We start from the raw sequence: 209,753 nt of genomic DNA on the forward strand, positions 1-209,753 counted from the left end.
GTTCAGTTTCGACTCTGAACATTGGAGGTCATGGTAGCAAATTGAGACGCTCAGTTTAGGCACCTAAACTGAACTGCTCTGCGTTTGAATCGTTTTTAAAAAGATCGTGGTAAGGCTGCAGGTCATGAAAGGTTGTCAGATACTTACAACTTCGCTTTCTTAGCGTCTTCAGAAGTAAATTATAAGAATTGCATTTCGTAAGCGACATTCTCGTGGAATGCCCCTAAATCAATCACATCATCACAACCTGGAGTAAAACCATGAAACAATCATCGTCTTCCTTGCGTTATCCCGGCATTCGCCACGGCTCGTGGGAGTCTAGGATCCGTGTTGACAACTAATGCCAAGATTTGGCATAGGAAGTAGTTCTTTCTCCTTCCAATCCAACCCGAAGGGTAACTAAGCCTTATTGGGCACCATGTTTTCCTTCACCAAAAAGCGACTGGCAAATATCAATGACATTTCGTACAAACTCAAAAAGTTCCGAAAAACTCATTGGTACGAGCCGGGGTTCGAACCCGCGACCTCCGTATTGAAAGTCGCACACTCTTACCGCCAGGTCACCAGCGCTCAGGTACGTAATATTACTAAAGTGAAGTGAAGGCCATTTTCATCAACACTATTTAATTCATTACTTATAGTGGAAACACAACCTAATGCATAAATAACTGTACTCAGGTAATTTTAGCTATTACTTACTAACCTTGCAAGTTACTTTGTGTATTGAAATGATCTAATGTATATTTTACCATTTTTCAGGTATCATGTACGTCAATATGCTGCGTATGCGTCCCCATACGCAGCTATCCCCTCCAAATTTCACTCAGCGCTAAAGTTACGTGTCGCCACTTGTACACTTTGTACAGTCTAGTTCAGTTACATCTATAGGTAGGTACACGAACAAAAATATCTGAATATGACTAAAGTTATGGGCATAAAAGCGTAACTGAACTCTACCTACGCAAAGTTATTTAATTTCAAATTCTTTATTCATTATGTTGATTAACAGTGCCTTGAATTTTTAGTAGTCGTACCTAATACATTTTGCACTAAAAATAGGCTGATGGAATTCTGATGATATGTATAATAGCTGATTGATGAGCCAGGGTTGGGCAAAATACTCGCCAATAGTATTTCAAATACAAAATACTAATTACATTTGGAAATGTATTTCAAATATAAAATACTAAATACTTTGGTGACGGGTATTTCAAATACAAAATACAAAATATAGTGTTTTAAAAAATGTATTTCAAATACCAAATACAAAATATAGCGTTTCTAAAAATGTATTTAAAATACAAAATACTTTTGATGACACCAACTGGTAAAGGTTTACGGATGAGAAAGTTGTACGATTTTGCAGTTCAAAAGTAATTTCATATAAATTTTATCTTGATATGCAGGATATCATATCCTAAGTTAGATGATTGGCCATTTTCCAAAATTTTGACCCAAAATTAGTGAAAGTTGTTAACAAAAATTAACTCGATGTCAGTTTTGTGACGACAATTTTAAGCATGAAATTTAAAAAAAATTGCTTTTCTGTTAATTACATAAACTATAAGCTATAATCTATATTTAGAATATGAAAAAAGTTGGTTTTTAGACGAATTTTATTCTTAATTTTCGTCACAAAACTGACATCGAGTTAGTTTTTATTAACTAACTAGCTATGATACCCGGCTTCGCTCGGGAGTTGATATGAGATTACGTGGTAGTTTAAATAAAAAAATAAACTATGACGTAAACGGTAAAAAAATTTATTGAAAACATTTTCTCATCATTTACACTACTTGTTTATAAACAACATTTTTTATTTTATTATCCGGGGTATATATATATAAATTTTTCGAATTTCCTACTCTTGAGCAAGCTACATATAGCTGACCGTGTGAAAAGCAGGATTCTTTGAGGTTGATGCCACAATATTTTAAAGTTTGCCCTTGCGCTTTGTTAATCGTGAAACTGAAGGCTAATTTAATTGGAAACTGCAATCTTTTAAATTGAAATGGCAATTCAGAAGAGATCAGTGGTATTCTAGGTATAAATACTGTGTGTCCTTTTCACTTTCCAGAAATAAGTTCAGCTTCAATGATATTATTCGATAACTGTTTTACGATCATCCTCGTTCCATTACATAGTTTTGGGGAGTTTAGATTTCTGAGTAGTATGATTGGAGATCCAACTTTCAGACGAAGGCAGTGTAATGGCATTCCTGGTACTTGTAAAGAGTTTAGAAATTCAGTAGGGAAGTTGACACTTTCTTCAATGGATACCATCGTGTCGATTGATTTATATATTTTCTCTTCACCAGGTATATTCTTTAGAATATTAAAATTGATATCGTCAACAATATTATTTTTAGTGGCCAAAATCGCTCTTTGAAATAACCACTCTACGTTGGTATAGTTCTGAATAATATTTGGATAAATTTTGTCGATTAGTTCGTTTTCAGTGGTGGCTACGTTACAGAAATCACTATTGAGTTCTATGAGGCCGCTCGTTTGATCAGTAGGATATGTACCTTCGCCTATTTGTAAAAGTATTTTAGCAAAACATGCTGTTGTTTCATCTTTTGATAATTCAACTCTCATGTTTTTTGTTAATTGCAGTATTTGTACTTGTGGCCAGAGATGTGACTTTTTTAAGCATGCATTGATCTCGTCTGCTGGTGTTGACTTGGGAATAACTGGAAGTGTTTGTCGAAAGTCTCCTGAGAGTATGAGTAGAGCTCCTCCCATTATTTCAGAGTTTTTTCGCAATTCTTGTAATGTTCTGTCCATGGCTTCTAGTGATTTTTTATGGGCCATGGTGCATTCATCCCAGATGATAATTTTAGCTTGTTTTAGAAGTTGACCTCGTCCAGATTTTCCTGAGATTTTACATACCGGGAATTGTTGTTCGGCTATATTCAACGGTAGTTGTAAGGCAGAATGGGCAGTTCGTCCTCCTTCCATAAGTGTGGATGCAATGCCGGATGATGCTAGTGCCAGTGCGATGTGTTTTGTAGCACGTATTTCCGCCAATAGTAGATTTAATAGAAACGTTTTACCGGTGCCTCCTGGTGCGTCCAAGTTAGGGCTTCCAAATACCGGACCTTATCCAATACCGGTATTCATTCCGGTATTGGCGATTTCAATACCGGGATCCCGGGATCCCGGTATTGAATCGTAAAAATTTAAAAACCAAGTAATTTGCTTAAAATAACAAATTTTATTCAAAATTTCGCTTGTTACTTTTCTTGCGTGTTATACTACAGCGGAATCTTGCCAATCCGACTTACTGATGGGTCAAATCGATTACATTTCCAACTTCAAAAGTTTCGATTTCAACCCAAAACGGTTCGCAAACTTATGTGGCCAAGTCGGTTCAACTTTTATTGTTTTTAAGTATACATTAGTTCAAAGGGCTACGCCCTGTGCTCTTTATTCTTGTTATGAGTGGGACCGAGGACGCAGTATAAAAGCAAGCGGGAAAGAGCGCCAGATCTCTACTCAGATGATTCTGTAAGTTAGATATCGCCGCCAGATCGGACATTTTGCAAGAAGACGCGGTCATGGCAAACCATGTTTTCTGCCAAATCAGCCAAATCGATCTCTTTAAGGTCGTGCGGAATAGAACCTTTTACATTTTAATAATAACAGGCCTTTGCATCTATAACAGACGATTCAAGTAGCATCCTTGCGACACTTACGTTCGTGGCTGTATAGCCCAATTCGAGAGAGGATCCCTCGTCCGCACACACGGCAGGTGTATGCTCCCCCAAATGGGCTGGGGTTAGAGGCCTGCTTGTGACGCCTCATGCGTTTATCATTCAAGGAGGAGAACCAGGCATTGGTGTGCTTGGATTGACCGTCATGGACAACACGGCGCCACGTGGTTCGGTCTTCGGCCAGTCGTTGCCACTGGTTGCATGGAATATCAAATATGACAATGTCACGCTTCACGCAATCTTTAAAGCGCAGCATTGGCCGTCTGACCGGTCTCTTTGCATCTGCAACCTCTACCAGCGCAGCGTGGCAAACGAGTCCGCTCCATTCGATACACATGCCCGAGCCACCTCAGTCACTTTTTCTTTAGTATGGCTATGATACTAGGAAGCTGTATCTCATTCATGCTGTGTGTGCATTTGTGATGAATTTATAGTCAGTGTTAATGGTGTAATTGTACTGTAGATTTAACTATAGTATCACTTTCTTAAATAACAAGCATTAAGAACATTTCTCGATTACACACACTCTATAGTTTCATCATTGACTTTTGAAATTAGAACATGAGATGATTTTTTTTTGGAAACACATTGTAATCAATATCTACGGTACAATTTAGTGGTATTTTTGTTATTCGTAGCGCTAGAGGCGCTAAAGCACTAATAAAATAAATCCGCCAAATCATTGAACAATTAGCCAAGAGCGCTAAATTGTCCGACATAGATTATTAAAAATTACATTGCGGAAATGATAATCAAAATCAAAAAGATTACTTCACGGAACAGGAACACTTAATTTACGGATAAGAAAAGTAATTTTCTTCATTTTGATAGTTGAGTACTGAGTTCCCAATTTCGTTACTATAGGGAATGTTACGGCAAAGTTTTGAGCTAGAGTTCAACACACTAACGCACACGTACAATCAACCAATTTGAATCCTAGGCCACTGTAGAACCTTTGCACAGTAAACGTCAATGTGACTTCTATGGCAAATAGAACACGGTGTAAATGAGACAGGGTTCTAGAGTGGCCTGGTATTCAAATTGGTTGACTGTACAGTAAAAATAGAGTAGCTACGGTATACGTTAGTTCGTGTGCATTAACCAATTTTTTGAAAAGTTATATCTATGATATAGATGCATCAAGGCGATTTGTGTACAGAGGATCAGTGGCCTGTTGCAACACTTGCAACCAAGTTTGACGTGTTGCTTCTCTGTCACACTTACGTGCGAATTCACAAGTGCAACAAATGTGTCAAAAAATGTTCGCGGCAAACCCTCCTCAATGAATGCTTTTGACACGTATTTTTAATTCTTTATCAAGGTAATTTCATCGAAAAAACTATCATTTTCATTCAAATATTGCAAAAACACCGAACAGAGAATGTGTCAAATCGAAAAACGCGAGCAAGAAGCAAGATTTACGCGTGTAGTGGCCATCGTGATGCAGAAATTTAACGTTTTTGATGAGTAATTTACGTTCATTTGGCATAATTTGTTAGTTTCTAAAAATACCGGGATCCCGGTATTGCTAAATTAAATACCGGTATTGAAATGTGCCCAAAAAAAGGCGGGATCCCGGGATCCCGAGATACCGGGATCCCGGTATTGGAAGCCCTAGTCCAAGTAAATAATTCCACCAGTGTTATTATTTATTCGGTTCATTATAACGTTGTAAACATTTTTTTGATTGTCATTGAGAAGTGGTTTGTTGTGAGCAATGTACTCAAGTAGTTCATTGACGTTATAGCTTTTTTCCTTTGTAATTTCGTAGTTTAGCACATTGAAAGCATTTCTTTGTGGTGTTGGCATTCCAAGTTCTACTAAGGCTTGGTTATTTATTGCTAAACATTTATCTTCTAAACGAATGAGTGTTTCATTGAATATGTCGTCATTGAATTCTATAGTCAGTTCTGGATTAGCTTGTCGGATTTGGTACAATATATCATCACTCATACTCCTTTTGAAAGAGTCCCATAGCTGTTTTGGGTTTGATGGGTTACATGTTGTTAGAATTATGGCGAATAACTCTCGAATTTGTTCAGCTGAAGCTGTGAGTGTGGCTTTTTGTAGTGTTAATTCCCAGTGGTTATCGTTTTCCAATAATCCTAAGCGTTGACATGCTTCTCTGTACGTCTGGCATAAGTAGCCGTTAATGGTCCTGAGATCTTTGAAACTTGTTGGTCCCCGTATTTCGTGTAACAACATCCGGAGATAGAAACATTCGGCATTGTTTGGATGTACGGTGTATACTCGACCTATTGCGTTAGTTTTCATGATTTCTGGATGGCCCTCCTCTGAGATTCCTTGTTTTCTCCGTTGAAAAATTTTCTTTGTTTTGTCCCACGTATAATAAATAGGGACGTCGGCATACAGTAATGTCTTTGCGAATGGATCCGTTTGGCACAGTTGGAAAAAAGCTGTTAATGTTGTGTTCTGAGGTGGTTCGCTTGCAATTTTTCTAGCCGAGTCTTTTGTGAAATAAAACTCTCTGTCCATTCTCCAAATGTACTGCTAGATGTTGCACAGCTGGTTCGCGTCCATGTATGGGAAAACTAAAAATCCTCCACGCTGCTTCGTTACTGTTGATGTATCTTCCCATTTGGTACATGAGGATCTCATCATTTTTATCATTTTGTTCACTATTTTGGACTATTTGAAATACTGCCATATCACTACCTTTGTTTACGTATTTACATATATATTTAATAGATTTTACTGAATTGCAGTATTCAACGTTTATGTGTGCTTGGAACATTTTAGAAAGGAGTGGGTTATATGGTACTACCCATTGATTATCTATTTCCAGTTCGTCTCTGCCTTGTATTCGTATTTTTGCTGTGAATCCACCGTTTTTCGGTGATCGTCTTCTATATTTGGGATAACCGTCATCTTCAGTTTTTGTATCGTCCAAGTATGGTTTTGGATATTTTTTTGTACATTTTCCATCACTCATGCATGGCGCATTGAAGTTTAATGGTCCACATGGTCCGTGAATCATGTTTTTCACTACTATGTTGTATAGTTCTGGATCATTTTGTGGATTGGGAAATTCAGCTTGAATGATTTTGTCGATATCCGTGGGATAAATTTTATCTTGTAGCCATATGAGATTGTGTGAATGAGGTAATCCTCGTTTTTGCCACTCAATAGTATACATCCAGCATCTAACGGTTCCAAAGATGTGGTATTTTGTGATGACTTCAATAAATCTTATTTGTTTTTGTCGAAAAACTCGGGCTATTATGTCGTGTCGATCCATGGATGTTTGTCCGTATTTAAGTTGTTCTTTTATGTCTGGCCATGATGAGTTGCATGTAAATGTTATGAAGAGATCAGGTCGTCCATATTTTCTTACGTAGGTCATGGCATCTTGAGTATATTCATGCATATGTCTTGGACTTCCTATGTATGATGAGGGTAAGATTACCATTGTTCCAATATCATCAATATTACCGTCATTTATGATCGCGTCTCGAAGGTGGATGTATTTTTCTGTGCGTAGTTTCTTTTGATTCAGTCTTATGTAAAGCATCCGTTCTGATTCTATTTTTGCGTACATATCTACCAGAAATTGTTGAAATAAACGGCGAGTGTTGAGTATGTGATTGTATTTTTCATTGTCTCTGATCATTAAGCGATAAGCATAGAACTCCTTGGAAGTGACTTTTTTGTTTGTTTCCAAGCCTGTTTCAGGATGAATTTGTTTTATATTGAAATGATATCCGTCTTCTCCATGCAGAAATATTAAGGGATATTGAAGAGCATCATATGAACGGTGTGTCTCTGCAATGCGTTGTAGTCCTTTTCTTCTTCGTTGTACAATTATGTCGCGGCTTGTATTTTCATTGTCCACAATTACGATGGCGACTTCATCTATCTGAGGTGCATTAAATCTCCGTTCGTGTTCTCCACGTGGTCTTTTATCGGCTCGAATAACAATTTTATAGTCATCAGAAACCATGCGGTCTAATGTTGTTTTGAATATGTAAATCAGTTGATTGTATTTGTGTAAGATCCTCTGTACATCTTGGATTATTTCACGTCTCAATCCATTAAAATTTGTGCATCGTTGATCAATTTCTTGTTCTTCATTTCCGATAAAATACATACATACATACAATCACGCCTGCATCCCAAAAAAGGGTAGGCAGAGCACATGAAACTAATAAAGCTTCAGTGCCACCACCGATAAAATAAACTTGCAGAAATTTATAGTCTTCGCTAGGCATTGGTAGTAACGATCCTATTTTATGATAAATTTGACCTTGAATTGAAAATACATATTCAAATTCATTTCTATCAGTGTTAGTCGAAGTAGCACCGAAAGAAGTCATCTGAAAGCAGGAATTGTATGATCTTATATTTTGAAGAAAGTGTTTTGATTCTAGTGTTTCCCCGATCATGTAATGTAGAAATTCCTGCGGAGGTGTTTCCAGTAGTGGTAATCGAATTTTTCCATTCATGCAACAGAGACCTGGTGTTTCTTTACTAAATTTTTTCGCGTGGTAAAATTGGCAAATGGTATTCATTTTTCCGATTACAACATATTTATGATTGTAATATTTTTTTGTCGGTTTGTAGTGGAATGCTTCTTTTGTTAGATTATCTTTTAAAATTCTCGATTCTTCAATACTTTTATTTTCTTTCCTTTCTTCGCTTTTTCTACTCCTCAGGGTGCTCATTCTGGTTCGTTGATTTTGTAAACGCGCTTCGCGCTCTTCTTCCGTTTCATTTCTTCGATATTCTTTTTGTTTCCGCCGTTTCGCTGCAGAACTGGCAAGATCTCCTCCTCTTTTACGTCTAGGCATTGTATTCTGTAAAATAAAATTAAACATACATTTTATAGACAAATATATTGTTACGTAAACGTGGGGCGTACGTTGAGACAAAGCAAAAATTTTATTTAAGGAAATTACAATTAAAAGAAAAGAAATCTATTAGAATTAATTAAACACACTATTAAAATACTCACATTTGATATTTCACAGTAAAGGCTCACAGACAACTTTTTTCTTCTTCGCTTCAAAATGGAAAATTATTATACACGCTATTAAAAATACTCACACGTGATACTTCAAAATAAAGGCTCACAGATAACTTCTTTCCTTCTCGTTTCGAAATCGCTTGTTTCACTGTTCAAATCGAACTCACTCTGGCGGGCGACACCGGGCTCTTATATATTCAGAGAGCTAGGCTCTAGAATATTCGAGAAAGTTTTAGAATATTTTCCTTCTCATATCTTCTAGAATGTTCTCGATATTATCGTCTGCCGTGACAATAGGTTCTGCTACTGTAGAATACTTTCAATGAAGTTCAACTACTCGACAACAGATGGCGCCACTATACTTAGGGTTGAAGAAGCCCTTATATCTTTAAAAACACGCCCTTTAGGTTAAAACGGGAACTTTCTTGTTCGAGGGGGGATAAAGGGCTATCACACTATTTAAGTCCCTTTATCGTGCCGGGACTCCTTTTTAAGTTTTATCGGCACGCACACTTTTATCGACTTAGTTTTATTATATATAATGATAATGATAATGATAATGATAATGATTACGATTCGGGGACCTCTTCGGAGAAACCGAGGGTTTTGCCTGTGCAATTGCGGACGAAGTTATGATGACGAACAACTACCGGAAATATATCCTGAAGGACGGTACGGTCGACATTTGTCGGGCATGCCGCCGTCCCGGAGAGTCACTCAGGCATATTATTTCCGGTTGTTCTCATCTTGCTAACGGCGAGTACTTGCACAGACATAATCTCGTAGCCAGGATTATTCACCAGCAACTTGCTCTTCAATACGGCCTTGTGGACCGCGAAGTACCGTACTACAAGTACTTACCTGCGCCAGTTCTCGAAAATGGTCGTGCCACGCTCTATTGGGATCGATCTATTATCACTGACAGGACTATTGTAGCCAATAAACCTGACATTGTAATAATAGATCGACTGCAACGCCGGGCAGTGCTCGTTGACATCACCATCCCCCATGATGAGAATCTCGTGAAAGCCGAGAAGGACAAATCCAGTAAGTACCTAGACTTGGCTCACGAGATAACCGCCATATGGGATGTTGAATCAACGATCATTGTTCCGATAGTCGTTTCAGCGAACGGTCTCATAGCGAAGAGTCTCGACCAACATCTTAAGAGACTCTCGCTAGGTGGCTGGATCAAGGGCCAGATGCAGAAGGCGGTGATCTTGGACACAGCACGGATAGTTCGACGGTTCCTCTCTCTGCAGCCCTAACCACCGGCAGCTTGGGCCCTGCCCCGCTGCTGGCGGCACCCTAGGTTAGGTTTTTTATAATGTGTTTATATGTGTTTTATATTGTTTTGTATGTGTTTTTGTATTTTACTTTTATATTCATATTATAAACAGCCTAGCCTAAGATTTGAAAGAAATAAAGAGAAAAATGATAATGATAATGATAATGATTATTTTTCCCCTCACTAGCTCGGAAACATGTGTTTTGTCCTTTAATACCAGCGGGTAAAAACGCATTTTATCCACTAGTGGGTAAAGTAATTTGACCTTGAATAAAGTCAAATTAACTGCTTTAAAATTGATGAAAGTAGGTGAATCTAGTAATAAAGATGATTTACCACCTGTGAACTACTGGAAGCAGTGGTAAACACTAGGGTTTGCAAAAACCGGTTAACTTTAAAAACCGGTTAATAACCGAACCTATACCTTCAAAACCGGTTAACCGGTTTTTAACCGGTTTTGCGGATTTTTAGTAAATTATTGTACTACGCAATAATATTACCATTACCTTCATGAATTCTGTTGTTTATGATATCGTAGCAGGTATTACTTGCACGATGAAGATCATCTTTATCCAGTTTTTGGAAATTTTGTAAAATGCAGAAGTTGCCATAAAGCTAGGACTTGAGTGCCCATATGGCGCTTAAAACTGTCGTGACTTTACTGTGATAATCACTATAAGACCTAAATATTTGTCAGTTGTATTTAAGAAATATACAGTAGAGTCCGGTTATAACGACGCCCAAGGGACCGCTGATATTACGTCGTACTAACTGGACGTCGTACAAAACGAATTTTATTTCGGTTTGAAAATAGGTCATTTTTTAATATGCGTGCTTGCTCATCACCGGCAAATTACTGTCGTATTTCGTAATAATAAATAGTCGCATTCCTTAAACCTCGATTTACGTAACTATATGACAATCGATTTTATTATTAACTAAAACTAGTTTATACGCAATCGTAAAATAAAAAATGGGTTCTATTTAGCTCATAAGATTAGACCCCAGGCGAACCAATTGTTAAAATTATTTAAACCAATGCTCCAAAAAGTCACATGGCCACAATCTCATCTTGCTACTTGTAGGCAAGACAGCGGGCCGTGCTTGGGGCGGAAATGGCTTTGTTTCCTCAATTTACTAGTAAAAACGTTGTCGCTCGTCGTTGTAACTGGACTTGACGGACGGATTTTGCGTAAAATTACGTCGTAAAAAGCGGTCGGTCATTAAAACCGGAGTCGTAATAAACGGATGTACTTTCATAATATCACATATGAAAACCAAACAAATACCTGTGCTTCCGTTATTCGGTTATTGTAAGCGGTTGGACGTTAGGTATATGCGGAGTCGTAATACTAACTGAACTCTACTGTATAAAATGTATATTTGAGTGGACTCGGGACTATTGTTTAATCTTCACGTTTAGTTAGATTATAAAATCATGATTGTCTGTGACTTCTTTAAGAAATTCAGTGCAGGTGCGTAATGTTGTCAATGAAAAGTAATAAATAAATCCTTTTCTACTTGTCGACTGTAATCTGTCAATTAGGACACCACAGACTAAACTATAAGTGCTAACTTTTCAGTGTTGGACAATTTCTATACTAATTTGCGATACCTGGCAAATTTTCCTGTTTTTTATTATATATTATAATTAACATTAATTTTAACTTGCATGAATGATGATATTGCCGTCCATTGATGATGAAGATGATGACTCGTAGAAAAAGTATTGTATACAATAGTGATATAATTAAGCTTTGTATTATATCACGATTGTGTAAAATACTATTATTGTTACAAAACATTGAAGAATTACGTACTTTTGACCCTTTTTTATGCCTAATTTGGTTATTTTGGGAAATAAATATAGTTTCGGTTATTAACCGGTTAGAGACTTTGAAAACCGGTTTTTAACCGAGGCCAAAAAGTCTCGGTTAACCGGTTTTTCGGTTAACCGGTTAACCGGTTTGCATACCCTAGTCCCTGTTAAGAACAACCAATGAGCTCGAGAGATTTAAGATTTGACTAATAAGACTGATTTCTCGGGCGGATATAAAATTTGAGGTAAAGGTCAGCTCACATACTCACATTGTCACATTTCAGAGTTTAAGGATAAACAAAACACTGGATATTAGGCCAATGTCGGAATAATAACAGCGTCATTTTGCTATCAAACCAGCAACTACCCGTAGCGTGTAAGTGGCAAGCAATTGGCGATGATTGCAAAAATAATAGCGTGCCCCGGCATCCGAGCCAATTGAGATCACGTGACGTCGGCAAATTTATATGTTCCGTTCGTCTGGGGTGTTATTTCCCTCACTTATGTATGAAGACAATCGCTCAAGGAAACCAGTATAAAGTCAGACAAGAATTTTTAGAAATGAAAAAGTGGCAACATGGTGTTGTCCCGTGAGAGATGAGTATATAAGAGGAAGCCTGAGAGAAACCATTTTTAACTGCCAACTTCTTGGGCTATAAAAGCGGTATTTGATTAAATATAGGCTCTTGATCTGTTGGGCTAAGTTACACTGGTACATGTGAGATTTAGAATGAATAAGCAATGAGAATACAAAAACTGAAGCATCGATGAGAACAAAATCGTTCGTCAATTTTCTGTAACGTGAATCGAGGTTCTCGATTGAATATTTAAAAGTCACGAAATTGACAAAACGTCGCTTAAATGATTGTTGACCTCTGAAGATACATTACAATTCGGTAAAGCAGTATAAGAATGAACGCAGGACGATGTAATAAAGACATCGCTAAGGAAAATGGAGATACAACACAGAGACTGACAGAGACTATACCCAATGTAATAAAAACATATCATATCAACAAGAAATCGAGAAATTCAAGAATGAATCAAACGAACGTCATAAATACAATATCCAAATGTATTATCTGGCTGCATGGCCGGTGGCTGGCAAGATAAGATAATTTATTTACATAAACACAGACATAATAGATAATATAAGTAATCAACTTCGTTGCACTTGCAAGCACAATACTGGCTGTCAGTGTCACACAAAACACCGTCTTCTAGACAAACATATACATACTTACATAATGAATACAGGAGCCTATTTGACCTATTTCATTGCCTTGAGTTACCTTGTTTACTTAGGTCGTTGCATGTCTTATGACATTTTTTGTTTGCTATGCGCAAAATATTAAACCTCAAACTTATAATTATGAGATCTACAACGCAATAACATACTTCTTCGACCACTGGCAAAATACTCTTGCTTGTCTCAAATCACACCTTTAAGTTGCCAACATAATCACACCTTTAAGTTGAAAATAATTCAGTAAGTAAAACATCTAAGATTTTCCTTGTCCATCAATATGACCAATTAATACTCCAATCAAAAACGTGACTACGTTGTAGTAAACGTAGCTCGTGTTAACATCAACTGCCATTAGATGCGACAGATAAATCTTACACGTTCAACGACACATATGCTAGGCTGACTTATTGTAGTTATATTGTGTTACAAAATCACTCATTTAAAGCGCCCACTCGTGCACTAGGGTGGATTAAAAAAACACTTTTTTGGGATTAGCAAACCTAATAGTTATCAATCAATGAACCTTAGTCTATGAAGCCTTTGTGCAAAATTTCAGCTTTTTTAATCAACATCTTCAGCCCCCGCATTAGGTTTGAAATTTTGAAAATCTCATACAAACCTGAAAATTCAACTTTCATATTTAAAAAAAAATTCGGCTGTATTATGTTAAGTATATGTTATTGATACATATCAATATAAGAAACTACCAAAAATTGCGAAAATAGCATCAAAAATCGCCAAAGTTCGCCTACTTTTAGTACATTTGCCGAAATAGCCGCTAAAATACCGAAAATTTGCGATTTTTAACGCTATTTTCACAACTTTTGGTAGTTTCTTGTAATAATATGTATCAATAATGTATACTGAACATAATACTGCCGAAAGTTTTTTTTTATCTGAAAGTTGAATTTTCGGGTTTGTATGAGATTTTCAAAATTTCAAACCTAATGCGGGGGCTGAAGATGTTGATTAAAAAAGCCGAAATTTTGCACAAAGGCTTCATAGACTAAGGTTCATTGATTGATAACTATTAGGTTTGCTAAATCCAAAAAAGTGTTTTTTTGATCCACCCTATCGTGCACCCTTCTTTTTAAGCAGTAACTTCTAAGAAGCAGTGCAATAAAATTGGTCTCTGTCTTCTTTTGCCATCTCACGACGTGCACCCTTCTTTTTAAGCAGTAACTTCTAAGAAGCAGTGCAATAAAATTGGTCTCTGTCTTCTTTTGCCATCTCATAAGCTAATATTAGTGTGTTGACGTAGATTACCGCATCGCTAAAATGTTTCGGAAAATTGCGGGTCACAACTTTATGACTAGCTCAGGGCCGGGACAAGTAGCGTACTAAAAGAGAGGCCTATGCTCAGCAGTGGGCGAAAGGGCTGAATGATGCAGATGGTGATGACGTTGATGAAAATTTTCCTTTGAACATGTTCTCCAATTTTAGCCAATTCAGGCCATTCTCAAGAAATCTGTATTCGGTGGTGATGGTGTTTAATTATCAATATTATCACCTCCTTTTCACACATTTCATAAGAAGTCAAAGAATGGTCAACTTGCATAAGAATACCTACCTAAATATACAATTTTCCAATACAACAATTTAACATTACCTTTCCTATGACAAAATTTAGGTATCAGCTAGCAGTATTGAGTACCTAATATTTGATTATTTAAAATATTATGTCAATTTGTTAGCAAATAAAGCTAACCTTAGAAGTTAGAGATTATTACTTTTCAACTTTCGTCTAGTCTAGACGGGATAACAACAATATTTTAATGACGTACATCTTACTAAGTTGTATTTATTGCACTATGACCTCTTGTACCTACTTCTTTTTTTACAATGCTAAATTGCTAATTATCATTATGACGACTCCTAACTTCTGCGTAACAAGTTTCTCTTTACACATCTCGCTCGCTCCAATATGCCAGTACGAGTCAAAGTTCAAAGTGTTTGACTCGTCGACTACTCGAAGCTAAAAATGTGTTGTTCTACAGCTTTGGCGTTTTAGCATAAGCATGCCCTAACAAGTTATTTGTATAATAACGATACGAGTAAATTACGTCCTTAAGTTTAGTCAAGCTGAAATGGGACTAGGCCGGCCATGTCTGTCGCATGCACCCACAGAGGTGGGCAAAAATTGTCACGGTCTGGGTGCCGCAAGACGGGCGAGGATCTGGCAGACCCAGGCGGCGATGGCGGGATGACGTAGACGCATATCTTAGCGTTTGGCCGGATATTGCTCAAGACCGTGACGGATGGAGATCCATGGGGGCGGCCTTTGCCCAGTAGTGGGACACCATGTTGGCTATTAATATAAGTTTAGTGACAATGTTTTACTTTTTACTTGAAAACGTTACAAATTGTCAAAATGGCCGCATTTAGAACACACAGATAAAGACAGTAGCTAAACTGGCGTAACGGATATTAACAACGCGTTAGCGTCTCAATTAATATCTCATTATGATAAATAGGACGCATTCTTCTCCAGCGGTACGTGATGCTTGGCTTGACTGCGTGATACTTAATGTTCTTTAAGTTATTTAGGTTTACTTGTTTCAGGATATACAATTAAAAATACACAAAATTAGGTAATAAAGCCTATCACGTCAGGCCGTCCTTTTCGCACTATTTGTAAGTGCGATAGGGAGGCACCGACGCGATAAGGTTTATCACTCTAGTGTGCTATCTACCGCAGGTGGATCATACGGAGTTAACATCAGAATAAAGTGTCTGGGTTCATAGCTCGTTTTTCATAATGAGAAGTAGCTCAGTGACGTGATTACCGAGAAGTTGCGCTATTATGGGATAACTGACGCGCCTCTATCACTGTTCGACAGTATGCTGCGCGATAGAAGTCAGATAGTCGTAGGTGATGGAGGCAGAGTGAAGTCGGACCCTCTTGGAGCTTCGATGGGCGTAGCGCAGGGCTCGTCGGTCTCCAACTTGCTGTTTTCTCTCCTCTTGAATGATCTGCCTGAGTCCATAGACACGGCCGAAGTGCTGATGTATACTGACGACGTCGCCGCAATTGTCACAGCACCGACAGTCGAAAGCATCGAGCACAAACTGAACCTAGCAACTGCACAGCTGGCTGAGTGGTTTGATGTGAACGGGCTAGGGTAGGGTAGGTAATGAAGTACTTGAACAGGCCACTAGTGCAAACTTTCTAGGGTTCGAGATCGACACATGCCTGGCTTGGAATCAACACGTGGATAAGCTGTGTGGCAAATTGGGGAGCGCGTGCTTTGCACTGGGACGGGTTGCGAAGACGGTGTCTGCAGAGGCAACGCGCACCTGCTACTTCGCCACCGTACACTCACTGCTTCAGTATGGGGCCGAGCTCTGGGGTCGCTGTGCGGACTGGGAGCGGGCGTTCCGCCTCCAAAAGCGCGCAGTGAGGATAATTGCTCGGGTGCCCCACGATACCCACGCGAAACCGCTTTTTATAAAAAAAAAAAAAAAGTCATCCTGTACGTGGCTATATACATGAGAGCTAATCTGGCGTCATTTAAAATATTCGGAATGTTAAACTCTTACCACATCTCGGACACTGGCGATGAAATATATGAAAGAGGCGCGTTCCTAGCACACAGTCTAAGTTCGTGTAGGTGAACGCGTAACATGCTTGTATGAGTGAGATATGACAGGTCGACTGTTCGCATTTTTGACAGGCGGTAACTGTCAGGTAACCGAGAGGGGGTGGGCGGCACTTTCAGCGGGGAGCGGGAGTGGCCATACTGTACGATAGTACTCTTTATTATACTGTGCTCTTACGGAACGCGAAACGCTGATAAGATTATGGGTGTAAGCCGGAAGTTGACCAAGTCATCTAAACTCACTCATGTCATGGGTCCCACCGTCTACAATAAGTTGCCAAAAAACGTTATTGATGCTCCAAGCTTGAGCAGCTTTAAATTCCGCCTAAAGCAGTGGCTTATCCAGCAGTCATTTTATAGCTATAATGAATTCATAGCATATAAGGCATGATACGTCCAGCGTGAAAATAAATTTGTAACTTCTAATTATCATACATTTATATTGTATTGTAGTTAATTACTAATTATGTATTATTGACGTGTAAATTGGTTTTACAAATAAAATATTATGATATTATGACTGACAGAATGAACGAGCACAGCAATCAGCAATATAATAAGTAAGTACTAAGTCTAGTCTAACTTGAGAGAGCTATAAGCTAAATGCAGTGTCCCGACAGACGCCTATACTTTGGAGGAGTTATAATTATGAAGATAACTAATCAGATCATGTTACCCAAGAGATATCCATCACAGATCCTTCTGCGCAAAAATTATGACTTCGTTATCTCTCTTGTACAGTCAACCAATTTGAATCCTAGGCCACTGTACAACCTTTTCACAGTCAACGTCAAAAGTGACTTCTATGGCCAATAATGCACGGTGTCATTAAGACAGGGTTCTAGAGTGGCATGTCATTCAAGTTGGTTGACCGTACATTCAAGCTGTAGAGAGGCAACAAATTCAAGCTGAATCAAAGATTGAATAATACATAATGGTCAGGTTTATGTTATTGTGGTAAAAAAACTGGTCAAGGTCCTAACTGCGCGGAAGTTATAATCTTATAAAAATACAATTAGAGTAGCGTTAAGGCTTAGACCGAAGGGTACCACAACAAATCAAAGTATTTCATCCATATGTGAGAAACACCAAACTTTTGCTGTTGGAATGCGAATCAGCGTTAAGAGATTGACAAAAATCTATACATTCTGTGTGGAAGTACATTCGGGCATACAAGACGTCCAATTCGACTTAGTGCTAATGAAATAAGATAACATTGTGTAGGATGTGATGGTGAAAAATCCGGGTCAAAAGATTAATAGAAAAAAAAAAAGATAATAAAATAGGCAATTCAATACTTGATATGGACTTGCACTTTAAAAAATGAGTTTTTTTAATAAATACCCCAAGTTCCAAACATATTAGTTACACTTGATAGCAGGTCAAAAGATTAATAGAAAAAAAAAAAGATAATAAAATAGGCAATTCAATACTTGATATGGACTTGCACTTTAAAAAATGAGTTTTTTTAATAAATACCCCAAGTTCCAAACATATTAGTTACACTTGATAGCATCGCGCACGTATGTTGTCGTTAATGAGCGGGTCATTTTAGAATTAAGGTTATCGCCGGATATCGTGTGTACATAATACAAGTCGAACTTTGTATTCGGACTTAAGGTATGGTAGAGAAACCGGTATTAGGTACGTTGACATGTTACGAGCGATACAATTGGGTAAATATTTTGTGAAATGTTTCTAAGGCCGAAGAAAGAGTTTAGAATAGTTTGGTTGAGTTTCTCTAGCCTACTATCGAAGCCTTTTTGTTTTTTGTTGAGGTCCCAATATTTTCAAGATGATAAGCTCTTACTTACATCGAGGTAAAATACAGGTAAAATACGAGGTAAAATAGAAGATAATGTTTGACTAAAGCTCATAGTCTTAAGCAGTCGATTAGCTAAAACTTTTTTGATTGTTGTTATTGTGACCCTTGTTACCTTATTAATATTGTATGGGCAACTATAGATTTCTTATAACGAATGACATGGTGTATTTGAAGCGAGCAAAGAAAATTAAGCATAATAATTGCCGGTAAAATTAAATGATAATTGATCCAAATAAGAAAATACAAATGATAGATAAAGGAGGGTCAAGAGAGGATAAGTTATAGCGCGTGTGAGTTAAATAGGACTGATACTTAACAGACTGTAAACAAAACTTGGAACACAAACTTAAATTACCTATACAGCGTGTGTATTCCATACAGGCGAATATCTTAATAACGATTAGTATCGGACCTAAGGAGCCTAACTACATGGTTTTTTTTTAATAGATGAGATATTTTTTTTCATACATAATAATTCAGCACGCAATGTACTAAGTCCACATCAATTAGCGTACCTACCTAAACGTCATTACGACATGACGTTTATGTCATCTCAAATTAAGTTGGACGGCGTACATTGCTGCTTGATCAGATTAAAAAAAATAATTACTCTTAATTAATAGCACTTTTTAACAAAATGATTATCCTATACGATTCGTATGATCAGATACTATAACTGGATACATTATTCGCCCGTATGGAATCTACACGCTGTATAGGCCAATAATATAAAGGGTGCTAAGTAGGGGATGCAAAAACCGGTTAACTTTAAAAACCGGTTAATAACCGAGCCTATACCTTCAAAACCGGTTAACCGGTTTTTAACCGATTTTGCGGATTTTTAGTAAATTACCGTACTACGCAATAATATTACCATTACCTTCAAGAATTCTGTTGTTTATGATATCGTAACAGGTATTACTTGCACGATGAAGATCATTTTTATCCAGTTTTTTGGAAATTTTGTAAAATACAGAAGTTGCCATAAAGGACTTGATAGCGTATGTGGCGCTTAAAACTGTCGTGACTTTACTGTGATAATCACTTTAAGAACTAAATATTTGTCAGTTGTGCGTTTTCTAAGCATGTCGCGGAAGTCCCAGAGCAGAGGCACTAGTAATACAAGGAATTAACGTAAGAAAACCAAGATCTTCTTTTCCCTTTATTTTAAAAATATAATTTGAAATATACAGTAGAGTCCGGTTATCACGACGCCCAAGGGACCACTGATATTACGTCGTACAAAACGAATTTCATTTCGGTTTAAAGATATGGGGTTACCCTCATCTGGCAGAATAATTTTAGTCCGAAACACACTTCGCATAACATGTTTCGCAGAAACACTTTCAGTAGAATGGTAATTTTGCAGAAAACTTAGTTGGCATGATTACTACTACGCATAAGACACATTTGGCAGAATATTGTTTTACAGAACATTACTTTGGTCGACTTTGATTTAGCATAATTGTATGTACCTACCATAATAATCTTATGGCATAATATAACATTAGCAGAATTATTACGCGCTATCAAAAAAGAAAAACTGCCCCAGAGTCACCGTTAGGTACGACGACGAGCGAAGCGAGGAGGAGTGTTAATAGGTATCTTGCATCCCCAACACATCCAACTCACTATCAAATAGCAAATTGCAACTTTATGCCGCATAAATATTATGCACAAATATTATCTGCAAAAGTATTTTTCGACTAGAAGACTATTATGCTCATCAAGATTATGACAACAGACGATTCGGTATTACAAAAATCTGCGAAATGATTTATGCCAAAGCATATTCTGCGTAAGGTGTTTCTGCCAAGAACTATTATATGAATCAAATATATGCGTAAAAAGTTTCTGCCAGATCTACCAAAGATATGTCATGTTTTAGTATGCGTACTTGACTTGCTCATCACCGGCAAATTACTGTCGTAATTCGTAATAATAAATAGTCGCATTCGTTGAACCTCGATTTAGGTAATTAATATGACAATAGATAATCGATGGAATCAGGCGTTACTTTGCGGAAATCCATGTTAATCGTAAACTAGAATATTATAGTTATTTTTATTTTTGCGGTGGGAGGGTGGGAAAATTAATTGCATGTAAAAAATACGCAAGTAATTATAACAGGTTGGCACTGATTGACTTGCACGTTATCTATTCGCGGATTAGCAAAGGAAAGTTCTAGTTTACGATGACAATAGATTTTTTTATTAAGTAAAACTACGTTATACGCAATCGAAAAATAAAAAGTGGGTTCTATTTAGCTTATAAGATTAGACCCGAGGCGAACCAATTGTTAAAATTATTAAAACCAATGGTCCAAAAAGTCACATGGCTACAATCTCATCCTGCTACCTGTAGGCAAGACAAGGGGCCATGCTTGGGGCGGAAATAGCTTTGTTTTAGTAAACACATATTTTGCGTTGCAGTTTCCTCGCTATAGTGAGGGGAAAAGTTTTGTGTTACACTCGGGTGCAAATGTATTTTACTTCTCGTGTATTAAAAAACTCGCAAGTTCCGGATTCTATTCTCGAACCACTCGCTTCGCTCGTGGTTCAACTATAGAATCCTTTCACTTGCTCGTTTTTCAATTTCACACTCGGCATTAAAATACAACTTTGCCCCCTTGTATAACAAATAACTATTCTCAAACATGGTATGAAATATTGATGTTATGTGCCTTATAATAGGCAGCGAAGTATGACGTAAAACGTAGTGATTATATTCTCTTTGGTATGACGTTGCAGGTGCGGCTAGGACGATTGATAGATAATGGAATTTCATACAAACCTTGCAGGCCAAGGCCGGCAAAGTCCTCTTTTTAGGCTCCCCACAGACAGTCTTAAAAATTCATAATCTTAAAAAAAACTTGTATGCAATCTGACAGTTCAGATCTGTCAGTGTCTTGTCAGTGTCAGTTTGAACTGTCAGATTGCATACAAGTTTTTTTTAAGATTATGAATTTTTAAGACTGTCTGTGGGGAGCCTTAGGGTTTTTAATTTCCAAACACAGATAATTGTGACATAACATCCAGGTATTTAGCCAATTAAAAAAAAAAACTATAAGGGGCTTTATAGACGTGCCGACTGCAACTGGTACGGGCCCTAGACAATATTTGATTTTGGGTGCGTTTTCATACAAAAAAAAAATTTTCGTTTTTTTTTTAATTGTTTTTTAATCTTTTTGTTTTTTTATAAGCGTATACGGGGTATCAAAGGGGAACGAAAATTAATTCGATTATTTTTGCGCTACGACGCACCGTTTAGGAGATACAGCCATCCAAAGTTACTATTTTCAGTAGACTTTATTTATTTCATACCATGTTTGAGAAAAGCACTATACATACCTCGGCGGGAAATGGGGTTGCCCGGTGTCTTTGTCCCGGCCTCTGTTATTCCAGTATAATTCAGAGTTTATTTTCTGTTCTGTTGTGGGCGATAACCTCAAAATCGGGATTTCTGTCAAGGACGGCTTTCATTTTAGTTTGCAAACGCTTACCTATTTCTCCTGGTATACTGTCCAGATTATTTATTATATTTTTTATTTTACTAAAAGTCTATTCGACAGTATTTGACGACTGTAAATTCTCTATTACAACCATAGATTTAGAATTATTAAACTAGATTGTGGAATCACATTTTTTGCCATACTAAATTGAACCTTATCACAGAGACAGAAAGGTGATCGTATCAGACTAGCGAAAACGGTCCACATGAGAGGGCATTGATTGGGCTGGTGTCCCTCTCGCACGTGTGACCAGTGTTAATGAGGTTACCATAGTAGTAGTATTTTTATCTGTATATTACCTGACTTTATAACGTCTTATATTATTTTAGTGTTATATTCAAACTAGGGTTTCGATATATTTCAAAGAGTTGGAAAATAATTATAATGTAATTACTTTGATGCCAATAAATCAAAGATTTGTATAATTAAAAAATACGTTCAAATGGGTATTAGTAGATTTGGTAGTAACTTTGAAAATTGACTGGTATCCCCAATGTATGACAGTGATGACGTCACTGAATAATGTTGACATTGTCAGTAAGTGCGAGAGGGACACCAGCCCAAACAATGACCTCTCATGTGGACACACTTTTTGACCTATCTACTCATTCTGGTTTAACTGTAATTCTGTGATTACAACCAAAATTTTGCTGCCGTTTAGGTAAGGTACGTACGTAATTTAGGTACGGCAAATACGACTGTAATTTGACAACTATCAATGTCAAAATATATATATTAAGAAAAAGTGAATCCACGGGGGTTTTATATCTAGAGAACTAGAAGAACTAGTTTAATAAATCTACACTTTAACAAACTTTTGTATTTATTGACTAGGAATCAAATTATATGTCAAGTAAGAAATTAATTAAACGATTAATTATTTGATTAATTTTGGAGACATGTCCACATTATTGCGAGCAATGACGCAAATTTTTCCGATCTCTGAACATAACATAAGTAACATTCGCGATGACCACCCGTGAGGGCCCCGCCACTAAGGTTAAAGTTTTTCTGTCATTTTATCGGTATCCTTGCCACTCAATAGCTTTTTATTTCAAGTCCGGCTCCCGGTTACCTGTTACCTGCCACTTTACGTGCGGTCGGCTCCCGGATTTCGCCACCTTATGATAATGGACTGTCGTCCTAAAAGGCCTCAGTCTAGTTCTACTTTGACAGATTTTCCTCCTTACCTTTATTCTCCCTGCTCATGGTGATAAAGAACTGTCTTTTTTTTTTTTTTTTTTTAAATCTTTATTTAAGAGCTTGTCACCGAAGTGAACATGTCGCTCCGTAAAAATCAACATACAGTTTTATTGTCTTACAATTGACTTATTCTATTACAAATAGCCTTTCTCACAAGTTGCAATAGCGCAATGGCGGAATCCGATAGCGGAGAAGCCAGAACGCTATTGCAGCCCCCAACATCAAACATAGTATAAGTAGAATGGCCCGAATAAGCCAGTTGAATCCGAGCAGCTTCGTTTCGGACACATTCCATTGTAACATGTTCGTCACAATTAGGGAAGAAACTTTCTTCATCAAATAGCCAAATTGATTTAATGGGATATGTCCAGTACGTAGTCTCATCATCAATACAATGTCACGTCTACTGAGAGAACAATCTATCCACGGTGTTATTAGAGGATGAGGTTGGATCGTCTTGTACCAAATACCTTTTTCTGTGGATCTCTTATCAAAGTATTCTTTCCATAGAATGTAGGTTCTCTGTTTAGCTAAAATGATGCAATCCGTATAAAAAGGTAAGATATTACATTCTACTCCATCTTGACAAGCCAGCCTTGCCATAGAATCCACTATTTCATTACCGGCTATACCCACATGCGATGGAATCCATTGCAATATTATGGTCTTACCCTTCGCTTGTAACTTATCAATGAGATTCAAAATGGAATAGGCAATTGGGAGACAACGAATATTCTTGGTACACCGAGCAATATGTTGAAGAGCACTTTTAGAATCTGATAAAATGACTATGTCAGTACAATCTAGGGCTTGGATGTAGGATAATGCCTCAGCAATGGCAACCAACTCAGCGTGCATTATAGACATGTCGTATGGAATATGTAACTTAAGCGATACTTTCGATTGAGGGTCATAAAACGCAGCACCTAAAGAGTTCCTTTCCTTAGAGCCATCGGTATATATACAATAAAATCCGGAGAAATTTGTACGTAAATAAGCGTTAACAGTAGTTCTTAAATTAGTTCGGTCATATTCTCGCTTAGATTTGGTAACTGAAGTAATACTGAACTTAATTGACTTTGAAATATCTATATAATTTACCCATTGTTCCAAAGAGAACATTTCCAATAATTGGCTCGAATATATAGTAATTGAGTTATACAAATTATGGATGGTCAGAAGAAGTGGCTTTTTATTTCGCAAAATGTCTCGGTCTTTTAAGTAATTATTTAATGCATCTAGGAGTTTGATAGTTGTGTTGTTTTCAAAAGATCTAGATTTTAACCAAAACTTGGACGCCAAATAAAAGCGACGAATATGCAAAGGCTGTACAGCCAGTTCACATTCCATTGCGTGTATAGGAGTAGACTTAATAAATCCACCAATAGTCCGCAAACACTGGTTTTGAATCTTATCGAGTTTGTACAAATTAGAATCGCAACTGTCATCATACAGGAAAGACGCGTAATCTATGCGGCTACGAATTATGGCGAAGTATAGCCTCCTAAGATGTTTTGGATGAACACCCCATCCCGGTCCAACTAAAACTTTCAAAATATTGGAATATTTCTGAATTTTTTGAACCAATTCATTAATATGTTTTTCCCACCTAAGAGATCGATCCAACCACATTCCTAAATATTTGACATACTTGACTAATTCTAATTCCTTTGTTCATGCAATTCGAAGCGCAATGGCGTTCCGCGCGCCATCTAGCGAGGCTAGTTGTAACTACGACGTATCGAGCGACATCATTGGTCGTGATTCAGTATTGGCTAATATAGCAGTGAGTGCTGCCTCTCGCGGCGAGAGTTGAAGTTTGGAGTTGACCTGTGAGCTTGTAAGAACAAGCACGGTAAAAATGCGTTGAGAACGATTTGTATAAGTTTGCTGTTTTTGTATCGCGACGCGCGTTAAAATAGTGTCTAAGGTGTAACTCGTTGCATTAAAATAAGTGTTAGTTGAGCCCAGTGGTTTGATTCAACGCCCAGATACCATCCCCTGGCCGAGGTAGCTTCGGGGACGGCGCCGGTCCTCGCTCTGGACCTTAAAAGAGCGTGGTGGTCCAGCCTAGGTGTGAGGGGCCGGAGACGACGCGTCGACGGCTACGAGCACCATTTCTTCGGTGTACCAGACCGGCGGGTCCAGGACCTGGCCGTGTAGCGTACATTTTGGTGGCCCATGAGGGGAACGAGCGATATCAGCACGATATTGGAAGATAACCCCCGAATTGGGACAAGATTCAGGACCGAAGCGGTCTACAATCAGCAGAATCGAGGATTCGCGTCATTCCAGCATTTAGTGTTAAATTCCGTGCGTTGGACGCTAAATAACGAAGTGAAAATCAAAACCGCATGGGTTTTTAGGTTATTAGTGTTGTGCCAATTTCATTGAACAGATTACCGGTTAAGTTGCCAAGTTGGTAACATTGAGTGACTAACTTCACATCGAACAACTGTCAGCTGTCAGAATCGGCCATAGTGTATAGACTCTAAGTTACGTCAAACTTCAAGTTGTTGACATATTAAACGTCAAATTCATTTACTTGCCGGATCGATATTGTTAATCGCTATTATAATATAGAAAACAAGTGTTACAATTTAGAGTTAACTTTACTGTGAGATATTTGTGTTCATAGCAAACATGTCGCTAAAAGCCGCAAAGGTTCAATTAAAGACCCGTTATTTAATGTTAACGGATTATGCTGGCACAATTGTGGTACGACCAGGCACGATCGCCGCGACCGTAGCAAGGAGGCATTTCCGAGAAGCCTACAAAACGTATGTTTCGGCATACGAGTCATTGGTGGCGAGTGATTCGGAACTTGCAGAGGAGGAAAGACTACTGTACCAGCAGCAATTTAGCGAGGTAAATCGACTCCTCATTCAATTGGATGAGGCATCAGAGGAAGAGGAGTCCGGGAGGCCCTCAACCTCAAAACATCAAGGTAAGGTCAAACTTCCGTTAGTTCAATTGCCTACATTTTCAGGCTGCCTAGCTGAATGGCTGTCATTCTATGACTTATTTATGTCCCTTGTTGATGCGGGACCGCTTTCCGACGCGGAAAAACACTATTATTTAAGGACGTCGTTAAATAGTGAGGCACTATCGATTGTTCAACATTTGCCTATGGATGGCGACAACTATACAGTTGCCCTGGACCTCCTAAAGCAAAGGTATCACAACAGCAGGCAGCTGGTAGACACCTTTATAGGACAGATCCTAAACCTGCCCAACGTGGGAGGCCCCAGTGTCAATTTAAGAACCCAGTTTTATGATCCTCTCAGAGAGGCCATCCAGGCGCTTAGGAAACTGAAGCAACCTGTCGATGAATGGTCGTATTTATTACTGCATTTAATTTTACAGAAGTTGCCCCTGCGCGTAAAGACACTCTTTGAGGAGCGGCACGGGACAGATCCGCAAGTGCTACCGACCCTTACCCAGCTAGTGTCGCTACTAGATGAACAATGCCGGGTGCAGCAGGCGATCTCCCCTGCAGCAGTGGAACGAACTCCTGCGGCACGCCGGTCACCCACTGCTAGAGGTCGAGGCGGCGCAGCGCCGGCTCACCACCTGGCAGCCCCCCGGGTCCTGGCAGCACAACCGGAACCCAATGATCAGGTGAATCGTTCATTTGCAACTTGCTCTTATTGCTCGAGCAGTGCTCACACCCTGTACAAATGCCCCGCTTTCCTGGGACTGCCACCCTCGAAGCGCAGAACCTGGGCTAGAGATACAGGGGCCTGCTTCAAATGTCTCCGCGCTCATTATGCTAGAGAATGTATGTCGCGCAATTGGTGCGCGGCATGCCAATCATCAGTGCATAATTCGTTGTTATGCTCGGCTGTGGCAGGCATGTCGGTTGAGGAACCAGCAGCTGCAAAGGCTGTGCATCGAGTGCAAGATCAGCCACCGGCTCAGTCAGCCTCGTGGAGGCGATCACCACCGCAGCGGCGGTCACCACCTCGACCGGCCCCGCCACAGGAGAGAGGGCCGCAGCAGGCCCACTCATCACAATCATGCTCACCACTACCGTGGGGTGTGGAGGAAGCTAGGACTCCCTCCCTATCAAACCAGACACCTCTTTTGGTGGCTGCTGGTCACGTTCCACGCCTGCCGGTTGGAGCGAGGGCCCGCCAGGCGCAGGAGACCTTCCACTCCTTGCGCTTTGGCACTCGACGCAGCCCTGAGCCCCGGCAATGAAATGATCTCACTGTTGGTGAACCAGAGGCACGGTGGATGACGCCATCCATCCGTGTCAGTCCTACAGCCATTGTTCTTGTTAGATCAGGTAATGGTACTTACGTTAAGGCTAGATCTTTGCTGGATACCGGCGCGGCTTGCTCCATAGTAAAGAAATCATTTGCAGATGAAGTAGGTTTGCACCAACAGTTTAATGGTACTAATATATTTGGAATCGGTGATCAAAAGGTCAATGTCCCCGGGACAATAGCAAAGGTAGTATTCAGGCCGGTAGGAAAAATAGTTCCGATAATTAGCGTTATCGCTACAGTTATGTATACAGTTACTGGGAATATTCCATATGTAAATGCATACCTCAAGGGTCACTTAGATGCGACGCGGCTCAAGTTGGCAGACCCAAAGTTTGATGTATCTCAAGATGTAGATATCATTTTTGGACTGGATATACTCAATTACATATATACAGGCTCAAAGATTCTCACTAACATTCCAGGTGTGGAGGCCTATGGAACGTGCTTTGGCCATGTACTGATGGGTGCTTTGTGGAAGCATCCCGCTGACATCTCAACGAAGCAGCTGAGAGGGACGTCCGTAGAGGACTATGGAGTCCATGCGACACGCCTCGAGGAGGTACTTGAGAAGTTCTGGAAGGTCGAGCAGCCTCCAGAGGATCCGGTGGAGCATCCGGAGCATGTCGAATGTGAAAGGTTGTATACCTCCAATACTACACGTATGCCTGACGGCAAATACATGGTACGGCTGCCCTTATTGACAGACAGACCCGCACTCGGTGAGTCGAGGGCCATTGCCGCACGCAGGTTTTATTCATTAGAGGCGAAGCTAGCCAAGAATCCAGTCTTTGCTGAGAAATACAGGGATTTCATGCGAGAATATGAGTCATTAGGACATATGTCGAAATCAAACTATCAATTTGATTCAGAACACTTTATAATTCCACATCATGGTATTTTTAAGAGGGATTCTGATAAGCTCAGAGTGGTATTCAATGGGGCATCTCAAAGTAGCAATGGAATATCTGTAAATCAGTGTCTTCACTCAGGAAAGCCGCTCCAGAATGATATTACCAAGATATTGTTGAATTTCAGACGACACCAGTTTGTCTTCACGGCCGACATCCGCATGATGTTCAGGCAGACGTGGATACACCCCGACGATAGGCGCTATCAGCTGATCCTGTGGCGTGAGGATCCGTCGCAGGACCTACAGGTATATGAGTTAAATACTAATACCTACGGGCTACGGTCAAGCCCCTTTGTCGCAATAAGGACGCTAATACAATTAGCCAATGATTGGCAAGCTCAGCATCCAGGCTCCCCAGCTGCAGACGTCGTGCGACGGCAGGTATATGTTGATGACGTACTGGCGGGAGCAGAGTCAATTGCGGAGGCCCAGCAGCTAAAATCGGAGCTCACAGATCTCATGAGCAGTGCTGGGTATGAACTTAGAAAATGGTCGTCCAACTGTCGCGAGTTACTGCAGGACCTACCACAGGAATATTGTGAGATACCTCATCAATTCGACGCAGAAGATAAGAGCCTCATAAAGGTATTAGGCATCCAATGGAACCCGATAAACGACACAATGTCATATCAAATCAACGTACCCCTAGGGCAAGCGATAACCAAGCGAAGCGTGTTAAGTACTATCGCTCGATTATATGATCCTTGCGGATACTGTGCTCCCATCGTCTACAGATTCAAACTGTTTATGCAATCACTTTTTTCAGATGGAATGACGTGGGATGAACCCCTCACGGAGGTTCAAGAAAGTCAATGGAACGAAATGGTTCAGGATTTAAACCATTTGTCTCACTTACAGATCTCTCGATGCGTCGCGCTACCGGGATCGGTATCATATTCACTCCACGGTTTTGGAGATGCGTCTGAGATGGGCTACGGAGCGTGCGTATACCTCCGGACAGCAGACGCCGCTGGAAACGTCATGGTACGACTAATTATAGCTAAGACTAGAGTTGCGTCGAAAAAGACCAAGCAAACCATTCCAAAGAATGAGCTAAACGCGGCTCATATGGTTTATAAATTGCTGAATCACGCCGCAGCGGCCTATGAAGATGAACTTGATATTGACAGCATAAATGCATGGTCCGATAGCAAGATAACGTTGTGTTGGTTAAACACTAAGCCACACCTGCTCCAAACATTTGAATGTAATAGAGTACAAGACATTCAACAGTCGAAGCGACTAATGACATGGCGCTATGTCCGGGTGAGTTGAACCCGGCCGACGTCGCGTCGCGGGGAACCACAGCGAAAAGGCTCCTCAAGTGCAAGCTGTGGTGGTCACCAGACTGGCTACTCGAGGAGGAATCTCAGTGGCCAACGATGCCAGTCACCATGTCACCTGAGCTGCCAGGGTTCAAACAATTGGTACATGTCGTCGCTGAAGAGCAGTCATGGGAAGACTGCCTACTATCCAGAGTGAGCTCTTATAGTAAGCTCATAAATGTAACGTCATACATTTTACGGTTTTGCAAGAATATTCGTTTGCCGAAGCAGCAACGAAACTTGAACCAGACCCTGTCTATAGATGAAAATCGTGCCGCTACGAGCCACTGGATCAAGAAGGTCCAGTTGGATGCATACAAGGATGAAGCCATCTTACTGAAAAAAGGAAAATTAGTATGCAAGTCTCTCCAGAAATTAAGCGTCTTCGTAGATGAAGACCAGTTTATTCGAGTCGGCGGCCGACTCCGTAATTCAAGCCTGCGCTATGAAGCGAAGCACCCATTGCTTATTCCGAAGGATCATAGATGGACTCAGTTGTTGATGCAACATTATCACCGAATACATTGTCACGCATCGACAAGTGCGCTGATTAATATATTGAGACAGCGGTATTGGATCCCGTCAGCGAGACGTCAGGTTGCTCGCGTCATCCACAGCTGTACCCCATGCTTCAGGTTCAGCGCGACCGAGCAGGCGCCGTTCATGGCCGACCTGCCCGCCGACCGTGTCACGGCCGCGCGTCCATTTTCCGGCGTTGCAACGGATTTTGCTGGCCCTTATCTGGTTAAGGCCAGCCAACTTAGGAATGCTAAATCAGTTAAAGCTTACCTGTGTGTTTTTGTATGCCTAGGTACCAAGGCAGTGCATCTAGAGCTCGTCTCGTCGCTGAGCACCGAGGCTTTCATCGCTGCGTTCACACGGTTTGTCAGTCGACGAGGGCTGCCCTCCCTCGTCCGTAGTGATCAAGGTACGAATTTTAAAGGTGCTAGCTCATACCTCCGTGAGGTTAATCAGTTCTTACTTGACCATGAAACCGTCCTGGCGGATGAGTTTCGTCGTCAAGACGTGCGCTGGGAATTCAACCCTCCAGGCGCTGCCCACATGTCTGGATTAGTCGAAGCGGCCGTAAAGAGTAGTAAGAATCTGCTTAAACGGGAAATAGGAGATCGGATCCTAACCTTTGAATTACTGTATACGGCCTTCTGTCGGATAGAAGCGGTTCTTAATTCTCGAGCGCTGGTTCCAATGTCAGAGGATCCTTGTGACCTGGAAATTCTCAGTCCAGGTCATTTTTTGATTGGTCAGCCGTTAGTTTCATTACCTGAACCTTCATGGAAGGACACAAATATGTCACGGTTATCACATTTCCAATTTGTACAAGCTATAACTCAGAAATTTTGGGCTAAATATTATTTTGAGTATTTGAACAATTTACAATCACGTAATAAATGGAATAGGCATGTACCTAATGTTGCAATTAATGATTTAGTCCTAATTAAAGATGACAATACGCCACCTCTACAATGGCGTAGGGGTAGAATAATACAAATATTCAAAGGATCCGACGATGTTGTCAGATCGGTAAAATTAAAAACTCAGGGAGGCGAACTCGTTCGTCCTGTTGTTAAATTATGTAAATTGCCCATGGAACTGTAATTAATCATAAGGAGTAATTCATTATAAATGTAAATTGAAATATTGCTACTAACGTATGTCTGTTTGAGTTCCACCAGGGAACCATTGTAACTAACAACCTAGTAAATAGTTTACCTTAAGTTTAATTTCACTGATGTAAAAATTGTGTGAAGACGTATCTAATGGTCACAGATCACTTCTTGCTAGATGCCACATGTAGTATTTGTATCTGAATTTTTAATTTGTTTGTTTTGTTCACTTGATCTCTAGAACGAGACAATTGAACAGCTTCAAGTCTTCAGGTCAATCTCCCCCCTGGGGGCCCCAGGATGTTCATGCAATTCGAAGCGCAATGGCGTTCCGCGCGCCATCTAGCGAGGCTAGTTGTAACTACGACGTATCGAGCGACATCATTGGTCGTGATTCAGTATTGGCTAATATAGCAGTGAGTGCTGCCTCTCGCGGCGAGAGTTGAAGTTTGGAGTTGACCTGTGAGCTTGTAAGAACAAGCACGGTAAAAATGCGTTGAGAACGATTTGTATAAGTTTGCTGTTTTTGTATCGCGACGCGCGTTAAAATAGTGTCTAAGGTGTAACTCGTTGCATTAAAATAAGTGTTAGTTGAGCCCAGTGGTTTGATTCAACGCCCAGATACCATCCCCTGGCCGAGGTAGCTTCGGGGACGGCGCCGGTCCTCGCTCTGGACCTTAAAAGAGCGTGGTGGTCCAGCCTAGGTGTGAGGGGCCGGAGACGACGCGTCGACGGCTACGAGCACCATTTCTTCGGTGTACCAGACCGGCGGGTCCAGGACCTGGCCGTGTAGCGTACATCCTTATCATTAATTTTGATCTTTACAGGACTTCTATTAATACCTTTCTTAAACACACATAGTTTGGTTTTGGATGTAGATATGTCAAGACCGAGATTGTTCATGCATTTGTTAAATATGTCAAGAGATTTTTGTAATGTCTCCTCCGCCTCCGCTATAGATTTCTTTGTAACATATAAAATATAATCATCTGCATATTGTGAAAAGTAAACATCTGTAAGGGATTGTTGGATGTGCATGGTATAAACATTAAAAAGCAATGGAGAAGTAGGATCTCCCTGAGCCAACCCACGACCAGTTGATCTTCTTAACATAGATTTATCAGTTCGTATTGTAAGATATCTTTCTCTTAGGAAATTCCATAGATATTGACATATATTATTTCCAACTCCTAGTCTATCAAGTGTTTGAATTAAAATGGGAACATTTACATTATTATATGCGTTCTCAATATCTATGAAACTTCCCAAGGTGATCATATTTTTTGAAAACCCAGTTTGAATTCGGCTAACTAAACTACTTAAATTATCTAAAGATGATCGACACTTTCTAAAACCGACAGTTTCCTCGGAGAACATGCATCTTTTTTCTATGAACCATTCCAATCTCCTAGTGATCATAGAGTGAAATATTTTACACAGACATGAAATTAAAGATATTGGTCGAAGAGCAGAGTCAGAGGAGGGGTCCCTTCCGGGTTTAGGTATCGGGACTACACTAATTTCTCTCCACTGTGTTGGGACAAAACCTAGGGAGTAGAATCTATTGTACAGTGATAATAGTAAGAGCTTTCCATTTTCAGGAAAATTTTGTATCATAGAAAATGCTACACCATCATGACCTGGTGCAGTATCTTTAGTTTTAATGCAAGAATTTAATTCGTGTAATGTAAATGTTTCATCCAAAACCGTGCTACCGGACTCAATCATTGGCGTCGACGGAGACACATAATCTGGCGTGAGAGAATACAAGAGATTGCGAGCTTTTTCTACACTAACATGAGGCCGAGAAGATCTGTAACCCTTTACCCATTTCATTCGAGACCAAACTTCAGAGGCTGATGAGGACTCGCTTATAGAATTGCAAAATTGTTGCCAACTTTCATTTCTACGAGTTCTGATGAGTCTCTGAGCGTCTCTAATCTTAGTCTGAAGTTCCTCAAGATTCTGTGGTGTAGGGTTCCGTCTGAATAATGAGAGAGCTAAACGCCTTTCGGCAACGGCTTTGGATAGAGCTTGATTCCAATATGGTTTTGGTTGGAATTTTTTTGCTGGTTTATTGTTAAATTTAATACATGGTATGTAAAGATTGGCAGCTTCATTTACAATACTTAGAAAACCATTATAAGATTCTTGAGGATCCTCAGGCAAAGAAAACTCAGTAAACTTATTTTCTAAATACATTCTGTACTCATTCCATTGAGCTCCTTTATAGTTTCTCCTTGATACAGACTCAACACAAGAATTGAAACATGTAGAAATTTTTATAATAAGATGATCGCTACCTAGTGATTCTTTCATAACATTCCAATTAATAGTAAAATAAATATCAGTAGATACTATAGAAATGTCTGGAGACGACTCCTGTAATGATCCATTGACTAGTCGCACTCTTGTATGGCTGTGATCATTAAGTGAAACTAAATTACAGTCCATTAGAGAATCATATATTTGAGTGCCGCGAGTATCCGTTTTATATGACCAATTGGTGTGATGGCCATTAAAGTCACCCATAATAATCACGTTATGTTGTACGATTGAAAAAATGAAATCCCAATCACTCTGTTCTGTCACTACAGTAGACGGACAATAAACTGAAATCACATTTTTTATTTGATCACAATTAAACACTTTTACGTAAACCACTTGTACACCAGGATTAGGATGTTGAACACGACAATGCTCAGACTTGATTGATTTATGCGTCAAGATTGCGACTCCACCATATCCATCTACCCTGTCCGCTCTATATATATTATAATTGCTGATATGGAAATAACAGTCCGTATCTAACCATGTTTCGCTAAGCGCTGCTATATGGATCTTTTCTTGGATAAGTAGATTTTCAAACGATACTAACTTTGGTCTGATACTTTGGGCGTTCCATTGCAATATGTTAAGTCTGCACTTCTCAAGTTTACTAGCCATCTGTGGCGTTAAAAAAAGATTTTAAAAATGACATGTCAAGTATGTTCTGCATCACAAAAGATAAAAGCCATTCTACTCCAGTTTGAACTCCAAGTTTAATTTTTTCAGCGATAGTCAGGTTTTTCATGAAAATAATATCTTTTATCTTATCAATTAATGAACTGAATTTCAACTTACTTCCACTTACTTCGTTGGGTTTGTTAGATGTTTCAGGAAGAACATGGTTGACATCGGTATCCATAGTAGTCAGATTATCATTTACTATGTCATCTTTTTCTCTCAATTCGGGCTTATTATGTTTAGTTTTAGTACGATTTGTTTTTCTGGGGAGAGTAACAGATACATTATTCTTACCTGGGACTTCGCTGTGAACTACAGCTTTGGTCGTGACTATCTTTGCATATGCTGGTTCACATATCACAGACTCCAATGTTGAAGTTTCAGTAACTGAAGTATCAGTTGTACTAAGCGTCTGGGGAAAGTTTTCCTGATACATTGATGCCGCTAGAGCTGGAGGGCTGCTAGAATCTAGTTCATATTTATTTAACGCTTTTTTATATGTACAGTTAAATTCAGCCATAATTTTCCTTATTTTCCTTTCTTTTTGGTACAACGGACACGTTTTATCGAGAGCCATGTGACTACCTGAGCAATTACGACATGTGAAAACAGTTGTTTCACAATTCAAATGATTGCCTCCGCACTTAGGACAAGTAGACTTCTTAGAACACGTTTTCTTTGTATGGCCGTATCGCCAGCAGTTGGCACATATAGAAACAGGAAATAAGTAAGGTTCAACCTTCACTCGCAATTCATGAATATATACGTAAGGTGGTAGAATAGGGCCCTTGAAACATATACGCACAGTCTCACTATCCTGCCATCCTGATCCATCCGAACTTTTTCTACTTAACCTTTTTACAGCAACTATTTCTACTCCGCATGTCATATTTTCCATCATATCTTTTTCATTTAAATCTAAGTCCACATCTTTTATAATTCCATAAGATACACCAACCTCGTATGTTTTTTGGAATCGCCAGCCCATCTCCTCGTGCATTGCAACCTTGGAAAGAAGCCGCTCAGCGTTGGTTTCATTATCAAATTGGACAAGCACTTTATATGAATTAACGTACCTGACTTTAATGATACCTTGAATGTCATGGCTTTTTAAAAGCTTCGCTAGGGCAAATTGTTTCGGCAGGGTATCCTTGCAAGTAATGCTGATTTCTGTGCCTACAGATAAGTTTGGGTTAAACAGGTAACGACGTTTTGGATTTTTACTGAATATTGTCCATTCATCGTCCTTCCTCTTGGTTGCGTAAGAATGATCCGTCGTAATATCTGTTTCAGTACTAACCTTGGGAAACTGTCTAGGCTTAAGCTTTTTGACCTTAGATAACCGTTGGTCATCTGATGGATTTTGTTCACAATGATCAAGCGTCATTTCCTGTAACTCGCAGTCCATATCATGTTGTATTAAGTCCATTGAATCATGTTGTGAGCATATCTCCGAACGACTTACATGATTTGTAGCTTCTTTTACACCATCATCACTGTGGACGGACATTGGATACGGATCCCGACTGCAATAGTCGGGACCGGCGCTTGAAATTTATGAAAACACAGAAAGTAAATATTTGTGAGTATTTTTAAACACAAATAACTGAAAGACACGCGTAAATTCAATATAAAATTAATAATTTTACGTAAGAATTTTCAAAACACGTCTTGCCGCCATAAAGTTTTTTTTTTTTTGAAAGAACTGTCAATACTGTCATTGTCATTAAGCTAGGAACACACTACGCGGACGTCCGTCGTAAATCGACCGCGGACGGGAATCTGGACAATGGAAATACACATAACCGTGCAAACTATCGGTCGACGGACGCGGACGTGGCCTTGAGCGCACGGACGTCCGATCGAAATCTGGCTCTCTGGATGTTTTGTTCCGTGCACACTGATAGGTCGCGGTCGCGGTCGTTTTACGACGGACGTCCGCGTAGTATGTTCCTAGCTTTACTGTCCTACGCCTACGTAGCTAGGAACATACTACGCGCTACGCTACGCTACGCTAGTATAATAATATAGTATTAGACTATGGAGTTGAGTTATTGACTTTGACAACAGTAAAGCTAGGAACATACTACGCGGACGTCCGTCGTAAAACGACCGCGACCGCGACCTATCAGTGTGCACGGAACAAAACATCCAGAGAGCCAGATTTCGATCGGACGTCCGTGCGCTCAAGGCCACGTCCGCGTCCGTCGACCGATAGTTTGCACGGTTATGTGTATTTCCATTGTCCAGATTCCCATCCGCGGTCGATTTACGACGGACGTCCGCGTAGTGTGTTCCTAGCTTTACGACTGTAAAGGAACACACTACGCGGACGTCCGTCGTAAATCGACCGCGGACGGGAATCTGGACAATGGAAATACATATAACCGTGCAAACTATCGGTCGACGGACGCGGACGTGGCCTTGAGCGCACGGACGTCCGATCGAAATCTGGCTCTCTGGATGTTTTGTTCCGTGCACACTGATAGGTCGCGGTCGCGGTCGTTTTACGACGGACGTCCGCGTAGTATGTTCCTAGCTTTACTGTTGTCAAAGTCAATAACTCAACTCCATAGTCTAATACTATATTATTATGTGCCTTAGGAAAGCACAGCGTCGCTTTATGAAGATGCAATGTATTTTCTCACCTATTGTCAGATATTTTTATTCAATTTCTGAACGTTTTTAGCGTTTCTGAACGAATTATATGTCACCAGAGGGCGCGCGCGCTTTAGACTTGTCATTGCGTGTATTTCTCGCCGCCATATCGGTATTGAAAAATGAGATTGTGAAGAAAAAATAAGAAATATGAGTGCGGAAGAGCACAAAAAGGCCACAGAGACGGAAACTAGCTTCAGGGCTGTTTATGTTCCGTTTTCCGACTCGGAGTTGGAACCTGAATACCTACCCTTACGGGTAAAGTAACGAGAGTAACGGCCCACGCCTTGCTCTCGTGAGGTATGATGCTGATGGCCCATCATTTACAGCTATTTGGCGGCTCGAGAGTATAAAGCGCGTCGGCCTTCCACGCCTTGCTCTCATGAGCCAGTGTTTTTGAGCATCGGCGATCCTCGCCATGTTATCATGAACCATGACCCAGCGTTTTCAGCTCATTAGCGGCTCGCGGGTGAAAGAGAGCATCGGCCATCTTCGCCATGTTCTCATGAGCCATGATCCAGCGTTTTCAGCACTTTAACTGCTCGTGGGTAAAGAAGAACATCGGCGATCCTCGCCATGTTCTCAGGAGACATGACCCAACATTTTCAGCACATTAGTGACTCGCGGGTGAGAAAGAGCATCGGCGATCTACGCCATGTTCTCATGAGCCAGCGTTTTTCAGGCTGCTCGTCGTGGTCGTAAGGCGATATAGTGTTGGCTCGAAGCCAACCATCAAGCCGTTATCAATCAATACTGTTGTTGCTTCTAAATCAAGATTTCCTGGCGACCATGCCACTACAAGCATCCAGGCACTAAGCAGAACCTTCCGGAGAATTAAAGAGTGACAGAGATGAAACAAGATGAAAAAGTCAAAGTGAAATTAAAGATTATTCTGTAATCTTTATGAAGCCTTCCAGAAAGGACCTGCTACTAACGTAGAGGGGCTACATAATTGTATGATGAACCAGTATTAACAGACTTTGCAGTAAACAAAGAACTTTCCTCTAAAGAAGGGGAATGAACGTCTCAAAACATAGAGTTATGCAAGTTTGTCTAGTGCAATACTGAGACAAAATGAACTGGTTCGCACAGGCCTACACTTACACTATTGTATTTACAAGGCTACCCGGAAGGTGGAACAGCATGTATTTCAGAAGAGAAAGTGTGGAAGACAGCAAGTTGTAGAAAACAGAATATTCAGGTTGATATTGGAAGAACAATAATGCTACAGGATAATAGATAGATAAGAAGATTTAAAAGTAGAACCTTACTAAGAAGAATTCAAACCAACCATGAGAGCAATACACTAGAATTGTTTGTAAAACTTTAGGCAGAACATGGCAAAAGGGAAGAAATTAAATATTTCTACGGGACAATTATATCATAACCCGCTTGTGCCTATGTTTTCAGTTGCTTCTTGGTTTCATTAAATAATTTACTAGGAGAGTTAAGAAAAAGATGAAAAGAAAGAGAACTAAGTTATATGGAAAACCACACAGTCACTGCACTACAGGCAAAGTTTTGTGATGAAGTTGATAATATGATGAGCTCAGGCTCAGAACCAGTAAAGTTGTCACCAGTGACAAATCTAGCGTATCTTTTACTCAAGAGTAGCCAGTTATTTTTCACAACACCTGTAGTAAAGCAATTAACAACTAACCCATTCTAAGAGAGAATAGAAGAAGAGTTTGAGTGTATTAAGCGAGTGATCTGAGTATGGTTTAGTATACCAAATAAATGTATATTATGCTTAAAGATTTAAGTAAATAATGAATGAAAGAGAGATGGTTTATCCATGTTTGAGTAACATAGGACAAGGCAAGAACTAGAGAAAATAATTTCTCTTATGTGCCACCTATAATATATATGAGAAATACTCCTAAGTACTTCTCCCTTTTGGCCTTTTATTGGCACTCTGCCCCTGTGCAGGATTAATTTTCTGGGTCGCGGAGACCTTTATGAGGGACACACTGCCTTTACCACTCCATGTGCCAGCATCTGTCTTGGCCCTTTCCTTGTCACAGCTTCTCTATGTGGAAAGAACGAGCTGGGTAGTGATGACGCTGCAAAAGAGATACCTTGCAATATTTTAGCGAAACAAAGTTCTGATTGCCGTTACCACCTTTCCTTGTGAGGGATTAACATGCTGGGTCTCGGAGACCACATGTGAGTGAGGTTGCCTTGGGCTAGTAAACCTACATGATTCCTTGTCTCATCTGAGCATTTTGTGGTCCTGAGTAGGGCCAGACAACAGTGTGGTTGGACATTATTAGGAAGACAATCTGGACTAGTGTCAACTTGTCGAGTGTCATGGAACTCATGCCTATGTCAGAGCTGATGGTGATGCCTACTAAATCAATAGAGTATCCTGCATGAAAAGAGAAGATTATTTCTCAGTCCAGAAAAGTCTGGAGAATAACCACATGAATTGCAACACCGGCTGTGACTCCTGAACAGATAAATATATTTTATTCATACACAGAGTAAACAAAGATTAAAGAACTGATGTACAACAATAAGAGTAGCGCCAGATACTTAAAGTTGACTCATTACTCTCACTTGCAAGTAAGGAATTCTAGAGAGGATAGAAACGTTAGATAATAGAACGGTGGGTCAGAGTTATCCATCAGGCAGCAGTAATCATTCACTCTACTGAGTTGCTTAAACTGTGATGTTTAAGATGGCATAAAGACTAATTTAATTGAAGATGAAAAAGCAAGCAGATTAAAATGCATTTATGAAGGCTAAATAAAACTATATGTATAGCTTATATGCCAGTTTTTTATACAAAGTCTCGCACAGCTTCTCAATTTGGCTATGGCAGATCAATGAAGCATAAGATGTCATACAACTGTTACTACTGGTAGACATACATCACAATTGCAAACTGACTGCTTTCTACAATTGTCAGCTGCTACACAATAGCCTGTTGTGAAAGGCACCTAACCTAACTCTGGCAGCCACCTCGGAGGTGGTCACCCTGCCATATCAAGCCATTGTGTTAAAAGACTTCAGATTGAATTTCAGAGACAGTTAACAAATTGTGAAACAACCTTGATGAGGCGATAATCTAGCCTTCTTCCTTGTGAGTTAGAATACCAGATGAATCCACTTAGTGCTCGGGGCACTAGCGGGTTGTACACACTGAGTCAGACAGACTTGCTGCCAAGAACAACAGTGGACCATTTCAGGTTATAAAGATTTCATGAGGTGGATAGAGTTGACTCCAGGCCTACCTCCCCCAGCAATAGAGACGCTACAACTGCTGAAAAAGGGGGGGGGGGACAAAGGATATTAAGAGACTAAGGAAGACAAGTGTTATTGAAAATGAGACTATTTCTATGTAAGTGTTTTAAATAATATAGACAGTAGAACACCAAAGCAGAGGAAGCAGAGGTACATAGATCAGCTGTTCTGGACTAAAACCTCTAGTTATAATAGTTATAAAGTTAGAAACTGCTTTGAAGGTCCCTCAACTAGGACGTCAGAATTGCAGATGCCCTCATCTGCAATGCTGCTCACAGTGGTCCAGATCACTCCAGCTGAGCTCACTCTTGTCCTCCCAGGCTGCGGAAGCTAGTATATGACACGCAAGGTGTCACACGGAGAAGATACCCTAGTGCACAAAGGTTGGCTGGTACGAATTGCCCTTTAGTGACCAACTGCCTGTTGGTGTACAACTTCTGAAGTTGCAGTGTAAGTTACTGTATTGTTTCTGTATTGAGGTGCACAATAAAGAGTATGTCTGGTATTATACCTTTAGCTTTGTGTTAGCTAATACATACAAAATATTTAAGGCTATATACATATATATATTCTTAAAATTAAATAAATTATGTAGTTTAGACAGTCAAGATTACACATCCCTGAAGATTGGAGATCTAATGAAGAATCTCTGAAAAGCTTGAAATTCCAGGTTCTTGAACACTGTACCCATCATGTTTCAATTACCTTCAGTTGGTACTCAGACTGGTAGGTAACCAGGGCAATCAACAACCATAAGTAAGTTGCCACATTTGTGAGGGCTTATAACCATTGAGGAAAGCCCCCTTGGGCCAGTAGTGCCAGAAAGCAAGAAAGGAAGGTAATAAATCTGTATTTTATTTATTTACAGTCAAGTTCCTACACTATCCTGCAGCTTGGTGCAGACTGGACACCTTGAGTTGTAGTACCTACAGTAGTAGGTACTTAGTACAGGGTACGGGCATAGGTGCCCACTGAGCAACTACCGCTCTACCGTCTCCTGCCTTGGACAGACTGTAGGAACTTACTATAGAAGCTTGCCTACAAACAGGTAGTTGGCAGAGCTACAATATTGAAATAAGTACTAATGCCGAGAGATTGATTGCACAGGTACGCGACATATAATTTAAAGCTATCTTAAACATTGTAACATTTAGTTTGATTGTTACTGACTATCATGATCAATTGTGTGTTTAAGGTAAGACATGATATCTCAGATCAAATGCTAGGAGAGACAGGACTGACTGATATAAGCTATTGCTATTAGAACAGTCTGCAAATATACTTTAGTCCGTATGAGAACAGACCCTTGCTTTAAGTCTGTTAGTTTTGTACCTTAAAATATTAATAAAAAATTAGGGACATGCCTCCCATCTAATCAGTTTATGTTCATTCTTACTAATGAAGTGATTAACATTATCATCAAATTGCGTGTAAAATTGTCACCAGCAGATAACAAACACGTCTTCATAAAGCGACGCTGTGCTTTCCTAAGGCACATAATATAACCGTTTTACATAACAATAAAACGATTATTATGTGCCGAGAGAAAGCACAGCGTCGCAGGAAGTTTCTTCCTGGTGAAGTACGCCATGACAAGTCTAAAGCGCGCGCGCCCTCTGGTGACATATAATTCGTTCAGAAACGCTAAAAACGTTCAGAAATTGAATAAAAATATCTGACAATAGGTGAGAAAATACATTGCATCTTCATAAAGCGACGCTGTGCTTTCTCTCGGCACATAATAATCGTTTTATTGTTATGTAAAACGGTTATATTATACTCTTTGCTCCATAGTCAATAGAGATTTTGATGTCTTACCACTCGTACCAATTTATTCTCAATATCTTGTAATACTTTAATTTATTTAATTTTTACTTTTGAAAAAAAGAAATATTTTTATCTAGATCAAGTTAAATTGTTTTATGTACTTCACTTTTCTCTTATCATGCAGAACTTTATACTGTTATGCTAAACATCATCCCTTTGGACAAAGTGCATCGAAGAATATTTTACAGATTATTGTGTTCACAAAATAGTTAAACGCTTATTCATTAAGCAAGCATGGACTTCAGTTCGCTCAATCCAAATACTTCCAACCCATTGAACATAGCTGCGAGGAAAAACGATTTTCAAAATGTGCACCGTCTGTTAAAGAAAGTGAATCCCAATTGTGTGGACAATAGAGGATGGACCTGTCTTCACGAAGCCGCGGCAAACGACAGCTACCAGAGCTTGGTGCTCATCCTTAAGCACCCTGACTGCAGACCTTTAGCGGAGACACATGAAGGACACACAGCTTTGTACTTAGCTTGTCGTCATCACAGTTCTTTGCAAACTATTAAAGCCTTACTAGACAGCGCTGAAGATATTGCCAACTATGGCAGCACTGAGAGTGTTACCCCTCTCCATGTAGCCAGTACTCAAGGAAGAGTGGAAGTTATACAGCTATTAATAGACCATGGAGCAATGATAGATGTACAAGACTTTGATGGAGATACACCTTTGCATGATGCAGCTTTGGCATTAAAGTTAAAGTCAGTCACTGCATTATTACATGCTGGAGCTGACCCAGCTATTAAAAATGAGACTGGTTACACACCATTTCATTTAGCATGCTTCAAAGGCGGATTTGACATAATAAAAGCAATGATACCTTTTGTTGATGACATAAATGAAGTTACAGCTAATGGAGACACTCCTTTAATAACAGCTTTCAATGGGAACAATGAAAGCATTATTCAGTTTCTGCTAGATAATGGCGCTGATCCTCATATAAAGAATAATGATGGTTTCTTAGCTTTAGATGTGGCACTCAATCATGGCTGTGATGAAATATTTAATCTACTTTTGGGTGTAATAAACAAGGAGGAGATAAACAAAGATTTTATTTTGTTAGCATGTAAGCCACACTACTACAAATATAAGATATTAGAGAGTCTACTGAATCATGATTTGGGGCCAGAATTCTTTGATTTTTATGAGGAGTTTGTTGTTACGCTGGAGTGTATTGGTGACCTGCAACCTCATTACCAGTCAAATGCTCCGTTGAACTCTTACTTGAATATTTGTGAATATATTTACAACAGTGCATTTGAGGCTTTTAGACAATTCTTTTACCTGTTCCTCATGAATGGTGTTGCAGTAAATGCTTTGCGAAGGGACGAATGCCCTCCACTAGTATACATACATTACACTGGACATGGCACTTGTTTTGAAGAGGTATGATCGGAGAACATTACCTATATTATATCTATTTATCTCAACAGAGATTACCTTATTTTTTACTGAATTAAAAAAAAATATGAGACCTTATTTAATCTACTGTTATAGTACCTTATTTAGGAACGGTATGGTCAATAATGATTAAGATAAAGTGTAGATTAGTAATAGTGGCTGATATGACCTAAGGCCCAGTATGCCATTGCTTACATCATGCGATTGTGTCACAGGGTGGTACAAGTGGTGGTACATAACTTTAGCGCTGACAGTTATTGCACAGAAGCCAAAAACGGGTCTCTCAGGGGATTACAGGTGGTGAAGGGTACGTGTCCCCATGCGCAGCTATCCCCTCCACATTTCAGTGCTAAAATTATGTGCAGCCACTTGTAGTCTATTGTGCCTGGGCCTAAGACGGATAGGACAACAATGCTGCAACCGTTTAGTAGTTTTCTGATGTTTGTTACCAGTATGTATTTACCACTACATAACTACAAAACTATTTTTATATCACTTTTACAGTTGTATTAAATTCACCTTAACTTTAAAAAGTATTTTGCACATTTTATCTAAAAATGTCACATAATTATACTCATACAATTTCAGGTATTCAAAATACTCATAGAGCACAACTGCAACGTAGACTACTCAAGCCTTTGTACAGACAGCGAGCAGCTAGTACTTCCAGATGCCTTCATTGCCTCGGTCACTTCTGATCCCGCTACAACTCTTTTGATGCTGCCGTACAGTTTGCACTGTGAACCTGATCACTTACTGACTTTCACTCATAGCTGCAGCTGGTTGAGCAGGATTCCAGTTCAAGTAAGTTATGAGAAAATTATAAAAACTCTACAGAAGTAGGTGTAGTAATCTCATTTTAAGGGGATGTTGTAAATAACATGAACATGATAGTTTATCTATATCTGCTAGTAGTTTCATTGCTAGAAAATGTAACCAAGGAAACTTGAGTATGTAGATGTTAACACAAAAAATCTATAGATGGTTTATGAAATGAAAAATGAAAATGAAATATTTATTTTTCAAGTAGGCATATTACAATGCGCATATGAACGTCAAATAAAGCTACGCCGGCTCTAACCCTACGCCTCAGCCTCGAGAAGATTTCAGTCCCCCCTCAGTTGGGAGGGGGGTATCCACTATGGGACGCAAGAAACTCGGCGGGCAACTTCTTTTCAAAACATTACATCTTATAATTAACATGCATTAAATAACAAGATACGATTTAACATGCAAAAGTATTCATCAAAGAATATGAACAGACTAGGTACTCTATGGAAATTAATTTCAATAAATTATATTATTGCTTAATAATACGTCGTTCTTCTTCAGAGAAAACATATCAAATTGTCACAGAAGAAAAAGATAATATGAATCTCAATGTCATTAAATATGTAATTTACACAACATAAAATATTTGATGTGCTTTCTTATCTGAACTGTGTCCTCTATACATAATACAATTATTTTAATTGCTATTCGTTTTTTGTAGTTTCTGGTTCGGGCCATGCATGTTTGTCTGTCAAATAGTCCTCGACTCTGTAGGTAATTAAGCCTTTAACATCAATGATTTTTTTAAGTAGTTTTTAAGAGCTGGGTGGGGTAATCTCAAAGCAGTGTCAGGTAACTTATTATAAAAATGAATGCATTACCCAACAAATGATGCTGTCTGTACTGCTCTATTTTCCTTGTATAACCATTTGTAGCAACAAACAAGTAAATGAGAAATGTTAAACTTAATGTATGCCAACTTTTGATTAATTTAACCCCTCTGTGACCCAGTATTAGTACTACTTTATAATAAATTAATTAAATATATTATTTAGTCCTATATGCAATTGTATAGTACTAGCTTCTGCCCGCGGCTTCGCTCGCGTTAAATTCTAAAAATACTACTTCTAATAATTCTACTCTCCAAAAATCACGTCAATTCGTCACTTCGTTTTGCCGTGAAAGACGGACAAACAAACAGACACACACTTTCCCATTTATAATATTAGTATGGATAATGTCCGTATGCTGATGTGGTAAGAATGTTTATGAGTATAATGGTTGTGTGACTCTTTTGAAATTCTTTCCAGGTACAAAAACAATTACTTTTCTTCATAGACAACAATGCTGACAATATCAAAGCAGAGTGCCTGTCGCTGTACGTGCCGCCATTAAAACACTTGTCTAGGTTAAAAGTTAGAAGTGTTTTAAGAAGTACTGGAATAAACACAACGGAAAAGTTTCTACAAGCTTTAGAAAAATTGCCAATACCACCTTTATTGAAACACTATTTAAGATACCTTTGATATCATCCTCAGCTACACTAAGATCTCAAATACTAGACTATTTTTAAATAAAACACATATTGCACAAATAAATAATTTATCAAAAAGTTATATTGAATGATTGGCGTACAAAATTACAACATAATTCTAAAAAAAAGAATATTTAAGACATAATTCGCTTATATAGATATATCTACATAATTACAATATCATACAATGTGTGAAGTATACATGCTTGCTTCACTTGAAGTTTGCACCATTCGCCATGAAGTCTTCTATTTCAGCCACACTGTGATAAAAAAAATGGTCAGTAAATCATAAGAATGCAAATCTTGCCTTTAATTTCCATTCTGGAACCTTTTTACCAGTGATTGGGTATGTATACACTTTCTCTATACCTATAGCATTGAATTATGATCCATATGAATGAAGCTTCTTAAATTAAAATGGTTTTACAATGTTTAATTACTTACATGTTAAGGTCAATACGGGTAAGTGTGTCTGGCCTTCACATTTGACCTTTTTATTCATTGTCACAGGTATTTTTGCGAGTTTATACTTTTGCGACTTGCTACTTACAATTAGTGGTAAACGTATACACTCTCAATAAACACTGATCATTTGGTTTAAACAGGCCACATTTGAAGGCCAGACACACTTCACCTTATGACACACTTATCCATATGGCGTAGGTACGTTCTTTCCTACTAATTTGACATGTCTGACGCCATATTAGTATGAAAATAGCTCACCCTCGCCGACCTCTGATTATAAGTATTATAACTAAATAGATTTTGTAAACTTGTAAAAAATGACAAACATTGAAAAAATAGGCGGCTGTTATGGATCACTATGCGACGCGACAGATATACGAGTAGTTCCTATTCTTGTTAATCAAATGGAATTTTTAGTTGTATCCTGGTTTCTTTGTACATGAAAATATCAGCAATAGGGATGACGACTACATTAAAAAAATGACATTTTTAACTAAAGTCCGTCAGTTAGATCGTCCAAAAATACTGAACACATATTTTTCGCTTTTTCTAATTAACACGTTCGACGCCGGTGACACAGCGTCTGTGATCAAAAAATCCTTACTCCTATGCCAGTGACACATATGTGTGTTTTAATTTATTAGCCTTTTTGTTGCCAAATTTCAAATTAAATAAAAAATGATTGAACGTACACTTATGTTATTCAAAATTAAATCTAAATACGCTTTGGTTTCAAAATTTGTAAGTTTTTGATATTGCATAAGATTACCTTTATACAGTGCCGGGTGGCACAAATATGTGTCATTTTTAAGACAGATTTCAGCGGTTCTCAAAATTTTCATTGGAACTTACTATAGATTGCACAGCCAGCCAAAAGATTTAATGATAATGTTCAACAATTAGTAAATATTAGATTAAACGAAATTTAAGTAATAAAAACAAATTTACTAATTGTAACATTATTATTATTTAAACCACTTCTTATAATCATTATAAATAGATATACAAAATTATTTTTTGGAATATTTGTAGAGTATGTTTTTAATTTCTCTCCAACATTCATCTAAGTCTTCTTCCTTGACCATTTCCAATAAAATTCTAAATTGCAATGCTTTTCCGTTTTTGCTGCATAGACATGGAGCGAGTATGTCTTGAGACGTATCTTCATCAACAGGAACATTCTCTTCAACAGGTTCTTCCGGTTCCGGGGGATTTTGCCAAAAGTTTTTTTTTTATTTTGACCAGCAGGCTTAGCACATGATGGCCGCGAAAGTATGTCGCCGCGAGATAGACTACCTATCCTTATGTCATTAATACAATTAGACAAAGACGTGTCATCTATCTCGCGGCGACATACTCCCGCGGCCATCATGTGCTAGGCCTACTGAAGACCTCCTCCAAGGTCTAGCGTTGGTGTAATGCTCCGACCTAAATCAATACATTATCCTGATATTAATAGTATTTCGTACGATTGTAACATAATTTAGATTTTAATAAACCGTGTTTAGGCCAGTAAATTTACTGTCTAAACTTATGGAACTTTTTTATCACAATTAATTTCCAATTTAGGTAATAACTTTTCTTAGTACTTGGGGTACTGAACTTGTCTAAAAGGCAGTAAATATGAGAAATTTTGACAAATGTTAATAACTTAAATTATAATAGCAGTATTATTCCCTATTATAGATAAAAATAATCGATAGGTATATCAGTAAACACAATTTTTAAATGGACCTTTTCGGCCGCCTCCTAAGTATCTATGTGTATAATAATCTATGTTGAGTTCATTAGTGCTAAAGTTTGAGAAACACTGAGTGATAAAGTAATTACTTACGGTTTTCTTCCATTTAGTGAGTTTTAAACTATTTTTCCGTATTTTTCGAGCATTAGTACCATCCCACAGCACGTCAGAGAGATGACTGACGCCGCGAAATAAAAATAATCGCATTTTAGTAATTTACCTCTGAACTATGCCAGTTGACACATACCTTGTGACCATGTTATTCCTATGCCAGTAACACAAATATGTGACTACGATAATTACGCCCGGCATAGCTAAAGGGCTTAGTGAAACGCTGCCGGCGTCGAACGTGTTAATGAAAAAATACAAAGATATAGAGCATAAAAGTTCCGGAGTGGGGGCTTGATGACGTCACTTCTAAGTAAAAATTGTACCTAGGCGTGACGTCACGCGAAACTTCAACGCACTGTACCGTCGTCATTTTTCGTTTACGAGAAAAAAGAAAAAATACGTGTCTAAAATTCTTTGATAATCTAACTGACGGACTAATTCGTTTTTTTTAGTCGTCTCGCCTATGGTGCATGATGTCAAAGCGTGACTTACGTCCTGGGCACGAAAGTAAAGTTTTCCACGCCAGTCTCAGTGATGAGTACGTCGTCCTCGATGCGAACGCCACCGAACCCTGAGAAACGGTCCACCACCTCCCAGTTGAAGAATTTGGACTGTTCTGGGTTGTTCTTAGCTGCGTTGAGTAGCTGAAATAAGTGAAACAGTGGATTAGGTATGGGTATTCAATCAGTGTTAAGACTCCAGTACACAATGGCCTGTGATGGGCCACGCTTTGCAATGCACAATTGTAGGCCACGATCACTTGGTGTTCACACAGTGGCGCATGTCTCATTGCTGGCTGGCAAACCACTTGCGATGGACATAGAAGTAATTACGGCTGCGGCTATTTATTTATATACTGTTTACAAATATTACAGGCTCAGATTGATATAAATCAATAAACTTAAAAGTTTCTTCATTGCTCCACGATACTGATATTTTGAGCGATCAAAAATTCTAGTTCTAGCAACAAAAAAGTGCACTATCCCGGTCAGGCGGTAGGTGACAAACTAAACAATGGCCGATTGTGTGAACACCACAGGCCACGCTACGCCACGATTCCTTTGAAGTGTGCCCAAAAAACCGACAACTCCCCGATTGCGCACCACGATTGACAATTGTCCGCCATCATACACCATTACCCCCTGTACACAATGGCGATAGCCTGTAGTGGGCCAGCATGGGCCATTGTGTACTGGAGCCTTAAGGTGGGGCAATAACGTTTTTCGTGGTTGTGTAAGCCAACACGGGAGCGGCAAACACGATCACAACTCTGGCAGGTGTAGTGTGCCCCTGGCGAGCAGGTATCGCGCTGATGACGCTTGGCGCGCTTATTTGCAAGTGCCTTAAACCAAGCCTCGTCATAAAGTCTATGAAAAAATGTACCTCGGAACCGTCAAGAAAAATGTACGATTGGCTAGATGGCGCTACACCTTTGGCTGACTTTCAACTAGATGGCGCTAATATTAACCCTTAAATGCATGATTTTTTTCTTTTAACTAGAAATTAATAATGTGATAGACAATGGTTTTCTGACTCTAGAAAAAATAATAAAAAAATATTTAACATCGATTTTAATACTAAATCAGTGTTAGAAGTAAAATAGGCTAAATCTTACTTATAGAAATATATAATTACTAGTAAAATTTATAAGAAAACTTTTACTACTATTAAAAAGGTACACTATTTGAGAAACCCCTATGATAAAATGATTAAACATAAAATAGTTACTAACTCTGAAAAAATCTGCCTGAATCATGTACTAAAAATCACCATCATCCAGTTTTTTCACACTTTTCCGCCATTTTTTCTTAAATGGTTGGAAATAATGTTTTTATTTAGTAATTGAGATGTAGGATTTAAGAAAAATAAATAAAAAAGTCCAGCTTATATTTTGGCTATAAACTAGCCAAAATATACATACATACATACAAAATATACATACATTGTAGCCAAATGGCAACAATATGCATTTAAGGGTTAATATGTGTGAAATTTTAACACATCCAAGTTAAGAATATGGGCCCTGTGTCGAGAGATGTCAGTCTATGCACTGTGTCTATACATTTTTAACCCCCGACGCAAAAACGACGGGGTGTTATATACACGGTGTTTCCGGTATCACTCAAAACCTCAGACACCCCAACTGATTTTTATTTTTTTAAACTCATCTAGTGTATTCATCTTTTAATCTGATCGTTACTTTTTTTTTAATTGAATTTTTAATTTTCTGTACAGCTCTACTTGACTTTTAGCTCTACACTCAATAAAATAATTGCTAACTACCATCATAAACCATAAGACTATTTATTTGTGTACGTTACTGCAACGACATAAGGTTTACCAATAGACAGCTAAGATGTCACTGTAAAACACTTTAAAGCTTTGTCACAGTAAACTTCAAATTGGACAGGTAATCGCAGTAAGCAAATAAACTCAATATTCAAAATGACAAGGTTGTAATTAGGTACGAGTTCAATTTGTTATGACTTATGATAAACATTAAGATTGAACTGACAAACAACCCAAGTAACATTTTAGTGCTATAATTTTGGTTTTCGACGCCAAAAGCTACTATAGATGTCGTATAAAGGTTTTCGGCGTGACCACTTGTCGTATAAAAGCCTCCAGTAACACCTTTTAGCTCTATAAGCTTATACCGCTAAAAGGTGTTATTAGGAAGTGATGTAAACGTTTATATCACCATTTTATAGAGCCGCTATAGGCCTGGTCTATAACAGGATCAAATATGACTACTATAGATCTATATTATTGTATAATAGTGTTAGGAATCACTGCTATGCAATCAATTTGCGCTATTAAGGTTCCCGACAAGCCGCTATAGTTGTTGCGTTATACAGCTAAAAGGTGTTATTAGGAAGTGATGTAAACGTTTATATCACCATTTTATAGAGCCGCTATAGGCCTGGTCTATAACAGGATTAAATATGACTACTATAGAACAATATTATTATATAATGGTGTTAGAAATCACTGTTATGCAATCAATTTGCGCTATTAAGGTTCCCGACAAGCCGCTTTAGTTGTTGCGTTATACAGCTAAAAGGTGTTATTAGGAAGTGATGTAAACTTTTATATCACCATTTTATAGAGCCGCTATAGGCCTGGTCTATAACAGGATCAAATATGACTACTATATAACAATATTATTATATAATGGTGTTAGAAATCACTGTTATGCAATCAATTTGCGCTATTAAGGTTCCCGACAAGCCGCTATAGTTGTTGCGTTATACAGCTAAAAGGTGTTATTAGGAAGTGATGTAAACGTTTATATCACCATTTTATACAGCCGCTATAGGCCTGGTCTATAACAGGATCAAATAACCTACTAAAGAACAATATTATTGTATAATAGTGTTAGGAATCACTGTTATGCTATCAATTTGCGCTATTAAGGTTCCCAACAAGCCGCTTATAGTATTTTTAGTAGTCGTATTTTAACATAAATTAAAACCTAACTATACCACTATTTTGGGATATAGTGGCTTTGGAAAACACTGCTACAGTATTTAACACTGTAGTAGTGATATGAATACCATTATAGAGCTATTTTGCTGTATAATGAAGTTTTCAGGATACGTTTATATAGCTTTGAAAAGCGTTAATAGTCGTTTTCTAATGCCTTTTATATCTCATCGCCGTATACGTCACAATTACTCTTTTATATCACAGAACTGTGGAATAATGGTTTCGGTATCTCTTTTAAAACACAATAGCGTTATAGCTGAGTTTACTATATGTTTTATAAAAAAAAAACTGTTTAGAAGATCTTTCTATAGTAAAACATTGAAAACAAGTATTGTTTTCTATATAAAGAACTTATAAGTTAAACTGGATCATAGTTAAAGTCTCATGCAACCCTAATTGAATCCACAATGGCGGGCTTATGGCAGTGAATTAGGGATTGCAATTGCTGGATCCAGCATCCAGCAATCCAGCTGGATCCAGCGCATTTTTCGGTCTGCTGGATCCAGCAGCCAGCGCTGGATCCAGCGCTGCGGATCCGCAAATAAGAAAATCTGCAATAAAATGCGTAATTAACTTCAATTAACTTATTTTACGTCATGTTTAAAACGGTTCCGCATTCCCGCGCGTAGCCCGTGGCCGCTTAGCACAAAATAATTCTATTTCGCTACAATTGTGTGTTTTTTTCAAAAACGTAAGTAGTTTGAAACTGTATTATAACTACTGAAGATCTCAAAATGTATTTATAGTATTTAATTATTTACTGTTACCGCAAAATTTCTTTTAAGTTTCAACTTATGTTTAGATCAGAATATTGATTGATGTTTGTCTACGTATAATACACCTACTTAGAGGTTTATTTTTTCATAAATATTAAGTAAGTTAAACTAAGTACTAGTAAGTAAATTAGTAATTTTCAATGTGAACTAGTGAATGCCCAAATGTTGTGCCAAAAAAGCAGGCCATGCCTGGTTGATAGCATTATTTATGTACTACTTATTGTAGTACCTTCGCTTCATCGTTGTCACACTTTTAATGACATTTTTTATTTATGTAGATTGCTATAAGGATAAAAATGGTTACAAAAAGTAATGCCAGGGGCGGCTCACTCCGCGATCCTTTCGCCGCGCTACAAGTACATGCCGGCGGCCGCGAGTTCGCGGCCCATTCAGTGGCGACGACCTTCGCGCGGCGCAATAGAATTCAATGTCGTCTGCACGCGTGCGGTCCGTTTGTTAATGTAGGTAAGAATTTAGAATGGCGGCGTTTTGTGAACATCAAAGGAGTGAGCCTTCTGTACTTGTACTATTATATATTCTGTGGTAATGCCAACTTTTTACAAATAAATTTTAACTTTTCTTCCCTGTTAGGAGGGAGCAAAGTAGCAGTTTTCTGTTCACGGACTATGTTGGCAGTATAATCATATATGACAGAGTCCAGTTAGGGGCGACGACGAGCGAAACGAGGAGGAGCGTGTTAGGTTGACCGTGAGCAAACCGTAAAAAACTTTTGAAATGTAATAACAATAAATTAAACAATATTCTTTCAAAAAAAATAAGTAGGTAACTATTTAAAAAATATATATACGTAAGTAAAATACGTAATTGCATCCCTATCAATAAATTTAGAAGTTCATAGGAGACTCAGTATTGCATATTTTTCGAAATACGCCATAGAGATTGTCGGTGTTCAATAAAACATTTGGTATATTACAATAAACAACTAGTTGTATATTACGTCAAGTAAAAAAATTGGATAACATGAAAGTTTGGTTTTTAAACAAAGGCTTTTTGAAAAACCCTAAAAATGGCCAAACTTTAAGTTGGTAGGTAAATGCAAGGTTGGCAAATTAAAAAAAAAACAATATGATAATTTGGGAAATGAACATTCGGTGGAATAAAATTCCGCGAAACGTGCGTTGGGAAGTGATATTCGGTCATACAATTTTCGGAGATAAATAAGAGAACCGTTTTAACCCTTAAATGCATGAATTTTTCTTTTAACGAGATATTAATATACGTGATAGACAATGGTTTTCTGACTCTGGGAAAAATAATAAAAAAAATATTTAAAATCGTTGTTAATACTAAATCATTGTTAGAAGTTAAATAGGCAAAATCTTATTTATATAAATATATCGTAATTGGTAAGTTTTATTTTAAAAAATTGACTACTATTAAAAAGGTACACTATTTGTGAAACCTCTATGATAAAATGTTTAAACATAAAGTTATTACTAACTCCGAAAAAATCAGCCTAAATCACATACTAAAAATCGCCATCGTCCTGTTTTTTCACACTTTTCCGCCATTTCATTTGAATCCTTAAATAATAAATAGTAAATCATTATATTATTTAATTTATTTAATTGTTTATTAAATAATAATAAATAATGAATGTGATTTTAGATAGCTACATATCGAGCCACGGCCCATCAAATATAGGATGCATTTAAACATCACCATGTTAAGTTTTTTTTTATTACAAAATTGCGCGTTTTCATCCTTCCTTTCACTATTTCAAATAATTTTAGTAATAACAGCCCTCTAGTAGAGCAAAATGTAATTTTTTTTTGGCATTTTTTCTACCTGCTGGATCCGCGCTGGATCCAGCTGGATTGGCGCCGATCCAGCAAAAATCCAGCTGGATTGGAAACACTGCTGGATTGCAATCCCTACAGTGAATGCGTATGATAAGTGACATAGTCGAACTATAAAAGCGTATGTTTTACTTCTTGGATTCATAGTAGAAACTATGGTGCCAATAATTTTATTGTATTAAATTATATTTATTTATTTTATTCAAAACAGGTATAAATCGAGGGCGCACTTAAAATACTCCATTAAACTAATATTCTTTTAACGGTAAAATTTCCATCGCATACCTTTTTGCAGTAATGATGGAATTATACGAAATCCAAATTATTTAACGTCAAACTAGTAGCGGAAAAAATAATCGTCCAAGTCAACAAATTAGCACAGTATTAATACCATTATAGACCCTAAATACTGCCCTATTATAAAAAGGTAAACAACCTCTAGCAATGCGATATACACAATGTTGTATTACGAGTACAATAGAATGGGCACGTAAAAAATAACTAATAATACTAATTTAAATAAAAATATTACCCCCATCAAGATATAGCTCAATCGATTCTACTCTCGATTCTGAACAAACTGTTTTCAGGTTTTTAGTGTTAAGTGAAACACGGTGTATATGTATAATTTGACGTGTCTGTCTGTTTGTCTGTGTGTATCTCCGTCTGGCATCGTAGCTCCCGAACGGATGAAGCGATTTAGATTTTGTTTTTTCTGTTTGAAAGCTGAATTAGTCGGGAGTGTTTTTAGCCATGTTTGGTGGAAATCAGTCCACTCTGTCGGGGGTTATATCAAAATTAAAATTTTGTGGTTAGGTTAGGTTATACTCTGACAGTAACTATTTATATAAACTCGATCCTCTTTGGTTTTATGAATGGCCAATCGTGCGGTTGGCTAAGTCCTCGTGTGGTCACGGGTTGAGAATTTCACCACCCTATTTTTTCCCATGGGTGTAGAAGTCGATAGGATATGGTTATGGGTTCATTAGGCCTTTTTTAAAGTCTGACTTATATGATTAAGTACTGTCCAATTAACCGAAATAAAATATTACCATATTTTATTATGACTTAAAAACAGCAAAAAATATTTTCAAAGTATACTTTTACGTAAGCAGGCGAAAACAACACAGTCATGTTAATCTATAGATTATCTTTGCATCAGGTCATTCTACTCGAAAACAACATTTTCTGACTTTTTAAGTGTGAAGACATAAAGTTCAATATGTCAGTGATTGTTTTGACATGCAGTAAGGTTCGAATTCGATGACGTCACTACATCGCTGACAGCGTTTTCGGTGGCCAAAATAAATAAATAAATTACACACTTTAAATTACCCAGTCTATAAATATTGGTTTTTTATGTCAAATACTACAGAAGACAATCATTTAAAGCTCGTCCACACATGAGCGTTTTGATAGCGTAGGCGGAGCGGTAGCGGAGCGTCAGCGCAGCGCAACGATAGCGGTGCGTCGGACGAACGCTGGCGTTGCGCCCGGCGGACGCCGGCGGGAACTAACAAGCGCGGATTGCGAGCGGAACGCCAGCGTTCCGCCGGCGCACCGCTATCATTGCGCTCCGCTAACGCTACGCTATCAAAACGCTTTATGTGTGGCGGAGGCTTTATTGTGCCAAATTCGATATGAGTCTAGTAGCCTATAGGCTACTTGCCTCCTAGTCAAATCAGCTTCTTTTTAAGAACTGTCAAAACGAATTTGAACGACTTGCTAATATGGAGTTTATATGAAACCGAATTGTTAAGAGTTTAGTGAGACGTTACGGTCAACTCAGTTACTTTATATTTTTCTACCTGACTTATTAAATAGAATATTTTTAAATTAAAGGAAAAATGGAGACAATCACACTTCCGGCAGGACTCGAACCTGCGACCTTTTGGCTTTGCCGGGGCCATCACGCTACCAACTGCGCCATGGAGGCCTCACCTCACCGCTCGCCAACATTCCGGGTCGTAAGTGGCGCGCGAGCGGCAGGCGGGCAGGTAGCGGCAGGTGGAAGACGCCGAAGTCACATGGACGCCAGCGACATCTATCGGTCGCGACTCACCGGCGGGATGAAGTAGCAGCCCGGCTCGACAGTGAGCAGCATGGCGGGCTGCAGGCGGCGCGCGGTGCGCAGGCGCGCGAGCGGGCCGGCGGGCAGGTAGCGGCAGGTGGAAGGCGCGGAGTCACATGCGACTCACCGGCGGGATGAAGTAGCAGCCCGGCTCGACAGTGAGCAGCATGGCGGGCTGCAGGCGGCGCGCGGTGCGCAGGCGCGCGAGCGGGCCGGCGGGCAGGTAGCGGCAGGTGGAAGGCGCGGAGTCACATGCGACTCACCGGCGGGATGAAGTAGCAGCCCGGCTCGACAGTGAGCAGCATGGCGGGCTGCAGGCGGCGCGCGGTGCGCAGGCGCGCGAGCGGGCCGGCGGGCAGGTAGCGGCAGGTGGAAGGCGCGGAGTCACATGCGACTCACCGGCGGGATGAAGTAGCAGCCCGGCTCGACAGTGAGCAGCATGGCGGGCTGCAGGCGGCGCGCGGTGCGCAGGCGCGCGAGCGGGCCGGCGGGCAGGTAGCGGCAGGTGGAAGGCGCGGAGTCACATGCGACTCACCGGCGGGATGAAGTAGCAGCCCGGCTCGACAGTGAGCAGCATGGCGGGCTGCAGGCGGCGCGCGGTGCGCAGGCGCGCGAGCGGCCGGCGGGCAGGTAGCGGCAGGTGGAAGGCGCGGAGTCACATGCGACTCACCGGCGGGATGAAGTAGCAGCCCGGCTCGACAGTGAGCAGCATGGCGGGCTGCAGGCGGCGCGCGGTGCGCAGGCGCGCGAGCGGGCCGGCGGGCAGGTAGCGGCAGGTGGAAGGCGCGGAGTCACATGCGACTCACCGGCGGGATGAAGTAGCAGCCCGGCTCGACAGTGAGCAGCATGGCGGGCTGCAGGCGGCGCGCGGTGCGCAGGCGCGCGAGCGGGCCGGCGGGCAGGTAGCGGCAGGTGGAAGGCGCGGAGTCACATGCGACTCACCGGCGGGATGAAGTAGCAGCCCGGCTCGACAGTGAGCAGCATGGCGGGCTGCAGGCGGCGCGCGGTGCGCAGGCGCGCGAGCGGGCCGGCGGGCCGCGGCGGGCAGGCGGGCAGGTAGCCGCCGACGTCGTGCACGTCCAGCCCCAGCAGGTGCCCCAGCCCGTGCGGCTGCAGCACGCCGTTCACTCCCGCCTGGATATACACACCGACCAAATCTCACACGAAAATCTACTAGAGACAATGCGCGATGTATGGCCGCATTCACTACCGGACAAAAAATGGCGCACTCGTACACTAGAAACCGGAAACTGGATCAAAATATGTCAAAAGGTTATTTCGACTTAACCCCTCGTATGCTTAGACACGGATCCGTGCGTGGGAATTTTAATCTATTGTTTTAAATGTCAAGGTCACTATTTCAATGATCAAAATTGACAGGCCGCATACGAGGGGTTAATTAACCCTTTAACCGCCAGAGTCTGATATATAAGACATCACATATCCAGCTCATTCCGCCATAGTCTGATAAATAAGACAAAGATCTGATTTGGTTTTTACAGCCCATTTATAACTCCCATAACTATGCCAACCTTACTCTGCGTGGTACAATACCTGTCGGTGGCGACACGAGCACGCTCGATCAAACATTTCTGGCGGTTAAAAGGTTAAAACGTAATTCGCTTAGAATATTTTAAATGCAAGTATCTCTTTAAGAGTCACTTGCACCACCGTGAATGGAGGGTTAACCCGAGGTTAACCCACCATTTTATATGGAATTTGATAGTTGACAGCCCACTAACTATCCACTAACCCTGACACACTGATTTAAACTTGCACGATTTTTACACATATTTAAAATTGCAAACGGGACTTTCGCGTATTTACTTATGTTTTAAACACTAACCTCCGACGTTTCAAGGACGGCACTGTCCCCGTGGTCTCGGAGCAGACTGGCTGAAGTTGACATCAGGGCCATTTTTTTCAAAGTTGTCCACCCCACTTTTTTTTTTGGATTTGGAAATTTTTATGTGGTTTCCACTCAGAATCGCGAGCTCTTTCTATTCTAATAGGAGAAAAAAAGTGTCCCAAGGATTTTTCCATTCCGTTACCATTTTTTCATACATTTTGTATGGCGGTAAAGGAATGGAAGGTTCGAAAAAATGTATGGAAATCTTGGGACATTTTTTTTCTCCTATCAGGATCGAAAGAGCTCGCGATTCTGAGTAATAATCGCGTAAAAAATACCCATGTTACAAAAAAGTGGGGTGGACAACTTTGAAAAAAATGGCCCATCAACATCTTCTAGCTGTACGAGTTTTTCGAACCACCCGCACTTGGTCCTGACTAGTGACTACCCACTTGATTAGTTTGTGCACTAGGGATGTCACCTTGTCGACACACAACACTCACTCGGAGGTTAGTGTTTAAAACATAGTAAATACGCGATTAAGTCCCGTTCACTAACCCTGAGTTAAGCGGTTGGTGCAACTGGCCCTAAGTCTTCGTGAAAGCCTCGTCTTATCCTGCGGGTATTGAGATATAGGACGAATGTGATATGGAGGAAGTGTTTGATGGTCAATGGAAAGATTTGACTGGAAACCGCAAAATGCAAGCCGTGGCCCCGGGCGCCCGGTTCACTCATGGAAGCGGTCCGTCGAAAGTGAGCTTCGAGCGGCCGGTTTGAGCTGGAGCGACTCCACAAGGGTCGCTGAAGATAGGAACGCGTGGCGCGAGCAAACCTTTTGCACCTCTGGGGTGTCTTATGACTACAATGGAAAGATTACCTTAATCATCTCCTCTACGTCTCCCTTGAGCAGGCCGCCCTTCTTCAAATGCTCCAGCATGGCCCTGTTGGCGACCAGGTGCATGTCGGGCCACATCACTCCCGGGCGGGCGGCTCTGGAAAGGAAGGCCACGGAATTAATGGCAAGTACCTACTACGTGCATTTACCTTAGAGATTAAAAGCTCGGCCACACATGCGCGTTTTGATAGCGTAGGCGGAGCGGTAGCGGAGCGCAACGATAGCGGTGCGCCGGAAAAACGCTGGCGTTGCGCCCAGTGGACGCCGGCGGAAACTAACGAGCGCGGATTGTGAGCGGAATGTGCACCGCTATCATTGCGCTCCGCTGACGCTCCACTAACGCTACGCTATCAAAACGCTTTATGTGTGGCGGAGGCTTAAGTGTTATTCAGACCTAGCCGTTGGCTGAAACTGCAGACGAATCGGAAAAGGCCAAAATTATTCAAGGCACCTGACTCGACTAACGTGCAAAATAGAGCTAGCCGAAAGTCTGACGCGTTCGTTGCACACGTTTTGTGCACGAATACGGAAGCGAGAGCACTGACTACGTTATAAGTAAGTTCTCGCATGCGAGTCCACTGAAGTCGAGAAAGTTTTATATACTAGCTGATCATCACGTGTGTCTAAGCTCTATTTTAGTCAACATATTCAATACCAGACAAAAACTGGCGCACTACGTCAGAAACCGGTCGTAATTTACAACCGCCCGCTTACATGATGAGAACCCGCCTAGCGGGTTTTCCGACATCTGAGCAAAGTTTACGAGTGCCCACCAGGGGCCCATTTCTCGAACGATATTAGACTAATATTATTAGTGTGTTGTCATGGAAACCTATACGATTTGACAGTTCGTGGACTAATAATATTAGTCTAATGTCGTTTGAGAAATGGGCCCCAGGCGGGTTCTTGGTGTCGAAGATGTTAAGCCTATTAGCATACTCTATAACAGCGTCTCTAGCGAACAGCACGGCCTCGTAGATGAGCTTCTGGTCGGGCGTGAACTTGCCGTTGGCGGGGAAGCTGCACGTGATGTCGGCCGCGTAACCCGCGTAGTTGCCTCCCATATCGAACAGACTGGAAACAACAACAACGTATTAATTGATCATCATTCCCCTTGCGTTATCCCGGCTTTTGCCACGGCTCATGAGAGCCTGGGGTCCGCTTATGACAACTAATTTCAAGATTTAGCGTAGGCACTAGTATTACGAAAGCAACTGCCATCTGACCTTCCAACCCGAAGGGTAACTAGGCCATTTTGGGATTAGTCCGGTTTCCTCGCGATGTTTTTCTTCACCGAAACAGCTGTCACCTGCTGTACAGGTCAATTCACAAGAGCTGGCACGAATGGAACGAATGAGTGAATGAAAATATACATGTGTGTGACAAATTAACCAATAAAATGTTGGCTCTTGACGGGTAATAAGACTGTATGTCGATTCAAGGTACGCACCCGAATGGCACAAACGCTCACAAAACGAAACGCTCGTAGATATTTATTTGTATTGGCGCGACAGAGCCAGACTACCTTTCGCGGCCTTTCGTTTTCGTTTCGCGTCGCAGAAATGCCATTCGACTACGGCACCAGATGTCCCTCATAGAATGAAATTTAGAGAACGCTTCAACGGTGACTCAATCGTCTTCATCCACGAAATAACCTGAGGGGTGACTCTTACCACTGGCAACAGGGTCACATATCTCATATTAATTAGATACATATCACATATAGCGGTAAGAGCGTGAGACTTTCAATCCGGACTCTGAACCTCAACTCGTACAGTTAACCAATTTGAATCCTAGGCCACTCTAGAACCCTCTCTCATTTAAGTCGTGTTCTATTTGCCATAAGAAGTCACATTGACGTTTAATGTGCAAAGGTTCTACAGTGGCCTATGATTCAAATTGGTTGACTGTACCTACCAATGCATTTTTCGGAACTTATGTGCGAAATGTGATTTGATAATATTTGCCAGTCGCTTTTCGGCCTAGTTACTACCCTTCGGGTTGGAGGATCAGATGGCAGTCTACGCTATTTTACGCTAATTCTTGGGATTAATTGTGAAAGCAGACCCCAGGCTCTCATGAGCCGTGGCGAATGCCGGGATAACGCAATTAGGAAGATAAATTGATGATCACATATCCCCACAAAAATTTAAATAGGACAGCTGTCGTACGTATTGGTTATAGACATACCCCCATATTCATAAACGTTCACTCAAGTTATCAAGCCGATAAAGTTCGTTTGTCCCTTTCCGACGTATTGGTGTGATAGAAACGAACTTTATCGGCTTGATAACTTTAGTGTACGTTTATGAATAAGGGGAATAGAGTACGTACCGGTTTACTGACGATTCGCCAAAAAACGTTTCCCAAAGTTTCACATCCCAAACTATTATTCCCAAATTATCATTTCCCAAATAAACGTTTGGCAAAACAACTTATCGCAAATTGACATTCAGCAAAACTTTTTTTGGCAAGTATTTGTTTCCCAAAATATTTACTTGGTCAAATTTCATTTTACCAAATATTATTTAGTCAAAGGTATTGTTAGGAAAAATTTCCATTTCCTAATATATTGTAATTAAAATGGCACACTAGAAATTTGTTTGTTGATTTTATACTTTGTGTCCAAGATTTGTGTGAAATAATGTGTATGTCGTACTTTTTTTCCTCCTGCTGCAAATGTCAAGGATGACATTTTCACTTACATGTCCGGATACATTTTATTAAAAAGAAACCTTATGTTTTCAAAACCATTATGTTCTATTAATTTTTAATTACTTTAAAAAGCCATTTCCGGTTTGCTCACTGTCAACCTAACACGCTCCTCCTCGCTTCGCTCGTCGTCGCACCTAAACTGACCCTGTCGCACACGAGTTTTCTGTTACAATACTAATAAAATTATTACATTACATTTATGCCTTGTAATATTTATTGTTAAACGTGGTTTTGCATGGTGTAATTTGTAGAAACATTTTTTGACAAAAAAATAGTTGACAAAATAATTAATCTGACAAAAATAAAGTTGACCAAAATTTTCTTGTCCAACTGAAGCCTTGGGAATAAAACTGAAATTATCATTTGACAATTTTAAGTTAAATTTGGCAAAATAATCTTCGGTAAATTAAATTAATCCCGTAGAAATGAAAAAGCAAATGCCTAAATATTTTCGAAATTTGCGATGTGAAATTTTGACCAAACATGTTTTTGGGATATAAGTTTTGCCATTAAAAACGTTTGCAAAATAAAGTTTTGTCTAAATAAAATTTGACTAAGTAAAATTGTGCCAAATGATAATTTGACCAAACAAATTCATTGCGAAACATACCTTTGCCAAACAATACTTTGGGAAATGAAACTATTGCGATATGATTATTGGGAAATGAAATTTGACGAAACGTTTTTTGGCGAAACGGCAGGACACCGTACGTACCACATGTCGCCAGGTTGGATCAGCTTGCTATTCGGTGCGCCCGCATGTCCGTAGTGCAGTGTCGCCGCGTTGTGTCCGGAGCCGCATATGCACGTGTAGGACACATGCCGGCAACCGCCGACGCGGTAGCAGTGGTCGAGGAAAATAGACTCGCACTGATACTCCATGAGGCCGGGTTTCGCGAAGAGCATCACCTTGAAAATTATCATAATCAATCATTCATTTTGGCCATTTTTAACCGACTTCCAAAAAAGGAGTAAGTTCTCAATTCGACAGATTTTTTGTTTGTATGTATGTTACTCGATATCTCCGAGAATCATGAACCGATTTTCAATTTTTTTTTTAATCGAACGGGTATAACCCTGAGATGGTCCCATTGGCACCAAGTCAGGGTCTGATGATCTCTTCAAGGATCTTCAAGGAGCTACACCAGTATTTACGCCTGAAGGTAATAATTTTATGTGGCTGAGCTGATGATGGAAGGTCAACTTCTCAATGGTTAGGAGTTAAAGAATAATTCTTTCACTACTGTACGTATATTCAGACTGATACTTATAATAATAGGAACCACTAAAACTCAAGAACACTTTGTCGGCGTGATTGATATTATACATATTTGGTACCAAATTTCAGCTTTCTAGTGCTAACGGTCACTGAGATTATCCGCGGACAGACGGACGGACGGACAGACAGACAGGCACGGCGAAACTATAAGGGTTCCTAGTTGACTACGGAACCCTAAAAATAACTTTAAAATTTGCAAGTATAAAATAATTAATACCTGTTTATGTGCATCAGAAGAAACTTTGACGACGTAACGCATAACTTCTATTTCTTCTGGTGTTTTGATGACTCGTCTGTAAAGTAAAGCATAAATACACTCGCGTGCAAAAGTATTGCATCACTTTACATTTTTCCGTCCGCACCTATTATTTTTGTAAACCGATAAATTCTCGAAAATTATTTTATTGTGATTAAGTTTCATGAAGCTTAAGCTTTAAGAAAAATATTAAAACATGGAAATCGGCCCAGTATTTTCCAAATTATCGGTATTTTCCCGATTGGTAAGCGATTTCGCGATGTTACCCCTCAAGTTGCGCTACCCTTAATCCCTGTAAAAAGGGGGGGTAGGGGGGGGATTGCTATCAGTCACTTATCTGAAGTCAACCGGTACACATCTGCGCATATTTCCTCGTGAAGAAAACCTGAAAAAATGGAAACCACTGAAGATGAAGTCCGCCAAGTTGTCTGACTGCTGCAAGAGGGCGTAGCCAACTTTCAGTAGCTGCCGAGCTGAATTTGACACAATCTACAGTTTGTAGAGTCTACCAGAGGTTCCAGCGGACTGGGTCCTTCAAGTCAAGACCAAGAAGCGGCCGCAGAAAGTGCACATCAGAGAGGGACGACCGCTTCATTGTCACAACCTCTCTCCAAAATCGTCACCTGACTGGTGTTGCCGTCCAGCTGCGTCTGCATGAGGTGTGAGGAGTGGCTGCCAATGAGTGGACAGTAAGAAGAAGATTGAAAAAAGCTAACATAACACCCAAGAGGCCCGCAACGGGGCCTCGCTTGCTGCCGCGACACCGTACAGCACGAAGATAATTTGCTGAAATCCACAAGGATTGAACCCTTGAGCAATGGACCCCAGTTCTCTTCTCGTTCGAGTGCAGAATGTGCTTGAACGGATGTGACCGAAGAGGAAGATTCTACAGAAGACCCGGAGAACGGTTCGCTCAATGTTGCTTCTCCGAAAGGGTCGCTTACGGAGGTGGATCCGTAATGGTTCGAGGTGACATTTCCTTCGACGGGCGGACAGAGCTGGTTTTCGTCCATGGTGGCGGCCGTGGTGGTGGTTTAACCGTTGCCAAGTGCATCACGGATATTCTGGAAGAGCATGTTGTCCCTTACGCCGGGATTTTTGATGAGGGGTTCATCCTAATGCAGAATAATGCCCCGTGTCATGCTGCAAGGGCCACCACAGCCTACCTTCAAGAAGTCGGCATCGCCACCTTTGACTGGCCAGCCATGAGCCCGCACCTGAACCCCATTGAACACATGTGGGACTACCTGAAAAGGCGAGTTCGGAGGCGGAATCCTGCTCCAACCAACATCGAGGACTTGAAAGGAGCCTTGCAATACAATACAATACAATACATTGAACCAGTTCACTACTTTAGAGATAGCATTGTTTACATCACTGTGAGCTTGTTGCTGTCGTTTGAGTTTGAAAATAAGTGAGGTGTCGTCTGCAAACAATACTATATCATGGTGGGTCTTTACAAGGAATGGCAAGTCATTTATGTAGATAAGGAACAGGAAAGGCCCCAATATTGAATAATTTATAACACCAGTGTTACATGTCAACATCTTATAGTAGTACATTGTAGGTACTTAATTGTAGGTAAAACATTAAATTACATTTTACATTTCGCACATTTCACTCATAGGATAATAAGTATAACAATGAAATATTTTTTAAAATTAATTCCATATTGCACAGGGCACACGCAATTTATCGTCACAAAACGTTTTAAATATTATTATATTTATTTCTTATGTGCATGGTAACTCAAAAAAGTCTCCCACGCAGTACAACGTTAAATCAAGCAGCCACTTGCGTAGTCTAGCCCGAAATGCTCCGGTGGAAGCTGCATCCCTAACATTCTGCGGTAATCTGTTATATACCGAGGGGCCCATTATATAAACAGACCTTTCGGATTTCGTAAGCTTGTGGTCCGGTGTTGCTGAAGGAGTGGGACGCTATCCCCCAAGATTTCCTCAGAAAATTGATCAGGTCCATGAAAAACCGCTTATTATGTGTAATCAGAGCTAGGGGAAGCAATACCAAGTATTAGTTTAATAATAATAAAAATAGTTTGATCTAAAACTGACTTTTATTCATAATTTTCCTGATTTATTTTCCCTGCATTTTGGTACTACCTTAAGTTTTCCGATTTTTTACAGTTTTCAGCCTTGAAATTTTATTTCATTCGCAAATATTTTAATGCCTTAGATAGTAAGCTTTCATTTGACATCAAAATTTTCAGGTTAGGGTACAAAATTACAAAGATATTAAGTGCAGACGAAAAAATGAAAAGTGATGCAATACTTTTGCACGCGAGTGTAAATAAATACAATAATTCAGTTTTGTAGGCGTAATCAATAAAACCCATGCATGCTGGCGCTACCTACCAATAAATCGACTTTATTGACCAGATTTGGACTCACCTTGCTTGAGTATTAGGTAGAATATAAATAATATAATATACACGGTGTAACATGATGATACCGAAAGATTTTAACTATGCGTTTCTGAGGACAAAATAAAATTTTGGTACTTATATGACGTCAAGCAAATTTCGCCAAAAAATATTTTTTTTTAGTTCTATTGGATGTATTTTTACATAAAAAGTAAATGTTATCCATAAAACTGGCATTTAAAATAAAAATTTACATTTTTTTCTAAAAAAAATTATTATGAGTCACTAGTTACTTTTTGATATCTATCAACGATGACAGTTAGATTATGTCTGATAACGGCTTCATCGCCATCAAAACATCGTTTTGTTCTGAGAAATAATAAGTAATTGTTATTTTTTTGAAATGCTTATAACCCTGAAAGTAGGCGAAATCCAGAAATGTTTATATGACATTTTATCTTCTAATATGATGAGGAATACGCTGTTCAAATTATTCGGTTTCCTCGTGTAACACCGTGTATAATCTTAGGCCTCTTACGGCCGGTGCCATGTACAGTCAACAAATTGGAACCCTAGGCCACTCTACAACCATGTCAAAATGACAAGCAGTAAGAGATTTCATACAATGTGATTTATAATGTCACTATGACATAGTTCTACCACACCTCGGACACTGGCGATCAAATACATATATTAAAGGGGCGCGTTCCTAGCACACAGTCTAAGCTCACTGATTTAAACTTTCACGATTATTACACACTAGCTATGATACCCGGCTTCGCTCGGGAGTTGATATGAGATTACGTGGTAGTTTAAATAAAAAAATAAACTATGACGTATACGGTAAAAAAAATTATTGAAAACATTTTCTCATCATTTACACTACTTGTTTATAAACAACATTTTTTATTTTATTATCCGGGGTATATATATATAAATTTTTCGAATTTCCTACTCTTGAGCAAGCTACATATAGCTGACCGTGTGAAAAGCAGGATTCTTTGAGGTTGATGCCACAATATTTTAAAGTTTGCCCTTGCGCTTTGTTAATCGTGAAACTGAAGGCTAATTTAATTGGAAACTGCAATCTTTTAAATTGAAATGGAATTCAGAAGAGATCAGTGGTATTCTAGGTATAAATACTGTGTGTCCTTTGCACTTTCCAGAAATAAGTTCAGCTTCAATGATATTATTCGATAACTGTTTTACGATCATCCTCGTTCCATTACATAGTTTTGGGGAGTTTAGATTTCTGAGTAGTATGATTGGAGATCCAACTTTCAGACGAAGGCAGTGTAATGGCATTCCTGGTACTTGTAAAGAGTTTAGAAATTCAGTAGGGAAGCTTCGCGCTCTTCTTCCGTTTCATTTCTTCGATATTCTTTTTGTTTCCGCCGTTTCGCTGCAGAACTGGCAAGATCTCCTCCTCTTTTACGTCTAGGCATTGTATTCTGTAAAATAAAATTAAACATACATTTTATAGACAAATATATTGTTACGTAAACGTGGGGTACGTTGAGACAAAGCAAAAATTTTGTTTAAGGAAATTACAATTAAAGAAAAGAAATCTATTAGAATTAATTAAACACACTATTAAAATACTCACATTTGATATTTCACAGTAAAGGCTCACAGACAACTTTTTTCTTCTTCGCTTCAAAATGGAAAATTATTATACACACTATTAAAAATACTCACACGTGATACTTCAAAATAAAGGCTCACAGATAACTTCTTTCCTTCTCGTTTCGAAATCGCTTGTTTCACTGTTCAAATCGAACTGACTCTGGCGGGCGACACCGGGCTCTTATATATTCAGAGAGCTAGGCTCTAGAATATTCGAGTTTTAGAATATTTTCCTTCTCATATCTTCTAGAATGTTCTCGATGTTATCGTCTGCCGTGACAATAGGTTCTGCTGCTGTAGAATACTTTCAATGAAGTTCAACTACTCGACAACAGATGGCGCCACTATACTTAGGGTTGAAGAAGCCCTTATATCTTTAAAAACACGCCCTTTAGGTTAAAACGGGAACTTTCTTGTTCGAGGGGGGATAAAGGGCTATCACACTATTTAAGTCCCTTTAATAAGTTCAAATACTCGATAACAGAACAAATGTAATTTAAGACTATTGAAATTGGAATTTTAAATTTCGCGCCTTTCGAAATGTAACCCAAATAATCGTTGTTCTGAATGAAGTTCAACTACTCGACAACAGATGGCGCCACTATACTTAGGGTTGAAGAAGCCCTTATATCTTTAAAAACACGCCCTTTAGGTTAAAACGGGAACTTTCTTGTTCGAGGGGGGATAAAGGGCTATCACACTATTTAAGTCCCTTTATCGTGCCGGGACTCCTTTTTAAGTTTTATCGGCACGCACACTTTTATCGACTTAGTTTTATTATATATAATGATAATTATTTTTAAAATCGGGACTTAATCGCGTAAAACTACATACGAGGGCTGATTGGAAAGTTCGCGGCCTGACCATTAAAAAAAAAACTTAGTTTCTTTTTTCTGCCGTTATTTTGAACTGTCATTATTTAGTTGTCATCCCGCGAAATTTTAATTAAATGCAATATTTTAAAATAAGTTTTTCCTCTCATTTAAAAATACGTGTAAGCAGTTTTTTCACAATGGACAATTTGGAGCAACGTGATGTAATTAAATATCTTCATAAAAAAGGATTGACTGCGAAACAAATTTATGAAGATATGCAGTGTACATTAGGGCAATCCGGTCCATCATATACGATGGTAAAAAAGTGGGCAGCTGAATTCAAGTGGGGACGAGTCAGTATCGCAGATGACCCTCGCTCCGGGAGGCCAACTACTGCGACCAATCCAAATAATGTGGCAACTGTATGCAAAATGGTAATCCAAGACCGACGGTTAAAAGTGAGAGAAATAGCCGACATCGTAGGCATCTCCTATGAAAAAACTCAAAACATTATAGTTAACGAATTAGGGTTTTCCAAGGTGTCGGCGAGATGGGTTCCAAAGCTCCTTTCAGTGGAACAAAAAATCACTCGTCTAACAATTTCACGCGACTGTCTAGACCTGTATGAAGCTGACCCTCAAGACTTTTTGGACAGATATGTTACTATGGATGAGACATGGGTCTACCACTATACGCCCAAGACTATTAAACTGACCTCCAACGTTTCAAGGACGGCGTTGTCCCAAGCCAAGCCAAAACCAAGTGCGGGTAGTTCGAAAAACTCGCGCGGCTGTCAGAAGGTGTTGATGTCATTTCAAGCCAGTCTTCTCCGAGACCACGGGGACAACGCCGTCCTTGAAACGTTGGAGGTCAGTTTAATATGTAGTTTTACGCGATTAAGTCCCGATTTTAAAAATAATTACAGTCTAAGCTCGTCTAGATATTACAAAATAATTTAGTCGCATTTCAAAGTGGGAAAATAATTATGCAACAACTTAATATTTAAAGAAATATTAGTTAGGTATTACTACCTAATAACAATATTTTTCTGCCTTGTCAACAACTCGTGTACAATATTTCCATAGTGTTTATTACAAACAATGAGCACTCGATTGTAGCTACAATACCTACTTAGCACTGACAACTGTACTGAGCATATAATAATTATGATTGAGAGTAGGTCATATGAATCATATCTGAATATCACTTGAAACATTATTGTTTTTCAAACAATACAGATCCGGATCAATGGTGTTTTACATATTCTTGATTTGCTGGGTTTAGAGATACTGGATATTTTTCTTACCCTATGCTCAGCAGAAAATATTCAGTAAGGTATAGCGGGCAAATCCCGACTGGGAGACAATTGTAACTGGTCCATTTTTTCCAGTTCCATTTTTTCCAAAAAGTGGATCAGCTACAATTGTCCTCCAGTCGAGATTTGCGCCGCTGTACCTTATCAGCAAGAATGATTTATACAGAGTGGGGCCTGTAACAAAGGCGAAGAATTGAACTGAAGGCTATTCTCCTTATACTGATCAACATTTGTTAAGTGACTTTTAAAAATTATGAAGTCTTTAAATTTTTAATTTTTCATACAAAATAAATATTAGCTTCAATGTACGCCATTATTGTTGTCATTGACGTTGTCTGTCGCACTTTAGACTTAACAGAATTCGCAATACATTACCTCTTAGAAAAAACTTTCAAGGGTGATAAAAATCAAAATACAAGTTATTTTTAAAAGTCGCCGAACAAATGTTGATCAGTATAAGGAGAATAGCCTAGAGTTCAATTCTTCGCCTTTGTTACAGGCCCCACTCTGTATAGGAATCTTTATACCTCAATTTTTTAGCGCCACCTATTAAATACTATCATAACTACAAATTTCTTTTTTTTTTTCAAAATGTGTATTGACGTGATATCATGATATTAAAATAAAGAAAAACGTCATTTGTTCTTATAAAAAATAAAAACACGCAAAAATAAATGAGGAACCTTCAAATCAAGGGTGACCAGGCATCTTCTGGGCGAGCTCACTCTATCGTAGGCAGCGTCTTTGCCATTGGCTAGTCTGTGGTCAAGAGTAAGCCCATTCATAATAAAAAAAAAGGAAAATATGATAGCGCCATCTAGTTTTATCCCTAAAAGGCCCAAACATTTCAGGGGTACACTTTTTTGTATGCGCTTTGTCAGTCCCGGTATATATCAACAACAAAATAGATTTTTTTTTAAACAAAATGCGTAGCGATACTATTTTAAATAAAAATACAACACAACCTATTAAATAAAGTAAGTACCTACTTATAACTATAGGTATTGTACCTATTGACAAATTTAGCCAGATGTATGCAAATCCTATGGTGTACCCTTGTTTCGCCGACAAACTTTTCATCGAATATCATTTCATCGACAACAAATCATCGAAAGTTTAGTTCGAGTAAAATTGTTTCGAGTAATTTTGTTTCAACTACTATTTATTTGAAATTTTCTTAGTTATTATAAATACTATTCAACGAATATTGTTTCATCGCTGATTCGTTTCAAAGTACTTCAAATAGCAGAACTACAAAACATCGCAATTCATTTATTCGACGTATTATTACAATACTTTCTTATTTGTCGTACTACACGTTAATAGATGTTTCTATTCTAGGAAACTTCAAATTGTCGATTTTATCGTGGCACATCACATATTTACGTCCATAATTAAACTATGACCATTGGCTTAAATCCTAGAGTAGGTTTAGGTTAGGTTATAACTGTGACCACACACAAAAACGACCGGCTTACAGAGTAGGTTTAGGTTAGGTTAGAACTGTGATCACACAGAAACAAACGGCTTACCGAGTAGGTTTAGGTTAGGTTAGAATTGCGACCTACACTACAACCAATGGCTTTTAAATTAGGTTTAGGTTAGGTTAGAACTGTGACCACACACAAAAACGACCAGCTTACAGAGTAGGTTTAGGTTAGGTTAGAACTGCGACCTACACTACAACCAATGGCTTTTAAATTAGGTTTAGGTTAGAACTGTGACCACACACAAAAACTACCAGCTTACCGAGTAGGTTTGGGTTAGGTTAGAACTGTGACCAAACAAACAGTTTACAAATTGTACAATTTTAGAAATAAACATAATTGAAATAATATTATGCGTAATGAATTGTATTTAATGTAAAACAAAATGCAATAAAAAAACACGAAATGAAATACCACGATGTAAAGTATACTCGGAATAAGTTATCTACGAAATAAAAGTCTACGGTTTGATTTTACTTGTGTCGATTGTTCCATGATATGAACTGTCGATGAAATGAAATTATTTTAAACGTTGTCTTTGAAATAATATTCGAACAAGTGTCTGTCGGCGATTCAAGGGTAAACCAAATCCTATAATCAACATTTACACATAGAAAATCATGATGTATTATCTAAATTATGATATATTTGTTATCAGAAAACAATGTGAGATAAAAAAACGCTATTGCTTGGTAATAATAGATGGTGCAATATTCAAAAGTACCTTAAAATGATCCAGTAAGGTATATTATAAAATACAAGTTACAAACAAATTTTTGTGTTAAGTAGGTTATATACCTAACAGGTAGGTATTAATGGTTATAAACTCTTTTTTTTTTTAGTATGAATAGGTAGACGTTTGACCACGATCACACCTGATGGTAAGTGATGGTGCGGTCTACGGTGGATCACGCTTACCTATGAGATACCTATTTACTCTTGCTTTAAAGAGACCTGGATCACACTCCAATGAACTCAAATGGTTAAGAACATAATAATACTTACAACTCGGCAATGACTGGAAATAGTATTTCATTATCCACTTTGAACCTAAAAATAAAATAAAAAATGTTAGAGAATCACTACACCTTTTAAAATAAAGTCGCCATCCGCGTCGGTTTGTGTATGGCTCAAGAAGACTTGTGTTGTGTAAATATTTTGATAAATAAAAAAGAACAAGTATTAAACTTACTCATCAATTCCTTCAAACACAGCTTCTTTTGCAGTCAAGCCACTATCCGTGTTTGGACCACTCTGAAAATTATTTATACTTTGATAAGGTTCTCAGAACAGCGAAACAAACATGAAAATAAAAGAATATTTACCAGTGTCAGTAGAACATCAGGATTCAATCCTTTGAGAATTGTTTGTATCTGAAACAAAGAATAATATTAATTTAACCCAAACATGACTGAGAACATGAGGGGTGACCACTTGACCAGAGTTGAGAAATTACAATTTTACCTCATCTACATAATGAACTTCATCCACAGCATACATCCGCTTGAAGTCCTCGCAAGTGTGGAGTTTGCCCATCCACACCTCATACTCCTTGGGTAGTCGCGGGATAAACAGGTAGGACTTGGATGTGCCAACATCAAGGGCAAAGAAGCAGCCTTCCTCGCGAACTCCGCATAGCCATGTGAAGTAAGCTTCCTATTAAATATTTCTTATTAGTCTTACGGAAAACTTTTCAAAATTATTGTAAACTGTGCTTTCTTATTCTCTCAAATCCTGCCTAAATATTCTTTAATGTATTATACAGATACAGTGTATCACTTACGTAAGTACGTAATAGCTTCATGGAAGGTTGAAATTCACACATAGAGGGGATATTAACTAGTATTTTATAAAACCAATGAAACTGACTAAAATTTTGGATATTTTTTTTTATATACAGGATGTAACATTAATGCTGGTGATCCATTTAAGAGCATAACCGGTATCGAATAGCGGTTACGAATACCACTTCCTTTTTTTACAATAAACACCATGAAAATTAAAGGTACTATAGAAGGTAATGTATAAGCCGTAGGATTTATCTTCGGCAATTATGCTACATAGTGTATATTGTAAGTCGATTTATGTATTTACATAACAACTACTTAACACAACAATTAATTCTACACATTTAATAAGTAGCACAGCTCGAAAAGTTAAATAAGTTTATCACTTGCCTGTCTAAACACATATTCGATGTCGGTATCATAATGGGGAATACTCTCCCCTCCCTGCAGTACTACCACTTGTCCCGGTTTCAATTTTTCTACCAATCTTGTCCTGTTCTTAGCAAATAATGACATGGGCACTTCCAAAGTGCCCGGACCCATCGACCATGATGCTGCCATTTCTCTTCAGCTACGACTTGTAAATGAATTGTTCAACGCAATAATAGGATATAAGCGATAACACAAACATTCAAATTGATACGTATTACTCGTATAAACCTAATGTACACACGATAAGTGATTAGGGCGGAAATCGCATACGATTACCTTTGATTTGATAAGAAGTTTTTTATAGTAATAACTTTCACGGAAACCAATTCAATGTGTAACGTAATTTACAGAATTAAATCCAACTGTTGATTGGAACAAATGTTATGTATTACTGTGTATCAAAGTAGAAACATAATAATTTACGTTATTTTCACAGAATTAGTTATGTTATGACAGCTGGTTGTGTTGTCACTGTCATGTCAATGACTGCCTCTAATGACATTGACAAACAAAATGTTACGTAGTAGTTGCAAGTAATTATAGGATATAACTACAGATAGCGCTAGTAAAGTAGTTAGTAGAATGTGAAAAAATACATAATGCATTATATGTATTTAAATCCGGTGTTGTGATTTAATATAATTATAATAGGAATAATTCCTTTTAATGCATTCAATCAGTATAAAGCAATGTAATAAAAAGGGAACCCTTGCAAGTTGCAATCCACGCATGCTCCGCAACCAACTCTATAACCAAATGGTGCGACTATTCGGCACTAGATGTCAACACTGTTAAAAACCTTGAGAGACAAAGTTAATATTTTGACCTGTCTATTCATCAAAAGATGGCGGTAATAGTAAAAGTACGGTATTTTTAAGGAAAATAATAGCAACGTCGCAACGTGGTCGCAACCACAAATATTATGTCCGTTTCGAAACTAAACATCAATGATGATAATGCCGGAATTGACAGGACATTTTGTACTAGGTACTACTATTAAAATTAGAGGTACCTTTTATATGGATTGTTTTCGTATCGAAAGTTTTTGGAAGCGGATAGGCTTTGTCAAGTTTATTGATTTCTATTTTGTTTTCATTATATCAAACAATGTTGTTTTGACGCGATGCAGCAAAGATAATGATGAATAATGTGTTACAAATGTAGCCACTTTACATTGACCTACTAACACGTCGCTCGCGGTAAGTACAGTAATATCTTGAACTAAAGAAAATAGAAAGGCTTTTTAACTGAATCAGGATGGTTTCTTTGAGGTAGGATTAAAAATAAACGCTTATTATGATTAAACTTCTTTTATTTATTTTTTACATATCTAAATCACAAGATCGACATAAATTAAACTATCTAAAATCACAAAATGCACTAAAACATGCACACATGTAATACAATGTTTTTTATACCCGATTTGGTACAGTTCTGTTGTACGAGTACATAGTTTTTTACTTCATGTACTTCCTAATTAAAATAATATTATCTAATATTTCCTACAAATTGCATAGGTAACGAGAGGTACATTTTTAATATGATGTAAGTATCTCATTTAAAAATGTACCTACTATAATACTAAAAATAAAAAAAGACAAATAGGAGTGCGGAGATAATTCGTGTTGCATTTGCAATCACTTTTTGAAAGCTGATGCAATATCTGCAAGTAAACATGTTGTTTTAAACATAAACATGCATATTAATTTATTATTGAATTTCCTAGGTATATCTGACATTAGAAATGTATACTAATTAATTATTAAAACGGTAGGTAACAAGAGAGATTATTACATCGATATCGAATGGAATAAGTGCTAATTATATAAACTGCCAATGAAATAGCCATTGGCAGTATCCACGTAGCTATATTGTTACATAAAGATTTAAAGCTGTTCACTGAATAGTATTTAGAATAATAGTGAAATTGATTTATATAATTGTTTTAAAATGGAAATGCCTCAGTACTAATAACATTAACAAAATTAACAGTCCTTCTTTACTCAACTAAAACTATAAGTAATAATAGGTAATTTGGAATAAGTTACAAAAAGTAACGTTTGTTACGTCATTTAGTACTTTGATCAGTTAAGGTCACTATAAAACGAAGAATAAATATTATGATTGTAGAGTCTGGGCCGCCATTTTGGTTCGTTCTCGTGACTCGTGCGTGACACGTCATAGCTGGCCGTCTCGCTCTCGCACGCTCTCCGCATATAGCACCATTGTAACCCGACACGTTTCTTACACACAAGCGATTTCACAACACGTTCCACACTTTCACAGATTAAATGTTTTGTTTTTATTAAAATTACGAATCAACTGATATTTCGTGACACGATTGTTTCTTTTCTTGTAATCTCCGAACGGCTTCAGCTACAAGAGCGCGCTGTTCCAGAAGTCTCTCGACGAGGTTTACAGGTTCTTGTTTTCTAATATAGTAAGGTGCTGCTCTAGCTCGAGCTTGCAGGTGGAGCTTTTGTTTCAGGCCGAGGGTGAGTTCCTCGATCGCCGGCAATCTGCTCGAGGCCAGAGGACGCGCCTCTTCTTCCGTTGTTTGACGACTATACCTTGAAGGTTCTTTCAGCATAGTGAATGACAACACGGGCCGAGCTAGCGTACAAGCTGATAATGGGGAGCGCAAAGACCTTACCGGCGCGCAACAACGTTTGCGAATGAATGAGCGAGAGCGAGTGAGCTGCCTCCGGTGTCCGCGGGGCAGCGCGGTGAGAGGGGAGTGACGTAGACAGTTATGCGCAGTCGTGCCGGGATGTATACAAACAATACGATGGACGTAAATAAACACAAGACCGCCTCGACGCGCCTGTACGTGAACGACGTGTTATCTATGTGTTAGTGTGTCTGGTCGACTGGCCCGGCTGGCTGGTAGCTTCCTAAAATCTTTACCGCATCGTCAAGATTTACACAGGCGACAGGTGATCTACTTTGTGAGCAGGCGTTTCAGCTTGAGATATGCCCTAAATTCGACACCAGTTTACAGTGCTCAAGTATGACCATAATAAGACCATATTTTATTTCATGGCCATTAATTTCAGTTGAATCATTTCATTCATGATGACGAAAATCAATCTGGTTAGAGCCACATTATACAAGCATTAATTTCTCAGAAACATTTATATTGAGCATAGGTATACATAATATGTACCAGTATATATATGTACCTATGTGTGTGTACGAAGCGAATATATACCTACATTGGAAATTGTAATGGTTAGTGATTCCGCATTCGTCATTAGTTTTGCCTATGATTTTAATATCCAGAATCCAGATAGCAAAATTATCAGAGACACATCAACAAAACTGGATAACAATTAGAAATCTGACTGTTAAATTACCTGTAATACAATAACAAGTACCTATTAAAAAACGTTGAGCTTTAAAACTTCACTACTTACCTGTTTTAAATGAGTCGATGTGTATGTTCCGTTGAACTAAAAACGGACGTTGCCCTCGACTCCAAGTTTTTTTGGACATTGATCACACCCAGTCCTAATAGATCTTTTTAAGAAGGCTCTCTCATCAACTTGATGGCAAATTGGCAATATTATTGATTGTTTTAGTAAAATCAGCTGTTCTGCAAGTTTACCAGTAAAGTTAAAGTAGGCTGACATCGAAAATGTGTACAAAAATGTGTACCGTAATGCGTAATACTTTTTTTTATAAAATTATCTCACCTTCAAATGTTATCTCGTACGACTGCGTAAATTAACTATCTGCTTCGTTGATATTTGATACCTACGTCCCAAATAATACCAGATTTGCAACGTTGTCATCGCGGCTTGTAGATATTGCATCATCCTAAATTTTAGAGAAAGTGTAGGTACAGTTTATGCTTGGGTAGAATGATTGAAAGGTGAACAGGCATTGTATTGTACAGGAATAAAATTTGATAGAATTTTGTCCTAAGTAATTCAATTAAAATCTAATGATAAAAACCAACATTAGTTGTAGGTTATAGCCATAGGTACTATAATAAGTCTATGGGTACATTGGGTACTCGTCGTAAGTCGTAACTCATAAAATCCAAGCCAACATCCCGCTTTTATTAAGTACCAACATATATAAATGTAAGTATGTGAATTTAAAACGCCATGTTCGGTTAGTTCCAGTATGGTTGTGTTTGCAGTTCTAACCTAACCTATTTAACCTACTTTCTGGTAGCAGTTTCATTATGTAGGTGCCGAACTATAACGACCTAGTAGGTGGTCATAGTTCTCAGTGCTCTCACTTAATAACCTACTCTTTAGTTTTAATTTGTTGAAGATCAGAGTTTTAACCTAATCTAACCCAGCCTACTTTCTGGCAATTTGGATGGCAAATAACGTTATGGCACGTGATAATTACGGATTTCAGTAATGATGACATTATTCAAATCGTCAATATGGGAAACATATAGTTTCTGGCACGTGACGTGATCAATATTGTAAATAGGCATTAAATAGGTAATAAATAATATATGTATGACATATGAAATTATGACAAGCAGCATTATGGTTGTTGATGACTATAATGAGTATAATGACGAATCAAATTATGGCAAATGAAATTCTGTCAAGTGGGTGTACCCCATTCCAATATGCTTTAGAGACATACATACATACTTATATATGAAAAAATATAAAAGCGATTAAATATGTACTCTTATCTGTTGGTTTAAATACTTAGTCGGTCCTAAAGTTCTGTCACAAATAAAAATAATGATAAAAACAAAAGTACCTACCAATCAGTTTTTAATAAATTATATATCAATTTAAATTACATTTAATAGAGACTGAATATAACTTAAAATTATTCAAAATGACCTCCATTATTTTTAATACAGGCCAATAAACGCCGCGGTCAGTCGTCTATCGCAGCACGCACCATATTCATGTCTATTTCAGCGACTGCTTTTCTTATAGATGACTTCAGTTCAGGCTCTCCAAATTTTTATGTGGTTTAGCACAGACCTTCTCCTCTAAGACCTGCCAAATTTTGTAGTCCAAAGGATTAAGGTCCGGACTGGAGGAAGGCCAATCTTCGTGTCTTATGAAGTCGATTTTTTGACGCTCAAACCAGGCTTGAGTGGTCTTGGCTTTGTGTGCAGGTGTAGAATCCTGCTGGAACACAAAATGATGTCCTGAAAATAGCGTGTTGGGCAGATCTTTGACAATATGATCCAAAACCGTCTCTTGGTACACTTTTGCACTGATTTTGACCCTTTTCTCGCAAAAATGAACCTCAGTTGGCCCGTAATACGATTACAATACTCCCAACTCCCAACCAAACCATCACTGATGATGAATGATGCCCATGTTGATGTTGCACCCGTGGAACTATTATTTTTGCTTCTTCAGAGCTCGTAGCACACACTCTATCATTTTGTTTATTATACTTTTCTTCAACATCGAAATTTTTTTCGTCTGTAAAGAGGATATCGCGGTGTCGATTTTTCACGTACCGCTTTAACAACTTTCGGGATCTTTTAGCCTTATTGTTTTAAGACGCTCATTAAGCAAGTGCCCACTCTTTTTTTTGTATGCTTGTAGACTAAGATCTTCGTTTAAAATCTTTTTGACGGTTTTCCTACTGACACCCATCTGCAAAGCCATCAACTTCTGTTTTCGGACAGGATTTCTGGCTATACGGGCCTTGATCGCTTTGATCACTGCTGGTGTTCTTACGGAGCGTGGCCGGTTAGTTATTTTCTTGTCCTCAATACTAGAGACTTCATTATACCTATCAATAGTACGGTACACAAACCTAAGCGTTATATTTAATTTTTTGAGCAAGTTGAAAATGGTACTTGGCTAGTGCCCACAGCGGTGCAACGCTAAAACAGCTATTCGGTTTTCTTTTAATGTCCACTCCATCGCATCGTGAGTAATCGCAGCAAATGACTGTTTTTTGTTTTAAAATAATTGTCAAACATTCAAAAATGGAATCCAAAAACATTTTCTTAAAATTATGTTCTAAATTTAAAAATAAGGTGCCAGTGAGAATTTTAGGACCGACTAAGTATGAAACAATATTTAACAGTTTCAATCAGATAAGTAGGTTATAAACTATCCTTCATAAGATCATGATTTACCTAAACAATAAATTAGTGACAACAAAAAGAACCTGACTGCTAAGCCCCTTTTGTGGCGTGGTGTTTTATACATATTTTATTGTTAAAAATACGAACACGTGGCAATTCAGTGAGTTTAGTAGGTAGTTAGTGTTATGATTATGTTATGTTATGAGTATCGAGTATCTAATATTTGCCTGCATTTTACTTACATATAATAGGCTATTAGACATATTGACCGGGATATATAATTATATAGACCATGATTACCTTTTTGATTGTCGAGCTCTGGATATTTCCCGGTCAATAATCAATATGTCTAATTAAACCGTGAATCATTCAAAACTCATATAGGTTATCTCCACTGTCTTAAAGAAGAAAGAAATTACCAATACCATTCGTGAAGAAACTGGATATGTAATGTAATGTAATTGATACGAAATGATCTTTCCAAATCAATCAACATGTCTAAATATTTGTGAAACCCCTACTCGTAAACTGGAGGTGTTTTAATTTTTCTTCTCAGTTTTCAATCCTATTTAAAACTGATTTTTTTATAAACCACATGAAAGTAGGTAGCTGGTTAGATACCTACGTCAGACGGTGAAGTCATCGACTTCTAAATAGTGCGACCGTTGCTAGTACATTTTCATCACTTTTTTGTCTCTAAATCAACAGTACAGAGTAACGTAGGTACGTACTTACATCTTTTTCATATTCTGGTAAATAAATAAATGTAAAAAAACCTATGTTTCATGTGTTCTGACTAAGCAGAGATTATTTTTTATCACGTTTTCCACGTCATTCTACTAGTTATTTAAGTAATTACTCACAAACGTGCGTGGTAGATATCTAGTTAAGTCCAACTGTCTTTTAGGGTTCCGTAGCCAAAATGGCAAAAACGGAACCCTTATAGTTTCGTCATGTCCGTCTGTCCGTCTGTCCGTCTGTCCGTCTGTCCGTCTGTCACAGCCGATTTACTCGGAAACTATAAGTACTACAGTGATGAAATTTGATGGGAATATGTGTTGTATGAACCGCTACAAAATTATGACACTAAATAGTAAAAAAAAAGAATTGGGGGTGGGGCCCCCATACATGTAACTGAGGGATGAAAATTTTTTTTCGATGTACATACCCGTGTGGGGTATCAATGGAAAGGTCTTTTAAAATGATATAAAGTTTTCTAAAAAACATTTTTCTTAAAGTGAACGGTTTTTGAGATATCAGCTCTCAAAGTCGTAAAAAGTATGTCCCCCCCCCTCTATTTTTATAACTACGGGGTATAAAATTCTAAAAAAAATAGAGGTGATGCATGCTAATTAACTCTTTCAACGATTTTTGGTTTGATCAAAGTATCTCTTATAGTTTTTGAGATAGGTTGATTTAACTGTAATTTTGGTTTGCTGCTACGGAACCCTTTGTGCGCGAGCCCGACTCGCACTTGGCCGGTTTTGTTTTATCTAAACGCTTATAAACACGTTCATGTCCCAAACGATAAATAAAATGGTATTGTTTACGCATTGTGTTTCCTACTGTTGTTGTTGATGTTACTTGTTTGTTTGAAATAATATGATTACCTATTATAATAAGTTTTCCTTCTTTGCCCTGTAAACAACTTGTTATTTAAGGTTACAATAGGCATATCTGTATTAACAATTATAAATCAAGGTCAACGATTTGTTTGAAGGTGTAGGTTTTGTAACTATTAAATTAATGTAGGTAAATAAAAACTAGGTTATACTTGGTTATACCAAGGATCATTTATATAGGATTGTCAATCATCATACTAAGAATCGTACCTTAATTTTTTAACGCCACCTATTAAATACTATCATAACTAATCTTTTTTTTTCAAATGTGTATTGACGTGATATCATGATATTAAAATAAATAAATATGTCATTTGTTCTTATAAAACACAAACATATTTGGGGAATATATGATTTTTGCCACTTCCAGGCTGCGAGACAGATCCATCTAGTTTTATCCCTATTTATTTAATTGTATGAAGTTTTATCCCTAAAAGGCCCATACAATTCAGGGGTACACTTTTTTGTATGGGCTTTGTCAGTCCCGGTATATACGTCCTTGGTTATACACTTGGTTATATGTATTATTACTAGCGACCCGCCCCGGCTTTGCACGGGTACTATACCTCTACATGTAAACCTTCCTCTACAATCACTCTATCTATTAAAAAAAAACCGCATCAAAATCCGTTGCGTAGTTTTAAAGATTTAAGCGTACATAGGGACATAGGGACAGAGAAAGCGACTTTGTTTTATACTATGTAGTGATATGAATGGTGCTTTACTAAACTGTGTTTACTTACACTTTAAGTACATACTTAGTTACTACCAAAATAAGAATAAAAGTAAATCAAGCAATATTAGATTCATAATTCTATTATTCATAAATATGATTCCTACTTATAAATAATGTTTACATACATAACCTATAATTTCTCGTAATCGTGAAACGTTTTATTTCGCGGCGTGGCGTGTATCAGGTTTTTTCCGGATTTATGTCGTCACGCCACAACCACCTATCTGCTGCCGCCTGCCAGTGTTGTCATTTTAATGAACCATTGACCCTGGATTGGATCGTTACCCACATGTGTTTATGTATATCAATACTTAATACACATTGTTTCAAAACCACGTTTCTTGTAAATACGTTAAGTACTATGTAAGAGAATAGGCATTATTTTTGCAAAACAATTTAGCAATTATTATCATTATTCGGATTGTTTTCGGACTGTTTAGATAAGCTTTATGAAAATATTGTTAATATGTAATAACATAAACTTTATTTTTTTATATCTTACCCGAACCCACCGTATACCACAAAATTTATATAACTGTGAATGTAACCTATTGTATTTTACATTATAATTTATTTAATACATGGCATTGTCTTATAGAAATTTTATGCAAAATAAAATAACTGACATTCACAATCACGGTTCACAATTTCACAGTAACCACAGGAAACTATGCACTACTATCGCCATCTTGTGTTGAATAGAACCAGTTGCTAAGAAGCTTAGTAGCGTTGATAGCGCCCTCTGTGGTCGAGTAGTAAGTACGTTGTAATAATACTAATATTGGTTCGTAGATGGCACTGTAGTGCAATATCGCGCGCCACGCACGAAAAAAGTTTGAATAATTTATTATTACGGGGCCGTAATATCCTCCCGTATAAATTTAAAAGGGACAACATGGAAAATTTGCCCCTATTCCATTGTTACTCTTTTTTGTCAGACTGACAGAAAAAAGTGCATTACCGTGAGTTGACTTCTAGAAAACTATTAATCACAGAATTATAATTAAACCAGAATGAGTTGTTAGGCCAAAAAGTGTGTCCACATGAGAGGTTAAAGTTGGGGCTGGTGTCCCTCTCGCACTTATTACCACTATCAAAATCATTTGAATGACGTCATCACTGTCATCATTTGGGGATACCAGTCAATATTCAAAGTTACTACCAAATCTACTAATACCCAATTAAAGGTTTTTAATAATTGCGCAATTTTTTGGTTTTATGGCTTCATAATAATGACTTACCAATTCGTTACAAGGTATTAATACCCTTGCCTCGATATAATACGAAAATAATTTAAGAAGTTTATAAACTTAGTTATCATACAGGTAAAAATACTACTACTATAGTAATTTTTTAACACTGGTCACACGTGCGAGAGGGACACCAGCCCCAACTTTGACCCTCTCATGTGGACACACTTGTGCTAGTCTGTCAAGAACGCCTTTATGCGCAGGTGATAAGGTTCAATTTAGTATGGCAAAAAAAGTGTGAGCTCAGTCCCTATTGTAGGTCGATGCTATTAATAGATAGGTACCTATCAGTAGGTACTCTTGGTAGTCATGAATGCCTAAATTACATAATGTCACAAATTTTACTGTATTTGGATTTTGGATTAATACAACTCAAAATTACTAGTTGTTTGGAAATTGCATTTATTGTAGGTAGTTTCCATCGTTTCTGAGTTAGATGTCTTAGATGAGCCCAAAAACACAATGATGTCCCTGAGAATCTGGTTTTTTAGAAAAAGTCAATTTTCCCGGCCGGCCTCTTGTCTGGGAAATAATTCTATAATAAAGAAACAGGGCCATAAGCACATTGAGCTACATAGCTTGACCGTAACGTCTCTACGTAAACTGGTGTTGCGCAAACCAGCCAAAATGACGAAAGAAAGTGAACGCAAACGGCGTTAGTACGCCCGGCATGGCAGTGTAGTCGGACGCCATCGCCTCGACACTCGTTCCATGATAGCCAAAAACGCGCGACTTTTAAAATTCGAACGCCGAAATTCGAATTTGAAAAAGTGTTATTGTTTTTTTTAAGTGACACAGACTGTATATAAAATAGATTGTAAATATGGATTTACAAAGTGAGGCGAGTCAAGAAACGAGAATTTTAATTCCTAGACATGTGAGTGCCGAGAAAGCACTTGCGGCGTCGAACAATGCAGTGAATACGACGTTCTTGTGCCATAGCTACACTCTTCAACCTGATTTCAGAACATATGTGGAAGGTAATGCAATGAAGGAAGTGATTATCGATGCTTTATTTCGACAACTCCTCTGCCGTCGGTTGATTCCGGGATGGAGTTCAAGGACGGTCGTAGACTCGCTCCCATGGGTTGCATTATAGTGACTTTCCCAACTCCATACTTGGTGTGTCATTATGAATATTATCATGACTGGTATATTGCTGGTATTAAGATTTTAACGGCAAAGGCTACTTATTAAATGTTGGCAATCGCGTACCGTACCTACCTAATTATTTACTACAGTACAGATATAGAAGAAACTAAGTAAGTAGAGGTATGTACATGGTTATAACTAAATAGGTGTGCCTAAAATACCAGAGGTGTGTTGCAATCTTTAAAAAATATAATATGTAATTAGATTCAATACGGACGAAAAGAGGTTTTTATGAGAAACAGTGAAAAAACGTTAAAAATGTAAACGGGAGCTAGATTGAGGTATGCGTATACATACTTAAAAGGTAATCATTAAAATAACAAGAAAATAGCTATTAAAGTTTTAAAAAAGTAGTAAGTAGCTCCTAATTCAATATAACCGGGAATGAACTGAGAGGAGCACAAAAAACCTTTGACGGCAGGTATCATAGGAATTTAGATTGATTAATTATGAAAATATAAATATTCAAGTTAGGTACATACTTAAACTTAAATTATGTAGGTAGTTCTAAATCTAAAAACATAATGTTTGTTTACAAACCAACAACATAGTTTACATAACAGCATTGACCCAATATTTAATTTGAAAGTTTGTAGGTTGTTGTCAACTTTAAAATGTTATTTGTTTACACCGTTTTAGTACTTTCGTACTTGTTTCACAATCCTTTTTTTATGTTAAGATTGTTAAGAACCTATTAGGAACCCTAGGCTACAAAAAAAAAACACTAGCGGTACTAGGTAGCATAATAATTTAACAACCTACTTAATATGACATGACGATTGTTACTATAAAATTAATATCCATTCAATTTTTTCAATGTTTAAAACGGTACCAATTTTTTTATTGACATACCTATAGTACCTAAACCTACATCTCTGACATACCTGTTGTTTATAGAGGTACTATGATTTTATGCAACCATGATAATGTATGATTAAAACAAATAACATAGTATAAATACTTATGTCACTAAAAATCGGTTACAGAGATAGAGTCATGCTTCCTAAATATTATTGGTAGCACGTATCGTTTTCTCTTCTACTACTTAATAACTACATACATGCATAAAATTACTCAAAAGGGGTAGATAGACAGACAGACAGACCCGTGATCCAATCCACTATCAACGGAGAGTCAACGTGAAACGTCAAATTGGCCGAGTCGAATTGAGCCCCAGAGCACTGAAGCTCCTCAAACTTCAGCGCTACTCTTATTAATTAAGGGGTTAAAAGCCATAAACTCACGCTTGTATGTATTATACCCAAAGGGGTAAGGCAGAGCACATGAAACTCCTCAAATTTCAGCGCCATAGCATTAAGGGGTTGAAAGCCAGTGACATGTTTCTAGTCCATCGCCCCACCACAATAGGCTAGTTTCCTACTAGTCAAATCAGCTTCTTTTTAAGAACAAAGAGTTTACTCCATTTAGTATCGCGAACAATTTGGAAATATACTTGCTTCAAGTCACGATTAAAATTATTTTGCCAATATGGAATAGCACAAGTACTCGTAAATCACCAACTATACAAGTATCTCTTAACCTTTAGGTTTTGCGTTACGGTTCAAATTTAATAAACTAACTTAAATACTAACACAGACTTCAATATATAATTATATACTTAAGAACTGTCAAAACGATTTGCCAATATGGAATTACTGTGACGTCACGATCAATTCATTTACTTTATATGTTTCTCTTTGACTTATTAAATATAAATTATGTTTAAACATAACTACTGTCCATGTTTTTCTTCTAATTATGTGGAGCTTTATTTCGTGCACTGCAGAAAATATTTTTCCCCTCACTAGCTCGGAAACACGTGTTTTGTCCTTTAATACCAGTGGGTAAAAACGCATTTTATCCACTAGTGGATAAAGTAACTTTACCTTGAATATAGTCGTTTTGACTGCTTTAAAATTGATAAAAATGAGTGAATCTAGTGATGACGATGTTTTACTACCTGTGGAACTACTGAAAGCAGTGATAAACGCGTTTTTTTGCGTTTTACTTTCCTCGCTATAGTCAGGGGAAAAGTTTTGTGTTACACTCGGGTGCAAATGTATTTTACTTCTCGTGTGTTAAAAAACGAGCAAATTCAGGATTCTATTCTCGAACCACTCGCTTCGCTCGTGGTTCAACTATAGAATCCTTTCACTTGCTCGTTTTTTAATTCCACACTCGGCGTTAAAATACAACTTTGCACCCTTGTATAACAAATAACTATTATTTTAAGTATAGGAAACTGGCCTATTAAACCTATATCCTAACCTCATGACGAAGCCTGCGTTGCGGATACTCGGTTGTAGAATATTTAGTGTTATTTTTGTCCAATAAATGGTTTATTAGCTAAATACTGTCATTAAATAAAAAAAATAACCTATCCCACAGTCGTCTTCTACGGCACCCATGACAGGATAGGGGGTGGTGAAATTCTTAATCCGTCATCAACTCATCACACGGGGGATGTACTATATCCTACCAATAATAAGGATTGGTAATGGGCTACTACGATCCAAACTATAATTTAATTGGGTAGTTAATTACGAGGGTCATGCCAAAAGAAGTTAGATACTCCATGGTCATTTGATTGATACTGGCCAGTTATACACCAATGTAAAGGTAGGTTATCTGCTTATAAATTTAAAAATGGAACACTTGGAAATTCTTAGGATTCCTTTTTAATTATTTTTTTTCTAAATAATTTTGGCGGGAATTTTCCGCAACAATGGAGCTTACTCGACGTGATTTTCGTGTTATGATATATTATGACTTTAAAAAAGGTTTAACACCTCAAGAGTGTTTTGAACTTTTAGTCTCGCCTTATGGAGAGTCTGCGTGTTCACGTGCAACTGTTTTCAATTGGTTTGCTGAATTTAAAAGAGGACGGGAGAGCTTTGAAGATGAGGCGAAGACCGGACGGCCGCCAACCGCAGTCACTGAAGAAAATGTAAAGACTGTGGAAAAAAATATTCGTGCGAACCGACGAATTACATATGTAGAGCTCGAGCGTGAACTGGGCATTGGATCAGCAGCATTGCAAACTATAATTCATAGTAAACTGTCTCTTCATAAGCGTTGTTCAAGATGGGTGCCGCACAAGCTCACCGATTTACAGAAAGACCGTCGCGTGGATTGGTGCAAATTTATGATAGATAAATTCGACGCAGGCGAGAACAAAAACGTATATGATATACTTACAGGTGACGAAACATGGCTATATAACTACGATCCCGAAACAAAGCGACAGTCCACAGTATGGTGTTTTGAAGATGAGCCGACGCCAACAAAATGTCGCCGAACCCGAAGCACACAAAAACAAATGGTTGCCTCATTTTTCTGCAAGACGGGACATATTGCTACAATAGTGCTAGAAGATCAAAAGACAGTTAATTCAGAATGGTATGTGACAGTTTGTGCCCCAAGAGTACTGTCAGCTTGGTGTGACAAGCGGCCGAAGTCAGGAACCCGGCACCTGCTCTGGCACCACGACAACGCTGCCCCGCACACTTCCGCTAGAACACTTGACTATTTCAGCTCAAAAAACGTGACTATTCTGCCCCACCCCCCCATATTCCCCTGACTTAGCCCCCTGTGATTTTTATCTTTTTCCTAAAATTAAAGAAAAATTAAAAGGAAGGCGATTTGAGAACAAAGAAGATGCGTTGGCTGCGTATAATTACGAAATTTCTGAGGTGTCTAAAGAAGAGTGGTCATCGGTATTTTCTAAGTGGTTTAGACGGATGAAAACGTGTATACGTGTTCACGGTGAATACTTCGAAAAAATAGATAGCTGTAATAAAGAATAAAGTATGTAAATTTTGAGTATCTAATTTCTTTTGGCATGACCCTCGTACTATTATGACCCAACATAATAAGCATGTGATGGCCATATGTGCTCATTTGCATACTTCGTGCTTAATGCTTGCGTGTTTTTAGTACGTGCTTCGGACCGCCAGGGGCGGCTCACTCCGCGATTTTATCGCCGCGCTACATGTATGTAGGTACTATATACTTTCATACCTCAAAGATATAAAAAATTGGCATCGAACACGTTGGCAATGACATAATCGCATCTTTAAATAATGCTTCCGTAATTACATAAACGCACTTGTTCTATTCTATTTCAAGCACATGTAATCATGAACAGTACCGAATATGGATTTTGCCGAATACGAATATTCGGCCGAACATTCGATTCAGCTCTTACCGAACCGAACATTCGGCTGAATATTCGGTTACGCTATATTTTCAAAGGGGATGTTCATTAAAACTATTAAATGATTGATAATGGTTACATTTGTTACTACAACTATGTTTTTATGATTTAGTGGATAACTAAAACTTAGTTAAAACAACTCTGAATTCTTCTCAACTCTTAAACTACGGTTTTTTAACTTTTTAATAAAACAATTGTATTTATATTTTGACGCATAGGTTTCTCTTTTTTTAGCAGTTCCTTAAAAAACTACTAAAATGGGAGCTTATTATCCAATGGAATACGTAAGATCTTCATTAGTTATTTACTTTGTTTATTCGGTAAATATTCGGCAATGCAACCTAATTATTCAGCCGAATACGAACAATTAAAAACTTGCCGAATATGCCGAATACCGAATATTCGGCTCATCTCTAATATATACTGATATGATAAAAAACCTTAATGACAAAATAAAACTTACAAAAAAAAATCAATTCATCAATTAAATCTTGGTAACCCTAACCAAATAAGGAGTAAAAACAAAATGATTTAACTTTTTCCTTAATTTTTGTACAAACTTTTTGAGAACTGCTGATCTACTATTGAGAGCACATCTGTCTCTCTGTAAATCTTATTGCTACTACTAACTTACCGAAGCCATACACCGAAGAGAAGTTTCCAAAATTGCGAATATTCTCATGGAAAGTTCACGATATTGTTCTTCGCACATTTATTGCCAAGCTTTAGTTAATTTCTATAGCTGTCAATGAGTTGAGTTGATAATAAACGCCAGTGTGTGCACATGAAATGAAGCGATCGTCAACTGTTGAGAACATTGCGTAATAATTACTCATAATATGCAGCAGTTCTCGAAAACTTTGTACATAGCCACGTCAGCAAATTTTAATTGATCCTATTTTGTTACCAATTATATAATAATTATATTAATTATTATTTTGTTATTTTGTTATGTTTGTTTGTTTGTGTGTGTCGACTTTCATAAGATATATACATGATAATTGTTATACTCGTAATTAAGAAAATATAGAAACTAGAAAACTTTAATGACGAAATAAAACTTCCAAAAAAAGTTCAATTCATCAAATCAATCTTGGTAACAAAATAGGAATAAAAACAAATGATTTAACTTTTTCCTTAATTTTTGTACACACTTTTTGAGAACTGCTGGCCATAATCTAAAACATAATGTTGGTTCGCAATGCCTCGCAGGAGAATTTTCCCGTGAAAATTTTCAGTAATTTACGGAATTGTTGAAAATGTTTGCAACTTTAGTGATACCTAGTTGCGGTTTCAAAGAAATCCAGACACATGACCAAAATCCTGAATTTTCAGGGCAAACCAAACTTTTAAACGAGGAGTTTATACCTATATTGTTTTTACCATTATTTTCCTGTAGAGTAAGTATTTCTCACGACAATGAAATTAGCATTTATACCATTCTTTACCTACAATACAATGTTATAGTAACTATGATTATTTATTACCCCTCTTAGTCCTTGACCGGATTTGTGACATAATAAGCTCCTAACAAAAAAGTAGGTGTATAGCATAAAATACGATGTCAGTGGGTCACAAGTTCTAATACCTACAAAAATGTAAATTTGTAGGTATAAGAACTAAAATGTATAAATCGTGAAATCGAAAGTCAACAAAAAACGAGTTTGAGAAAACTTTTTATAGCAAATTTCGAAGTTTATTGATTCTAGGTTTTCGAAATCGCTTTTGTCACAAATTTTGTGTTTTATTCTTTAAGGTCTGGAACTTACGGGACCTTTGGTATAGGTACTTAATTCTTAATCAAGAGTAGTAAAGGTCAGTACCTCTACCACTACCTCTTAATATTTTCGTTTAAAGGCTCTCTGAACCAGTTATAAGATAACATTGGAATATTATTAAATTAAATTGAAGGCCATATACGCAGTCTTATTAAAATATCGTCAATAATATTGTTGTTTTCAATGAGGCTAAATGATGCTGGTCACAAAACTAGAAAGCTTGAAAGTACTCCGTTCATGACTGGATGACAGTATCTTCATATCTTGGGTCGACATTAGATAATACGTCCTTTTCTAAGGGCCACTTGCACCAACGAAAACAGAGGGTTAACTAGAGGGTTAACCCACCATTTTATATGGAATTTGATAGATGACAGTCCACTAACGCTGTGTTAAGTGGTTGGTGCAAGTGTGCCTGTGACGTAAAGGACGCTAAGGATGAGTAGTCTATGTCGCGGTGACACAATCTCGCGCCAAATAGGAGCTAGCTCTGCTGGCCTGCCAGACTGACTCAGGTAATTAGGTATAGGTACCTACATACAATTTAAAAGAACGCACATGTAATTGTAACATGTCAATCTCTTCATAAAATCTGTTCTTAGTTCTTACATCTGTATCAAAACGTAAAAAAAAGTAAACTTAATCTAACACTAACTACTCAAAATAGGTACCTAACAGTAGATTTTGCATGATACAAAAGCTAATGCTTTCTTTGTCAAAGAACGTAACCTTATGGGTACTTACTTTAATGAATCAACCTAGTGAACTTTTATCCTTTGCTTGTACTACTGGCGCGTTGTTAATTGTCCTCGTAACAATAAAATATGGTAAAAGATTAGAAAACTACTTTAAAACAGTTTAAAATACTATTAAGTCAATTGACATCAATGCATGCTCTAATCCTAATGGTCATGACATAACTATTGCTCTAATTTAGTTTTAGTCGAATGGCGGTAACGACGATTAGGTAGAATTAGGTTGACAAAATAAAATATTGGACATTTAAATTATGATCATAACTTATTAGCTACCAATATGGATATTTATTTATATTATCTTTCTGAACGCCACGGCTATTTTTGTTTATAAAATAACTAGGTTTTGCCCGCGGCTTCGCTCGAGTTAGAGAGAGAGACAAAAAAGTAGCCTATGTTACTCTCCATCCCTTCAACTATCTCTACTTAAAAAATCACGTCAATTCGTCGCTCCATTTTACCGTGAAAGACGTACAAACAAACAGACACACACACTTTCCCATTTTTAATATTAGTATGGATCTACATATGAACATTATTTTAAAATATATTTGGGATTCTTAGGATACTCGTGGCGTTTGATTGGATCCGGTAGTTCCTCAAAAATACCGTAAAGTAGGTAAATATTAAACCTTCATTTATTGTGCAATAAGCGATTGAGGAGTTACCTACATTAAAACTGAGACTCGTGTGTCTAATTAACCTAGAAGTCCTAGAACCACGGAGGGTCAAGTTCATATTGCTTGAGAGGAATTAGCGCACTGGTGCGAGAAGTGGTACTTTATGTACCTATGTAGAAACTTCATAGGGCCACCCATAACTATATGTACTGAAAAACTTTGTTTATGCTCTTATGTTTATAGGTCGATGGATTTTTACATGGACTTCCTATTAGTTATTAGCATCTGTGTCAAATTTTTGAGCAATGACCTAGGTCGTTTTTTATTTAAATTATCGGCTACCGCTAAGTACCATAAAGGTAGTATGGAAAAGAAGCAATAATACCTGTTAATAATACCTCTATCTCTTTCCATTATGTATGTTCTCTTGGAAGTTGTAACTCAATGATGCAACTAGAAATACATAGTTGTAATTAGATATTTTCTTTTTCTGTCTAAGCTGTTAATTTCATTCCAGCACTGCAAGTATACGGCTGGGTGCTATGGTCGGCCGCCCTACTGTGTGTGTGCTGCGTGTGCGCATTGTACGCATTCAACCTGCGCTCCGCACTTCGAAATTGGCGAAGCGCGTTCTGCCATGCAGCTGTTGTGCTAGCCGTGTATCCTGTAAGTATGCTCAACTATGCTAGACGTTGTAAAACTGCTATCAGTACTGTTTGTATAGTGTACTACCTATTTACCTAAACATGTAGGTGTTTTGGTTATCCACTTTGCTCTATGTGTGCTGTGTACATCTAGTACATGCGCTGCGACATTGTCATTGTCATTACTAATGGGCGATGCACGTTCTGACATGATACCGTTGTGCTATCCTTGTATCCTGTAATTGTATGCTCAATTTGTAGATTTGTAGACCCGCTTCCCGTCTGTGTATCAGCGATCAGGTTAGTGTAGCGTGGATCTGAGAATGAGACTTTGTGAGGCCCTCATTCTATCTAAAATAAACTACTGTCTAACTACCTACTGGCCATGTCTTCTCGAACGGTCACGACGTCTCCTTCAGAGAGTGCAAAATGCCTGCGCTAGGTTTGCTTTTAAAATTCCACCACGTACACATGTGACACCATTTCTAAATAACGCAAACATTTTAAAGATTTCATCTCGCTACGATCTTCTACTTTCTTGTTTAATGTTCGATGTCATAAATTTAAAAACCCCAAAGTACCTTCACAGAAAGTTAGCCTTCTGCTCTTCATCCCATGAAATCAGAGCGAATCGTGCTTTAGTCTTAGCCATCCCATCTCACAAAACTCAATCTTTTCGCGGAAGTTTCAAGTACCAAGCGACGAAGTGTTGGAACAATATTCCACCACCAATACGCAGAATTAAGTCTAAACCGTATTTTAAACAAAAACTCAAATTGCACATCTTTACACTACAAAAACTATGGTCTTGAACTTGAAACTTTATTGATATAAACCTTTTTTATATATAGCCTTTTACTTACAATGTAAACCGCCTGCACCACTACAAAACTACACCTAACCTAGATAATATATACATAAATACTTAAGATAAAAAAAACCGGCCAAGTGCGAGTCGGGCTCGCGCACAAAGGGTTCCGTAGCAGCAAATATAATAAACTTATTATGTCAATTTATACACCTGCCAAAATTACAGTTAAATCAACCTATCTCAAAAACTATAAGAGATACTTTGATCAAACCAAAAATCGTTGAAAGAGTTAATTAGCATGCATCACCTCTATTTTTTTTAGAATTTTATACCCCGTAGTTATAAAAATAGAGGGGGGGGGACATACTTTTTACGACTTTGAGAGCTGATATCTCAAAAACCGTTCACTTTAAGAAAAATGTTTTTTAGAAAACTTTATATCATTTTAAAAGACCTTTCCATTGATACCCCACACGGGTATGTACATCGAAAAAAAAAAATTTTCATCCCTCAGTTACATGTATGGGGGCCCCACCCCCAATTCTTTTTTTTTACTATTTAGTGTCATAATTTTGTAGCGGTTCATACAACACATATTCCCATCAAATTTCATCACTGTAGTACTTATAGTTTCCGAGTAAATCGGCTGTGACAGACGGACAGACGGACAGACGGACAGACGGACAGACGGACATGACGAAACTATAAGGGTTCCGTTTTTGCCATTTTGGCTACGGAACCCTAATAAATGCCTAGTCATATCCAATTTTTGCCCTATCTCCTTAAATAAATACCACACCTCCAGTCTTATACCTATCGAGCAGATGAAGTCGGCTTGTGGTTCACTCTGTGCAGCACACCTAGCATCACTACTCTTTCGGTTCTGACAGAATACCAGCGCTGCGGGTCTCCGTAGCTTGATGCTGAGTCAGCGCCTCTTCTTCGCACCATCACATGGCTCAATTTATTTTTATACCTTACATTGTCTGTTTGTATACGTTTAGGGTTTAGTTTAATGCATGTTACCAATTACATATAACTTTAATTCTGCATGTTCTATTTACTTAACTTTACTTTTAAATAATAACGATGTATGTATACATAAATTTCAAAATTGTTTGCCATTAGAGCCATGTAATAATGAGAAGAATAAAGATTTTTATCTATCTATCTATCTATCTATCTATCAGGTTACCTGTGGCTCTCTACTATGTATGTTTCGACTCGACACTTTCGACATTGGCAAAGCGCTTTTTGCTCTACCGCTTTGTTTTAGCCGTGTATCCTGCAAGTTTACTCAACTAGTCTCTATGCGCTACACCTACTTATGAGTGTGGTGTGCAATGTCACTCAATGTGTCACCGGCAACAACATAAAAGAAGCCTGCTTAAATATCTGACACACTCTTACTTATTTGTATGGCTCCAGAAATGAGATTGTGTGAAATATTTTTGAGGCCTTCTTTTTGTGCAATGTTATTGCCGGTGACTGTAGCTTTTTACAAGTTTCAGAATGTTCCCAAAACAGTTAATTACAGGAAATGTTCATCAGAAAATGTTTTTTATACTTAGCAACTTAAATGATGAAGTTGCTATTGAAAACAACGTTCTCAACAGTGCACAATCGCTTCTTTTGAGTTTTTTACCGATATATTTGCAGGTATATCGCTACCGATTTAAATGCTATAGAAATTGACCTCAAAGCTTGTCAATTAAAACTGCGAATAACAAAATATCGAAAACTTTCTATGAGAATGTAGGGAACAAATCAAAATATTTTATTAAATATTTTTTTTTTTTTTTTTTTAAGTAGTAACACTACTATATATAAATTATAAACTGAAATAGATACCATACACTAAAGAAAAAGCGATCAAGCCCACTGGTATCTATTTCAGTTTGTAATTTCTTTGAGAACATTAGCAATTTTGGAAACTTCTCTCCAATTTTAGAAACTCTAACTATACCTACCTACATATTTCGTGATTCGTCAGTATTTTTGGTTCCCACGCCGTTGTTTTGACTATCCTATAGGTACTGTAGGGCTACCATGACTTTTTGAAGTTAAAAAATACGTTACGTTTTCAGTCAAAGTTACGGAAAATGTATGGAAAAACTGAACAGCGCTCCAAGCGGAAACGCACATGTACTAAAATTTTCATCGGTACCACAAGTTCCTAACGTATTCACTCCGAGTTTTCAATACTTTCCTAACTTCACAGCTAAAGCGCTCTCTTTCTAACTGTAATATTAAGTCAATAGCACCAGAACTATTTGACAGTCTGTTGATCTATAGTCTTTTTATAACTTCAACGATGGTTCCACAGTTCCACACATCACATCTGACATCACACCTGTTTCAAAGTCAAGACCGCGTTGTGTTGCGTTACTATCAATTGTGTTCTTAGACCTCGAGGCCGTAAGTATTGCAAAAGTTTACAGCGTAAGAATAATTTCGGAAAATTAAACAGGTACTTAACTTAACATAGGTATGTACAGTCAACCAATCTGAATCCTAGGCCACTGTAGAACCCTTTCACAGTAAAAGTCAAACTGACTTCTATAGCAAATAAAGCACGGTGTCAATACGACAGGGTTCTAGAGCGGCCTAGGATTCTAATTGGTTGACTGTACGTGTAGGTACATACGAGTATATTATCTACGTAAGTACTTCTAATGTTTCGTAATTTTAACTAGAAAATCTCATTAGACTTTGATATTGACCCGGATATAGACCGTGATTACCTTTTTGGTTTTTGTCGAGCTCCCGATATTGCGACGCAGTTGCATGCATCATGATCACAGAAAACTGACGAAGGCGGGTGGATGTCAAAGTTTCGTAGACGGCGCGCGATCTACCCTCCTTCGCGCGCGTCGGCTGCGTTCACTTTCAGCGTTAGGCCGTTTTCACATTATCCGATCCGATATCGGATGTAGGACCGACATCCTACACCCGATAAACGCTTCCGATAGTGTCGGATGTCGGTCCGATAAAACGCATTGTTCCAAATCAATGAAGTATGATTTTGTATCAAAAAATATTTTTAAAAATTTTATATTTAATAATTTCAAATATTTTATTGTAAAATTAAAATAACGAGCATAAAAATACTCAAGTGTGTGCAGGTAAAATAAATAATTTTACATTTAACTATATCTAATAAAACATGAAAAAATTAGTATCCGCAATTCGGACCGATGAATTACAATCTTTTTTTTTCAACAGAAATTCATCATTAACAGCTGTTTAATAGACGCCATTTTTGTCACGCACACTACTACAACGTATACCTACATTATATACGCACACATACAAATATTATCGGCCGACAGCTGGCGGGGGGTCCGGCATGCCAAAAATGTCGGAAGCGTCCTGCCGATATCGGCAGTTCGATGGTGCCTCGGACAAAAACTGTTGTAGGAAAGTGCCATCTATTTTTGCGTTTTATATCGTTTTTTAGTAATAATGATTTATCAAATACATAAATAAAGACCTGGAAGCGCATAAATCTTACATTTTCATCCTTCCTACATCCGATATCGGATCGGATAATGTGAAAACGGCCTTACCATATCACTGGTCGCATTCACACTCGATGGTCCAAACACACTACACTCACAGTGTCACTACGTTTGTTCAATTCTGACTTCACCGGTTTTTTACACAAACAAATCACATAAGAAAATATAAGAAGATAACTAATATAAGTCTAATGAAAATAACCGTGAATCATTCAAAACTCTTAGAAAATCTCAATTAGTTACCTATTTCATTTCGACCCAATGAAACGTAAGAGAGTAACCTTTCGGCTCGTTTCATAAAACAACCGTCGTGGTTTAACGCCTTTGTATACACTAGTCACTTCACATAAATAGAGTCATTCGGGGTAACGGAACGCAGTGGGTAAACGTACGCAGTAGCCCGATCTCCGACAGCAGGGAAGGGGAGCGAGGCGTATGTTGGTAAAATTTGGTGGCGCTTGTGTCGCCGTTTAGGAGCCACGTGCCACTCCAGCGCAAAATCAGTACTCGGTGCGACAGGTCGCCGAACGTCTGTGATGCAATAATTTCGTTCCATATTTGTTCTCGGGAAAAGTGTGTTGTAGTTGAATGGATAATTACCTGGAAGTAAGTTTACTTTCTTTCTATTGTATATTTATTGTACTTATTATGAGATCATATATATTTTCTTTAATGTAACTAACCAGTGTGTTGTGTCAGTTGATTTTATAAATTTCCCGATTGGGGTAAGAGTGCGACTTTAAAAGTACGCAGGCGTACTTTTACCCAAGACACGTACTCATGCCCCAACGCGTAGGATAATATAACAAAAAGTGGTAGAAAAGAGGAGAGGTGAAGTTTGACCCTAAGCCTAGACCATCCGGAACCAACAAAAAATGCAATACAACTATTAAAAAGAAACAAAATAAAAAGATTATGAACAAAAAAGTAAGTTGATAAAATGTCCCATTTGTGACGAAAAATACCAGGAACCACCAACAGAAGATTGGATCCAAGGACTGGTTTTATGAGAACTGCACTGCTTATGAAAATGAAATATTTAGATGTGATTGCAATGAGTAAAATTTGTATGTGATCTAAACTAAACTTTTGATCTCAGTTCTAGTACAGTTAAACTTAGATTTAACATAGTAGGTCATCAATCAGCGTTCTTAATTCTATTAATGCGTAAGATGCTGAATATGTTGACAACAAATTATAGTAAATGTTGATTATTGCCAGCCTTTATTTTATTCGAGTACCCACCTCCCTAGAAACCTGAATGCGTACGTTTACCCCTTGCGCGTATTTTTACCCTAATGCGTGCGTAATTTTACCCACATATCGGGTCAAGAGGACGCATTGGGTCTTTTTTGCTTTAAACGTATGTACCGAGCAAGCTAGTAAACATTGATGGTAAATTTGCCTAATGAATGAAAATGTACTTATATTCGACCAATTTTATACTTAAATAAGTCAAATGTCTTATTTGGTATAGATTTTAGACGCCATCAAAAATAAAGTGCGTGCTCTTGACCCGAATGACTCTACCTATTAAAAATCTTCTAAAGTGAACATTTTTGGTCGCATGTAGGTAAGCTTAGCTTTGCCCAGCAGTGGGATACTAGAAAAGAGGCCAATTAAAAAAAATGTAGGTAAGAAAATACAAGCATGCAATAAAGTAATACTGTTAACATTTTCCTTATAATCATTACCTAACCATGGTATACAGCTCACTATACACACACCTAAAACCGGTCGGTAAATACTAGGCACTTTTGCAATGATCGGAGAGAGTTTCCGTGGTTTATTAACATATCCTTACATATTTGTTAGTAATCGGTTATTTATAACTTCAAAGACACACATCTATCTATAATTATACTATAATTATTTAGGGTGCTACTTGAAATCGAGGGAAGATCTCCTTAGACCACGGAATCTCATAGCTACCCTTACTGACCCGCTATCAATTACATATTACATTTATTATACACCGTGTTTTTATTGTTTTCCGTTAAATTCGACACGCAGTTAGGTTCATCATCAGGAACCGACCTGTACTTTGTTATATTCGAAAAAAACATTTTTTTTTCGTTTCCATACATAATAAATGGATTAATTAGTGTGAGAGGACCTTAATCATAACATTTAAGCATTACCTAATTAATATTGTCTTCGGTTACCGCGATAGTTACTCATGAAATAAAACTATGGAAACGGATTAAATCGCGTATAATGAATTTAAAATACATCCCGACGTTTCGAACTCTTTACAGCGTTCGTAGTCAACGGGTGACTGAGGAAAAATTAAAAATTGTCATTACCTAATTGTCAAGTGTTTAACGGCACATGTCAAAACAAATAACATTAGGAAGTGATAAGGGATGCCAAACACGTGTTCAGTTATTTTTTTTTTTTATAATTCGATAACCGTAAGAGTTAAGATGGTAGTTTCTTAGAGAAAATGATTGTATTTGAACTAAAGAATGTTCCCTTAAAGTTAACGGAATTCAATAAAACCGGCCAAGAGCGTGTCGGGCCACGCTCAGTGTAGGGTTCCGTAGTTTTTCGTATTTTTCTCAAAAACTACTGAACCTATCAAGTTCAAAACAATTTTCCTAGAAAGTCTTTATAAAGTTCTACTTTTGTGATTTTTTTCATATTTTTTAAACATATGGTTCAAAAGTTAGAGGGGGGGGGACGCACTTTTTTTTCCTTTAGGAGCGATTATTTCCGAAGATATTAATATTATCAAAAAACCGGCCAAGAGCGTGTCGGGCCACGCTCAGTGTAGGGTTCCGTAGTTTTTCGTATTTTTCTCAAAAACTACTGAACCTATCAAGTTCAAAACAATTTTCCTAGAAAGTCTTTACAAAGTTCTACTTTGGTGATTTTTTTCATATTTTTTAAACATATGGTTCAAAAGTTAGAGGGGGGGGGACGCACTTTTTTTTCCTTTAAGAGCGATTATTTCCGAAAGTATTAACATTATCAAAAAATGATTTTAGTAAACCCTTATTCATTTTTAAATACCTATCCAACAATATATCACACGTTGGGGTTGGAATGAAAAAAATATCAGCCCCCACTTTGCATGTAGGGGGGGGTACCCTAATAAAAAAAAATTTCCCATTTTTTATTTTTGCACTTTGTTGGCGTGATTGATATACATATTGGTACCAAATTTCAGCTTTCTAGTGCTAACGGTTACTGAGATTATCCGCGGACGGACGGACGGACGGACGGACGGACGGACAGACAGACATGGCGAAACTATAAGGGTTCCTAGTTGACTACGGAACCCTAAAAACGATCTTAGTAAACCCTTATTCATTTTTAAATACCTATCCAACAATATATCACACGTTGGGGTTGAAATGAAAAAAAAAAATCAGCCCCCACTTTACATGTAGGGGGGGTACCCTAATAAAACATTTTTTTCCATTTTTTATTTTTGCACTTTGTTGGCGTGATTGATATACATATTGGTATCAAATTTCAGCCTTCTAGTGCTTACGGTTACTGAGATTATCCGCGGACGCACGGACGCGGACGGACGGACGGACGGACGGACGGACGGACGGACAGACAGACATGGCGAAACTATAAGGGTTCCTAGTTGGCTACGGAACCCTAAAAACAGCGTGTATATTTAGATAGTTTACGTGGCATTAGGCCAAGTGAATTACAAGTAGGTACGCAACGCATTTCCAACCCTTCTGGTGTTTCGGGTGTCCATGAGCGGCAGTGATCGCTTACCATCAGGCGACCTGCCTGCTCGTTTGCCTTATCGCATAAACAAACGGTTCTTGAAGTAGTGTGACGTGTGACTAATACAATATTTTTTTCCCCTCACTAGCTCGGAAACACGTGTTTTGTCCTTTAATACCAGCGGGTAAAAACGCATTTTATCCACTAGTGGGTAAAGTAATTTGACCTTGAATAAAGTCAAATTAACTGCTTTAAAATTGATAAAAGTAGGTGAATCTAGTAATAAAGATGATTTACCACCTGCGGAACTACTGGAAGCAGTGATAAATGCATTTTTTGGGTTGTAGTTTCCTCGCTATAGTGAGGGGAAAAGTTTTGTGTTACACTCGGGTGCAAATGTATTTTACTTCTCGTGTGTTAAAAAACTCGCAAGTTCAGGATTCTATTCTCGAACCACTCGCTTCGCTCGTGGTTCAACTATAGAATCCTTTCACTTGCTCGTTTTTCAATTCCACACTCGGCGTTAAAATACAACTTTGCCCCCTTGTATAACAAATAACTATTTCCCTCACTAGCTCGGAAACACGTGTTTTGTCCTTTAATACCAGCGGGTAAAAACGCATTTTATCCACTAGTGGGTAAAGTAATTTGACCTTGAATAAAGTCAAATTAACTGCTTTAAAATTGATAAAAGTAGGTGAATCTAGTAATAAAGATGATTTACCACCCGTGGAACTACTGGAAGCAGTGATAAACGCATTTTTTGCGTTGTAGTTTCCTCGCTATAGTGAGGGGAAAAGTTTTGTGTTACACTCGGGTGCAAATATATTTTACTTCTCGTGTGTTAAAAAACTCGCAAGTTCAGGATTCTATTCTCGAACCACTCGCTTCGTTCGTGGTTCAACTATAGAATCCTTTCACTTGCTCGTTTTTCAATTCCACACTCGGCGTTAAAATACAACTTTGCCCCCTTGTATAACAAATAACTATTTTAATAGCCTACAGAGTGTCCCACTGCTGGGCAAAGGCCTCCCCCCTAGATTTCCAATACTCCCGATTAAGTGCAGCATCCGTCCAGTTGTTGAGAAAGGAGTCCAGGTCATCCCGCCATCTCTTTCCGGGCCGACCCCTCGGGCGTTTGCGTATTGGCAATTTGGCATCCACTCCGTAGCTAACTTAGCCCACCGCTGTGGATGCATACGCCGTACATGGCCTACCCAGTCCCACTTCAACCTGGCGGTTTTGACCCCAACGTCAACAATGCCTGTCTTAAATACATATACATATACAAATACATATTTAACTATTTACTTAACCCTTAATAAGACAAGGTTTTTAACTTGGAACACTTGTCTAAGTTGTCTATAGGCAATTTGAGTTATTCCGTACACATTGGATGTACAATTTATGAGTGCTGAGAGCTAATCCAAGTAGACAGACAAGTTATGCACTGCAAAACTATTTTTCAATTTATTTGCCGTTGGCCAAGTGTTGTCCACTGAGTTGTTGCCAAAATAATACTAAGTCGTTTGCCAAAAATTCTATCTAATATCGGTGAATCATGACCTTTCCTAACATTAGGCCAAACCGTTCCGTACCTCAAAAAGGAAAAACGGAACCCTTATAGGATCACTCGTGTGTCTGTCTGTCCGTATGTCACAGCCAATTTACTGATAAAGTGGGTGGGGGAGGGTACGTTAACCAAATATGTGGCTTTCCACTACAGAAAATTTGAGATAAAATTGAAATTTTGAAAAAACCCCCGACGGCATAGTGGACCGATTTTCATGAAACATGGCTAAGAACACACCCGACTAACTCAGCTTTCAAACAAAAAAAAATCTAAATCGGTTCATCCGTTCGGGAGCTACGATGCCACACACAGACACACACACAGACAGACAGACACGCAAGAATTCGCCGTTCGAATGTCTGTGCAAAACGACGTACTTAATGCTATTTTAGAAAAAAAGACGACTAGTAGGTACTTAATTTTAAAACTAGTGCTAATGACCACTCGTTTTCGATTCTACTAGTAGAATTTAAATCGCTAGTAGTGGAGATATTATTGAACGAATTTCACGAAATCGAATGGCTGAGATTCAAAAATCGGCCCCCAGGTGGTATAGCACAACTTGCACTCTCGCGCGCGAGCCCATTCTGCATGTAAATAGATGCATGGATTCGCGAGTGAGAACGGAAGATATGCCAGACCACCAAATATCTTAGCTAAAAGTAAAAGCACTTCGTAACCGATTATCGTTGTACCTTTCTAATAAGGTTTACAATCCATTAGCAGTATCCTACATGGTTTTGTAAAAAAGTTGACTCCAACATCGGGGTTAGGATCGCTAGAAGCGCTTTTCGCAACATGTTGCGAAGTTAATCAGCTTTGAAACCAAGAAAATGTTAGGTAACCTTTGTATGTTTACTTGTGGTTGGAAATAGCTTAGTAATATCAGAGACCAGTGAATAAAACTGTCAATATTAGCAATACATTTTTTCGTTATGTCAATATCTGAATATATTTTTCTTTATTTACATGAACCAAAGACATATATAACTCCGTATAGACAGATAAAGTCTAAGAAAAAAACGTACCTCAGTACATACTTTTTTTCTTTTTTTTTTTTTGGGCGGTAGACATAAAAAAAGTAACATAGCACTCTTGAATTATTTATTGTAAAATATAAAAATACTTACATTTTTAAAGTCTTTTTCACTGATAAGTGCTAATTAACTTGCAAATACACTGCAGTATTATTTGTAACACTGTACATGTGTTAATTCTCACAATTCAACTACTTGCTATCCTGCTGGTTGCATAACTGCCAAGTACTTAACCTGCACGGCAACACAAAAGCAATGGCTAGTTACACACATATCGCCGAATCACAGAAGTCACTGGAGACGAGGGTGCTGAAGACGATTGAAGAGTTCGAAGCAAAGCTACACAGGTCGCCGGCAGCAAAGCTAACTGTCACCAGTCTCAGTGAAGAATTCTCAGTTTTCAAGGAGCAAACACTAAGCTTGATGAAACTTCTCGGGGACCAGATCAAAACCCTTAGCCATGCACATGATGTTATGGAAATGAGGCATCGGAGGAAGTATCTTCTCTTCAATGGGGTTCTGGAGGATGTAGGTGAAACCGTCAGTTCTCGCATCACGAACATTATTACTGAACAGTTAAAAATCCCTGGTGTCTCTGCCGCTTCCTTCAAAGCATGTCACCGGCTTGGCATGCCGTCCGAGGGTCGCAATAGGCCTATTCTAGTGAGATTCGCTGATCTGCACCTAAAATCTGAAGTGTGGCAGAAGAAGACCTCTTGCAAGGGAACCACATATTCCATCTCTGAGTTCCTTACGCCTCAGCGGCAGGCATTGTTTGTGCAGGCACGTAAAGCTTTTGGGATGAGAAGCTGCTGGTCCATTGATGGCAACATCTTTGTAAAGTTGGCCTTGGGAAAACGTGAGCGCATTGAAACAAAAGAAGATGTTGAGCGCCTGAAGTCTCTTGGTGATGACCAGCAACCTGGAGCGACGTCGACGCCCGAACCCAGCGCTGCGGGTGGGAACAAAGCCATCGCAAATGCCCCCAACAACCAGGCCGGCCGATCCCGGCGTGCCGGGAAATCATAGTTCATAGTGTTTGTATTGTATTCTTGTTATCTCCTGTTTCGTATCTCTTATCTTTGGCAGTAAGTAGTTAACTTAGTCCTTTTGCTTAAATTTTGTTCTACCCATTTTCTCAAATTATAAATCAATTGTTTTTGCACTCATTTCACACTGGCTGGTTTGACGTCTTACAGTGACATTGACGTTTGATTTGACAGTGACACATCGCATTTTGACGTCCGCCCGGTCGAGAGTGTTTGAGCCAGTGTTCAAACTGTTCTATTTTTTCACACTTGTATTCTGTATTAGATTATCACTAATTATTTCTGCCAGTAACATGTAACATTTTTCGTTTGTTTCTATTTTCGTTATTTTCTCATATTGTAATCTCTAAAGCTAACCAGCAGGATAAGCAGAGTTGTTTTTGTTAAATCTTGTAATTTTATTTCTTGTAGTTATATTTATATTGATATAATTTTATTTATATTTATTTACGTATTTTATTATTTATGTCCGACGATGAAACTTTCTATTCTGCTAGTATTGACAGTATTTCTTTTCATTCCGTAGATTCTTTTGATACTTCTCAAACTTTAGGCAACCTCATTTCTCGCGAATTTTTAAACTCCGATAACTTTAATGTATGCCATATTAATGCCCAAAGTATACCATCTCACTATAGTGAACTTATTGATACCTTTCAGTCCGATTTTGTCCATGCCATTTTGGTGTCAGAAAGCTGGTTGAAGCCTACCCTTGATTCAACAGCCTATACCTTGCCGGGTTATGTGTTGATTAGGAATGACCGTGTTGGCAAGGGTGGTGGCGGCGTAGCTATTTACCTTCGGAGTACCATTCCTTACAAATTGTTAAATTCCACTCCATCTCTCTACTCTGGTTCAGCGGAGTGGCTATTTATCGAGGTGAACGTCAAAGGGGTCAAGGCATTGCTGGGTGTAGTTTATAGTCCTCCTACCGTTGACTACTTTTCTCATCTTGAACGTATTCTGGAATCCCTAAGTTCTGACTACACACATCACTTAATCATGGGGGATTTAAATACCGATCTCATGAAAGACTCGACACACTCTCGTAAACTTAAGACGCTGCTACAATCGGTCAGTTTTTCTCTTATCCCGTTAGGTCCGACTCATCACACGGCATCAACAGACACATGGCTCGATGTCATTATCACTTCATCGCCAAATCTTGTCACCAAGCATGGTCAGTTCATGGCGCCGGGTTTCTCTCATCATGACCTTATATATGCTTCCTACAAAATCAAGGCTCCCAAACGTAAGCCAGCTCTAATTCATATGCGTAGCTTCGCCAAGATCAATACTGAGACTCTTTTAAAAGACGCCGCTGCTATCGATTGGTCTCCTGTGCTCTCCACTTCTTTAACTGACGTTAAGGTTTCTCTTTTTAACGATGCTATTTTGGGGCTTTTTGATAAGCATGCGCCTGTTCACACAGTTAGAGTAAGGCGTCCTCCCGCCCCTTGGATCACTGAGGATGTCCGAATGGCAATGCGGAAGAGGAACAGAGCTTTCGGGCTCTTTAAGCGTGACCGCACAGATGTAAACTGGAGTGCTTTTAAAGCAGCTCGAAATCGTTGCAACCAGATGGTACGTACAGCCAAGCGACGATTTATTCATCGCAATGTTTCTTCTTCGTCTATGGCCGACGTCTGGAAATTTCTGAGGTCAATCGGCCTGGGAAAGCCCTCCAACAGTTTTAATAGTAGCACATTCTCTCTCAACGATCTTAACGGGCATTTTTCCTCTGCTCCTTCTATTGATACCACTATCAAGGCCACTACTATTTCTAACATCTCTTCTTTGCCTTCCCCTATCACTGACTCATTCTCTTTCAGCCCTGTCTCCGAATTTGACATTAAGGTCGTAATTAAAGCCATCAAGTCGAAAGCCGTAGGTTGTGATGATGTCAGTCGTCACATGATCGTGTCTGTCCTTGACTGCGTGCTTCCTGTGATAACTGACATTATCAACTCCTCACTGGCCAACGGTGAATTCCCCTCTCTCTGGCGTAAAGCATACGTGATACCGCTGCCCAAAATTAGTAATCCCACTGCTCTCAGTAACTTTAGGCCCATTTCAATTCTCCCTTTTCTTTCGAAAATCGCGGAAGCGGTTGTTCACAAACAACTTTCGGTTTTCGTTTACTCGCATAACCTTTTAAGCCCTTTGCAGTCCGGTTTTCGCCCAAGCCATAGCACCAGCACTGCGCTTCTAAAGGTCACTGAGGATGTCAGGCGGGGGATGGAGAGTCAAATGGTCACGGTTCTTATCCTAATTGATTTCTCTAACGCGTTTAACACCGTTGACCATGACATTCTCCTTGCCTTGCTGAAACATGTTAGTGTTTCTGAGATAGCGCTGAACTGGTTTGCTGCCTACTTGCGGGGCCGTCAACAGGCAGTCCGAGTTGAGCGGTCTTTATCTGATTGGTGTGATCTAGAGACTGGCGTGCCTCAAGGAGGCATATTATCGCCTCTTCTTTTCTCGACTTTTATAAATTTCATCACTCCTGACCTTGGCTGTTCGTACCATCTGTATGCTGATGACCTGCAACTCTACGACCAGTGTCTCGTGTCTGACCTTCCAGCTTGCATTGCTAAACTTAATCTGGACCTTCTACATATCCAGCAGTGGTCTGAGAGGTTTGGCCTCTTTGTGAATCCGTTAAAGTGCCAGGCAATAGTTATAGGTAGTTCCAAACAGCTTGCTAAATTAGACTTGAACACACTTGTTCCTGTAAACTTTAATGGATCCCCTATACCATTTAACGAAAATGTTAAAGACCTGGGTGTTCTTCTAGATAATACCTTGAGTTGGAGGGCACAGGTTACTGAAATCAGCCGTAAGGTCATGGGATCACTCCATTCTCTTAATAAACTGAAGCACTTCCTACCAATCAAAACGAAAATTGCATTAATTAACTCTCTCATACTGCCCATTATTGATTATGGTGATGTGTGTTATCCGGATTTAATTGGGGAACTTCTCGATAAGTTGGATCGCCTGCTTAACAACTGCATCCGCTTCATATTTTGCCTCCGCAAATATGATCACGTTTCCTCTTTTCGTTCTCAGCTTGGCTGGCTTCCCATTCGACAACGACGCAATAGTCGCTTGCTTTCCACTCTTTATTCTGTGCTCAACGACCCACATTCTCCGGTCTACCTCAAATCCTTTTTCCAATATTATGGAGTTTCTCGCGACCGTCAACTTCGCTCTACTGGCAACATGTCTCTGTCCATCCCTCCTCACCGTACTGGGTTCATGTCACATTCGTTCACCGTGCAAGCGGCTCGTCTCTGGAACGTACTTCCTTATAAAATTAAAAGCGCCCCAACTAAGTTCGCTTTCAAAAAATCCTTACGAGCTCTCTTTGCTAGCAGAATGAAAACCTCTTAGTTTCACATGTTTCGTATATATATATTTGGTATGTATAGTTATATGTATGTATATGTATTTGTAAATTATATGTGTACTTATGTTTAGTTTATTTAGTATGCTTTCTTTTATTTCCTTTGTTTTGATTCTACTGTTGAAATTGTAGCACCGCTCACAGTCTCTCTGCTTAGCCTTGAGGTTGACTGGTAGAGAATGCCTTAAAGCATTAAGTCCGCCTTTTGTACTGCAAGATTTTCTTTTGTGCAATAAAGATTAAATAAATAAATAAATAAATACAGAAAAAGGTACGGTGGCCTAGATGGCATTACACCTTTGGGGTGCGTTCAGCTAGATGGCGCTAATATTAATATTTGACATTTCTAAACATATCAAGCTAAGAATATGGGCCAAATTGTCAAAACTGAGGTTCAAAGTTTTAAGCCTGTGTCAAGAGATGGCAGTCTATTATGCACTGTGATTAGTGATTACACATTTTACTTCGACAGTACGTAACTCTCTATAATACTCGATCCTCTTTGCTACTATGTTCATACTATATTTTCTAAATGTCTGTAATTAATTATAACCGCAACTTAAGGCTACGAGCTCACTCCATCGTAGGCCACGTCTTTGCCTTTGGCTAGTCTGTGGTCAAGAGTAAGCCCATTTATAATAATAAAAAAAAAAACGAGTAATTATCACTTATACCTAATATATATATATATATATATATATATATATATATATATATATATATATATATATATATATATATATTTTTTTTTTTAAATTTATATCTACATGAATATGAATAATTATTGTCGTCCGTGCTCAAACAATAGCGAATGTTGCAAATCCCACGGAGGTTTTGGTCAAGCACATTCGAGTCAAGGTTGATTACTTACGTTTGTAGATACGTTTAAATTATATAATCCTAATAAGTACTTAATAGGATTAGCCTTCAATCGGCCACTGGCCCTCAGGATTAATATTAAAGTGTAAGCAATATAACCGTAAGGTGCATTAGGGTAATTCCAAAAGTCGCATAAAAATCACCATTATTTCCATCATATCAAGATTCCCTTTCGGAATTACCAGAGCATTTAATTCTGTCATTCGGAATTACCCTAATGCACTTTACCCATCTTATTAAATTTCAGAGGATGATGTTGTATGCTGCAATCTATTACCCTGTTTATAGAACTGTGATAAATTAATTACTCGTATTTTGTATTATACATATATATTTGCATAAGACATTGAAGCTTAGATATAATCTAGAGTCTTTGATATAAGATACATCGTGGGCCTGGCCTGAATAACCCGAAAGATTTTAATTCGATTGGTGAAACTGAAACTATTTCTGAAACTAGGTGATATCCAGAAAAGTTTATATGACATTATAGTATCTAAATGTGGTCAGTAATACACTTTTAAAATCTATCGGGTTATTCAAGCCCACGGTGTACAGGTCCTTGTAAAAGACAGCACGCCGACCACTTGAGTGATGTGAGCATGCATTTCTGCAGCATTTTGACGCGCTCGTACACATTTAATTTACGCATACGCAGCTGGTGTGATCTTGACTTTGTTAGCCTAGTTGTATACTGCCACATGCACAAATATGCCTCAAACCTAGTTCGGACTACATTCATTTATTAGAGAGACGATTATTTGTGTCATATAATTATTGCATGCGAAAAGGGTGTAGGACATGAAACTCAGGTCAGGTCCTCTTTTTCACATGCAAAGTTGACTAAATTACTAATGTAATCCGAGTTATCTGACTGTAAAAGATGGGAAGTTCGTAAATTACTGGGAATCATCATGCAAGTTGTCATCGAGAACAATTTATCTTTAGGATTCTAATCTTAACCATCCATCCACATACTACTAGTGTCACGCAATATTCTCAAGTGCTGACGTGGACGGTGGACGATTGCTTCATTTGATGTTTGACTGGTGTTTATTATCCACCTCATAAAATGCCATAGAAAACCCCTACAGCTTGTTTGAAAATAACAATAGGGAACATTCCATGACAGCATTCGTAATTTTGGAAAATTCTCATTGGGCTAGTGCTAGTTCGAAATAGGCTTCAGACATGGCGTAGAAACTCTAGGTCCATGGGGTCCCAGCGCGAACAAGTTGTTCACAGAAATCGCGAAGCGTCTGGTTGAGGTAACTGGTGACCGAAGAGCTGGCGACTTCCTCGCACAATGTATCAGCATTGCGATACAGCGAGGAAATGTCGCCAGTATCCTTGGTACAATGCCACAAGGGCCTATTTTAGACATTAGCTAGCTTTTAAGTTTAGTCTTAGTTTCTTATACAGGGTGTAAACCTAATACGGGCGAACCTCTTAACGGTGGTGAGTATAGGGCATAAAAAATGGAATTAGATAACTTTTACTTAAAATTAAGATATTTTTTTATCCATACAAATTAATTTGGCCCGCAACGTAATGCAAACACACTCGCGTTAAACGTTCGTTGACAGTTGTTATTGATTGTCATCGCAACTACGTTTACAGTACATTGCTGCTGGGAAAATTTTTAAAAATTCATTATGGGGTGAAAATTAAGAGTAACTCAAAAACACCTCTTAATTAATGATAACAATATTGAATTATATGCCTGGTTTCATTTATCGCCCTTATTACGTTTACGCGCTGTATAATGATGTAAATATGTTCATGTTTGGTATAAGTAATTAAGTATAGGAACAATAACATCGTCCTGTGGCTTCATCCGCTATTTACTTCCGCCGATCCATAAGCTTGTGACTCAATTGTGTCCCAGTCTCATTTGTCTGAAAATATTACGAAATCTTCGGAGACATCTACCTATATATGTATGTTATATAATACTTAAAACAAGTTTTAGTTCAGTATTTATTCTGAGATAGACTTTGTCAGCAATTTAGGATTGAGAATTTATGACTTCCTGATAATAATGATCTATCGGTCCCGTAAAAACAATACAACGTCGTAACACTACTAACGTATTTTCGTCTTACAGGTAGTATCACTGTCAGCATTCTTCGCGCTGCTGGTACCACGGGCACAGCTGCTATCAGAAGCTCTGTCACAAGAGGCTGTGATGCTGGGACTGTACCACTTCTACTGCCTCGTGGTCGCTGAGTGCGGCGGCCCGGAGGTGATCGTCAGGTAACACTTTAAATATGGTATCAGAGTTGTTACCAAGGGCACAGCTGCTATCTGAGGCTCTGTCACAAGAGGCTGTGATGCTGGGACTGTACCACTTTTACTGCCTCGTGGTCGCTGAGTGCGGTGGCCCGGAGGTGATCGTCAGGTAACACTTTAAATATGGTATCAGAGTTGTTACCAAGGGCACAGCTGCTATCTGAGGCTCTGTCACAAGAGGCTGTGATGCTGGGACTGTACCACTTTTACTGCCTCGTGGTCGCTGAGTGCGGCGGCCCGGAGGTGATCGTCAGGTAACACTTTAAATATGGTATCAGAGTTGTTACCAAGGGCACAGCTGCTATCTGAGGCTCTGTCACAAGAGGCTGTGATGCTGGGACTGTACCACTTTTACTGCCTCGTCTCGTGGTCGCTGAGTGCGGCGGCCCGGAGGTGATCGTCAGGTAACACTTTAAATATGGTATCAGAGTTGTTACCAAGGGCACAGCTGCTATCTGAGGATCTGTCACAAGAGGCTGTGATGCTGGGACTGTACCACTTTTACTGCCTCGTGGTCGCTGAGTGCGGCGGCCCGGAGATGATCGTCAGGTAACACTTTAAATATGGTATCAGAGTTGTTACCAAGGGCACAGCTGCTATCTGAGGCTCTGTCACAAGAGGCTGTGATGCTGGGACTGTACCACTTTTACTGCCTCGTGGTCGCTGAGTGCAGCGGCCCGGAGGTGATCGTCAGGTAACACTTTAAATATGGTATCAGAGTTTTTACCAAGGGCACAGCTGCTATCTGAGGCTCTGTCACAAGAGGCTGTGATGCTGGGACTGTACCACTTTTACTGCCTCGTGGTCGCTGAGTGCGGCGGCCCGGAGGTGATCGTCAGGTAACACTTTAAATATGGTATCAGAGTTGTTACCAAGGGCACAGCTGCTATCTGAGGCTCTGTCACAAGAGGCTGTGATGCTGGGACTGTACCACTTCTACTGCCTCGTGGTCGCTGAGTGCGGCGGCCCGGAGGTGATCGTCAGGTAACACTGTAATAGGTATGTTATCGGAGTTGTTAGCAGAAGTTTTACGTTACTAGCTAATCCACAGCTCAGTAAAAATATAAAAGAGTGTAAATATTGGGTTGGTAAGAAAGTAATGAGCGATCGATTGAATTCCACATAAAATTTTTGACAGAGTTCTAGAATCTTCTATGGTCGAAAGTATATAAAGGGCGAGTCGCACAGTTTCTCGTCAGTCATTCACTAGCTGTCGCCGAGCTAATATAAGGAAGAAAATGGACGAATTAAGAGTGCATGTAAGGCATTGCTTACTATATGAATTTCAGTCTGGCCAGTCAGCCGCCGAAGCAGTGCGTAATATATGTCAGCGTGTTGCTCCTGAAGTTGTGTCTGAGGCCACGGCGAAACGATGGTTCCAGCGGTTTCGTAGTGGCGACTTTTCATTATCAGATCAACCTAAGTCTGGTCGACCGGTGAAGATTGATGTAGCCAAATTAAAAACCTTAATTGAAGGAGATCCGAGGCTAACGAGTCGTACTCTTGCTACCGAGTTAGGCTGCTCTCATGTCACCATAGAAACACATTTACACGAGTTGGGAAAAAACTACAAATACAGTGTTTGGATACCGCACGAACTTGATAGAGATCAACTAAACCGCCGTGCCGATATCTGCATACAACTTCTGTCTTTTCGCCGCACATTCAACTGGTTGGACCATCTTATCACTGGAGATGAAAAATGGGTCTTATATATAAATCACGCATGCAAACGTCAGTGGCTAGCTCCAAACGAAAAAGGAATAGAGGCACCAAAAACAGAGCCTCACCCGAAAAAAGTTATGCTGTCCATTTGGTGGGATATTCATGGTATTATTCACTAGTAAGGCGGCGGAATTGAAAAAAGTCGTCTAGTTTTAAAGTTGATGTGACTGGAGAGTATACTGCTGACAAGTGGTATCGTTGTGATCGGTAGACTTTACTGAGTACGAAATAATGACTTGTCGCATTCTCAGACTGTGGGGGGGTTAACTACGACGTCACAAAGATCGCGGTCCCGGGTTTCAATTTTTTGCCAATTTGTCTAGAACCCCTTATCCAATTTTGAAAAATGAGGTGTCGATTGAAAGCGTATAACATGCTGATTAAGATTTGTTATAAGTGAAAAGTATAGGTTTGTTAGTTATTTTTTAATTAACAATAATGCAAAAAATACTTTTTTTTACTCTCTTTTTTTATTTTTGTGACTCAAAAAGGCAATGAAAACGGCCACTTAGCTAAAAAATATGTTATATAAATCATTTAGCTACATTATTAAGCTATCTGTTGCTTTTGAAATTTCTACGATCGGATAATAAATAAGCAAACTACAAGCACATACCTGTAAGCGGGGAGTACCGCTTGACACGCGTTCCCATACATTCGGCGTCTACCAAATTACACCTCGCGCAAAATTCGTTTCAAGCAGATATACCTCTAATCTTATTCATCGTAACCTATCAATATTGGTATCATTTGAAAGTACAATTAAAGTCCTTTAAGAAACAATATCAACCATTTTCTTAAAATCAATAATCGCCAGTCTACGGTGGTTACAAAGAAAAAAAGCGGGGATTCAATTTGACTGGTTCCCTAGGTTTGATACCCTAGACGAGTTTAAAAGGGGAGGTAAAGGTGACAAATATGGGTTGTTCTCTGGCCTGAAAGCTACACAGAGGGCCAGGGGAAGAAAAACTAGGGTTTAAGTTTAGTTTTAAGTTATTTTTTCTTTTATTTGTTGATTTTATTGTCTTTAATTTTTTTGTAATTTTATCAAGAATACACGCTGGTTTCTTTTTGTGAAAATGCCCTTTTTTATGAGAAAATCGATGAATTTCATGGCATTTTCCGATAGAGACTAAAATTAACTTTCAAATAAGGCCACATAGTCATACTTTTACTTATATAATATTAAGGGTAATAGCCCCGGCGGAGTAGTGCAAGCGGGACAGCAGTGTAGCAATCCATAGACCTGACTTCACTGGTTCCTCAGTGCCACACATAGTGTTACGAGGTGCCCTGCGCGCCCTGCTCTCTAATATGTGGGTCAATGATTTTTTTGACACTGAGTGTATTTGCAGGAGCTGCATGTACTTAACAAGTGTACCCCAACAAAACAACTATTTCATATTTATAACGCATTATTAATAATAAATATGCTCTTAATGTTATCTTGACTTCTGTCGAATAATTATGTTCTGAGAAAGTGGCTAAAAGTAATGATTATATATTGATTTAGACTAACACGATTTGCACTCATAATTTTAGAACAAAACGGGACTTAATCGCGTAAACACTTACATTTATATTAGGCCCGACGTTTCGAACATCACATTATGTTCGTGGTCACGGGTAGACTGGCGAGGAATTGCATCAACATCTTCTAGCCGCGCGAGTTTCTCGAAATACCCGCACTTGTTCTTGATTATTCACTTTTGCGCTAGGGTTGTCACTTTGCCTACACACAACACTCACGACATCAGCCGGTGTGTCCCTCGGTGTTTTTTCACACTTACATTTGCTAATCACTGGATTCCACGAAGAAGAAATTCAACCAAAATGAGGGACAGGGAATTTCTTCTTCGTGGAATCCAGTGATTAGCAAATGTAAGCGTGAAAAAACACCGAGGGACACACCGGCTGATGTCGTGAGTGTTGTGTGTAGGCAAAGTGACAACCCTAGCGCAAAAGTGAATAATCAAGAACAAGTGCGGGTATTTCGAGAAACTCGCGCGGCTAGAAGATGTTGATGCAATTCCTCGCCAGTCTACCCGTGACCACGAACATAATGTGATGTTCGAAACGTCGGGCCTAATATAAATGTAAGTGTTTACGCGATTAAGTCCCGTTTTGTTCTAAAATTATGAGTAATGATTATAATTACTAAAACATTAAAGGTAACTTCATTTTAGTGATTTAATGTGTATAACGACCGAAGTCTAATCGTTTTGATTTTAAGATTACTTTTTAATACCTACTGGGTCAAAAAACCGCACCTCTAAGTCGTTTGAGTTCAAACGGTAGGTATTACTTGGTATTACCCTTAATATTATATAAGTAAAAGTATGTATATGTGGCCTTATTTGAAAGTTAATTTTAGTCTCTATCGGAAAATGCCATGAAATTCATCACATTTCTCATAAAAAAGTGAATTTTCAGCAAAAGAAACCAACGTGTATCCTTGATAAAATTACAAAAAAAATTAAACACAATAAAATCAACAAATAACTTAAAACTACACTTAAACCCTAGTTTTTTCTCCCCTGGCCCTCTGTGTAGCTTTCAGGCCAGAGAACAACCCATATTTGTCACCTTTACCTCCCCTTTTAAACTCGTCTAGGGTATCAAACCTAGGAAACCAGCCAAATTCCATACCCACTTTTTTCCTTTGTAACCACCGCAGACTGGCGATTATTGATTTTAAGAAAATGATTGACATTGTTTCTTAAAGTATTTTAATTGTACTTTCAAATGATACCAATATTGATAGGTTACAATGAATAAGATTAGAGGTATATCTGCTTGAAACGAATTTTGCGCGAGGTGTAATTTGGTAGACGCCGAATGTATGGGAACGCGCGTCAAGCGGTACTCCCCGCCTACAGGTATGTGCTTGTAGTTTGCTTATTTATTATCCGATCGTAGAAATTTAAAAATCAACAGATAGCTTAATAATGTAGTTAAATGATTCATATAACATATTTTTTAGCTAAGTGGCCGTTTTCATTGCTTTTTTGAGTCCAAAAAATCAAAAAAGAGAGTAAAAAAAAGTATTTTTTGCATTATTGTTAATTAAAAAATAACTAACAAACCTATACTTTTCACTTATAACAAATCTTAATCAGCATGTTATACGCTTTCAATCGACACCTCATTTTTCAAAATTGGATAAGGGGTTCTAGACAAATTGGCAAAAAATTGAAACCCGGGACCGCGATCTTTGTGACGTCGTAGTTAACCCCCCCACAGTCTGAGAATGCGACAAGTCATTATTCCGTACTCAGTAAAGTCTACCGATCACAACGATACCACTTGTCAGCAGTATACTCTCCAGTCACATCAACTTTTTCCGAGACCCTCTCGCCGCTCTACTACACTGGGAACTCCTACCAAGTGGAATGACTGTTACCGCATCAGTATACTGTAATCAGCTTGAAAATTTAAACCAAAAAATCTGTAAGAATCGTCCACAGCATGCTAAAGTTTTTTTCTTACACGACAATGCTCGCCCACACATTGCAAAAGTGACTCGGCTAAAGCTATTGGAGCTAGGTTGGAAAGTGATACCTCATCCACCGTACTCTCCAGACTTGGCACCTACGGATTACGCATTGTTCAGATCGCTAAGCAATGCCTTGAATGAAAAAAAGTTCGATGATCAAGCCCATCTACGACAGTACATAGCTGAGTTTTTTGAATCTAAACCTAAGAACTTCTTCGCCGATGCTATTCATTCTTTACCAGAACGATGGAGACAAGTAGTAGATAACGAAGGCCGTTATATTTTTGATAAATGATTAAAATAATAAATTAAATAAAAATTACAATATTGGTTATGATTCGCTCATTACTTTCTTACCAACCCAATAGCATTATTCGTTTTAGTGGTATCAACCACAAGACAATCTCAGGGACCTTATCAGAAGAAGGTATAATGCTGGGTGCTGGGCTTGCACATAGGCCACTCTAGAACCCTGTCTTATTGACACCGTGCATTATTGGCCATAGAAGTTACTTTTGGCGTTGACTGTGGAAAGGTTCTACAGTGGCCTAGGAATCAAATTGGTTGACTGTACTTCTATTGCTTCGTGGTCGCCAGTGTGGGGCTGGATCCGGAGCTGATCGACCTATGAATTTTAAAATGATATCGCTGTGGCTTGTAGCAGCTATTGCCCAATGCTGGTGTTATACCTACCTCTTCTACTCCTTCTGGTCATTGTGTGTGGTGAACCGGAACTAGCCAGGGTTTCAGGTTTTTAATATGTCCAGAAAAGGCCATACGTCACTAAACTCACTAATTGATGGCTTTTGATAGCCAAAACAATCTATTAAGTAGTCAATTAGTTAAGTGGTACAGCTGTAGAGCTTGTAAACATATATAATTATGTGATATGTTTGTTGTCAAACTAGGCTGTAATAATATTATGTTTACTTTTGTACAGTTCCCGAAGTGCAAACAGCCTGTAATTTTAACTTTTAGGGGCGACAATACATTCCTGTCTTGCTTGCAGCAGCATTCGCCTGATTCGTCATAAAGCGGTGCCGCATAAATATGCGACGTGCTCTTATGGCTGTTAAATGAGATCGTGTCAGATATAATTGCGGCCTTCGAATAGCAACATGTTACTGCAGGTGATTGTGTACGGTATGTATATAGAGACGGCCGCTATATGACGGCACCGCTATCCTAGGAAATCAGACCTTAGGCCTGATTTAGACGGCGTGCGAACTCGCACGCGATTTTAGTTACATTGCGGGCTGTTGAGGTTAGATTAATTGTGCAGAGCCATCAAATACCGCAATGTAATGAAACTCGTATGCGAGTTCTCGTACCGTCTAAATGGGGCCTTAGTCTGCATTACTAAGGATACCATCCTTAGCGCCATTTGCGAGTTCCACCCTGGGTTTTGCAACTCGGGTTTAAACTTTACTTTCTAAACGGTTTACTTCGGGTTATTAGCTTAACCTTGGAACAGTTGGTTTGCACAAGTGGCTCCTCTGATAATGTATATCTTTGTGTACCTATTAAGGTACATACAGATTATAAAGCCAAAATATACATTGTTACCATTAAGTGTTTAAGTCGGATATAAATGATGAGTTGATACGGTATAGTAGTACAATACAAAGGAGCAAATGAGATATTTACCACAAGGTCATACATTGAATCCTGAACGAAGCAAACGAAGCTGAGCGTAGTGAGGGATTCATGTAAGGAGGAAATTCGTAACGAATGGCGATAAATCGGTGATTTCAGCCTTGAGCACTGGAGGCCTTGGTCAGTTTTATTTCATATATTTAATTTATTTCTTTCCGTTTTTATGTAACTTGTATTATTATGATTTGTCGACAGACGATCCGAAGGCGCACAGCTCGAGACCCGAGTGCTTCCATGCTGTTTCTGGCCTTGCTGTGTCATCCCTCGGCCTAAACTACAATCGTAAGTGCAAATTTGCGCTATCAAAACGCTTTATGTGTGGCGGAGGCTTTAGGATAATGAAGTCTTATTTCGGAATGTACTTTTGTAATCAAATATCTGGGCGACCGAGCTTCGCTCGGTTCTGTTTCGTATCCTTGACATGTGTCGCCATCTAGTTCAAAAATGAATAGTACCTACATCGAGCGAAAGAATTCTCAGCCTTAACAACACAACTACTCCACACGAGATGGCGCGCATTTCGCCACAAAAACTAAAATAGTGTATTTTTCTATTCGTTTTAGCCTTGACCTGTGTCGCCATCTAGTGTTTGTAATAAATAGTACTTACATCGACCGAAAGAATTCTGTCTTAACAGTACAACTACTGCACACGAGATGGCGCGCGAAGAAAAACGCATGAAAACTCGAAAATTCGCGTTTTCCGGGACCTAAGGATAAGTTAGACCGATTTTTCACCCCCAAAAACCCCCACATAACAAATTTCAGCGAAATCGTTAGAGCGGTTTCCGAGATCGTCAGTGTAAATAAATATATAAATAAATAAATAAATAAATATACAAGAATTGCTCGTTTAAAAGTATAAGATATCACTAAAGTGTTAGGTACATACCTACCTTGTCTGGACGCTTGGGAATCTTGGGAATACATTTTTGAGAATAGGCACTTAGTAGATCCAAAACAACCGTGAAATTAACTAACATGCGGGCATATTAGCTAGGTACTAATCTTAACACGTGTGTACACATAGATACACATACGCTAATATTTATAATTGAAAAACTCAGACGGATAATCTTTAAACAATTACCTACAAAAAACAGACAGACAGACAGACGGACAGAGCGGCACCATAAGGGTTCCTTTTGTACCTTTTTGGTACGAAACCCTAAAAAAAGCCGTTGTCCTGGCAACCCTGCGCTTGTCAATCTACTTTATGTTTCTAACAACTTCATTAGTGTACGAGCTTTGCTTGCCTTCCCCTGAGCAATCCCTTTTATAAGCGCCCCGGATACAAATCGGCCATCACTCTAATTGTTACAACCTAGTAGGTATGTTATGATTATGACACTTATGGACTTATAGAGTTTTCGTCACGGAAACATTTTTATTTTAATATGGAGTAACTGACCTAAGTATACAGGTAGTTTCAAAGAGGAACGAAAAGATAATTTTTGCGCTACGACACTTGTAAAATTTTAAACTTGGCACCTGAAAAACGTTAGGTATATTATTCCTTACCTAACAATTTTTCCGCAAAATTCCTGTTAATTGAATGGTATGGTAACACTTATAATAATTATAACGTTGAAAAATAATTCCGAAGGGTAAAATAAATTATTCCTTGAATGGATGGTTCGAGGAAGTATTTTATGGTAAGTAAATGGATAGCACTTTATTAATATCGTAGTCAATTATAACGAGTCCTCAGGGTCATGGTCAAAAGTAATAACCTTAGGGTGTGGTGCGCCCTTTACCTACCTTATAATTGGTGTGTACTCCGGGGAAATGCGTGGCATTTACTTTCATGTCATTAAAGGACATTAACGTAGCTGGTTCAAGGGCTGTATAGACCTTGCAACAAAAATTCTTTTACTTACCTACCTCTTAAGATTGTAATGGGATTGGGTCATTCTACGAGACAGCGATTTTTGTCTTATTCCTCTGTCCACTTTTATTTTTGAAATTTGACCAATAAGGACATACTCTTGTGAAAATAGATTTATTTTTAGACATAACTATGGTTTTGGCCCATATTTTTGTGAACTCATTGATAAAATAAATTCATTTTAACTTTTTGGTCCAGAGGAATAAGAAATTTAGGCCCAGAGGAATAAGATAAGTCAGGATGGGTTAACAAAAATGTTAAAAAACCGTATATTTATAAATTATATATTGTACTTTTGTTCACAAAACTATCAAAAAAGTATTCTAGAATATTTTTATATTTATTTTTATGAATAACATTCAGACTGTAAATGCACTAGGTGCTAAAAAGATCAAAAATTTTTTAATTAATATTTTTAAAAAGATCTAAGTTTTTTTTATTAGGTACTTTAAAATATAGGAAATCATTTGATAACTACTCCCCATATAACCATAATCGGTCGCCGTTCCTACGCAAATCCTCCTATTTTGTGTACACACAGGTCTTCGGGTCTCAATGCTTAGTCGCAGTACGGTCGACGTTTAGTCGCGGCGACCCAAATGGGGACGATTGGTAACAGGCAAAAATGGTCACAGAAGTGATAGAAGTGTGCACTACGCGTGCACAGATTGTTACCGTTTGGCGACTACTTTCCCAAAATCATTCGTTTATTTCATTCTTTTCAAATGGCGACTGTCAGAGACGTCAAAGTAAAAAAGAAATAAAATCATTTGACATTAAAATGTAATGGCGTAAGAATTTGTTAAAGATAAATATTGTTTGCATTAGTAATATAATGTGGGCTAATTACCATGGCCAATTAAATTGCTCGAGTGATTTCATAAAATAAGTCAAAATTTATCAACGCGCCATCAATTTACCTCAGTTTAACCAGTAATAATATTATTGACTACTCGTTGTTTGCGTGTTATGTATATTGATTGGTGAAGTTTTATTGCTCCATTCTACCACGGGCTCTTCACCAACTGAACTAGTGTATGGTCGTAAACTAAGATCACGTTTAGACCTACTGCAACCGGTCCCACCAACGCCTTCATCCTCGTCGGTCGCCCTTGCTAATGTCGTCAAAAATAAACAGTGTTTGCAGAATAACAAGTTAAATAGGAAGAACAACGAAACCTTTACAACAGGTGAATGCGTTCTATACAAAAAATATACAAATAAAAACAAGTTCACTTGGTCTAAAGGTGTTGTTGAAAAAAGACTAGGCAAAGTGTTATATTTAATAAAAGACATTACTTCTTCAGTGTTTATTAAAAAACATAAAAACCAAATGCTTAAGTACAAAGGCAATCAAAATAACTGGGACTATTGTGACGCATTGGATTATGTGCAGGGCCGGGTCCATCGCTCACGCAGACTTTGATCCCATTATCGGCCGCCCCCGGAGAGGGAGAAAGTGAGGCAAAGAGTGGGGAGAGGAACGAAGGGTTAGCCCCGGATGATGAGGATGAATTCCACGAGGCGGAAGCAGAAGGCCAGAGACCAGACTTTTTATTAACTCCGGTGTGCATATACTATACTGAAATAATAAAAATAATGCCTAGAAAACCAATAAAGTTGTTAAAATATGGATTAAGACGGTAATATTCCATGTAACAAACAGTCGCCAAACGGTCACCAAACGGTCGACAAACGGTCGCAAAATGGTCGCAGCGTACACGCGTGACCGAAAGCAGTGAATATTTATTATATTTTCAAAATGGCTTCTTGTATTATTTTTTTCCAGGTATTCTCAAACTTTATAAACAATTAAATATGCCGTCGTACTCAGTTGCCCTCACTAAAGAAGATTAAAAAAAAATTGTAACGTGCGTACCGAGCTGCTGGGTTGTAAAGGATCGGGGATCATATTATTATGGTATTCTATAGAGCAACTAGTATTTTGCGGCATTTCACAATTGACACTTGTTGAAGTAGTCGTCATTAATATTACTATCAACATTAATTTCAGCGATCTGTACTTCTTTTGTCAAGATTTTTGTATAGATAAGTGTCTACAAATTTGTAATGTTAAAGAGACATAAATAAAACGTAGTAGAGTAAATAATGTGTTTTTTTTGTAACCCAAACAAAATACTTGTAGATACGAGTGCGGACAAGAGGAAAATCGATACGAGTAGCGATAAATTAATACACGAACGAAGGGAGTGTTTTAAATCGACACGAGTTGTGAATGTCCTTTTCGCACGTGTATCGTACGACGATTTTCAGTACCTAAATCTAAGCTAAGAGTTTCGACCAGACAAGAAATGAATCATTGCTTGATTTGCTCGCACTACTGCGTTAAAAAAAGCAGCATCTGTACTGAAAAAACTATCATTGCGCAACAGAAATTCTATTAATATCACAGTAAATACTCTATTTCATTTGATTCCTACTTTTATTGTGTAAAGCAACACTACACTTCATTTTTATCAATAAGAATTAAAAATTATATATTTAATACATTAAGTAACTATAAAGTGCTTATCTATTTGTATTATCATTCTGCACTTTTCTTAACTTTCCCACATTTCTATAAAATGTCGAAGAGTGCTTAAATGGTCGTCGTCGTTTATTATTATTTAATTCGCTCATATTTAAACGATTCAAAGCAACCAGTCCACAACTTCACAAGACAGTTTGAGAAACCTTCGTATTTCAGATTGTCATTTGCGGATACAGTGGTTTAGGAGCAGTTCGGTAATCAGACCTACACATGTGTGTACAAATTCTGTCAATGTCACTGTCAGAAACCGTTCTGACAGTGACAATGACAGCCACAAATTCGTCCACATGTTGTTACCGTTATGTGTGCAAACGTCGACTAATAAAGTGTCGTTAAAAGTCATTCTGACAGTGACATTGACAGCCACAAATTCGTACACATTTTGTTACCGTAACGAGTGCACACGACGACTACATTTTGTTATTGTATCAATACGGTCGCATCGTTTGCAGGACGTTACCACGCGTTATGTCACATTTGACAGTTAGTTACTGATTTGAAGATTTTGCGACTGAAATGGTTGTATGGGTCTTCTTTTTGAAAGTCAGTTAAGAAAAACAAGAAAAATTTAGAAAATTCTTATTCCATTGTCCAAAATCCATAGGAATAAGGTACAGAGGAATAAGCAATTGTCGAAAAAAAACCAATGATTCATAATGTGTATATACAACGCGGCTGTCGTTAATAATATGAATAGATAGTACGTAAAGCAATTAATTAAACAAAAAAGTACATTTTTAAAAGTTACACAAATCCCAAAAAATCGAACAGAGTAATAAGAATGATACCTGAACCACGGACAGAGGAATAAGATATTTACCTTCGTAATTCCGGAGCCACGTGCAACAGCCGACACTTCCACCTCGTACCACGTTCCGAGCGCGACTGATTATTCCCCGCGGGGGGAAGTTTGTCTACAATCTTCAATACGTTTACGATACAGGCGAATAAAACCCGCACCAGAGAAATAAGAATTTCGTCGCGGACATCTCTTATTTCCTAAATTTTAAATACAAATTTATAGATAAAAAAATACTTGTTAAATTTTAGTAATGTAGTAACTAATAATGTATCCATGTACTCAATCAAAATATTCGTTAAGTTGACTGAATTGAAGTTATCATCACATGTTTAGAGAAAAATGGAGAACGGACACGACAGAGTAGTAAGAATAACGGATATATTTTTTTAATATAAAAAAATACAATGACCTTATACTAAAGCTAATCGATGTCCCAGTCGACTAGAGATATAAAGTATCTCTGAAAAAAAAAACAGGATTTTAAACTAAAGTTTTCAGTGAAATAAGCCTCCGGACATTGAAAATTAGGGTCTCGGAGAATCACCCGATTGCACTGCGGGGAAATTCGTGGCACTGTTGGCATAACGACATTAACATAGCCTAGCCGGTTAAAGGGCTCTATACCACCTTGCATCAAATTGTTCTAATGCCTTTCATTTCAATATGTTGCACTCATCACTCATGTTAGTATACAGTTCTTAAAATTATTACAGTTCCACATGAACTCTGTAAAGCCTGGCGTCCACAGCGTCCACTAGGCGCGCCGAGTCGAGCCTCGTCGTTAATTCGCTTTTCCTTGTTGCATTTCTTATGAGACTGCGTCCAAAGGCGGAATCAAGCCGCGTCGAGTCGCATTCAAAATATATGGAAACTCGATGCGACGCGGCTTGATTCCACCATAGTGGACTCCAGGCTTTAGGACATAAAACATAAGTAATTTAGATGACTTCAGCTGTTCACCGTAGAAAATACGGTTTTAGCGTAGAGGTGGCAAGAGAGAAAATCACAATACTTTGGTTGTAAATTAAGACTACATCAGGAGCGAAAATGCTAAAATGGAAGGAGACCCCCCCCCCCCCCTTTCAATTTGGGAATTCTAGTTTAATATACTAGTGTTATTAACTAGATTTATAGAAAAAAAATTGTCCATTAAGAACAACTCAGTTAAAAGATATTGCGAAAAAATCTTTAAAATCGAGGTTCCGCTCTCGATTGTTTCCTCCTTCAAAACTGAATCAATCGGAACGAAATATGAGAATCTGAATAACAATGAAATAATATGTGTCGGACTGTTTAGTTTTTTTTGCTAATTGTTACCAATCTTGAGTATCACACCTTTTTTTTTCGCCATAATGAAAAAGGCCGTTTTTGAAAATTTTTGATTGGCTCTAGAGTCTTTAAAAGGCAGAATATCAAAAAAATCAAAACGGTCCGACACAGATAAAAATAATAACAATCTGTGTTGCAAAAATCATTGCTTTATCTTCAAAAACCAGGGAGGAAATAGTCGAGAGCGTTTGTATGGAGAATTGACCCCTCCTGTATCGTCTTAACAAAAAATAGTTTAATACTTATTTATACGTGATTAAGTCTCGTTTGCAATATGGTCTTATACCTTATTGCAAAAATAGGTATGTATAAAAGTCGTTATTCTTAAATTAGTAACATTTGTGTTTCAGGAAGCACTTCAAATGGCTGCAGTTCCTGTTGCTGCAAGTGCCGATCATACAGGGCATGATCTACATCATCTTGCTGATATTCAGAGCTGAGGACATTGTAAGTATCAGTAGTTACCAATTAGTTTACTCAGGGCTCAGGGTGGCTAGCCGAATGGCACAATCGCTCACGAAACGCTCACGAAACGAAGCGCTAGTAGATATCTATCTCTATCGCGCTTGCGTATTGGCGCGACAGAGCCAGCGGCGTATCGCTTTCGTTTGGCGTCGGAGAAATGCCATTCGGCTACGGGGGCAGGGTACAGTCACGGACTTTAATTGTTGATCCACTTCTAGCTCATTTTATACTGTAACGTCATAGCTTAACTATACTTAACTATGAATTGACCAGTATAAAATGAGCCAGAAGTGGACGTACCTAGGCAACGTCACGTCACAATTAGAGATGGGTCGTGGGTATTTACCCACGACACACCCGGGTATTTTCCCAGTAAATACCTTTCTACCCGGTATTTACTCGTATGTACCCAAATCGACGGGTAGATTACATCAAATTTGGAACAGAAATGAAAATACACTCGTATACACTACTACATATTAGGATTTTTGCTTAAATTACTTACCCCGATTAATCCAGTTATTCTCGTTTCTATTACTGATACCAGCGACCCTATAGTAGTACACAGGCAAGGGCAGCATCCGCTCGGTGTACCCCTTACATTTCATCAAAGTGTCAAAAGGGCCTCTACTCGTACGTGTTTGCTTCGGCTCCGCGCACGCTTTCCGGCCCGGAATACCCTATGGTTTCCGAAAGATAAAAACACGGAGAAACTAAACAGCAAAAAATAATGAACCTTTGAATTCAGATTTCTCATCGGATTGCAATAATCTGAACATTCAAATTATAAACAAATCAATTATTTTTGTAGTCGGTACCAGCAGCCCTGTTCCTCGTCTTGCTATTGCCTGTTCGCTCCACCCAACACGCAGGAGATAACATACATACAAAAAAAACATTCAGTCGAATTGAGAACCTTTTTTGAAGTTGGTTAAAAAATAGTTGTACCTTTAAGGGCGTTCCATGCGCCAATGACCTTCGATTTGAATCCATTGATATTATCCAGTTTCTGAAGCCTATTACAAAATCGTCTTTAAACAAAAAATAGTACGTATCTCGACATAGTTCCTTCACAGCTCATTGTTTCTGTGATGGTCATAACTTTTGTTTTAATTACTTTAAAATTAAAAACTTTCTTGAATTTTTTGAAAAATCAAAGAGAAGTCTATTTCATGTATGTAACTAACACCCTTCACTAAAATCAAATTTCGATATACTTAAGTGTTTTTAGACTTTTTTTTATAAAATTAGTAAAAAAAGAAGTATTTTTTTAAATATGTCTCTTACGAATAGAGATAAAAGATTGAAGAACCGATAGCCGTTGGTCTTATAATTCAACCTGTAGGTAGTGCAAATTTAGGAGTTTCAACTCAAAACTTATCAGAAATCGATGAAAACCATGTGGAGCCCCTTAAAGCGTTAAACCCAATATGAAGGCCACATTTTGCACATCACTGGTGTTGGTTACGGCAATGCCAGTTTTCCACTCGAGCGGACCACGCGGTTTTGTAATGTTGTGATTCCGATGCGGTCCGCGTAACCGACAGAAGTTTTCCGGATTTAATTCGAACAATCTGTTAAGTGGATTTCTTTACGGCCCAGCCACGACATTGGTCTAAGCGCGTCAGCGGTGAGTGGCAGCCATACGTGCGAATGAAAAATCCCATCGCTGTGTCTCGCTCCAATGTATGGCCGCCGCTCACCGCTGTCGCGCTTAGACCAATGTCGTGGCTGAACCGTTAAAGATGTACTTTGTGTTAACTCAGCACGTACTTTATCTTAATACTTTATCATTATCATAATCTTAGTACTTTATCTTAATAAAAAATTGTCGTTTAGGAACTCATGAAATTAAACTATGTAAGTTCTAGCAATATAACTTAGGTACTTAAGTAGGTTTCCTTCAGACAAACATATACCTATATTCTTCATTCTTCTTACAATATTTTTTTTATTTATGTGATCACTTGACGATACACTCATTTCTCATCCCGCCAGTAGAGCACCAGCTGACGTCCACGAGAGTTAATTACATAATTATCGCCCCTTACCACTTTATCTTATGTTCAGTTACCACAGTTGGCTGATTCTTGAAAGTGTAAATTTTCCCCGTCCTCGGGAAAAAAGTACCCGTAACATTGAAATAAATCATCAAACTATTTTTTTTTCTATTAAAGTACCACATAATCTAACTGGGGCATGAATGTATTTTTATTTAAGGTTAGTAGAATTAACTTAAAAAAATAATCAAACACCTGAAACATCATTACCCTGATGCGTCCATTCGTCTTTTTTTGAATAAACTGTTACAAAAAGAAGAAGTCAGGGATTGAAATCAACTATAGCTTTAAATTAAATCGTTAAAGCATTAGTCTATGATTTCAATAAAAAAAAATGGTGCCTGTGTTTACTGTCACAGACCAACCCCTATAGACATCCATTACAAGACGACTCGCGGTCGCCAGCCTTCCTAGTATTTGCACTGATATTATAAGCGCGGGCGCTCGCCGTGCCCGATCAGTATCGACCAAGTAACAGACCCGAAAGCAGCGCGTGTTTTTCGCACTAAAAAATTGGAAAAGGGTATTTTGATGCCTTAAAGATGTCCACCTGTAGTGTGAAATGGTGTGGAAAGGTAACAAGAAGCTCAAATTTAAAAACAGACGGCATAACATTCCACAAATAAGTCATATTTATAATTTATTCAGAGCCGGCATAGGTCAACTTACATTGGCCACTTACGCGTCAGTAGAGGGACAGTCATACTTCTGTCCCTTTTCATCTGGCGCGACTGCCCGCCGTCCTTGAAACGGCCAATCACAGCGCGCTTAACACATTCCCCGCCCGCTCCTCGCACCCCAAACACTGGTGACTCGTATCGCGAACAACATATACAAGATTGCTACTCTATAGGAGGTTCTCTGTGGTTTACTGTATTTTCTTGAGCATCTGTAATGAAAGGTCTGTCCGGAGCTTAGCTATCATTCCCTTGGTGCCTCACGTGCACATCCCTACTTAAACACTTTTCAAGGAATTGAGCCCACTGTGCCTAATAAGCGTCCGTAACGCTCCCGATACCGCGGGGAGGGGACATGACAAGTCGTAGGAGTTCTGAGCTATGACGTGACGTGTGATCTATCTCGCGGCGACATACTCTTGCGGCAATCATGTGAGACGATAATGTCACTTATTTTATTCTTTACCTGTTTTTCAGAGTGTCTACCAGAAGAACTACATGTACTTCCAACCCCTGGTGGCAGCGTCCATCCTCTCCGGTATCTGGGGCATCATGATGTGTCTCCGAGCAGCCGAGGCCACGGGCGGCAGGCCCAGACCCCGCTTCTTGGCACTGCAGTTCGTGCTTATCATTGTGAAGGTGAGACCATCTAGAACTACATGTAGTCAACCAATTGTAACCCTAGGCCACTCTACAACCATGTCAAAATGACAAGTAGTAAGAGATTTGTTTACAATCTCATTTATAACGTCACTGGTCTAGGGTTCCAATTGATTGACTGTACTTCCAAGGCAGCGTCCATCCTCTCCGGTATCTGGGGCATCATGATGTGTCTCCGAGCAGCTGAATCGAGGGCGGCAGGCCCAGGCCCCGTAGCCCAATAGCATTTCTATACGACGCGAAACGAAAACGAAACGCCGCCAAAGGTAGTCTGGCTCTGTCGCGCCAATACGCAAGAGCGATGGAGATAGATATAAATAAAATAAAATAAAATAATAAATATTGAGGACACCTTACACAGACCAACTTAGCCCCAAATTAAGCAAAGCTTGTACTATGGGTGCTAAGCGACGATATACTTAACTACATACTTAAATAAATAAATACATACTTATTATACATAGAAAACATCGATGACTCAGGAACAAATATCTGTGCACATCACACAAATAAATGCCCTTACCGGGATTCGAACCCAGGACCGCGGCTTAGCAGGCAGGGTCACTACCGACTGAGCCAGATCGGTCGTCAAATATCTACGAGCGTTTCGTTTCGTGAGCGTTTGTGCGCTCGGCTACGCACGCAGACCTCGCTTCTTGGCCCTGCAGTTCGTGCTTATCATTGTGAAGGTATGATCATCTCCAAAACAGTCTGATCAAAAAGAGTAGAAATTATTAAGTGGCAAGATTGTAGTGTCATCCCTTTCAAGTAACTATATGTGAGAATTTGAGAAAACGGGACGACGCTACGATGTTGTCGCTTTTTAATTTCTACTCTTTTTGGTTAGATTGTATGTGCCTTCGTCAAGACAGAGACACCCACAGAGTACAGGGGCAAAGTTGTTGTTTAACCGCACGTGCCAATATTGATATTGATATCCGACTTACCCGAGGTATTCAAGGCATGAAGTTTAAACAAATTATGCTGCCGATTGAAACACAACATTATTCACCATATAAACATGTATGAATATAAAATCATCATTAAAAAGGTATTTTACAAGCCTGTTTAAGTGGCAGGAAGTTATTTTTTCTATGATTTTACTTTGCACTCTTGTGGATAAAATGGAACTTTCTCATCCGTTTCGGAAGAATTAAGAGCACCTCTACCAGTGAAAAATAAAACATACTTTTAATAGTTATTTGTTATACAAGGGGGCAAAGTTGTATTTTAACGCCGAGTGTGGAATTGAAAAACGAGCAAGTGAAAGGATTCTATAGTTGAACCACGAGCGAAGCAAGTGGTTTGAGAAAAGAATTCAGAACTTGCGAGTTTTTTAACACACGAGAAGTAAAATACATTTGCACCCGTGTGTAACACAAAACTTTTCCCCTCACTATAGCGAGGAAACTACATCGCAAAAAATGCGTTTATCACTGCTTCCAGTAGTTCCACAGAAGGAAAATCATCTTTATTACTAGATTCACCTACTTTTATCAATTTTAAAGCAGTCAATTTGACTTTATTCAAGGTCAAATTACTTTACCCACTAGTGGATAAAATGCGTTTTTACCCACTGGTATTAAAGGACAAAACACGTGTTTCCGAGCTAGTGAGGGTAAAAAGTATTTTTTCTATTTTTAGGTTCAATGCGGACTGGCTAAGATCATCCCAACGACGGCACACTTGCCTTGCCTACTGGCGTTAAACCCATCCGTGGTTTCTGATCGTAAGTAGTTTGTGATATTCTAAATACTTTCTAGTAGGTACCTATACAGTTTCTTGAAGATAAATTGAGGACTTAAATATGAAGACAGTGATTATGTGGATTTTTAGGGTTCCGTAGTCAACTAGGAACCCTTATAGTTTCGCCATGTCTGTCTGTCCGTCCGTCCGTCCGTCCGTCCGTCCGTCCGCGGATAATCTCAGTAACCGTAAGCACTAGAAAGCTGAAATTTGGTACCAATATGTATATCAATCACGCCAACAAAGTGCAAAAATAAAAAATGGGAAAAAATATTTATTAGGGTACCCCCCCTACATGCAAAGTGGGGGCTGATATTTTTTTTCATTCCAACCTCAACGTGTGATATATTGTTGGATAGGTATTTAAAAATGAATAAGGGTTTACTAAAATCATTTTTTGATAATATTAATAGTTTCGGAAATAATCGCTCTTAAAGGAAAAAAAAGTGCGTCCCCCCCCTCTAACTTTTGAACCATATGTTTAAAAAATATGAAAAAAATCACCAAAGTACAACTTTGTAAAGACTTTCTAGGAAAATTGTTTTGAACTTGATAGGTTCAGTAGTTTTTCAGAAAAATACGAAAAACTACGGAACCCTACACTGAGCGTGGCCCGACACGCTCTTGGCCGGTTTTTTCCTTGACGTACGTATGATCGATATTCTGGACCTTCAAAAATGGATTGCCTAAAAAATTTTTAAAGAACGTTTAAGGATGCTTTTGCCTTTCCACCAGAGATGCGCTGCGTGGATGTGTTTGATATCCACCAATCATGTTCATTGTTCTGCAAAGCATAACGGTAGTGGCAACGGGTGGTTCCACTAAGCGATTGGTGATTATCAGACGCATCCATAACATATTTTTGTGCAAAGGCACCCTAAAATATATTTAATTTCTCATGTTTCTATTTCAGTGGTCAACAACACAATCACGATATTGGAAATGCTGCTACTATCTATTTGGGCGTGGAGACTCTACAAGGTGCCACCTGGCAAGATCTTAGAAAAGGAGAATATCATTACCACTGAATAAATATTCAACGCTTAGATAATAGGACTTTTCCAGTTATATTCTAAGATGAGGTCTACTTGATGGCTTAAGTATCTTGTTTATTATGAATTGGCTTAGGAACTGTCATGTAGATATCACTCACAATATTATGTTCTAAAGGTTTGCACCGATAGCATGATCGCGCACTAAACGATAAAACATCATGATCAGGCCGTCCCTATCGCACTTACAAAAGGGACCTATGGTCTGGACATAACTCTTACGAACCTCTCTTGAAAGATAGGTATTTCATTAAGTTATATGTACATATTATACATAGGAATTGTCCGACATACTGTTTTATGCGTACAGCCAACGAATTCCGTTTATATGGTATAGGCGGCGGTCGAACGTTCTCTAACTGTGCGTTCCGCTTGTTTTCAATCAAAGCGAATTACAGTCTGGCAAAAAACAGTGGAAATGCTAAACTAGGTATTTTTTTATCATAACAACACTTAATTTTCTCGTACAAAAGTCGCTCAATAGTTGCCACATGCAAAACGGTTTACATTAGACGGTGGCGCCCCCTTCATTATCTATTCTTTTTTGCCAGACTGTATTTATTATGACACAGCATTTTTGGCCGTTGGGTTAGCAAAAACTAAATTTTCTTGGGATGAATCATATCCAGAAAAACGTAAATCTTGTAACAAGTAGGTACTTTTTTATTAAGCGGGCCATCCTTCATTAGTATTAAGTACCTATTTTTAATAAAAACTTTAGTGTTAAGTTAATTCTTGATTAATTCGGAAATTATAGATCTGAGTTGTTGATTCTAGGTCAGTTATAATGGCCATACAAATTTGGAAAGTTAGTTGATAAATGGTTTTTAATTTTTAAGCGTTCTATTGTTTTGCGCATGCGTCTAACAAGCGTAAAGCGAGTGACTCAAGTGAATAATTTTGATGTTGTATAGTAGTAGCATTTTTATTGCAATTTGTACTATTTGTAGGTGATTAAATGCACAAAATGTAAGAGTTTACTTTGTATACTTACTTATCTTAATTCATACGTAAAATTGGTGTATTTTAATGTTTTGTATGCAATTAATGTTTGTGTCGAAAATACTCAAGGTTCAAGTTAATGTCGACGTGTAGGTCGTATTATTTAGTGTTCGGTAACGGTCACAAGATTCTTTTATAATAAAATTGCCATTGAAATGATTAGCTTTTCTTTTCCATTTGACAAGTTTAAATTATCGTGACAGATTTTGGTGGAATGGAACCTTTTCCTTAAACAATGACCATTAAGGTTCATATTATAGAGCGTGCGCAGACAGAGAGCGGTCTGCGTTCTGTCAGAGTTCCGCGTTCTGGTGACCGTTGACCGCTCAAGAGTTCCAACGCACACAGGCGGCGTTCAAATTCTCGCGTTCTAGTTTCGTTTGTGTCTTTTGTACATGCAACATGTCACTGAAAAGTTCGTTTTCCTATGAAGAACTATTGCTCCAAAATTCCACCTATTAAATTCTCCTTACAGATGAACAGCGATTCGATATTTTTATTCGCATGTCGATGAATAGTTTCATTAATTGAGAAAAAATAAAGGCTGGCTGTAATAATTTTAGGGCATTGTAATTATTTATTAAGGATAAAATAAGCATTTCGTCGTGTACTATCCGTAGATTCGACCTCAGAAATCCTTCCTTTTCCTAACCAATTCATAATGTTTTATGTATTTGCAACCTCAAACATCCCCGCGTTCCGGCGTTCTCTGTCTCGGCGGGAAAAGAACGCTAGAACGCGGCGTTCCGCTTTGACCGCCGCGGGCAGACTGCCCGCTGTGTGCGTTGTTGCTACCGACTCGGTACATTCTAAAGAACGCAGAACTCTGAACGCGGAACGCAGAACTCCAGACCGCTCTCTGTCTGCGCACGCTCATAAAGATTGTATTTTTATTCACCCTTTGGCCAATTTTTCCTGAATTTTACATATTCTATTGACTCAACAACGTTGCCGTGAATTGCTACCGATCACTATTTTTTAACCGCCTTCCAAATCTCAAAGGAAGGGGTTATCAAGTCGTCTGTATGTTTTTTTTTTAAATGTTTGTTCCTCGATATCTCCGTCGTTACTAGACCGATTTTGAATTTTTTTTTTTTATTGAATGTATATGCATACAGATTGGTCCCATTTTTCTCAGAACCCAGTTCTGATGATGGGATCCTGGAGAAATCGAGGGAACTCCTCAAATCTGAAAGGCATACATATGGTGATTTTTGTGTTTTTAAAGGAACAGCATGCATGTACGTACGGAACAGTGACATTTGGTGCAGTAGAACTCCTGATGATGGTCAGAATGGAACTCCTCAAATCTGAACGGCACACTTATAGTGACTTTGGTATTTTTATAAGAACAGCATGCACTTACGACCAGAACAGTGATATTTGGTGCAGTGGAATTGCTGATGATGGTCAGAACGGAACTCCTCAAATCTGAACGGCACACTTATAGTGACTTTGGTATTTTTATAAGAACAGCATGCAAAACAGTGACATTTGGTGCAGTGGAACTGCTGATGAAGAGTGAGCCGCCCCTGGTTAGAGTTCCGTTCTGATAATCATTCTCATCTGTAAGTACTTCAGAATCATCCAGATTTCAAAATTGGTTCAGAAATGACGGAGATATCGAATAACAAACATTAAAAAATATACCGACGAATTGATAACATAATCCAACATTTGAAAGTATTTATCACCAGAACCCCAAAGGAAGGCGGTTTTTTTTTCTTAAAAATTATTTCCGTAGCTACTCTTACTTATTAGGGTGTAAATATGATTGACGATTTCGGTGCTTGAGCGGAACGCCATTTACTTCTTAATTGTTACGTGAAGTGTAGGAAACGAATACCTATTAGTGGTTCGAATTTAGCTATTATTTTGTTACTATTATTGCCATAACATCTTAAGTAAGGCCGCAGACTAGACGCACGCGGCGCGGTATACCGCCACCACAGTCGTCAAAAACAGATTCATTCAAACCTTTGTTCTCAGGAAGTTCTCACCCTACAAAACAGGGCGCCGCGCGCCTGCGTCAAGTCCACAACCTAATCTGTCAAAATTCAGAAAGTTTAACTATGTACCTGATTACAGTGATTACTGATTAGAATGGGATTTGATGTAAAATTAACCTGTAAGTAATAAGTATATGGTTTCGATGTGCTAAATGCAGGTGTGAAAAATAAACACAATTTTACAACAGACATTTTTATTCCTCTCAATAATTTTACAGGTCAACTCGCATATACATACGTACTAACATAGATTACCTAGTCATTGATAAACTTTTTGTTTGTTTTTATATTTGTTACATTTAAAACATTTATTAAATAGCTTTTCATGAATGCTGTGAAAAAAATCGATCACTGGCCGATTGTAACTTGAACATTACTGACGAATTGTATGAAGCTTGTCTCTGGTTATGACAGTTCATATTATAGCACCCAAATACTAAACATTCACATTTAATTTAAAAACCTAAAATAGCCAAAATAGGTAACTAAAGCTTTTATTGTTCTGTGTTTTCGTCATCATTAGTTGATTTATCTCCATTATTCGTTGGTTTGTCCTCAGTATCATCAGATGATGGAGTTCCTGCTCTTGAACTTTCAGAACCGTATATATTATGCAATTCTTCTAATTTATAATGTATCTTCACGCCTTTAGAAGTAGTTCTATTTACTTTGTTTACGAGTGACTTAGTTTGTTCTTCGAGTCTTTTAAGCCGTAGATCGCGAGCGGCAAATCTGGCTTCATGGTCGATTTCTGATGACGTAGATGGTTCAGGTACACTTTTATCCTCAGATGTGCCAGCTTCCTGATTAGTTTTATTTTGATGCACGTCATGAATTTGATCTAACTTTGTGCTGATGTCTTCACCACTTTTGATTGTATTAGATATGTTATTTAGTACTTCTGAACAGCCCTCTTCTAGTTTTTGAAGTCTTTCATCTCTCCTTGTTAGTCTTTCGTCTTGCTGGCGTATACTTTCGAGGATACTGGCAGCGTTAATTTCTGGAATAATCTGAATTGCACTAGAGGAAGCAGAAGGAACATTCACAATAGTGTCAATCATACATGGAGTAAGGGCGTTTCGCATATGTTTTCTGAACTATGATGCGTAATTTGATTATTTTCACTTTTTGCCGCTTCACTACTCAAATTTGATTGTTGATTTTTATCAATTTCATTATCGTCGTTTTGTTGTGTTATCTTACAATTTACATTTTCTATTTCTGTACTTGCAGCCTTTTCCTCTTTTATGATGTCTAATTCTTTGACCTCAATGTTTTGGCTGGTCGAAGGACGATTTAAGAGATGGTCTAATGTACTGTCTATTTGTTTAGAAAACTTATCAGTTGCCTGTGTTTTCTTTAATAACGATAGACTATTTTTTTCTAAATTATTTAATCTGTCTTCTCTCTTTGCCAGTCTTTCTGTTTGTTCTTTTATACTTTTAAGAATAGCAGCGGGGTCAATTAAAGGTATATTTATAGTAGATGTCGTTTTTATATCAAGTTTTGGGATGTTAGACGGTTTATCGTTACTAGGTGCATCTTGTTCGGTGCTTGTACCTACACAACAATAATCACTATTACAGTAATGTTCAATTCCCGAAGAGTCATCGTTGCATGAGTCATTTGTTATCTCTCCAACTTCGTCTTCAGTTTCATCAGCTGCTTTATTATTTGATCGGTTTTCACTGTTATTCGAAACTGATATAGATACGTCTAGACCAGATGTATCATCCTGCGTATCTAAAGGTAGTTCAGCAACATCTAGCATATCACTAGCGGGATCTTCTCTTTCTGCCACTAAATTAAAGTCAGCACTAGAATCTAAGATGGCTTCAGCTGACTTCTTATTCTTCTTCTTACACCTCACCAATGGTTCCGTTACATACTCGCTTTCGTCGTTGGATTCTGAAGAATCGTCGGATGGTCTTTCATCACTGTAACCACTTTCGCCCGAGTTATTGAATAATGGCGAGTTAGATTTGGTTTTCCTGCTAGTAAATTCAGCTCTAAGTTTTCTCCAATCACGCTCCGATTGAGTGTTCTTTTCACGCGCCTGTTCCCATTTTTCTCTGCAGTATTCTAATTCATCTTTAAGTTCATTGAGTAGTTTCCTTTTCTGTTGCAATTCATATTTAAGTATTTTCTCGTGAGTATGCAATTGATGATGATGTCTACGTAGTTTTCCAACAACGTGCCAGGTTTTGCTAAGTTCAGTTGTGACGAGAGACAATCTACGCTCTTGCTCTTCTAAGCGAGTCTCTAAATGTCCATTTAGTAGTTTCATGCGGTTCACTTCTTTGATGAGTGCCAATTTTTCGACGATTAAATCCTGTAAAAAGGAGATAACATTCACTTGGCTTGATATCAAACAATTGTAGCTGTGTTTTATGTGCAGTGGAAAAACTGGGTATTTTTGTTTTGCAGTTCAGTAATCGGGGATTTTATTCTTGGCTCGTAATGGGCAGTGAGTCACAGTTCTGGGTAGTACCTAAATGTTCAGTATGTGCTAATGGTGTACCTAATTATCTCTTACCTTTAATCGGATGTACGTCTGACTAACACTTGGCACTAACACTGCGCCTGCTTTAGTTTCAACTGTTTTATAGCAAGTCTCAACTTTCTCGGAAGTGCCAGATTCGGCTTCACTTTGATGACTTAGAAGCTCCATGAGAACTCTCCATACTTTGGGTAAATTCTGAACTATTTCTTCAGCTGATGTATTAGGATTCTGTGATTCTGAAATATTGCACATAATTATGATATTAATAGCAAGCAATTAAGTCGTAAAACTCACAATTGGTTTGTAGCAGCTATATTTGGAACTTGATATAAAACTAGAATGATCTAATTACACAATGCGTTATAGCTGTATCATTGTCATGACGCTTGCTCTAAATTTAACAGATATTTATAATGGTTCTTGAATGTACCTGACTCTTCAGTCATGACGTCTTCCTTTGCTTCTTCGTTAGAGCTACTATTTGCACTCTCTTTAAATTGTTGTACATCCTCTCCTTCATCCACTTGACTTACAATCTCTAATAATAGCTTAGGCAATGCCGAGGACCCTTCTGAGCCGTTATCTCTTTCAGCCATGTGAGTTAAAAGTCCATGGTTTTCTTCAAGACGAAGGACTAGTTTATCTAAGTCTTGCTTCGTTTTATAGCCCAGAAGGACTTGTGAGAAAAGCTGGAAAATGGTCAAATTTGCTACATCATGGATGGTAACTTTTGACAAGTTGTAATTTGTGAAGAAGAAATAAGATCGACGTGTACCTTGTTAACAGCAGACATTTCCTCCTGCAATCTGCGAGTCTCATCTTGGTATGAAGATATTTGTTCTACCTTATTTTCCAGGGTATCCTCAAGATTCGTGACTGTTGTTTCGATTTCGGTTATTTTAATTGCAAGTTCTGCATTTCTGGAAATACACAAATAAAGTTTGTGAAAAATATTAATAGTATGAGGACCCTATCAGATTCGTAAGTTTACTTGATACCTATCCGATATTGTAAGCATTTATTGGGTGGTTGGATTGAATAGACAGGATTAAGTATATTGTTAAAATGCCAGTAGACTACCAATTCAAAGAACTTGATATTTCAATACGTTGTTTGATTATATACCTTTTTCTGTGTATAAACCTCCTCATGAAGTTTAGTATTATATCTGCAATAATTAATGATATGTATAATGCTGCCTGACAGGTCTGTTTAGGTCTACTTACTTATCACTCTCAGCTTGTTTGAGTTGCTTTTGTTCCTCAAGCTCACGCACCAGCCCTTGTCTAGTGACTTCAGCCAATCGAGCACGTTCTTCATACAATCCACGAAGCGTCCTAATATTCTGCAGTTGCCTCTCATACTCTTGTCTAAGATCAGCAGATAGCATGTTTGCTTCTCTGTCTGCCAGACTCTGTTCTATTTCACGGAGTTTATCTTTCAACTGAAATTAAAAATCGACAATGAAGTAATTTACCTTTGTTATGGTGTACCTACTTTCATTTTTTTTTGTTGTTTTTAGTTGACCCTAGCGACATCATACGGAAAGTGAAGACAGAGTCTAAGATGGAACTCACCGGTGCAGTAATAGCATATTTACTCTTTGCGTTCGGATCATTTGTCATCTCCATTAATTGTTTCAATTGTGTCGTCTAGATACTATTTTAATGTTCTAACAAGTGTGTATTAGAGAATCAAACTTTATTTATTGCCCGTAAGCTAAGTTGGCGGATTGACAAGATCCCGTGCCAGCGAACTGCGTTCGACGTCTGGCCACGATTGTCTCAGGTCGTTGTCTCCTTCGAGCCCTGTATAGCTGATTATTTTTTCTTTGTTTTAGTTTATTCCAAGTTCAGTATTCTCGAGTGGAATCTATTTTTACCAAGGACGATTACAATCTAACGACATAGATTGTCGGTTGCTAACGGGTTACGGTATAGTAGTATCGGGAATTGGAGATTGTCTTTTGTATTTTGTAATTGATTTTTACTAGATTTCTACATAATATCCTCAGGAGCGATTAAGCAAAAAATGGCGTATTTAAGAAGTCTTTATCTGTTTGCATCGTAATATTCGGAATGTTTACTTTACAACAAGGATTATTTATATAGGATTTACATACCTACTTCAATTACTTCATACTAAAAATCGTACCTCGATTTTTTTGCGCCACTGATGATGCCTAAAAACTTTTTACTGACATTTCGAAAATTCGTCCGCCATCTTGTAAATTTTGACAGGTCGTGGAAGGCTCCACCCAGGTATTCACTTTACCGCCTTAGGGCGGTAAAATAGACGTCATTACGTATCAGTGTGCAGGCATGTAATAATAATAACACCGTTTACGAGTGAGTGTCATGAAATAGTTATTTGTTTTACAAGGGGGAAAAGTAGTTGTTTAACCGCACGTGCCAATATTGATACCCGAGCAAGCGAAAGATACCAATATTGAACCACTTGCCACTTTAGCGAGTGGTTCAGAATGTGGAATCTTGAGTGGTGCGAGGGTTTCAAGGCACGTGAGTTAAACAAATTTTGCCACCAAGTGAATCATCATCGCACCACGCCGGCCGGTTTGACGACCGGTCTGGCCTAGCGTGTAGTGAGTGACCCTGCCTGTTAACCGCGGTCCCGGGTTCGAATCCCGGTAAGGGCATTTATTTGTGTGATGAGCACAGAATATTTGTTCCTGAGTCATGGATGTTTTCTATGTATATAAGTACCTATTTGTATATTATATATATCGTTGTCTGAGTAGTGAGTACCCACAACACAAGCCCTCTTGAGCTTACCGTGGGACTCGGTCAATCTGTGTAAGAACGTCCTATAATATTTATTTATTTATTTACCAACACGAGCAAAATATGAACTGTCGTAAAACATCAAACTAAATCAAATTTGTCAGTTTATTAAACATTTATGATTCAAAATCATCAATTAAACGTCAATTCTGTCCGTTTTCACATTATCCGATCCGATATCGGATTTCGGAAGGATTTCAATAGAAAAAATCCAAGATGGCGCCAGTAATGTATGGGATATCGGTCCGACATCCGATATCGGTTCGGATAATGTGAAAACGCACTAAAGAGGGCCTTTACCAGTTGGTGTGGTGAAAAGTTATGTCATGCTACTGTATTAGGCATTAAAAACTCGGGTTAAGTATCTTATTATGAAACTCGCCTTTCGGCTACATTGCGAGCAAGAGTGCCTGATGATGATGAAGGGTACTAACGTGAGTAGGTACTTTACATCCGTATAATATTTAAAATAAAGTCATTGGTTTGAGTCAATCTTCGAACCCATGATAAGTAGTAATGATACTTTTTATTGCGCAACATCAAGCAATAGAAAGTGGTACTAGTCTGTGTATAAATATTTTCTGTCAGCCAAGTCAATCTCGCACTGCTCGCACACAAATAATGAAACACAGAAATAATATGTAAACCAAGGACGTATAATACCGGAACCGACAAAGCTCATACAAAAAAGCGTACCCCTGATATGTATGGGCCTTTTAAAGCTAGATGGCGCTGTTTCGCAGCCTGGAAGTGGCCAAAATCATATTTTCCCAAAATATTTTTGCGTGTTTTTATTTTTTATAAGAACAAATGACATGATTATTTATTTTAATATCATGATATCACGTCAATACACATTAAAAAAAAATTGTAGGCATCATCAGAGTTACGATAGTATTTAATAGGTGGCGCTAAAAATTGAGGTACGATTCTTAGTATTCATGAAGATTGTAAATCCATACATAATATTATAAATGGGAAAGTGTGTGTGTCTGTTTGTTTGTCCGTCTTTCACGGCAAAACGGAGTGACGAGTTGACGTGATTTTTTAAGCGGAGATAGTTGAAGGGATGGAAAGTGACATAGGCTACTTTTTGTCTCTTTCTAACGCGAGCGAAGCCGCGGGCTAAAGCTAGTCCTATATAAATCATACTTGGTGTAAACATACACTTTGCATAGTCGACATAGTCATCAAACTTGCTCCCTGACATTCACATTTGATTTATTACATCGCACTTTGATATCGTTTGATGTCGCCAAATACAAGTTCAGGTCTTCCTTATGTTCTGTCTACTGTGACATTGATGTATAAGACTGCACTATATAATCATTTTAATTATATGTAGCATTTGAAGTACGAGCAAGATATGAAGCACGCGTGTTATGTAGCCCGGTGACGCTCGGGTTATTGCCTAACCGAATGCCGATGCCGGCCGCTGGGTTCCGCAACATTGCGAGATCTTCCATGAAACCCCGGTCATTCTTATGTAATGCTAGGGCCACACTACGAAGAAATGCCACTAATTATCGCGATAAGGGAAGAAAATGCTTAGGCCACACATTTGCATTATCGCAGTAATGACATTGCTACTTAGTGTGGCCCTAGCATAAGGTTAATAGATGGGGTAAGAGGAACACCGTAAGTTTTCATGTCAAGTGGTGCATCAAGTAAGCATGGACAGTATGGAGTAGTATGGACCTATTATTTCACTAAGGTACAGCGGGGCAAATCTCGACTGGGGGACAATTGTAACTAATCCATTTTTTCCATTATTACACTATGATGTTGAGTTCTACATGTATCCACTGAACACTCCTGCCATATACCTCTATAACCGGTGGACACTCTATTTAACAATGCAAACATTGTAAAACAAGGAAAAAATGGAATATCCCCCCCCCCCCAGTCGAAATTTGTCCCGCTGTACCTTATGCAAAATAAGTTTAATGCAATAGGTTGTGTAGACAAGAGGGCATTGATTAACGCTCCGTGGCGAACGTAACACAACTGGCTCGGTCGCACTAATATGAAAGAGCGATAGAGATAACTTCAATACGCTAGCGTGTTCATTGGCCTCTTGTCTGCAACCTTATACAGCTTGCTGTGCCTGAACTGAATATTGACAGGACGGAAGACAGAAGTTCAGAAGCCTTCACAGAACCGTATCCGGTATCCAAGAGCCCATATAAAATTAAATCGTAATAAGTATGTACATCTAGCTATCAGTGGCGTGGTGTGAAAATTTTCGTTGATAAACCGGAGGGGTTTTTGGGATCTGTTTTGTATGAACTTCTACAGATACTGGAGAATTTTAGGGAACCTATAGGGAATCGAGTTCTATTTTCCCATTTAATCAAGTTCCATGGAATCTGATGGTTCCAATTAAGTAGGTAATTGTACCTACATTGTACTCACCTCATTCAGTTGCTGTTCTCGGAGATTGATCATAGTTTTGCTGACTGTAATCACTTCTTTCAGAGCATTAATATGCTTGATAGACTCCGTATTCTGAACATTCAGATCAGCTATTTCTGAATAAGCATGCTGAAGAGACACATTCGAGTCAGCAAGAGTTCGTCTGAGCTTGTTGTTGCTAGACTTAAGTGCTTCAAATTCTTCAGCCATGCTTGCTATGGCTCCACTGAGTTCTGCTATTTCATCAGACGCCTTCAAATTTTCTGGAATCTCTATATTATTCGTAGCTAATAAATCTCTCAGCATTCTGTTATTTTCTTGTAGAGCTAATTTAGCTTTATTGGCTTCTTCTAAAGATTTTTCCAGCTGCTCCTTTTCTGCTCTATGCCGCGCCAGGATTAACTTTCTTTGTTCCCGTTTCAAACTTAACTGTTTCGTAAACTCGTCCATTTCCTCTTCTTTGGCCTTGACACGTGCTTCGTCATCGTCTATGGTGTCATGGAACTCTTGGGCGTCTTCAAACGGGGTAGTACTGTCGCTCATTGTTTCACTTTCACTAATTACGTCTGTGGCGCCTTCCCTTGCCGAGTAAGTACTGAACGCGTTTCCCATTTTGGGATACTTTTATAAACAAGTCGCGTGCTAATCAAGGATGCATGACTGTAATATAGGTAACGTGCGATGTGTTTTTCACGAGACAAAGAAGTGTCGACTATTGGATCAAAACGAGTGTACGGTGTGGCAGTGGCTGCCCGAAATAGATCGCCCGTCAGCTCTGGTTCTGTATTCCTGTCCGGGCGCGTGAGCTAGTCCAGTACTCGGGAAAGCTAGTCTAAAGTGACCTCTACACCTGCATCAACTATAGAAAGTCGACGAGCTCTTAATATGGAGTCGTCTGAGTAGTGTTCGGTAAGAAATTGGAATAACTGTCTGTTATTTTAAATTCTTGCAGAGTACATCGCCACGAGCGAACCCAGTGCAGATATGGCATCTGGCTACACAAAGTTGACAGAGATCTAGAGACTATATTATAATAGATATCAAAAATAAGCAATCATACCTATTGGAGAAAATAGGGTTGGAGACGTAAGCATATATGCTCCGATGCGCCGTTGCGCGTCCGATTCTCTTCACAGAATTTCTGTCGATATTTTATTTTTAATGGTGATATTTTTAAGATGACTGGATAGTTAGATTTAGAGCGTGCATGAAACGTGTGATGCAAGAAACAGTAATTGTATAAGGTCGTTTATGCCGTCATTAGTTACTTTCAAATATTGACTTTCAAGAGTACTTAAAACTTTGATGTTGCCGATCTGTCTGCCTCCGTCGTTTGCCTCTTGAATCATAAATATCATAATAAACATGGAATACACATAAAACACCTTCAATTAAGTAAATTTAATTAGGTATCTAATCTCTAAATTATCAAAAATCATTAAACACTGACTGAATAGGGCCCACTTGCACCAACCACTTAACTCAGGGTTAGTGGGCTGTCAACTGTCAAATTCCATATAAAGTGGTGGGTTAACCCTCGGGTTAACTCTCCATTTTCGTTGGTGCAAGTGGCCCTAAGGGGGTATATTCATAAACGTTCACTAAGGTTACCAAGCCGATAAAGTTCGTTTGTCCCTTTTCAACATATTGTTATGATATGAGTATTACAGAAAATATATAAATCGTAAAGGAATCTTGAAAACTTTTTATTTATAAAAAAATCTTTCAGATATACATTTTCAGTTTCAACACCCTTGCGGGTATTTATTGTACCTACCTGAAATTTTTACATACTTAATAACCATATAGAGATATAATTGTAGGTATGAGATAATAACAATGAAAGTTACCTACTTTTAAATGGAGGAAAAATGAATTTGCCGATAGATGTCGCTATACGTTGAACGCTCATTTCCTACATTGAGTTTTTTTCCTGATATAATTATGTTACCTAGAGAGGGCGCCTCAACTTGATTTTGTGTAACAACACTTGGCACGCCACAGAGTCTGAAAAATTCATAATCTTAAAAAAGATTTGTATATTATTAAGCTAGATTGAGTTGTTACTGTTAGGCCAAAAAGTGTGTCCACATGAGAGGGTAAAGTTGGGGCTGGCGTCCCTCTCGCACTTATTGCCACTGTCAAAATTATTTGAATGACGTCATCACTGTCATTCTTTGGGGATACCAGTCAATATTCAAAGTTACTACCAAATCTACTAATACCGAATTAAAAGTTTTTTTTAATTGCGCAAATCTTTGGTTTCATGGCTTAATAATAATGACTTACCAATTCGTTACAAGGTATTAATATCCTTGCCTCGATATGATACAAAAATAATTTAAGAAGTTTATAAACTTAGTTATCATACAGGTAAAAATACTATTACTATAGTAATCTCTTTAACACTGGTCACACGTGCGAGAGGGACACCAGCCCCAACTTTGACCCTCTCATGTGGACACACTTTTACTAGTCTGATAAGAACGCCTTTCTGCACCCGTGATAAAGTTCAATTTAGTGTGGCAAAAAAAGTGTGAGTTCAGTCCCTATTGAAAGTCCATGGTTTGCATACAAATATTTTTTCAGAATATGAATTTTCAGACTGTCTGTAATGTTGCCGGCCTTACGCTCCGCGCACACGGATACAACAGTTGCACGGCGACATTTTTTGTCTTTGTCGTGCGTACAAGGAGTGACGACAGAGACAACAGAGACTTGTAGGAGGTAGGGCATAGCGAATGATATTCCGCTTTGTGTGGTAGGGCACAGCACAGCGGATATCGTCTCGCTCGAATCTAGAGCAGAGCCCAACTGGGGTAGTACCTCCGCCTTACAGAAGACCGCAGCCAAATAGCACTAGACCCTACTCATAGTGTTGTGTTCCTGCCGGTGAGTAAGGCTGCCAGAGCTCAACGAGGGTGCGGTGTGCTGATGACGGGAGGACTTACGGGACTAACTTGTTCCGTCTATTGTCCTTTGAGTCGTCGGCAACCCGAACCCTCCTTGGAACATGTGGACTCCTTTTTGCTGTGTTTCAGTAATGTACTTAACGCAGCAAAAGGGAATGTACAAGTTTCTAATGGGTGGCAACGCGCATGTGACACTGTTTGAGTTGCAGGCGTCCATAGGTTACGGTGACCGCTTTCCATCAGGCGGACCGTATACTTGTTTGCCACCGACGTAGTATAAAAAAAAAAAGACAAAAGATGTCGCCGTGCAACTGTTGCATCCGTGTGCGCGGGCCCTTAGAGCCGATCGGCACAAACGCGCTTAGTCTGTGCCGAACGGCTGTGGTAGATTGACATATGGCAAAAATATTTAGTCTAAATAATGCCGTCATGTGTAGTGAGGTACTGTACAAACTGCTCAGGAAAATCTAATAAAAGCCAAGGAGTGACTTTTCACACGTAAGTTTACTGCATTTTTGTTTAAACACGCTTACTTTTTTTAAATGTATCAATATAAACAGTTATACTTCCGTGATATAAACTCATGCCGAAGCGTTATGTTGCGGCGGCCATGTTTCGTTGAAACCAAAGAGTAAAAAATGTAACAAAAGCAGACGTGACAATATCGCGGTCCTATGTTAATGAAATTATTTCAAGTTTCCTATTATACATTAAATTATATATATTTATCGACGCAAAAAAGGAGGTTATTTAAATATTATTGTCAGAATTGCACAGTTTTCCGACATGTCGGTCTATAAAAGATTCTCAATACGTGTGTCGAATTTCATGTGAGTATGTAAATGTAAGTAAAGTAAAATTCATAATCCTACGGACTAAATTGACAAATGACTGACAGGTAAAATGATACCAGGAACAGCAAAATTAAAATAGGGAAGGGTATATGTCGATAACAATATATCGACAAGTTGTAAAGTACATACAACAGACAAGTTTAAATCAAGAATAAGTATATTGGTTTCAAATAAGAGGTACACATTTTGGTTTGTTCTATGTATCTTTGAGGTAGTGGATGGATGCCACGCATTTTTACCCACTACTTTTAAAACATAAAAAGGTTTCCGAGCCTGTAGGTAAAAATAAAATACCATGTCCGACGATAATCAATTATCTGTCACGCTATGGCAAGTATGTCATAAATATCTATATAATTTTCGAATAATATTATTGCTGCTTCGAAATAAAAAAAATATCTCTAATTAGCGGTCTACAGACCTTTTGATCTGTCGAAATCACAGAAAAAGTTGGTATATTGATTAGCCGATCAAATTGCCAATTTCATTGTCCCGTCTGGGTGCACCTTAAATCCACGATGTAATCATAATTTTAATATCGATAAGAACGACACTGGCCAAACTGTGGCAACATTCGTTCACACTTACTTGTCAATTTGGTCCGTAGGTTTATGGATTTTACTTTACAGTACCTAACCTGCCTGAATGAATTTGGGTAGGTACATAATTATAGACGGTCAAGCAAATTATGAGAGTACAAAAACGCGCGAAATTCAAATTTTCTATGGGACGATAAACCCGTGCCCATACATTTTTCAAATTTGCCGCCTTTTTTTACTCTCACGATTTGCTTGATTATCTATATGTACTTTTGCAGCTGGGTGTATATTGGTCTCGCATATCTGAAACTTAGTCCGATAGCAAAAAATCTTTTTTTATTGGATTAAGGTAGGTATAATCTAATTAGAGAGAAATTCAAGTTCCATTTAAAATTATTTATTTTTGTCTGACTGCGGAAAAAAGGTTACATATATCTATTAATAACATTTATTCAAGGTTTCCTCGGCCCGACCATGAAAAAAGAGAAGCATGGATCAAATTTGTCCAGAAGAATCGGAGTGAAGAAACGTGGTTACCCTCGGCTCATACACGTATATGTTCCGTGCATTTTAAAGAAGACCATAAATATACAACAAAAACTGGACGAGTCTACCTTAAGAAATCTGCGGTACCATGTGACAATGTAAGAATTTTTATGCATTATGAATTATATAATCATGGGACAATCATTCATAAATCCACATAGTCTCGCAGTTTAAGGTGCACCGAGGCAATTTAGACTATGGGACAATTTAAACTACTCATTTTTTCCATGTTTTACAATATTTATTAGAGTACTATATATTTCCACTGAACACGCGTAACATATGTGATCAGTGGATACATACAGCGCTCAAATAAATATCGTAAAACATATAAAAAAATGAGTACTTTAAATTGCTCTATGGTCTAATTTTCCCCGGTGCACCTTACTTAATAAGGCTTGTGATGAGGGTGGGTACTATGTAGGTGGATTTTCTGTCTGGGTCAATGAGGGCAGCTACCAGATCCCGTGCTGAAAATCTCTTAGATTTGAAATAAAGAAATTAATTAATATTAGCGTTTACAGAATAAGGTTAATTTAAATGTATACTTAATTTCTTTTCAGTCAGAAGAAGTTGATGAGGTAGAAGAATCAGAACCAATGTCTAATTCTGTAAGCGATTCTGAATCGATATTTGACACTCCTAGAAAAATTCTACTGAAAAAACGATTACGCAAGGTATCAGCAGCTAAAAAAAACCTTGCTGAAAAATTTAAAAAAGTACAGAGACAAAATAAGTATCTCAAGAAAAAGTGTGATTGTTACAAGGCAATGGTGAAGAAATTAACAGATAAATTCAGCCTTGATTTAAATGCTGAGATTGACTTAATGGGTAAAGCTGAAGTCGTCGAGTTACATAAGTCTTTAATGAAACCAAAAAAGCAAAGCAAACATTATTTGTTGTAAATCGCAGACTCGACGACAACAACGTATATGGTACAACCTGCAATTATTTTTTTCAGAAAATTGCACCTTACCCATCAACGTACAAGGTGCTATCTGCTACAAAAAAAAATCGCAGATAGCACCTTGTACGTTGTTGTCGTCGCGCTGTCAGTTTTGCAACGATAATTAAGCATAGAATCGTTTTTGTTTTAATTATGTAAATTATACCAAGTTATAATCTAAATTCAGAACGTGAAAAAAGTTTAGTTTTAAATACAGATTTCAAGCTTAATTGTCGTTACAAAACTAACAGCGATTTATGTTTTTTGTTAACAACTCACGCTAATTGAGAGTCATAAATTAAAAAAATGCCCATGTAAACCCATGTCACTTCTATACTACGACTTCTAATCTATGCACTCAATGCAGGGCTCATCATCGCGACCGAAACGTTGTAAGTGCCGAGTAAAATCGTAGCGCTTGCGACGTTACGGAAGCTGGCCATTGGTTCACACCCCGCCCCCTCAGTTCAGTGTGTACTGTGTACGAAACCAAATACCGGAACCCTTGGTGGGCGATTTCGACTCGCTCTTGGCTGGTTTTTTTAGATAGTAAAACGATTTCAATATAGGAGATTGGATTATATTATGTTTAATTTAAAAGATTTTATTACTATCAAAATATATCTATAGAAAAAAATGCCGTTTTTCTGTTAACCTCAAATAGTTTCATATCTTCTGAGCCAATTCTGAGCTCCTTCGATAATTTCTTTTACATTCACACTATTGGACAAAAGCACAGGTGCGACAAAGAGAAAGCATGTCGAATGTGGTTCGAGTTAGGCCCTCTTGCGTCAAGTCAAAGTAGTCAAACGCGTCATGTCGGGCTACGTCAATTTTATTTTACGCAGAAGCAGAAGTGTTTATTGGGAAAACCAAAAAATCTTTTCCCTAAATAATACCTGTAATCAAAGTCAATAATCTAACTCAACGAGATAGTTTGTTTCTAGTCACAGTTATTGTAATCACTTATCTGCAGTTTGCGCTATAACTAGTAAATATTTCACGTTATATGTCAAGCAAGATCGATTGATTTTTATTTTATTTTGTTTTATAAAAGTGGCTTATTGATAAAATAGCTAATGAAATCACTTAATGTGTGACGTCGCTCGGTTCCTCATCGATTCGGACATGCGATAATGAGAAGTAGAATTCGCTAGATGAGTGATGGATGCTTGCGTTAAGAGCTCCCCTTGTAAGGTAAAAATCTGCCGTCTCTGCTGCCTTTCTCTTCGGCCGTACCGTAGCAGAAGCCTCTCTTTATAGATTGCCAGACTTTATAAATATCTTTGCATTATTCGCCTTATATCATAGAAAAAAAAATCAATGTTTCTAGTGCTATGGTATATGGGTTTATTTACCAATTAAATTGCCTTTATGATTTACTACTCTGTCCTGATTAGTTACTTCAAAATCTAACTTATTATTATGTTCAAGGGGACGTATGTTTTTAATTTATTAACTGATATATAAATCTTGACTAGTATGTAGCAGCTAGTTGTCCAAATTCTGTTTTAGGTATTATTTGTACTGACTAAAAGCACTGCTTTTCTTTTTAATTTGCATTTTATTATTTTAATGTTCCAAAGTTCTTGTACATGTATAGATATTAGTTTGTGTTATTTTTATTTTGATGTTACCTGCGGTCCGTAGGAGTGTGAGGATGTGGACAATGAGCAGCTCGGAGCGGAATTGGAGCACCTGCGGCAGCATCTAGCTGAGCGGGACTCTCACATAGTTGCCTTGGAGGCTGAGTTTGTCAAGACTACTAGCCGAGTTAAAGATCTTGATGAGCAATTGCATACTTGGAGAGAGAAATATGAGAGGTTAGTAAAGTAAGATTTGATGCTACTTCACATTCCATTGGAATGGAATGGAATATTTTTTAATGGTCAAATTGTGGGTGCTGATAAGACAGTGTCAGCTACAAGCTGATAATTGGCAGGAAGCTGCTCAGGATCGGGATAGGTGGCATGCTCTTGTTTTGGAGGCCAAGATTCTCTTTGGATTGCAGAGCCATATTAGTTAGTTTTAGTTTTTTTTATTTTAACATTTCTGACCACTCACTAATTACATAATATAATAATATTCAAATACAAATCAACTTAACACCTGTACGTACCACCTGAAACCTCTGCTGACAACTGGAGACAGGCTTTATCAGGTAAAATAAATAAAAGAATGTTAAAATCAGTATGTATTAATATAATATTATGTCTTTGAACTTAAGGTAGTAAAAATCCCAAGTTTTTTCATTATGGTAAGCCTGCAGATGTTAGTAGTAGGGCATTAATTATTTACCTGTTTGTTTCAGATTGAATGATTCGCACAAAAGGGTGCAGAAATTAAACCAAGTGTTAGAAGACAAGTTGCTGCAAATGGTGGACAAGATGAAGGGTGAGAAGAGCCAACTGACCAAAGACATAGCCACTCTGTCCGTGAGGCTCGCTGAGTCTAAGCACAACTTCAGCATGCTGCAGAAAGAAAATGTGAGTTGAAAGGTCTTCTATCATTTTATTTTATTTTATTTATTAAAGCTTTATTATTCTACATAAAAGATTTTCTTTTCTTTATTTGTTTTTTATAATTATTGATTTTCTTCTGTAGACCCCTTCTGGGTAAAAGCCTCCTCCAGCTGTTTCCATTTTACTTTATCTTTGGCATGTTTTGCCATTCCTTAATCCTTGCCTGCAGTAGCCACAATGTCATCCTGCCATCTGGATAGTGATTTCCTCTCTTTCTTGACTTCTATCATACCATAGATTAAATATAAGATTATATCATCCCATACATCAAAAGGCGACCTAAGTGCAAAAAGTAGATGGATCCAGGGCACCACTAAAATACCTTGTTGCCATATATTACTTGTAGATTGGCGTTAAAGTGTCACTTTCAAGCCATAAATCTATGTAGAAAGTGACACTTAATGCCACGTACAAGTATAATCGATGGCAACAAGGCATATTTTTTTACTAGTAGGTTCTTAGGTGGTCGCATTTTAATGTATGGGATGGTATAATCTTCCTATATTTAATATATGATCATACATAAGGCATATAAGTACCTACACTGATCCTATAGTGGTCAGACACTGTCCCGTTTTTGACACCGTTTGACTTGCATTGTTTATTAGGCTTGGTACAACTTGATGTCCCTTTGTGTGCCCTACCATGGATAAGATAATTTTGACAACTCAAAACAGCAACTTTAGACTATTCGATAACAAGAATCTTTAACTAAAATCTAGGTCTAAGTCTAAATAAATGAACCACTGTATTGGTTTTGTAGGAGGTAATATTATATTAAACAGTTACTACATTTATTTTAAGTAGTGTTATGCTGTTGTGTTTGCAATACCCTACTAAGGTCCATGTTACAAAAATATATCTATCTCTCTCCTTTCCGTATGCTAGTACTATCATTTGCTCTGTCTTAGGATTCAATAAAATGAATTCCTTATTTACAACATACAAAGTCAATTAAATGATAGATTCAATTTTAACGCCTGGTATTAAAGTCCCAATTGATAAAAATATTATTTTATGCAGTAAAAGATTTTTTTTTAAAGTTCTTGACAACATACCTAAAACAGTCTATATCACTTGGTTGTGTTTATTTGCTATCTTCATTTTAGCTACTCCTACAGAATGTGTCATGTCATAAGGTCATCCCAATCTGTCATTTGCGCACTTCACATAATGGACTAAAAGTGAATAACACGCTTTTTTTTATTGAACTTGTGTGTCTGTTTTAAAGAATGAATGATTTATTTACATGTGAATAGTAGTAGGTGTTAGGTACAATATTTTAAATTTGTTTCAATTGTTTCTCCAAAGTTCTACCTACTACAGGTGCACTGTATATATATTGGCTCTCTATACTCGCTACTAATAGTAATAGTTTCGCCACATTACAGAAAACATACATACAATGAGACTTGTTATAAAAAAAATCGATATAGTTTGGAATAAACCAAAAAAATTATATATTAAAATTATTGCTAACAGACAAGGGATGTTTTTTTTAAACTACGTCGGTGGCAAACAAGCGTACGGTCCGCCTGATGGAAAGCGGTCACCGTCAGTTATGGACGCCTGCAAACTTGTACATTGTACACTCCTTACATACCTTATGTCACAAATTATAGAAAAAGGAACAATCATAAAAAAATGGAAAAAATAAATAAATAATAAATAAATATTGGGGACACCTTACACAGATCAACTGAGCCCCAAACTAAGCAAAGCTTGTACTATGGGTGCTAAGCGACGATATACAATACTTAGATAAATACATACTTATATACATAGAAAACATCCGTTTCTCAGGAACAGATATCTGTGTTCATCACACAAATAAATGCCCTTACCGGGATTTGAACCCAGGACCGCGGCTTAGCAGGCAGGGTCACTACCGACTGAGCCAGACCGGTCGTCAAATGTCATACATGTAAAACTTTAAGTTAAAATAAATAATTTAAAAAGTTAATAATACACTGTTTATGTAAGGAAATCCTTTAGGTTTCTAATCAAGTTCAAATTTGAATATAATTATAAAATGGAAATCATCGCAATACAATTTTTTTTAATTCCAGGAAAGATACAAAAACGATATGAACCTAGCAATCCAACTGCTACAGTGCAAGCCTGATAACTTTGTATCCCAAAAACTGGATAATGTAAGTAAAACAGTGTTGACTCATCATGCATTGTTGAAAACATTGTTTTTATTCATAATTTTAGAACAAAACGGGACTTAATCGCGTAAACTTACATTTATATTTGGCCCGACGTTTCGAACATCACATTATGTTCGTGGTCACGGGTAGACTGGCGAGGAATTGCATCAACATCTTCTAGCCGCGCGAGTTTCTCGAACTACCCGCACTTGTTCTTGATTATTCACTTTTGCGCTAGGGTTGTCACTTTGCCTACACACAACACTCACGACATCAGCCGGTGTGTCCCTAGGTGTTTTTTCACGCTTACATTTGCTAATCACTGGATTCCACGAAGAAGAAATTCCCTGCCCCTCATTTTGGTTGAAATTTCGATGCTTCCTAATTTCAATCGCTTCACGTACTTTTCTGCTGTAGAACAGACGTTCCGTTGATAGAATTTTGGGATTATGGAGCTCGGTCCAGTGGTTTGGTCCCGACTGTAGCAGATGTTCAGCTACCGCAGACTTATTAAGCGATTAAGTCCCGTTTTGTTCTAAAATTATGAGTGCAAATCGTGTTAATCTTAATCAATATATTGTTTTTATTGCTACCTAAATCTCTTCATCAATTTGTTTTGTTTACAGCTTCCTGTCGATACACAAACACGGGTGTCGCAATATGTCATGTCAAAAACATCTAAACCATCTAGCTCGACTCAGTCAAGAAATGGTAATGAATTAGATACTTTTGACGCAAGTGAGTACGAATTTAATATTTCCGCATCACTGATGTCTAAAATACTAGAAGATAGTATTCAGGACACGGTAACGAAACACTGTGATACTTGTATATGCATGAAATCACAGAGTAAACCCTTCTGCTATAATGAGAGCTACTATTCTGTGGCAACACAAACATTTTTGAGTGGAGATATGAAGAATTCCCTCTGCTTGAATTGCAATTCAGAAATTAAATCAGTCCATTCCAATATAAGCTTGAGAAGTGCTTCACCACATGCTATTAAATTAGTAAATGAAAGATTAGTTAACCAAGGTCCGTCAACACCTTATATCGTACCTCAACCTGTAGATCAGTTGAAAGTCGTCTCTATTAACAATGAAGCATCTAATACTAGTTTTACTCATAACGAAACATCTAAAACAGATGAAAAAATACAACTCTTGCCAAATGATGAGAAAAATATTCCACCTATAGATGTAAATGATATAAAGCAAATGAGAAAGAATACTGTGAACATGGAACCGTCAGTTCATCATAAGCTCTGTGATCGCACGAGGACTTCCATTTCTAGCAAGAAAAGTAGTATACATAGTGTCGGCAATGACGAACTTATGAAGGAACTATCAAATCCTAAAGACGTCACTAAAGATATTAAACCAATTAATGAAAATCATTCGCTCGACAATTATAATGTAAGGAAAAACTCCTTGGGTTCAATGGGGGCTGTCAGTAGAACTTCTTCGGTAGCCAAATCTACAGTCAGTACTCATAAATCGAACAATCAAGTGGGTCCTGGCCCTCGGTTTTGCCATTTACGAATGCAAGCCGGCTCTAAGAATATTCTCTTAGATAATGCTCAGCCTGACGTGCCGCCCGTCTTATACCGAAGGCAAAGTAAATGCAATGAAAACTCTATCTTTAAAGATCTGAATGATGGTATGGAGAATTTTATGGATATAGATAGGACCCAAGATGAAAAAGAGGATGCTAAAAATGATAATGTAGTTGTAGAAAGCACACTCATAGACGTTCATGTCGATAACCATACCAAAGAATGCAACACGAGCGTGAAAAGTCCTTCTATCAATCCTGTGCTATTGAATGTTTCTTCATCGCCGTTACAACCATTGAAGACGCATACGTTCTCCAACAGTTCCGAGAACAATAACAATAAATCTCAAAGTGTTGACAGTCAACAAAATGTTTCGGAAACTGATAATATCCTAAATGAGTTTAATGCAGATATGAAAAATATGCAAAACAATAACATTGATGATATAAAAACAATTGATAATGGTAATAAACTAGACGTTCAATCACCAACAGAAAGCCAGGGCGTTAAAATATTTAACTTCGATCGTTACGAGCAGAATAAACTCTCTAATTTACATACCAGGCCTATAAGAAAGATCGATTTGTCGCAACTTCATTCTATTGAAAGCACAAGAATATCTAAAGATTTTCGGCCGCTGGATAATCATCAACATCAAGTTCCAAAACACGAGAAGAAAGCAGATCACATTCCACCGAAATCAGTTCTCCCAGCAGTAGTTAACGTCTATCCAAACTTAACACAGACTCATCTGAAGGTGAATGAAACTACGAAAGTGTTTACGAACGAACAAAGCACAAGCTCGCTTTCTAGCGACGATAGTGCCGCTTTACTGCAAAAACAGCAGTTGCTTAGAGTAGCAGAGTGGGTTGAAAAGAACTTAGAGCAGCAAAATAATCTAAACGATCCTTTGGAAGACGATGTGACCTACAGTAATAGCGTAATGAGAAGAGAAAGCAAGCTAAACCGACTATCAGAAACATTAAATGAATTGGCACTTAATATGCCACACCCGGTAAGCAAATATTCCAAGTCATTCACTAGAGATGGACTCAACAACTGGGTTCGCAACTCTGCAGCTCACAATGACAATGATGAAAAACAAAAGCATGCTAATCCAAAGACAAATATCGGCAAAGAAACAAGTTTTCCGGTCGAGAGCAGTGATGCTACAGTTACAGAAATGAATGATAATTCTAAGTCGAGACGTAACGCTAATAGCGATTTCGATGTTGGTAAAGAATTGCGAAATGCTTTAAAGTCTAATGACAGAGAGATAACGGCTGAAGAATTGGCGCGAATGGAATATAATGTGAAGAAGTTTTTACTGAGCGGACCGCACTGGACCAATGAGACAACAGGTCGTAGCCGCCGTACCAGTAGCAAAACCGAGACTGATGTATAATTCCGATGTAGATAGTTTGATACATTCCATGTTCAACTTTCTTGTGTGCTGGATGGACTTTCCAAATTTTGTCATACCATCCGGGAATCTGTTATGTATAGGTATGTTTGTGAAGGGAAACTCTTAAGTCTATTTAATTTTAGAGACTGGAAGTGGATAAGGTGGCCACCGCCAAAAAATCGACTATCACATTTTAAAATGTCATGTAATTTGATATTGAAGTATCCGACCAACTTTTACATGCTCTATTTTATTTGTATCTAAAATTGTTTTAGCAATGAGAAATACTAGATATTTAGTATATGAATATGACACGCGTACGTTCGTGCCAAGTTTCAAGGCATGCCATTTTAAAATGTGTATCTGCGATTGCCGGCTGATCTCGGTGTGTCTCTTAAAATAAAAAGGTTTATAGTTTTTTCTCTCTGTGGCGTTAGGCCCGCTATCGACGCATAGATTTGAGGATCACTGCACTGCACAGAGTAGTAATATGACGTAGTTCGTTTTAGTAGCTCAGTCTTTGTCACGCTTGTTAATTATTTGCCTGTTCTAATAGGGATTATTACGCACAACTTTGCGCACAAAGTTCGATATGTTGCCTATTTGTCGCACTTATATAACCGCACGTATGTGTGACGGAGAAACAACACATCGAACGTATATCCATGTACAAACCGCCGTGATGCATTTATGGCACAATGAAAACTGTTTAAGGCATAGTATGTATTGGTTAATATGGTTTAGTATGTGCGATAACATTGCTGTAATATTCCCTATTAAATACATTCGTTACGATACTTACCTATTTGTGCAAATATGACGAATTGAAAATGCACCGTTAGATTACAGAATTGTAAAACTAAGTAGCAACATTTCTCTATTCTAAATTTTTTGTTTTTTATTTTCATTCGAAAAGTCGATAATATTTTCGTAATAAACTATTTTATAGTGTGGATAGAGAAATGGTTGTGAATCAGATCAGAATGATATCAAGTGGCAGTTTTTCGACTATAGGTTGTACTTTTGGGTACTTTTAAACGATTTAATATGAGGTAGAAGCAAAGATATGTTAAATTCTCAAAACCTAGTAGTAGTGTATACTGAACATTCGTTTTTCAAGCCTAAGGACTGTATCGTTAATTATAGGGACAACACAAACCTCGTCTAAATGTTGACATGTGCATAATTTTGTATTATTATGTTCCAAGAGTATGATCGGAAGGTATTGGTAAGTACTATTTGATATAAGGTCTGATATTTTTTTTATTTTAGGGACTTTATGGTACTTTCATTAAGGTCTAGCAAATACATTTCGGACAACCCCTAATCTGGCTTAATTTGAAAATATCTCAAAGACTCTTTGTACGATTTCGACAAACAAAGGTTAATATGCTGCCAAAATATATTTTTTAAGAGTCCTCTTCATGGTTGTTTAATTGGGTACTTGCAGAATAAATACGGTGAATTTATATAATTAAAAAAAAACGCATTTTTGAGCAACGTTCCGGATTGCCGTAAATTTTTGATACAAGCCGGATGAGAGAAATAGATAAAAAAATTAGGCATAGGCCAATGTCTAATAGACATTCATGGTGTTTGAACAGTGCCTAAACCAGATAGATATAAACAGTGTATGATAGTTAAATTCGACATCAAAGTCGGAGTTAGCGTAAGCGCCATGCCACATTCTCTAAATGGCCGCCATACACAGATCATGAACTTTATTTTTTAAAAATAACAGTGGCTAGACTATGTCTAGATATTCTGCTTTGTGGATCACGTGTCGTTGAGGTTCGCATTGTACAATTTTTTTTCGCAATTGTGTCGTCTTGTACGCACTTTGTGAATTTTCTAGTAGCATTTGTCCGAAATCATAATTGGTACTCGGGAGGATTAAGTCAATGCTGTCTAAACCACATGCTTAGGGTTTGAGATCCGGATATCCGAATTATCCGGATATCCGTTGAATTTGAGATCCGGATCCGAGGTCTCATAGGATCCGGATAAAACGGATAATACGGATCCGTTAAATATGGCTATCTATCCACGCCAGAAAGAATTGTCGAATGAAATTTATGAATTATTTCGTGTATTTTGTCGCCTAAAATGTTTATGTGAATAACATACACAATATTTATTTAATTCGAATACTCCAGAATATCAAGCTAGGTTAGGTTTGGTACATTACGCCATACGATGAATCCATAAAACGATATGTTAACAAACTAAATAAAATGAACAGAAAACCATTGTCTTGTACTTGTCTTATGTACAATAAAGTGTTTACATACATACGTAAATACCATTGTTTTTAAAACTGCTTTCTTTTCTAACTGGATGCATCCCACACCCACAGGAATAACGATAAATTATTTATTTTCTATAAAGCAGATATGATTGCCATGGTTGTTTTTAAGCTTAATGATGAATTAGAGATCATGGAAGTAAAGTAATTAATATAATTATATACGTAATTATTTTATAAGCTGAATCCAGATCCAATTTTTTGTATTTAATAAGATAGGAGGCATACTAGCAGACAGGTCGCCTGATAGTAAGCGATCACTCCCGCCTATGGACACCCAAAACACCAGAAGGATTGGAGGTGCGCTGCCAGCCTTAGAGCTTCACTGAAACTGAAACTTTTGCACATAAGTTCAGAAAAACAATTGAAAATGGTACATGATAACTAAATATGTGTAACATATTTTACACGTCTAATACGTGTAACGCAATAAAATTATATTATTTTATCTTTTTTCCTACATCTGCAATTTCGCATGGATGTATTTATTGGCTGTGGTTATGGATAGACGCCCCAGTGAAACGGAGGCATGAGTGAACAACACTAAATTACCCTGCATTAGCTTATGTATGTTAAACAAAAATATTAGCCTACTGTTTAATGTTATATGCTGTACTGTAGGTACAATGGGAGTGACATTAATTGTGTCGCTTAAATTCAAACTCGGGTAAATCCATTCTGCTTTTTTTGTATAATCATCCTTAAAACCGAATCGATTTACGCGAGTTTGAAGTCAAACGACACAATTGTATGTTAAAAGTTCATCTAAAAAGTTAATGAAGCAATAATAGACTATATTTATGTCGTTTTGCGAATTTAAATTATTTTATTTCGGTAACAGCAGCTTTGATTTGACGAAACCCCTATAAAAAGTGACCTTTTCAACACGGATCCGTTTTATCCGAAATATCCGGATATCCGGATCCGGCAAATCTTAAGATCCGAAATATCCGGATCCGAAAAATCGGCGGATCTTGCAAACCCTACACATGCTTTACGTCTAGTTTCTAGGACAAAATACGTACTTTATTATGTGCCTTATTAAGCCCATGTCTTGTTATAAGAAAAAAATATGATAGCAAATAAATACGGCTACTCAAAGTTGTCTCCATATTTAACGATACAGTCTTTAAATCCGCCATTGAAAAAAACGGAATTGGTTTAATACTCTATTCTCTTTGATATATCGAATGGCGTGGCGTCATCTGAACGGGAACTATCTTGATGTTTCCGAAGCACGCACATTTTATTTTGTACTTTTAAACAGGTACCTTTAAGTACAGACTATAGTTATATTAGTGTTGCTGCCGACTATCGTAAACTAGGATAATTGGGTGTTATGTCATGCAATATCGATACTTTATAAAAAATCAAGGCTGCCGTTGAATAAATTTATTTTAGGATAGAATCACAAAGTCAGATTTATATTATTGCGCTTGAATTATGTGATATATAGGTATGCTTCTAAATTTTGACGTAAAACTCATATGGCGTACAAATGTAGACTCAAAATTATCTATAATCGTGTATTTGTTTCATGGCGGAGACGAGTAAATAAATGTAGACTGTCAAAGTTGCGTACCACATAAATCTTTATTGTGTAAGATGCTACATGCTAGATGCTAGATGCATTAACTCTAGACCACAATGCTATATAGACTACTTGACACTATGATAGAGTTATAAAAACAGTATTGCATTTTATTCTTTGAAACTTCCTAGTGACTCCATCTACAACAGATATGAGTTGGTACACGATTATGTATGCACTTTGGTTATTTTTTTGTTTACTTGTCTCAGCTTTAACAATAAAGCAATAAACAATTTTCGATTATTGGAACAAATATCAAATTAACCATCTTAGTTGCTGTAGGCGTACACTTTATGCACATTTATTAATATTAGTAATATAGGGCACTGCATTATTTCTTCCAAAGAGACTGTAGTTTGTGAACGTCGTATAGAGTTCCTAGTGTTAACTCGATATTTGTTCTAAATTTAGTCTTTCAGGGATATCTTTATCTATAGTCCAAACCAATGCCGTCGATCGATAATAAAAAAAGTATATATAAAATGTATCTCTCCACTTAAACAGTGTATCATGCCTCTGCCTACTCATGTACAAGTATTGTAATGAAATTGTATTGTTATAAATATAAAATGGGGTATCGTTTGTGCATATTTTCCTAATTGTATTATTGGAAATATATTTTTGAAAACTTAGTTACGGCTGTATAATGTAGCTAGAATATGATGAATTATCAGTAGAAGCAAATCGCCAACTGTGTGTCGTCTTATAAAATATTGAGCACAACTTAGGGTCCTTTCATATTATATGAGGCAGGAAAGTAATAATCACTGTCAATCTGCATACTCCATAGGCATTGTAGTGGCTAAATTTCCACATAGGTATACTACATTGTATAGTAGATTGACAAAAGCTTATATTAACTCTAGTGGAAATAAATATAGGTACTAAATATCTGAACTGGTTAAGACGCAGTAGCGCCATCTATAACTATGGATACAGATACATACTATGGAGATTGACAGTCATTATTTTACGTGTCTCTGATACTAGGTAAAATGCCAATCTAACGCCGTGGCTTGCGTGGGCGACGGTCGCGCGACGGCGATGCGACGCATACGAAATCAAACCCTATCGATATGGTAGTATGAGACGCGACGGCGACGGTCGCGCGACCGTCGCCCACGCAAGACACGGCGTATGTGTTTAGAGTGTTTAGACATTTATTTCGTACAATGCCATTCCCAAAGCATTTGTAATATACTTTTATGTTAGTTAGTTTAGTTTGCTACAGGGATCCAGAAGAATGCCCAGGTTCAGACTTGATCTCTACATAATTTTTTTCGAAGTTTGGACCTTTAGAACTTTTTTTTTTATTACTATTGATTGAAATGTTTCGTCACACTTGCTTATAAAGGATGGTATTTCAAGCAGGTTTGGCGGGAGTTGTAGGAATCAATCTACGATACCCACGGGAAGAAAGAGGGTGGTGAAATTCTTAACCAGTTAGAGTTACCACATGGGAATTATGGGACGTACCTTACATAGGTGTAGGTATTAACCCAACCATTACAAAATTAACTTGTATCGTGACGCCAATTCGCGTGTTCGGCAATGAATGGTTTAATTATATGTATATCCGTCTTCCGGTTGTTACATAAAATTATCATGTCTGATCCTGGACGATTCTGGCTCTACGTTTTGCGTTTAGTTATTACATTGAGTGACTTGTAAATTTATTTTATTGTAAGGTACGGCGGGGAAAATCTCGCCGGGGGGGCAATTATTAAATAGATTGTCCACCGATTATATATATGGTATGTTCAATGGATACATGTAGAACTCAACTTCATAGTGTAATGGAAAAAATGGATTACTTACAATTGCCCCCCAGTCGAGATTTGCCCCGCTGTACCTTATATTTTTGACTACGTATTTGTGTAAATATTCATTTGGTCTCATTTTGAAAATTAATATGTTTATATTTGTTGTTTTTGTTCAGTTTGTTATGAATACATGTTATTAGTTTATTTCTTACATCGGAATTTTATTGGATTTGGATATAGAAGTTTTTTTTTAATTGAGTCAACATTTTATAAACTACGAGTACAAGGAATCCAAGCAATATTTGATGAACTTTGTGTCTTATTTACAGTATAATATTAATTAGATTACGGGGTCTTAAATATCAAAGAGATTTTGGATTATAATTATGTCTCTTCCCCTTTTTAAAACAGCTTTTTTCCCGCACTAGTGCGCAAAGAGGTTCATTTGTTGTCGGATCGAAACTTGAGAGGGCCATCTGTGCTGAAAAACGTCGTACGATACACGTGCGAAAAGGAAATCCGTAACTCGTGTCGATTTAAAACACTCCCTTCTGTCGTGTTTTAATTAATCGCCACTCGTTTCCAGCTTCCGCTTTTCCGCACTTGTATCGTAATGTATTATTTTATATATAGGTACCTATTGATTGTTATTATTATTAAACTGTATTCTCACCGTTCACCACACCAACTGGTAAAGGCTTCTGATTCTTCGAAAACAGATAACATGCATTGCATTTTGTCTACAAGAGTGCAAGGTCATTTCATACAAATTTTAACGATGTCTCAAGCTGGCTGGTAGAATTCACCTATAAATGGTGATTTTGAATCATAAATTGAATTATATTGATGGATTTGATTTAATTTGATATTTTACTGTTAGTATTGTGTGCGTGTTGGTCTGGTGAACAATTTTGTGTTTCACTCTGTGGAAAAGTTTGCTTAACCTTCATGCCTTGTGAAACCCTCGTAACGCTCAAGATACCACTTTTTGAACCACTCTTTATGCTCGTGGTTCAATACTGGGATCTTTCGCTGGCTGGGGTATCAATATTAGCATGTGTCCAGAAAATAAAATGTCTCTTTGTTACTTGATAAGGCCCCTCCAAGTATTTGCGAAAAGCCAAAGCTCGTCTAGGCAATAGCTTGTGCAGCGTAAAATTGTACCTAATATAATAAGTATGTGTGTTTATTTATTAATACAATTACAAAAAAAACATTTGTATTATTTATACCTTGGTTAATTTAACACACGGTACTGAAATTGTAATACCTACAAAGAAATAAGCTAGTAGAAGTTTTATATTAACGTCTACTACCTACTCGCTATATTTTCTATGTAAAAACATAGTAGGTAGGTATAATAATTTATAGCACTTTAATTTTCCGTGATCTAAATACTCTTTTGAAAGTTTTTTTAATTTACCTATTCGAAGAAACTAGCAGTTAAAAATTCACGTGTTTGATGTTATTGTTTTTTTTGTCACAAAGGGCCTAAAATTTAGGGATGTTGCAAACCCAACCACGCGTGTAACTGCTTATCTAAGAAGCGCATCACTTTATCTACCCATTTTCATAAATATACCGGACGGAATCGTAATGGTTTCGTTTAACTGTAGGTCTCTAAAGAGATCCCTTGAGCATGTTCGTCAACTTTGCCGTGATGCCGATATTATCCTGCTACAAGAGACCTGGCTCCTGGCACACGATCTAAGCCTTGTACACAACATCGACGACAATTTCACCGGCTTCGCTACAACCTCCGTGGACACGTCGGCGGGGGTGCTGCACGGACGGCCGTACGGTGGCCTGGCTATTCTGTGGCGAACATCAGCTTTCTCCAATGTAACGAAAATAGATTGCGAAAACGATAGGATATTGGGAATTAAAATTGCTTACAGTGGTACATGTTTTAGCATTTTTAATGTATACATGCCGTGCGACTGTGCCGATAACTTGATGGATTTCACGAGCTGCTTGGCCAATGTGAGTGCAGCTATCGAGGAGAGTGATGTTGCGGCTGCTTATATCATAGGCGATTTTAACGCACATCCTAGTGCTGCGTTTGGGCGGGAGTTGGATGACTTTTGTTCCGAGCAGGAATGGGAATGTGCAGATATAAGTATCCTAGGTATAAACTCCGATACCTATACCTATCTAAGCGAAGCGAATGGCTCTCGTCGGTGGTTGGACCACTGCGTTACTACTAAAGCGGCATGGAAAACGATTCACTCGATCTGGGTCGAAAACGATGTTTCATGGTCAGACCATTTTCCACTGTTCATTCGTTTAAATTTAAAGGTCATATGTAACACTACCGCGGCCAGACAAAACGCAAATGGTCTTAAACATGTACTATGGGGTCAAAGGGACATTGAACAAATAAATAAATACGGCGAATATTGTTATGAACATTTAAAACGTATAAACTTTTGTAACAATGAACAGGTTTTAGATAGTAAAATTAAGATATCGAAATTATATAACGAAATTGTTGATATTATGCAGAAGGCTGCTGCAGTGAGTTGCCGTTTGAGCGCAGGTGCACGGAAAAAGGGTCGACAGGTCGCCGGCTGGAACTACCATGTCAGGCAAAGTCATCTTATCGCTAGAATGCATTTTAAGCACTGGCTGGATTGCGGAAAGCCGCGTTCGGGAGATGTTTACACTAGTATGGTAGAAAGTCGGAAAAATTTCAAATATAAATTAAAATGGTGTCAGGACAATGAAGAATCGATTAAAATGAATATTTTAGCTTTAAATAGAAAATGCAAAAATTTTTCAGCATTTTGGAAAAATACTAAAGCGTTGGAATACAAATCGAAGTTACCTTTAAGTGTTAATAATACAAATGATCCTAAAGAAATAGCTAACCAATTTGCGCTCCATTTTAAAGTAGACCCGCCAGCTGACGTCGACAGTGCGCCCGCTTCCCCTAGCCCTGTCCTGGAGACAGCCCCCACTCCAGCTGAAATGAGGCAGTTTACACCTGAAGACATAGCGAAAGTGGTGAAGAGTATGAAGAGAGGAAAATCTCCGGGACACGACGGGTTGAGCGTGGAGCACTTACTTTACGCCAGCGATGAGATGCCGAGAGTTCTGTCTGTCTTCTTTAATCTGTGTATCCAGTTCAGTTACCTGCCTGAAGCATTAATGAGAACAATAGTTGTACCTATAGCTAAAAATAAGACAGGCGATCTGTCTGACCTAAGAAACTATAGGCCGATATCCTTGGGCACAATAACTGGTAAAGTGTTTGAAAGATTGTTGCAGCCCGAATTGACGAAAAATATAAAGTTGAATGACGCGCAGTTTGGTTTTCGTGCCGGCCTGTCGACCGAGTCGCGATACTTAGTCTCAAAACAGTAGTAAACTATTATATCAGTAGACATACATCTGTGTATGCATGTTTTCTTGATTTAAGCCGCGCCTTTGATTTAGTAAATTATGACATACTGTGGACTAAACTCTTAGGGTCAAACGTACCAGTAGACACGGTCAACATCCTTAAGTATTGGTACGAAAACCAAACAAATAATGTAAAATGGGGCGACACCCTCTCTAACGATTACAGGCTAGAGTGTGGAGTGCGTCAAGGGGGCATAACCTCTCCGGACCTGTTTTGCCTTTATGTCAATGGCCTGATTGAGGAGCTGAGGGGTGCCAGGACGGGTTGCCATGTTGCTAATGTGTGCGTTAACAACCTGAGCTATGCGGACGACATGGTGCTCCTCAGCCCCTCAAGTCAGGGCATTCAAAAACTGATATCGATTTGCGAATCTTTTTCAAAACAGCATTACCTGAAATATAATATTTTAAAAACCGAAATGCTCGTTTTCAGATATGGTAAGGGTCCGGAGATGGTTCCGCCAGTTTATTTGAATGGTTCGCCTATTCGGGTTGTAGCATCTTTTAAGTACTTAGGTCACTATCTAACGGAGAGCCGTCGCGACGACATGGACATGGAGCGGGAGAGGCGAGCCCTCGCGGTCCGATGTAACATGCTGGCGCGAAGGTTCTCCAAGTGTACCAATGACGTAAAAATTACCTTGTTTAGGGCATTCTGCCAGTGTTTTTATACATGCTCTCTGTGGTGCAACTACACTAAACGTACTTATAACTCGCTTCGGGTTCAGTATAACAATGCGTTCAGAATACTCATGAAATTACCTCGTTGCTGCAGTGCAAAGACCATGTTTGCTGATGCGGGAGTACCTGATTTTTATGCAATCATGCGGTCGCGCATAGCTTCGGTCTGGGCAAACGTTTGGCAAAACCCGCAGCAAAATGATATTCTGGCGCTGTTTACTGTCAACCCGAGCAATCACATTCTAAGGCAGTGGACTACCGTGCACCTGAACGCAAACGGCAAATAACATGTAAGTAGTATATATATTTTTAATTTAATTGTACAGTATTTTATATTCTATTGTATTTTTTTATTGTTTTACAACAACTATGAATGTAATATTCGAAATAAAGAATTTTATTATTATTATTATTATTATTACTACTGCCTAAGTGCCTAAAACCATTATAATTTGACCCTTAGTTCCTCTACTGAAAGTATGCAAACATGCATTTTGCAGGTAGGTACACCTATATGTATTTCGTATGTCCATATCCAAAATTTTCTCCTTAAATCCAATTTATCGCAATAACGCCTTCCGTCATCACTCAACAGATCTCACTCATCTTTATGTTTAGTGTTCAAAAACTAGATGTATTTTTATAAAATGCCAGGAACAGGAGTTAAAAAAAAAAATATATAAAATTAATAAGAAGTTCTCGAGATATTTTAGTGATGTGACAGACAAACGAAAAGAGTCGCGCCATAAGGGTTCCTGTTGTACCTTTTTGGTACGGAACCCTAATAACGGCCAATTTATACTGGTTCTTTCCTTCGCTCGGAATATAGAGGGCACTATGACCTTTGCATTTCCAAAACGACCAATCCATTGTTACGATTGACCTTGGCGCCGCCTATTGTTAAAGTTTTCAATTTTCTTGTTAGTATGTTACCTTGATGATATACAATTAGTGGTCGTAATTTTTTGGCACGCTTATGTAACTGGCTTAGTTTTGCTCTAAATAATATTAAACGCACTAGTTATTTTTATCACTAGCGTATGTGATGCGCAGCATGGTGATTTGATTGCAACGTAATTTTATTAGTATTACTTGGTATATATTGCCTATTATATAACGGTGGGTGCCGAAACGAGCGTAACGAAGTTTTTATTAGCGTTTGTTTACTTTTTTGGAATTATTAAACTGACAGAGACAGCTACCATTATCAGACAGCGCTACCATTAGATACCACGATCTTGGCAAAACAAAAATGTGGCGCCCCTTGAACTTGATGAAGTTCGAATTTGGCACCCCTCCTGGAGCCGACGCCCGGGGCACCGCCGGGCGCTTCGGTTTCGCTCCCCGTAGATCCGGGCCTGAGTAGCCGTACTTAGGTTCTTGATCTGGACAACTTCTCCGTAAGCGAAAAGTTCTACAAAGTCCTTTCCGCAGATAAATCCATATTGGAAGTTCCGTTCCGCTCAACCGCCCGCGCTTCACCGGGGTGTGAACGACCGCGATTCGCGCCACGACAGGTGGCCAGTGTAGACAAAGCATTCCATTCCACATTAGTGGGAAACTTACTTCCTTTCAAACGATTGTATTATAACAAGTTTTGATTGGATTAATATTAAACTAGCAGTCTGTGGCTATATTTGTACGAGTACTAAGGGATTTTAATTAGACGGTCATGGGTTGCAATTCTGGCCTGTAATACTGTGTAGTGTATGATACTATGTCCTTGTTCCTATAAACACATTTCGGAGGTGGAGATAAAGACGTTGTTAGTACAAATGTATCTGCTTAGTAGGTATAATGAATCTGTAGGTACAAATATTTCATGCTAATACAGTTTTCGAAAAAATACGAAGGTAACGGATACCGCACTAGGTACCTACAGTCGAGTAATAATTAAGTATGCGTAGGTACATTTTTTCAGATTCAGATTCAGATTCATTTATTTCATAATACAAATTACAGTATAAATTGCATGTCAATCTACAAGAATTCATATTACGATCGTCAAATACAATAATAAGTATAAATAACTTCATAACCTTATTTCACCTTATTACACGTGAAAGTGAAGTAGGTAATGTAGGTATATACAGATATTTATTATGAACTTGACTGTACATATGCAATGCAACGAGGTTCACTTAATTTTATTTCAGCCTTTTCCTTAATTTTATTTAGATTTCATAGGATTTGGTTGAGTTTTAAGACAATGAAATTGTAGAAACTTATGCCTACGTGTGGCTCCATTGTAACCGGGAAAACTCTTAACAAGGAGGGGTTATCCTGAAACTTTGCGCTCGCATGGCAAAAAAAATTGTCGCCTGCAGTAATTCCGGATCCATATTATTATGAACATCAAATTCTAAAGAAAAGAGCCTTCTACCCGACCCGAAAGGCCAACAGTAGGTAATATACTTCTGGACGTGAAGCAAATCTATTCAGCCTAATCTTCCCTTGATCGATTCAAATTGTAATTGATTTTCTATCCAACGAATATTATGTAATCCTCACCGTGTAGTAATTAACAAGCAATTTCTATTAACAAATGTCTTATTAGCTCTCGGAACAAATCAGTCTATAGCGTTAGATTGGTTTCCATTGTTCCTGACTAGCTGACCGTCCCTGGGGGTACATTCCTATTGCAATCTTGCACGCTAGCGGTGGAAAACCAGTATAGGTGTTTTCATGAAACCTCTAAAAGAAACTCAGAAACAATAAAGCGGTAGACCCGAGGTTAGGCAAGCGATGAGAATAAATCCAGATGGGTTGCGCAACGTAATGCAGCAGGAATTTCACGGAAAGTCAATAAAATTTAGTTTTTACCTAACGGTAAGGCACGCGTCTTGCCTATTAACTAGGTATTAAAAAGCAAATGATAATCACAAAGAGACTAACGTCTAGGATGGTCCTAACCTAAATTAGCTTTTTAGGGTTCCGTACCTCAAAGAGGAAAAACGGAACCCTTATAGGATCACTCGCGTGTCTGTCTGTCCCTCTGTCACAGCCGATTTCTCCGAAACTACTAGACCGATTTACTTGAAATTTGGCACACGTATGTAAACCTGTGGCCCAAAGACGGACATGTAATATAATTAAATGAAATTAAACGAAATTTAATCATAGGGGGTAAAATTGAAAATTAAAAATCAAAGTTATTAGAACTATATTGTGTTACATATCAAATGAAAGAGCATTTTATAAGCATCTCAAATATATTTTTTTTATAGTTTTTATTTTGGTAATTTAGAAGTAATTTAAGAAAATAAGCAAAAAATGACCATTCCCCCCCCTTATCTCCGAAAATACTTAGCGTAAAATTTTCAAAAAAATACACAAGATAGCCCTCTACCTGTAGATTACAGGAAAACCTATTAGAAATCTACAGTCAAGCGTAAGTCGGACTTAAGAGAAAAAAACTCAAATTGAGATTTTCACTCACTGCCGCTGCAAGTACTTACTAAATGTTTTGAAATTTTGTGAGCGCCATGGACAGATAGAAAGAAATTCATTTCTGTTTAGAAATTGTTAAAAATTTTAATCATTTGCCAAAATGACTTAAGTTCCTATTAAAAAAGAGGCGCTTAAGACTGTTTAGAACTGCACTGACCATAATATTGCTCTAATAAGTCCAAAAAATTGTGTATATATACGAAAACAAAAAAATTGTGCCACCGACAACCAAAATCTGAAGTCTATTTGCTCTATCTCTTATAGTTTCCAAAATGTACGCAAATTTTTGAAAGTACAAGTCTAGTGTACGTTGCTATCACATGTTGTCAGGCGCTCATGACCTTTTTGTATGGAAATGTCGAAATCCGACTCGCACTTGACCGATTTTCATAGAAAGTTGTGTTTTATTATAGTTTTGAAGGAGGTTTCATGTTTTTAACTACCAACGCAAAAACGACGGAGTGTTATAATAATAATAGGTTTGACGCTTGACATGTCTGTCTGGCATCATAGCTCCCGAACGAATCAATCGATTTTGATTTAGTTTTTAATGTTTAAGGTGAATTCGTCGAGAGTTTTTTTTGTACCACGCAGGTGGCAAACATGCATACGGTCCGCCTGATGGAAAGCGGTCACTGTTACATATGGACGCCTGCCACTCAAGGAGTGGCACATGTGCGTTGCCGACTCGACTCATTAGAAACTTGTACAAACCTGTACTTAGAAAGGGCCTGGGTGCTGACGACTCAAAGGACCGAAGGAAGGAGGAGGAAGGAAGGAAGGAAGGAAGGAGGAAGGATCTATTGTCCTAATTACTTCCGTAGGTCCTCCAGTCGCCAGCATACCGCACCCTCGTTGAGCTCTGGCTGCCTTACTCACCGGCAGGAACACAACAATGAGTAAAGTCTAGTGCTACTTGACTGCGGTCTTTTGTAAAGCGGAGGTAATTCCCCAGTTAGACTCTGCTCTACCTTAGAGTATATTCAATTTAGTATTAGAGTTATCAGTCAAGAAATTCAAATGCAGCGCCATCTATTATTAGTTTGACAACTTTTCATGTGACTTTCCATGCATAAAGGTTCGCACAAATCTCAAGTCGCGTAAATTACTTAGTAAATTTTGCCGAGAGACGGCGCTAAATACAATAATACTCATTAGAGTACCTATACTTCTAGTCAAAGACATATATAACTCCGTATAGACAGATAAAGTCTAAGAATAAAACTTACTTACCTCAGTACCACACAGAAGAAGGGCTCAGCTAGATGGCGCTAATATTAATATTTGAAATTTTAATAGTACATTACTACAGAGGCCGGGACAAAAGGCAACCCCATTTCCCGCCGAGGTATGTATAGTGCTTTTCTCAAACATGGTATGAAATAAATAAAGTCTACTGAAAATAGTAACTTTGGATTGCTGTATCTCCTAAACGGTGCGTCGTAATGGCGCAAAAATAATCGAATTTTCGTTCCCCTTTGATGCCCCGTATACGTTTTATAAAAAACCAAAAAGTTAAAAAAAATAAAAAAAAAACGAAAAAAAATTTTTTTGTATGAAAACGCACCCAAAATCAAATATTGTCTAGGGCTCGTACCAGTTGCAGTCGGCACGTCTATAAAGCCCCTTATAGTTTTTTTTTAATTGGCTAAATACCTGGATGTTATGTCACAATTATCTGTGTTTGGAAATTAAAAAGAAGACTTTGCCGGCCTTGGCCTGCAAGGTTTGTATGAAATTCCATTATCTATCAATCGTCCTAGCCGCACCTGCAACGTCATACTTCGCTGCCAATTATAAGGCACATAACATCAATATTTCATACCATGTTTGAGAAAAACATATTAAGCTAAGAATATGGGCCAAATTGTCAAAACTGAGGTTCAAAAGTCTTAAGCCTACGTCGAGAGATGGCAGTCTATGCACTGTGATTACACATTCTACTTTGATTCTAACTCTATAATACTCGATCTTCTTTGCTTCTTAGCACACCTCGGACACTGGGGATCAAATATTTGAAAGAGGCGCATTCCTAGCACACAGTCTTAGATCGTGTAGGTGAACGTACTATGCTTGTATGCGTGAAATTTAATATGACAGGTCGACTGTTCGTGTTATTGACAGGCGGTAACTGTGAGGTAACCGGGAGGGGGTTGGCGGCACTTTCAGCGGGGAGTGGGGGTGGCCATACTGTACGATAGTACTCTTTATTATACTGTGCTTCTAGACAAGTCTTATATGAGTACCAATTGTGGTAGGGGATAGTGAAAAAATAAGATCAGATCCCTCAGAGGCAACTAATATGGGCGTAGCGCAAGAATCGTCAGTATTTAACATACTTTTTTCACTTCTCCTTAACGACCTACCGGTTGCGATACAGGCTGCCAACATTTTAATGTACGCCGATGATGTTGCTGCCATAGTTACTGCACCAACGTCTGAAAGTCTTCAGCGAGCCTTGAATGAAACGACAACTCAGCTGTCTCAATGGTTTGCATGGAATGGCTTAGCTTTAAATCTCAAAAAGACTCATGTTGTGCATTTTAATCTTTCGGGCCGCATGACCACGCCGTTGATAGTTCATAATTAATGGGAAAATACTAACTTGAACAGGCATCCACGACTACTTTCCTAGGTTTAAAGATTGATCAGGGCTTAAAATGGGAACAGCAAGTAGATAAACCGTGTGGTAGTCGGGGCAGTGCGTGCTTTGCCTTAGGTCGAGTTGCAAAGTCTGTGGCTCCAGAAGTAGCCCGGACATGCTATTTCGCCACTGTCCATTCATTAATACAGTACGGTGCGGAGCTCTGGGGACATTGTGCTGAATGGGAGAGGGTCTTTCGCTTTCAGAAACGAGCTGTCAGGATCGTTGCTCAGGTACCTGTAGACAGTAGACACTCCGGCCAAAGAACTCTTTAAAAAATAAGAATCCTTACACTCATTACACTGCCTGCAATAGTTATCATGCGGGTAGCCATTTATGTAAGAGAGAACTTGGCAGCATACAAAACCAGGGGCGGCTCACTCCGCGATTCTATCGCCGCGCTACAAGTACATGTCAGCGGCCGCGAGTTCGCGGCCCATTCATTGGCGACGACCTTCGCGCGGCGCAATAATAGTTATTTGTATAATAGTTATTTATAGAATCATGAACTTGCGAGTTATTTATAGAATCCTGAACTTGCGAGTTTTTTAACACACGAGAAGTAAAATACATTTGCACCCGAGTGTAACACAAAACTTTTCCCCTCACTGTAGCGAGGAAACTATAACGCAAAAAATGCGTTTATCACTGCTTCCAGTAGTTCCACAGGTGGTAAATGATCTTTATTACTAGATTCACCTACTTTTATCAATTTTAAAGCAATTAATTTGACTTTATTCAAGGTCAAATTACTTTACCCACTAGTGGATAAAATGCGTTTTTACCCGCTGGTATTAAAGGACAAAACACGTGTTACCGAGCTAGTGAGGGGAAAAATTCAATGTTGGCTGCTCGCGTGCGGTCCGTTTGATAATGTAGGTAAGAATTTAGAATGGCGTCATTTTGTGAACATCAAAGGAGTGAGCCTTCTGTACTTGTACACATATTCTGTACTTCTGTACTTGTACATATATACATATATTCTGTGACAAAACTAACAACATGTGTTCCAAGTACAACATTCGAAATGCCGGAAAGTTAGTAGGTATCGACCGTAAATTGGCGAAATCCAATTTACGGTCAAATTAACACATGTGATGGACCCTGCCGTCTGCCGTCTATAATAAATTGCCGCAATATCTGGTTGAAGCGCCTAGTGTTTTTGTCAACTAGGCAGGTAACTACAATGTTTAACTTAAAATGGGACTAGACTTTTTGGTACGGGGAAACTTGCAAAATTCTTGCAAATAATGATATGAAAGATATTATTTTCTACACAATCTTGTTTGTATCACATTCTGAATATAATTTCAAAATGGATTAGCCACTCAGTCGTTTTTGATAGCTCTAGTTACCAGCTGTCACCTTTATTACTTGACTAGCATTTTCCCGCGGCTTCGCTCGTATTAGAAAGAGACAAAAAGTAGCCTATGTTACTCTCCATCCCTTCAACTATCTCCACTTAAAAAATCACGTCAATTCGTCGCTCTGTTTTGCCGTGAAAGACGGACAAACAAACAGACACACACACTTTGCCATTTATAATATTAGTATGGATAAGTAATAGAGTCCATTGAAAATTTTATAGAGCAATTGAGTTTAGGGGAACGAAATGGACGCCCAAGACCACGCAATGTGAAGGATAGGAAGTGGGAAATCCCAGGCCAGGATAACACTAAGTACTCTTAGGGCCACTTGCACAACTATCAAATTCCATATAAAATAACCACGGGTTAACCCTCCATTTTCGGTGGTGCCAGTGACCTAAGTAGGTACCTAGACGAAGACTTAAAATTCTGTTAGGAATTAACTCGTACGAACTAAGTAGTTAGCTGTTTTGAATATAAAACAAATTGCAATACGGCACCAAATACAATGAAAAATATTTACAGAAAAAAAAGTTAAGCTGGTCTTCTGAGCATACAGAAACTTAGAATTCGATTCAATTTGTTTTATTTCCGAGGCGGCAACTTGTTGACTTCTGATTCGTTTAGGTTACTTTTTGTACTAAGTTATGGTCAATATTGACAATTGATATTGAGGCCCCGATTTACCTCGCTCTAATAGCACGTACTACTTATTTAGTAATAGGTATTATACAAAAACTATCGAGAGAACGGTAGGTTAGTTATGTTGCACGCTAGTGTACCATTTATAACAGCCCAGTGTGGGAGCACCAGTATAAACTCAGGCAAATAAAGCACTTCTGCAGTTTTCTAAGAAGCAGAACATTAGCCGAAATTCAAATTGCACATGCAGAACTTTCCCACACCCCCGTTACGTAACAAAGAAAACAGAAAGTTAGAAGCACAAAAGCAATAATGAACTTTGTTATAATGAGATTTGTACGGAACATAGCTGGTTAAAAACGAGTTCTTACGGGGATGCATAGTTCAGAAGTTGAGCCTTCTAAAGTATGTGTATCCTGTGTATGTATTTTTAAGTAAACCCACTATTATTAAAGTACAAACTGAAATAAATATCATAAGATAAAGAGTCCTAGGCCTCCAACTGTCCAGAGCGTGATTGGAACCGGTATCCTATGTTTACCGGACCAAATGGCCAAGTATAATAGTCGAGGTTTAGGCATCCGTCCGGTAAACGAAGGACGCTAGTTCGTATCCAGCTCTGGATAGACTTTTGAATTTATGGTACTGGCTGAGGTTTGTACCTGTTCATGTCCTAAGAGTGTGATTGCCTCGGAAAAACCAGCTTCCTACCGACTTATCAGTAGAGTTTGATGGGTGGTGGTCTTCAAAATTTACAAGCATTGGTACTATATACCTACTAATGCGGCACGTAACTTTATTTTGCGGACTGTAGCCATTACATGATAATAATACTTATTAGTAATACTTATTAATATAATAAATGCCCAGAAACGCATGGAATTCAACAGTTTACTATACCGCTATACCCGATTCGCTTTGTCCGTCTGACACCTCACAAACATTTAATAAATAAAAATAAGTAGTTATATTATCGCGAGCGTAGCGAGCGCGAAATTTTTTTCTATTATTGATGGGGGGGTCTACATAAGCCCCTGTCTTTCATAGGCACACGTACCTACGCGAGGCTAAAGCTTTCCTGCGAAACTGATAACAGTCGGAATTGAGATTCATCTCAAGGCCAAGGCAAGACATCGGAGACAAAAGCAAATCGCGGCAAAGGCCAACTTGGACAGACATTGAAAAATCGAGATGTTTGACTTCAACTGCAAAACTGCAGAGCTTGGAATTAAATAGGTTAATTATGCTCTCATGTTGTTCGGCCTTTGGCATATTTTGGGGAATTTAGACTTTAGTGTGCTTACGTTCCCGACTTCTAGGCCTTTTATCTCGTCATCAGTTTAATTTTTATAACACTAAGAGTTAATTAGGCCACAGTAACTCGGTAGTCAGCGTCGGGATGCCATAATGGGCATCGGTGGTTAACCATGATTGTGTCGGTTTCCTAGTGATTAGAAGTTCGTTCATTATGACGCTTACGCTCTTTTGATTCATACAAAATTGCGCCTCTCTGAGACTTTTTGCGCCGACTGGCTTTAAGAGGGACTCCGCTTTGGATTGTCGGTCATGTCATTTGGATAGCGACGAAACTTTGTCTTTGTCGCTCGGCCTCGCAACAATGTGGTTCGTCAAGAGCTATTAGATTCATCTTTCACGGCGCCCTAGCAACAGCTCCCACCTTATGAATGTTATACATTTTGGCATTGTGGTGCAATTTTTCAGATAATCAGAATCACAAATCTAGACTTTAAACAGCTAAATAAAATTCGATCCCGGTTCCTCTCACCAATTTAGGCTATGTGTGCGCCCACGTAATGACGATTTTGGCGCCCCCTTACCATTCGGCGCCTAGAGCGGCCGCTCCACTCGCTCTACCCTTAATCCGGCCCTGCCGCTATACCCAACTAGTCTGTTGATAACCTGCAACGGTGGCAGCACTGACGAAATACGCCGTAGAGCCGGTATGGCGAAGAGTGCTATGGCTAACCTCGATAAAATTTGGAAGAGCAGAGGAATCCGACGTCAAACTAAACTGCGATTGGTTCGAGCACTTGTCTTCTCGATATTTATATAATGTATGGTGTCGAGACTTGGACCCTAAAAAGCTGTGACGTGGCTAAGATTGACGCTTTTGAGATGTGGTGCTGGCGAAGACTGCTACGTATACCTTGGACAGCTAGAAGAACTAACATCTCTATTTTGGAAGAACTTAATATCACCACACGCCTCTCCAAAATATGCAAGGAGCGAACCCTTAGATTTTTCGGTCACATCACCAATGCATAATATGGAGAAGTGTATATATCATCTTGGGGCGAATGAATGGTAAACGCGCTTGGGGTCGTAAGAGATGGTCTGACTGTGTGAAGAAGTCGACTGGCGGCAGCCTATATCGAGCAGTCCACATGGCTTATGACCGGGTTTAATGGAGACACGCTACTTGTGGTCGCGATCCTCAGCATTGAGGGAACGAGGAAGAAGAAGAAGGAAGAAGAAATAAGACAAGAATAACTTAAATTGTGGAGGAGATTCGAGGCATATATGGCTTTCTAAGTGAAATTTAGCAAAAAGAAGGGTAAAAGTACTAAACACGCAGAAGCGAGATTTTTATAATTATCGGACAACTAGACTCTGATGAGATCGTATTGTTCTGTGAATAGGTGTGACGTAGATCAGCCAAAACGTACAAATCCTCACATTTTAAAACTTTTATTTAAACAGGTCAGCATTGCACTTTCTGAGGGGTTGATAAAAACATGCAAAAATTTTAAGAAAAGTTTTAAAAATAAACAATACTTTTCAACCATTTATAAGTCAATGGCTTTTAAATTTAAGATAAGGTGGTTGCTTCAACATTTCATACATAAGAGCCCCGTTAGTAGCGTTAGTGATTTCCACTTAAAATACTATTAAAGCGCTTAACAAAGACTTTTATTTGCACAAAAGCATAGCGATCGGTGTGCCTACCTACTTAGCGCGTCATTATACTCAGTTTAAACCATTGACTTATATAATAATTCGTAAGGACGTAGTACACCAAGACCAAAGGTATCTAAATGGTGCCAGCATATCGTTCTAAGAAAACCGCAAGAATGTGAGCCAAATGTGCTGTCTATGCGACCAATTGCTTGCACTCTACGAAGCTGTACCAAGCTCACCAGTCTTGGAATTGGCATTAAACTAAAATGTTCAATTGACTTTAAATGAATTGCTTAATCTTTTGAAATCTTTGGTTTAAACTATTTAGATTTGACTTCAGTCGCATTAATGTACTGTAATTTGACAGAGTGCTTTATTATGACCGCAATATGAAATACAGATGCGGGAACTTCGTACTACCGTTCGTACCATGTGCTACCATTTTATGAAATATAAAAGAAAGCAGATTTGTAATTGTGAATAATTATCTAGAATCTGTAGAGTCTGTAGTGTTATTTAGTTGATTGATTAGTTTAGAATATTTAGTTGGTAATTTAACTTAGTAAACGTAAGTAAAAATGCACAGTTTAGTTATTAGTTACTAGAATGATTTTTATTGAGGTGCTATCACAATCATCATCCTCCTTGCGTTATCCCGGCATCGGCATTCACCACGGCTCATGGGAGCCTGGGGTCCGCTTTGAAAACTAATCCCAAGATTTGGCGTAGGCACTAGTTTTATGAAAGCGACTGCCATCTGACCTTCCAACCCGAAGGGTAACTAGGCCTTATTGGAATTGAGGTCAACAACTCAACATCATAATCAGATATGAAATTTAATCTATCGCCACGTTTCTGGTCCATCAGCAGATCAGCTCCATGATACCATAATATTGCATCGTCACATGATTTACACAATTGTGTGCAAAATTTCAGCTCAATCGGTTAAAAATATCTGCTTTAAAAGTTGCATGATTTCACCCGAATATACTAACATTGCAAGTTAAATAAAAGCTTGCAAAAACGCCTAACTTGCGCATTTCTTAACATTACTTGTAGAAATAATACCTACTTTATAACTAAAGACATATAAATAAGTTGGAAAAACTGCTATAATATTATAATTTGTTGCAAAAAAATTCACCACAGTACTGGTACCGGTACCATTGTCTATAATAGACATGTCCCATTCCCATCCCTACGGCTAATCGTAAAGGCGCGCCATTATTTGAAACGACCAATGGCAGCACCGTGCGCTCCCGCCTCACCCCGCAACACAGACCAACCCCTATAGACATCTATTACAAGACGACTCGCGGTGGCCAGCCTTCCTAGTATTTGCACTGATATAAGCGCGGGCGCTCGCCGTGCCCGATCAGTATCGACCAAGTAACAGACCCGAAAGCAGCGCGTGTTTTTCGCACAAAAAAATTGGAAAAGGGTATTTTGATGCCTTAAAGATGTCCACCTGTAGTGTGAAATGGTGTGGAAAGGTAACAAGAAGCTCAAATTTAAAAACAGACGGCATTACATTCCACAAATAAGTCATATTTATAATTTATTCAGAGCCGGCATAGGTCAACTTACATTGGCCACTTACGCGTCAGTAGAGGGACAGTCATACTTCTGTCCCTTTCATCTGGCGCGACTGCCCGCCGTCCTTGAAACGGCCAATCACAGCGCGCTTAACACATTCCCCGCCCGCTCCTCGCACCCCAAACACTGGTGACTCGTATCGCGAACCAAATATACAAGACTGCCACTCTATAGGAGGTTCTCTGTGCCCCGCAAGGATTGGTGATTTGCGTCTCGAACAATATCGCTTGCTTTAGGCTTCTAGTGGGGTGTTCTGTGGTAAAAATATAAGCGTAGTGTCTATGTTACTCGTGGACCACGTATTTTAAAAGGAGTAAAATATGAAACACAATTAAAAAGGCTTACCTACATGACTCATATTTACCTTGCATCAAACTTCCATGCCAAATTCGCGTGCCCCAGTTTAGACTAATAACTTTCTTAGACAAACAGCTATGTAAGGAATCAGGGCATCTTAGCGTGAAATATGGCAAGGTTGTTTTCACACGGAGTACGTGGTGGTCAAATGGTCACTCTCGGTAACCGGGCCAACAACGCAATTTCAACCATAACGGTTACCGCTGTGGCGGTAATGCAAATATTGTCATTTGCTGTAAGCTTCGCCGCTGTGTAACTTAGCGTTTGTTATGTATTTTATTTAATGTTAAGTGGGTGAGGGCATGAGGTGGCGAACGCTACAGCGCGCATATGAGTTCGTGTGAATTACGTGTACAGTCAACCAAATTAGAATCCTAGGCTACTCTAGAACCCTGTCATATTGACACCGTGCCTTATTTGCTATAGAAGTCAGTTTGAAATTACTGTGAAAGGGTTCTACAGTGGCCTAGGATTATAGATTGATTTGTACACTTGTACAGTCTGACCAAAAAGAGTAGAAATTAAAAAGTGGCAACATCCCTTTCAAATCAATATGTACCTATTGTGTGAGAAACGCACGAGAAACGGGACGACACTACGATGTTGCCACTTTTAAATTTCTACTCTTTTTGGTCAGACTGTAGAGGGTGCAGAAGTTTTCATTTAGGATAATTGCGAAAATTAATTTTAACTAGTGAAAACTACGTTTTAAATATCTCCATACGGAAAACTAGTTTTTATAAAGGTACGCTCGTTTCCCCAAAAATGGATTACGTAAGACCGTAAGTATGTATTATTTCGGTAACATAAACTTAGTTTATTTTTAATTGCAAACTTAAACGGACTAAAGAAACCATTTAATTATAAAATACTGGTGGATTCATTGCCATCATGACAAAAATGACATGTTACATAGATGTCAATAGAATTCTAATGACTCCTGTTGTCAGACGTAATTTTTTGTTGTGAATGTTTATTTGTATTTTATGTTTTTCAAAATTGTTTGTGTAATGTGATCGATCTTCCGAACGCCTAGTTTAAGAGTAATATTTTCATTAAACATTTTTTCTTCATTTTCTTGATTTGTTGTTCAAATCAGCTTCATTTACAATGGGATTAATTAAAGATCTATTGCATGTGAGTAAACTAAGTAATGCCCTTCTGATACTTCTGCTACAGGTAGGTGGATTTACAAATAAAAAACCAGATTTATTTTCATACCCCGGTACGGTGGCAAATATTCATACGGCCTGCTTGATGCCATGCAATCAGCTATGGACGGTAACTCTGGAGTCCTCGAAGTTACATCATCGTCATCATCATCATATCAGCCCTTTATCGCCCACTGCTGAGAATAGGCCTCTCTTCCAGTACGCCACTTCTCCCGGTCCTGGGTTAGTCTCATCCAGTTGTGACCCGCAATTTTTAGGATGTCGTCGACCCAACGAGCCAACGGATAACAGGCACTTCTTACATTTGAGTCCACCATTATATTATTATTGAGCAAACATTATAGTCCACCTGCCATCACTCTGCCTAGCAACATGTCTCGCCAAACTCCATTTTAGTTTGGTAATAACGAAAGCTATGTCTTGCACCTTAGTGCGACGAAATGGCGACGAAGGATCTCGGTATTCCTCACTCGATCTTGCATTTTGATATCGAAGTTACAACAATGAGGCTACCCCAGAAGACCTGCGTGCATGTGATTAGTTATTATTGCAATAAATTGCATAAAACATGTTACCTTCAGATGGACCATGAGAACCACCTGCCAGTCCAAATAAAGCCCAAAACCGCGAACCAACACGATTGCCTCCGCACCAGCGAGAAGATCCGGTACCTCCTCGCCCAGTTTCCTCCAGCGAAACCCATTCACGATCTACAGTATCCTAGATACAGTCACGTAAATAATAACCACTATATTAATAGAGTCTATGCGGAAAGAGAAGAGTCGTGAAATGTTTGAGATTCAATACAACCTACGGGTCTTCCCTTTCCGCATTCTGGATAACATTTTTTTTAAAGTGATTTTCTTGAAAATATGTGCCTAACGGGATGTTCACGTATTGGCAAGGCTCATTACTGCCTTGTAACTTGAGCTTAGTGCTTATAAACTACTAGTTTTTGCCCGCGGCTTCGCATGCGTTTAATTCGAAAATTGCGGAATGCTCCATACAAACTTCCCCCCCCCATTTTAGGAAAGTTGGGGTTAGAAAGAGACAAAGTAGGGTAGCCTATGTCATTTACCATCCCTTCAACTATCTTCACTTAAAAAAATCACGTCAATTCGTTTCTCCAGTTTCTCCGCTTTGCCGAGAAGACGGATAAACAAACAGACACGACACACACACTTTCCCATTTATAATATTAGTATGGATGATGCAATAATATTAATCCAGGATAGAAATATAATAGGTTCATGTTATTTGTTAGTAACATTTGGTCGTTAATTAGGTTTTTCTTTCGAAATAATAGGGAGTATTTTTTCCCGATTTAGTAGCCGTCTAAATGTAACCCGTAGGTATAAAACCCTGCCTCTAAATAATGATGGTACAAAAAACTTCACTGTCTTTCTAAGTGTAGACTACTATTCACGTTCCAATATTCTAACGATTCCAGGACCAACTCTGTGGAAAGTGTACAGCCCCGCTTTCCAAATCTAATTCCCACCCGATTCCTCCGTTTCCCGACTATAGCCTGGACACAGAAACGATTGCTGGCCGATCAGGAAACGATCCAGCTAGGACACAGCCCGGCAGTGTCAAGAAGGTATGTAACCATATTTTTAATGGCGCTCTTTCGCTCTTATCTTTACTTTGATCTACATTGAAACGCAGTAACTCTATATGCACCCCCTACATACTAATGTCTTTTCACTGACAGAAGAAGATAAGAGTTTTTTTTATAGTAGTGACGATATATTATTATGTTTCACTATAAGCTTAGGAAAGTGGGGGTTAGAAAGAAACAAAGTAGGGTCTCCAAGAGTTCATGGACAATTAAATAACTTATTTATTTATTTATTGACAATTAAATAACTTATTTATTTATTTATTTTGTTTTTACCTAGTAAAATGTGTAGTGTTAGTGTTTAATGTAAATGTAGTTATAGCATATAAATATGTTGCCACGCCCTAATAGGGTCCATGAGCACACCTACTTTGTAACATCTTATAACACCATGGATGCAATAAAGAAATATGAATATGAATAATGAATAAGTAGCATCAAAATCCATTTTTGCTAAACAGAGCTTATCTCCCGCATTGATGATATTGATTTGTTGGTGTCAAAAGTGACGCTTTTTCTAATCTCTAATATTTGTTGTTTATTTAATTCTTTACGAAAAATATTACTTTATTTACTTTCTAAGTTTACTTTTTGAAAAATACCTTTTTGGTGAAAAAATTAGAAAATTATGCTCATGCACGTGGCTTTAATTTGCCATAACATCTTTTTCATCTTTCTGATGTCACTGTACCTTTCAATTGCTAAGACATTGTAACTACTGTAACAAGCAATGTATTGTGTTCTAGTCTGAAATAAACATACACATAGCGCATAGTTTGTAAAATGTCAAATGCTTTAAACAAAGTCCAAAATGACCGATTACCTAATTGGCGTAGTGATACAATCGGCGAGCTATGGTCGTGCCTCGGGGTCCGTCTATGGCGTGCCCTGTCTATCGTCCATCGGCCTGACGCCTCTTCAGATGTATACAGTCAATACAGACAATTCTAAAGCTGTGTCTATCATTCAACCCATTGGATATTTTTGACATTTCAGCGAATGAGTGCAAAGTTACCGATTGCTATGGTCGTACAGATGTAGTCCAAAAAGAGTTGCTTTCGTATTGCTACTGTTACACATGCTCATTACTAGCACGAAAGCATGCCACTATTGAGCAATTGCTACTTAGTAGCATGTGTGTCGAAACATTGCTAATAATGGGCATGCGATTTTCAAGTATGCTCAAAAATCAACGACCCTACGGAAACGTACGAACGTGTCATGCTATTTCAGTCAGTCTCAGTACAAGATGTACTAACATTGACTGAACTAGCATGACAAATACGAACGTTTCCGCAGGAAACCCTTTTCGCCCTACATATGTACCGGGTTTGTGTCTATCGGCTGTCAAGCTTATCCAGATACATAATAAGATGCAAGTTGTAAGGATTTTCGAATAAGTTCTCAATATTTTTGAAAAACAAATACACTGGGGGTCAAAGAACATTTACATTTCCCAAAATTCTCAAAAGATATTGTTAGAGAAGGATTGAAATCCATCCATGATTTACAATTTTACTTACCTCCCGTATAATGTTTCTAACTTATACCTGTAGTCCTATACTTAGTATACACAATCTGGTGTGAACGTAGCTTTCCACGTCTAGTATCTTCCGCAAAACAATACGGTCGTGTTGACAAGAGTTACGTGCAGATCTCCCTGTTCTGTACTGTTGGAATGCCTTGCTTGTTACCGGTGGAATTCGGCGCTTTACGTGCGACTGGGGAAGATGGCGGCTTGATTTATTTTCACAGGAATTGAATAAAAAAAATACAATAAAATTCCTTGCCTTTTACCCAGAATAATAGTGACGGACATCTATGTATTTAGGAGGTGAGTGCGGAGCCGAAGCTAACACGTAGATCCGACAGAGCCCATTTTGCTTAATTTTTTTATTTTATTTATTTGGGGCATCAACAGCAATACAAAAAACCGGCCAAGAGCGTGTCGGGCCACGCTCAGTGTAGGGTTCCGTAGTTTTCCGTAATTTTCTCAAAAACTATTAAACCTTTCAAGTTCAAAACAATTTTCCTAGAAAGTCTTTATAAATTTCTACTTTTGTGATTTTTTTCATATTTTTTAAACATATGGTTCAAAAGTTAAGAGGGGGGGGACGCACTTTTTTTTCCTTTAGGAGCGATAATTTCCGAAAATATTAATATTATCAAAAAACGATCTTAGTAAACCCTTATTCATTTTCAAATACCTATCCAACAATATATCACACGTTGGGGTTGGAATGAAAAAAAATATCAGCCCCCACTTTACATGTAGGGGGGGTACCCTAATAAAACATTTTTTCCATTTTTTATTTTTGCACTTTGTTGGCGTGATTGATATGCATATTGGTACCAAATTTCAGCTTTCTAGTGCTAACGGTTACAGAGATTATCCGCGGACGGACGGACGGACGGACGGACGGACGGACAGACAGACATGGCGAAACTATAAGGGTTCCTAGTTGACTACGGAACCCTAAAAAAGAAGAAATTTATAACAGAAGGAACCATTTAACATAGCCAATAACAGATGTCCACAAGTAGGTATACAATAAACATGCAAAAACTAAATGGTAACAAAAAATAAATACGTTTTGATACGTTTTAAGAAATAAGCGGTTCATGTTGCCTTTATTATTAATTTAAATGGTAGATCTTCTACCCGACAACCTTTAGATTAGATTTTAGGTCATTATCGTCAACATCATTATCCGCCGATAGATGTCCACTGCTGAACTGCTTGTTTGTATGTGTCATGTGCCTTATGAAGTTATGATGATTTCTGTCCGGCTTTGACAACCTAAGTACTTATGTACCTAGGTAAGAATGAAAATAAGCTTACAGTCTGTACTGTTTTAACCCGTCGTAGTACCTACGTAGGTAATAGTAAAAAAAAACATATTTAATTATACTTTGACATAATTTTTTAAAGTTCAACAACGTCTTATGTAGGATCCTAATCAAACACAGACAAGCGGTTAAAGTAACCCGGAATTTCCATAAAATATAATTACGAAAAATTTGAGGTAACAACAAGCAGATTTAAGTAGTCCTCAAGACCGCAAACGACATTATGACTTCGGCGATGACAATATGTGCACAGTCGAGGTCATCGGTGACCCCCAATTGAGTCCAATTCAATTCAAAATGCATTAAGTCCTAGAAAGTTTGTGGAAATGTGAAAAGTACCATCACACCTTCAACTCCAACTGCATGGCGTCTGGTCAAGTCGCTTTGTGATGGTTCAGACCATCAATAAAATAACGTAAAGTTGACCTCCGACATAGTTAACATCAAATCTAAAATACATCGCACAGCCCCACAGCAATCTGATGGAAACCAACACTTCGTTACGATGCCGCCGCTCTGTGAAAAATGTGTAAATATTAGTTCGTGTTATAGTTTATTGGATATTTTTGGAGTTTTTATTGGGAATAGTCGTGGACGATAACATCAGGGCTGTAAAATAGAATTGCAGACGACTTGTCTCAGGGAATCCGATATAAAGCTGAACTTTAGGACCGAGTATAGTACGAATACCCATAGACCAAGACCCAGTAGAATGACGCCCGGGTAGACAATGGACGAACAGATAGGCTAATTCAAACGTACACTAATAATATCAAAATGATGTTGGATTTTCTAAATAATGTTTATTCTTTGTTTGTTTCGCTCGGATTTAATACGCAAATATCAAATATAATAACTATCATTAACTATTAGCTTTTGCACGCTGCTTCACTCGCATTAAATTAAAATTGTGGAATGTTCCATACAAACTTCCACCCTCCATTTTAGGGAAGTCGGGGGTTCTCTCCATCTCATCAAACTATCTCCACTTAAAAAAATCACGTCAATTCGTAGCTCTGTTTTGCCGTGAAAGACGGATAAACAAACAGACACGCACACTTTCCCATTTATACATAATATTACGGAACTAAGATCCATATTGTGTAATTTTGTAGGTACCTACTTATATGGAGTAAAACTTACAAACTACATGTCGACGACATAGTTTTCTGTTGTCTAGTATTACGATTCAGCAATTTCTACTACAAAAATTGCTGAATGAATCATCGTATATCGCTTCGGTCAGAAGACTGGCATGGCAAGGTGACGCGTTTGCTAGGGTAATGATATACACCGTAACGCCGTCATGTGGGCGACGGTCGCGCGACCGTCGCGCGATCGTCGCATCTCATCGCATCGTCTACTTCCATATCGATAAGGTTTGATTTCGTATGCGTCGCATCGCCGTCGCGCGACCATCGCGCGACCGTCGCCCACGCAAGCCACGGCGTAACATGAGGAAACTAAAATCTACGGAGTGTAAGCGAAGAGCCTATGACGTGACGTTGGCTAGGTGCCTTGATTCATTCTGATATTCCTGATCCGTTCGAATTGGCCTGCAAGTCAGTGATCGTGACGGCGTCGCCTCCCGCGGCAGTTCCCAGCGGCAGAAACCAAGATTTATTCCTGCTTACGTAATATTGTATTTTTCATAGGAGTTATTGCAAAGTTAGGATTTATGAACTTTCGTTTTAGAGATTTCCTAATGACGATAACTTGCGCCTGCGGAGCAGCGAATCTTATGGAAGAAATAAATGATATTGATGACTAGATACATGAATTCACGCCTGTATTCACAAAAGGCAAGGTTAGATTACAAAATCTAACAAAGATCTTAAAGCACAACTGTCAGCAATATGCAATAACACAGTCCGATGAGTTCACGGAATCTTTAGCTATACCTACCATCTATTCTTTGCTAAAACGTCTTTGAAATAACATATTTAAATCTTTTGTTTGCTATAACAATACTTTGTAGCATTTTGATAAGCATTTTACTTGGCGGATGGACGCCGGAAGGAGCGAAGGCTTCTGGACTTTTATTGCGATTCTTCGTTGAAACTCAGCACTTCGCTCTATGTAAACCAGTGTTCATGATCTCCGATTACTTATCATTTGTATGTCTGTCCTTTTTAATCTTTTATGAAATGTTAGAGGTACATCGAGCGGATGCTGTCCTGGGACGAACGCAAAGGCAGCATTTTTGTTATTAAATATCGTGTCATAGGTGTTAGGTAGTTTATGCTTTTTAACCCCCGACGCAAAAACGACGGGTTGTTATAAGTTTGACGTATCTGTCTGCGTGTGTGTCTGTCTGTGGCATCGTAGCACCCGAACGGATGAACTGATTTAGATTTAGTTTTTTTTTGTCTGAAAGCTGAGTTAGTCGAGTGTGTTCTTAGCCATGTTTCATGAAAATCGGTCCACTACGTCGCGGTCGAGGGTTTTTTCAAATTTTAATTTTGTGGTTAGGTTATTGGTACAGTCAAGTTTTAAATATTTGTGTGTATGTACATAGGTTTCTCAAAAGCACCATAGTGTCGCTTGTGACGCTATTAAGATACATGTAACGCTATTAGTCCCAGTTGCAAAGCTTCTCTTATCCACAAAATAATATGATTTGAGGAAAGTTTCACAGGCTCTCATTTTACAAGTACGTATTGGAAAAAATAAAAGTAATTATTCGGTCAGTCACTTATTGCACATTATAAAATAATAGACAATTTGGAAATCTGGAATTTTAGGGTCGGCCTAAGAGTGAGGTATTTTGTAGGCGAATTACGTTATGGCTAATACTATAGAGAAGGACCCGTTTTCCGAATAAGACAAATCATCTTGGGATGGCTAAGTATGCTGGTTTACGAATTACGATGCAATAAGCATTCTCAACACCGAAACAGCATACCTGCCATTTGATATCACTTACGCGATAAAAGTTAAAGTAATTGTTTACTTATTTCAAGTTAATGTAAACCTTGTTTGTGTAATGAGGTTACCGCTCGTTAGGCTACTCGTAGGTCGTTTAATTAAATCGTATGTAACGCATGATAGTGATCTCTCTAGGTTAAGCGTACAGTTTGAACGTGCGATATGGATTTGGGTTAGGTATCGGAATGATCTAGCTTTGCCGAAAATTTATCGTGCATGCATACAGGGTGTAACATTAATGCTGGTGATCCATTTAAGAGCATAACCGGTATCGAATAGCGGTTACGAATACCACTTCCTTTTTTTAAAATAAACACCATGAAAATTAAAGGTACCTACTATAGAAGGTAATGTATAAGCTGTAAGGATTTATCTTCGGCAATTATGTTACATAGTGTATACTAGGATTCAAATAGGCTAAGCACGATTGAAACTCAATTATATTCTGATACAAATAAGTTTGAAAGTAACATTTGCGTAAAGGTATTATAATTTGTGATTTGTTTTTTTTTAGGTACTAAAGGTGTATTAATAAAATTCCCTTTTTTAAATAGTTTGACTTTAAAAGGAGACTGCTGTCATGCACATAAATATCGAATGATAATACTTATACTAAGTATATTTTCACTACACCAACTGGTAAAGGGTCTCTTACTGACCTTACTGTTCGAAAACAGATAGCAAAATTGCATTTCGTCCACTAGAGTGCAAAGTAATTTCATACAGATTTTAACTTGATGTATAAATTGATGATTTTGAATCATAAATATTGAATAAATTGATGGATCTGATTTAATTTTATAGTCAGTGTTCGTGTTGGTGTGGTGACAATGTTTGTGTTTTACTCGGTGGCAAAGTTGTTTAACCTTCGTGCCTTGAATGAAACCCTCGCAACGCTCAACTCGCTACGCTCGCGGTTATAATATTGGAACATTTCGCTTGCTCGGGTATGCGTCTTGTAAAACAAATAACTATTATTTGTCTTTAAATGTAACCCGCTTTATCTAGAGTCGAGTGTGGAGTGCAGTGGCGGAGGTAGTGCAGCTGGTGCAGCTGGTGGTGACGGCGACTGCATTTGCACTCTACTACGTCATCTACGGCTGGATGCAGCTGGTCTACCACGGGTTACGAGTCGCCATGTTTTTCAGAGATTCTGACGGGTATGTACACAAATCCCTTTTCATATAACACATCACACTTCCACAACCAGTCTTCGGTCTTCATATTGGACAGAGGCTTCCACGGACTGTGTTCTACAGAGATTCTGACAGGTAATTAAGTATGTAGACAAATCCTTTCTCTTCCTGTAGGTATACACATCTTTCTTCTACAGTGACACTGCTCGATCTTCATAATCTTCATATTGCTGCGTTTACATGGCTGCGGGTAGTGCGGGTCGTTCTTCAGAGATTCTGAAGGGTATGTAGACAAATCTCTTCTGATGATCCTATAATGTATATATAGCATATATCAGTCTTCCGCATCATCTCTCTTCGGTCTTCATATTAGAGTCGAACATGAAGTGCAGTTGGTGGTGACAGTGACTGCATTCTCATTGTACTGCGTCAGGTATGGCTAGAAGCAGCTGTTCTACCACGGGTTGCGAGTCGCTATGGTTTACAGACATTCTGACGGGTAAAGCCATCAGCACACGAAGCGTAAACTTAGCTGGTCTCCTACTCACTTGGTATTATCTTAGTGATACAAATTCGCACGCTCCTCAGTTTTAAGACTAGAGATGGGCCGAATATGGACTTTGCCGAATACGAATGAATATTCGGCCGAACATTCGGTTCAGCTCTTACCGAACCGAACATTCGGCCGAATATTCGGTTACGCCATATTTTTAAAGCGGATGTTAAGATTAAAACTATGAAATGATTGATCATTGATAATGGTTATACTTACTACGAATATGTTCTTATGATTTAGTTGATAACTTAAACTTAGTTAAAACAACTCTGAACTCTTCTCAAACTACGGTTGTTTTTACATATTTTGATGTATTCATTATCTCTTTTTAGTAGTTCCTTAGAAAGCTACTAAAATAGGAGCTTATTATCCAATGGTATACGTAAGATCTTCATTAGTTATTTACTTTGTTTATTCGGTAAATATTCGGCAATGCAACCGAATTATTCGGCCGAATACGAACATTGAAAAACTTGTCGAATATGCTGAATACCGAATATTTACCGAATATTCGGCCCATCTCTATTTAAGACAGACAGCACTATGCAACAAAGTAACGATGCACTGTCGAGGAAATCGATTGTTTATCGGTTTATGGTTCACTTTACATTAGACAATTCTTTGCATAAGTAAGATGTCCAAATTTTCTTGAACCGCAAACTGCTAAATAATCAATTTCTTCGACCGTACTGTTACTGCTCGAAAACCGGAGAGGTGGTTTGCACCGATGTGCAATGATGCGACTTTTAGGAACAACAAAAACACTTAACTGGAGATCTAAAATAAGATTTTCTGAAAAAGGATGTTAACCCATTTTCATCAGTATTACCATTTAAATCATACTTAAAGAAGTACCTAGGTTTTACTCTAACAAACATACGTATAAAATGTACCTATTTGTTTTCCAGACCAACGAAGGTGACGCTTGGGGTGGTTGGGGTAACCTCAGTCATCGTGGGCTTCAACTTGATCATGCGCATTCATAAAATCTACTCTGATATCCTGCGATAAATCCTAAACTTTTTGGCACGTGATTTTCTACGTCAAAAGCTTTTTTAGCTTCTGTATTATTGTCATATAAAGTTGGCGAAATTTCGGCTTTGTAAGTAATCGGTACAAATATTTAAAATTAAACGTTACATTTTTTATAAGTCAAATAAATGATCCCAACAGTTACCTATCTACTGTTATTTATTTTCAAACAAAAAAAAATTGGGTGTATGTTTAACTGCCTGTAATATTATTCACCTGCCCTAAAACACATTCTCGTACGAAATAAAATGTACAGGGCAACAATAACGGGGTAGTTAATTAAATATTTCACTAATTGCTTCCCGACAGCCATTAGTGGTCTCAATAAGCGGATTAACCGTAACGTCTCAAAACGCAGGGGTTTCGCTTTAGGAAGTGATTAAGGCGTTCGCTTGAGTCCGAATCCGAAGAGCATTTGGTGAGGCTGCGAGCCAAGCCACCAGCCACCAGCCAGCACTCGACAACAGAGAGCCGACTCGAGCGTACACCGTCCCGGCCCGCTCTGACGCGTACGAGTTTCCCGCGCGGCTGAAAACTTTTCCGAACGCGTTCTTTGATTTTAAAAGTTAGATTGGTTTAATTGTTTACTTATTTCATTGTGCCAGTGAATAGATGACAGTTTTATGAAAAGTGACAAGCTAAGTGTGTGCAAAATGGTGTTAAGTTTAAGGTAAGTGGATTATGAAATTTCAGGGAAGCAAGTTTTTATTTATATTCTACTGACATATATACAATTATTATTATTTTGAAATACAAATAAATACCTACTAAATAAGCGCTAGTAAATAGTTTCAAAAAAGAACGGTGAGTTGTTTTATTTAAAAAAAAAAAACATTTAATTAAATAAGTACTTAAGTGTAAGTAATTCAGAAGTTTGAATGAAATAAAATCAAATTGTCAACTTTACTAGTTTCAGGATTTTCAGGCATATTTATTAACCAACTAACATTACTAAGAATATAACTAAGCTGTATGGCGTATCTATAATTCTTCGTAGAGATAATAAAATAAAAATACGCTTGTTTTGTCCCAGAATTTTCTCCAAGATTGGGAACCGCCAGAAACTACATACAATAACGAACTCGGTGGCAGAAATAACTACACTCGTCGGTTATTTATTTGCCATAAGAAAGAAATGTTACTCGTACTTAGATAATAATAGTTAGTAACTGTAATCGTGTATTAAAAAAAATGGTCCAGTCAATAATTGATTAGATGTTTTCATCTAAAATCTAGGCAAAACACCGAAATAAAAAAAATATAATTGCCTCACTTATGAAAAATCCGTCGACCTATATTTTGAGAAATTAAAGGGTGTAAAGGGGTTCCGTTTCTCAACAATAATTATTGATCGCAGGTGTATGGTTTTTTTTTAGAAAAAGGATATGCATTTTAAGAAAAATAACTAACTAACTATGTCATTTGTTTCCCCTAATGGACCTAACTATATGCCGAAGCGAAGTTAACGGAATTCAATAAAAATACAGTGTAGATACAGGTTGTATTTTGATAGCGGGTCAGTAAGGGCAGCTATGAGGTCCAATCCTACGCGAAAATGGTCTAAAGAGACCTTCCCTAGATTTCAAATTGATCAAAAATGGCATTTAAAGATTTTGGAAAACACATACAGGGTGCGAGGGTGCTTTTTTTGACGCCAATCAATCGATCCCATTCCTATCCAGGATCAAAAGCTTGTATGTGCAAAAGGGAGCAAAAAAAATTCCGGCTAGAAAAAACAATTTGTATGACTTTTTTTACATGGTGTTTTTCTAATGCCAATCGATTCCATTCCTATTCAGTTTCGATAGTTTCTATGGGCTCTACTTGCGGTAATGTACTAAAGAGCCACAATAAGTGCAATACTCTAAATTAATCTCTACAATAAACCTAGAAACCGCTAATATTCAATCAAGTACAATGGAAAGTGTTACATTTCTTAGGACTGAACATTTCATTGTAACCATTCTGATTAACTGTTAAAACTCTGTCCACAAACCCAAAAGTCTTACCACAAACAATCAATGAATGATTTACCACACGAAAAAGAATGTTTCAAAAACTAGTTTCGCGGCCTCGCTACGGTCCATTGCTATAAAAAGCATTTGTCCTCACTTCCGACTATCTTCTGAGATTGTACGGGATTTGCGTGGCGACCTCAGATTTATAAACTCATTTATTGTTGGCTGGAGGTTTGACGGATTAGCTATGCTTGGTAAAATGTACCTATTGAAAATAAATCGTGGGTTAATAAGAGTTTATTTGTCACGTTAATTATATTTTTTTGAATCAGTGTTGATTATAAATCGTTGCTCAATAATATGTACTTATCTTTTAAAAACAAAAGTATTGTACCTATTCACTTCTCATGCTCATTACGCTGGCGCTTGTCAGAAATAGAATTTGATAAAGCTAAGTCTGTATGGAATTTGCAACGACATCGTGTGGGAATATAATCAATATCAGGAGTTATGTTTGTTTTATGAAAATGTATCGTTTTTATGATCTTCGCCTTGTTGTTATCATGTACGTGCAAAGACTGCTCTGTCACCCGTCCTTGTAAAAAAAATAACCCTGTGTCGAGAGACGGCATCGGCAGTTATGCAACTTGACTAGGTACATACTTTGCCAAAAATCCTCTATATCCATTCTCTTTGGTAACTCAAACGCATTTAAAGTCATAACAGGTTAATGTCAACAATAAGAAGAATTTCATTCATAAGCGCCGGAGGTAGGCCGTTAGCTTCCGGCAAAGTATGGGCAAAAAGACTTCTGGTTCATATTGTACCAAAGTGATGAATATTATTTTAAGCAAGCGAGTGCCATTGAAATCTTCAAATCTCGAAATATAAAGTTTATTTGTTTAGTTACAGAGTTTCCATACCACCCGGCCGTCTTCATCTTCAGATCAGATCAATATGTATAATCATAATATTGCATCGTCATCCAGTATGATGTTATTGATATTTCAACATTACATGATAACTATACATATATGTATAAGAATTCTAAATTTCATCTCAACCAAAAAAATGGAAAATGCGTCATATTTTAATTCCATTTTAAATTACCCGGATCACAACTACATATATAATTTTAAGATACTTTAAATATCAACTCTAGATACTATATAGATCGGCTGTGTCAGTGTCAAAAAAAAAAACTATTTTCAAATTGCGCTGAGCGTATTAGTCCCCTGAGTTCACATTGAATTTTCAAACACAAACAACAAACGCAGATATAAGAATAATCGCTCTGTAAAATGTTAAAAAAGTATGGTAGAGGTACCATACTTTTTTAACGTTTTAGAATAGGTACATTACTCGAATAGCGAAAACATCGCCGAAAATGTAACATTTGGTTCTATCGAGTAGCCTTTTTGTTTGGTTGTTTACTTTCTCCATACAGCATGTCATTTTCCGTGAGGTTTTCGCTATCGAGTAACGTGTTAAAGACTCGTGGTAGCCACACTAGTCTCGTGCTACGGTTACAGTATAATAGAGATGAGGTGCGAAGAGCCCGCGATGTCACTCGACGCGTGGTGTAACGGCGCGCACGCCCCGCTGCGCACGCGCCGGCGACGATTAGCGAATGCCGAATAAAATATGGGTGAAGGTGTAAGGACACGTGAATGAAAAATAACCTAACCACAAAATTGAAAATTAAAAAAAAAACCCTACATAGTGGTGGACCGATTTCCATCAAGGCTAAGAACACTCTCGAGCTCTCGACTAATTCGGCTTTCAAAAAAAAAAAGTAAATCTAAATCGGTTCATCCGTTAGGGAGGACAAACAGACACGTCAAACTTAGAGGTATAACACCCCGTGGATCGTTTTTGCGTCAGGGGTTAAAAAAATATATATATTTAATTTTTTTTCCGTGTGACAACTTTCTTCAATGATTACATCCCAATAATTAGTTGTGTTATAAAGACTTATTTGTCATTGTTATATATTATCGTCCCGTGTGGTGACAGGTTAAGAATTTCACCACCCCCTATATTAATCAGATTGACAAGGATTGACATTCTTTTATATTCAATACTAGCCTTTGCCCGCGGCTTCGCTCGTGTTAGAAAGAGAGAAAAAGTAGCCTATGTCTCTCTCCATCCCTTCAAATATCTTCACTTAAAAAAATCACGTCAATTTGTCGCTCCGTTTTGCCGTGAAAGACGGACAAACAAACAGACACACACACTTTCCCATTTATAATATTAGTATGGATTAGTATGGATATACATAGTTGTACTGCATCAATACATAGTTGTATTGCATAATTGTTGTGTCTGAGGCCACGGCGAAACGATGGTTCCAGCGGTTTCGTAGTGGCGACTTTTCATTATCTGATCAACCTAAGTCTGGTCGACCGGTGAAGATTGATGTAGCCAAATTAAAAACCTTAATTGAAGGAGATCCGAGGCCAACGAGTCGTACTCTTGCTACCGAGTTAGGCTGCTCTCATGTCACCATAGAAACACATTTACACGAGTTGGGAAAAAACTACAAATACAGTGTTTGGATACCGCACGAACTTGATAGACATCAACTAAACCGCCGTGCCGATATCTGCATACAACTTCTGTCTTTTCGTCGCACATTCAACTGGTTGGACCATCTTATCACTGGAGATGAAAAATGGGTCTTATATATAAATCACACACGCAAACGTCAGTGGCTAGCTCCAAACGAAAAAGGAATAGAGGCACAAAAACAGAGCCTCACCCGAAAAAAGTTATGCTTCCGTTTGGTGGGATATTCATGGTATTATTCACTGGGAACTCCTACCAAGTGGAATGACTGTTACCGCATCAGTAATCAGCTTGAAAATTTAAACCAAAAAATCTGTCAGAATTGTGTACAGCATGCTAAAGTTTTTTTCTTACACGACAATGCTCGCCCACACATTGCAAAAGTGACTTGGCTAAAGCTATTGGAGCTAGGTTGGAAAGTGATACCTCATCCACCGTACTCTCCAGACTTGGCACCTACGGATTACGCATTGTTCAGATCGCTAAGTAATGCCTTGAATGAAAAAAAGTTCGATGATCAAGCCCATCTACGATAGTACATAGCTGAGTTTTTTGAATCTAAACCTAAGAACTTCTTCGCCGATGCTATTCATTCTTTACCAGAACGATGGAGACAAGTAGTAGATAACGAAGGCCGTTATATTTTTGATAAATGATTAAAATAATAAATTAAATAAAAATTACAATATTGGTTTTGATTCGCTCATTACTTTTTACCAACCCAATATTTAGAACAAGATTATAATTGTACATTCTAGACGATTTGAAAGTGCTTATTGTACCTAAGCCTATTTGAATAAAAAATATTTTGACTTTGACTTTCCTCCCATGGGTCACGCTAAAGTCGACTGTGGGACATGGGTTCAACTCTGGTTGTGGGTGATGGGCTAGCAACCTGTCACCGTATCATGATTTCGTTTTTCTTTCAAGTTCTTGTTTGCTAAGCCTAAGAGTGACACTGAAACTTGAGTAGTTTCGTGTGATATACCTACCTACCCTTTTTGGAAATACGTGCGTGAGCTTATGTATGTATGTACGTACTTCAGTGCCTAAGTATGTTTTTTACTTTCTTACTTACTGCGCTGGCTCAGCTCGAAGTGGATCTTGGCCTCCATCACTAGACTCCGCCATTCTGTCCGCTGATGCCACTCGGTCACTTTAAGGTCACACAGGTCTTTCTGGACCTAATTTTTTTTTAGTAGGTGAAAGTTTCCTAATTAGTTATGTATGTACAACTAGGAACAAATAAAACTATTTTATCCAATATTTTTTTCTCGCCCTTACGCCGTGTCTTGCGTGGGCGACCGTCGCCGTCGCGTCTCATACTTCCATATCGATAAGGTTTGATTTCGTATGCGTCGCATCGCTGTCGCGCGACCATCGCGCGACCGTCGCCCACGCAAGCTATGGCGTTAGAGTTGGTCAAAAAGCGCCTAGCCTTATCAGAGATAACCAGATAATATACACTAGAGAAATTTCATTGGGTACCGGCGGGCGGGTGGTCTAGTGGTAATGTAGGCTAGTCGTTAGCCGTCTAAGCTGAAGACCCGGGTTCGATTCGGCTCGGCCACCAGTGAGCCTTGTCGTTTTCTCTTTCGTGTATGAAATCTATTTCAATTTATAGTTATGTATATGTTGATAACGTTCGTCCTTTCCGCAGCTTGGTTTCGGCAGAGACCGGCCGAGGCAGAGAGGAAGCAGCTAGTGCAAGACCGAAAAGTATCTTGCTCATGAGTGCGTTTATGTATGTTAGAATGTGCCAATTGTGGAAACCTCTTCTGTAATATATGTAGATTGCATCATAATATGTATTCAAAATATCATACCTATGTATATTGTATACCTACATAGGTATACTTAGGTACAAATGCAATCTATATTACAGAACAGGGGCAATCATGATCGCGCGATAAATGATAAAACATCAGGGTGCGTAGCCGAATGGCACAAACTCTCACGAAACGAAATGCTAGTAGATATCTCTATCGCTCTTGCGTATTGGCGCTACAGAGCCAGACTACCTTTCGTGGCGTTTCGTTTTTGTTTCGCGTCGGAGAAATGCCATTCGGCTACGGGGCCAGGCCGTTCCAATCGTACTATTTGTAAGTTCGATAGGGACAGCCTGATGTTTTATCATTTATCGCGCAACCATGCTTGCCTGTCAGGTTTCCACAATTCGGCACATTTTCACATACATAAAATTAATGAAAGCGGCCGGATCTCGTACCTTATCACTCGTATCAGCTTATACACTATATACACATACAGTGACAATTATAATTCAGTGTTCATATTGATTACTTAGCTTTTGCCCACGGTTCGTTCACGTTAAATTCAAAAATTGCGGAAGGGTCCATACAAACTTCACACCCTATTTTAGGGAAGGGGGGGGTTAGAAAGTAGCCTATGTCACTGTCCATCCCTTCAACTATTTCCACTTGAAAAATTACGTCAATTCGTAGCCCCGTTGTGCCGTAAAAGACGGCCAAACAAACAGCCACACTTTCCCTTTTATAATATTAGTATTGATTACTGTGAATTAAATGTCACATAAAAATAAATCCCTGAAATAACTTTAGAATTACACTGACTGTAACATAGCAAGTGTGTCGGAACCAAACGCTTTAGCGTAAGTAAATAGTAATCGTTTTGCGCGCGCGGCGCGGCGGAGACATCAACGCGTGCGCAGCTTACGTACCGTTACTGTTTTCGAGAATTACGTCTTCTAGGGAACATTTACAAGAATTATTATTGCGGTCATTGTAAATATTTTTAAAGTTCTTATTGATGAATATACCTATAACTTGTAGGTGCGAAAGTAATTCTGTGTCTTTTATCACTTGCACCTAGAAAACTAAAATCTGGCATTTTCATTACTCCAAACAAAAAGTAACATTGACGATACTTACCCCCTTATTCATAAACGTACACCAAAGTTACCAAGACGATAAAGTTCGTTTGTCCCTTTCTATCACACCAATACGTCGGAAAGGGACAAACGAACTTTATCTTTGTGATAACTTTAGTGAACGTTTATGAATAAGGGGGTTAAAATATATCCCTATAAAATTTAAATTAAATAACCTACTCCACAAATATTAGACTTTGGAACGTCGAACACCTTAGGTACACCTATTCAGTATGTGCACGACTCGTGTTCTCTCTTTATAGGCTACCTATTCTATGTCAAGGATTTTTTTTTATGCCAATAGTCCAGTATTTAGCCCATCACTTTCATTCAATAATCTAGTTCATTTAAATTCCATAATTCTCAAATAGTCCTTACGGGATTATCGTCACAAAACTGACAGTGAGTTAATTTTTGTTACCAACTTTCGCTAATTGGGAGGGTCCCAAATTCTGAAAATGCCCTTACACTAGGCAGCATCCGCTCGGTATACTCCTTATACATTTTATTAAAGTATCAAAAGGGACTCTACGTGTTGGTTTCGGCTCCCCGCACGCTTCCCATAGGTCCGGAATACCCTATGATTTCCGTGATGGAAAAAAAAAATATTTAATACCATGTTCGATGTTTTCATTTTGATATTGATGACAACAAAAATATACTTACACCAACAAATAACTTCTTGCAAAAGCCCGCGTGTCCCAAGATGCACGGGTAACGGGTAACCCGATCACGACATCGAACGATTATAACTGAGCTAACGATTCGGAATTGGGCACAATCGGTTACAATCGGTTACGTTCGGTTACGACTAATTGTTACCGCGGTCACGTCCGGTCAGAGTTCAGATATGACCGATATTTGGAGCATTGCATTAAGGTTGGCGTGCACTGCTTGTACGTCGGTTTTGTACGTGGTATATTTTTATGGATAACCTAGGCTCCAGGGGGAGGGGCGGTTATGACCCCTATGACCCCCCCCTGGATCATGTTATGCGGTTATGACCCCTATGACCACCTGGAAATCGATCCACTATGTCAGGTTTTTTTTTTAATTTTAATTTTATAAAGGTTATTCTATTCTTATTAGAGATTCCTGACTCCTTCATTAGATCAGTTAAGTAATTAGTGCCATTGTGTTACATTTTGTATTGTGTTGTATACGTACTTGCATATGGTATCCTCCTAGGGACCCAAGTCATAAATATATTATATGTATAGTATACATGAGTTTGGGTAGATTCCACTTGTCCAAAAGTTAAAATATTTGTCTGAAAAAGATTTTTTTTAAATGAGTTACTGGAATTTAGAGCAATACTCTATCTTATCCATAAATGAACGCCGGGATGTCCCGAAAAGCCAGCCAACCAAGAAAGATGACGTCACCAGGTTTCACGTGGGTATGTAAATTTTAAGCTGCATTGGAAACTTAGAAGTGGGTCGGGAGTTCCGTTCGACACGCCGTCGAGGACGGACGCATCCTTGTCCCTTAAAGGCTGTAAAATCCCGGCCGCCAGAACAAAAGAGAGCCCGCGATAACGCCGCAGGCAAACTGACCGACCGACGGTCCAAGTTCCTTAACGTTTTGTAATAATTCGTGTTTGTATTTTCTCGGGATAGTGATAAAGAATACCCGTAATAGTGCAATATGTTACTAGTAACGAATTAAATCAAGTGCGTGTGGTTTTCGTCTCCATCATCATCCTGCGCTAGCGCGGCGGCGCCGCGGCGCCTTCGATCCAACGCCGATGCGCAGTGACTGCGGTCAGCTCCGCCTCTACAATGGCCAAATTGGTGAGCTCGTTCCATCTGTGTTACAGGCATCAACATCCTAGGTGCACTAAAACCAGTGTCCCAGGGCCCATGCCTAATAACTCTATATAGGTATACCTAGTATTTAAGCGATTGATTAGGATGTATTACGCGTGACGCGTGATCCTGTAACGACGCTTTTCCTGTTCGCTTCATTTTTATATCTAGCCAGAGTTGGTTCTTAGTACGACAATTCAAATCATTAGTTCTAGTAGTGAGACTTTAATTTAGCCAGCTTTAATCTACAGCCTACATACAGCAACCTGAGAGACAGCGTAGGCTTTTAGCACGTATAAGTTGAAGTAGGTAACGAGGCTGATTAAATACATAATTTATTTCAATTATATACCTCATCATCATCATTTTAGGACATAATAGGTAGCTGAACTGTAGGTAGGTTCGTAAATGTAACCCAGTGAGCTGCCATCTCAATGGGTTGCTAAGTGCGTTATCATGTATACGTATATTATGTTCAACTCGAAGTCCTGCAACCACATTTAGGTGAACAGTGGGACCTTTAATTGGCCTAATTAGCAATACGTTACCTAATGGAACAATAAGTTATCTAATGAAATAAAGTCAATACAGAAAAATAATATCTTCGCCAACAAACTCAAATCCGTGTTATTAGAAAAAGAATTCAGGCAGGACGATCTACATCGAAATTAAATACAATTTCTAAACTTAGAATGTTACAATGTAATAATGTGTGTAGCCAGTGTAGTTATAGCAAATTTAGGAACAAACTAGATATCATTTGGTATATAATTAATGTATAATAAATAGCCAATATTGCCATGGCCTACCGGGGTGCCATGCGACCTCCTTCATATTGTGGCACCTGTAATGTAATACCATGGTTTGCAGTAAATGATATTGATTGATTGATTAACGACAGAGGAAGTAAAAGCTAAGGGCCGTTCTATGTTTCCTTGTTTGCTTATATTTTGCATGGTCGGCATTGATTCAATGGATAAATAAATTACTTATGGTCCAGGTAGACCAGGCCCTCGCTAGGTTGCCTTGTAATCGCCATAATCCTGTTTTTTTGTGAACAGAGAACAAATCTAGTTTTTCTTATTATCCCTAGCCATATCACTTAATTATGCCTATGGAATACACAGGGCGTGCCTGGGACCATTAGCCCTTAGGTTACTCTTCGCGCACAGATCAGACAAGGTGTTAATAGAAACTTCGTCCGAACGACCTTACAACAACGGACATACGACAAATATCTATAAGTTTGAACCTATGTATGTATGTTAACTTAGCGACGGCACAAGCCCTATACTATTACTTATGAATTGCATACTATGTTCATCAAATATGAGCTAGTAATTGTCTCGATTTGTTGTACAGTTATGATTAATTGGTTTGTGTTTAGCCCGGGTTATCTTTGGCAAAGAAATGTGGCAATCAATATAAAGGAAATAAAATTGAACACCAGTTAATGACATCTGCCGACCAAACGTTGACGCCACGCTGTTGCGGCAATATTTATGGATACATTTTTGTTTATAAAAACTTAGCGACATTCCAAAGATGAATACAATTAAAAGCGTATTGTGAACTTGTCCCGTCGACCAATAACAACACATTTCCTGGTACAATAACTGCCGACCATAAAACAAAAACCAAATGTTTTGTAAAAAAAAATACTCGCCACAACATCTGGCAAACAAGGGGCCTGGCAATGTATCAAATACAACTCTACGAATTTGGACCCTTCGTTGGCTTGTCTGCGCTATTGTCCCTTGTCTACAAAATTCTTGCTTCGCTGAAATCGGGTTACCGATCACCACGCGTCCATCAAACAAGTACACGCCACGCCAGAAAGATGCAACTGTAGACCTGCGACGTTTGACTTTTACCTTTTACCATGGCGCAGAAGAAGAATGCAACACCTACACAATAATATGGTAGACACTTAGAATACCTCAACATAAAAACGCACTTTGAAATTATTTTTAGAGTATTATGACATGAATTGCAACTTGCAACCGTGTGAAGCGAGAGTCATCAAGATTTACACATAAATTGAAGTTACACGATTAGCTGCCGAAACAAGAAAAGAATATTTGTCTTTGGCATGTTAACCACCAAAGCAGACTTATGACTGACAATGAAACTGTCTGATCCAATTTATAAGTATTTACTATTAAAGTGGTAGTGTTCTATATAAAAAAAGTGATAACCACGTTCTACGTTGTTCCTTTCTTCTTCTAAAAGTGTCAGTGTTGTGCTAAGTGCAGTACTGAAATTCAGTTGAAACGTAAGAAATAAGTGCAATGAACCTTAACCTTATATAATTACGGTGTTGAGTGCTATGGTGACTATTGATACCTACTGTTTAATGTGCAGTGCTGGATGTTTGAAGTACAAATATTTTGTTTTTTTTATTGTGTTTGTTTTGTCTATTATATATAAGTGTCTAAAGTAAATACATACACTTAGTACGAAGTGACAAGAGATTTTCCTCCATTGAACTTTTCTCTATTACCTACTTCCAAATTCTCAATTAATCAACATGCAGCGCACCCTCTTTGGAATAAAATAACTACTGTGGGAAGTACTTCAGGATATCATAGACAAGGATCACCGACGATATGGATAACCTATCTAACATGCGCCGAAGACACGCGCAAGCGAGTTCGACGATGTCGCGTAAGAGCGCGGAAAAGGCACAAGACAGCTTGATGTCGCACCCTCATAGTTAAGGACCTCACAAGGACTGCATAGTGACATTAAAGACACTAAGAAAATCCTCATCTTAAAATACTCCTTGAAGACAAGTCAATCGAAAAGTTGATATGATGATATCTGATGACGATGGCTACAAACCTAGCGATGACAAAATTTCTAGTGAAACGAAAAGTACTTACATATTATGATATCTGATGATGATGGCTACGAACCTAGCGATAACAACATTTCTAGTGAATCGAAAGTACATACATATGATATCTGATGATGATGGCTACGAACCTAGCGATAGCAAAATTGGTAGCGATTGATCGTTTCACGTGAAAATTAAAACTGGCTATACTTATTATACTACTATTTAAAGCAATGAACGCAACTCAATCGCAGTCACTATCCTTTCGTACATATTTACACAAGTATTTATCTATCTTCCTTCACACTGGGCACGATGCTGGTATTCGGTCTGGTTCTTCTACTCCCGTCACTCCCATTCCCATTGACTGCACAAGCCCTACACTCCCCACCCGTAACATTGGCTCACCGGTGTCTCGGGCAGGAGGGTCCGCTGCCCATGCAGGGGCGGCAGAAGACGGTAGGAGAGCTCGAGCAAGCCCGGATGCTCGTCCTGGTTTGACACAGGCTCGTCTGGACGGAGGTTGTTAGCGTCCTGCATCATACGCCTCTGATCGACTACCTGGGTCATGCGTGCGCGTGCATCCGAGCAGGCTCGATGCACCCCCCTGTCCCTTCCTCCCTTTCGTGGCCGTCGCCTCCGAGTCCTTGCTGCAGAACTGCTGGCTGGTGTAGTCACTTAACGGTAACGGTAACGGTAACGGTGCATTGGAAACTTAGAAGTGGGTCAAATTTTAACTAATGCGATTTGAAGCATAAATCTATACTACTCAAAAGAAAATAAGGGCCATTAAGAATTTCGGCGATTGCAGGAATACTAATTTCATGTTTAGTCAAATATTGGATATTGACAACTTATTTAAATCCTGGCATTTGCCACGGCTCATGGGAGCCTGGAGGCCGCTGTGACAACTAATTCCAAGATTTGGCGTAGGCACTAGTTTTACGAAAGCGACTACCATCTGACCTTCCAACCCGAAGGGTAACTAGACCTTATTGGAATTAGTCCGGTTTCCTCAAGATGTGTGTTATGAAAACACTTATTTTCTTTTGAGTAGTATATTTTGTTTCGGAAATGCCTGGACTCATTTTCTTTAGGGACAATAGGGATATCTTGAATCTACTTCTGCAAGACGCTTAGTAATATCTCATGGACATCTCTCGGTTCGACGCCTGAAAAAGCATTAATTATGCATCAGTATTCAGTAATAGGCACGGTATGACGCCTCTATGACACCTCCATTCATCTTTGATTAATGGCTACTACGCTAACTACTGTTTTGTATAGGCCAGTCATTAATGGAACGCTTTCCGGCCTCTTCTAAACTTCTATTGTTAGGTCTGGTGCAAGTAGGTGTAGGTTAAGTGTCAGCTTATGCACGCGATCAATATTCTCTTCATTTTCTATAGATCAATATTATCTTCAGTTACCGGCTGCAAAACTGCATGGAGAAATTGTGAATGAATTAATTGACAAATTCGCCATTCACTTTTGCAGCTGATAGTACATCACCCAAGTAACAATTTCTGGTCCTATAGTGGTCGAGAGCACCAAATTAAATCACATTAAATGGTCCTATAAATAGTCTATATTGGTACTGTAGAGCCGATTTGGCGCAATTATGCAGCCATTTAGTGATATAATAGGGCTATAGCAGTATCATCCGTGACGTTTAAGGTCTATAATGGTGATGTGATGATGACTATTGTGCTAATTTGTTGACATAGAGGACACAGTAACGCTATTATAGTATCAATTTATGCTATAGTAGCATTTGAGATTCCGTTATACAGGTTTTTTGTTCTGTAATAGCAGTTGCCATCCCTTTTAATTTTAATGCGAATGAATGAAATTTCTAAAATAATTTAATGTGTGTAATATTTAACAAAAACTGTTCTAAACGAGGAACTTTATGAAAAGTGGCGTGTGAACTTGTGAAGTTTAGTGTCAATCAAAATAATTTGGATTTCGTATAATTCCATCATTACTGCAAAAAGGTATGCGATGGAAATTTTACCGTTAAAAGAATATTAGTTTAATGGAGTATTTTAAGTGCGCCCTCGATTTATACCTGTTTTGAATAAAATAAATAAATATAATTTAATACAATAAAATTATTGGCACCATAGTTTCTACTATGGATCCAAGAAGTAAAACATACGCTTTTATAGTTCGACTATGTCACTTATCATACGCATTTACTGCCATAAGCCCGCCATTGTGGATTCAATTAGGGTTGCATGAGACTTTAACTATGATCCAGTTTAACTTATAAGTTCTTTATATAGAAAACAATACTTGTTTTCAATGTTTTACTATAGAAAGATCTTCTAAACAGTTTTTTTTTTATAAAACATATAGTAAACTCAGCTATAACGCTATTGTGTTTTAAAAGAGATACCGAAACCATTATTCCACAGTTCTGTGATATAAAAGAGTCATTGTGACGTATACGGCGATGAGATATAAAAGGCATTAGAAAACGACTATTAACGCTTTTCAAAGCTATATAAACGTATCCTGAAAACTTCATTATACAGCAAAATAGCTCTATAATGGTATTCATATCACTACTACAGTGTTAAATACTGTAGCAGTGTTTTCCAAAGCCACTATATCCCAAAATAGTGGTAAAGTTAGGTTTTAATTTCTGTTAAAATACAACTACTAAAAATACTATAAGCGGCTTGTTGGGAACCTTAATAGCGCAAATTGATAGCATAACAGTGATTCCTAACACTATTATACAATAATATTGTTCTTTAGTAGGTTATTTGATCCTGTTATAGACCAGGCCTATAGCGGCTCTATAAAATGGTGATATAAACGTTTACATCACTTCCTAATAACACCTTTTAGCTGTATAACACAACAACTATAGCGGCTTGTCGGGAACCTTAATAGCGCAAATTGATTGCATAACAGTGATTTCTAACACCATTCTATAATAATATTGTTCTTTAGTAGGTTATTTGATCCTGTTATAGACCAGGCCTATAGCGGCTCTATAAAATTGTGATATAAACGTTTACATCACTTCCTAATAACACCTTTTAGCTGTACAACGCAACAACTATAGCGGCTTGTCGGGAACCTTAATAGCGCAAATTGATTGCATAACAGTGATTTCTAACACCATTATATAATAATATTGTTCTATAGTAGTCATATTTGATCCTGTTATAGACCAGGCCTATAGCGGATCTATAAAATGGTGATATAAACGTTTACATCACTTCCTAATAACACCTTTTAGCTGTATAACGCAACAACTATAGCGGCTTGTCGGGAACCTTAATAGCGCAAATTGATTGCATAGCAGTGATTCCTAACACTATTATACAATAATATAGATCTATAGTAGTCATATTTGATCCTGTTATAGACCAGGCCTATAGCGGCTCTATAAAATGGTGATATAAACGTTTACATCACTTCCTAATAACACCTTTTAGCGGTATAAGCTTATAGAGCTAAAAGGTGTTACTGGAAGCTTTTATACGACAGGCGGTCACGCCGAAAACCTTTATACGACATCTATAGTAGCTTTTGGCGTCGAAAACCAAAATTATAGCACTAAAATGTTACTTGGGCAGCACATCACCAAATATGAAGGGTTGTTTATTCATATCTGCAATAATTACCTACATATTGAGCAACTTTTAGGTACTATGGGGCAAATGGGGGCCAATTAATGTAGCAGTGGAAGCGTGCTGGGCCCATAACCTAATGTTTGTTATCAGAGTAGAAGGACAAACGCAGCTGGGAAGAGAGTGAAATATTTAATAAATAATAAATAAAATAATGTATGACATGTTTACAAATACAGATTTTGTTGTCGAGTGACAGGCAAAGGGAACACTAGCCTATGACATCTAAAATTAAAATTAAAATCTATAGATGGCCAGCGTTACACTCCAACACTAATCCCGAAATCACGAACATATTTCCTCGCCCACAACAAAATGTCAGCTAAATAGTACAAGTACAGAAGGCCCACTGCTTTGATGTTCACGAAATGCCGCTTTTTTAAATACCTACAAAATTCTTACAAAGAAACGAGCCGCACGTGCGCAGCGTCCGGTGATAGGGTTACCAATGGATTCAAACGAATTAATACTCACAGTAGTACATTACGATACAAGTGCGTAAAACAGGAAGTTCGAAACGAGTGGCGATAAATTAAAACACGACCGGAGGGAGTGTTTTAAATCGACACGAGTTACGAATTTCCTTTTCGCACGTGTATCGAACGACGTTTTTCAGTACAGGGGGCCGATTTTTGAGTCTCACGGCGTTCGAATTCAGAAAATTGTCACTGAAAATAATAGGCAATTCACCGTTTTCAACCGGTATTTTAGTGAGATTCAAAAATCGGCCCCCTGATGAGTCTCCGAAGTTTTGACCTGGCATATAATGAACCACTTCTCGCACTAGTGCGTAAAAAAACACCATCTGTACGGAAAAAAATGTTATACTATTATATTCAAGTCTTGGCTACTTTCTAGGTATATATACTGTATTTATATATTTTTGTTCAAGTTCCAACATCACATGCCTTTAACTAAAAAACTCCCGTGAGACTCATACATATTTAAAAATATTTTAAGCGGGTTACTCACATAAACATGTCGAACGCTATATCGACTTAATACGTGAGTAACCCGCTTAAAATATTTTTAAATATCACAAGCCTTATTGAACTTTTCCGTGGGACTTAATCAGTAGTAGATCTGTGTAAGAATGTCCTATGGTATTTATTTTATTCAATATGTCTATTTAACTAAACATTATTAGCATTTCACACGCGGACATCGCTTGCAAAAACCTCGCGACGTAAAGTAACAATAGAAAGTGCGAACGTTCATTCCGTGAGAACGCGCGCCACCCCTGAGTAGGCCGCGAACTCGCGGCCGCCAGGATGTACTTGTAGCGCGGTGATAGAATCGCGGAGTGAGCCGCCCCTGATACAACTTAATAAAACAGGTTCTTGAGGCATTGTACCAAGGATTCCCGCGTCATTTTCTCGCTGTCACGATACGCTGTGCGAGGAAGGGTCCCCCCACATCTAGCGTCTCGCGAGCGTCGCGTCGGGCCAACTGTATGGAAAAAGACGCCGCGTGGTCCCCCACATCTAGCGTCTCGCGAGCGTCGCGTCGGGCCAACTGTATGGAAAGCGTCGACGCGGCGTCAGGCTCTGCCCATACAGTTGACCCGACGCGACGCTCGCGAGACGCTAGATGTGGGGGGACCCGGTCGCCACTTCTTCGGTCACCAATTATAGAAACCTTCGTCAACGAGACGCTTCGCGATTTTTAATCTGTGAGCGTAGCCGAATGCACAAACGCTCCCGAGTCCCGAAACGCTCACGATAATAGGTTGGCTGGTAGAGAATGCCTTAAGACAGTACGCCATTTTTACAATTTTGTGCCGTGCAATAAAGTTTAATTAAATAAATAAATAATATCTCTTTCGTAGCTATCTATCTCTGTCGCTCTTGAGTATTGACGCGACAGAGCTAGACTACCTTTGTGCGGCGTTTCGGTGGCGATTCGCGTCGCAGAAATTCCATTCCGCTACGGGGCCTGAAATAAGTGTGCGCGCGGACAGGACTCCACGGTTCAATGCCAAATGGTTTTACACTGGTAAAACAAAACATCTATGTACCTACTTATACACCATGCTTTTATTGAATTCCGTTACCTTTAAGGGAAGGTTCTTTAGGTCAAATACAATTATTTTCTCTAAGAAACTAGCATCATAATAGCATCATAAATAAACTGAAGCCTCTTATCTCCGCAGAAGCCTTAAAGCAGGTGTACTTTGCGCATTTCCACTCTATCATGGCATACGGATTGCTGCTCTGGGGAAACTCATCAGATACAATAAGAGTCCTTATAATGCAGAAACGTGCAATACGTATACTTGCTGGAGTAAGAGACAGGCACCCTTGCAGAGAGCTCTTTATTTCTCGACGTATAATGACGCACTACGCACAATATATGTTTGATATACTGTTATTACTACTACACTGATATACTGTTATATACTGTTATTTGTTAGGCAAAACATATCTCAATTTGCTCGCGTTGCCTGTCCGGGCAAACAGCTTCGAGCTACAGGCCGTCTGAGAACAGTCCCCCGTCGCATGGCACTTTCAAGAAAGAACCCGCGTATCATCGGCCCTACTTACTACGAACACTTACCTGCCGATCTTAGGAATGAGCCATATGACGAAGCATTTAAGCGCAAATTGAGAAACCTTTTGTTAGATAACCCTCTACTCTGTAAATGAGTACATGGAATTGAATTTGTGATAGCATGCATTTGATTACACTGACTTCGGATTTTATTTCATTTCTTAATTTTATTGTGTTTTGTGTATTTCTATTTGTAAATGACGATCCTTATTGGGAGAAAATATTCATTTTATTATTTTCAATTTATAATGTAATTTTCGACGATCATGATGAGAAGATAAACATAACTTTGGCATGTAACAAATTTATAATGTAATTTTTATCATGAAATAAAGAAATTTAATCTAATCTAATCTAATCATAACTCTTACGGTTATAGAATTATTTAAAAAAAAAAAATTACCGAAATGTGTGTGGTATCCCTTACCACTTCCTTATGTTATTTGTTTTGACATTTGCCGTAAGACACTTGACTATGACACAATGTTAAGATTAAGGTCCTCTCACACTAAAAAAATCAATTATTATGTATGGAAAGGAAAATACTTCTTTTTCGAATTTAATGAAAAGCGAAATACAGGGTGGCCCTGATGATGAACCTAAGTGCGTGTCAAATTTAACGAAAACAAAAAAAAAACACGGTGTATACTAAAATGGTCAAGGCCAAGACATGCAAATGTAAAACAGATTTTATTTTTCCGTCCGCAGCGTCCGTTAGAAGCTGGCGTGAAGAATGGACCCTTCGCCATGCCGATTAACGATTACCATCCGTTTCCGCGTTTATTAATTACCTCTTCGAGCGCTATTCAACTTTGTTTAGGCAGCTCGTGATATCGCCTTTTTAGCGTTCCGTAGTCAACTAGGAACCCTTATAGTTTCGCCATGTCTGTCTGTCCGTCCGTCCGTCCGCGGATAATCTCAGTATTCTCAGTAACCGTTAGCACTAGAAAGCTGAAATTTAGTACCAATATGTATATCAATCACGCCGACAAAGTGGTAAAATAAAAAGTGGAAAAAAATGTTTTGTTAGGGTACCCCCCCTACATGTAAAGTGGGGACTGATTTTTTTTTCATTCCAACCCCAACGTGTGATATATTGTTGGACAGGTATTTAAAAGTGAATAAGGGTTTACTAAAATCGTGTTTTGATCATATTAATATTTTCGGAAATAATCGCTCCTAAAGGAAAAAAAATTGTAATTGTAATTTAATTTTGGACATGCCCATAAGATACCGTGTATCAGGTCCACTCTGTCACGCACGTGTTGCCAATAGACTTATGCGCGAGAACGTAATTCGTGTTGCTGGAGGTGATCACAAAATTTACCAATTATTTTCAAGAACTAAATATAAGTATCTACATGTTACTCTCACAGCTGATTTAGACAAGTATATAATGAATAAGTATATGTTTTGTAAAACTCGTGTTTTTGTAATTTCAAGAACTAAATATAGACAAAATCATGTAACTCGCCTAACCACAAGTGTTGAAGTACCTAAGAATCATATGTTGCAAGCCTGCAAGGTCCCACTTTGCCACTTACCATGAGATCCATATTTAAAAATATTTTAAGCGGGTTACTCACGTATTAAGTCGATATAGCGTCGTCGATATATACATGTATATGTTCGCATACTGCGTCGCGCTCTCGACATGTAAAGGCGGGGTCGCTACTCTTGAGAAAGATCCTCGACAATTGGATCGAAACATGTCGAACGCTATATCGACTTAATACGTGAGTAATCCGCTTAAAATATTTTTAAATATGTGCGAGTCTCACGGGAGTTTCATAGTAGAGATCCATATTGTTTGTATCAAACGTGTAGGGTACAGCGGGACAATTTCGACTGGGGGTCAAATGCAACTGATCCATTTTTCCATGTTTTACAATGTTTGCATTATTAATTAGAGGGTCCACTGGTTATACATATATGATGGCAAGCGTGTTTAGATGTAGAACTCAAGTTAAGAGTGTAATAATGGAAAAAATGGATCAGTTATATTTGCCCCCTAGTCGAAATTTGCCCCACTGTACCTAACAGTAAAATAGAAATATGATTTTGTTTTTATATAAATTATATACCTAAATGTTCGTTGACCTGCAACTACGATGCTTCTCGACGACAGATGTCTTATCCACGTTGATAAGTGATAAAATTGGAATCAAAATAGTAATAAATAAATCCGTAAAATATTGTAAATAATGGGAAACTGGTGGCACTACTGTTTTCTAAAACCTATGTTAAGCTGCAACCTAACCTGCAACAGGCTAATGTTTAGGACATTGACTATTTATTCTTATTGATGACGTTTCGGCGACCTGACCAGCGTAAACCATTGCTCAAAGTTTGGTGGGAACCATGCTTTTAGGCACGAGTGCCATAATGAGCCCGTCATCGTTTGTCATGGTTTAATTCGGATTACCGCTGTGCGGTTTCGGAAACTCTGAGTTGTAAATTGATAAACAAATTGAATACCGTTTTCCGGATTTTACGTGTTCCAACAATCTTGTACTTGCATATAAAAAATACTAAGGTCGTAGAAGGTAAAATTCTTTCGTAATTATCAAATTAGTAATAATCTCAAAATAATTTGATACACAAATGTATTGATGAATGTGAGGAGAGGCGGTTTTGGACCGCCTAAATTCGGCCTAATGCACCCCCAGCCTTGTATTTACACCAGTGTTTCACTAGAACTAAGGTTTGTTGCTTCTATGAAACGGTCGTCGAAAATGGGATCGAAATATATCGAACATTTACTAGAATTAATAATATCTACAAGAGCAAATTTTAATAGGAGCATGCATGAATATTCCTGAGTTTTAATTTAATTGCGTGTTAATATAATTTATCCATTATTTATCCATACTAATATTATAAATGGGAAAGTTTGTGTGTCTGTTTGTTTGTCCGTCTTTCACGGCGAAACGAAGCGACGAATTGACGTGATATTTTAAGTGGCAATAGTTGAAGGGATGGAGAGTGACATAGGCAACTTTTTGTCTCTGTCTTACCCCCCACTTC

The 209,753-nt window shown here is 38.3% G+C and overlaps 9 protein-coding genes and 1 long non-coding RNA gene across 18 annotated transcripts; 7 read left to right on the forward strand and 3 right to left on the reverse strand.

Annotated features, from left to right (window-relative positions):
* Positions 1-1,257: 1,257 nt before the first annotated feature.
* LOC125235635 (ATP-dependent DNA helicase pif1-like) lies at positions 1,258-5,774 on the reverse strand. Its single transcript, XM_048142233.1, has 2 exons — positions 5,340-5,774; positions 1,258-3,078 (listed from the first exon to the last, which is right to left on the reverse strand). The coding sequence occupies exons 1-2, from the start codon at positions 5,666-5,668 to the stop codon at positions 2,067-2,069; spliced, it is 1,341 nt and encodes a 446-aa protein (XP_047998190.1). The 5' UTR covers positions 5,669-5,774; the 3' UTR covers positions 1,258-2,066.
* Positions 5,775-24,870: 19,096 nt separating this feature from the next.
* Positions 24,871-26,591, forward strand: LOC125235575. Its single transcript, XM_048142172.1, has 2 exons — positions 24,871-26,140; positions 26,560-26,591. Exons 1-2 carry the CDS (start codon positions 25,837-25,839, stop codon positions 26,589-26,591), a joined length of 336 nt encoding a protein of 111 aa, XP_047998129.1. The 5' UTR covers positions 24,871-25,836.
* Positions 26,577-31,922, forward strand: LOC125235177. Of its 3 annotated transcripts, none has more exons than XM_048141638.1 (3): positions 26,577-27,484; positions 27,890-29,361; positions 30,514-31,922. In XM_048141638.1, the coding sequence occupies exons 1-3, from the start codon at positions 27,433-27,435 to the stop codon at positions 30,532-30,534; spliced, it is 1,545 nt and encodes a 514-aa protein (XP_047997595.1). In that variant the 5' UTR covers positions 26,577-27,432; the 3' UTR covers positions 30,535-31,922. The 3 variants fall into 3 exon arrangements, with proteins under 3 accessions (XP_047997595.1, XP_047997596.1, XP_047997597.1); XM_048141639.1 differs by having other exon boundaries at positions 27,890-28,623; XM_048141640.1 differs by lacking the exon at positions 30,514-31,922 and having other exon boundaries at positions 26,577-26,814; positions 27,890-27,987.
* Positions 31,923-42,017: 10,095 nt separating this feature from the next.
* LOC125235297 (ankyrin-1-like) lies at positions 42,018-46,077 on the forward strand. 2 transcript variants are annotated; one of them, XM_048141810.1, is made up of 4 exons: positions 42,018-43,456; positions 44,060-44,275; positions 44,964-45,016; positions 45,553-45,717. In XM_048141810.1, the coding sequence occupies exons 1-4, from the start codon at positions 42,299-42,301 to the stop codon at positions 45,578-45,580; spliced, it is 1,455 nt and encodes a 484-aa protein (XP_047997767.1). In that variant the 5' UTR covers positions 42,018-42,298; the 3' UTR covers positions 45,581-45,717. The 2 variants fall into 2 exon arrangements, with proteins under 2 accessions (XP_047997767.1, XP_047997766.1); XM_048141809.1 differs by lacking the exon at positions 44,964-45,016 and having other exon boundaries at positions 45,553-46,077.
* Positions 45,828-73,550, reverse strand: LOC125235299 (xaa-Pro dipeptidase). 3 transcript variants are annotated; one of them, XM_048141812.1, is made up of 13 exons: positions 73,362-73,548; positions 73,044-73,224; positions 72,331-72,522; positions 72,192-72,239; positions 72,059-72,120; positions 71,872-71,916; positions 63,205-63,280; positions 62,424-62,617; positions 59,933-60,067; positions 58,976-59,090; positions 57,192-57,383; positions 48,586-48,737; positions 45,828-46,036 (listed from the first exon to the last, which is right to left on the reverse strand). In XM_048141812.1, exons 2-13 carry the CDS (start codon positions 73,212-73,214, stop codon positions 45,988-45,990), a joined length of 1,431 nt encoding a protein of 476 aa, XP_047997769.1. In that variant the 5' UTR covers positions 73,215-73,224; positions 73,362-73,548; the 3' UTR covers positions 45,828-45,987. The 3 variants fall into 3 exon arrangements, with proteins under 3 accessions (XP_047997769.1, XP_047997768.1, XP_047997770.1); XM_048141811.1 differs by having other exon boundaries at positions 73,044-73,230; XM_048141813.1 differs by lacking the exon at positions 57,192-57,383 and having other exon boundaries at positions 73,044-73,550.
* A 9,852-nt stretch (positions 73,551-83,402) lies between these two features.
* Positions 83,403-131,526, forward strand: LOC125235300 (organic solute transporter alpha-like protein 2). The gene is made up of 8 exons (XM_048141814.1): positions 83,403-83,713; positions 91,772-91,920; positions 109,978-110,126; positions 117,235-117,321; positions 123,959-124,055; positions 127,288-127,449; positions 129,115-129,199; positions 130,130-131,526. The coding sequence occupies exons 1-8, from the start codon at positions 83,557-83,559 to the stop codon at positions 130,246-130,248; spliced, it is 1,005 nt and encodes a 334-aa protein (XP_047997771.1). The 5' UTR covers positions 83,403-83,556; the 3' UTR covers positions 130,249-131,526.
* A 1,936-nt stretch (positions 131,527-133,462) lies between these two features.
* On the reverse strand, positions 133,463-141,979 carry LOC125235412 (CAP-Gly domain-containing linker protein 1). 2 transcript variants are annotated; one of them, XM_048141969.1, is made up of 7 exons: positions 140,999-141,970; positions 137,009-137,226; positions 136,558-136,702; positions 136,213-136,471; positions 135,816-136,018; positions 134,386-135,611; positions 133,463-134,263 (listed from the first exon to the last, which is right to left on the reverse strand). In XM_048141969.1, the coding sequence occupies exons 1-7, from the start codon at positions 141,608-141,610 to the stop codon at positions 133,774-133,776; spliced, it is 3,153 nt and encodes a 1,050-aa protein (XP_047997926.1). In that variant the 5' UTR covers positions 141,611-141,970; the 3' UTR covers positions 133,463-133,773. The 2 variants fall into 2 exon arrangements, with proteins under 2 accessions (XP_047997926.1, XP_047997925.1); XM_048141968.1 differs by having other exon boundaries at positions 134,192-135,611; positions 136,297-136,471; positions 140,999-141,979.
* Positions 141,980-144,351: 2,372 nt separating this feature from the next.
* On the forward strand, positions 144,352-146,805 carry LOC125235650. The gene is made up of 3 exons (XR_007178107.1): positions 144,352-144,408; positions 145,761-145,947; positions 146,413-146,805. It is a non-coding gene; the product is annotated as an uncharacterized LOC125235650 (long non-coding RNA).
* Positions 146,806-147,619: 814 nt separating this feature from the next.
* LOC125235172 (protein PFC0760c) lies at positions 147,620-155,555 on the forward strand. 2 transcript variants are annotated; one of them, XM_048141627.1, is made up of 5 exons: positions 147,620-147,992; positions 148,446-148,618; positions 149,107-149,281; positions 151,387-151,470; positions 152,097-155,555. In XM_048141627.1, the coding sequence occupies exons 1-5, from the start codon at positions 147,960-147,962 to the stop codon at positions 154,428-154,430; spliced, it is 2,799 nt and encodes a 932-aa protein (XP_047997584.1). In that variant the 5' UTR covers positions 147,620-147,959; the 3' UTR covers positions 154,431-155,555. The 2 variants fall into 2 exon arrangements, with proteins under 2 accessions (XP_047997584.1, XP_047997585.1); XM_048141628.1 differs by having other exon boundaries at positions 147,620-147,786.
* On the forward strand, positions 152,126-188,609 carry LOC125235173. Of its 2 annotated transcripts, none has more exons than XM_048141630.1 (5): positions 152,126-152,208; positions 178,904-179,056; positions 179,773-179,922; positions 186,730-186,881; positions 188,322-188,609. In XM_048141630.1, exons 2-5 carry the CDS (start codon positions 178,904-178,906, stop codon positions 188,422-188,424), a joined length of 558 nt encoding a protein of 185 aa, XP_047997587.1. In that variant the 5' UTR covers positions 152,126-152,208; the 3' UTR covers positions 188,425-188,609. The 2 variants fall into 2 exon arrangements, with proteins under 2 accessions (XP_047997587.1, XP_047997586.1); XM_048141629.1 differs by lacking the exon at positions 152,126-152,208 and adding an exon at positions 177,772-178,287.
* The last annotated feature ends 21,144 nt before the right edge of the window (positions 188,610-209,753 follow it).

The sequence above is a fragment of the Leguminivora glycinivorella genome, chromosome 17 (genome assembly GCF_023078275.1).
Source record: "Leguminivora glycinivorella isolate SPB_JAAS2020 chromosome 17, LegGlyc_1.1, whole genome shotgun sequence".
NCBI lineage: Eukaryota > Metazoa > Arthropoda > Insecta > Lepidoptera > Tortricidae > Leguminivora > Leguminivora glycinivorella.

Excerpts from the sequence above, each read along its gene's own strand:
- LOC125235635 (XM_048142233.1), bottom strand. The coding sequence starts at position 5,668 with ATGAGTGATGATATATTGTACCAAATCCGACAAGCTAATCCAGAACTG. Across the intron at positions 3,079-5,339 it reads AACACTGGTGGAATTATTTA|CTTGGACGCACCAGGAGGCA; the intron begins CTTGGACTAGGG and ends TGGAAGCCCTAA.
- LOC125235575 (XM_048142172.1), top strand. The coding sequence starts at position 25,837 with ATGTCGCTAAAAGCCGCAAAGGTTCAATTAAAGACCCGTTATTTAATG. Across the intron at positions 26,141-26,559 it reads CTCAACCTCAAAACATCAAG|AAGTTGCCCCTGCGCGTAAA; the intron begins GTAAGGTCAAAC and ends TTAATTTTACAG.
- LOC125235177 (XM_048141638.1), top strand. The coding sequence starts at position 27,433 with ATGACGCCATCCATCCGTGTCAGTCCTACAGCCATTGTTCTTGTTAGA. Across the intron at positions 27,485-27,889 it reads CATTGTTCTTGTTAGATCAG|GTGTGGAGGCCTATGGAACG; the intron begins GTAATGGTACTT and ends CTAACATTCCAG. Across the intron at positions 29,362-30,513 it reads ACGCCGCTGGAAACGTCATG|GTACCAAGGCAGTGCATCTA; the intron begins GTACGACTAATT and ends TTGTATGCCTAG.
- LOC125235297 (XM_048141809.1), top strand. The coding sequence starts at position 42,299 with ATGGACTTCAGTTCGCTCAATCCAAATACTTCCAACCCATTGAACATA. Across the intron at positions 43,457-44,059 it reads ATGGCACTTGTTTTGAAGAG|GTATTCAAAATACTCATAGA; the intron begins GTATGATCGGAG and ends ATACAATTTCAG. Across the intron at positions 44,276-45,552 it reads TGAGCAGGATTCCAGTTCAA|GTACAAAAACAATTACTTTT; the intron begins GTAAGTTATGAG and ends AATTCTTTCCAG.
- LOC125235299 (XM_048141812.1), bottom strand. The coding sequence starts at position 73,214 with ATGGCAGCATCATGGTCGATGGGTCCGGGCACTTTGGAAGTGCCCATG. Across the intron at positions 72,523-73,043 it reads TCGAATATGTGTTTAGACAG|GAAGCTTACTTCACATGGCT; the intron begins GCAAGTGATAAA and ends AATATTTAATAG. Across the intron at positions 46,037-48,585 it reads TTTACTTTCGTGCCCAGGAC|TGTGGCTGAAATAGAAGACT; the intron begins GTAAGTCACGCT and ends TTTTTATCACAG.
- LOC125235300 (XM_048141814.1), top strand. The coding sequence starts at position 83,557 with ATGGATTTACAAAGTGAGGCGAGTCAAGAAACGAGAATTTTAATTCCT. Across the intron at positions 83,714-91,771 it reads TTTCAGAACATATGTGGAAG|CACTGCAAGTATACGGCTGG; the intron begins GTAATGCAATGA and ends ATTTCATTCCAG. Across the intron at positions 129,200-130,129 it reads CCCATCCGTGGTTTCTGATC|TGGTCAACAACACAATCACG; the intron begins GTAAGTAGTTTG and ends TTTCTATTTCAG.
- LOC125235412 (XM_048141969.1), bottom strand. The coding sequence starts at position 141,610 with ATGGGAAACGCGTTCAGTACTTACTCGGCAAGGGAAGGCGCCACAGAC. Across the intron at positions 136,472-136,557 it reads AAATGTCTGCTGTTAACAAG|CTTTTCTCACAAGTCCTTCT; the intron begins GTACACGTCGAT and ends ACCATTTTCCAG. Across the intron at positions 134,264-134,385 it reads AGTGAAAATAATCAAATTAC|TATCCTCGAAAGTATACGCC; the intron begins GCATCATAGTTC and ends TAACGCTGCCAG.
- LOC125235172 (XM_048141627.1), top strand. The coding sequence starts at position 147,960 with ATGGATGCTTGCGTTAAGAGCTCCCCTTGTAAG. Across the intron at positions 148,619-149,106 it reads TGGAGAGAGAAATATGAGAG|ATTGAATGATTCGCACAAAA; the intron begins GTTAGTAAAGTA and ends TGTTTGTTTCAG. Across the intron at positions 151,471-152,096 it reads TATCCCAAAAACTGGATAAT|CTTCCTGTCGATACACAAAC; the intron begins GTAAGTAAAACA and ends TTTTGTTTACAG.
- LOC125235173 (XM_048141629.1), top strand. The coding sequence starts at position 178,261 with ATGGGATTAATTAAAGATCTATTGCAT. Across the intron at positions 178,288-178,903 it reads TAATTAAAGATCTATTGCAT|ATGGACCATGAGAACCACCT; the intron begins GTGAGTAAACTA and ends TGTTACCTTCAG. Across the intron at positions 179,923-186,729 it reads AGCCCGGCAGTGTCAAGAAG|AGTCGAGTGTGGAGTGCAGT; the intron begins GTATGTAACCAT and ends CGCTTTATCTAG.